Source organism: Chionomys nivalis, chromosome 7 (assembly GCF_950005125.1).
Source record: "Chionomys nivalis chromosome 7, mChiNiv1.1, whole genome shotgun sequence".
NCBI lineage: Eukaryota > Metazoa > Chordata > Mammalia > Rodentia > Cricetidae > Chionomys > Chionomys nivalis.
In genome coordinates this window covers 89,960,399-90,223,413 of record NC_080092.1, presented here as the reverse complement: position 1 = coordinate 90,223,413, position 263,015 = coordinate 89,960,399, and the positions used below count along the sequence as shown (strand labels likewise).

Genomic DNA, 263,015 nt, shown 5'->3' with positions numbered 1-263,015 from the left:
GACACATTCACGATGGACTGCTAAAATGAGGCTGCAGATCCTTTAGGGCTGGGTAGGAAAGCGTGTACTCGAGAAGCCTGTTTTCACTGCTCAGCTCACGCTGCAGGCGGTATAGTGCCCAGGTCACACTTAAATCTCAAGTCCTCCAAGAATGCTGCTGCTGGTGTAGTGATCTCAGGCTCACATTGAACTGTACCAAGCAGGCAAACCTGCAAACACGAAAGCCGGAAGCCGCAGACCAAGGACCGGCTGCAACTCATTGGGATTGACGAAAAATAAAGAAAAAGCTCTCCACCTAGTGGCGACTTTTTAAAATCACAAAGCTAGTTAATCTAGTTCTTACACAAAAAAATGAACCCACGGATGGTCTTAGTTACAGGGAGTCACAATGAAGTCACAGCTCTGGTTATGCCAAGAAACAAATTTTAGCTGTGTATGTATACAAAAATGGTGATTCCTATGAAAATACCCCAAAAGATACTTGGGGTTCACCACGACAGATATGCTGGAGGGCCAATTATAAAACAGTCAGCCAGTGTTCCTAACACTGCCAGGGCTTAGGGTCCAACCACTTGTGGCTGGAGATAAAGTGATACAAGGCAACAGAACAGAATCCCACTGACGCTGTGCTACTTCAGTTTTAAAATGTCCAGGCAATGGCTATACAGAAGGATTAGATGATGCTGAGGACCATTCAGCTGGTGGAAGGGAATTCTGAACCTGTTCAAGGTACACCTTACAAAGCAGAACTCGGGCACTGGTGCTGGCTTCCCAGCACGTGCAGATCCCAGGTACCAATACCCTGGGTAACTCATTAGCTCACTCCTCAAACCTGAGGAGTAAACATTAGAAACCAGGCTTGCTATGTGCAAGACAAACATATCTCTAAGTAGCTAAAGGGCAGATCTGCTGCTGTAGAAACCAAAGGTCTGCTGTTGTAGAAACCAAGTTTCTCAGCAAGTCTGTAATTCACAAGGCACACAGGGCTGTCCTGGAAAAAGGAAACTGTGACTTTGGACAGAATCTTCCTTTCACAGCTTGCTGGTGAATCTGTCATGCACCCATGAACCCAGCAAGGTTTTGAGATCCACCTTTGACAAACTTTTACCAAACCACTAATCCCAAAATTCATGTTCATTCTTGCCCACTGAACTTCTTGGGAGGAGCAGAGGGAAAATAAGGAAAAAAAGAAAAACTGATTCATTTAAGAATTTAAATTATTTAATCTTTTTTATTCCGTTACCTACCATTGAGACAGTCTGTAACAAAAGAACAGCATATATTAGATTAGCACACAGTATAGCAGACTAGTATCCCCCCCCCCAAAAAAAAGCCACTGTCCCTTTGGCTATCTCCGCTTTCTGAGCAGATCCAAAGTCACTCATCCATCCAGAGACAATGGTGCCTACAGGCCACAAAGACACAGTCTGCCAACCACGACTGCTGACTGATATTTAAATTGCACAAAGATAAAGCTTTAAATGTGGTAATTTTTAAATTTAGACTTATCTTGAAAAGTCTAAGAATGAAAACTACAAAGGGAGTAACCGGCAAGCTAGCATTTGAGTAGAACTCTCTAGAAAGCAAGTGTGTATCTCTGTATACAAGAACAAAGGGGATATATACACATGAAAATGCATTTTATGGCATTCTACATCATTCATTTAAGTACATTTTGGCATTTAAACAAATATCAAATTAAGCTTTAATCTAATAACATAATAATTTTTATTTTTTAAATATAAAAAAGATAGCCAAACACAAAAGTACAGAAAAACCCTCATTTAATATAGGTTATGGAAATTTTAGAAACAGCAACAATGTAGCTTTTTACCCCACACTAAAACCTAAATCAAACTTCTTTCCCAAGTCAGTGACAACCTAAAAGCCTTTCACACTATCAAGAAAAAAAGAAATAAACCGATTAAGTTAACTGGGAACGGGTAGGAGGGGCTTACTGAACAGAAGCACTTGCACACACACGGAAAATGCTTGTAGTCACTCCCATACAGAACCCGACATTACACATAAATCACGTGCCTAGTAATGAACTGTGAAATTTTGTTTAAAAAATAACAGTAATAAAAATAAACTGTTGGGTTATCATTGGAATAATGTAACACATAAGGCTGGAAAATACTGAAATACAGTGAAGACTCAAACACAAGTTTACTTTTAAAAAAATGCACAAAGACACATACAAACAAAAATCAAAAGTTCACCAGAGAAATTCAAGGTTAGACAGGAAAAGGCAGGACCCTCAACAGGATGGTCTGAGCCATCCTACCCACCCTCATTAACATAAACCGGGGAGAGAGACTACCTCAAGAACAAAGTTTCCTGTCTCTGGACACCTGACCCCACCCACCTTCAGCAACACTGCCTCCATTTCTTTATCTGGGGCTTGTCCTGTCTCTGTCTATTCTCCCTAAATCCAATCTCCTAGGATCAGTAACTGCGAACGCTCACACCAGTTAGCACAGTTAACAGGGTGTAGTCCTCAAATTCTCACTCACAATTCTGCACATCATCGTCAGTATTTGGCACCAGCTGGATGAGTAGCTATCATCAGAATCTGTGAGTTAAGTCACAACCCAGCAGTTGCCATCTACCCTTGATTTCAAACGTAAAAGGCAGGTACAGTCAGTCACAGCAAACATTTCAGGGTTGGAGAAGACACACTAGCAATATACAAACAAAACCAGGCTGATGGGGCTGCACTAGTTTCTGTCTGGTAATTAGCAAAACATGGGCATTTCCCACACTTCAACTAGTTGAATTACAGGCAGATGTCTTTCTACTGTACTAGGATTTTTTTTATAACCATTCTTTAAAGGTTAAAAATCATTTATTCTATAAAGAAATACAGCAAACATGGCCACAGTCTAAGTATGTCACTTGTGTCATATGGAAATGGGAATTTGTGTCACTTAAAACCTGCACTGTTATTACATTATGGTAACTCACTGGTGCAGGACCGCCCTCACCAAAAAGCATGGCACTCACTGCCCAGGTGGACACTAGCACTGCACAGAGAAAAGCGGTAAGAGCCAAGTCCATAGAACTCTCTATTTATTTGTGAATGAGCATCCAGTTAATGCTCCAAATGAAAAAATGGTGCAATAAAGCAACTTGTAATATAAAGAGACAGAAGCTGTGAAGCCAGTGGCCACTTGGCGCTGCGGAGAGAGAGAAAGCAGTCTGCAGGAGTGAAGCATGGACGGGGAAGAGAGGCACAGAGGCGGATCTCAGACGGACAGCGACACAAAGCTGTTGTACTGCTGGATGTTTCGCTTGAGGATATCTGAGCATGGGCCAAGGACACGCTCAAACCGAGGCCGGTCCAGCTTAACACACTTCAGAGGGCCACGTGCAACCACTGTGGCAGCCCGGGGACGATTCATCAGCAGGGCAATTTCACCTGGAAAAGAGAAGAGCCATGGCTAAGACCAAACCAACAGCTATGGAAGCCATTTCCTTAAAGGGCCCACTTCTGAGAATGAGAACAAAAATTTACTTTTCTACTAACTTAAGAGGCCACACAAGAACTGCTTGTTAAAAATACTGCCAACTACCAGGTAGGTAATAAAGTCCTTACAGTCAGTCAGTCATGCCTACAGTTCATGCCCCAACACTCAAGGGGCGGAGACAGACGGGACGACGACTAGTAGTTGGAAGCCAGCCTCACTGCACAGTGGATTCCAGGCATCTAGGCTACATAAGACACAGGTGTGAGTTTATGTGTCCCCATGTCCCTTTATTAACTGAGTAAAGTTAAATCTTACAGTATTTCTCTGAGAATAAAAAAGAGTATAGGTTAAGAAATCCAGCAGGCATCATGACTATCATCCCAACACTTAGGAGGCTAAGGCAGCAGATCTAAAGAGGGGCAGCCTGCACTGTTATCTGAGGCCCTATCTCAAAAACAAAGGCAGGGCATGGAGGTGTATACATGTAATCCCATCACTCTATAAATAGAGGCAGGTGGATCTCTGTGAGTTTGGGGGGCAACCTGGACACAGGGTGAGTTCCAGGAAAGATTCTCCTTCAAAAATAAGTAAATAAGTAAAAAAGAAATTCAAAAACCAATTATGGAAAACTAAGAGATACTTAATCCATGTGTTTGTTGTCACTAAGTTTAACATACCGAAATAATCAGAAGGCCCCAGTCGTCCCACTTCAACAAACTCTTCGTTTTCTGACCGACGCTGCAGCACAGCCGCTGTGCCCTGTAATAACATCAGCACGAAGCTAAATAGATGCTTCCTAACCGAGGAAATGGAAAGAACCTGTGCAATCTCAGCTACTCTGCAAAGGGCAGGGAGGACTCAGCAGTTATTTCAACTTGTCTGTGGACTAATGGTCAAAGATCAAAGAGGGGTCATCACGTCACCCTCCCCTCTCTCATACTTCCAACCCTGTGATTTCCGTTTAACCAGGACCCCGCTATCAAGGTTCTTATCAAGTTCAAGCACTTAAAAAGGAGTTGGATTAGTAAATTTTATGTAAAGGTTCAAGCCCAAGCTTGCTGTGTCTTTCGAAAATAAAATGTAAGACTATCACACTCAAGGTTCATGCTTCTATGGCTGCATTTGCAGTGTGACAAAGAGTTCTGTCTCTGAAGATGCTATTTGGACCTGCTTAGCAAGCAGGATTATAGGTAGATCTATTTCAGATAACACTAACTTTAGAATTGTAAATCATTACCCAATAGCCTACACACTTGTGTTTTAAACAACAATGGTTCAGAATCATACTACAGTTGAGGGGGTTTTTAACATGGTAAAGAATAATATCACCTATTGTGTCTAACTAAAGTCCTTCCAGAATTCTGACTCTATTCTTTTAAAACTGTAGCAGCCTAAACACAAAGTTATATTCTGAATTAAAAGATAATTATGAAATAAAACTGTCAGGGAGGGCCAGGCGGTGGTGGTGCATGCCTTTAATCCCAGCACTCGGGAGGCAGAGGCAGGCGGATCTCTGGGAGTTCGAGGCCAGCCTGGTCTACAAGAGCTAGTTCCGGGACGGGCACCAAAGAAAGCTACAGAGAAACCCTGTCTCGAAAAACCAAAAAAAAAAAAAAAACACACACACACAAAAAAAAAACTGTCAGGGAGCCCTAAAACTAAACTATGAATCAGATCAGCTGTGCTCCCTCTAGGTGAACAATACTATCAGGAGTCAAATGCAAGCTCTGTACCTCTAAAATAATGAAGAACTCATCCCCTGGTTCTCCCTGCACCACGATCTTCTGTCCATCTTCAAACTGAACAGGCTCCAATGCATCAGCCACTGTGAGACGCTCCCACTTGTCCAGAGACTCTGAAAGACAAGAAATCAGATTTTCTCCATGTATTTGGAATTCTGAAAAATAATAAAATTTAAGCAAAAGCAAACTCTACAGAGATACAACCAAATAGTATCCCCACTCAACATCCCAATAGGACTGTTCTAGGTGCTTGGCAACAGCACCTGTCTTCAGTCACTGCTGTCTCAGCAGGACTACTTTCCTCTAACTACAGACAGCCTCAGAGTCTTCCTTTAACTCTAGTTAGCTTATATCAATGGCATCCCATGGCAAATGGCTAAGAAAATGCAATTCTGAACATTAGCATCAAGTACAGCAAATCTACAAGTAAGTAACCAAAGTAATACCTTCCCCACACACCACTCCAAAGGTTCAAAGAATTAACTTATCCATTTAACCCCTCAACTCAGTTTACCTTGTGAGCAACAAGGAGCGAGAAAGTAACTTTTGTTCCCAAAGACCCAACTAATGTTCAAAACACTAAAATAAAGGACAAATAAGGCAAGAAAGTCAAATAAATCACTGTAACAAAACATCATCAGATTGTCATCTGGGAAAAATGATCACCCACATCCTACACAGGACAGGTTTTAACATCTCCCAGTCTATGTAAGGAAATCTCAAGAAGTATGTCCAATTAATTTGCTCATTTTCAAATTCCAACAGGTCTGAATCTTATCAAAAGAGACCAACAAAGATATCTAACTTTTCCCAGACAAAACCCATTCCTGGGAGCAGGACAGAAGTTGAAGCAGGAATAACTGTAAATGTCCAGAGCACAAAGGACACTGAGAGCTTCCTGCTCCTATAAAAGGAACAAACAGCATCTATACCACCAGAAAGCTTTTCCCAGGTCTAATCACAGGGTTTGGCATCTATTAGCAAATTAAATGAATACACGTTAAAATTACTGTTAACTTAGACAAACTTTCAGCACTGACAAAATTACATATGTTCATGTTTAGCAAAAGCAAACAAAAACATGTATGAAAACACATATGAATGAGCTTGAAGACTTATGTCATGTAAAAAGCTGTGCCAAGTATCACAAATTCTCCAATTTATCAATTCCTCATATAATTTTCCAAACTCACCTAAAATAGACACTTTACTAAGGAATTCTTCATACATCTTCCTCTTTCTCAGAGTGCTTCCCTGTTTTTTAAAAAAAAAAAAAAAAGTCATGTCCAAAAGAGATACAATTATCACATAACACTGCAAAATAATCTAATGTTCATTTTGCACAAACAAGAAAAAGTAAACCCAAAACTTGCTACTTCTGTTCTGAAGTGTGAGCTCCTGTGCAGCTCTACACAAAGCTGTTAGGATCTAAAGCAGCAGCAGGTGTGCAGCCCAAGGGAGGGCACAGTTCTATCAAGGTGAAATGCCAAGCAGCTCTCCAAAAAGCCAACTAAGCAGCCAATGCATGACAACAGTGTAACTGACTATCTCCTTCCCCACAGGCTGCAGGCAGGGAGCACACTACTGCCACCTGCAGTGAGGAAGACAGTCCTAACGTAAGATCTCATCTAAGACAAAGTTTACTGGGTATACTTGGAAGAAAACAAGAATACTGTATGTGCTTAAGACAAACTTTGCACACAAGATAAATGACCCCAGTACTACTACATATACCTGTGTAAGTATGTACACAAGGTACACATGTCCATATGACACACACCACCTGCCCGCCATAGCCACAGGTTCCACATCTGCAGTCAACTGCAGACAGAAAGTTTTATGGGGGGAGGGGTGACACACTTGCTCAACAGGCAGACTTTCTTCCTGTTTCCTACAGAGTGTATTGATAATATATTAAACAATGTTTACTGTGTTTTAAACATCTCAGCTAAGCTTGTGATGGTTTAGCATATACAGACTATGTACAAGGATTATGTGCAAATAGTGTTGTCATTTTAGATAAGGGACTTGAACATTCATTCATGGGTTTTAATGCACAGAATAGAAAACTGGGGGGGAAGGGGGAGGCCTGCACCTAAGGAGCTAATGAAAACGGACAGGAGCCAGGGGAAGAAGAGTCAGGTTTCTGCAGGGGTGTGGCTGCTGCAAAGCTGCCCATGCACCACTGTGAATTCCAGCAGCACTAACGAAACTCAGTGGAAAATATATGCAGAGGTGGGAGAGGGACAAGACTCCCTCTCTCTCAGGTACAGGACTATGAAACTGTCAACAAAAAAGGAAAAACATTGCCGGGCGGTGGTGGCGCACGCCTTTAATCCCAGCACTTGGGAGGCAGAGGCAGGCGGATCTCTGTGAGTTCGAGACCAGCCTGGTCTACAAGAGCTAGTTCCAGGACAGGCTCCAAAACCACAGAGAAACCCTGTCTCGAAAAACCAAAAAAAAAAAAAAAAAAAAAAAAAAAAAAAGGAAAAACATTTTAAACAAAAAGAAATACACAAAGATTTCAAAACACAAAAGATGGCGTATTTTTTAAAATTATGTGTATGTCTGAGTATGGGTTTGTGCACAGGAGTGCAATGCCCATGCAGTTGAGAAAAGGGTATCAGATCCCCTGGAGCTGGAGTTATAGGTGTTTCTGAGCTGCCTGGTATATGAAACCCCCAGACTGTATCTTCAAACAGCCATATGAGCATCAGGAACTTAAAAAAACATCAGGATCATTCACTGGGAATTAAAACCTCTAGAGTTCCTCTGTAAGATTATCACAAATTTCTCAAGAAGTCTCACTGTGAGCAGAATGCCTTCATGGCCTTACTGCTTTGATAGTTCCTCTAAGAAGGCAGCCCCGTTTATTACTGATAACCTCGTTTCAGTTGAGAAAAGATGACTTTCTGAATGACTTTAAATGACCACATGCACTTAAAACCAATCCAGTGGGCAATCTAAGGGGGGTAATTTTAAGTTAAGATTCACCCACTAGCAGATTGCTAAGAGGAGCTGATCGTTACACACACCCAAGTTTCCCTGGTTACTCCTGACCTAACTTTTGTTTTACTAACCTTGTCTCAAGTGATATATTAACCTAAACACAAAACTATTCAACCATTAAAGGTAGGGAAAGCATTATTTTAACTTGGTGATAAAAAGGATCAGAATTCTAAACCACATTCTAAAAACTCAGCCTCTTACCATGAGGATTCTGCGATAGCTGTCTCGGTCAATGCCCCACAGTTTCACATTTGTCTTTGCTTTGACAGTGGCTGCTCTAGGTGTTCCATAAATCAAAGCCAGTTCTCCAAAGCTCCCTCCTTCCCCAACACTGGTTGCCCATTCATTATTGACATAGACCTAAAATAAAAATGACAGCAAAAAAGTGTTTCTATCTACATATACAAATGTTCTCAGACTTTCGCAGAAGGAAGAATTCTGAACCTGTTTTAAACAAGAGCATACATACTACATATACATCTGCAGAACAGAGCAGAGCAAAACCACTAACAGTTCACAAGTTAAATGATCTGATACAGGTACCCTAGCAGATGCCAAGAGAATGTTCAGACACCATTAGTATCAAATGACATACATTTACAGAAAGCTGTGCTGGGGCTTTATGTATTAGGTTACTGAATTTCCTAATAATCTACGAGAATAAGGTGATTTTTATCCTCATTTCACTGACACACACACACACACAAAAAAAAAAAAAAAAAAAACAAATTTTAAAAGCTGTACTATCCCATAGTGGAGCCCTGAGCTCTCTTTACATCATAGGATACTTGCATTTTCAACTGCCACCCCAGTGAAAGTAGTGAACAGTATGTATGGACAGGCAAAGCCATCTATAAAAAGCTTGTGTCATAAAAATTCTTGACAAGTGTTGAGAGTATTGATTTATCAAGTCCATAATCATCTACCCTTGCAAACATTATGCTTATTGCTTAACAATTAAAAGTTAAAAATCCAAAGTATCAACATATTTTTGCTATTATTAAATCTTACATCCATTTCTCCTTGATCAATCACATAGAAGTTATCCCCTTCATCACCTGGAAGAGAGTAAAAAGTCAGATCATTAACAAAACAGTCAACGTGTAGGTGAAAGCTAAGTAACTGAACTTAAGGGGAAAATAAGCAAGGTTTTTTCAAAAGACCGACATGAAATTAATCTCTCCTTCTGGTCATCTCCCAGTACCTTTTAAAACTGTACTTTTAATAAAGCCACTTATGGGAGCCATGAGACAGCTCTGTGTTTAAAGGCACCTACTGCCACATATGACAAGCAGAGTTTGATGTCTGGGACCTATATGCAGGAAGGAGAAACCAATTCCTTCAAGGTGTCTTCTGAGCTCCACAAACCAATGCTGTAGCACACACATGCACATGTGCACATATATATAGACAAAATAAAACAATAAAACATGATTTTAAAAACGTTAAGCCACTTACACATAAAAGTTAACTGCTATAGAATGTACAAATACAACAAACAACTAACAGTAATAAAAGGCTAGACTGCCACAAAATGGGGAAAGATTTGGCTTATGAAGATTCATGAAAATGTTAAGAATAAGAAAACAAGAAAATATTCAACAAATAAGATTCATGTTAGTCTACATGGGCAAAAATGGTTAAGATTCTGTAGGAGGCACAGAACCATATAACAGATGGGCTATATGATGCAGACTGTGGGTGGTTTTGTTTATTTATTTAATCTTAAAACCAATAAAAAGAACATGTGACTTACTGTTCTCAAATTCTGTACAAAATACAATGACAAAATAGGCATTCCCTTTAATAGTGAAGTTATCAAAAATACTGATCCCACAGAGAAAGCATTACTTTTAACTTAGAGAACTGTTTAATAAAGAAGAAAATGCAAAGGCCAATGAGGTAAACAGACTCCAATAAAACAAAAAGAGCATGCCTCATCTTACCTCCTTTCCTATAATCACAATGCACAGCAGCCCTTACCTTGCTGAATAACCGTCTCTCCAGCAATAAAGGAGACTGGAAACATAGCATCAAAAATGTCACTGCAGGACAGAAGAGGCCTGGGTTAGACTTCGAAGGTCTCATCTACAGATTTCAAACAACCTTAGCATTAAAGCTCTCAGAGTCTCAGTTTTGTCAGTTGGGCCTAGAACTTGCAACAATGACAAAAGTTTGGTACCACCACCCCACCGGGAAAAGCGTAACCAGTACCTGCACCTACCTTCTCTCATTATCATCAAGGTGTGAAAACAGCACGTTCTTTTCAATGGCTTTGGCTAAAGCAGCCATTGTCTTATAGTCTTTTGGTATAACCTAGAAAAATATTAAAGGCCAAATGACAACCTAGAAACCAAAGACATTTCATGTGTGCATCTTGCATTTCAATTAAACACCGTGCCACATATGGTATCTAAACCAGGCTATTTTGAGTTAAATATTTTCACTACAACACACCTGTATGATTCACAAAGTACTCAATAAATACTGATTAATCCCCTTGCCTAGAGCCAGGCTTATATTTAAAGGTCAGTACTTGATTCCAAGTTAACAAAATTCCAACTTAAACCAAAAATACCTAGATCAAGATCACTATTCTGAGGCAAAACTAACTATTTTACAACAATCATTTTGTGAACTGTGATCATACAGTATTGTTGGCTTCACAAAACCTAACTCGATGTTGGCAAGCTCTGAGGAAGAGGGAGCAGGATGAATGCAGCCTGTAGGGTAAAGGTTAAAAGCCAAAACGTGAATTACACGGTGTCACACCCTCTCCCTAACCAGGCTGACAGCATGAACTAAGAGAAAAAGGAGTATTGCCCGTTTCTGCTGCAAGCATTGGAATCGACAATGCCTAGATGCAATTACTCACTGGTTTATAATCACCACTCTCTCGAGGAGCTATTACGTCTGTTCCCGAGCGCTAACAACTGTGTCTTTGTCTTTCTTTGAAATAGAATATGTACTCATCAAAGGAACAAAGCTGACAACAAGGTGGGCCTCAGAAACAGCTTCCAGCATGTAGACATCAAAACTACCTTTCTAACATAGGATGCAGCATCTTCCTCTGTGTAAACCTCAGCACTGATAGCACCACGGCGCCGACGGCCCTTCACCACTGGGTTGGGAGGGGGAGGAGAGATTTCATCCTCCCTGGAGTCAGTGCGCGTGCCACTCTTCTGCAGACACTGAATCTGCTTTGCCTCCTCCTGAAAGAAAGTTGTTTTTCAGAATCTGAAAGCTGGTACTTTCAAATCCCAGTGACAGCCCAGCTCACTTCAAACCTACTCCAACAAAAGAACAAACAAGTCAGTTCCAAATGGGGGTGCAGTGAAGCAGACAACAAAGTAAAATCCAAGAAAAATCACTCCAGCGCGGTTACTCGGTGCCACGGCACACTTTATTAGTGGCAACACCATTGGTGCTTCTTGAGCCAAGTCACATGAAAAGTGACAAGGACTTCTTATCTACTCGGCCTCTCACTAAAAAAGTTCTTGGGCCTGAAGGGAATAAAAAAAGAATGTTATCTTCTATTTCTTCACTCATTTCACCCATTCTTTGACTCTTCAAAACATCTTTCAAATTCAAATCAACTTAGCAGTAAGCAAATTATTTAGAATAAAAGTGACATACACAAAAAAGAAGAAGACCACCACACCTTAAGATAGTCATTTCTTGTCTCCTATATTCCTACCCTGCCTCTGGCAAACAGATCAATTCAAGGACTCCATACATCTCAAAAGAAGGCAAGAACTGTGACTACCGAGGTACTAGCAGAGCCTGGGCTCTAGTGAAGAATTATCAAACCAGAAAAAAAACACAATGAAAAACAAAAATATATCCATGAGTGTATTTTACTGTAAGTACATTTACTTCTTAACTTAGTATTCTAGTAATTCTGTTTCTGGAAGTCTTAAACAAGCTTATGTGTGAAATGACATTTATACAGAAACATTTCTTCTGATTGTTTTTTTTGGTTTTTGTTTTTCAAAATAAAACATTGGAAAAAAAAAAAACAAAATGAAGATCAGTGGCAATGGTTACACTGTACTCATACAATTGGGTGTCACCCTTGTATTGGCCAGTGAGTTAGCTCAGGCAGTCAGGTGCGTGAGCATGCATGAGGTCCTGAGTTACATCCTCCAAACCCCCTTGAAAAAGAGACACAGCACAAACATGTAACCCCAGCACTGGGGAAAAGACAGTGCCAGTTCACTGAAGATCCAGACCAAGGCAAGACCTGTCTCAAAAATACAAGGCGGATGGCTACTAAGGAATGGACCCAAAGGCTGTCTTCCGTCCTCCACACACTTACCTACATGACACATACAAACACACATACACAAAGAGAAAGTTAACCACTCTTTTAGAAATGAATGTCTCTGTAAACGCCCAGAGATTACTTCCAGAACGCTGGCTACACACAGAGGCAATAACAGGCGGGGAAGACCTGTCATTGTGAACCCTTCTATACTGGCACAATTCCGGTCTGTGACTCATTTAAAACTTTGCACATTTTAGAAAATGACTCTCATTTCATTCAGGTAATCCTAGCAACTAACAAGACCTTCCTATCCCACATTAGCACAGAACTACAACACTCACTTAAGTTCCAAGTATAAAAGCAATGGAAAAAGATCTACCCCTCAAACTAGTCACTGTCATTTCAGAAAATTTTCATTTAAAAATTCACAAATGAGGGGCTAGGGAGATGGCTGAGGTGGTAAAAGGCCTGACACGCCAACATGAGGACCTGTGTTCAGATCCCCAAGACTTAAGTGTGTGTACACACATCTTAGCAGACAAGCAGATCCCTTTAGCATTTGAATCAGCCAGTCTAGCTAGCTAGCCAATCAGTGAACTCCAAATTCAGTGAGAAATCCTGCTTCGAAAGAGTACATGAAGAAAAGGAAGGAAGGAAGGAAGGAAGGAAGGAAGGAAGGAAGGAAGGAAGGAAGGAAGGAAGGAAGGAAGGAAGGAAGGAAGGAAGGAAGGAAGGAAGGAAGAGTACGTGACATCAATCTCTGGCCTCTACATGCATGCATACACACACGTGCACCCACTAACATACACTACATGCACAAACGTTATATACTTACTACACATACATGCCTCACAAATGAGCTATCATTTGGGACTATATTCTAGTTAACCAAATTTTAAAGATAATTCTAAAAAAACACACTCTGACTTTAAGTTTTGTGGTTTCCAGTGAGTCTAAAAAACAGCAATCTGAATATAACCTAATCTCGATGACTCAGACATTACTGAGATCATCAATTTCTAGTATGTACAATGACACATTTTTACAGCTCACTCTGCTACTGTCAGTCAGCTGTGAGTCTCTCTCTTAGCTCTGAATCTATTTACTGGTTAGTAATTTTCCTAACTCTTCTGCATACGCTCTGCACTAAACTGAGCTTAAAACTCTCAACTCTTAGGTTTAAATTTGTTTCCACAACTCTTTAAATACGTTTTCCTAAGTATCTGTTTTTCCTTGCCCTTCTCTTCTTTCTTTGTGGACAAGCTTCCCACCCCAAGACTTGAGACTTGGGGGGAGGGGGAGGGAAATGGGAGGCAGTGGCGGGGAGGAGGCAGAAATCTATAATAAATAAATAAATAAATAAATGAATAAATAAATACTTGAGACTTGTCTGGAAGTGGACATGTCACACCATGCACGCTATTGTGGTCTGCCTCTAGAGGCCTTGATTTCTATTCTTTCTCTGCCTGGAGATCAACAAGCCCTAGATAATGGCTGTTCTTTCTACTCAGACAGAGAACGAGATACACAAAGTAAAGACAAGATAGGCACATGACCAAGAAATACACTGAAATTCCAGGGTTACATGTTGTGGCTGTAATACTTGACTCCTAGGATCACAGCTATGAATTAACTCTCCTTAGATTCAATTGCTGCATCAGCAAAATGGTATTGATACCATTTTAGCTTACACATCTAAACTAATGAGAAAGAGACACTTTCTCTGTGTCTCTCGTGTGTGTATGTGTGTGTCTGTTTGTGGAACTTCACACGGTATTTAGTAAACAGGAGACACTCAACAGTAAGTAGTAGATACAACGCCTCTTATCCAGCAGAAAGGCAAAGTCCTAGTAAATACAGACATAAGAGGACTCAGGTTCCAGGCACAACGGTCTGAACTAAAATGCAGCTGTCTCCATTGACTAACTCTATTCTTTTTGTGTATTTCTCCTGAAGCCATCGCAGGTTCCGGAAACATAACCCCTAGTTAATAGGGAAGGAGATAAGAATGTGAGTTAATTTTCAAGAAATAAAAATTAACACATGATATACGAAATAACAACTTTGTTAAAAGGTCAAAAATCTAGTTAATTAAAAAACAAAGTGGAATATTATATACATATTCAACTCTGACAAGTCGACAAAGAACCTCAACATAGAAGAAAGGTGTTTTATAATGTAACTTACTGAGGAAGGTCCATGCACATTAATTCTAAAATCCCATCCAAGGAAAAACTACAATAACCATTGTGGCTTTCCACCTTGGTTGGTCCTTAAACACTCCTGTGGTAAATTCAGGCTTTGAAATTAGTGTCACGCACTCAACACTTCCTATAAAAAGATAGGCACTTAATGTCTCACCGACTTAATCCTCTCATTTGATTCTACTGATGTCCAAAGAAGAGGGATCGCCTTACCGTGACCCATTTCAGAACCAGATCTCCAGGAACACGCTTGATTTCAAAATAGAGCACACTACTGGCAAGTATGTCTATTATTTAGTGATTGCTTAAGTAAGAGAAAGCCAGTATTTCTACTACAAACCCAAGGTGGCAAGACTGTATTCAGAGGGACTTCTTAGCAGTTTTCCTTTCTTTCCCTCAGTCTAATCAGTCTGAACAATAGCATTTTAAAGGTTTCCAAGGAAATAGTGTGAAATACTTGCTTACTGGCTACTCAAATACTTCTTCAGATGCATATTCTTTTACGTAGACACTTCAACAGTAAGAAACTGCCCAAACCAATATGAATATTGCAGATATTTCTACTATACAGTCAGATATTAAATATGCTATCAGAGAAATGAGTCCCAGTGTACTGAACCTCTTCAAAACTTGAATATGATAGCAAAGTGGCACATTCACCCCCAACGATTTACAGAAGCAAATCAAACCAACTACTGATCACACTGGGTGAACCAAACTTTTATACACATCATCTCTTGAGGAAAGGACGTAGAAGATCCAAGATGCAAACTTGTAATTCTGCTTAGGAATGCATTTCCTGGAGGCTGAAGAGAAGGCTCGGTAGTTAGGAGCACTTGCCGCTCTCTGCAGAGGACTCAGGTTCAGTTCCCAGAACCCACATGCTGGCTCAGAGCCATCCACAGTTGTAGCTGCAGGGGATCTGACACCCTCTTCTGACCGTGGTGGGCACCAGGCAAGCACGTAATGCACACACATTCATTCATTTAGGCAAAATATTCATACACATAAAAGTAAATATTTTTTTAAAAGAAAAAAAATGTACAACCTGTGTGTCTGTGGGTCATAATGACACACACAAAATATAGATGCAACAACACAGAATAAAAAAATCAAATTGCATACTTTCTGGGAGACAAGTCCTAACCAAAATTATAACTATGGTAAAACCGACAGTTACCAATCTCTACCTTCCCAGCATACAGCTGATTCGTCTATCTAACAATAAACAGGAGTTCAGAAATTATTTTGATTACACCACCCCCAGCTAGATGAAGATGTGTGGCTGTAGTTTTAAGGGGGGGAGAAACCAAAAGCTCGCCACTTTCTTGAAGAGCACTAACTGCTTTTAACTATTTCTCAATTCATATACCTGTCATACCACATTTGATTGACTCTACCTGGTCAATTTTAAATATTATTTAAAATAGTCAGAAACCAACCGTTTGGAAACCCTTTAATAGCCAAACAATACTGATTCAATTTGTGATAGAGTCTGATTATAATTACTAAGAAATCCTTCACTGTATGCTAATTAGAATTTCTGTTAGACTATTGGTCAGAATTCCTCTTCTCCCAAAAGGCACAATCAGCAACACCCAGAAGCATTAACCCTAACAACTGCCATGGTCATCGCATATCTCCCCTCATTTATTTTTACCTTCTCCAGCCTCTCAAAGTATTCCCGAAGGAATGCCATGGGTCTCTCGGGTCGAGCTGTGCACAACTGCACAATCGAATCCTTCAGCAGGGCCTGGATGTTGTGCTTCTGGACATAGATCTCACATTCCCGGAGACTCCGCTCTTCCTCACTGGCGGTAGTACTGCCAGACGCCATGATTCTCTAGGAGAAAAAGCACGGGTGTGCTGGGTAAGCTATAAAGTACAAACGCGAATTTGGCCTGTGACTTATTAAATTCACTAAGACAGCAGATTCATATCAGTCTTTTCCCTACTCAATAGAGTTTAAAAGGAGGTGGGGACTGGGATATAAAATATGTACAGAATTTAAATTCTTCAAAATAAGCATTTCATTTAGTTCCTAATCTGAGGTCAGTAAGCACAGTCAGAGAAGACCCTTAACTCCTGGGAGGAAGCATGAGCCAGTATGCCCTGCTGAGCAAGCAAGGCAGTGCTGAGCACTCAGGCCTTAAGGGAATTTCATTCAGTAATAGTCTTGCAAAAGACATCATGATGATGACGTGGGAAATGTGTAAATGGTAAACAGGACGGAGAATTACAAGGGCGCACAGGTCGGCTCTAAGTGAAAGCACAGAGCACAGTGAGGAACATCTGACACTCCCCTGTGCAAACCTCCCATCCCTCGAGCACAGCTAATTTCACACAGCAAACCACCAGGGCAAAAGAGCTGATTAGCCGAATATTAGTGGAATCAAATTTTCTGAAACACAAAAGAAGCTTCGGGTGCCTTTTCTCAGCAATCTTTCACTCCGTTCTCTCTCACTAAACTCCAGCCCTAGATGGTAATACAATTACAAGTGGAAAGAGTTGAAAAGGTTGTACCACAAGAAAATAAACTCTATCAAGCAAACTAAGATTTCCTTCATCTGGACAGGAATATGCTAAAATACATTGAAGCTTGCAGGATGGCCCAATATATAAAACTGCCTGCATTCCAAACTACATTAATGTGAAACAGAAACACAATAATGGGCAGTCAAAGTGTCACAGAGTTAAAAGCTTGGTACTTTGCTGTCATTCGGTTTTCCTCTTAATTACTAAGCACCTGAGATTAAAAGATGACTGACTCCCTCTCCGCTCTGCAAACCGCTTTTCAGATTAAATGCTCACAGGCCAGCAAAGTAAACCTATGAAATTAAAAGAAACTGCAGGATAAAGAACTACTTCAAAGTGCTATTTTGTTATCGTTTTGTTTTGACAACTTTCAAGATAAAGTCAATAACAAGCAATTAACAGACCAGGGGAAAGTTCGTGGCTCCAGGACAAGCTCACAAATTAGAAACCACAGAGGCAGGCCCGCTGTTATTTCAGAATAACTCTAAAGGGAAGATTTTCACTGTAAAATAGCATTTGTTCTTGCCCTGCTTCCAGGTCCGACAACCATATGCAAGGTAGAATCTACTCCAGTAGAGATTTCTCCATTTCAAACACCGAAGGCCACCAGGAATGTGCAGAACACAGATCTTTTATGTTCCAATGCAACCAGTCTTATTTCGAGAATGCCAGTACATGTATATTTAATTGTTCAGAGAAATCGTTCTCCGATCTGGACTCTGGTCGGTAAAGATGGCTCAAGTGAGCCTAATGAGTGGAAAATGGTTTATGCATTACAAAGACCAAAAAGGTGGCGCTGGCAAAGACGTACAAACACTCCCCGCAAATTACTGCAGTCACCATGTCCAACCCCAAATAATCTAATTTTATGGCCTGAATATTTTTAATCGGGTATGTCCTAATTCCACACTTGTGTTTATTTTTTCAAAGCCCAACAACTTAGCTACACTTCAAAGCCATCACCGCACTGTCTACTGTGTGGGCAGACCGGAGAAAATTCGGTTCTAACGAAACTCTCCCTCTCAGAAGGGCTACATTGGAAGACATATTTAAAACGCTTTGAGAGCCTGCTGCTTGGCCCCTGAAGGATGCCAAGGAACACAAACACGGCCTTGGGGGTCGTCATCTGGTTCCAGCTTTCTTTTCTCTGCTCAAGAAGCCTAACCACTGTGGCCCCCTCGAGTCACCGGCTGTCCCCGCACCCGTACTGAGCTGCAAGGGGTTAACAGATGCCGCGTATTTTCGAGAGGGAGGACAGGAGAGTGCCCTTCACTTCACTTAGGTCACGGTCATGGGCACTGAATGCAGAAGGGCGACCCCTCATCCCTCACCAGGCCGGAGGCCTCGGACGCCGAGCAGGAGGCCTGGGAAAGCTGGGGTGGGCGGTGGGGGGGGGGGTTGGAACTCGGGAAAGGAGAAGTGAAGAGGGGGGACAAAGGGAAAGGGAGCGAGCCTGAAATCACCGAGTGGAGGGGTGAAGGGGGGAGGGGACGAGCCCGCGAAGGGGAGGGGAACCAGGCGCAGAAATGACCAGGCGGAGGTGAAGACTACAGCCGAGTAGCAAGACCAGAACGAAGAACCGTGGCGGATTCCGGTTAAAAATCGAGCTGTTGTCCTTCAGGAAGTGGGGGAGGGAGGACGAGCGCGGAGGCCGCTGGCGCGCGGGGGCGGAGGCGGCCGGGGAGCCGAGGGAGGCCCGAAGGCCGCGCAGGGCTGGGGAGACGGAGACGCGAAGGCCGGGGGCGGGACGGTGGGGGACACGGGTGGCCTAGGGCCCCGTGAGGAGGAGGGGATGCAGATGCGACCCGGGAATGCGAGGCCTGCGGCCGCCTCGGAGGCGCAGGGGGTGCGGCCGTCCCCCCGCAGCGCGCTCCCCGGGGCGCCATCTTGGCTCGCTCCCGCGCCTCCAGGAACGCGCGACGGGGCATCACGGCCGCTGGCTCCCGGGGCAGCCCGCGGGCCCGCACTCACCTGCGGACGGGCGGGCGGCGGCGCGGGCGGGACTTGCACGGGGCGAGGCTGCCGGGGTACCGGGCGTCTTCAGGGTTCAGCTCGCAGCCTCACTCCACTCTGCGATAGCGGCTCGGCGACGGCTCCACCGGAAACGAGCCGACCGCGGCCAATCAGAGCTCGGCTACTGACGTCAATGCGCCTCGCTCTGGCCAGAGCGGTTGCCTTGGCAACCTTAAAGGGGCTGACGCCTAGGTTCCTCCTTCCCCCACCCTTAGATTCTGGCTAGAATCGATCACTTGCAACGCATCTATCCATTTGATCTCGTCGCGTGTGCACAACCCCTTCCTCGCTCCCCATCTTTTCCTTCTCTTCCCGCAAGCCTAGTTTCTGTCTCCTGTCTTTCACCTGCCCCATCCTTACCTGTCTCGAGGTGGCTAGGGGGTCCTCTAGATTCTTCTGCTGTTCGGAGCTCTCAGCCTCTCTCCTCCTCGGTTCCTCTCACGTCTGCCTCCCTCCACGCCTCTGCCTTTTCTCCCTCCCTTCAACCCCTCCTCCAGCTGACCCACGTGGGACGTTCTGGTGACAGGTGGGCGACTCCGCCCAGGGTCCTGCGGGGAGGGGGAGGGGGTGCTCTGGACGCCCGGCAAGCGGGGAGATTCCTGCTGTTTTCCAGGCCCTAGAGGAGGCGGAGGCCCTGGCGGATCTGCCACAGCTGAGCGCAAGCGGATACTGGGATGCTCGTGGTGGACAGACTGCGCATCCTGAGTAGGCCCCAAAGATAGCCGGGGCTCCGGACTCGGCCTGTCATCCGGTCCAAGAAATCTGAGCCTTTATCAAGCCTCTGCTTGGCTAATCTGACTGCTGTCATCAGTAGAGGCCCTATGGTGCCTACAGAGGCACAAGACACGGGAAGCAACTTCCCAAAGGAGATCTGAGCCCTGCTAATGCCCTTCATATCATGTCTGATTGCGTGGTGAGCAGTACAGGCGGGGGCAGATCAAATCCTTGACAACGCAAGAAATCTCGGCTGCAGGAAGAAAACAGGAGAGTTTTGGAGAAAAGGCAACTCCGTTATTCCTTCACCCAACTTTTCTCCATAGGTATCTGAAAATGAAAACAGGGGAGACAATTTTAGGCATATAAAGTCACATGAATAAAATGGGCCTAAATACATAAAGTAGGGTCTTGCAGTATATGGGTCTGAGTGGCTGTGGGTGTTAACGGCCTCATCATGTCTGTTCAGTGTGTATAAAAAACATTATGTAGAAAACACTCAATACCCAAAAAGGTAATACTATCTCCCGCATAATTTCCATATTGGTCCCAGGTTAAGATATTTAAATGGTATTTTTAAATTTCACTTTTTTTCCCTACTTTTTCAATGTCGCTGTTAGAAACTTTTAGTTACATTTCCTGTCTCCCGTTTCTGTTAGGCAGAGCTGTCTTAGGAGCCTGTCTTCATCCTTAAATCCCCGAGACTAAAATAAGGGCTCTGAATATTAGTTATGACTACGCTCTGGTAGTCAGGGGAAGGAAAGGGGACTAGAAGAAGGAAATTACTCCCTTAGATGCACCCCCCACTCCCCCAGCATGTTGAATATTGGCTTTTTTTTTTCTCCAGAGATGGGTGGAATGGAGGATTAAAGACAGTCATATAGGATTTCAGCCTCTCCAGTACAAAGAAAGGCTGATAAATTCAACCCTGAGCTGGCAAACAGGACAGGAAATTTGATAGCATTGAGCATGCCTGGTCGTGCTGGGGTGAGGAGGGGGGGCACAGTAGATAAATCAGAGTTTGGTTTCATGCTCTGCCATCTCCGGTGATGGACCTAATCTCCATGAGCCTCATTTCCCTCCGTCTCCAAAGAATAAATGGAAATGTATTAACACTAACTAACATAGATAAAAGCAAACATGCAATATAGTGCCTACCATGTCTTTAAACGGTCCTAGTAGCTTCAGACATCATTGTGATCATCCTAAGGTGTTATTATTTCAGAAAGAACATGACACAAGAAGTTAGGTGACTTACAAGAAGTTAGGTGACTTACGAGTGTGGTTCAAACCCAGTCAGTGACCATAAATTACCTCCCTAGCAGCATGCAATACACACACACACACACACACACACACACATACAGCATCACATACAATGTAGGAAACAGTAAATGAGAGTTTATTTCTTATTTCTCTTGCCTCCTAAACTGCAAGGTTAAGGGTGAGTGATATTGTGTCCAAGCATTGGTGTTACCTTCCTAAGGCAGTTAAACCACTTTAGAAGAAGGAAACAAGCAAGCTCGTGACATTGAGCCCCGATGTTTGGAGTGACAGCTGCTTCCTTGCTAAGACCTGGCTGTGCGTCCCCATTCAACTGCAGGCAGGCATCAGGCCACCATCGTTTCCTGTGTCAGTTGCTCTCAGCCTTGTTCTAGCTGCCAGATTCTCGTGTCAGGGTTTAGAAGACAAAAAAGGGAACTGGCCAGTGGATAGTTGAGCCCGGGAAGGTTCGCTGAGACAGCTGTTGTGGAAATCCAACAGCCTCTGGGCTTTCCAAAGGGCGCAAATGGCCTTGCAATTTCCCTGGGGCACTCTGAGAATACCAACTTGTCAATTACAAGGCAGAAATAACAGCTGTTTGACTGCAGCATCTTCAAGACTTCCCTTCCCTAAAGACTATCTGCCCTAGATTTAAAGAGCTGTCGTTTTTCTTTCAGCCTGTGCCATTAAGAATTTACATTTCTAGATCAGTACGTTTGTAAGTAAATTTTATTATTTGAATTCCGTAATTGCCATCACAACTTTTGTGACACAGTATTAAAATAATTTCACTGGGACATTCATAAGCAAAAGTAGGGAAAAAATTGTAGCATAAAAAATAAGGTGGGAGGTGCTGAAGAGATGGCTCAGAGGTTAAGAGCATTAGCTGTTTTCCAGAGGTCCTGAGTTCAATTCCCAGCAACCACATGGTGGTTCCCAACCATCTGTAATGAGATCTGGCACCCTCTTCTGGCCTGCAGGCAGAACACTATATGCATAATAAATAAATCTTTTTTAAAAAAGGAATATGGGACCCATTCCCCATCCTGAGTTGCTTTGCTCAAAGTTGCAGCGGGGGTGGGGGGTGGGGGAGGCTTGGTCCTGCATCAAGTGCCAGGCTTGTTGACTCCCAGTAGGAGGCCTGCCCTTTCTGAATGGAGACCAGAAGAGGAGTGAATGAGGGAGGGGAGTAGAAGCAAGGTGCAGGGAGGGAGGGGAAACTGTTGTCAGTATGTAAAATAAGTAAAAACATAATAAAAAATATTTTAAAATGTTGGGAAATATTATGTTCAAGTGTGTGACTTTTGTTTATGCTGCATTTGTTTAACTCTGTGAAGCTGTGTTACTGTGCCTGTCTAAAACACTGGATAGTCCTACTAAAGAGCTGAATGGCCAGTAGCAAGGCAGGAGCAAGGATAGGCAGAGCTGGCAGACAGAGTTCAGAATAAATAGGAAAAATCTGGGAGAAGGAGCCAGGAGCCAGAGAACAAGGAGAGGAGGACACCAGGGGCCACCCAGCTACACAACAATCCACGGAGAAACAAGTAAAGAAAAATATACAGAAATAGAGAAAGATCAAAGGCCAGAGGCAAAATGTAGTTGAGATAATTTGAGTTAAGAAAAAAATGGCAAGAAACAAGCCAAACTAAGACCGGGCATTCATAAGTTATAGTAAGCTTCCGTGTGTGATTTATTTGGAAGCTGGGGCCCCCAAAAAGTCAAAAGAGTAAAACATCATACAAAAAATATACAAAGTGACAAAAATACAAAAAAAGAGTAATATGGGGACCTAGAGAGATGGCTCAGGTGTTAAATCACTTATTGTTCTTGCAAAAGATCTAGAGTCGGAACCGGACGGTGGTGGCGCATGCCTTTAATCCTAACACTCGGGAGGCAGAGGCAAGCAGATCTCTGTGAGTTCGAGGCCAGCCTGGTCTAGAAGAGCTAGTTCCAGGACAGGAACCAAAAAGCTACAGAGAAACCCTGTCTCGAAAATAAAAAAAAAAAAAAAAAGATCTAGAGTCAGATCTTGTCACACACACAGCAGCTCAAAATCTCTCATAACCCCAGTTCCAGGGCATCTAACCCTGCTTCTAGAATCCTCAGGCAAGAAGCATCTTTGGGAGAGACCACCGTGTTGTATGCATTCAAATATATAGGTACCACATGTGTACCTAAATAAAATAATTTTTTTGGGGGGGGTAAGAAATATGGGCTGGGAAGATGGCTCAATGGATGATAATGTGGCCTGCGCCACAAGAGTGAAGACCAGATTTCTTTGATCCTCTGCACCCAGTTAAATGCTAGGTTGACTTAATAGCACACCTGTCACCCCAGGGCTCAGGATGTAGGGACAGGAAATTTATCCCTGGAACAAACTGGCTAGCTGGACTAGTTGAACTAGTAAGTTCTGTGTTCAAGATAGAGAGCCTCAGTCTACGAGGTAGGGAGACTGAGAGAAACATCAACACCAGCTACAGCAACTTTTTAAGAAGAAGTCTCATCTCTTAATGCTTCTTATGCTTAAAGATCCTGTTGGCTAACCGCAGATCCACAAATTTCCAAGGAAAACTTTATGGACTGCTGCCGCCTAGTTGAGCTATGAACTGGGCTAAGTATTTATGCTTCCTAAGGGACCTAAAGTTGTGGTCCCAAATAAAACCCAATCCCAGCACATATCCAAATGTCAATGGATGTCCTATTTTTTGCTCCCCAATGGCAAGTGGACTGAACTAAAGAGTGGTGTTTATCTTGCTCATGTACTAAAACACTTAAAAAAAAAAAAAAAAAAAAGATTGGGCCTCACCCTAATAAATGAGTTCCAAATAAAACTATCTTTACCCCAAACATATTTTCATCCAAAATAGCCTATTAAATTCCACAGTTTTCTGCAACAAGAAGGAATGGTTAGTAGGGGTTCAACAGAGAATTAGGACCCATAGGGTATGAGAGAGAGATTTATTTTTAGGAATTGGCTCACGCCACTGTGGGAGCTGGCCAGTCTCAAACCCACAGGACAGGTGCAAGACAGTCTAGCAGGCCAGACCCAGGAAGAGCTGATGCTGCAGTCTGAAGCTTCAGGTGGACTTTCTTCCTCAGTCTTTTCTTTGTAATTGTTTATTTTTATTTTATTTACATTGGTGTTTTGCCTGCATGTATGCCTGCATGAGGGTGCCGGATCCCCCGGAAGTAGAGTTACAGACAGTAACTGTAAACTGCCATGTGGGTGCTGGGAATTGAACCAGGGTCCTCTAAAAGAACAGCCAGTGCTCATAAATACTGAGCCATCTCTCCACCCCAACTTCCTCAGTCTTTTAAGACCTTCAATTAGCCAGGCAGAGGTGTAGCTTGCCTTTAATTCCAGCATTTGGGAGGCAGAGACAGGAGGATCTTTATAAATTCAAGGTCAGCCTGCTCTACAGAATAAGTTTCAGGACAGCCAGGGCTGTCACGCAGAAAAAAAAGACCTTCACTGAAGTAGATGAGACACAGCCATGTCAGCCATATTATGAGGGAGGGGGCCTGCTTTATGTTCAGTCTGTAGTTTGAATGCTTATAATATCTTTAAAGAAATTTTCCCAGCCAGGCAGTGGTGGCGCACGCCTTTAATCCCAGCACTCGGGAGGCAGAGGCAGGTGGATCTCTGTGAGTTCGAGACCAGCCTGGTCTACAAGAGCTAGTTCCAGGACAGGCTCCAAAGCCACAGAGAAACCCTGTCTCGAAAAACCAAAAAAAAAAAAAAAAAAAAGAAAAAGAAAATTTCCCAGCATCGTCTTTGGACGGGGGCCATCGCTTTTAATACATCATTCTGCCAAGTGCTGTTACTACCACTATATAGGACAAACACAAACACAAACAAATCTGTGGCGACGTAAATGAATGCAGACAGATTATAAAAATATATACAGCTTTAATAAGGAAATAGACTTACAGGACCACAGGTTCCTGCGGAGAACAGGAAAAGCAGAGAAAAAAGGACTGCTGGGATCACGCCTGGCAGATTTAGCAGTAAACATTAGCCCAAGGCGAACACGCCCCCAATGGGTGGGGCTATATCCCTACACAAATCTCCTCCAGAAACTGATGAAGAGAGTAAAAAAAATTAACATTAATAAATGGCAATAAATCCTGGCTTTGATATTGGGCAAAAGAAAGATTATTTACTTTTGATGGAAGTACGAATTGGTGTGGCTACTATGGAAATTAGGGTGGAGATTCCTCAAAAAAAGAAAAAGAAAATGAGAGAGAGAGAGAAATGTCAACTATATGATCCAGCTATATCTCTCCTGGTCATGTGTTCAAATGACTCTGTATCATTTGACTGGGATACTTGCTCATCCATATTCATTGCTATTCCAATCACAATAGTTAGAACTGGAAACAGACAGATGTGCGGACTGGTGCAATAGTGGCATGAATGGTGCAGAAGCAACCAACCACTGTCCAGCCAGACTTAAAGGCCCATTCCACAGAACGGAAGTCATATCTGCTATTGTGAAATAGGCCAAGAACCTGTGGCTGGGTAGCTCATAGGCCCCGAAGGAGAATCTACTCTTATCATTCCGCTAAATGGACATAGTGTTAAGCTGCCCCTTGAGTACTTATCTTTATACCCACAGATTAGTGCGTTTCTCAGCCCTCAGAGAAGGCTCCTTTTAGCAGTAAACAATGATCCACTCACAGACCAACAACTGGTCGACATGGTGAGACCGGGAGAGGGAGTGGGTGTTGGATTTGATCAAAACGTATTATATGCATGCATGAAAGTCTTAAACAATAAAAAAGAGTGTAGACAATCTCCAACTTTACACTGAACATCTTCGTGAAAGTCTCAATGATGGTAAGGATGAGAGAGCCTTCATAAAGAGCTCATAGCACTGGTCATTCTGGGAGGTGGGGATCTCAACTTACAGACCTGCTTGCTCCTGGATTTGAATCTCGAGATGTAATTTTTCATTCTTTGTTGTTGATTGGTATTATCCATTTGTCCACCCTCCTCTCTCTCTCTCTCTCTCTCTCTCTCTCTCTCTCTCTCTCTCTCTCTCACACACACACACACACACACACACACACACACACACGGGGAGGAGGGTAGATTTCTGCTCTCTGCCCTGAGTATGACATTCTGTGCTTCCTAGCCATGACTCAGGTTTTCATAGACTCTTCCCTGCCTCCAATGTCCATGGCGCAGTCTAAGGCCCTGCCCCAGTGTTTCCCTGCTGGTCACCATTTTCTCACAGTTCATTGATTGCTTCAGCCTGCTCTTTAGTCTCCACTGGAAGAACGAGGTGTCGGCATGATGTGATGTACAAGTCCGGGATGCTTGTGATTTAAGGCTGATATGATGGGCCTTGGTGGTTAGTAGCCAAGATGGCACCATCAAGGGCAATAGTGTAAGCAAAAGTCATGAGTCACTCTAGCTTTTGAAATACAGTTCTCCAGACACTAAAACCCGGCAACGTTTGGAATGGCACAGCCTTTTCATCTAACCCTGTCCACAGATGATCCCTAACTTAGGATGGTTTCACTAACAGTTTTCCACTTTACACTGGGTTTAATGGGATTTTAAATGCATTTTCAACTTACAAATTTATTAAAACAGTTCTGCTAAGCAGAAAGCATCTATACCTTAAGTCAATAAAAATGATATTCGATAGTTGTTACATTTTTATTTATAGAAAATGATATGACAAAAGTTTGTACATGTTCAAAAAGATAGGCCAAGGGTTTTTTCTGGTATCTTCTATTCATGGTTGTTGACTCCTCAAATGCAGAACCCATGGGAACAGAAGACCAACAAGCTGCCTGCAGCTAGGATTTAATGCCACCTGGCTTTAGATTTGTATAATTATAGCTCATACGTTTGTAAGTACCCTGTGCATTGACTCGTTACAATTCAATGTGAGCCTACTCGGACAGACAATGGTCAGCAGGGCTTCCCAAAAAAAGGTGGCTCTAAATGAACAGAAAGACACAGGGAGAGTTGAGGCCATCATCACAGAACTTGAGAGTGTGGAGCAGAAGTCCCAGGTCATCTGGGAAAATGGTAACATAGTGTTAAGGCTTACAAGTCCAAAGAAAGCCCTGGGCTACAAAGTGAGATGGTATCTCAAACCAACCAAGCAAACAAAAGGAGCTGGTGAAGAGGGAGAAGGAACACGTTTTGAGCAGGAGAAACCGATGTAAAGTACACTGAAGTAAGAGGGTCTTAGTGGCACGCATTTGGAGAGCCGAGTCATCGGGTGAATATCAAGCTAAAACATCATGAGGAAACTTGCTCACTACAGTGTGGACAACACTTTCGAGGGTTTCCTCTGAGCCTGAAATCACTGGAGTGCTTCCGGGGTGCCACCTCGTCCAACCCGGCCACAGCTTTTGAGACAGGTGAAATTTGAGGTTCGTTTTACAGGCGAGGCATCTAAGAAGATAAATGCCTTGCGCAAATCACATTAAGTATAACCAGGACCTTGAGTGAGGCTTAGAAGTTGGCCTTTCACCAGAGAACTACTGGATCCCTTCAAGGAGGGGAGGAGGGTCTTGATGGCAGGGTACGTTAGAAGGGCAAAGGGAAGCCAGCTAATGACAACAGCAAGATCGAAACTGGGAACCTTGGGGAGTTAACGTCCAAGGATACCAACAGACCTTGGAGCCAGTCTGAAAGCAAGGGGGAGCAAACGTGGTTGAAATGAAGGTCATTTGTCCGGTTTCCAAGAACTGTATGGGGAGCTGCCAAGATCTCAGCCAAGGCTGTGGGAGATAAGGGCATGGGAATTGTGCCTGAGAGGCTGAGAGATTTGTTAAAGTCAGGACCCAGCCTGCTAGCACCAGAATATACCCAGTCCTTGATAATTGTTCAACATCTTCCCCTTATCATGTATTTTGCAATGCAAAGAATTGAACCTGGGTCCTCACACATGTTAGGTAAGTACTGGGGAGTCAACTGACCTAGACCATAGCTTTGCTACTTATTAGCAATATGACCTTAGGCACACTATTAGTCTCTTTGAGCTTCAATTTTCCCAATTAAAGGATGGGAGCACAGTACCTTCAGTCTCTGAGGGCTCCTGGACATGAGACTCTATCACATACCTTATCAGCCTCTCACAGTCATCAACTCATCCTCCAGGAACATCCAAGGTGGTAGGCACAGACCCAGGTCGCTCTTCAGATCTAAAGGAAGTTAACCGACTAAAATTCAAAGGTCATTCCTCGGTAACAGTAGCCTCATTTCAAATGTCACTCTGTGGATAGTGGCTTCCATGTTGGTCAAGATAGACCAAACATACTCGCAGGACCAAGGAAGTATCTATGGGACAGTCATGTTCTAGGCAGGGAAGTGACAGCTTCCTCATGGCCAAGACAGGGTGCCTGACACAACTTCAAAGGAGGAAAGATTTATATTGCTCACGGCTTCAGAGCTTTCAGTCCATCTTAACAAGGGGTGCTGGTGCAACAGCTGACATCATGGTGGACAGGAAGCAGAGTGGAGTTGCACTAAGAAGAGGCCAGGACAAGCTAGAGCTATCAAAGACATGCCTTCCCGAGGGACCTTCTTCCTAGAAGCAGGACCCACTTTCTACAGTTCTACCGCCCTCCCACTAGTCTACTCAAAATCTGAGTCTAGGCCTGGGAGTCATGGTTGGTAGACAAAGGCATCTTCCATGCAATCCTGACATGAGTTTCATCCCCAGGACCTACAGGGTAGGGAGAGATGACACCCGCAAGTTTTCCTCTAACTTCTACATGTGCACCCTGGCATACATCACCATACATATACACACACGCACACGTACGCACGCACAAGCACACACACACGCACACGCGCGCACACACACATGCAAGCACACAACTCATCACTATAATAATAATAATAATAAAATTAATTTTTAAATCTTTGAATCTGTTGAATTAAGCAGGTCATTAGGCCAGAACTCTCAGCCTGTGGAACTGTCTTCACAGACATAGCTCACCAATCTCCTAGCCATTTTCAATCCAATCAGCTGATAATCAAAACTAACCATCATAGGGATTAGCAGCTTTTTCCCATAAAGGGCCAGGCATTTATTTTAGACTTTGTGACCACAGGTCTTACTGACAACTCCTCGCTTTTACTATTGTAGCAGGAATGGTGATAGACCCTACATAAGAAGAATAAGTTTTGCTACACTCCAATGAAACCATGGAAGCTTTCAATTCCTTCTAACTTCCATGTGTCACAAAACATTATTCTTCAGAGTTCCTGTAAAATCACATATAAAATCACACAGACACACCTACACTAGGCTGTACACTGCGCAGTAACAAGTGGTAGGTTATAGTTCATACGTTTCCCTTAGATCAAATGTTCCTTCTTGCATGCTGTCATGATGGCTAATCTTCACTGTCAGCTCTCTGGGATTTAGAATCACTGTGGAAACACATCTCCAGGAACTTCTATGTGGGTTTTCTCAGAAAGAGTTAACAGAACAGGAAAGACCTCCTGGAGGAGAGCAACAGCATCCAAGGACTTAAGCCCTATACTGAATAAAACAGGAGAAAACTAGCACATCAAACAACATTGCTTCTTTGCTTCCTGACTGTGGATACAATGGAGACAGCTGTCTCACATGCCTGCTTCCTGACTTCTCTGTCATGAAGGACTCTGTACCCTCAAACTGTGAACTTTCCTCCCCCGAGTTCTCAAATATTGTTTATCACAGCAAAAAGTAACTGAGGCAAATACATACAGGCTTCTGATACACTCCAGAATGGTGCAGAAATAAAAACTCTGGGCTGAAACAGCTCATCAATGACCAACTAACACCCTTCTCAAAGTGTCCTCAGCCCACTCCCCGAATCTGTGTGTATATTGGTTAAAGGATCTGAATCGTCACAGGATACACCAAGACCAAGTTCTCAGCATAAGGAGATGGGAAAAGGAACAAAGGAGAGGAGGAAGGGATGCTTACCCTAGAGAGACATAAAACTGCCTCTGGATAGAGAGGAGATATACATGGCCCATAGGCAAATAGCAGTTTTTAAAGGGGAAACCCCATGTTAGGATGAGTTGGTTTGTTTGAATTAGGGTAGTCAAAAGGGGGCTCTTGATTGATGGACTTCAGTACTTTGACAGCTGGACCTTACTAGTCAGCCTCACAGGAAGAAGTGGCCAAATAAGGGAATAGAAGTGTAATCTAAGGTTTATCAAGGAAGAGGAAATGGGGGAAAGAGCAAGGCCTGCCAGAGCCGTGTTTGCTGTGCTTGGGTCTACTAGAGCCCTTCAACTGTGACACCTACAAATCAGAAATTAACATTTTGGGTGGGTCTAAAATTGATGATCAGAAGACTTTACGATAGATAAATTATCCTGGATCATCTGGATAGATCCAAAACAATCACAGGACAATCCACGACAAAGAAGAAGGTACAAAGAACCCATGTCAGCATGAAGCCACCTCGGGAAGACTCAGCTTCATCTGTTGAAGATGAGAGAAGGGATCACAAGCCAAAAAAAAATGCAAATTCCCTCTGGCAGTTGGAAAAGACAATGTTATGGTTTTGATTTTAAGTGTCCCCCTCAAAGGCACAAATGCGTAAGTCTTGGTGGGTAGACTCTTTCAGAGGAGTCTAGTAGAAGAAAGAAGAGTCATTGGAGCTATGTAAGTCTTTGAAGGAGCCGTTAGTATCCCAGACCTTTCTTCTCTCTTTGTTCTACCAACTCTCTACTATGTCCTTGCCTTGCCATGGGCCTCAAAGCGGTGAAGCCAAGCAATCAGGGACTGAAACCGTGAACTAAAATAGAGCCTTCTTCTTTATTAAGCTGATTGAGCTCAAGTATTTTGTCTCAGCCACAGAAAGCTAAATAACACAGAAAAGAATGGGGATCTTCCCCCCCCAAAACCTCCAAAAATGAACCCAACCCTGCCAGCATTTTGATTTTAGTCTAGTGAGATCTACATAGAATTTCTGACTTTCAGAGTGGAGATAATAAATTCATGATGCTGAGGGAAGGATATGCCTGATGGGGAATCTCTGTCAGCCAATGATCTTTAAGAGGCGGGACCAGGTTAGGGCGTGAACTTTTGGGTACCCAGAGAAAAACTGCCACCCGCCCTGGGCTCTCTCTCTCTTTCTCTCTTTCCCACACTACATAGCTGAGTTTGGACTTCTTGTTCCTGTTTTGTGAGTTTGCCCCTAATAATAAATAAAAAATAATTAATTGATCTATTGCGTCTTATATAGCGCATGCCCAGCAACTTGTTACAGCACCACAAAATAATAATAATAATAATAATAATAATAATAATAATAATAATAATACACAGAGCAGTGGCAGAGCCGGACATGAGAACAAGGGTATAGTCTACACGATGAGTCAATGACAGGAAGAATGTGTGCACAAATGTACAACATTAGCACAGAGAACAGGAGACCGAGCCCTATTTGAGCGGCAGGGAAGAAGAAAAGTCTTCCTAGAAGAACCATTAGAGCTCATTTTTAAAGGGATTTGCCAGAGTGGTGGAGGAATTGGTAGATGGTAAAGAGGAAGCATAGGGTGGGGACAGTAGTCTAGGCAAGGGGAAGAGATGATGAATTGAGGCCGGCTGACAGCACATGACAAAGGGTGAAGAGAACATTCCAGAACCTCTAAGACGGTATCTCTCAACCTGTGGGTCATGACCCCTTTGGGGGATTAAATGACCTTTTCACAGGGGTGGTAGATCAAATATCCTACATGTCAGATACTTACATTATGATTCATAACAGTAGCAAAATTACAGTTATGAAGTAGCAACAAACATAATTTTATGATGGGGGGTCATCACAACATGAAGAACTGCATAGGGTCTCAACAGAAGGCTTCTTTTCCAGCCATTGAATTGTAGGCACTTTTAATAACCTACATTTGCCTGATTTTCATTAGTGAAACACTATTTTGCACTCTCACTACCCCTTGCACTATGTTGCATGTGTCCATGAGTCACTTCTCCAAGATTACACAGCTACTCAACAACAAACTTTGTGTGCATGTGTGAACATGCTCATATACACACATGTTCAATGTGCACGTGTGTTTATGGGCACCAGTGTGTGTGTGTGTGTGTGTGTGTGTGTGTGTATACATGTGACAGTCATAGTGTCTTCCTCAAATCCTCTACTGTAGTAAGAGAGGAGGCCATTTGTTTGTTCCCAGCTGCTCAGTCCCAAAATAACCACACAAAAACTGTATTAATTAAATCACTGCCTGGCCTATTAACTCTAGTTTCTTATTGGCTAGCTCTTACCTATTAGTTTAACCCATTTCTATTAATCTAAGTATCACCACATGGCTGTGGCTTACTGGCAAGGTTCCAGCTCATCTGTTCCTGGTGGTGGCTGCATACCATCTCTTGACTCCACCTTCTTCCTTCCAACATTCAGTTTAGTTCCCCACATCCCCGCCTACCTCTATTCTGACCTGCTATAGGTCCAAAGCAGTTTCTTTGTTAATCAATGGTAATCACAGCATACAGAGGGGAATCCCACATCACTCTACACCTTGCTTTTTTGAGACAGGGTCTCTCAATCAACAAGGATTCTCTAATTCAGTCAGACCAACTGGCCAGCAAGCTTCAGGAATCCTCTTGACTCTATCTCTCCAGGATGCTGGGATTCTAGGTGCACACTGACATGCCTGACTCTGTGAGAGCTGTGGTTCTAGACTCCAGTTCTCATGCTTGCATAGCAAGAACTTCACACCTGCATGATCTCCCTCAACCCAAGAGCATACTGCTTTGTTTTGTTTTGTTTTGTTTTTCAAGACAGAGTTTCTCTGTGTATCTCTGGCTATTCTGGAACTACGTAGACCAGGCTGGCTTCAAATTCAGAGATCTGCCTGCCTCAGTCTCCCAAGTTCCGGGACTAAAGGTATGTGTCCCTACCACCTGGCGAAAATGCCATCTTAAAATCAAGTTTGATTCCAAAGCAAGAGTCATGCCATGCTGATTGTTACTTTCCTTAATGAGCCTAACTTATTCTTATAATATGAAGGGGGGGAGGGACTTTTGTCTTCAAGGTGGAGAGAGAAAAGAAAAATGGATAAAGGAGGACAAAGAGGATAGAGATGAGAAGGAAGATAAAGGAAGGTGCTAGGAAGGAAGCATGGGAGGAGGAGGAGGAGAAGATGGGGTGAGGAGACAAGGAGTCTCTAAGTGGAGAGCTCATAACTCCTAATGCTATAAATGGGCTTCAACTCCAAGACTGTCATGGAACAGTGCCCTGAGAGCTATTTGTGCTTTCCAGACTCTACTGTCACACAGACATCAAAAACTCTCGTGGGGTCTTCGCCGCTTCGCTGAGACATCAATCTGACTCATTAAGTTGACTGCAGAATTGGCTGGTTCCCGAGAAAGCTGTTCTTTCATTTTGATCCATCAGTACTCTCTGACTCACCAGGAAATGGGCTTGGAACGTCATCACTCAATCTAAAGGACGTTCCTTTAGGACCTGTGCAAAGAGCATACTTGAGCATCCTTTTCTAAATGAAGAAAATGCAGTTCTTTGGGCTTTGTGGGAAAAATAGAAAGCTGGGGAGATAGCTTAGTTAGTCAGTGCTTACCATATAAGCATGGGGGACTTGAGTTTAATCCCCTGCACCCACATAAAAGGCTAGAGTGGAAGTGCCTGCCCACAATCCCAGTCCTGCGGAAGAAGAGAGGTCCCTGGCACTCACTGGCCAGTCTGCCTAGCCAAATCTAGCAGGTCCAGGTTCAGTGAGAGACCCTGTCTCAAAAAAATAAAGTGGAAAGTGACTGAGGAGGACACAACATCAACCTCTAGCCTCTACATACATGCATTCATGAATACACACACACATACACATGCACGCACACACACACACACGGGAATCCTGCCTTTTCTATTCGCTACAAGGCCTGCACCTCCAAAAGTTTTACATCTGAGATGAAGTCCTCTTTGCAGCGGTGCAGACATTGTCACCATTTTCCTAACGGCAGAGGGATACAGAAACTTCAAGCATCCTCTCTCTGGAGCCAAAGATCAAAGGGCCGAAGCAGCAAGGGGCCACCGGCAGATAGAATATTTTTAGACAGCTTAACTTCCTAGGAGGAACAGATGTCCTCTCTGTGTCCTTTGCTGTCCCTGTACCACAAAGCAAGCCCATGACTGCATTCTCACAGTGCAGGCGGAGGAGGCGCAGGAAGCCCGAGGTCTGAGTGAAGAGCCTCGCGCCAGACGGCCTTGGTCTTAGAAGTTGTCCTTCCTCTCTCTGTGAAGTCAGTCCCGACCTATGATGAATTGCACCTCTAGGTCTAGATCATTCGCGTAGATGACTCCTTTCTACAGTATTTCCCAAGATGATTGGTGGATAAAATAATATATTGAAGGAGAAAAGTAGCCCACGTCTACCCTTGAGTCCGACAAGTCTCAAAATTCCGTGGTTTGTGCTTGGTTTAAAAAAATACAGAAATACATCTGCAATATCTTTACATATTCCATATAGCTTACAAACAAGATGCCTAACATGTTTGTCATTATCGGATACTGTCTTGGTTAGGATTTCTGTTGCTGTGAAGAGACACCATGACCACAGCAACCCTTATAAAGGAAAAACATTTAATAGGGACGGTTTACATTTTCAGAGATTTAGCAGATTACCATCAGGGTGTGACGTGGTGGCGAGCAGGCTGACATGGTGCTAGAGAAGTAGCTGAGTTTCCCACATTTTAGCTTGCAGGCAACAGGAAGTGATCTGAAACACCAGGTGTGGCTTGAAGCATATATGAAAGCTCAAAATCCACCTCCACAGTGACACACTTACTCCAACAAGGCCACACCTCCTAATAGTGCCTCTCCCTTTAGGGCCATTTTCTTTCAAACCACCGCATTCCACTCCCCAGCCCCCAAAGGCTTGAAGCCATATCATAATGCAAAAATGCCTTCAGTCCAACTTCAAAAGTCCCCATAATCTATTATAGTCTCAAATTTATTTAAAAGTCTAAAGTTCAAAACCTCTTCTGAGATTCATTTTACTATCTTATTCAAATTGCTAACTTATTCAAGCTACAATCTTAACTGTAATTTCCTGTAAAATCAAACTAAAAAAAATCATATACTTCCAGCCTATAATGGCACAGCATATACATTACAGTTCCAAAACATAGAGAAGGAAGTGTAGTGAGGAAATACCGGATCAAAGCAAGACTGAAAATCATCTGGGCAAACTCCAAACCCTGCATCTCTGTGTCTGTTGTTAAAACGCTCTTCAGATCTCCAACTACTTTCAGTCTGTTGACTACCACACACTTCTTTCTCTTGGGTTGGTTCCACTCTCTGTTGGCAGCTTTCCTTGGCGGGTATCCCACGGCTCTGGCATCTCCAATATTTTGGGGGTCTCCAAGGCAATCCAGGCTTCAATTTTACAGTGTTGTGCAATAGCCTAGGCCTCAATTCTGGAACACTCCCGACACATGCCTGGCTTAAGTGGCTTTCTTTAGGCATGGCGGCAAATTCCATGACCTGTTTCTTTTATCCTACCTGCAGAACCATGTGACCAAAGCTTCCAAGTTCTGCTACTTAGTGGGGCTGGAACATAACCCCCTCATTCAATGACATCTTCACCAGTTTTCTGTTTTCGATAATTTCCTTTACTACCTAAGCTTGGCTGTCCTGAAACTGTATCTGTAGACCAGGCTGGCCTCAAACTCAGAGATCTGCCAGCCTCTACCTTCCCAGTGCTGGGATTAAAGCCACCATACCTGACTCTAAACTTTTATTTAATTCTTTTTCACAAGTTGGAAATTTAGCTGAATGGGATCTTACCCTGAGGCCATCACTCTTTATTCCATTTCTTGGTCTGTTTATCTCATTGAACACAGGACTTAACTCCATTTCACTTCCTGGTGCTCCTTTTCTCCTCAAATTTTAAATTTTCTTTTTCCTTTTTATTATAAATCTGAGTTAAGAATGACCAATAATAACCACACAACAGAGTTGATACTAGGCTATATTGAGATTTCCTCTGCCAAAGGAATTAGTCCAAAACTCTTCACTTTAGCCTCAGGCAGACTCTTCAGACAAGGACAAAAATGCAACCACATTCTTTACCAAAATATCACAATAACAATCTCTAGCAACAAAAGTTTTCTCTGAAGTCTCTTGAACCAGCCCCCCAACACACACACACACACACACACACACACACACACGCACAGAGAGAGAGAGAGAAAGAGAGAGAGAGAGAGAGAGAGAGAGAGAGAGTTCAAATCGTTCTTAGCACCACTGTCTTCCATGCTCCTATTAGGATGCCCCATGAAGCAGCACTTAAAGCAGTCAACTGTTTTTCTAATCCACAGTCCCAAGGTCCTTATTCCTCCAAATGAAGCATGGTCATGTCTATCACAGCAATACCCCAGTTTGTGGTACCAACTTCTGTCTTGGTTAGGATTTCTAGTGCTGTGAAGAGACACCATGACCACAGCAACCCTTATAAAGGAAAAATACTGAATTGGGGTGGGTTACATTTTCAAATATTTAGTCCACTATCATCATGGTATGACAAGGTGGCATGTAGTACTTGGATGGATAAGTAACCAAGTGTCCTACATCTTGGCTTGCAGGCAACAGGAAGTGGTCTGAAACACTGGGTGTGGCTTGAGCATATATGAGACCTCAAAGCCCACCTCTACCTCTACTTTCTGCAACAAGAACATACCTATTCCAACAAGGCCACACCTCTCAGCAGTGCCATTCCATTTCGAGGCCATATTTTCCCAAACCACCACAGGCGTTATGATAGAACATATATTTATTTTAGAGTAAATGAAGCAAATATAACTTTACTTTGGATAATTACGTGTAATGTCATCCTATAAATCACTATCTTTCTTTTCATAACAAATTTTGGAGTCTTTTTTCTTTTTCTTTTCTTTTTTTTTTTTTAGTTTGAGTCATCTCCATGATCAAGAGCTCACAAACACTTACTGTCTGAAACCTGATGAAAGATACTGTTTTGTTTACCAACTCTGCCGTCTGACTTTGATGAGAATCCAAAACTAAGCAAGACACGGCTTCCTCAATGTGAGAAAAGCTAACTTATTTTTTATTTATTTATTATGTATACAATATTCTGTCTGTGTATATGCCTGCAGGCCAGAAGAGGGCACCAGACCCCATTAAATATGGCTGCGAGCCACCATGTGGTTGCTGGGAATTGAACTCAGGACCTTTGGAAGAGCAGGCAATTCTCTTAACCTCTGAGCCATCTCTCTAGCCCCAAAAAGCTAACTTATAAGACTAACAAATGCATTTTATTTGATCAGACATAATCTGTCAAAAAATGAAACTCCCCAAAGTTAGGGTTGGGGCAGGGTTTTCTTTTTGTCTTTCCAGAAGAATAAAAGCATCCAGCTAAGGAATCTGAAGACCACTAGACAAACAAGACATCTGAAGAAGAAGGGAGAATCATCCAGAAAAAAAAAAAATGTCCCAAGGAAAAGTTACTTGGCCTAATGGTACAGCATACTTCCAATAGGATAAACTCTCATAAATCTTCCCAGATGTTTGTGTCTGTTATTCTCTACAAGCATATAAGGCAAATGGTTTTTTTGTAGTCTTAATTCAATTAGAAATTAAAGCTTGTTTTTTTTTAATTATTTATTCATTTATTATGTATACAGTGTTCTGTCTGCATGTGCATCTGCAGGCCAGAAGAGGGCACCAGATCTCATTACAGATGGTTGTGAGCCACCATGTGGTTGCTGGGGATTGAACTCAAGACCTCTGGAAGAACAGCCAGTGCTCTCAACCTCTGAGCCATCTCTCCAGCCCCTAAAGCTTGTTTTTTGAGTTCGAGTGTGGCTTTCTCCTTCTCTAAATTCATGCATGCTTGTTAAAGGATAATCCAAAATCCCTATCCCATGTCAGAAGAGCCACCTGGTATGTGACAGAAGAAAAAACAAAATTAAGGGACTGTTCTATTATCACTAATCTCATAATCCTTTGGTTTTATTTTGACTCTTTAAAACTTTTCTTAAGATATAAATATTATCTCAAAATTTTAATATTATTATATGTCTATGTATGTAAGCATTCTATGATGATATTAATGGTCATATAGAGCACTAATTAATTATAGGAATAGTCTTCATCTAGCTTCCTGTACATGATTTTAGCCTTGAGTCTGAAGCAGGTAACTAGGAACTAAGTATGTGTACTCTAGAGGTATTTAATAGATTGTGGTCCTTTATCCTCTCCAAGATCTGCTTCATATGACATTTAAAATAGTTAAATTTTCTGCAGTGAACCATAACCATTTCTAACAGTGACCTTTGAAGTCTCCAGAAAGATGACGGGGCCCCACAACAATGATTTCACCTAAATTGTGGTAACATCATTAAGCTGACAAACACCACCCAACAATCAGTTTTGGGCTACAGACTGCTCAAGACAACTTCAAAGTTGTTAGTTAAGAAGGTCCAGCCTCGCCGGGCGGTGGTGGCGCACGCCTTTAATCCCAGCACTTGGGAGGCAGAGGCAGGCGGATCTCTGTGAGTTCGAGACCAGCCTGGTCTACAAGAGCTGGTTCCAGGTTCCAGGACAGGCTCCAAAAACCACAGAGAAACCCTGTCTCGAAAAACCAAAAAAAAAAAAAAGAAGGTCCAGCCTCACAGACTACTCCAGCCAGGACTACAGATAAGTCCTGCACTTTCCCGTAACACAGAGACTGGACAACAAATGTTATAGCTAATTTTTCCAGGACTTGACCTCTCAATTTTCTCAGGGTTCCCAGACAACAGGAAGTAATCTTAAGAAAACAATGCCCACATTCCCTAGAGGTGGGGATGGTGGGTTTTGGTCGTTGGGTGGGTTATGAATGTTTGTCATCATTTAGGAAGATTGGTTGCAAATTGTTACTGGTCGTGGTAAGGGAGGAAACTAAGAAAATCTCTTTCTAAAAAGAAAATGTCAAAACCATCCTCTGCTGAAGAAAAAAAAAAGGAAAAAAAAAAAAAACAAAACGGTGGATATAAGAATGACAGAATAAGGGTTGGAGAGATGGCTCAGCCGTTAAGAACATGGACTGTTCTTCCGGAGGTCCTGAGTTCAATTCCCAGCAACCACATGGTGGCTCACAACCATCTGTAATGAGATCTGGTGCCCTCTTCTGGGGTGCAGGTATGCACACAGGCAGAACACTGTATACATAATAAATAAATAAATCTTTTAAAAAAAAAAAAAGAATGATAGAATAAAAGGGTAGACTATTGAACCTACTTTTAAGTTATGATGAAAAGCAGTTTAGGTATAAAATTTTGAACTCACTAAGATAGGATAGATAACACAGTCCTTTCTCCAAATTTCCCAAATGCAAATAGACTGGACATTGTGAATGTAATTCTTAATTAATAATTGTTCTTACTGTATATAGTTTTACTATGTTAGTGTTAAAACTTTCTTTTTTAATTAGACAAAAGGGGGAAATGTTGCAGAATATTTGTTTCCATTATAAAGATATTTCTCTGCCTAAGGCATGTTCTCATTGGTTTAATAAAGAGCTAAATGGCCAACAGCTAGGTGGGAGAGATAGGCAGGACTTCTGGGGAAAGAGAGGAATGGAGAAGGAGGAATCTAGGCATGCAGATTTCGCCAGAAGACTCAGAACTCATCGGATGTGCTGCACTAAGAAGAGGTAACTGAACCACATGGAAGAATGTAGGTTTAAAAATATGGGTTAATTTAAGTTATAAGAACTAGTTTGGGGCTGGAGAGATAGCTCAGTGGTTAAGAGCATTGCCTGCTCTTCCAAAGGTCCTGAGTTCAATTCCCGGCAACCACATGGTGGCTCACAACCATCTGTAATGACGTCTGGTGCCCTCTTCTGGCCTGCAGGAGTACACGCAGACAGAATATTGTATACATAATAAATAAATAAGTAAATAAATAAATAAATAAATATTTTTTAAAAAAAGAACTAGTTTGGAACAACTAAGGCCAAGTTTTCACAATTAATAATAAGTCTCCAAGTCATTATTTTGGGGCTAGCAATCCAAAGATAGTCTGACAAGAAAAAATGCTATAGGCTCTAGTTAGTTTAATAATGCAAGCATACGGAGTAAAAGACAACTATCTCAGAAAGAAAGAACAATGGCTTTAGAAAACATATGTAAGAATATGTATATATGTTTTATATATATGTTATATAGAGAGAGACATACACACTAGTATATAAGGTTAGCAAAATTGTACAACACCATGAAAAAATACAAAAATTGGTTTTTATGGACTAGAAATGAAAATTGGAAATTAAAACTTAAAAACAACAGCCATTTATAACAGCTTCAAAACTGTAAAAGATTTAGGGGCTGGACAGATGTCTCAACAGTTAGGAACTCTGGATGCCCTTCAGAAGACCTGGGTTCAGCTCTTAGCACCCACCCACATGGTAGCTCACAATCATCTGTAACTTCAGTCCCAGGGGATCTGATGCCTTCTTCTAGCCTCTGCGGATACCAGGTGCACATGTGTCCTGCATGCAACAAAACACTCTTAAAATAAAAATGATTTAAAATTTTTAGTGTATTAATGAAAAAAAACTGTAAAATCTTTAAAGATAAACCTGCTGAATGATTCTTGGCAGATATTAGTATGTTGATTTTAACTAACTACAGATACTTAAAAAAAAACACACACACACAAGATGATTTGCCAAAACAGCTCTACAAAAAGAACAGAGGCGAAGGGCCGAGGTCATCAAACAGCCCTAGCAACAAATTAACATACCTCTGTTGACAACAGTATGTACGAATAGATGGATGAACTTAATGGGAATGCCAGGAACAGATCCAGATGTACATGGGCAAATAAAGGAACAAAGACAAGGTCTGGAGAGAAGCTGCTGCAGGTGAAGTGCTTGCCATGCAAGAATGGTGACCTGAGTTCAGACCCCCAAGTCACACAAATACCAGGTAGACATGGCAGCCTAACTGATGTCAGCATACAGGAGGTACAGACAGAGGATCCAAAGAGCAAGCCAACCAGTTCGACTCGTCAAACTGGCAGGCCCAGAGTTCAGTTGGTAGATCCTGCTTGACAGTAAACATGGAAGGCCACTGATGTCACCCTGGGCCTTTACATACCCACACACGTGCACGTATACCCATGGGGATACACATGCACACATGAAAATAAATAAAAAAGTTAAATTAGGCCGGGCGGTGGTGGCGCACGCCTTTAATCCCAGCACTCGGGAGGCAGAGGCAGGTGGATCTCTGTGAGTTCGAGACCAGCCTGGTCTACAAGAGCTAGTTCCAGGACAGGCTCCAAAACCACAGAGAAACCCTGTCTCGAAAAACCAAAACAAAAAAAAAAAAAAAGTTAAATTAAAGACAAGCTTTTACTACAGGGAAAGACTACAGTCTTTTCAATAAATGGTGCTAGAGCAACCTGATAATCTGTATATGCAGAAATATGGGCTTGTGTCCATCCCTCACACCATACAAAAATGTCAACTCAAATGAAATCACAGACCTCCATATAAAACATCAGTATAAAAGAATATAAAGAGGACATAGATAAAATTGTTATGACTTTGAATTAGACAAAAAAAATCCCATACATAAAAATATGATATGATTTGTTTTAGAAGCACATGCCTGCTGGGCATAGTGGCACACACCTTTAATCCCAGCACTCAGGTGGCAGAGAGAGGTGGATCTCTGGCGAGTTCAAGATGGGCTTGATCTACATAGAGAGTACCAGAACAACCGGGGCTATATAGTGAGACCCCCATCTCAATAAATAAGTACATAGCCACATGCTTCTGCCAGTGAGGTGTCCTGGCCATGCACAAGGGGCCAAACAACTCTGTTCTGAAGCTGTGAGCTAAAATTAACCTTTCCTGCACTAACTGCATCTTCTGGGTATTCCAGCCATCACAACATGAAGAAATGAATACAATAAATAATGCATGCTGTAAAGTATCTATGATGCATCAGGGATGTTCTCATAATAGAAAAGGGCTGGCAAAGAGTATTGTGGCTTCTTTTATTGTTCTATCAATAAATAAAGCTTGGAAGTCAAATAGTAGAAAATAAACCTGATTGATCCACGGAGCCACAGAGAAATGATCACCTCACTATCTCTTCTACCTTCCCCAATCAAAAAGACCGTATACCTTCTAAGCCCTTCCTCATTATGTCTATGTCCCTCTATCTTCCTCTGAGTCCATCAGAAAACTCTATGGTCCACTCCAGTGGTGGTCACAGAGTGACAAGCACAAACAGATCTCCTGAAACAGAAGAGCACATAAAATTTTTGATATTGTGATGTTTTTCAATATTTGGGGAGAGTTGTCTGTTTATTTATTGGAAACAGGGTCTGGTGTAGGCCAGGCTGGTCTTGAACTTTGGATCTTCCTGCCTCCACTTCCCAAGTACAGGTGCATAGCACCTTGCCCACCTCTTCACTGACTGTTTTTTTGTTTTGTTTTGTTTTTTTGGTTTTTTTGTTTTTTTTTTTTTTGGTTTTTCGAGACAGGGTTTCTCTGTGGTTTTGGAGCCTGTCCTGGAACTAGCTCTTGTAGACCAGGCTGGTCTCGAACTCACAGAGATCCACCTGCCTCTGCCTCCCAAGTGCTGGGATTAAAGGCGTGCGCCACCACCGCCTGGCTTCGCTGACTTTTTTTTTTTTTTTTTTTTTGTTCTTTCGAGACAGGGTTTCTCTGTAGCTTTGGTGCCTGTCCCGGAACTAGCTCTTGTAGACCAGGCTGGCCTCGAACTCCCAGAGATCCGCCTGCCTCTGCCTCCCGAGTGCTGGGATTAAAGGCGTGCGCCACCACCGCCCAGCTTCGCTGACTGTTTTAAGGGATCAAAAATAAAGCGGGGAGTGGACAACAGTGCACACAGTGAAGAAATGTCTGTGTTAAAAGAAGAGGAAAGGAAGAAAAAAGAAAGGGAAAAGACAAAAGAGAGAAGTGGACAGGGACTGATTTACAGACAATCCCAGGAAGAGCTCAGAAGCAACTCCTAAAAATAAGAAAACTTGAGCCAGGCGGTGGTGGTGCACACCTTTAATCCCAGCACTCGGGAGGCAGAGGCAGGTGAATCTCTGTGAGTTTGAGACCAGCCTGGTCTACAAGTTAGTTCCAGGATAGCTCCAAAGCTACAAAGAAACCCTGTCTCAAAAACTCTTTCAATCAAACAAAGAAAGAAACCTGGGTGAAAGTAGCAACTATTTAACTTTTGCCCTGTGTGCTGTCTTGAATGTAAAATGTTTGCCAGAGACTCATGTGTTTGAGCCTTGGTCCCTGGCTGGGACCGTTGTTTTTACAATATCTTGAAACCTAGAGGAGGTAGAAGCTAGCTGGAGGAAGTGGGCTCACAATGAGTGGGCCTTGAGGGTTACAGCAAGGCTTAACTTCTAGTTCAGACCGTGCTTCTTGATTTAGTTGAGATTCGAGGAGTCTCAACCACATAGTCCTGCTGTCATGAAGTGGTCCATGACTTTCTGCCATCATGGACTGCATCTCCTCGAACCAGGAGCCACAGTAAACACCTCCTCCTGAAACGGCTTCTGTCGGGTATTTAATCACAGCAATGAGAAAGGTAATTAATAGCCGGGCGGTGGTGGCGCAGGCCTTTAATCCCAGCACTCGGGAGGCAGAGCCAGGCGGATCTCTGTGAGTTCGAGACCAGAGCTAGTTCCTGGTCTACAAGAGCTAGTTCCAGGACAGGCTCCAAAACCACAGAGAAACCCTGTCTCAAAAAACCAAAAAAAAAAAAAAAAAAAAAAAGAAAAGAAAAAGAAAGAAAAGTAATTAATGTCTTGTGATTTCAGTTCTTTTATATTTTCAACCCCATGTGCATGCTATCTATTCCAAAAATATCTTCTATAATTAAAAAAGTGAAAAATGGAGACTTATTTCTTCTTCTTATAACCTGAAAGACTGTAGTCCTTCTGTCTACAAAAGTAACTACTAAATAGAACATGACCACAAAATGCCCAACCAAACTGAGTGATTTTTAACATACAGTCATGCAACCTAAAATGTAAGCAGGAAGAGTCAAAGTTTGGACAAGATTATTTAAATATTTTTATGTATATGTCTGCATGAGTGTATGTCAATTATTTTCTGGTGCCTGCAGAGGCCAGAAGAGGGATCCCCGATAATGGAGTTACAGGTGCTTGTGAGCTGTACAACATGGGTGCTAGTTGTTGAATCCTGTCCACTAGAGGAGATGTTCTTACTCTGAACTATGAAGCCATCTCTCCAGTCACAGAATAGTATAATTTAAAAGTTTGACCTCCTAGATTATGGACAGAGCTTTGATTCTCAATCAGTAATTCTCACTCTTTTTTAAAAAACAGATTTATTGTTTTTATTTTATGTCTATCAGGATTTTGTCTGCACCACCATGTACACATGCAGTACCTGTGGAGGCCAGAAGAGGGCCCTGGATCCCCCCAGAAGTAGAGCTAGCTGCTGTGTGGATGCTGGCAACAGAATCTGGGTACTCTGGAAAAACCATAACCTTATTAACCCTTAACCACTGAGCCATCTCTCATACTCAAGGAAATATTAGACCATCCATTCTCTTTTTTGGGGTGCAGGGGAGGGGAGGCTTCGAGACAGGGTTTCACTATAGTTTTGGAGCCTGTCCTGGAACTAGCTCTTGTAGACCAGGCTGTCCTCGAACTCACAGAGATCCGCTTACCTCTGCCTCCTGAGTGCTGGGATTAAAGGCGTGCACCACCACTGCCCAGCTTTCTTATTCTTTTTTAAACTTGATAAAACATTTACCAAAATCAGCCAGCCCACATACACACAAATGCATTGGACCATGAGTAGACACTGGAAAAAAACAAAAACAAACAAACAAAAAAAAAACCAACATTATTTATCCATGTTCTCTGCAAAACCTGAAATCAACTTAAAAATATTAGTAAGGACAGAATTTAACATTTTATTTCTCCTCTTTTTTTTTTGTGGCAGGATCTCACTATCTAGCCCTGGTTGGCCTGTAGCTCACTATGTAGACCAGGCTGGCCTTGAGCTCATAGAAATCCACCTGCCTCTGCCTTCCAAGTGCTGGGATTAAAGGCATGCAGCAGCATGCCGGGCTCAATATTGTTTCTTGATATCCTATTGACAGATAAGCATCTTAATTTTTCCATTTAATTGCTAGATGTCTCACATGACACCAAAGAAATGCTTTTCACGTACCTCTAATAGATATGCTATTGCTTCAGGTTTGGTTTGGTTTGGTGTGTTGGGGACTGAACCCAAGGCCTTACATGACCTAGGCAGGCTCCCTGCCACTGACCTACTATGTATTTTGAAACAGGATCCCCCTAAGTTTCCCAGGCTGGCCTCGAACTTACACTTTTCTGCTTGTGTCTCCTGAGTAGCTTGAATGACAGGCCTGTGCCACCACACCAACCTTGGCTAGAAATTTTAAGCAGATAATTTTTATTTGGTTAAGGGAATCCTTTTTATTATCAACTGGCTGGTGATTTTTGTCATTAAATGATTTGAAATATGTCAGTCTATTAAAAATGCATTAATATGAGGCTAGAGAGGTGGTTCAGCAGTTAAGAGCACTGGCTATTCTTCCAGAAGGACTTGGGCTTGATTCCCAGCACCCACATGGTGGCTCACAACCATCTGCAGCTCCAGTCCCAGGGGATCTGATGCCCTCTTCTGGCTTCCAAGAACACTGCAGATATCTGTTGCACCCATGTACATGCAGGCAAATACCCATACACATAAACAATATTTTGTGGGTGGACAGGACTACTGGCTCCCAAATAACCACACAGAGACTTGTTAATTATAAATGATTGGCAAGTAGCTTAGTCTTATGACCTAAATTAACCCAGATAGCTTAGGTATATTACTAACTAGCTCTTACAACTTAAATTAACCCAGATAGCTTAGGTGTATTACTAACTAGCTCTTACAACTTAAATTAACCCAGATAGCTTAGGTGTATTACTAACTAGCTCTTACAACTTAAATTAACCCAGATAGCTTAGGTGTATTACTTTTTTTTTTTTCCCTTAGGTGTATTACTAACTAGCTCTTACAACTTAAATTAACCCAGATAGCTTAGGCATATTAATAATTATCTCTTACAACTTAAATTAACCCAGATAGCTTAGGCATATTACTAACTAGCTCTTATGACTTAACCCATATTTCTTAACTATTCTCTACCACGTGTCCTTACCTTTTTCAGCATGACATGTCCACCTTGGTTCTCTTTACGTTTCCTGGTGACTCTGCCCCTCTTTTTCCCTGCAAGCTCCTCTTGTTTGCAAGTCCTGCCTAACCTCTCCCTGTTCTGCTATTAGTCAGCTCTTTATTAACCAATGAGAGTAATACATATTCATAGTGTACAAAAAGATCGTTCTACAGCATTTTTTAATTTAACGTAATTTCTTTATTGATTCATTGGGAATTTCGCATCACAATTCCCCATTCCACTCACCCCCCAGTCCCTCTGTATCTGCTCCTCACCCTTGCAGCATGCCCCCTAAAGAAAATTTTTAAAAATCAAACCAAAAAGAAAGAAACAAACAAACAAATCTCTTTGCCCCTCTGTCTTTGCCATCCCTCCAACACCACTTCATTCATCCCGGTGGTAATAGGAGCTGCTGTGGTATGTCACACAGTATACCTTTTTGTCTAGTCAGCTTTACTTGCAAAGATTTCTAGGGTTTTCTCTAGCTCAAGCACTGGTTGGGGAACCTTGGCCAGGAGCCAGCTAACGGCGCTCTGCTGACCATCACGAGACAGTGGCCACCCTACCTTCCCACTGCCAGCCTTCTCGCTATGTGTGACGTCAGGCAACCGGAGATCAGCAGGCCCCCAGGGCATTACCGTGTAAGTTACCCAACTCTCCGGCTCCTTTTGTCCACATCAGACAGCAGCCAAGGCAGGACGCCACTTCCTGTCAGCATCGTCTCCATCACACGGTGTTCGGAAGCCCTCTTCACCTTGTTAAAAATGGCTACATGACAGCTGTCGCCCCCTCTTTTCTGGAGACTTGGCCTCAGGGAAAAAGGAGTGTTGATCTGACTTAGTGCTTGAATCTGGAGGCTTGTCAAAATTACCCGAACCAAACAGTTGAACTGAAGCTGCTTAAGCTATCTATAATTATGTGTAATCCAAAACGAATTTTAAAAAAATACACTCCATCATTGGGAAAGATTAGCAGAATCAAAACATTATCAGCCATCAGCTGAGCGTGGAGATTTTAAGTCAATGGGCATTTCTTTCTTTAAGAGTCTCTTTTCTTATTAGCAAGGTTTTAAGTTGAAAATGTGAGTCTTTCAGAAAAAACAAAACCAAGCAGTGGGGCTGGGTTGATGACACAGTAGTCAAAACACTTGCCACGCCAAGGTGCATGGACAGGAGTTCAGATCCCCAGACCCACATAAAATGTGGGGTGGGTGTTCCATTAATATTAAAGGCTTGTTCCTCAGTTGGCCTTTTGGGGAAGTAGGGGAACCTTTGTAAGGTGGAACCCAGTGAGGTTATAGGTCACTGGGTGGGTTCCAGTCCTGTAAAATACTCACAAGAGTTCAGCATTTTTTGTCTATTTTCTTCCCTGTCTTGCTTTTCCCACAGCATGGGGCCTTGCCACAGACCTCAAAAGAGCAGAGTCAATCAACCATGGACTGAAACTGCTGACATCGCAAGTCAAAGCAAACTTCCCTCCGTATCCATCGATCATCTCGGGTTTTTGTTTAGTGATGGAAAAGCGGATGAACCCCCTGGGAAAGGCACTAAGTGGGACAGGCACAGAGGCCTGCTCACCAACCCTTTACCCAGCTCAGAGGACAGTGATGGAGTTAGGATAGCTGGAGGGAGGAGGATGGACAGACACAGCAGGGGCCAGAGAAGATGTTCTCTCTGGTTCACTCAGCTCCCTTTCATACAGCCCAGGCCCACCTGCCTAGGGATGGTGTTGCCCACAGTGGGCGCTGCTCTCCTGTGAAAATCACCATCAAGAAAATCCCCCAAAGACGTCTGATCCAGCCAGTTCTCCAATCAAGGTTTCTTCTTATTGGGTGAAACTAGTTGTATCCGGTTGACAATAAAAACTAACCAGCACAGGGGAGTTACACCTCAGTGCTCCCCAAATTAGTGCGACCAGCATGCTCCTGACTGTTGGCCACTTAACTACCTTCTCATCTTTAGCTGTAGGTGTATTACTTGTGTGTGTGTGTGTACATATATGTTGAAAAATTATATATATCCAAATTAAATTATAGATACTCAATATATACTATGTTATATATCATAATGTATTGGTATCATATATGTACATATATACAGCTTTCCAAATGTACATATATATATATAATTTTCAAGATACATATATATTTTAATATATATCTATATCCCGAGGCAAGTGGGTCTCCTTATAAAAACGGAACTGAGTGAGCAAGAGAGAACTTCTCCTCCCCTCCCACTCTCTCTCCATCTTTTTTTACTTAGAGCCAAAGAGAGATTATAAAAGGTGGGCAGTGTCTTTGTCATCCTTTCTTGTCTGATGCCTTTCAGGATGTGTGCCACATGCTTCCAAGAGCCTGACTCTTCAGGGGCCCATAATCACCCTGAGGGTTTCCATGGGTCGCCCCCACCACCACCACACTAGCTTCTATTATGGGTGAAGGGTTGGTGATCAGGTCTCTGTGCCTGTCCCGCTTAGCACCTTCTCTCCAAGTGTGTTCATCAGCTTTTCAATCACTACAACGAAAACCCGAGATAAATAAATAAACACACATATATGTGTGTAAGTATGTATACGCATGCACGTGCATGCGCACACACATACACTCACATGTTGACTTTCTTTAGGTACACACCATATCACATTTATTTCCCTTCTTCACTCATTAAGTAAGACAACAAGAATTACTTGGACAGGGCTGGAGAGATGGCTCAGTGGTTAAGAGCATTGCCTGCTCTTCCAAAGGTCCTGAGTTCAAATCCCAGCAACCACATGGTGGCTCACAACCATCTATAATGAGGTCTGGTGCCCTCTTCTGGCCTGAAGGCATACACACAGACAGAACATTGTATACATAATAAATAAATAAATAAATATTTAAAAAAAAAAAAAAAGAATTACTTGGACAGTGAACTTATTATTTCCTGGAGTGTCTTCTCTGAATGTCATGCTAACCTCACGTCTGACAGTGAAAGAACAGATTATTTCTAAGCAAAAAAGACTTGAGTGTGGCAGTCACCACTCTCACTTCCGGACCTTGTAGTCCTGCACAAATTATTCGGTTGTTTTTTGTTTTCTTTTTTTTACAGTTTATTTTTATTTTATAGATCAGAATTTGCCTGTGCGAAGGTTAAGTGCAGTGACTGCAGTGCCCATAGAGACCAGAAGAGGGCATCGGGCCCCCGGAACTGGAATTAGAAGACGCTAGAAGCCACCACGTGATTTCTGAGACAACTGGGTCCTCTGCAAGAACAGTGGCTGCTCTCAACCACTGAGCTACCTCTCCAGCCCTTGTTCTGGTTTTCCGAGCCTCTGCTTCATCTGTGAAATGAGACAGATAATGCCTACTTGGAATTACAGAGCAGGGAATGTCAGAGTAGACAGAACACATAACACAGAATCAATAAGACGCTTTTAAAAAACAACATTGATTTATTCGTTGGCAGTTGTGGGGGTGGGGTAGGTGTGACACACACACACGTGGAGGGCAGAGGCCAGCCTCCACCATAAGAGTCCCAGGAATCAAATTCAAGTTGGCAAACTTGGCACTAAGCGTCTTTACCAACTGACACGTCTTAACAACCCAAAGACACCCATTTATCACTGTTGGTTTTCTTTGCATGTGGATATTTCTGTGTGAGCACAGCACATTAATGGCGTTTGGTTCATTTTTTCCCTCACTTACTAAGCATCTTGGCCACCTTTAGCCATTCTGAGGAATGCAAACATACTTTCGTATTAAGCAGCACACTGAATAGAAAAATAACCAATCATTTCAAGAGCAAACAAGGATTCCTCCCTGCTGACGTCTGTCATTTGTTCTCAGTGTATTTTTCAAGGCTCTCTGGGGTTACCCAAACGGTTTCTTGAGCAAAGGAAGCCAAGAGGCTGTTTGTCTCTGTCGCTCTGATGCTCGCACACCTGTTGAATGCAGAGACAGAGGTGAGAATCCAGCTGGTGTCTATAAAACCACGCTTTATAGAGATGCAAGGGTCAGTGGGGAAAAGCATTTGCTGTGGTGCCTGATGACTTGAGCTCCATCCTGGGGCCCACATGGAATGGAAAGGGAGAAATACTGCAAATTGGTCCTCTGACTTCTCAGGGCACTCATGCATGCATGCGTGTGTGCACACACAATAAAAAAAAATCAATGTAATTTTAAAGTTGTAAAGATAAACGAAACTGTTAAACGATGCCTCTCTTTTCTCTACTTTGGAAACAGAAACAACTATACTATTAATAGTAACACACGATGCATTTGCTGTTATTTTAGTGAGTTTGATAAATATAGTTTAGACCTTGTCAGTTTTACGGTCTGTTTGACTGAACAGCGAGGGATATCACACAAACACGAGCTCTCTGTCTGGGAGAGAGTCCGTAATATATCAGAGTAATCAATGGATTGAAAAAGTTTGGGAGGCACTGATATAGTTAAGTGACATTTGGTAATTAGGCTAGTTAAATTTAGATATGATAACTGTTAAAGAGAGACAAAAGAAGGGGAAGTGAAACGGCTCAGAGGGGAAAGGCACCTGCCACAAAACCTGATGTGCTGAGTTCAGAGTTTGAGCCTTGGGATCCCCACAGTGGACGGACAGACTTGACCCCCGAAAGCTGTCCTCTGACTTCCGTACACATGCTACAGCACATGTGAGCATAAATTTGCACACAAACAGTGCACGCTCATGCACACACACTAAATAAATAAATAGAGAGGGAGGTGTCTTAGTTATTATTCTATTGCTGTGAAGAGACACCATGACCAAGGCAAGTCTTATAAAGCAAAGTATTTAACAAGGGACTGGCTTACAGTTTCAGAGGTGTAGTCCATCATCACCATGGTGGGAAGCGGATGGTCATGGCAATGAAGCAGTAGCTGAGAGCTTTGCATCCTGATCTGCAGGCAGCTGTCAGAGAGAGAGAGAGACAGAGACAGAGAGGCTGGGCATGGTGTGGGACTTTTGAAACCTCAAAGCCCACTTCCAGTGACACACCTCCTCCAACAAGGCTCCACCTCCTAATTCTTCCCAAACAATTCCACTAACTGAGCACCAAGCATTTAAACTTATGAGCCTATGAGGGCCATTCTCACTCAAATGACCATAGGGAAGATGCTTGGAGTTTAGGAAGATGGCTCAGTGGTTAAAACCAGTGAGGACAAGAATTTGAATCCCCAGAACTCATATAGGTGTTGGGTAGATACAATAGCCTACCTGTAATTCCAGTGTTTGGAAGGATGGAGCAAAGAATCTTGGGGCAAGCTGGCAAGCTAGATTAGCTTTATTGGTCAGATCTGGGTTCATTTGAAAGACCCTGGCTCAGAGAATAAGATAGAGGACAACAGCCGAGCGGTGGTGGCGCACGCCTTTAATCCAAGCACTCGGGAGGCAGAGGCAGGTGGATCTCTGGGAGTTCAAGGCCAGCCTGGTCTACAAGAGCTAGTTCCGGGACGGGCACCAAAGCTACAGAGAAACCCTGTCTCCAAAAACCAAAAAAAAAAAAAAAGATAGTGGACAACAAGGAAGAACCCTGGTGATGCCAACCTTGGGCTTACAGATACACAGACATACATACACATGCACCTGCATCCCACCCACAAATGTGTGTGCCCACACACAAGGACATGCATACGTGCATATGTTGACTGATGTTTCTGTCCCAACAGTTCCCACAGCCGTTTAGTCCCAAATAAACACACAGAGGCCTACACTAATTATAAACTGATTGGCCTATTAGCTCAGGCTTCTTATTAACTCTTATAACTTGTATTAGCCCATAATTCTTGTCTGTGTTAGCCACGTGGCTTGGTACCTTTTTCGGTGAGGCAGTCACATCTAGCTTCCTCTGGGGCTGGATGACAACTGCAGACTGAGCTTTCCTCTTCCCAGAATTCTCCTGCTCTCTTTGCCCTGCCTCTACTTCCTGCCTGGTCACCCCACCTATATGTCCTGCCTGACTACTGGCCAATCATCATTTTATTAAACCAGTACAAGACACAAACCTTGCCGGGCGCACACCTTTAATCCCAGCACTTGGGAGGCAGAGCCAGGCGGATCTCTGTGAGTTCGAGACCAGCCTGGTCTACAATAGCTAGTTCCAGGACAGGCTCCAAAACCACAGAGAAACCCTGTCTCGAAAAACCGAAGAAAAAAAAATAAGAAAGAAACAAACCTTTACAGGGGAAAACCATTGTCCCACAGCATACATACACAAATACCACACACACACATGCTCGTGCACACACACACACATACACATTTTTGAGAATAAAAGTCCATTATAACATAAACTAAGGGTATTTTTAAACATTTACTTTGTGTGTGTGTGTGTGTGTGTGTGTGTGTGTGTGTGTGGTGTCATGACACAATGTGTGGAGGTCAGAGGACTTGTATCAGTCAGTTCCTTCTTTCATCACATGGGTCCTGGGGATGCTTACCTGGGCAGTATTTCCATCCACTGAGCCATCTCACTGACCCCGAAACTAAGTTTTTAAAGACATTTAAACATTGATTCTATTGTGAGTTGATCAGCCAGTGCGGGATTCACAAGCACTACTATGAAGTCAGACATCGCTCTAGGAAGAGGGAGAACACACAGGAGACCTAACCTGGGCGAATTTGCCTCTTGGTTGGAGAAGACAGTAACCATATGAATGAATATACAAGACATTTCAGGTCGTGGTCAGTTCTGAAGTAAATGCACAGATGTAATGTGGCCACAATTACTAGGGATGGAAGGAAACGGGCTATCTAGTCACAGGAAACTTGTGTACTTCACTTCAAAGAAACCCAATAATCTGCACCATATCCCTGAATGGGGAGGACAGAAGGAAAGAACACCCTACCAACAAAACAATCAGTGACAGCTCTCTTCTCCAAATGACAGCTCTCCCAGCTGGATTCCTTTAAGGCCCTGGGAGCCAGTGATCCGGCAGGAATGCCAGCAGACGTGTGTGTGTGTGTGTGTGTGTGTGTGTGTGTGTGTGTGTGTGTGTGGAGTCAGGCACAGAGAGCATTCCAGAGAGGGGGTCACACAGGGTTATCTGCAGGTGGAGGCTGCATCTCTACCTGGAGAAGTGAGGTACAAAGAGCTGGAGTCAGGGAAGGCGCCACCTTGAAAGATTTTCGAGACATGCTTGTCTACTTGATGGCTTTCTGAAAGCTCTTGAACAGTTTCTGGGGCTAATATACATAAATGTATAATTATTTAATTATTAAATATGTATAAAAGCCTACCAAAGAGCAACCCTGACCTCATCGAAACAAGGAAAAGTCCTTTCTGTACTGGCTGTAGCTATGCCACAAAGAAAGTACTCTCATTTTTAATGAGTACCAGTAACTTTGTATGCCTTGTGCGTGCACACGTTTGATAAGGAAACATTATAGGGACTGACGTTACCCAGGCCCTGGGTTATAGCCAGGGAGTATCTGCCAGTTCACGTTTCCATTTATAACAGGATCCTCACTCACCAGTAACGTGTGATTTAGAGCCGGTGCAGGCAGCTCGACTCCCAAGCCAGCCTCCCTCCTGATAGTGTTTCTAAAATTAAAGGGACACTCTAATCAAATCAGGACATTTCTTTCCAGTTCATTGCCAGCCGACACGTTTTCCATTACACCTCACCTGCTCCTCCAGTTTCAAGCCCTACATCTTGGATCACAATAATGACCCCGTCTCCTGGTCCTAAACATTGATCTGTCCTAAGCCCCAGAATCAGATACCAGCTGTCTCCTGGCCTTGGCTGCCCATGTCACTCCAGATCTGCGGAAAGAGAAGAAAGGTTCCGGCGTGCAGAAGTGTTGTTCTTTCTGTGTCCGATATGTGGCTGACCCCGTGCTCCACCCCCGGCTGAGCCTAAGCGTAGATGGCATCATGTCCTCGATGATCTGAAGATCTGGCAGCCCACTGAAGCGTTTTAGCAGGAGAATAAAGGCTAAAAATGGAAGGAACAGAGCCTGAGAAAGTAGCTCAAATGACAAACATGAGGACCTCAGTTTGGATGCCCAATACGCATGTACTAAAAAAACAATTTTAAAATGAGCACTTCAGGGCTCGATTTATTATTGTATAATAAATAATAACTATATTATTACAAAATAATATAACAAACTCAGGTCTGGAAAGGCAGAGAAAGGAAGATCTAGGCACTGACTGCCCAGCCAGTCTAGCCAAATCAGTGAGCACCAGGTACAGTGAGAAACCTTGCCTGGGAAAATATGGCAGTGGGGATGGAGAGGTGGCTCAGTGGTTGAGAGCATGCCCTGCTCTTGAAGAGGACCTGAGCTGGAATCCTAGCACCCATGTTGGGCGCCCACAACTGCCTGTATTTCCACCTCTGGGAGATCTGATGCCCTCTTCTGGACTCCAGGCACCTGAACTTGCCTGCACAACCCACGTCACACACACGTTGTTTTAATTTTAAATAACTGAAGTTAAGCTATTGAAAAAATAAGGTGTAGAAGTAATTGAGGAAGACATCTGATGTCGGCTTCTGGTCTCTACACGCACGTGCGTACACACACACACACACACACACGAACTTGCAACACATGCAAGTATGCATCTATACACATGTGCGCGCACACGCACAATGGAAAGATCGGACTGGAGAGGCCATCCTGTAATCAGTGTCCATGCTGATGCTCTCTCACAGTAGAGGCGCTCTGCACCGAAGTCCTATAATTCCCTGGATGAAGGATGCTTTGTTTTCCTGCTGTCAAGAGCATGGTCCAAATGGACACGAGGTCTCTGAAGAGATGGCATAGCTTTTTCTCAGCCATAAGACGGAAGACCCAGTACTCTTTGCATGCCCACAAAAGTTTGCAGGCACTGCATAAATTCCAGTTTGTCACAATGACAACTATGGCTGAGTCATTTGAAAAAAAAAACAAAAACAAAGGGGTCCCAAGCATTGGCGGGGATGTGGATGTGGTGAAACAAGAGCTCCTGTTGGTTGGCAGGAGGGAGAACGGGTCCTGATGCTGTGGAAAACAGAGCACAGTCACCTGGACTGTGGGCACGCAGAATTGTTGGTTTGTTCCTAGGATCTCAGCGAATTGCCTGAGGAACAGAAAGCAGATATTCAAAATAATATATAGATATAAATATATATATATATGTTCACATATTCACAATGGCTAAAATGTAGAAACAACAGAAATGCCCACCCATGGTGAAGAAATAAAACCGTAGTATTTACCTTCAATGGAATATTTCTCAGACATAAAAGAAATGAAATGTTGGCCTGGAGGGATGGCTCAGCCGTTAAAGGCTAGACTCACAACCAAAATGATAAGAGTTCGGTTCCCAGCACCCACAGCTGTCCCTCCAGGAAGTTTAAAAAATAAAAAAGAGGCCGGGCGGTGGTGGCGCACACCTTTAATCCCAGCACTCGGGAGGCAGAGGCAGGCGGATCTCTGTGAGTTCGAGGCCAGCCTGGTCTACAAGAGCTAGTTCCAGGACAGGAACCAAAAGCTACGGAGAAACCCTGTCTCGAAAAATCAAAATAAATAAATAAATAAATAATAAAAAAATAAAAAAGAAATAATAAAAAGAAATGAAATGTTGTCACATAAGGTAAAGTACATGGACTTTGCATATAAAGTCAAGAACCCAGACACAAAGTCACATGCCATGATATGTTAAGTATATACAATATCTAAAATAGGTGAGCCATGAGGCTGGAAAGATGACTCAGTGGTTAAGATCACTGCTTGCTCTTCCAGAAAACCAGGGTTTGATTTCCAGAACCCATATGGAGGCTCAGAACTGTCTGTCACTCCAGTTCCAAGGGCTCTTCTGGAAGACACCCTCTTCTGGCCTCCGAGTGCACCCAGCATGCAGGTGTCACAGAGTACATGCAGGCAAAACACACACACACACACACACATATGGTTGTTTAATTTAAAGAACTTTTTAAAATTTAGAATAGGTAAACCATAAGTCAAAGCAGAAATCCTCCCTGTGGCTTTCGGGGGCTGGGGAAGAAGGCTGGGAAATGAGGCTTATGGCTATGGGCCTTCTTTTCTTTCTTCAAACATTTGATAATTATTTTTGTACATGATAAGGCAGGGATGTGCATGTGCCGTGCATCCATGTGGAGGTCAAAGGACAATTTGCGGGAGCTGGTTCCCTCCTTCCACTGTGTGGGTCTCAGAAATCAAACTCGGGTGAGTCCTTAGGCTTGGTGGCAAGTGCCCTTACCTGCTGAGCCACCTCACTAGCCCTGGATTTTCTTCTGAGGGATATGATTTTTTTGTTTGCTTCTCCACGTGGGACTTGAACCCAGGGCCTGTGCATGTTAAGCAAGCGCTCTACCAGTGAACTACAACTTCCCCAGCTCTTTTGAGGAATGTGTTTAGGAACTGGAAGTGCACAAAACGCCAGAAGGCTCTTCATGTAAACAGATAATGCAAACTTCACCTCGGTTAAAAAAAATCATTCGATGTGATTCCACTATGTTAACATAAGCTAGAAGAAAACATATGCAATTGCTTCAATAAAAGCGAGACTATTCAGGAAAGAAATCGCTAGTGTTGTCACAGTGAACACCAGCAGGTGGCAGTAACGAGGCCCTGCCGCACTGTCTCTGCCTACTTCTGCGATTCCTGTGGAAGTAGCCTCAACAGAGGTCCTGCACGTGTAAGCCCATTTGCAGGAACTTCCTTCCAATAACCACTGGGAAAGGCTATTAAGGGGAACAGCGCGACCTACGAATGGCAGGGGCAAGGGTCAGTGATAGTTGGATACCCCACTGCCATGGAGAAGCCAGCGAGGCCCCACTCTGTGCTGGCTCAGTTGAGCAGGTGCGTCCTAAGGATGAGCTCAGGTCTGTCACCCAGTCTGGTGCATCAAGCTCCCTCCTCGCTTTCTCTGCCATCCTTTCCTTCTGCTGCCAGAGCCGATCTGATCCAAGAAAGGTCCTGGCTTCAGGGGTGGGGGGCGGGGCTTAGATTAGTTCTTGGCCAGAGTCAAGACCTAAGAGCAAAATGCAAGCCTGTTGAGGGACAAGACAGGCATGGAGCTACTCATAAAAACAGCCCATACTTTAAAATCTTAAAATGTCTGCCCATATAGTCTTCACTCTTTTTGTTCCTAATATAATTTTCTAGCTGGCACACGAAACTTTTTTTAAGTGGGAAGTAGCATCACAACTAAGTCACAAGATTTTTATAGCAAGGAGGAATTATTTCATTCAGTTTTTCTTACGCTTTCGAGTGCGGGATACTGGGCTTGGCTGGCTTTATTTAATTACATCTATAAAACACATCCTCCCCCCGCGAAAGGACCCCCGGGGCATCTTGGGACATCACAGTAAGAGACTGTGGAAAGGGTGCTCTTTGCCAGGTTCATGTTAAACGATTCCAGCCGCGAAGGGTGGAGAGAACTGGAATCAGGTCCAGACAGAATGCGGCCAGAAGCAGGTGGTTTAAAAGTTGGCGTCTCAGAATCAGGAAGGTGGAGAAACTTGGGTCTGGGAGGGGCATTGACACAAAGGAGTGATTCATGCGATGTCACTGAGCAGCTGCAGCTCAGCCTTGGGTTAAATGCTGCCCTGGCCAGCTGTGTGCACTCTTGCTGGCCTTGCCCGTGACTGTCAAGGTCACTACCATCAGTTTGCCAGGAGTTTTCACTTCTCAGATCTCACGTGAAGTTGAACAGTTTTCCTTGGGGGAAAGGGGGGGGGGTAAAACAAAACAAAGAAACAAACAAAACAAAACAAAAAAATCTGTCTTTTAATAAGCCTGGAAAGTGCTTTTAAACAATGCTAAATAATAGTGCCCGAGAGACGGCTAGGTAAAGGGACATGCCGCCAAGGCTGGCAACAGACTTCAATTCCCGAGACTCCCATGGAGGAAGGAGAGAGCTGTCTCTTTCAAGATGTCGTCTGACCTCCACATGTGTGCCATGGTGCGAATGCACACACACACACACACACACACACACACACACACCCCTATAATAATATAATAGACCAAAAACTTAATGTTAAATAGTTTATGTAATACAGGACTTTCTGAAGCTTTCAAAGGGCTGAAGTGAATTGTGACTTTCCCAAGATTCCTTCCATTTCTTTTCAACACAGTTAGTACAAAACAAAAGGGCTGGGTGTAGCTCAGGTGGTAGAGTGCTTGCCTGGCACACACAAAGTCCTGGGTTCGAGCCCCAGTATCTCATAAACCAGCCTCAGCAAATGCGCACCTGTGGTCCCAACACTGGGGAGGTGGTAAGCTGGACCATCAGAAGTCAAGGACATCCTAAGCTACGTAAGCAGTAGCAAATTCAGGGCCAGTCTGAAACCCTATCTCAAAGATTAAAACATAATAAATAATAAAACAAATGAAAATATCAGAGGTTTCTTATCCTCCACCAAACCCTCATCATCACCCAAGAGCTACCCAATCTCTTTTCTTACCTTTCTACTCCTCCCCTCCCAACTCCAGACACCAAGTCCCTTTTCTCTCCTGTGAGCACTTTGACCCCAGATGCCTCCCATAACTGCATTTGCTGCATCCTCTTCCCCATCAGGATCAAATGGAACTTTCCATCCAAGCCTCCTAACTCCCTTCTACCCGACCCTGTTCCTAACAATCCTCAACACCCTTTCCCTGCTTTGTCTCCTTAGTGATGACCAGCATCTAAGACGGCACCTATTCTATTTCCCTTGTTCACTGCCTGTCTGATCATGCGAGCAGGGAGATTTTTATTTTATTTTCTATAGCGCTTTATCCCTAGGACCTGGAACAATGGCTGACGTATAATGAACACTTAATAAAAACCGAGTTCATGACTGAATATGCAGACATCTTCCAAACTTCTCTAGGAGAAGTGATCATTTCCCACCGACGAATGGGAAAGAGATTTTAGAAGAGCAAGAAGGAGTCTTGAGATCTCTTTTTGCGGGACTTTGAGATCAGTCACCGGTTCTTCTGCAAGCTGATCTCACTCCATCAACCTGAAACTAAATGTGTCGTTTCGCTAGATGGCGCTGTTCGCCAAGAATCCCAGGATTCCTAGTCACCTCCTCCACCCAACCAGTGACATCGCAGAACGGCAACCTGAGAGGAAAACTTTCTCAAGATTAAGACGAACCCTGGTTTCTTTTGTTTTTGATGTTGTATTTTTCTTTTCATTTAGTCTAGACTAACCTTGAACTATGTATCCAAGGATCACCTGAAACCCGTCATCCTCCTGCTTCCACATCCTGAGTACTGAGATTGCAATATACGCTACCATTAGCTTTAACGGTGCTGGGGAGTAGAGCCAGAACTCATGCATCTCAGTTAAGCACTCTACCAACTGAGACATATCCCCAACTCCCAAATCTAATTTCTTTAATACCACTTAAGAGCTATCCCAGGCTCACCCAGAAGCCCAGGTTAACCTACGGCCTAGGAACAAATGATGTTTTAAAATATCTCTCTGCTAGTGCCCTTAGCAACTGTAAAACTTCGATCCCTTTTAGAAAGCTGCGTCTCAGGCTGGAGAGATGGCCCAGTGCTTAAGAGCAGAGGACCCAGGTTCAACTACACAGCAGTTCACAACTGCCGGTAACTCTAGTTCCAGAGGTTCTGACACCCTCATACCAATGCACGTATAATAAAGTTAAATAAATTATAAGAAAAGAAGGAAGGAAGGAAGCAAGCAAGCAAGCAAGCTGCATCTCTTTGAAGTTTCCTACTTGGCTTGGCTTATGGGATCCTGACTCTTCCTCTCCATCTCTTGCCTCCTGACCCAGTGCAGATGAAGCACAAGTTAAGTAATATGCTAATTGTATCTCTAACCTTAAGCCCAAATGTTGGGGTTGCAGGTGTGCACCATTGTGCCCAGTTTTGTGATGTTCTGGGGTCTGAAGTCAGGGGTTCAGCTAGACCAGCCCCCTACCAAGTGAGCTACGTCCCCAGCCTCTTTTTGTTCCTATCTTTCTTTGTGACAGTTACGCATGGCCGACTTCAAACGTTTTGTGTACTGGGCCTTGTGCTTCAGATCCACTTGTCTCCACCTCCCCTGTGCTGGAATTACAGGCACACAGTACCATACCTGGTTCTACTGTGTGCATGTGTGCATACAATATGTGTGCATGCCTGTGTGTGTGCACGTGTATGAAGACCAGAGGTCAACCTCAGCTGTCATTCCTCAGGTACTTACTATCCATCTTGGTTATTGAGACAGGGTCTCTCCCTGGCCAGGAATTTGCTAAACTGGTTAAGCTGGCAGGTCAGAGAGCCCCCAAGGGATCCAGCTGTCTCTGTGCACCCAGTGCTGAGATGTGCTCCCACCATCACACCAGGCTTTTTGATGTAAGTTCTGAGGCTCAAACTCTTAGGCTTATAAGACAAGTTTACCATCTGAGCTATCTCGCCAACCCTGCTCCATACTTTTTTTTTTTTTTTTTTTTTTGGTTTTTCGAGACAGGATTTCTCTGTGGTTTTGGAGCCTGTCCTGTAACTAGCTCTTGTAGACCAGGCTGGCCTCGAACTCACAAAGATCCGCCTGCCTCTGCCTCCTGAGTGCTGGGATTAAAGGCGTGCGCCACCACCACCCGGCCTGCTCCATACTCTTAAGAAGAAATATTCAAGTCAAAGAATGTCAGAATACATGCTGGCATTTCTTCCTGTCCCTTTATTTTAAGAAATACAACATTTGGACTGGAGAGATGGCTCAGAGGTTGAGAGCACTGACTGCTCTTCCAGAGGTCCTGAGTTCAATTCCCAGCAACCACATGGTGGCTCACAGCCATCTGTAATGAGATCTGGTGCCCTCTTCTGGCCCACAGGCAGACATGGAAGGAATGTTGTACACATAATAAGTAAATAAATCGCCGGGCAGTGGTGGTGCACGCCTTTAATCCTAGCACTCGGGAGGCAGAGGCAGGCTGATCGCTGTGAGTTCGAGACCAGCCTGGTCTACAAGAGCTAGTTCCAGGACAGGCTCCAAAACCACAGAGAAACCCTGTCTCGAAAAACCAAAAAAATAATAATAATAATAAAATAAGTAAATAAATCTTTTTTTTTTAAAGAAATACAACATTTATATGAGTTGGTTGGTAGTGAGTCAGTGGGCTTGTGCCACACACACACACACACACACACACACACAGAAGGAGGTCAGAAGACGATCTGCTGAAGTCTCTTCTCTCCTTCCACTCGGTGGGTCTTGGGAATCAAAAGTGCCTTCGCCCTCAGAACCACCTCATGGACTCCTTGTCCTTTCACAGTTTACAGATAAACCCAGAGATGGGGGGCAGCAAGACAGAAGGCAGTAAAAGGCACTTGTCATGCAAACCTCGTGATTTATGTTCTAGTCCCAGAAGCCACGTGAAGATGGAAGGAGAAAAGCAATTTCACAGTTATCATCTGACCGCCACGTGGTGCTGTGGCATCCATATGCCCTCCCTACACACACACACACACACACACACACACCACACACACACACACCAAATAGAATTTATAAATAAAAAGATAAGAAAAATAAATCCAGGAGGAATGGTTCACAGTGCATGGTTCATTTGATGTATGTTCACCCATGCCTACCGTTCTACCTCACACAGAGACCTATAATGAAAAACCAGAAAAGCCCAGCTGTGCTTTTTGCTCAACCATTCCAAATGCTTCCTGTTTGCAATTCACAACAAATTATCTCCTTTCCCAGAAGTCGCTGGGCAGCCAGCCCCTCCCCTCCTGCTCAGGAAGGTCAGGCTGACTCCTTCAACTCTCTCACCACAGAGACACCCAACCCGACCTTCTACCTTCTCCCTCCTGGTCTTCCACAGTCTGAACCCCTTCCATCTTTGCCTCTCTGCCCGAGTCTCCCCGAGATTGGCCCATTGGGGTTCAAGTTTCTCAGGCCACCTTCTGTTTATTAGAACACAGCAAGAGGGGAAAAATGGAAATTTCCTGTGCCTCGGTTTTATAAAAATAGAATGGATTTTATAGAAGGAAGACAGGAGTACCATTTGTTCACCTAGTAGTTACTCTAATTATAGGCAGCTGTGTGGCATGGCCAGCCTTATTGAGTGGCAGGAGGGTTGCGTCAGACAGGATGTCTGTCTCATTTCCAACTTCCCTGCTAATGCCCCATGCAGACCCTAATCAGCATCTTAAAATTAAAGCCTGCTCGTTATCCAGATAGGAAGTGTTTCTATTCGGCGAGCTGAGTTCTGCAATCTTGTATTACCGATGACATTTAATTCCCAGAAGCCGGCTTTATTCTCAGGAAACTTGCTGCTTCCCTGGATACAGTGAATCTATTGCTTCTGAGTTGACATAGAGGAGTTTCACCTGGAAGAAGAGAACGGGGAACTCTTAGTCCCAATGCAGTAAAGTCTTTTGCATTATTTGATAGCGAACTTATTGCAAGAATGTGGATTAGAAGCCGGATGTGGTAGTACACACCTGTAGTCCCAGCAATTAAATGGAGACGGGGATCACAAGTTCCAGATCAGCCTTAGCTACTTCAGGAGTTCAAGGCCAGGTTAGGACCCTGGGAACCCTCGTGTGAGAAAAAGCCATAAAGTATTCTAGTTCTGTTACTATTTGCTGTGATAAATACCATGACTGAAAAGCCACTTGGGAAGGTAAAGTTGTTTTGGTTTACACTTCCAGGTCACAGTCCACGACTGGAGGGAGCCAAGGTAGGAGCCTGAAGCAGAAACCATGGAAGAACACAGCATACTGTCTTGTTTCCAGACTCACATGCAACTACCGTTCTTACATACGCTGGGTCCACCTGTGTAGGGATGGTACCACCCACAGTGGGCTAGTCCCCCTCCATCAGTTAGACAGATAGGCCAAAATGAGGAGGCAATGTTTCAATTGAGGTTCCTTGTTCCCAGGTGTGTCAAGCTGACAACTAAGATTAGTCATCAGAAAAAGAAAAAAGAAATAAAGAGAGAGGAAAAAAGAAAAGAAGGGGGAGAGAGAGAAGGGGGGAGAAGTTGGAAAGGAAGGAAGGATGGAAGGAAGGAAGAAGAGAGAAACAAGAAAGGAAGGAAGGAAGAAAGACAAAGATAGAAAGAAAGGAAGGAAGGGAAGAGAGAGAGAGAGAAGAGAGAGAAGGAAAGGGGGGAGAAGGGCAAGGATTAGAATGTAACAATTTCCAAATTCGAGCTGGGCGGTGGTGACACACGCCTTTAATCCCAGCACTCGGGAGGCAGAGGCAGGCGGATCTCTGTGAGTTCGAGGCCAGCCTGGTCTACAAGAGCTAGTTCCAGGACCGGAACCAAAAGCTATGGAGAAACCCTGTCTCGAAAATTAAAAAAAAAAAAAAATCTCCAAATTCAAATCAAGAGTGACCCATGGAACAGAGAACTTGAATTTAAATAAGGAAATCCGGTCTGATAGTCAATACAGTCAGCACCTGTGAATTTATTTATAGCCATTGCCTTGGCTTTTTATATGAATGGACTTCTTGAATTATGTTTTAGGGTGGAGTCACTCAAGCAGGCTGCTTACTCACTAATTGGCCCTCCACAAACCACATCCAGACAGAAGACGTCCTGAGAGTAGCCAACACGGTGCTTTGGAAAATAAGAATTAGTGAGTTGTCAAGTCGAGGTCTTGGGTGTCTCCTTCACAAACCACCTAAAAGGGCCACTTATTTAATGCCCCGGGTACCAGCCAATCCGGTTCCACTTCAAGTCGTCCATTTCCATCTGCTGGTCAGTATTCCTGTCTGAATATTCCTGCATCCATTTAAACTGAGTCCTCACAGGACCTGAGACTTTCTCTTGAACCTCTAGCTTGTTGTGACGCCAGCTGTTTCCGCCTCCTCTTTCTCCACAGCCATCTGGGAGTCTGTTTCCAAATCCTGACTTGTTTCTTCACGCTCCTCTGCCTTTCTTATGTAAAATAGAAGGGTTTTATTGAAACTAAACTTAGATGTCTATTAATACACACGCATACGAAACTAGTTTATATACGGCCTAGGGGAGAATGAAGTCAGATGTGGCAGCCTTGAGACAGCTTTGCTATGAGTGGTGATGACTGGGGACGAGGGACCCAGGAGGCAACAGAAGTGGGCTGTTCACAGAAGGCTGCGTCTGTCTGTAGGCCTGCAGCTTAGTTAATTCCAGTGACTACCCAGCTCTAGGCATACCTAAAGATTGAAACTTACCTGCCCAGAGGTCTGGTTTCTTTTTTTTTTTTTTTTTTTTGGTTTTTCGAGACAGGGTTTCTCTGTGGTTTTGGAGCCTGTCCTGGAACTCCCTTTGTAGCCCAGGCTGGCCTCGAACTCCCAGAGATCCGCCTGCCTCTGCCTCCTGAGTGCTGGGATTAAAGGTGTGCGCCACCACCGCCCGGCTGGAGGTCTGGTTTCGAAAAGCAACGCATGAGGCTTCCTTCCAAAGGGGAATTTAGCTCTGGCTTTCCCCCATGTCTCTGCATTCCTGCATTACCATGCATTCCTGCATTACCATGGTCTCCATGATCTGCTCTTTATTCCTTCAAACCCCTCCCTATCAATGAGGAAAACAGTGACCCCGAACATGGGGCTATGGTGAGGTGAGGTGTGGGAAATACAGTATCGTAAACCCGTGTTGCTTAAAATTAAAATATAATTTAACTGATTGCTAATTTTCTACTAGGGAGGTGGATTAACAGATAGAGCTTAGAAACCTGAGCTTTATCTCCTGAACCCATGCGAAGGTGGAAGAAGAGAACCAGACCCACAAAGTTTTCCTCTGTCCGCATGTGCACTGGAGCACAATACTCCCCCACACAACACACACACAGTAATAAATGGAAATAAAATGAATATGTTTAAAATAATTTTATATAGAATATTAAAACAATATAAACACATATAATTGTATACTATATATTATATATATTTAACTGTAGTTATGGAGGAAGAGGCCCAGCTCCACAGTATAGCCTGCCTCCTGGGGAGTTCCTATAATCTTTTAGAGACTGTCACTCATGCAAACCAGATTGTTGGTCACAGTGCAGAAAAGAATTTCAGGATGAGCCTGTATGAAGCAGAATCAGGGTTTATTAACAGACTTTTTTTTTTTTTTTTTTTTTTACAGGGTTTCTCTGTAACTTTGGAGCCTATCCTGGAACTCGCTCTTGTAGATCAGGCTGGCCTAGAACTCACAGAGATCTGCCTGCCTCTGCCTCCCAAGTGCTGGGATTAAAGGTGTGTGCCACCACTGCCCGGCTATTAAAAGACTTTTTAAGATTTACTTTATTTTTATTTATGAGAATGTGTGTGGTATGTGGTGTGTGTATGTGTGTGTCTGTGTTAAGGCTTCCCACAAAAGCCAGAAGAGGGCATCATTATCTCTTGGCGCTAAGTTACAGGCAGTTGTGAGCAAGCTGATGTGGGTGCTGGAACTAAATGCTGGTCCTCTGGAAGGGCAGTGGGTGCCACGCCTCCAGCCTCACTTAAAAATTTTAATAGAAAATATTTCCTCCTTTTTAAAATTTAGGGTTTTTGGGGGGTTTTGGGGGGATTTTGTTTTGTTTTGTTTTTGAGACAGGGTTTCTCTGTGTTCTTGGCCATCCTGGAACTCACTTTGTAGACCAGGCTGGCCTGGAACTCATTCTGTAGACCAAGCTGGCCTGGAACTCACGCCCTCTGGAATGCAGGAATGAAAGGTATGAGCCACCACCATCCAGTGAAAATTGAAAATATTTCTTTCTTTTCTTTCTTTCTTTCTTTCTTTCTTTCTTTTTTTTTTTGTTTGTTTGTTTGTTTGTTTGTTTTTCGAGACAGGGTTTCTCTGTGGTTTTGGAGCCTGTCCTGGAACTAGCTCTTGTAGACCAGGCTGGTCTCGAACTCACAGAGATCCGCCTGCCTCTGCCTCCCAAGTGCTGGGATTAAAGGCGTGCACCACCACCGCCCGGCTTTTTTTTTTTTCAAAACTTTTTTTTTAAGATTTATTACTTATTATGTATACAGTGTTCTGCCTATATTCTGCCTGCAGCCCAGAAGAGGGCATCAGATCTTATTACAGATGGTTGTGAGCCACCATGTTGTTGCTGGGAATTGAACTCAGGACCTCTGAAGAGTAGTCAGTGCTCTTAACCTCCGAGCCATCTCTCCAGACCGAAAATATTTCTATGTAAAAGAAATACTGTCTTTTTGTTGGCAGCCTTCACAGCAAATGTCACTGATTGTACTGGAATCTTTGCTTCTCAGCTCCACAGTGAGGTACCTGGCTTCTCTCCCATGACCCCCCTAATTTTCCTGTCTTTCCATCCTTGTTTATTGAGTTTAGCAAAATGTGTTAGAATTCACCTACCCGCTTTTCATTTGTTTTCATGGGGGTTGACTATGAGGGGTGCACACACATAACACAGAGCATAGGTGGAGATCAGAGGATGACCTTGTGGAGTTGGTTCTCCTTTTCCACCTTCATGTGGGTTCTGGGGGTAAAAGTCAGGTTGCCATGCTTGTGCAGTGGCACCATTACTCATTGAGCCATCTGACCTGTTTCTTTTTTCTTTTTTACTTTTCTTTTTCTTTTTTTTTTTAATTTATTTATTTATTATGTATACAATATTCTGTCTACATGTATGCCTGCAAGCCAGAGAGGGCGCCAGATCTCATTACAGATGGTTATAAGCCACCATGTAGTTGCTGGGAATTGAACTCAGGACCTTTGGTAGAGCAGTCAATGCTCTTAACCACTGAGCCATCTCCCCAGTCCCCTCTTTTTTTACTTTTCAAATTATTTCTCACAGGACTTTTCAGATTATATATGAACCTTAAGTGTGTGGCCTCCATTTTTTTCTGTCGCTCAGTGCTGCCTCCAAACATCTCTTGTATTTATCCCAACCTTTCTGCTCTTGGTATGGCCACATTAGCCTAATCTCATGTTCCACCCTCCAAGAATGTCCTTAGCTCCCTAAAGACTCCAAGGCCTTCTGCTTTGATCCGCACACACTGGCCGAGCTTATCTGCCTAAGACACTTCTTTTATCATGACACAGTCCTCGGCTAAGACTAACCCCCTCTCTGCCCCCACACAGTCTAACTGTTTGGTAACAAACTGATAAAAGGCCCCCCTTTAAAACCTGACTGGGCACTTCATCTAATACTCCCAGGAACCTAGCATCTAGACTGCCAGGCTCTTGACTCTTTCAACCAAACTGAAAGGGAAGCAGCACTTGACAGAGCTGAGAAGGTGTAACTGGGACCAGAAGGCTGCAAAGGTGCTAAGGAAGGTCAAGACATCCAAAACGTGCGGTTTTTACACTTGAGTTGGTTTATACAGTGCCTCACAGTTGGTCCTACGGCCATCACCGGGGTGGATCTGTCATTTGACAGAACAACTTATTTGAGAAAATAGTTCTATTTTTATTTTGGAAAAAAAAAAAACTGGAGGAGCAACCAGAGAAGCTTATGTGAAACAGGCTCCCCTTGCTCATCCATTCTAAGTCTAAAATTCAAATATCAGTACGCGATGTGTACAATTTTTGTCATAAACTATGGAAAACTGACTGAGCATGGGAGCACACATCTATAATCCCAGCACCTGGCAGGCTAAGGAAGAAGGAGCAATCACCAAGTGCTTGTTGAGAGTGTAGATTACAGCCTGAGACACTGCCTCAAAAAATAAATGACTATGAACTAATTTGCTGCAGTCTAAAGATCTGTGACATCATCATCATCATCATCATCATCATATTTCAGGGGCTGGAATGATGACTCGGCACTGAAAAGCTATTGATGTTCTAGCTGATGGCTGGAATTCAGTTTCCCAGAACCCACCTCGGGCATCTCACAACCAGCTGTACGCAAGTATTGTATTTAGCCAAATACTCAAAAGTTTAGCTTGGGAAGCGAATCTCGAGTGTCAGAATGCATCTCAAATTGCATGAGCTTCTGCGGTACTGTCTTTAAGACCGTATACCTTTCACACAATCTTCTAGTTTCATGTCTACAAATCGCATGCCTTGCCAAATACTGTTGAGCAAAGTTGTTTTGCATACAAGTCTTGAAAGAAGACCAAATCACACGCCACTGCATATTGTCGCGTTTAGATGCGTTGTCTAGCAAGTACTTCAAATGCTTCTTCCGTCAATCGGGTGTGAATGCATCCTCCACACAAGATTCCAAAAGAGCGAGGTGATGTCATGTTAATGCAATGCTTGGGATGAGCAAGAGCTCTTTCTCAACCGTAGGGCTGTGGGTGGCTTCTTATCAGCCTGACCACAGCAGCCCTTTCGGGGAATTTCTCTCCAAGAAGCTAAATGACTCTCCAAAAGGGACGGCCTTTGATGCCTACTGATTGCAACTACATTCTGTAAGCTTAACGGGCAGGGACCCTGGATGGGCTTGGGGAAGCAGGCGTCGTCCCGCCTCCTCGGCGTCGTCCCCGTCCCAGACGCTCTAGCAGCCCTGAAGCCCGGAGCTCCACTCCTCCTCCCCAACCCTGGACGCTCTGGCAATGAAAACACCACCACGTGGCCTGCCGCCTTGGCTTCACTCACCTTCGACCAATAGCAAGTGGCGTCTACGGATAGGGGGCGGGTCGTCAGCAACAGTCCCGCCCACTAACACCACTGATTGGTCAAAGAGTTGGTGGCCAATCGTGACTGGCTGAGGAGACCCTGTCCTGGTCTGTCAGCGGCTCGGTTCCCGAGATAAGAGGCGGGGGTGAGTCGAGGGGCTGGCTATTGAAGGGGCGGGGCTAGAGGCGGGCCGAACTAAGTGGAAGTGGATCGGGCTGGGACCTGGTTGGCTCTGAACAGCTCGAGCAGTGAGGGGGCGGGGCTAGGCGAAGGGGCGGGGCTAAGTCAGATTCGGGCGGGGTCAGAGCCCGGCTGGTCCAGGATGAAGCCGCAGCTCTGAGGGGAAGGGTCTGGAGGGGGCGGAGTTAAAGGGTTCTGAGTGGGCGGGGCCTGCCTGGGGGCGAGGCGGGGGCGGGACCCAGGCGGCAAGCCGGCCGACGGAGCCGGCGCGGGCGGGCTGCTGAGGTGGCTGTCCCCCGCTCCTAGCTGCGGCTTCCCGGGTCGAGCCCCCAATGGAGGCCGAAGCCGCAGATGCCCCTCCGGGTCGGGTGGAGGCGGCGCTCAGCTGCTTCTCTTTCAATCAAGACTGCACGTAAGCCAAGGCGCCAGCCCCCTGGCCGGGGAAGTGGGGGACAGAATGTCGCCACCAAAGGGTGTTGTCCTGTAACGCAACTGGTGGCTAGCCAGGGCCGGCGCGCGGACGGTACCTCGGAGGGGTAGCCAGCGCCAGCGGGGCTGGTTAGCAGCGGGGGCCGAACCCACCCAGACGACCCCTCCCTCCACTGCCAGCGCCTGCCAAAAGGGGCTGACCAGGGTGACCCGAAGAAGTCAGCAAGGAGTAGGGTGGAGGGGGCCTTGAATGTGGGGGAACCTGGTGTGGGCCACCTAGTGACCGAAACGGAGATCTAGGACCAAAACAAAGGCGACGGGAGGGGGAAGGTGCAACTTGACTGGAGAGGATGCTAGTTGGGAAGATGAGGAAAACTTTACCATTTGTCCTTGAGTATCTCAACGTGGCATTTGGGCAGGGCCTCCGACAAAGAAACAGCCTATCCCTGTGGCCAGGCCAGCCCCAGGAACGGGGCATCTTGGCTGGTCGCTTTGGCTGTAGGAAGCTTTTCTTTATTTCCTTCACTATGTTTTTTTCGCCGTCCACCCAGTCCCACGAATCTCCTCCGGGAAGTTCGGGAGCCCTTTCTCAGTCCCAGACAGCTTCCCATCCCGGAAGGAGGCGCTCCACCCTGTTGCTTTTAAGTGGATTTTTAATGTTTCACTTTGATGGTCACCATTTGGACTTTGGTCCACGAACAAGGAATTGCTCGCCTGTGTTCTAGGCTTATACAGGATGAGATCTTAGAATCTAAACAGAAGCACACTTCTGTTTCCTTCCCTGTTTTCATAGAAGCCAGCCTGAGGACCATATGGAATAATCTCTTTGGAATGTGGAGCCCTGAAGCATCAGACAGCTAGGGCAGGGATGACTACTTCCCAGTGCCCCACTTCCGGCTGTACCAGTTTCTGCCTTGTTCCTTGTTTGGAGTCAGCTTCAGGCTTGGGCTTTGGCTGCCGGTGGCTGAGCTGTGCTAATATTGAACGCTCAGTGGTGTAATTAAGGCCATAAGCAGTCCTGGTTTCCATTCCCTTTGTGTTTCTGTCTGAAAACCTCTGCTCTGAACAATATGTCTTTGTTTGAAAAATCTGTATGTGTAATCATGTAATCGAGTAACTCGACAGTTTGGTTGGATGACTGACTCTCAGGCTGCCTCTGACCACAACCCACAATAAAAAGTACATATTACAACATCTCCCAATAGCCATAGACGTGTAATAATATTCATAAACTATGAAGCCTGGTACACTCTGGGCATTTTCTTGGTATTTTGTTCTCCCGTTCTGTTTTGAGGCATCTCACATAATCCAGATGGCCTTGAACTCCCTAGTAGTAGAGGTTTCAAATTGTGATCCTCCTGTCTCCAGATCTGGAATGCTGAGGTTATAGGAAGTATTGTTATCACCACACAGCCCTTCAGGCGGTGCTGGGGATTGAATCCAGGGCTTTTTGTGTCAAGCCCAACCTATTTCGTGAGTGTGTGTGTTGTGTTTGTGTGTGGTTTGGCTGAGTGCAGGGTATGGAGCATAAGACCCAACATCTCAATCACACTTAACAAAGACTCTACCACTGAGCTACAGCATCCAGGCCCTGGAATTTTTATGTTTTTTTTTTTTATTATTATTATTTGTTTTTAAAGCCGTTGTAAACCTGTTGAGTTGCTTTGGGGGATCCTCTCGAGATCGAGACTCAAATGCATGCAAGAATAGATAAAATTCAGAAGTTTTGTAAGAAACTTTTGCAAGAGTGTTTGTCTGTTGTAATGCCGGGCAGAGGTTTCCTTCCTAATTGAACCTAGGTGAAAGAGGGGAGTTAGTTCACTTACAATAGTAAATCAGACGACTAAATTACACTTCCCGATATCAGTGGATCTGGAAAGCAAATGTTATTGTCTACTCCAGCTATGAAATAATACAGAGTAACAGTCGGATAAGAACACTGTTTCCCAAAACTGCTTTGAAAGTTGGTTTCCTAGGTCCCTGCTGCAGCTGTTTTCCTGGATGAAGGCTGTGCTGAGCAGCTCTACCTCACCTATAAATAAAGGTCTTGTCACAGTCAGTTGCTCGGAGGCCTGGAGGTTATGACATTGAATTTTAGAAGAAGTCCTCTTCCTTGCTGGATGCATTTGGGGAATTGGTCTGTCTTTTCTATCTGTGTGAGCTGAGCTTGACATCTAGTCTTTCTAGAGAAGGTAGATAAAGAGAATTAAATTGTCAGCTACTCATACTTAGTGCATTGAGCTGGGCTAGAAACCTCAGGGGTCTTTTAAAGCTTGTCATCCAGATTTGTCTCCAACTCCACTTCTATAAGCAGTGATGGGGAATGTGTAGGGGTGCAAACTGGCACAGCCACTTTGGAAATCAGTATGGTGATGTCTCAGAAAATTAGGAAACAATCTACCTCAAGACCCAGCAATACCACTGTTGGTATAAACCCAAAAGATGCCTAATCATGGCACAAGGACATGTGCTCAACTATGTTCATAGCAGCATTGTTTGTCATAGCCAGAACCTGGAAACAACCTAGATGCCCCACAACTAAAGAATGGATAAAGAAAAAGAAAATGTGTTACGTTTATACAATGGAGTACTACACAGCAGTGAAAAAACGACATCTTGAAATTTGCAGGCAAATGGGTGGATCTAGAAAAAAAACATATTGAGTAAGGTAACTGAGACCCAGAAAGACACATATAATATGATTTCACTCATAAGTGGCTTTTAGACATAAAGAGAAACCAGCCTACAGGCCACAACCCCAGAGAAACTAGACAACAAAGACCCTAAGAGACATATATGGATCTACATAGGAAGGAGAAAAGACAAGATCTGAGTAAATTGGGAGTATGGGGGTCACTGGAAAGGGTAGAAGGGGAGAGAGTAGAAGAGGAAAGGGGAGGAAGGAGGGGAGTGGACAAAAAAATATATAGTTAAATAAAAACAAAAAATAAAAATGGACTTATGGATAAAATAAGACGTAAATCCGAAGTCCTTGATTTGGAGTCGTTTAGGGTCATAGAGCAATCATTTAGAACAAAACAGTGATTATTGTTACCTTTTCTCACGAGCACAACCCTTCTGAGCCAAGTGTGGCAACTTGTGAGGAATCCTAGATGCTCCTGAGGCAAGAGGGGAAAGATGTAGAAAGATCACTTTAGCCCACAGCCCCAGAGACAGTGTGAGTAGCAGAAAAAGGCCCCCTTACAAACACAAAATTAAGAAACTCAGTTGTCAGAACTTATGCCTGAAAATTGATTTTGAACTTATTTATTACTGTGTACACACACACACACACACACACACACACACACACGATGTGGGGGAGCGCACTGACCACAGTGCACACGTGGGGGGAGCGCAGCTATAGTGAAGGCGAGAGAACAAGTTAGTGGAGTTAGACCTTCTCCTTCCACCTAGGTCTGGGGTTCAAATAAGGGGTTGAACCACCTTATCAGCCTTTGACACTTTTTTTTTTTTTTTTTTGGTTTTTCGAGACAGGGTTTCTCTAGCTTTGGAGCCTGTCCTGGAACTCCCTTTGTAGACCAGGCTGGCCTCGAACTCACAGAGATCCGCCTGCCTCTGCCTCCCGAGTGTTGGGATTAAAGGCGTGCGCCACCACCGCCCGGCAGCCTTTGACACTAAATTGCGAAGTCTTTTGGTTACTTTGTTTTTGCTGTATGGGCTGGTGCCTGCTTTATTTTGTTTACATAGCTCCGAATGCCTTCCGACTGGACATTGCCTGCCTCGGCCTCTTCTCCCAAGTGCTGGGATTACGCATCTCTTTTAGTTTTGTTTTAGGACTCACAGTGTCTTTTTTCCCCTTGTGTACAAGCTTTACACCTTCAGTTTACAACTAAGGGTGTCTACACTTACAAGAAGAAAGTTTAAAAGCAATCATCAGGGCTAAGGATGTCACTAAATCAGTAGGTGCTCTTCTAGCAAGCACGAAGCTCTGGGCTCCGTCCCTAGAGCATTTCCAAGGCCAGCCTGGGCTATGTGAAAACTGCATCAGAAAACAAAACAAAAACCCAAGGTAGTAACTACTCCAGAATATTTTAGAGCTCAGAGATGCCTACTTTTATAACTGCTGGCATTTGTCTGCAGTGCTGGGTGCCAAACCCCAAGTTTCACTGTACTGCAGCAGCAAGGCAGCCGTCCACAGGACAAGCACAGCTATTCTTCAGGTTGGAGGGCTCGTGTGTGCCTCGCTGGTTACAAGCTGACAGTTAGATGCTGTTCCTGGATCCTAGGAAAGAACAAATATTGGTGTAGTAAAGGGAATTCTAAAATCACGTGACTTTCTTTTTTTAGGTAGCGAAACAAGAGCCTTGGCATCCAGGCTTCTAAGTTGCTTATTTTAGTATATGCTTCTCTGTGAAGAATGGACCTCTGCTTGGCATGTATTTGCTTTAAATGAGGAAGTTGGACTGAACCACCGAAAAGCTCGTTTCAACCCCAGCATTCCATATTCCTAGGGCAGAAGTGCTTGTGGTAATAGCGCTCATCCTGAGACTGTTCTGCTTAAGGCTTTAGTCTCATCCAGTTTTTGAGAACAAAGTAGGAGAGGGAGAGGTGATTTGTTTTGCGAGACAGGGTTTCTCCGTGTATCTTTGGCTGCCCTGGTACTAGCTCCACTGATCAGGCTGGCCTTGAACTCACAGAAATCCACAGGCTTCTGCCCCGCCCCCTCCAGTGCTGGGGTTATAGGCAAGTACCACCGTTGCCTGGGGAGAGGTGATTTTTAAGGTCCAGCTAGAGGCAACATATTTGCTTTCTCTTTTTCTTGTTTGAGATAGTCTTGTCACTTGTTCCAGGTTGACCTTGAACTCAGAGATCCGCCTGCCTCTGCCTCCTGAGTGCTGGGAATTTAAGGTGTGTATCACCACCGCCTGGGGAGAGGTGATTTTTAAATTCCTGCTAGAGGCAACAAATTTGCTTTCTCTTTTCCTTGTTTGAGATAGTCCTGTCACGTGTTCTAGGCTGGCCTTGAACTTACTGTCCTACAGTCCTTTTGAGGGCAGGGGTTCCACCTGGTCACTCATTTTGTTTCCAGCATGCTGCCGAGGATCCCTAGTATCTTAGTTGACGTTCCATCTCTGTGATAAACACTGCAGCCGAAAGGAATGTGGGGAGGAAAAGGGCTTGGTTCACTTCATAGCCTTACCGTCCCTCTTGAAGGCACGTGCAGGCAGTACTGAGCCTGAGACAGGAAAGGAAGCAGAGCCATGGAGGAGCCTGCTTACCAGTTTGCTTCGTATTGAGCCCCTCAGCTTGCTGTTTTAGTCAACCTGGACCACACGTCCAGGTATGGCCCCACCCACGGTGGGATGAGCCTCTCAAATCACTCATTAATCAAGAAAATATTCCACAGACTTACCTACAAACCAGTCTGATAGGGAGGCATTTTCTAGGGCAAGGTTCCCTCTTCCCAGCTTGTTATCAAGTTGAGAAAAAAAAATCTAACCAGCACACTTGGGTTTACACCATTCCTTTATTTATGGTTAAAAGTGAAAAATTGGGGCAGGGATGATAGCCGAGATGTAGGTTCGAGCCCCAGAATCGACATAATATTAATAGTAATAATAACACCAATAAATAATAAAGCAAGCTGGATGAGATGGGACATGCTTGTAATCCCAGCTCTGGGGAGGTAGAAACTGGCAGATCCCTCCCTGGACAGCCAGCCAGTCAGCATTGCCTCTCCACTGAGCTCTCTGCAGTGTAGACAGCACACACATGTGCATGCAGGCCTAAACATACATATACATGAACACACAGACACAAAGTGTGAAAATTAAAAACCTTTTCTTAGCCCACTTTGAAGCAAATAAGTTTTTTATTTTATTTGCTGGTTATGGTAATAGCTTTATAGGGCACAGCATAAAGCAGTTCCCAAATCTAGCTGGAGGTTAGAGAACTTGAATTAAAGCAAAACAAAACAATTAAGCTCTCCAATAGAGTTTCTAAAGTGTATATAGTATTTTTCATATTGGTGAAAGGAAGTATTTTTAAAATGTTGTGTATTTTCTATTTTGAACACTTCATTAATTTATTTTGTGTGTATGCGTGTGGTGGGGTGCACTCATGCCTGGCATGTGTGTAAGGTCAGAAGACAACTGATGTGACTGTCTCTCCTCCACTAAGTGGGGCTTAGCGATGGAGCTCAAGTCACCGGGTTTGGTGGCAAGTGCTGGGCCATCTCCATCCCCTGGTGCGTATTTCTTCAATTAAAGCAGAAATAACTTCCTTTTTTAAGGACAGAAAACATAAAGTGGTGCCGGAGAGATGGCTCTGTTGGTAAAAATGTTCCCCATGCCACAGTGAGGGGCCTGAGTTTGAGTTTGGGCACCTATCTCAAAAGCCAGGCATGGAGACTCAAATCGTACCATAGTGGACGGAGAGACAAGAGGATCCCTAGGATTCGCTACAGCCAGCTTAGTCCAATCAGGGAGTATCAGGTTTGGAAAAAGACTCCTCCAATCATAAAAATATAAGGTGGATATAAATTGAGAAAGACCCTGAGGTTTGTCTCTGGCCTCCACATATGTGTACCTGCACACATACATGCGTGCACGCACACACACACACAGGGGAGCCTGTACATACTCATAATGATAATGACTCACCCTCCAATAAAGGGCTTCCCAACCAAACAGTAAGACAGTCCCTCAAGCATCATGGAGGTGGAGGTACAATTGAGCATTCCTTTTTTTCCTGTGTCTGCCCAGCTAGGAACAAAACAAGATCTTGTGGGAGCTTTGACATTTTGCTTAGTGAAAGTGCCCAGGCAATTTCTGTCTCTTAGAAAGTCTCCTTTGACCTTTTCCCTTTTCCTCATGACTACCTGCCAAAGCCTGTTTGCCTTGAATAGGCTATCAAGAATCTGAGTCCTGAAGATGTCTGTTTGCAGGTGCCGTAGCAGCCTCTGGGGAAAGGGCTGTGAGTTCTCAGACAGGGCTGTGGTTGGGATGCAGTGTCTGTCGCCATTCCTGTGATGTCATTATCTTCCGCAGATCCCTAGCAATTGGAACCAAGGCCGGTTACAAGCTGTTTTCTTTGAGTTCCGTGGAGCAACTTGACCAAGTCCATGGAAGCAGTAAGTACACGTGTATAGGCATGTGTGTGCATGTGTGTTTGTGTCTCTGTGTGTCTGTCTGTCTTTATGTGTGTGTGTGTCTATGTGTGTCTATTTGGTTGAAGGAACACTAAATCCTCCCCTTAGACATCAATCCTTTTTGGTTTTGTTCTTAATTTTCTTCTTTTTGGAATTCTGGGGATTGAACCCACTGGTCTCTTTAAAGCACCCGACCACCAAGGGTATGTATGCCCCAGCTGTAGACTTCAGTCTTGAGCTTCTGGTTTCTGTCTTGGCCATCAGCCTCAAGAGTTGGTGCTGTTCAGATTTGAATACAAGCCATTGTCTCCTCATGCACAAAAGCCACAATGAAGCGCCTATTGAAATCTGGCAATAACTTAAGTGACATTTTCTTCTTTGTAAGAAGAAAGCCCTTGTTTGGAATCATGTTGTTGGTGCTTTTCTATACATCTGTACTCTTGGTGGTCAGCTTTGGCCATTGTCAACCCAAAGAGGGACTTGTTGCTTCTTTTTGCTGTTACACTGGCTCTGTAGCCTGTTGACACCATTCCCTTTGGAGGGACATGTTTTATACGCTTGAATGAAGAAACATGGTCATATCTGCATAGCACATATTACACATGTTGAAGTATTTCTAGTGAGTATTAAAAATAACCCCACGTTAGAAATGTGGCTGTGATTTTTTTTTTTTCAGGGTAATAATTTGTGCTGTTGCCATAGCGACAAATACTTCACCTCTGCATCTTCTGGAAAGAAACTGGTTTTGTAAATAATAATTGGGGCTCCTAATTCATTATTTATCTATCTATTTTTAGTCTCTGCGTGTGATAGAAATGTGTGCATGAGAGGATGTGCGCCCATTCACGTGTGTCCATCCTCACCTTCCCTCTTGAGACAGTCTCTTTATTGCCTGCCATTGTGTGTCCTGAGCAAACTGGGCCATGGCCTGCCAGGGATTCTCATATAGAACATTGGGATTAGAGACCTGTGCCACCACGGCCATCTTTTTTTTTTTTTTTTTTCGAGACAGGGTTTCTCTGTGGTTTTGGAGCCTGTCCTGGAACTAGCTCTTGTAGACCAGGCTGGTCTCGAACTCACAGAGATCCACCTGCCTCTGCCTCCCAAGTGCTGGGATTAAAGGTGTGCGCCACCACCGCCTGGCGACCACGGCCGTCTTTATATGGGCTGTAGGGCTTTGAACTCAGGTCCTCATGTGTGCATAACAAGCACTTTACCCACTGAGCCGTCTCCTCTGCCCTGAGCCCCCAATTTATTTGTAAAATGTTATCGTCATTCAATTTCATAAATATTTTATTATATATATGTATATATTTATAATATATATATTTATGTCTCATGTCATGTTCCCAGTCGGACTTCCCTACAAACGAGCAAGAAAGACATTAAACAACTAAAAAGATGGCTTCAGAAGGACACGGAGGCCTTGTCCATGGTACTCTAGAGGCTTAGATATCCTTCCTTTCTGAGTACACAGGAATTTCCTTGCACCAGGTATAGTGGTGCACACCCATAAAACCCAGCATTCAGGAGGCTAAGGCAGTAAGATCTGAGTTGAAGGCCAGCCTGGGTTATAGAGCAAGATTCTCTCTTAAAGGGCTGGGGAAGGGGCAGGCAATATGGATCCCTAGTAAAGTTGCTTGATGCCAGGCCTCATAACCTGAGTTCATTCCCCAAGACTCACATGGTAGAAAGAACCAACTCTTGCAAGTTGTCTTCTGACCTCCACATGTGTGTTGTGGTAGGTACACATACACAGTAAGTGTGTATTGTGTGTGTGTGTTTAGTGGGTAATTCTATTATACATACCATGCATTGGCTTTGCAGACCCCGAATTTGTGTCTTAGTCACTAGAGTATTCTTTGCTTTAGGTGTGTGGAAAAATCACTGTAAGTGTTCTCCTGGAGACAGTTAAAACTTGCTGTTGGGGCCAGGGTGGGTCATTACTGATGGAGGATACCCAGTAGCAAGACCCAGAGCCCATGTGTGAATAGCCTGTATGGTACCTAGTGCCACAAAGTCTGGAGTCTTTCGCAGAGAGGCCGTCTGTGAGACCTCACTGTTGTCTGTCTTCACAGATGAAATCCCCGACGTGTACATTGTGGAACGCCTCTTCTCCAGCAGCCTGGTGGTGGTGGTCAGTCACACGAAGCCTCGGCAGATGAATGTGTACCACTTCAAGAAAGGCACTGAGATCTGTAATTACAGCTACTCCAGCAACATTTTGTCCATACGGTTGAACCGGCAGGTGAGGAGGCAGAATCTAGGCGGCTGCGAATTGGAACAAAAGTAAAGCGTCTCTAAAGACGAATGTCTTTGGGCTGACTAGGATGACTCAGCAGATAAAGGCTCTTGTCACCAAGGCTGGTATGCTGAGCTCAATCCCCACTGCCCACATAGTGGAAGGACAAACTGACTCCTACAAGTTGTCCTCTGACCTCCACATACATGTAGTAAGTACGTGGGCATGTGCACACAGACAGAAATAAATGCAATAGATAGTTTTAAGGTGAATGTCTATGAGGTATAGCTCAGAATTCTTTTTTTTTTTTTTGGTTTTTTTTTTTTTTTGGTTTTTCGAGACAATAGCTCAGAATTCTTGCTGGCATGTGCAGAGTCCTGGATTTGATCCCCAGTTCCCCATAGTCAGAGTAGAGTAGTGGTGTGAGCCTGTGATAACAGGATAAACCCAGGAGGGAACCTGTGATGCCAGTGCTCAGTAGGCAGAGGCAGGAGAATCGGGAGGTCAAAGCCATCCTTCTTGGAAGTGTAGCAAGTTTGAGCCTGGTGTGAACTACATGAGACCTTTAAAAAAAAAAAAAAGTGAATGACTCTAAAGCCAGCATCAAATGCTGTAGGTCATTTACCAGAACTTTTAACTGCAGGCTTGGGCTCAAGGCTCTGTGATGTGACTCTTCCCTAGTCATACTGCCTAATGTCTCTCTGGCATCGGCCATTGCCTGGCCAAGCTCACCATCTCTTCAGGCAGGCTGGGCACCAGCACAGGTAGATTGGCGCGCCAACACAAGTCTGTTGTGTAAGCTGCCTTAGGATGTCTAAAAGGAGAGGATCTTCCTGTCTTGGCCCGAGGCAGTAAGATTTATTGTGCATAGTGGCCCTGCCTCTGAGAATGGCTTACTGGAGACAAGGGTGTGGTCTCCCTGGGTCAGCTCTGAAATCAGGTAGGTGAATCTGACCTTCTGCTGTCAGTCAGCTATACTAATATCCACCACTTCCCTGCCCTGCAGGGGATTGAACCTAGGATATCTCTCAGCCAAGCGAGAGCTCTACCTCTGAGCTATCAGGTCTCCAGCTCCTCCAGCTAACCCTCCTCCTCCTCCTCCTCCTCTTCTTCTTCTTCTTCTTCTTCTTCTTCTTCTTCTTCTTCTTCTTCTTCTTCTTCTTCTTCTTCTTCTTCTTCTTCTTCTTCTTCTTCTTCTTCTTCTCCTCCTCCTCCTCCTCCTCCTCCTCCTCCTCCTCCTCCTCCTCCTCCTTCTTGAATCTGAACTATTAAATGCAGATTAACAATTTTAATACTTATTTTATGTCTATGAGTAGTTTGTCTACATGTATATATACCACATGTGTACAGTGCCTGATGAGGCCGAAAGGATGGTGGATCCCTTGGGACTGAAATTACAGACAGTTGTAATTTCCTCCACATGATTGCTGGGAACTGAACTCAAAATCCTCTGCAAGAGAAGACACCATTCTTGCCACCATTCTTAACTGCCAATTTATCTCACTAACCCTAGGATTATTATTTTTTAAATAATGAGATCAAGTATTTTGTTAAGGTTCTGAGATACTTTGAATTTTTTTTTTTTTTTTTTTTTTGGTATTTTTTGAGACAGGGTTTCTCTGTGGTTTTGGAGCCTGTCCTGGAACTAGCTCTTGTAGACCAGGCTGGCCTCAAACTCACAGAGATCCGCCTGCCTCTGCCTCCCGAGTGCTGGGATTAAAGGCGTGCGCCACCACTGCCCGGCAGATACTTTGAATTTTTTGTTTTGTTTCGTTTCATTGAGATAATCTCATTCAGTAGCCTAGGCTAGCCTGGATCTCAAAGTGATCCTCGTGCTTGAGCCCCTGCTCCCCCAAATGCTGGGTGGGTGAGCTAGAAGAGTGGGCGCCACACCTGGCTCATTGCTTTGAGTCAATCAGCTGTGTACAGGAGGGCTACTGATTTTTTTCAAGTTAATCTTGTGTCCTGCTACATTATTGAAAATGTTTATGAATTGTAGAAGTTCCTTGATAGAATTTTTGGGATCACTTATAGAAAATATCACATCATCACCAAATAGTGGGAGTTTGACTTCTTTTTTTCCAATTTGTATCCCCCGATCTCCTTTTGTTGTCTTATTGCTCTAGCTAGAACCTCAAGAACTATCTTGAATAGATATGGAGAGAGTGGACAGCCTTGTCTTGTTCCTGATTTCAGTAGGTTCGCTTTGAGTTTCTCTCTCCGTTTAGTTTGATGTTGGCTGTTGGCTTGCTGTATACTGCCTTTATTATGTTTAGGTATGTTCCTTGTATCCCTGCTCGCTCCAAGACCTTTATCATGAAGGGATGTTGTATTTTGTCGAAGGTTTTTCAGCATCTAATGAAATGGTCATGCGGCTTTTTTTTTTTTCAATTTGTTTATTTGGTGGATTACAATGACAGATTTTCATATGTTGAACCATCCCTGCATCTATAGGATGAAGCCAACTTGATCATGGTGGAAAATTTTTCTGATGTGTTCCTGGATTCAGTTTGCCAGTATTAAGTATTTTTGCATCAATGTTCATGAGTGAAATTGGTCTGTAATTCTCTTTCTTAGTAATGTCTTTGTGTGGTTTGGGTATGTTCCTTCTGATCTATTGTGTGAAACAATTTGAGGAGTAATTTGAGGAGTATTGGTATTAGTTCTTCTTTAAAAATCTTGTAGAATCCTGCTCTGAAACCACCTAGGCTTTTTTATTTTGGTTGGGAGACTTTTGATGACTGTTTCTTTAGCAGTTATGCAGTTATAGGTCTATTTAATTGGCTTTTCTGGTCTTAATTTAATTTTGGTGACATTTATCCAGAAAATTATCCGCTTCCTTTAAGTTTTCCAATTTTGTGGAGTACAGGTTTTCAAAATATGACCCAATGATTCTCTGGATTTCATGCTGGTCCTATTTTTTCAGTATATCAACAGGTACTATAGGTAGTTATCTTGTCCCCCGTGCCAGGGACTTTCCCCTTGTCTCAGCCTTTTAACCTATTTTGGGCAGGGGTATGGGACGGCATATTCCTTTCCTCAACTGCTTCAAGCTGACATTGGGATGTTGTTATCTGGACCCAAGCAGGTTGAAAGGCTAGCCAAAGGTGTGGGGGGGGGATGTCCAGAGTTGTCAATTAATGGATTTATTAATTTAAATAGTTCCATACCACCTTAAAACGAGGGGCAAACAGGACCCAAGACTGGGTCCTGTCATCGGTGTTTGGGAAGGGAGAAATGTAGGAGCCAGCCATGATAAGCTAAACATGAACAGATCACCCAAAGGAAGTTCTTTATTTCTAACCATTATCATCTGCCAGAGTAGGACTTGGTCACTGATAAGTTTAATAGGGCCCTGAGTCTCAGTAGTTTACCCTGAAGCAATACCTGGTTGCAAGAAGAACCACAAACTGAGATTACCTGAGCATCACCCTAGAACAGACCATCCAAAGGAAATGCCTAACGTTCCAACCGTTGAAGATAGGATCACCTGCCAGCACACACTCACCAGGACACCCCTAGACAAATGTCAGCCAATCAGGGGTCCTGAACCTCAGAAACCCCTCACCCCTACCTTTACTACTATAAAAACCCAACTCTAACTGAGCTCGAGGCTCTCGTTTATTCCAATATGTTGGATATGCAGAGAAACTTGCATACAATAAAGGCTCTGCTTTTACATATGGGACTCGGTCTCCTTGTTGGCTTTTGGGGGACTTTGTGGATTTGGGCATAGCAGCTACCTTTTAAAAATGATTTACTCGGGGCTGGAGAGATGGCTCAGAGGTTAAGAGCATTGCCTGCTCTTCCAAAGGTCCTGAGTTCAATTCCCAGCAACCACATGGTGGCTCACAACCATCTGTAATGAGGTCTGGTGCCCTCTTCTGGCCTTCAGGCATACACGCAGACAGAATATTGTATACATAATAAATAAATATTTGAAAAAAAAAAAAATGATTTACTCATCACCGACCAGAGCTCTCGAGTAGTACCCATGGAATTTGTTGGTACGATTTCTCAGGCAATCTCATCAGCAAAGGAGGCAAGAAAGAGTACTTAAGGGTCTGAGTGTGTTCCACTTTAGGCACAGCCTCCACTCCACAGAACACTCATTGACTTGAGGTTCTCACCCCACCCCCACCCCACCGTCTTCTAGAGAACACAGATGTTGAAGCTATCAGCAAGCCAGAGCTAACACCTGTACCTCCCTTTGGCTTTTTGTCTTCTAAGGTGACTTGATGCAGATCTGGAAGGGTTTCAGGTTTTCTTTTCTTAAAGTCTCAAGACTTTGGACTTAACTTTTGGCTCAGGCAATTTATCCGCTGTAAGGAAGTCTCACGGTGCCCAGTGCCTGAGGAGCGGCCTACCCAGGGCAACAGCGAAGGGCATACATAGGGTGAGCATGTATTGCTCTACAGTAATTATCCTGCCGGTGTCAAGTCTTCAGACTTGTGGCTCCTTTTTAAAAAACAAGACAAATGACAGATTTATAGAAGAAGTTAGTTACAAAGAAGCAAAATCCATGTTTTTGAATAGGGCCTACTCGTGCACTCTTGTAATCCTAGCATTTAGGAGGCCAAGGCAGGGAAATTGCACATCAAAGGGTAGCCTGGGCTATATAGAATAGGGCTCTGCCTCAAAACAAACACACGCGCGCGCGCACACACACACACACCTGTAACTCTAGTACTGTGGAAAGCTGGGGTCAGCTGACCTCCAGCATAGGTGAAAAGTTCAAGCTGCAGATGTGGTGAGAGACCCTGCCTTAAAAGAAAAAAGTGGATGCCGGGCGGTGGTGGCGCACGCCTTTAATCCCAGCACTGGGGAGGCAGAGGCAGGCGGATCTCTGTGAGTTCGAGACCAGCCTGGTCTACAAGAGCTAGTTCCAGGACAGGCTCCGAAACTACAGAGAAACCCTGTCTCGAAAAACCAAAAAAAAAAAAAAAAAGAAAGAAAGAAAGAAAAAAGTGGAGAATGATGGCAAAGGGCACCCGACTTCCCTCCTTGGCTCTGCATGTTCACCCTCACACATGTGTGCATGTACCATGCATGTAACCCATCCACAAAATCCCTCTGAATATACAGAAAGGAAAGGTGCTTACAAATCCTGACATGGCAGGATTTGTTCCATTTTCAGTTAATGTCATTATTTCTGTTGTGGTTAACGCAGAAATGTATTCTCTTAGATGACAACCATAAACCAGATGTCTTTATCTGTGGAAGCTTTTATAGTTATTCAACCATCGGCTTCCTCCTAGCCTACTGCAGGTTGGTTGGATTGAAGCCTTTGAGGCAGATCTTAAGGCGGATATCTATCTAGTTCTCTAGTCGATTAACTACCTATAAAATGTAAGATGAAAGTCAAAGTAGGCAGGGGATGTAGCTTAGTTGACAGAGTGTTTGCCTAGCATGCTTGAAGCCCTGGGTTCAATTCCCACACTGCATAAAACCAGAATTGATGAGGCATGCCTGTAACCCCAGCACTTGGGAAGTGGGCCTGGGCTACAAAATCAACGGCAGCGGTGAGCCGAAGGCAGGTGTGGCTGGAGCTGCAGAGCAGCCGATGACACAGCAGTTGCCATCTTGTGTGCTTGTACCGGAAGCCAGCTCTTATGTGACTCGGGACAAGTACTTCCCCATACCCTTCCTGCATTTCCTGTTTCCCTCTGGCCAGCATGGTGGTGACCCAGTGGGGTCCAGATGAGTGGTTCACAGAACTGACTGCACTGTCATGATGCTGACCATGTCACATGAGCCTAAAGGAGATGTTGTTCCTACAGGAGGGGCTGTGAGGGCTGCTCTTCCTCTGAGGACTGCGTCAAGGGCTGGAAGGGGATACCAGAGGCTGTTAGAAACTCAGAAAAAGATAAAAACAAACCCTGGTGTGGCTGGCAGAAGGCAAAGTGATCAGGTGACCTCTTCACAGAGAAGTGGCAATATTCAATTAAATATTGAAAAAATATTTAAAGTATCTTTTGGTAAATTTAAAAAAAAAAATTCTGGGGGGCTGAAGAGATGACTCAGTGGCTAAGAGCATTGGCTGCCCTTCCAGAAGACCCAGGTTCAATTCCCAGCACCCATATAGCAGCGCACAACTGTCTGTAACTCCAGTTCCAGGGGATTTCATACCTTCACACCAATGCACATAACAATAAAGTTATTCTGTGTCTGTTCTACCAACATTTATGTATGTGCACCACATTCATGTGGTGACCAAGGTGAACAGAAGACAGCATCATAAGGTTCCCTGGAACTAGAGTTACAGACAGTTGTGTGCCACATGGGTGCTGGGAACTGAACCCAGGTCTCTGAAAGAGCAGCAGTGCTCTTAACTGATGAGCCATCTCTCCAGCCCCCTTTTTATCTTTAAAGTTTATTTATGCTTGTGTGTTTGTGTGTAATAGGGATAGGGTTGTGTATGTTCTACAGAGAACATGTGAAGGTCAGAGAACAACTTTCTCTGTGGAGTTGATTCTCTCCTTCCGTCTTTATGTGGGTTCCAGGGATTCAATTTGAGTCCGCAAACTTGAGCGAGTCTGTTTTCCCACTGAGCCACCTCACTAATCCCAACTTTGAGATCTTGTTAGAATTTACTTTTCATACAATTTTAGCAGTGTGGCCAGAGTGCTCTAATTAAAATAGAGAAGGGTGCTGGGGGTGAGGTTGGGGTGGGGCAGGGTGTCTCAGCCCTGTCGTCTCAGCTACTTGGGCATCTGAGGCAGTAGGACTGTGAGTTCAATACATGCCTGGGCTAGAGTGAGTCCAAGGCTAACCTTGGCAACTTAGTGAAACCCTATGTCAGAATACAAAACATAGAGAAAGGGGAAAAAGTCCAAGGTTTAGCAACGCAGAGAAAATAGAGAAACCTACATTTGCCGGGCGGTGGTGGCGCACGCCTTTGATCCCAGCACTTGGGAGGCAGAGGCAGGCAGATCTCTGTGAGTTCGAGACCAGCCTGGTCTACAGAGCTAGTTCCAGGACAGGCTCCAAAACCACAGAGAAACCCTGTCTCGAAAAACCAAAAAAAAAAAAAAAAAAAGAAAAGAAAAAAAAAAAGAAACCTATATTTGTGTAAGAGGAAGAACTCAATCACCAACATTGAATGTGGGAACAGAACAATAGAAGTTCCCTGAACCGTCTTGTTCTAGGGAGGGGGTGGGGAAAGGAGAGAGAGAGATATCTTTAAGGTAAAATTTAGGACCTTGTTCAGGACCTTGTATTTTAAAGCGTCTGCCCAAGTGGGCAAGGCTGTGTCTGTTTATATTCATAAACATGGCCTTCAGAAGGCTTCATTAGCATTCCTCCTCCGTTAGACAGGGAACCAAGTTAGAACTCACAGGACAGATGAGCAAGGACTTGGCGGGTCCCTTTTCACAGGCTCTGTGTGGGAGGCTGATGGTTCTGTCTGATTACAGAGGCTGCTGGTCTGCCTGGAAGAATCCATCTATATCCACAACATTAAAGATATGAAGCTGTTGAAGACCCTCCTGGACATCCCCTCAAACCCAACAGGTGAGCTCCAGCCACAGAACCGAACCCTTCCCTCCCCAATGTGAAGATGCTTCATTCCCAAGCTGCTTTTTTACCTGGCCTGAAAACCTTGAGCCCAGGGTATGCTTTGGGGGTCTGAATGGTGTTTTAGTTGAAGATGCATTTGAATGGTGATAGATTCAAATTATAGAAACCTGTGGTCCCAGTGGGAAGGCTGTGCTGCCTGCCTGGTAGCCCAAGAGAAGCATCCTTCTTCTGGGAGACATATAAGCAAATGGGCTGGGGCATGTCAGATAGACGCGTGGGAGACTTCATGCATCCGATGTTGAAAGGTGTTTACCCCTAATGCATTTTTGTGACTGTTCTTTGCAGAGTAGGTGTGATAATTAGAAGCAAGTTTTGACTTGGTTTGTCAGCATGGTTAGTTAGCCAGACCATCTGAACTTCAAAGAAGTTTTATTACATGATTTTTAAAAATACATTTCTCAACATGGGTGACATACACATATATGGTGCACATCATACATGAGGAAAAACCATTTATACTATTAAATTTTAAAGTTAAAAGCATTTTAATGAAAACTAACATTTAGTTTTCAAGAAGCTGTGTTCTAACTTAGTGTCACTAAATGACTACTTCATTTTACTGTAAGTTTCCCGATCCCATGACTTTGTGTCGAGTTTATTATACAAGTAGGAGGGACTTTTTGAGCCTGGGGTTCCTTGTTGTAATAAGAATAATGAGATTTATCTCACAGCCTAGGCTGGGCACTAAACCAGGGAAGGCTCATGAAGGTGATCAGCATAGGGCTTGCTGCTAGATCCTCCCCATGTCTGGACAAAGCAGAGGTGAAACGCCCTCACTGTGGGCTGTGGACAGTGTGAGAAGGCGTGCTTTCACGATGGGCATAAGAAATGCCGGAATCTGAGCAGTGCCCCAGAGGAGAGGGCCTGAGCTCTACCTTGCTGGATTCGGAAAGAGATGCTCAACACGTAGAAAGCCACCTTGGCTGTCACTTCTCTGAAGAGAGTACCTTTGGGGTGCAGTTCACCCATTGCCTGCCTCACACTCACCTTTCCCTTGGCCTTTCGGGCTGCACGTCAGAGCAGCTTCAGTGCGGAGGCATGCCCCACCATAGTGAAAAGGCGGCATCTCCCTTCTCACTCTCAGTCTCCCAGCATGCGGTCCTATGTCCCGTAATGACCGGATGAATTCCGAGAGCTGAGAGCTGTGTCATTAGGTGACTTCATCATGGGCAAACCTCCGGTATCCTTGAGCAGACCTAGATGGTATAACACAGTAAACTTGGGCTGTATGCACACTGTTGTGTATATGGCTGGAATGTTGGTTCACAATGGATGACCATATTTGTTTCTCTGCAGCCAAGAAAACTCATTGGTTGCCTATTTTTTTTTTTTTTTTTTTTTTGGTTTTTTTGAGACAGGGTTTCTCTGTGGTTTTGGAGCCTGTCCTGGAACTAGCTCTTGTAGACCAGGCTGGTCTCAAACTCACAGATCCGCCTGCCTCTGCCTCCCGAGTGCTGGGATTAAAGGCGTGCGCCACCACCGCCCAGCTGGTTGCCTAATTTTTGCAGTGAGGTAAAAGCCAGGAGAAAAACAAATTAAAAGCAAGAAATCTATTTGTGCCCTTGATAAAAAGGAATAAGTGTTGTTTGGTCTGCTTGTTGAGACAGGGTCTTACTGTGTAGCCCAGGCTAGCCTCCAACCCTCAGTCATCCAGCCTCTGTCTCCGGAATGCTGGGGTTAGAGGTGTGCATTCCCACCCCTGCCAAAACTAAATCCCTTTTTTTTTCTCAGAAAGTTGGAGCAAGGAGTGGTTATGCACACCCATGATCCCAACTTCCAGGAGGCTGAAGCTGAAGGATTACCCATGAATAGGAGGCCAGTCTGAGCCATATAGTGAGTTCCAGGATAGGACCCTGTTCCTTGCTCCCTGAAAAAAAAAAATTCTTGGTTTCAGATAAACATTACAACAGGATTCTGGGATATGTTGATTGATTCATCTAAAAGACAGGCAACTTAATCACAGCACATACATTTAGATGCCTAATGCCCTTTTACAGGAATAGCCTCAGCTAGTCTCAAATTCCAAATTCCCAGTTCCCACCGCTGCTTCCTCTCAACTGCTTTTTCATGGCAGTGAGCTGGGGTGATGGTTTCTGACTTGCGGAGCTGCATGGCGTGGAGGGAGACTGACATCATGTGTGTAAATAAGCCAAGGTCCATCTGCGTTTGTGTGAACAGCCAGCCTGACTCTCTAGTCACCCCTTCATCCCAGAGGGCAGCCCCAGTCAGGCCAGAACATTCCTTTCTCTCAGCAAGGTTCAGGGGACGCTGTACTGTGGAGAGCATGGCTCCTGAGATGCCCAGAGCCTCCTTGTGTGCACTCTTTGTTTTCTGTGGAAACACTGCCTCCTGGCTTTAGAAGTCTGGGAACACAAGAAAAACAGAACGCCTTGTAAACTGACTTTACCACCAAGTTCTGAATGTTTCCGTTTAGTGGCTGGGGGTCAGTTGGCTCTAGGGTGTTCCCTTGTTTGGTGCTCAGCGTCTAAGGTGACTATAAATGTCCTTCCTCCTCTCTGTTTGTGCCAACGATTGCAGGCTGATTCCTTTGAAGGGTTGGACTAACCCGAGCTGAGAGTTAATGTCCCACCAGCCAGCAGTCTGCCCTGAGCAGTGAGGGATGGAAATCCCCACGAAAGCCCTGCCAGTCATAGCACAGCTGGATGGGGTGAAGGTCCCAGACTGACCACCTCTGAAAGACAGCGAATGTTCTGCATAATACGTCAGTGCCTTTCTGCATAATACAATAGTGGGAGTGTAAACAATCCCCACCATCTGGGTGTTTGTTGTACCTGGGTCAGTTCTCTCTCTTCTTCTTTTCTTCTTTTCTTCTTTCCTTCTGGTTCTTTTGAAAATACAGTATTGTTCACCCAGGCTAGCTTCACACTTGCAGTTCTCCTGCCTCAGCCTCCCAGGTGCTGGGCTGACAGGTGTGCACTACCACACCATTCTCAGTGGATTTCTTGGCTTGTGCTGGAAATCGGAAAGCATCTTGAGTGATGGTGCTGAAGCTGGAACCCAGAGCTGTGCACACTACACACACACTAACACCTTTGAGCTGCATCCTCTAACCCTGGAAAGTGTTCCCTGAGGCATTAACCAGCCGTGTTTTATAAATCAGTTTCACTGAACTACCTAAAGTTGGACTTGCGATGTAATAGATACTAAAGTCAGAAGGAGGAGGACCAAGGGACTTTCTTACAATTCCAGCCTCGTGGTGATGTTGGTTCTTGAGTTACTAACAAGGCCCGTCTTTCCAGATGGGGGAGATCACTGAAATAGCAGCTATTTATGAAAATGTGCATCAGTTATAAAACAAGGCCAGAAGCCACATTAAAACCCCGTGCCTGGGTCAGTGAGGTGGCTCAGCAGGTAAAGTCGCTTGCTGCTAAGCCTGATCACATGAGCTGGATCCCTGGGACCCCACATAATAGAGAGAACTGACTTCCCCCGTGTTGTCTTCTGACTCCCACATGCATAGCATGGCACATTTGTATCTCCCCCGCACCCATTAATAAATAGATGTAAAAACTTCATAACCCTGTGCCTGCATAGAAAAAATAGCTTAAAGATTACATTTTTAAATGCGGAAAGGAGAAAACCCCACCTTTCAAAATCAGCTGCCTTTTATTTCCCTTTGCCACCCTGCACTTTCATACTAGAAAATAATATCAAAGAAAAAGTTCACTTTGCTCCTACAGAACGACTTTGTGAGGCACTAGTGACAGAAAAGACTGTGGCATGGGCATAGCTAAGCCTGAGGCAGGTCAGAAAACACAGCCTTGCGGCGGGGTGGAGCTCTGAGACCCGGGTGGGGGGAAATGGAAGGAACTCCAGTGAGGTGTGGCTGGGGCCTCTCTGAAGTCACACGAGGTGGCAGAGCTGCAGGTCCAGGAACAAGGCTGTGTAGTAAGGGCTACCTGTGACAGGACACTTGTCCTCGCCATCACCCTTTGTCCCTCTCGTTAGAATTCAGCGTTGTCTAATTCTGCACTGGGTGTTGTGACAGAACGTTCAAAGTCAGCTTAAACTGTTGAAGCCTTTCGTCCCCTCCCAGGGATATTTATATCTTGACCTAAAATTCCAAAAGACAACTGCCAGCCTTTGCCCAAGGTTCTGCTTCAGGCCTCCTGACTCGCTCAGCCACAAGAATGAGCTCTATAGGTTCCATAGGAGGCGGGAATTAGGAAAATGAAGCCCTGACTTTTTTTAGAGAACCCCATGGTGGGAAACAAACCTAAAAGAGCCAAGTGGTACAGGGAAGGTGTATGTCGGGGATCTGTATCTTCAGCCTGCCCCTGTGACCCAAAGCTTCCCAAAATTCTGTACTGCCTTGAGAGGGAGACAGAACAAAACAGAGTGAGGAAGGTAAATAGAAAAAAGAGAAAGGGGGGGGAAGGGTAAAGATGGCAATAGTAAGTTGGAAATAATTAAAATGTTACAGGTTTACATGAAATGGTCATAATCACTGTATAATTAACACAATTAGTAAACATGATTTCTACCACTCCCTCCAAAAGCCAAATACAAAATCCATATATCATAGAATTCACTCATTTAAAGTGCACAGTTTGTGGCTGAAGAGATGACTCAGCAGTTAAAAGCTCTTGCTGTTCCTCCAAAGAACCTGAATTTGGTTCCCAACCCCCACTTCAGACAACTTAACAACTGTCCCTAACTCCAGTTCCAAGGAATCCAGTACCCTCTGTTGGCTTCCTCGGGTACCTGCACATGCACACACACACACACACTCACAAAAATTAAATAATAAGTGGAGTGCATAATTTAATATGTTCAGAGAAGGGTATAGCCATTGTTTTATGTTTATTCGTGTGTGTTTTACATTTATTTATACATACATGTGGAGGTCAGAGGACGACTTTCTTTTTCTTTTTTTTTTGGTTTTTCGAGACAGGGTTTCTCTGTGGTTTTGGAGCCTGTCCTGGAACTAGCTCTTGTAGACCAGGCTGGCCTCGAACTCACAGAGATTTGCCTGCCTCTGCCTCCCGAGTGCTGGGATTAAAGGCGTGCGCCACCACCGCCCGGCCAGAGGACTTTTATGCATCTCTTTTCTTCTGCTGCCATGTGGGTCCAGGGATCTAACTCAGCTTGTCAGCCTTGGCAGCAAGCACCTTTACCCATGGGGCCATCTTTCAGGAACCAGCCTCAACAAAAATACCTCTCACTAGGGTAAAGGCATGGGGATTGGAAATATAGTAAAGAATATGAAGATGTGAATGAAAATAATAAAACGGAGAAACATATAGGATAGTATTGGGAGGGAATTTCTATGAGTACTGAAAATTCGCCCATGTTTAATTTCCAACTGCTTAAAATACCCCTGACCCCAAAACGTAGGAATAAGACCAAAGACTACATTAACATGATACAAGGAAATGAACATTCATAGTTAAACATCTGTTGCTAGAACCAAGTCACGCTCACACCCTAGACCTGTAGGCAAACCACTCCCTGGGTGGATCTCCATAAAGGGAACTGGAACTTAGTTGGATCCTTAGACTTTTGTTTGAGGTAGGAACAGATCTCTATTCCTGATCTATTCCTAGAATACAAGGGCTGACAATTAGCCACACCTGTTGACAGTAACCTTGAGAGAACAGAACTCTTAAATCAACAACTAGGTTGAAGCACAATAAATAACCTTGGAGGAACTAGTAAATTCCAACTCTCTGACCTTTGGTCAAGGTGGAATTGACTCACATTTTCAGGCCTCCACAGCCATCAAACCAGCCCTACATTTAATTTATTTTTTTTTGTTAAATATTTATTTATTTATTTATTATGTATACAATGTTCTGTCTGTGAATATGCCTGCAGGCCAGAACAGGGCACCAGACCCCATTGCAGATGGTTGTGAGCCATGTGGTTGCTGGGAATTGAACTCAGGACCTTTGGAAGAGCAGGAAATGCTCTTAACCTCTGAGCCATCTCTCCAGCCCCCTACATTTAATTTTAGAACATTCTCATCACCCTTCCCCCCGAGACATCCTATGCCTCTTAGCTGTTCCCTCATTCCCCTAGGTCTAGGTAACCCCTGATCTACTTTCTGTCACTGTAAATTTAACATTCATTTGGTCTTCTGTGACTGGCTTCTACTTACTGCTCTCAAGGCTTATCTGTATTGCAGCAGGTATCATACATAATTCCTTCTTATCGTCAAATACTATCCTGTTAGAAGGACATGGCATAAGCCATCTATCCATACACCAATTGGTTCACATGGTTGTTTCCACCTTTTAAAAAATAGAGTATGTTTTATTATTATTTGGCAATTTCATCTCCCAATCCCTGCTTCATGTCCTTACACACACACACACTGCCGTTTTTGTAACCTACTGAGTCCATTAGTGCTGCCTATGGGAATGTTGACTGATGCTGTTGGCTTGATCTCGTATGGGTCTCGTGCAGGTCACATCAGCTGTGTTGAGCTCATGTGTGCAGTGGTCCTGTCTAACAGACAGCTTTCCACAGCACTCCTCCCCATCCTCTGGCTCATACGTTCTTTCTTCCCCCTTCTTCTGTAATGTTCTCTGAGCGTTAGAGTAGAGGACATTCTTATAGATGCCCCAGTTCAGGCTGAGTACTCCATAGTTGCTTATGCTCAGCACTTGGACCAGTTCTGAGTCTACCTTGTCTGATGATAACTGCAGAGGGATGCTTTTATGGCTGAGGTTGAAGGCAGAACTAATTATATAAACATAAATATTTAAAAACAGTTTGACAACACCTCCGTTCAGCAAAACCACAATAGAACAAGCTTTCTAGGGCCTGTGACCTCCTGAGCTATGAGTTTTTGACCAGGTTTACAGTACCAAGCATAAATTTTCTCTTGTAGAGTAGGCCTCATTCAATTCAAAGCTACTGCCTACCCATAATCTTTGTACCACCGCTGCATTGATGGGCACATCTTGTCTAGAAGGTTGGTATTATAACATGCAGGGTTTCCCACTGGGTAATGCTACTGATGACTTTCCTCCTGCAGAGGTCTGGTACTATAAGGTAGGAGGAAGTTTCCAGGCCACTTCCTACTTGATTTCTCTGTATTCTGTAATCAGTGTGTGTTGAGTCATCAGCAATAGGCTCTTACCATCTAGTTATGGTAGGCAATAGAGAGTCTGTTGTTGGGGAAGAAGGCCTCGGGAGCCTCCCCCATCAATTACTCATAGGGAGGTTCCCCATGCCTGACACTGAGATTTTCATTTAACAACCCACGTCTTCTAGGGGGCATATCCTCCACCCTGCAGGGTAGCTGTGTTCAAACTGGGAATCAAAACCTGGGTCCTCTAGAAGAGCAGCCAGTGCCCTTAACTGCCAAGACATCGCTCCAGTCCCTTGGCTGCCTCTTTAAATCATAGCTATCCTAGTAATTATGAAGTGACTGCTCAGCGTGTGTGTGTGTGTGTGTGTGTGTGTGTGTGTGGAGGGAGGGGGAGAGGGAGAAATAAATCACATGGAAGCTTATTCTTAGTCATAAATGCCTGGCCTTAGCTTGGCTAATTTCTCGTCAGCTTTCCCTTTCCCTTATCTTAAATTATCCCAACTACCTTTTGCCTCTGGGCTTTTATCTTTCTTATCTAACATGTACCTTTCTTTACTAATTTATCCGTGGCTGGCTGTATAGCTTGGGTGGTTGGCCCCTGATGCCCTCCTCTCCTTGTTTTCTCCCCCTCCCTGCTTTTTTTTTTTTTCTCTGAGACAGAGTTTCTCAGTAGCTATGGAACCTGTTCTGGAACTTGCTCTGTAGACCAGGCTGACTCAAACTCACAAGAGATCCGCCTGCCTCTGCCTCCTGAGTACAGACATTAAAGGCGTGCACCAACACCGCCCAGCTTCTCCTTGTTTTCTTCCTCCTCTTCCTGCTCCTCCATCTTGCAAGCCCCACCTATCCTTGCTCCTACCTCACTATTAGCTGTTAGGACCACCAGGTGTTTTGGACAGGCTCCGTTACACAGCTTCACAGAGTTAAATAAACAAATGCAGCTTAAACAAAAGTCACACAAGCTGGGCGGTGGTGGAGCACACCTTTAATCCCAGAACTTGGGAAGCAGAGGCAGGCGGATCTCTAGTTCAAGGCCTGATCTACAAGAACTAGCTCCAGAGAAACCCTCAACTCTCCCTATAGCTGGGGTTACAAATACACGCAGCTATGGCAGAGCTTTGTTTTTGTTGGTTTTCTTTTGCACATATTTTGTTTGTTTTATATGTATCTTGGGCTCTGTATCTAGGTCCTCATACTTATAAAGCAAGCATTCTGCCCAGCCTCATTATGGTTTTAAGACTTTTTTCATTTTTTCACAAGGCCGTATGCTCAGAAGCCCTCGTAGATAGTCCCATATTTGTACGATCTTTGGTTTGGTCCTCCCGTTCTTCTACACTCTGGATCTCAACCTCTTTCCCACCGCTGTCCTCACCGGCACCCATTCGAGCCCATGCAGTCTCCTCTCCCTCTTTCATTTCTCAGCACCAGAGCGGGGTACCCCGTCTTCCCAGCTTAGATTACAGAGAGCTCAGATGAGGAGTTAGGGTCCACAGAGCAGAGCCAGGAAGGTGTGTGTGGCCTCTTATGATGCCAAGGGCCCTGAGTGACCTTGTCCAGGTAGGGGTTCATACCTGGGCCAGCACCTGCAGTTGAGGGTGCCCAGCCAGCCTCCTCCTGGAGTTCTGTGTAGGGACAGATAAGAGCCGAAGCTTGGCTGCACACTCAGGGAAGACAGCCAGAGCAGGAAGCAGGGCCTAATTGGAAGTCATCTGATTTTTTTTCCTCCTTTTTCATCTCCTCCTATACAGGATAGGTTAGGTGAAATTACCTGGGCGCAAGTGAGAGGGAGACAGGGAACACCAACAAACCCGCTTAGTTTATTAGAGAGGAATGTGCACAGGCCTGGAGATCAAGGTGCGGAGAGGGCAAAAGATGGCGCCTTCAGCTTTTAAAGGCTGCCCCACACATGTGCACAGGGGGTTGGCGCGACTACATCACACTGATGACGTAGGTGACAGGTGACTCACGCATGCGCACAAGGGTTTAGCATACGTGGATGCAACCACGCATGCGTGCCCGTGGGGGGGCGGGGGGGGGGCTTTTGTGCTCAAGGGCCGGACCTCACGTGCCTGCCTTTAGAACCCGGAAGTGCAGCCTTATCTCTGCCTCCTGAATGCTGGGATTAAGGATGTGTGCCACCACCGCCCGGCCTTTTAGCCTGGTCTAAAAGTTTTACAGATGCTTTTTATAAGACCGTACTAAATACGCCAGTCTGCAACAAAGCTGGCCAGCATTACTTTTATTCATTTATATAAAAAGATGCCTCTTGTATAGTCTTCTTAAAGATCCTTTTCCGGTAATTCTCTGGCTTGGAGTCCCTACCATGTTTGACTATTAATCTCGGTTATAGTTGTGAAGAATCTGGTTAAATGCTCAGGGACAACCCCAGAGTTGCCCTATAATAAAAATGGCTTGTCACAAGGAGCCTGATTAGCTTCCTACATTTTCAGAAGATGTTGGAGCATTTTGCATCCAACATAACCCATTGCAAAGTCACTGCCAAAGGCCAAGCTCTGCCGGGCGGTGGTGGCGCACGCCTTTAATCCCAGCACTCGGGAGGCAGAGGCAGGCGGATCTCCGTGAGTTCGAGGCCAGCCTGGGCTACAAGAGTTAGTTCCAGGACAGGCTCCAAAGCTACAAAGAAAGCCTGTTTCTAAAAACCAAAAAAAGAAAAGAAAAAAGCCAAGCTCACTGTCTCAGCCAAGATGCAGACCCCCAGGGACCCTCTTCCCAGGAGGCTCTGCTCTCCCATATCAGAGCAGACAGCACGCCGAGAAACGAGGTCATTTGCCTTTCCTGTTATCCTTCTTGAATTCCTTGCTAACTGTTTAATCACTCTTCGAAGCAGCTAAATCACACTGACCTCTCCCACTGGGAAGTCCTGTTTAGTTGTGAGCACACAGAGTTCTAGAGGGTAATGGGATCAGAAGAGAGGTAGCTGTCTTTGGGGTGAAACTGTGGAGGGTATGAGCTCTGATTGCCTAACAGTGGAGGGTCACTGCCAGGTTAAGCTGGGAAGTCTGAAAACTTCCTTAACTCAGATGTTTGGATCAGAACTGGGCTTCTCGAATTTTTCACACTAGCAACCCGGTTTTGGCCCAAGAAGTTTTGGGGTTTTTTTTTTTGTTTGCTTGTTTGTTTTGGTATTTCAAGACAGGGTTTCTGTGGGTAACGCTGGCTGTCAGAGAACTCATTCTGTAGAGCAGGCTGGCCTCGAGCTCATAGAGACCAACCTGCCTCTACCTCTGGAATGCTGGGATTAAAGGAATACGCACCACAGCCCAACTGGCCCAAGAAATTTTTACATGACCTGCTTGGGCATACATGCATATAAAATATGAACAAATATCAAACATTTGCTAATAATGTATCTTAAATTTGCTTTAAAATAATTCTTGGGTATAATCTTAACATTTATTGAAAACAATAAAATGGGGCTGGAGAGACGGCTCAGTGGTTAAGAGCACTGCCAGTTCTTCCAAAGGTCCTGAGTTCAATTCCCAGCAACCACATGGTGGCTTTCAACCATCTATAATGAGATATGGTGCCCTCTTCTGGCCTGCAGGCATGCATGTAGGCAGAATGCTGTATACACAATAAATAAATCTTTTTTTAAAAAAAGAAAACAAGAAAATGTTTGCACTGATGCTACAAACGGACTTGTTTCTTTTTACATGAGTAATTAAATCTCAGCTGGACATGTGATAGATATGCAAGACATAGATCATCTTAAGTGTTCTTCAGAATTGATCAGTAATTTGTAATTGTTAGTGCTCAAAGTACTACTTCATATAAATGCATAATACAAACTGGCAGAAGTATCTTAGGACCATTTCATAAGCTTTGTCTGAATCCCAAGCAAAAGTTCATTTAACCATTTTTAAAAGAAATTCAAATCAGCATCCCAGCCAGCAATGTCTAGAATCAACAGTTCTAACACAATTGGTATTGCCAGTTTGGTACTAACATCACGAGGAATGTAGGGAAATGTTAAACGTTTCTGTTTCCTGTTAACTGGTGCTCTTCTGTAAGAGGCGGACAGTTTGTATAGTGAAAACCCAGCAGTTCATGGCATACGGTACTGGGCCCAGGTGCTCAGAGGCCATCTGTGTTGGTGCTGTGTGCTGTGATAGAGTGCATGGGAAAGTGTGTGTTGGCGCTGTGTGCTCTGATAGCATGCATGGGATGTGTGTGTGTGTGTTCTGTGTGCTGTGATGGGATGTGTGTGTGTGTTCTGTGTGGTGTGATAGCATGCATGGGAAAGTGTGTGTCTGCTGTGTGCTGTGATAGCATGCACGGGAAAGTGTGTGTTGGTGTTGTGTGATAGCATGCACGGGAAAGTGTGTGTGTGCTGTGATAGCATTCACGAGGAAGTGTGTGTGCATGCTGTGTGTTCAGAAGCAAGGCTGCTGTGGCGATGAGATGCAACCCTGGCCAGGGCTGCAGAGCCACCTCAGATTCCTTACGCGCTTCAATTCAAATTATTCTTTGCCTGTTATGCCTTCAGAAACTTTTTATTGTTGCCAGCTTTTGTGACTCGCTGTGTGGGTGACTATGTACAATTTAAGAAACCCGCAATTATAATAATCTACAGAAATACTCAAAGGTGTTCCTTCCCTCGCCAGCAGGTGGCGCTCCATACCCGTGGTTTTCAGGTGCCCTTTCTGGCTGAGCTCTTTTCTCCTTGTCTTCTGTTTGTCCTTTGCCAGGTCTCTGTGCCCTCTCTATCAACCATTCCAACTCCTACCTGGCCTATCCTGGAAGCCAGACTACAGGCGAAATTGTTCTCTATGATGGAAACTCCCTGGTAAGTTCACCGCCGTCACCCTGGCCAGCTGGTGAATAGATTTAGATAAGGAGTACCTGTTGCAGTGGGGTAAGCTGTGTGGGGGAGTTTCTCTGGCCACAGCAGTTGGGCAAAGGAAGACAAATGATGTTTATGCTGAAGCTCAAAGTCGGTGTTGGTTAACACCGCTGAGAGGCAGGCGCTAGAACAAGGCAGAACACCTGCCCGAAGTGGAATCAACGAGATGGCGCACAGGCCTGTATCCCCTGCCCTCTGCTCCCTGCAGCTTCGTAGAGCATCATAGAGCAGGACAGGGGCACTCTGGGAAACCCCTGAAGAAGAAAGCACAAAGAGCCCTAACAGCCGGGCTCTGTATCAGGGACACAGCTGGTCATCTACTTCCCAAAGGCAGGGAAAGGAACAGACATGAGACACCCCTCCACCTCCCTATTCCCCTCCAAACACAGAGACCCCAGGGAATGTCACAGAAGATGGGGTGGCTTGCTATATAGAATGCTGTCTCCTGGGCATGTGGCTGTCGCACCCTCAGGCTCTCAGTCACACTGACACTTGCACTAGATTGAGCCTGTCAGCATCCTGTCATGGAAAGGGAGGTTCATGAGAGCCAGCCCCATATAGGCTATTAATCTGCTCGGGTGGGGGTAGACATTCTCTTAGTAGTATAGCCACTGCCCATTGGTTCACCACAACAAAGGGGAGGAGCCAGAGGAGAGAACACTATAGCAGAACTCCATAGAAACAGCTTTCAGCTTATATGCAAGTGGCCCAGGGAGGCAAGGCAGAGAGCAAGGGGCGGGAAGGAAATTCCTCTTCCCCATCAGCAACATCCATCTCCATCCTCCCCTACACAGAAAACAGTGTGCACCATCGCTGCCCACGAGGGAACGCTGGCCGCCATCACCTTCAACTCCTCAGGCTCCAAGCTAGCAAGTGCGTCTGAGAAAGTGAGTGTTCGCTGGCTTCTCCCCATCTGGGGGTTTGCAGGATGCCTGCCAAGGTGCCCTGAGTGCTGCTGGACCCGTGATGGGGCGTGCAGATGGGCTGGTCTCTAGGCCTGCCGTCTGGGCCCGCCTGCTGTGGTCCTATCAAACGGTGACATTACGCAAGATGCAAGACATTGTGCACAAAAATTTGTGGCCTTATTAAGAAATGCATGTGCCTGTTGTCCCCAGATAAGGATAGATGTTACATGTGCCTATTGTCCATAGATGGGGAGAGAGATCAGACTCTGTTGACCAGAATAAATAAAGAAAGTGATCAAGTTATATTTCAAGTGCCATGCAAAGCAGATATATTTTTAATAAGCGGAGATAGAATAGTCTAGAAAATCTGAACAGTTTGTGACCACACGTACACACATGCACACACTTAAGGACGGGAAGGGAAAGACACTTAGTTGGCACGTATTCAGATAAAAATGCCCCTGTGCCCAGTGCTTGCCACTTAGAGACAGGTGTTCAAAACCTGTAAAGCCACTGCCCTGAGAAGGGGCATCCCTGCGTAAAGCATTTGTGGTTGGGAAAAGTTCCCCACTTTCTCTTCCAGGGCACTGTCATCCGTGTGTTCTCTGTACCTGACGGGCAAAAACTCTATGAGTTTCGTCGAGGAATGAAAAGGTCTGTGCTCAGTGTCTGTCCTCTTCTAAAGCCTTCCTGGCAGCCATCTAGGGAGAGGGTGGAGGCAGGCTCTGTCCCTCCTCGCCTAGAGATTCAGGTGCTTTCCGGGTAATTGACTCAGGGCTATATGGGGGCTTTCTAAAAACAGAAGTCAAAGCAGGCAGACTTACTGCAGAGGCCGGCCGGCAGGGTCTTTATACCCATGAGGGGGAGGCCAGTGTGGGGGAAAGCAGAGAGCCGGGAATCACAATCCAGAAACAGTATCTGCTTCCTTCCACAAATGGGAAATGAAGGACCACTTCAGGCGACAGTGACTGGGACCTTTTTGGCTGTGGGTTTTGTAGCGGGGTCTGTGGAGAGCAGCTGGGAGATGTCACATACTAAGAAAGCAGGTCTCTGTCCTGGCTGGGAGAAAAGGCCAGGCCCTGTGTGCGTTTGTTCCTCAGATCGAGGCTCTCCCTGAATCTCTCCCACATTGCCTTTTAAATACAAATAGAATAATGTTGGAGGGGTTTTCAACCTCCTCAGGACACATTTTCATTTCCTCGTATAGCTGTTCTTAGAACTGTGAGGCGGCTTATTGGCCTGTGTGTGTTGCCGTCTCTAGGTATGTGACAATCAGCTCTCTGGTGTTCAGTATGGACTCGCAGTTCCTGTGTGCCTCCAGCAACACGGAGACCGTGCACATCTTCAAGCTGGAACACCTGACTGACAGGCAAGTGCACCACCAGGACAGGATAGCTACCAGGCTGAAGGGACAGGTCCCCGTTATCCCGCAGGCATGGGAACTCCACTTGGTAAACTTGGCCTTACTGCCGTGCTGTTGTCAATGTAGAGTGTGTGCTCGCAGCACGTTTTGGGATGTCCTGCACAAAAGCAAAACATCTGGTGTGTCTGCACTCCTGAGTTTACAACTCAATTCGGCCCCCTTTGGAAGCTTGTTCAGTCTCTCTGCATCTCTCTCCTCACCCGTAAAAAAAACAAGCTTAATCATTGTGTTTGTACCTTAAGCTTGATGTGGGGGTTCAGGAAGTTTGTTGCTCTAAGGTGTCTCGTGGCGTCCCCAACAGCAGCGTGCTGGTGTAGCCGTGTTAACCAGTGGAATGAAAGAGAGCATATTTAGTGTCCTTGTTGTCACCAGCGGGCAAGGCTCGGCGAGATGTTCCCTCTGTGGGATGCTGGCATTCTTTGTATTCGTTTCCGTCTCACCTCTGTGTCCGTCGTACCTTCCAGAAAGTACGACGAGAGGAAAGGCTTGTTTGACTCACCATTGCAGAGGATTCCAGCCCGCCGTGGTGGGGAAGGCGTGGCAGGGTTTAGGATGGCAGGAGCACGTGGTCATGGTTCTTCCCACCTTTGCAGACCAGGGACAGATATAACCTTCAGAGATCCACCCCCTTGGGATCTACTTCCCATAGGCCTGTCCTCACCTCCTAAAGGCACCTCCATCTTCAGAACACTGCCCAGGAAGGACACGTGTTTAAACTTAAACCTGAGATGCTGATTCTGCACGCTTTCCTCGTGTTTTATCTATGTTCTGGACTCTGCTTAACGGTCTCAAAGTCTTCAGTGGCTTGTGAGCTTCTGCCTGTGCTGGCAGCCTGGGCCCTAGAGGCCTGCCCATCTGTTAGAACACTTTCGCCAGCACCGCACCAGAGGTGCTCCCAAGCCTTGTTCCCCATCAGTGCAGCAGCCAAGGCAGTGCTCCCAGGACTTGTCCCCCGTCAATCATCAGTGCAGCAGCCAAACCAGTGCCCCCCAAGCCCTGCCCCCTCCCCCACCTCCCACCAGTCATCAGTGTTTAAGATAGGGAACTCACGGCCATCTCCCAGCTCTACTGTGTGTGAGTGGCCAGCAGTGGCCAGGGGCAGATTCTCGTTCTCAGCTTGTCTGTGAAGCGTCTGTGTCTTGGGAAGTATGGCTTCCATTTGTATCTTCGCCCTGCCTCACTGGCCGCTGCCCTTATCCACATCTTTAACTTCATTGTTTCTATATAGCCCCTCTCTTCCCAGCTCTCTCTTTAACCATTTGTGGTATGAGATAGTACACACATGTGCACACACACACACACACACACACACACACATCTACTCACCTTCAGAAAGGGAAACCATGACAACCGAAGTAATAAGTGCACTGAAACCCAACTTCATGAACCAGTGAGTTTTTCCTGGGGATGCTCAGGAGTGCGGGTGAGGGATCACTTACAGGAGCAGAGACGACTCAAATGCAGTTACAGTAGGAAAATACCACCAAGCAGGGGTGATGATTCCCACAAGCAGTATCCCCAGAGAGATCTTGGGGCAACTGGGCTGGTCAGAGTCTCTTCTCCCACCAAATGTTTAGTGCTTCTGTAAGGCCTTCAGACGTCTTGCAAGTTTCTGCCTTCCCGAAGCTGAGGGTTTACACACACACACACACACACACACACACACACACACACACGGCTCATAACCCCTTTCCCCCCGAGGAGAATGTTTCAGTGCAGAGGGAGCTGCATACAGCAGCTGCCCATCTGTATCTTCTTGCCAGATCAGTCTTCTGGAAATGCTCATTTGAACATGGCTCCTCCTTCTCGGACGCCTTTCTTTCTTCCCCTCGATAATAAAATCTCAGCTCCCGCCTACTTGCAGAGTCCAGCAGCTGCAACCCCACAACACCGAAACCCACTACCTAGGAGACCACACAAGTCTCATCCGCTTGGCTGTCTGCTTTAGTTCCCCTGAGGAAGCCTGCCAAGAGCTCAGTTGATTCCTGCCTTCCAGTGAGGAAACAGAAACCAGGATGCTAAGGACCCTCGCCACCTCTCTCTGCTCTCTGGTCCTCTGTGGCTCCTGTCTGGACCGTGTGCATAGCCACTCGGGCTGCTTTGCTTTTTATACATCTGCGCTGTGCCCCAGCCTTTAATGTAAAGTCTTGGTGTTATTCCTCTTGATAGATTCTAAATCAGAACACAAGGCCCTAGAGCTTTTAGATACAGGTGTATCTAAAAGTGTCCCTTGCGGTCAAGAACACAAGGCCCATGAAGTTAGGCTGAAGACCATGCAGCCAGTTGGTAACAGTGTGAAATGGGCAAACACCAGGATCAGGTCCCGCCAACAAGTGGCCCTAATAGCAGGTACTCCCAAAACACACCTGGTGGCACCCATCCCCAGGGTGCCAGCCGTGGTGTGGGACACCAAGACAGCAGTGCTGCTCGTTCATGGACCTCCTTGGAGGCCTGGGATGTAGTTCAGTGAGCGCAGGGTACTTCCCAGATTCCCACGGTGCACCTGAGCATTTTCAGTGCCGGGTACCACACAGTTCCAGAGCCATAATGAGACACCACCCCGAGCATCTTGCCTGGAGGCTTGCTTCCTACTCAGTCTGGCCCAGGAAGCCTTCACAGAGATCTGTCTGTTCTTCCCTGAACCCCATTCGGGCTTCTGAGCTCATTTTACAAGGTCCATATATCTATTCCATCTGAATCTCTACCCTTGCCCTCTTTTGGAAACCCAGAAATCAGACTAATCATCAGCAATAGTCTTAATGTAAGAACGCAGTAGCACGGGGAACCTCTTAACAGGATTACAGTGGTTCTTCTGAAGGACATGCAGGCCCTGGTGCTCTGTAGTTATTGCTGGGATAATGTGTCTCGGTGGCCAGAACATTGTGCTCAGGCACAGCCTCTGCCTGCTGAGGTCAATGCTGGACCACAGCAATCCCTGGCACGGTGCCTGTGCCCACAGCCCAGACCCACCCTTGCCTCTCTGCATTGCCTCCCCTAGCCGCCCAGAAGAGCCTTCCACCTGGAGCGGCTACATGGGAAAGATGTTCATGGCAGCTACAAACTACCTCCCCGCCCAGGTGTCAGACATGATGAACCAGGACAGGGCTTTCGCCACGGGACGCCTGAACTTCTCTGGGCAGAAGAACATCTGTACCCTGTCCACGTATGTACAGTGCCACCAACTCAGAGATGTGTTTTCCCAGAATGTGGAGTCCCTAAATGTATGGGAAAAAAAAAAAAAAAAAAAAAAGACAGGGCTGGGAAGATGACTCAGCGGTTATAAACCCTTACTGCTCTTGCAGAGAACAGGGCTTCAGCACACACATCCGATGGCTCACAACTGCCTATAACTCCAGTTGGGGGGGGTGTGTGTCTTACGCCCTCTTCTGGTCGCTGCAAGCACTGCATGTATGTGGTACACATGCAGACAAGCAGGCATATACATATGCACATAGCTAGAAATAAAGAAAAGCAGAACAGCCCCAGGGAAGGGCAAGCGGAATCTGTTTGCTGGCTTTAACGTGGATTCTCAGGGGGCAGCTGGGGGTTGGCATGTGAGTATTAAATCTCAGCCTCAATGACGATGCCGTATAAACAAGCTCTGGTCTTGTAAGATAAAATAATGGCGTTCCAGCTTGATAGCCTGTGGGGCTGACAGGTGTCTTAATTTAATAAGCATGGGGGCATTTGTTAAAAAATCAAAACAAACAAACAAAACCCATGAGCTGGGCTTGGTGGTACACATCCGGAATCCCAGCACTCGGGAGGCCTAGTCAGGGGCTTTGCAAATAGAATGCCAGCCCAGAATAAGCATCAAACTCCTATTTCAGAAGACAATAAAAAGAATAATTTTAGGGGCTAGGGAGATAACCTATTCAGTAAAATGCTTGCCACGGAAGCAAAAGACTGGCGTTGAAGCCCTAGACCCCACGTAAAAAAAAAAAAAAAAAAACTGAATGCGGAAGCGTGTGCTTGTCATGTCATGTCATCACAGGACTGGGGAGGCAGGTGGTCCCTCGAGCTCTCTGGCCTATCAGTGAGTTCCAGGCCAGTAAGAAACTCTGTCTCAAGAAAGGGGGCAGGACCTGAGAAACTACAATTCAGGCCGCCCTCTGGCCTCTGCATGCATGCTCATCACCTGGATCTATGTAAAACACACAAGTTTATAAACCTGGACGGTGAGCCGGCTGTATTCTGTTCCACTTCCCATCACTGCTGAAGTCACAGACACATAACACAGAGACCACATTCCGTCCGGGGACACCACTAAGGCTGTAGCCTTCCACAGGTGCTATTGGCTGCATCCATTACTTTTGTTCCGTCCCATACAAAGCCTGAAATCATCCTGAAAGTAGATAGATGATCAGGTGAGAAGGTAAAGGCATGGCCGGACGTCCCAACTCTGGACCACTGGGCTAAGGGGTTTTCAAAGGCAGAAGTCCTGCAGACAGGAGGCGGGGAGTGGGGCTTTGCCAGCGGACACATCTGCAGCAATCTGTCACTTGTGTCTTAGGATCCAGAAACTGCCGCGGCTGCTAGTGGCCTCCTCTGATGGACACCTTTACATCTACAATGTGGATCCTCAGGATGGAGGGGAATGCGTCTTAATCAAAACCCACAGGTGAAGATTCTAGTTGCCAAACAGCTGTCCAGGAACAGGTGTGCAGAGCTGTCTGTGCTGGGGACAGTGACCCAATCCAGTCTTCTTGCTGCTCTTGCTCCCTCCTGGCAGTCTCTGTGGCAAGCCCCCAGCAGGCTTTGCTTCAGCTCGGTCCCACGGTCAGGTACCCACCCCCAATCCCCTTTGGGACGGCACCTAGATACATAGCATAATACCACAAATGAGATGTCCCCCTAGCACAGTCCTTAGGAATACAATGAACAGTCAAAAATATTCACAGAATCAGATTTCAGAGTTCCTAAAATCCTGACATATGCAGGCTGACCAGTGGTGGACCGGATACTGTGAGCTGCCACGGCACCTCACCCACGGCCTTGTGAGCATGTCTTGGCGTTCTTGCCCAAATCCACCCGAAGAGCAGAGGGCAGGGCTTTGCCTACTGGTATAAGGGATGGATCATGTTGAAGGGGCCTGGCTGACCTCCTTGGGTACATGCTGGTCTTACAGCATCCCAGAAGGTCTGTAATTTACCCTCAAATAGCAAAACAGCAGAGCGCATCTTTTCAGTGCGAAGGTGTTCTGGAGCTGTGCTGACTTCTTCTCTTCTCTCTTAACTGCTGCGAGCAGTTTGCTCAGCTCAGGAACAGCAGACGAAAACAAAGAGAATGACCTCAAACCTTCCTTACCTCCATCTTACGCAGCAACTGTAGCAAGGCCCAGCACGTCTGCAGCCTCCACTGTGCCAGGTGAGTGGCTGGTTGTGGGGGCGGGGGTGGGGGCAGGGGTGGGCTCCTATGGGGCTGCCTTCTCCCTGTGCTGGTGTCTCAGGATAAGCACTCTCCATGGTTGTTTCCTCACTGGGAAGCCAGGTAATAGTCTTCAACCTCGGGTCCCTAACACTGGAGGATGTAGCCCAAGGCTGGTTTCCTTCCTCCCTCTCCTTTCTTTCTTTTCTTTCTTCTTCCCTCCCTTCCTTCTTTCTTTTTTGTTTTCTTTCTTTCTTAAAGACCGGGTCTCACTGTGTAGACCAGGCTAGCCTGGAACTCACAAAGATCCATCTGCCTCTGCCTCTGGGGCTAAAGGCACCAGTTAATAACCCTTTACTTCTTGAGAATTCCAAAGAGCCAGACTTGCAGATGGGAGGTGGGAGAGACCTGCCTGCCTCTCAGGGCCCAGGGACTAGATAGTGAGAGGATTTAGACTCACCTTGAGCCATCCCTCTATTTGGGAGACAGAGATGCACCCAGCATTGCCTCCATGCTCCCCCTTTCAGGTCCTGACCCTCCAGCACTCCCCGCGGGGTACCACCTCTTCCATTTCTAACTCTTGCCTCCAGGTTACTCTGAGGATGGTGGGGCGCTCCGCGGAGAAGTTATTCCGGAACACGAGTTTGCCACGGGACCAGTGTGTCTTGACGACGAGAATGAGTTTCCCCCTGTGAGCATTCGGAACCCTTAACAGAGTTGCGCCATCTGTGTGCCTGGAAGAAGGATGTGCCTCCCACAAGAGGCAAAGTCACTGCCCCTGCTCTTGCTCCTAACCACTAATCTTCCACATGCAGAGAGTCATAGGACACCCACCTTGCAGGTTCAGGTCCCACGGGCTAGCCAGCTGGTGTGATGCTTGGAGCCTGGCAGCATTGCCATAACCAAATACTAACCTGGGTCGCCATGGACCCAGACTCCTTCCTTGCCTCTGCCTCTATGCATACACTGCCTTTGCTGTTGGCGAGGTCGGGGTTTCCGAAGCGTCTAGGAATGCCCTTGTAGAATGCTGCCCATTACTTGTTATGGTGAGTTAAAGGGGCCAGGTCATGTCCTGTAGGAACTGACCTGCACCGTGCCTGCAGCTCTGGCATTGCACTCTTAAGCAATCCCAGGAGCTGCAGGCACTCACCAGGAAACCGCATGTACAAAGCCAGTGTCGGTAACATGAGCTCACCTGGACACCTTTCAGCAAGGTTCCCCGGTATCCAACTTTGGCTTGCTGGCAGTGAGAGACGCCAGGGGTGCCTGAGCACTGGACTTGGCTTCCACCAGCAGCTGGAGGAAAGGTCCATCAGGGCTTCCTTGGCTGCTACATCTTTAAGCAGTGTGCACCCCTCCTGTGAATGTCAGTTAGAAGGCACACGAGTGAGTAGGGATGCGGCTCAGTTGCTAGAATGCTTGGCTGTGCATGAAGCCCTGGGTTCAGTTCCCAGCAGCACAGAAAACCGAGCATGGTCCTGCACAGCTGTAATCCTAGTAGTTGGGATTCAGGAGTATCAGACGTTTAGGGTCACCTTCGCTACGTAGTAAGCTCAAGGCCAGCCTGGGCTATACGAGTCCTTGTCTCAAAAAAAAAAAAAATCTCAATAGGCGACTTGAAATCATTTCCGGTGGGTACGATGCCGTGTCGGAACTTAGGGCTAGAAGGGGCGTGGTCCTGTGGGCCCTGAAGTGGGTAAGGTCCCTTTCCGTGTAAATAGGAGGTATTTGTGACTTCCATACTGGTTTTGTAGCTTGCAGTTTGAAATTTACATTTTTTTGGACTTTCATGGCAAGTTGCCAAATATATTGCCGCCAAGTGACAGTTATATATTAATGGTGGGAAGGAGTAGTTCTTTAAAAAGAAAAAAATAATTATGCATTTTACGACAGCTGTTGGCCTACTGCCTAACAGTTGCTGCCTAGACCAATGGTGCCTGTGGGCTCCCAAGATGCCCCCCCCCAGAACTATTAGGAGATCTTATGTCTTCTGAAAGTTAATGGCTATATTTAACTATTTAACTGGTATCACATCTTCCAGGAGCCAAAGAACTCTAGGTCAGAACAGTGGGGACAAACATGACCAGAGCATTCTATTCTGCCAAGGTCTGATGCTCGCTCAGTTGTTCTGTTTTGGCAATTTTGGTAAAGCTCTGAGACCGCAGTGGAAGATTGATACATCTCGAACTAGTCTTCGCTGTAGTCAGAGCAGAGCTTGCAAGCTTTCGTGTTTACAGAAGTTGAGTAATATGAACACTGGCATGTAGGAGGTGGCTCCTTGCCAGAGGAATCCTGTATAAAATAACCCTGAGTAAGCCGTTTTCATGGAGGTGAGGAGAATCAGAGATGCTTAATTTAAGAAGGAGTGTTGAAGGGTATGGATTAATGATGGGATATATGCCTAGCATGTAAGAGGCTCTGAGTTCCATGCTCAGCCCCCCCACACACACACATACATGCACACACGTACATGCATGCACACCCAAAGCTACTAATGTTCACATGCGTTGTAGACATGCTCACCTAAACACTGCCAGGACATCAGATACAAGCCAACTGTCCTTTCTCCTTCTCAAGGAGCAAATTTGTGTTAAGTTGGCTTAGATTCTTGTCTAGGCTAGGGATATGGCTAGCTCGGGAAGCAATGGGCACTGGGTCCATCCCTGGCATTAAAAAAAAAAGTTTATACACAAGAAATTCTCCCTGCCAGTAAGTGCTTGTCAGAAAACAAGTTCCCAGAACTATTCGAGTTCAGCTAAGGTGGCACAGCCTCTGGGTGCCTGTAGGTATTGGGTGTCATGGTGGCCGCCAGGCCCCGCCTATCCCACAACCTGCAGGCAGATGGAGAAGAGGAGCCAGTGTTCCAACCAAAGCCCTGCGTCAGCAGCAGGCAGGGTTCTCTATCTCGAGGCACAAGGAGCAGAGGCAGAAGTGCTGCTGGGCTGCCATTCAGTGCGGCCCTGTCAGCCATGCCCCAGAGCCTAAGAGTTCAGCTGGCCTTGCTAGGAAAGCCCCGCTCCCTGCCTGTGTTCTGAATTGCATGCCTCTTGCAAATATTTCCCAGAATCCCTGTCTTTACTCACAATTCTTTAGAAGCTTCCGAGACTACAAAAAAAAAATCGGCTTAGCCAAAATCACTTCCCTTTCGGATAGGAATAGTGAGCTCACTTTACAAAGTAGACTGCCACTGCCCTCCCTCCCAGCACCACTGTCCTCTTTGGGATTGACTTCACTTCAAGACCAGCAAGAGGAAAGCCAGCTCATCTCTCGTACCCTGGGAAGAGGCTTTAAAGAGGGCCAGCAGCTTTTGCTTCGTTAGCAAGCCAGCATGCAGTCTGTGCGCACTGTGACACAATATTAACCCTGTGAGCGAAAGAACAGCGACTTGGACCAAGAACCTGTGCTGACACTGTGTTCTTTCTACAATCATTTAGCAGTCAGTGTTTACAAGTAAGATGAGCCTTTCAAAAGAAGCGCGTGTACATACGAGCACACGTGTGCACACATGCAGTTTTTAAACAGTGTTGCTGGGATCTGTGCCATGGTTGTCCACACCTACGTAAGATGGGTGGATTTTTCCGTGGTTGTGAGTGACAGTCTGTGGCCATATAGAAAAGTTTCAAAAGGCCCAGCCTCCCCTGCCGATTCGCATAGCACAGACCCCTGGGTAACCCAGCCTGCCTCCCCTGCCTCTTCGTGAGAGGAGTAAGGCCATTCTGTTTTGATTTTGGTAGATAATCTTGTGCCGCGGAAGTCAGAAGGGCAAAGCGAAGCAGTCCTGACAAGAAGCGCACCCCGAAGTCAGGACACCCCCAGTCGGGTGGTTCTGGCGAGAACAAGGACAGTGGAAGACACGGAGTGCAATCAGTTGTGTGAGCAGAGAGGGGAGGGAGGCAGGGGTCCTGAGTGCCTTGCTGCCTGAGCCATAGCACATGGTCAGCCCTCCACCCAGCCCTCTCAGCCTTGGCTGCCAGTGGGTGAGGAGAACGCTGGAGTCACATACCTTCAAACCACAGTGTAAATGCTAACTAACCATATTGGTATATAGCCGGAATTTTATATTATAAAGGGTGTCCTTGTCAAATGTATGCTGTGTAAAAAAAATGTACTTAGTGGGAAATCTCTTTGAATTGTGTTTCTTGTATATTACAGACATATATAGAAAGAAACTATTTTAGCCAGGCAAAGTATTTTTGCAGTGATTGGAATAAATCGTTTATTACCCTTGAGTCCCATTCAGGACACTAATGAAATAAAATCATGGCGATGCATTTGTGAGTTGTTTACATTTTTTGTTTTATTTCTTAGAAGTTGTAGGGGCTGGGAAGAAATCTTAAATCTTATTTTAAAAGATTTTTTTTTTTACTATATGTGAGTGTTTTGCCTACATGTATGTATGTATGCGTGTGTACCATGTGCATGCCTGACATTCTCCAGAGACAAGAGGAGAGTAGTGAGTCCCCTGGAACTGCTGTTACAGACAGTTTAAGCCACCGTGTAGGTGTTGGGAACAGAACCCAGGTCCAGTGCTCTTAGCTGATGGGCCAGCTCTCCAGCCCCAAACTCCTAAATCTTTATAGCCTTCCTATTTGGCATTTACAAGAGAGAAGGCCCATGAGTTCTTCTGCTCCAAGGTCCGGGAAGACCTACCTTCGGTTTAGCTCTGTGCTGCTCAAGGCATCTCAAAGGAATCCAGCAACACTGTAGTCTCCCAGACCTTCCTCCAGATCCCGAGCCAGATTCTGCATTTTGCAAGACCCTGGTGGTCTGTGTGTGTACTGGAGATGGCCGAGCAATACATCCCAGCTAGAATGTTTGTGCTCCAGTGACCGGGGGAACTGGGGACACAAGATAGAAACTAAAACATTAAGGACCTGCTTGGTGCTGGGGACATACACAGGCAACTTCATGTGTTAACTTTAAAAATCAATTTGCAATTGAGATTTAAGTCATCGCCCAAGCTTAAAACCTAGGGCTTGGACCTGTGCCGCAACTCCGTGTGCTCACTGGTGCTTAATCCTGCCGTGCCCAGTGTGACCACTTGACGCGTCTCAAACCTGCATGCGGAGGGGGCAGTCTACACAGGGAGAGGGAAAGCCATGGCTTCCAAACCAGATTCCTAAAGTAGACATCTAGTAGTCTGGAAGTCAATCTAACCTGTCTACGATTTCCAGATAGTCTTTTTCATGGGAGGAGAAAACACCCATCAAACTGTTTGGCAACGGCAGGCAATTTGGTAGGGGTTACAGCAGGGAGTCGCTGAAGGATCCTGAGTGTAGTCTGCTCGGGAGACGTTGTCATCAGCAATGTCTCGAAGGGCTTCGGCAAGAACGCTGGTAACCTTCGGCAGCACTGCCTGGTACTCGGGGCTTCCTCTCTGTAGGGGCATGGCTTCTGTGGCATCATCTTCTAGGTTGAAAATGAGAGGGGAAGCATGGCGCTGCTCAGGACCCGTGCTACCGTCACAAGCTTTGGCTCCACCTACAGGAAGGATGGCCAAAGTGGTTAAACCCAACCTTCACCCTGAGCTGTGGTTCACAGGCCAGCCCTGCAGATTCAAATGATTGTTCTCCCTGCCAGATAAATTACCTTGAGATTGTAGTCTGTCTTTCCAGTAACGATCTTCTGTCCAGAGGGATTAGGTCTGCCCCCTTGGACTTGCCTTCCATCTGAACCAGTAGACATCTGTTTCAAATATCTTTCGTCTCTGGCCTTTGAGAGTAAATCTCATGGAGTTTTTAAAAATGGAATTTGGGGGAAGAAAGGAGCCACAGGACACACACGGAGGTCAGAGGACAACTTTGTGGAGTCAATTCTCTCCTCCCACTGTGAGTCCAAGCAATCAAACAAACTCAAGTTTTCAGGTTTGTGTGGCCAGAGCTTTATACCCACCAAGCCATCTTACTGGCCCCTAAATCTGACATTTTTGAATTCCGATTCCTCCAATGGTGACTGTTGATCTTGGTGGATGTCAAGATGGTCCATTTCCCTGAGCTGAAGAGGATGTTGTTATATCACCCGAGTGCTGTGTGCCAGGATGACAGGTGTCTACACCCTTGCCCAGTCTGAGGACAGGCTTACGAAAGAATATAACTGTGATTAGAAGGGCTCAGCTGTGGTGTGTTCTCACCTCCAGACGACAGTACAATGCCACAGCTCAACTCAGCAAAAACAAATCTAGAGGGACCCAAGCCAGCACTCCAGAGACACGGCTTTCTGGTTCGATATGGACGGGAATGAAATGGGAACTCTCAAGAAGAATGAGGAGATCCCACAGCCTTCCACAGATCAAAGCCTCCGTTACGAGTCTCCTCCCATGATGGGCACTTGGGTTAAGCAGGAATTACCATCTTTGTCTAGAGTCGACAAAAATTTGATTCTCCATCACCAGCAAGGAGCACTTGAAGTTACACAAGCCCTGACAGTCAATCAAGCAAAAAAAAAAAAAAAAAAGCTGGGAGAGACTCATAAAAGTCTCATTGAGTATGGTGACACAAGCCTTTAATAGCAGCATGTGGGGGCCAGAGGCAGGCAGATCTCTGTGAGTTTGAGGTCTCTTGGAGATAGAGACAGACAGACAGAGAGACAGACAGACAGACAGATCCAAGCTGGAGTATTATCCAAGATGGGGCATGGTGGAGCATGCCTAGAATCCAGAGGTGGAGACAGGAAGATCAGGAGTGCAGGACCAGCCTCAGCTACAAAGTATATTGAGGCCAGCCTGAACTACATGAGACTTAATCTTTAAAACAATTATAAAACAATAACACCAGAACCGTGATGGATGGATCAGAACACACACAAAAAAAATGCTTATTACATGAACCAAACCCCAAAAACCAGTCAGACCCTCTGAACGCACACAAAGAATGGTACAGAGGCCACACGCTAGCCTCTACATGTATACCATGACACACAGACCTGCAAACATACTACACATCACACACAGTCACAATAAATCTCTCTTAAGGCAAGAGTACACTAGTGTGCTATGAACCACCATCCTCTAGCTAGCAAAATCAATTCTGGGAGACATATTTTAGCAAAGCAATAAAAACACTGTAGTGGAATAAGCAAGACAGGCAGAGGCTGCAAGGGACTCAACCCTGCAGAAAGGAAAGGTGCACGGTATTGTGTCACCGTGCTCCCCGCCCTGCCCCCAGGGAGGGCCACACAAGCAGTGTGGAGCAGGCAGAATTCCAGAGGAAAGCTGAGGCGATGATGATGGAAAATGACAGGCGAACGCCTCAGAGGAAGATAGCCGTAGAACACAAGCCTCAAATCTTCATGTGGTCAGCCTGTGGATCCTTGGCTGACCCCTGAAAGAGTGTCTGGAAAGAAGGAGAGACAGAGAGAGAGAGAGAGAGAGAGAGAGAGAGAGAGATTGGGAGGAGAAAGGGAAGGAGAGAGAGAGAGACAGAGAGAGAGACAGAGAGAGAGATTGGGAGGGAGGGAAGGAGAGAGAGACAGAGAGAGATTGGGAGAGAGAGGGAAGGAGAGAGAGACAGAGAGAGAGATTGGGAGGGGGGAAGGAGAGAGAGAGGGAGAGACAGAGAGAGAGATTGGGAGGGAGGGAAGGAGAGAGAGAGAGAGACAGACAGACAGAGAGAGACAGAGAGAGAGATTGGGAGGGAGGGAAGGGGAGAGAGAGAGACAGAGAGAGAGATTGGGAGGGAGGGAAGGAGAGAGAGAGAGACAGAGAGAGAGAGAGACGGGGGAGACAGAGAGATTGGGAGGGAGGAAGGAGAGAGAGAGGGAGAGACAGAGAGAGAGAGATTGGGAGGGAGGGAAGGAGAGAGAGAGACAGAGAGAGAGAGAGAGAGAAAGAGAGAGAGAGCACATCAGCAATTGGAAGACCAAAATAGCAGGTGCTTCTGTGCTTCTGTAACCACACGGAAGAAAGGTGTGGAGTGCTGTTAAATGACAGAAATGAGCCAGGCATGGTGGCGCAAATCTAAAACCTCAGCCCTCGAGACAGAGACAGTAGGACCAAGAGTCCCAGGCCAGCCTGGCCTATACAGCTCACGACTATCCTGAATTACAGAGTGAGACCCTCTCTCAAGAGAAAAATAAAAATGATGTGAAAAAGCAAAAGAAAAACAAAACTCTCCCTCTTATTTGCTACTGGCATCCCCCACAAAGTTCAGGGGAGCAACAGAAACCAGGGCCTAGGGTTAGAGACTTTTCTAAATGGAAGGACAAAATCTGAAAGGTAAATCCTAAGGACGTACAACAAAGCCGTCCCAAGTTCAAGGGAATGAACTGCAATTGACTTCCCATGCTAATAAAAGCCAACACCCAGTAGTCAGTCTCTACAGTATTCACCAATGCTTGCCACGATCCGATCACCAGCGCTCACAAAAACAGTGGGTGGAGGTGGAAGCCCACCTGTAATCCCAGCACTCAGGAGGCAGAGACAGAATCTCCAGAGCAAGCTGGCAGAATCAGTGAGGTCTGGCTTCAAGTGAGGAATTCCGCCTCATGGTATAGGATGGAGAGTAAAGAAGGAAGGTGTTTGATGTAGAAAACACCCAGGCACACGTACATGTGCATGCACATACACACACACACACACACACACACGCACGCACGCACGCGCACGCGAGAAAAGGAAAAGGAAGAAAGATGACTTTTGGAAAGGGGGTAGGGAGGAAAATCCATGGGCTTCCCTAGCTCTAGGCTGCGCACCTAAAGACTGGTTATCCTCCAAAGCCACTCCATGCTCGAGGCCACAACAGCATCTCCCCATCATGGAAGAACAAATTGTTCTCTGTCCTGACGGAGAAGGTGCCCACTCATAGGTACCCGCTCATCTGCCTCATCTGCATTTCCCAAATGCAGTTTTAAGTAATTAAGATGCAAACTTTTAAAAGGCATTGGGGAGGATCTGGAAAATGGCAGCATCCCCCCTCCTCCCCCGTTTGTACTTTTCCTCAGATGTGGCGAGAGTTCAGTGCCCCTGTCCCCACCCTGGCTCTCTTTCGAGTTTGAGATTGTAATTCCTGTCTGCCTGTGATCACTTTACACGGCCCTATTACTTCATGGTAAGGTTTACGATTCCAGTACTGTGGTGCCAAAGGCTTTGTGGCAGGGTTTTCCCTGCATGAAATCAATTCAGCCTGGAGGGCCCATGCCTCTGAGATCATGTAATGTAAGGGGCTCTGACCCCAAACTGTCCCTTAGACCATAGCAAAGATCTGACTGTTTTGTCTGAGGTTTAGGAACCACTGATTCTTGGATCATTTCTAAGATCCCTGGAGCTATGAACTCGAAGGGCTTGTTCTGGTTTTGCAACCACACTTTATACTCAGAAAACAAATTTCGTAGGGTTTTTAAAAATTATATAATTCTTTGAAAATCTCCAGCATGAAATAACCGAATCAAACTGAAATCTCCATTGAGTCCTAGCGGGAGTTTCTCATCTATTTTTGTTTTGTTTTTCATTGATTAACTTCAAAATGTTAGGGTTCTAACTAAGTGCAAAATCCTGGGACAAGCATTTCCAGACAGTTTAATTTTTTAATTTTCATTTTCTTTGTATACACACATGAGCATGTGTGCGTATGCTTGTGCATTGGTGTGTGTATTTGTGGTGTGTGCGCGTGTGTGTATGTGCATGCGTATGTGCGTGTGTGTATGTGTGTGTGCATGCGTATGTGTGCGTATGTGCGTGTGTGTGTATGTGTGTGTGTACGCGTGTGTGTATGTGCATGCGTATGTGTGTGTATGTGTGCGCGTGTGTATGTGCGTGTGTGTATGTGTGTGTATGTGCGTGTGTGTATGTGCGTGTGTGTATGTGTGTGTGTATGTGTGTGTGTCTGTGTGTGTGCGCGTGTGTGTCTGTGTGTGTGTGTACCATGCCACAGCAATTATGTAGAGGTTGAAGAACAACCTACAGAGTGGCTCTCTCCTTTCACCATGTGGATGCCTGGGGTCAAACTCACATCAGCAGGGTTGGAAGCGAGTACCTTGACCCGCTGTGCTAGTTAAGTTTTTGTTAATTTGACACAAACTGGAGTCTGGAAAAAAAAGTTCCCTCACTTGGAAAGAGAGAACCTCAATTGGAAAAAAATAAAAAATATCCCCATTGGATTGGCTTTTTGGCAAATCTGGAGGGCATTTTCTTGACTGATGACTGATATAGGAGGGCCCAGCCCACCAGGGGTGGTGACACCACTGGGCAGGTGGTCCTAGGAGGTGCAAGAAAGCAAACCGAGCAAGGCACAGAGAGGAAGTCAATAGATAACCCTTCTCCATGTCCTCTGCCTCGGTTCCTGCCTCGGTTCCTGCCTTGAGTTCCTATCCTGACTTCCCTCTGTGACGAACTTGGGACGTGTAAACCAAGAAACCCTTTTCTCCCCAAGATGCTATGGGTTATGGTTTTCATTACAGCAGTAGAAAGCAAGCTGGAACACCCAGTAAGCCACCTCTCCAGCCCCATGTGGCATTTCTAAAGTATACCTGCAAGACAATCTTTGAGTGGACCAAGGCGTAGGGAGGCTTCTGTTGGTCTGCTATGTAGACTTTTAAACTCTGAAACAGTTCATTGCCAAGGAATAATGTTTTTAAGGGTCTCTGAGCTCCTGATTCATCAGCAGCCAAAGCGGCATTTAAAGCCTAATTGGCAGCAAACTGTTCTCCTTGTGGAAAACAAGGAGGGCGAAGAGGCCAGAGCCCTGAGCCTGCTGCAGGAAGGCCTCGTCTCCCTTTTGGTGGGTCCAGAATGCCTTTGCTGGGCCCTCATGCCAAACTCAGGTTCAGTCGGCAGAGTCAGAGGTGCACGCTGGAAGCTCCTCAAAGAAGAGAGCCACACCCCCTCTCACAGGGAACCCCCAAGGTGTATACACGGGAGGTTCCACTTACCGGTAATGAAGAAGGCCTTGTGATGGTCCAGGCGAACGGTCTGCAGGGCGCCGTACTCTCCAGCCGCCCCACTGTTGGGGTGGAACAGCACCTGAGAGAGAGAGGGTGGCTTGGGTCTAAGAACACTATGCGGGGCCAGCAAGACGGCACCACAGGAAAACGTGTCTGACGCGCAAGCCTGACAACCTGAGCTCGAGCCCTGGAACCCATGTACAAAGACCTCACCTCAGCAAAGTGCAAGGGCAGAGCCGACTCTCCAAAGTTGTCCTCTGACCGCCACAGCCAGATGGAGCATGAATAATAAAAACCCAGAGACAGATATAGGGGTTCAAGCTGAAGATCAGAGAAGCAGAGCAGTAAGCCACTAGAGAGACCTTTTACCTCTACCAATGCTTAGACCGCAGGGGCGATCTTCAGACTGCCTAGACTGTAGCATTTCCACCAAACCTCAGACTCCACACACCAGTGAGTTAGTCTCTCCTTTATATTCCTCTCTCCGCCAAACCATATCGTTCCTGTCTCCATCTCCCAAGTGCTGGGATTAAAGGGTGTGAGCCACTACCACCTGGATCTGATTCCTTGCATAGCCCAGAGTAGCCTTGAACTCAGAGATCCAATTGCCTCTGTCTCCCTGGGATTAAAAGTGTGTGCCTCCACTCCCTGGCCTCTAGAGGCTTAGCTTTGTACTCTGATCTCCAGGCAGGCTTTATTTATTAAAATACAAATAAAATATCACTCAGCCAGATGTGGTACATGTGCCCCCCCCCAAGGCACATACTACATACATACCTATCTACATTAGAAAGAAAATCATGCTAGGTGCCATGGTCCCTACCCATACCTCTAAAATACTTACTGTCAAGCACAAGCCTGTGGCTGATGGGTGCCACCTTCCACTGCAAAACTGTCATTTCACTAGGGGCTTGGGAGGATGGTCTACAACTCTGAGAAGCTGAAAGATCTCACTGGGTTAGACTCACGGGCCCAATGCCGGCTCTGTAATCTGCAAGGTTTGCATGTCGGGGACCGGTGCTTTCTAATTTTACAAATTAAAAATTCTAACACAGCCACAGCAATGTTTTAAACACAGCTCAGGGCCCTTTTCTGGAGAGGGACTTCTTATAGCCGCTTGAGTCATACACCCAGGAGTCCCAGGTGCAGAAAGCAGCCTGCAAACAAGATGGCATACAAATATCCTGGGGCTGACGATGAAGCTCTGGCTCCTTCATCCCCGGATCACCTCTTGAAGTCTCTTCAGCAAGAATGGCATGAGAAATGTGAGGTTTCTCCGGCACCAAGCATAGCTTTGCCTCTGGACTTTTTATCACAGTGCTGGGGATCGAACCCAGGCCCACACAGAAGCCAGGCACACACTCTACCTCTGAGTTATGGCTCCAACCCTAGTCTGAACACAGACACCTATGACTCAGTCCCACTCCGCTGTGAGGAAATCTTTCCTGATTCAGTCAGACATGAAAGAATTACCCTCAAGAGCGGAAACACCTAATTCAGAGGTCCCGAGGGAAGGACTTGGTAGGAAATAAAAGGCCAGCATCCTTGGTAGGTTGGTGGGTTTGGGCTGGAGGCATGAGACTGCCCTGGTATGAATCATGTCCGTATATATTGCTGGGAAGGAACTTACATGAATCAAAGTTTCCGTGGGGCTTGGGGAAAAAATAATGAGAAACATCTGTTTGAGAGGGAAACAGCTGCCCCCCCCCACCCCCAGTTTCAGTACCCTGAGAGGATGCTGCCCTGGGCAAGGCTCTCCCACACCTGCTGCTTCCCTGCCCCTCCCATCAAACCTACGAATACCCCCAGCAGGCTTCCTCCAAAGAAGAAAGGAAGTCATTACTGAAAACCTCACTTCTTCCATCCCCAGAAAGCCACGCCCGTCACAGCCAAACACAGCTTTGCTCCCTTGAGAAGGGCTTGCAGGTGGAGACCACGGATGGACACAGGACCTGAACTATCCAGAGTCTCCCATCTGTGATATGTTCAGACCCCCCAGAAGACACAGTCAAGGTCGGTCTCTTCAAACCTGGTATCATTTGGGGCTCAATAACAGCTCCTCCCGAAGGAGAGGCTGCCACATTCGAAAGGTGTAAATGGCCCTAGCGGAAACTTCCAGAACCCGAGAAACAAAACTGGGCTGGCTTGTTCTTAGAGATAGGGGTGGGTTTCGAGACATTCATATAAGCCACCTGCTTGGAGCAGACCGTTGGCAGCCTTCTTGTTTATATAAACATGGAGAGAAGGCTGTAAGTTTACACGCAATCATGGCCACATATACTTCCTCTCCAGACGTCTGGTCCACAGTTGGGAGCTCAGTGACTTTATCTTCCGCAATCCTGCACAGACTTCCCGGTTCCTTTTCTTTCCTGTGTACTGGTCTGTTTTGCTACAATGTTGTTGTTTTGTCAAGCACAGGAGTGTCACCCTGTACCCTGTATTATCTCCTGAGGTGTTCTCCTGCACCAAATCAGGCTGGGGCGTATACAGCTTCAAGTCTCCAAAAGCAGGGGTGGGGAGAGGGGTGTCTGTCATCCGCATGTCACTCTCATGACACATATCACCACTAGGGGCCTCTCTAAGAGAAGTGATGGCTGTTCATGTTTCTGTAATGTACGGCTTCTGTTGTGCCAAAATGTTCATAGCCCACAGCTGGCCCGTATTGGAGTGGACCATGCAAATGCAGAGGTGTTGAGGAAACCTTCCCTTCGATGACAATATTTGGACCTGGTCATGAAAGATATGACTTGATCACCCATGATGTCACCACCTCCAGCTTCCATCTTGGAGTCAGGAGAATGGAAAGTGGGTCATTAGGTTCTGGAATGGGTACCCCTCCCCTCTCAGGCTCTTAGTCCTCTCTGCTATAGATATGAATAATTTGCACTGGTATGGATCTTGGTTTATTGATAGAAATTTAAGGTCAATTTTGTTATATGTCTATTTCTGCTCTTGGTTAAGGTATTGTGTTGGTGCAGCTCATTTAAAAATTTAATGTATAATTAAGAAATATAGGTAAATAGAGAGTCATCTATAATAGTCAAGCTTGTAGTCATATTAGTTAGATTTTCTAGATGTACAGAGATGTATTTCAGATTGATAGGCATTTTTAAAACCTTTCAAAGGCTACAGAATATGGCATTTAAAATGTTTAAGAACTCAACTTTTCATGACAATGAGATATATCTGTTCCTGGCAGCACCAATTACTTCAAGAGGAAGATGGGCACTGAAGAGGCTCCTTATGGAGTTGGTGAGCCATTTGGGCAAGAAACTGTTCTTGCCTGGACTGTTTGATAGTATTATGTGTAAACTGGACATGCAGGACCCACAGAGAAATGATGGCTGAACTTGCCTAAAGGTGAAATGGTCCTTCAGGGTTCCTGCTTCATGAAAGTGTCTGCCAGACATTCTTCAGGACACAGAAGAAAGTGGCTGACAAACTGCCAATATATGTGGAACTGTCTTTGAAATTTCCTGATTCATGGAAAAGTCTGCTGGATACTATGGGTCTGTAGGCTGAAGATGGATACCCCAACAGTACAGAAGAACTTTGGGTGACTGTCCAGGCAGCGAGATGTCTCTGTCAATTCTAGAGTTTTGGAAGTTGCTTACAATGCACTTTCTGTTTACTTAGGTAATAGTGTATCCTTCTGGAGTCTTTGATGGAGTTGAATAATTGGTAGTTAAAGTTTTCCTTAGTTATGATAAAAGATAAAGTGGATGTACATATTGTTTTTTTTAAAATATTTATTTATTATGTATACAATATTCTGTCTGTGTGTATGCCTGAAGGCCAGAAGAGGGTACCAGACCCCATTACAGATGGTTGTGAGCCACCATGTGGTTGCTGGGAATTGAACTCAGGACCTTTGGAAGAGCAGGCAATGCTCTTAACCTCTGAGCCATCTCTCCAGCCCCTAGATATACATATTATAACTATAATTCTTGTTTGATACCTGTTTTGTTATATGTAATTTTACTATGTTAAAGTTAAAACCTTCCTTTTTTATTTAAACAGAAAAGGGGAGGTGATGTGGGATTTCCCCTCTTATGCTGTGAATATCTTTGGTTAATAAAGAAACTGGCTTGGCCTGATAGGGTAGCACTTAGGTAGGCAGGGAAAACTAAACTGATTGCTGGGAGAAAGGAGGTAGAGTCAGAGAGAAGCCACATAGCCCTGCCGGACACAGATGCCGGAACTTTATCCAGTAAGCCACAGCCTCATGGCAACACGCAGTTTACTAGAAATGGGTTAAATTAAGATGTAAGAGTTAGCAAATAAGAAGCTAAAGCTAACAGGCCAAGCAGTGATTTATAAAGCAATGGGTATAAAGCTAGCAGCCACTGTTTTCCTTAAGACTCTCATCCCATGGCCCTGGGAGATGAATGAGGATATGTGTTTCTGGGCTGTTTCTCTCTTCAAATCTGGGCTACCCTTGCAATACAGAGAAGTCAACCGTTGAGAGGCACCTGAGTCATGTTTTGAGCTGACTGTCTAGGAAGTTCTTTGGGCTTCTAGAAACTGGAATAATTTCTAAGCCAACCCATATCAGAATCCTTTTAAGTGGAGGACAGATCTGTGGGTGGATACAAATTGCATTTATGAAGAGGTCCAAGGGGCTAGACAGATGGCTCAGGGGTTAAGAACAATTCCTGCTCTTGCAGAGGACCTGAGTTTGGTTCCCAGTACCCATACTGAGGCTCACAACTGTCTATAACTCCACTTGGCAGGGGATCTGGTACCTTCTTCTGATGACTGTGGGCACTATATACATGTAGTGTACACACATAAACTCAAGCACACACAATGCACATATGATATTTTTAGAGGTACATACATATTATGTATAGGGATGGATAGATGGATGGGTGAATTGGTGGGTAGGTGGGTGGGTGGGTGGATGGATTGATGCCTGGGTGGGTGGATGGATGGGTGGGTGGGTGGGTGGGTGGATGGATGGATGGATGGGTAGGTGGGTAGGTGGATGGATGGATGGATGGATGGATGGATGGATGGATGGATGAATGGGTGGGTGGGTGGGTGGATGGGTGGGTGGGTGGATGGATGGGTGGATGGATGGATGGGTAGGTGGGTAGGTGGATGGATGGATGGATGGATGGATGGATGGGTAGATGGGTGGGTGGATGGGTGGGTGGGTATATACAAAATTGTTTGTTTGGATCTGCTGGCCTTCCTCTAAAACTATTACAAACCTAAGACAATTTAGTCTCTTCATTTCAACAGTTTAGGTTGACTAGGAAAAAAACCAAACCCAAATTCATGGCCATCAATTATCCCTGTTCTTAAATTCCAAAGTAACCTTTTCTAGAGTGTCTACAAACACACTGAAAGAAGCCAGTGCTCTGGGAGGCTGGGCACAGCACCCACGTGAAGATGCCATCAGAAGCTCCCCATAGGCAGTAGGCTGACCACTACCTCCTAGACTGCAGGTGTGTGGAGGAATGTTACCAAGGCAATGTAGCTCTCCGATGGTGTCAAGACTTGTACCTGTTTCTCCCACTTGGCTCCTGGACTTAACCCAGTGAGTAAGCACAGATCTTATGCTAAAGGACAGCAAGGCTCTGCCCGGGAACAGAAGTAAGCACAAGACAGAGCTAGTGTCCATGGGAGGCCTGACAATGTCAAGAAGATCATTATTCTATTAGTAGCCATGGCGATAAACACCGAGGGGGGCACCCCTCCACGGAAGTCTTGGCTATTGTGGCTAGAGTCATACAGCACTTGCGACTTAAGGCAGAAAATGTCTTCCTGTGTCAGGCTGCTCCTGAAGAGGGCCAGGCCCGGAGAACCAACAGCTCTACGGAGAGAGACATTTGAGAGTGACCCAAGACTCCTCAGAGGACTGCTAGGGTATGATCTGCCAAGCCCTGAGAACGGCATCAGTACATGCAGAAGTGCAGAGGTCCACTCAAGGCCCAGCTTTGACTGACGTGGGAAGGTGCCTCAGTGCCCACAAGCACATATGAACCACTCCCATGTGACCCCCTCAAAGACATAAATAGACCCTTTGAAGCACGGGTCTCCACCTGGTTTGCTGGGTGCTCACTGGACTTTACTCAGAGGTCTCCAAGCTCCTCCAGCCCCCCCCCCCGTCACTTCCTTTTCCTTTTAGTAAATGGAAAACTCATGGAAGTGGCAGGAAAAGTCCATCAGGACGGACATTTCCTGGCTGCTATTTGGTGCTTCAGAGCACTCTAAGGAGAAGACAATAAGGAAGGGATCCTGGACCACAGAAGCCCAGCAAGTGCCAATGAGTCATGGCCAGGGGCTGCCAATTCAAGAATATTTATGGAGGCACATATTGGCTATCCCAGAACTTGAGAGGCTGAGGCAGAAGGATTGCAAGTTCCAGGTCAGCCTGTTGCAAGAGGATCTTTCAAAAATAAGCAAGTAAACAACAATAGAATAACAGGATGAGAAGTGAATGCTGGGAACATAGTGACCTTGCTGACTTTCATTCATTCATTCATTCATTCATTCATTCATCCATTCATTTGTTCGCTCATCCACTTTGCATGCACTGGCTGCCAGCTGGGTATGGATGCTGCTAGGTACATAAAAACTGAAATCTGAACCCAACAGATGGGTCCTTTGCCCCCAGAGAGCTTCCCTTCTAGCTGAGCCGACAACTGCGCAGGTATCTTGTCCAGCAAAGATGTGCTGAGTGCCCAAGTTATGTCAGAAAATTGAATGCACGCAGAAAAAGGAAACTAAACCTTAGACATGCATAATTCTACCCTAAGCCAAAACGTTAAGTAGAAATTTCGATTGGCAAACTGAATTACTGGAAGCGGTTCGTCTCTAAATTCTTCACTGAGAGCTTTTACAGAGAGTCCGTGCCAGCCATTGGCACGCACCTTCTGAAGGGTCCTTTGCATCAAGGTAGCAGGTGTGAGATGTGAGACACAGCCCAGACACAAGCCTCCTCCACTTACCCTGTGCCCCACCTGCGACCTGCCAAAGAGCACCTCGGAGGCATCAAGCCCGTCGAAGTTCCGGTTGGGAGGCAAGCTGGCTCCTGCCAGGGCTATCGCTGTGGGGAAGATGTCTAGTATGCTGCAGAAAGAACAAGATATGGTTTGTCTCAACACCTCCAGCTGTCCCTGGCTCTCCTGTGATCAAACCCCACCCTTAGCAGCACTGAGCAGAAGCAGAAAGCCCACGTTGTCTGTCTCCCTTTGGGTTTCTACCTGGATTCCTGCTACAAGAGGCAGGGGGGTGGTCAGATTTTATATAGGCTCAGATTCAGCTAACCCAGCTAACATCCAATTCTGCAGCTTCCTATTCTGTGGAATGTGTGCTTTAATGACAAGAGCCGCCTCCCAGGGCGGATGCGTGCGTAAAACAGGGAAGAGACACAGACGGAGCCTGGCACTTGCTGGCTGTTTGTCTTACAATGACTAACAGGGTCACACCTTTGAACCCAAGGACGAAGAATTGGCAGCTGCCTTATCAGGAGTAGTGTGTGGTAGGTGGCAGGTGTCTACAGGAAAACACTCGCTTCACTTTTTGTTGCCTGAGTCTCTCTTTCTCAGGAATAGCTAATCTTTAGCTGAAGCATGTCACATTTTAGTTATGACATGTAAAATACTCCACTTCCAAGACTTGGCTTTAACTCTTTTTTTTTTGTCCATTACAAAACAGTGGGAAAAAGTTAGAACATACAGACATAGAAAGAGAAAATAACACATAACTAGTTCACCGAGTAACTACTGTTAATTTCTTTTAAGAATTCAGATTCTGGGAACTGGAGAGATGGCTCAGCAGTTAAGAGCACTGGCTGTCCTTCCATAGGACCTGGGTTCAATTCCCAGCATCCGCATGGCAGCTCACAACCGACTCTTAACTCCACTTCCGGGAGATCTGATGCTCTCATCAGGCATACATACAGGCAAACCACCAATGCACATGAAATATAGATAGATAGATTATAGATAGATAGATGATAGATAGATAGATAGATAGATAGATGATAGAGAGATAGATGATAGAGAGATAGATATAGATAGATGATAGATAGATAGATATAGATGATAGATAGATAGATAGATAGATAGATAGATAGATAGATAGATAGATAGATAGATAGATAGATAGATATAGATAGATAGATAGATGATAGATGACAGTAAATAGATAGATAGATGATAGACAGATAGATGATAGATGACGATAGAAGATAGATAGATAGATAGATAGATAGATAGATAGATAGATAGATAGATAGATAGATAGATAGATAGATAGATAATGGATAATGATAGAGAGATAGATAGATGATAGATAGATAGATAGATAGAGATAGATGATAGATGACAGTAAATAGATAGATAGATGATAGACAGATAGATGATAGATGACGATAGAAGATAGATAACAGATAGATAATGATAGAGAGATAGATAAATGATAGATGATAGATAGATAGATAGATAGATAGATAGATAGATAGATAGATAGATAATTAAAAATTCTGTGTGTGCAGTATATGCATGTGTGTGCTTGTCCACATGTATAGGTGTGGAGGTCAGAGGTTAACATCAGACATCTTCCTCTGTCATTCTGCATCTTGTTTTCTGAGACAGGGTCTCTTGATACTTCAGCTTGGCTGGCCAATGAGTCCCCAGGATCCTTTATCCTCTAGCATGGGGGTTTCGAATGCGCCTTGGTGTCCAGCTTGTCCATGGGTGCTGGGGATCCAAACTCAGGCCTTGTCTGCAAGGACTTTACCCACTGAGCCATCTCTCCAGCCCCACCCACTATTAACACTTTTGGTGGGTCTTGTTAATGGGATTTTATTCCTTTCTGTTTGGTTTGTTTGTTTGTCAAGACCGTGTTTCACACACCCGGATCAGCCTTGAGATCCTGATCCTCTTGCCTCCACTTTCTGAAAGCTAAGATTGTGGGCTTGTGTCGTGTGATTTTTTTTTTTTAAAGTCACACGGAACTTCTTTGCCTATCTCCCAAAAGCAACTGTATTCATGTCACGAGATGGGGGGTGGGTCATCAGGAAGAACAGAGGGGTTACCCTTTCCACAGAGCAGTTTAAGAGAAGAAGGAACTGAGAGACAGTGGGACTTGCCAGAGCCAGGGGGTTGGGCCATGGGTTAGACTCTCCCAGAAAAGATGTCCCATCCTGAGGTTGGGACAGCATCAGAATTCAGGATCACGGGTTAGAAAGCTCTCAGGGCCATGTCTTTCCAATTTATCCACTCTAAGTTCTAGGGAGTGGCTCTCTGCCTCCCACAGAGGCTACAGAAAGGACCTGCCACGTGTGTAACGTCTCCGATCGGCCCACCTCCTTCCCCTCTCCAGGGTTCTGCCTATGACCTGCGGCAGAATTTCTCGTTGACTGTGGGACAAAGTGTTTCTGTTTGCCCGCAGCTTTCACAGCTCACGAGGCTGATGGCTTATCTCTTGAGATAGGCACTCCCGGAGCTGGCATCCCACACTGGTGTGCAGTCAAGTCACGCAGAATCAGCACTCAGCAGGGAACAAAACAGTCTGGAAACCTGTCCAGAGTCCGCAATCCCTGCCATAAGCCAGGAAGCAAAGAGATCTATCGACAGCATGGTCTGAAAAGGCTGTTTGTTAGAACTCATGCTCTCTCTCTCTCCACTGTACCCCTAAGAGAGAATAGTATCAAACCCATAAGCAAGAAAAACAGGATCTACATTCTACAATAGATCGTTTTGATTTGTGTGCCTATGAGCACATTGTGGAGATGTCTACACACTTGTATGCACACACAGAAGCTGGTAAAAGGTGTTGACTGCCCTCCTCTGTCACTATTCCTCTGAGGCAGCGTCTCTCCCTGAACCTAGAGCTTGTGTGTTTTCTGCAAGTCTGCAAGTCGGCAAACCCTAGTGATTCTCCTCGCTCTCTGTCTCATCCCGCCCACCGTGGAGTTGGGGTTACAGGCATTCGTGGGGTATCCAGCTTGTTATGTGGGTGCTGGCATCGAAAGCCCAGTCTTCTTGATTGTTTAACAAACACTCTTGACCAATATGCCACCTCTTGACCAACACACACACACTATGTTAGATTTTGTGAAATGGTCTGGGGAGATAGCTCAGCCACAAAAGTGTTTGCCTTGCAAGTACAAAGATGTGTGCTTGATTCCCAGAAGGCATGTTTACAGATATCTGGGCAGCAGAGTCCTCCCAGCACTGGGGAGGTGGAGATGGATGGATCCCCGGATCTCATGGGCCAGTCAGCCTAGCTTAATTGGTGAGTTTTAGGCCAGTGCCTGAGGAACAACAGGAGTCCTCTGGCCTCCATACACAAGAGCATACACACACACACACACACACACACACACACTCATACACTCTCTCACACACACTCAGACACACATACACTCACGAACACATTCACATATACACATTCACACACATACTCACTCACACAAATTTGAAGTGGACTGTAGGCTTTCTTTGTTCATCGTAAGACATCAGCATCACAGACAGGCCCAACCAGGGAAACAGACCTGGCACTGAACTTTCAGAATGAATTACATACTTTCTCTCCTCAGTTTTTTTCTTTCTCTGCATCGTGAGGTTTGGCATCCTACCTACACAGCACTAAACTGAATTAACGCTCAGGGGATCCCAGTGTGACAGAGTCTGGCATGTCCTTCAGAGGTTTCTAGTCTCCCCAGAACTCCAAGAGAACTCTCACCCACAAAGGAAACTTCTTCAACAGGTCTGGCGATTCCCACTGATCAAGGTAACCCAGTCCAGCACAGGCATGCCGGGCTGTCAGAAAGCCATTCCTCAAAGAATGGCAGAAACCCAGCCCCTGAGGTTAGCCCTGGGACAGGGAAACGCTTCCTGGAACACACCGACCCAACGCTGGGCTTTCCTGCACGTGAACCTGGAGGGCAGATCTGTCCTACCGAGGCTCCTTGTGAGCCTCCAGACCTCAGTCTTAACCCAAGAAACAGGTCCTGGAAGTCTTTGAAACCTTAAAGAGATAAAACAAACACAAAAGAAAACCCCAAACCTGCAAAACCCAACATTGCCTGTCCAGCATGTTTCTTCTGATGCTCAGCTTTTTGTCGGCTGGGTTCTGACCTGGGCGGGGAGTTTTGCTTTCACAGGTTTCTTCTTCTAATTATAAAGGAGGGGCTGGGAAGAAGGCTCGGCTCTCGCAGGGGACCTGAGTTCGGTTCCTAGCACCCACATCATACAGCCCGCAACTCCCTGGAACTGGATCCTCTGTGAGCACCTGCACTCACAAGCACACACACAGAGGTTTTTTTTTTTTTTTTTTTTTTTTTAAATATTTATTTATTTATTATGTATACAATATTCTTTCTACATGTATGCCTGAAGGCCAGAAGAGGGCACCAGACCTCATCACAGATGGCTGTGAGCCACCATGTGGTTGCTGGGAATTGAACTCAGGACCTCTGGAAGAGCAGGCAATGCTCTTAACCACTGAGCCATCTCTCCAGCCCCCCCACACAGAGTTTTTTGATTTTGTTCTTTTGTTTTTCGGGACAGGATTTCTCTGTGTAGCCCTGGCTGTACTGGAACTTGCTCTGTAGACCAGGCTGGCCATCGAACTCACAGAGATCTGCCTACCTCTGCCTCCCGAATGCTGGGATTAAAGTCATGTGCCAAAATTGCCGGGTCGCAGATGCAAAAATTTTAAATGTCAGAAATAAAAAGAAAGAAATTACATTTTATAGCTATTGACATAAAGACAAATACATCAATATATAATAAACCATTTTATTCCACTTTAAAGTATTTTTCTCTTCCTTTCTTCTGTTTTACGTGTGTGTGGGGGGGTATTGGTGCATGTACATTTATGTGCAGGTGCACACTCGGCACAGAACACCCTGTTCTATCATTCTCTATGCACTCCCTAGAGACAGGGCCTCTCACCGAATCCCAAGGGAGGATGGCAGCCGACACGCCTCCATGATCCTACTGTCCCCGTCCTCCAGAGCGCAGGGGTTAGAGGCACGCATTCAGCTATTCCAAGTATTTTAATGTGGGTTCTGGGGATTCAAACAGGGGTCCTGTGCTGTACCAGCTTTCCTACCCACTAACAAATCTCCCAGCCCCAAGGATTTTCTTTTCTCTTATTTAAAGACAAGACTGCCATGTGTTCAAGACTGACCTCTAGAGTGCTGGGATCACAGGCACATGCTACCACACCCTGTGTATACAGTGTTGGGGATCAGGCCCTGGGCTTCGTGCGTGCTAGGCAATCACTCTACCATCTGAGCTGCATGCCTGGACCCCTCGTGTAAACATTTTATGGGTTCTGGCACTGTGCTTCATGGGCCTGACGTCTAAATGGGTTTCTGCCCCCCCCCCCAAGGCACCACCTCCAGAGACCCTCTGATAGTGAGAGAAGAAGGCAGGGCTCACTCATGAAAGGAGAGGCTTGAGACTGAGGAATCTTCCCAGTGAGTGAAAGGTTGGCCGGGCAGCAGGCAGGGGGTACCATCTACATCTTCTATCGTTACGAAACTATTTTCTTTTTTCATGTTTCTCTGAAGTTTGTTCATAGGGGATGTATGTGTTTCTGTACACTGTTTTTTTGTTTTAAAGATAAGATCTCGCTATGTGGTCCAGGCTGTTTGAATTCCTAAGTTCAAGCAATTGTTCTCCTATCTCACTCCTCCCAAGGAGCTGGGATCTTAGACTTGCATTATCCCATCCACCCGGTTGGTGCTTTCATCCAAGCGAGAAGTCACGGGAGTAGAGATTGGGTGGTGATGGTGAGGGTGCAGAAGGGTTCAGCCTGCTGGGTCCCAAGCTATGCCAGCAGAGAGAAAGCTAAAGGGTCAGATGAAGGGGGAGGCTTCCTTCTGGTAAAACAGCCCTGGGATCCAAGGTTGGGTGGATGGGAACGAAGATGTCACAATGGCCAGGGAAAAGATTGGAAGGAGGGTTTCCTAGAAGTTAAGGGTAATGAACTGGGGAAATCTGACCCAAAGATGGAAAGAGAGAAGTAAGGTATTGGGGAAGGGCTAAGCATACTTGGACCAGGATCAAGGAGTGACTCTCATCGTCTCTCCCCTAGGAGTGAAAGAGGTAGGTACGGAAAGGTGCCAAGAATAGAAGAGATGAGAACGGAACCACCTCCAGTGGAGGAATGAAGTATCCCTAGAATACAGAAACAGGTTCTTTTTTAGCATTTCATTGTAATTTTCTTCCGGTTTGTTATTCCCTCTCATTATCCCTGAAAAAGCTAGGTCTCCACCCCTTCCTGGTCTTAGTCACACTGCAGAGGCTTCAGGGGCTAGCCTGTGTTCACATTTGACTGGCAGCCCATCCCAGTACCTCTGCACACCCCCCCCCCCCGAGTCTCTTCTATGGGCAAGCATGGTCCTAAAATCACCTACTTCAGAGAAAGCAGGGTCCTAGAGCCTCAGGGGATATTGGACAACAAAAGACAAATGTCTCTTATGGACAGCATCTCTGGAGGCAGGTAAGAGACCTTGACCCTTCTCCCTAAACACTCACCACTGCCAGACCCAGGAGAGAGGAGATGGTCTTGAAAAAGGATGCATGGCTGGGTACCTCCCAGGATGTATCATACAGACCACAGGACAAGATGTGGACAAGGACTTAAGAGCTTCTGTATCTGGACCCAATTCTATGCCTGCAGACAAGACAGAATCTGCTGACCTTCATCCCTTCCAGAGAACCGCTGTCTTACTAGGATCAGCAGGGCTCCCTAGGATAGCCTGGAGCTTCTCTGCAGCTCCAGCTGTTTTTCCAATAAGATTACTGCAAGATCTTCTTATCAGTTCAGCCAACTCCTGCTATTGACAGGTGTGGGCCTCCTTCCAGAATAGGGATGGAGATGCCCATCTCAGGCACAGAGCCAGGTGTGGGTCTCCATCCAGAACAGGGGTGGAGATTCTCATCTCTGGCACAGAGTCAGGTGTGGTCCTCCAACCAGAACAGGGATGGAGATGTCCATCTCAGGCACAGAGCCAGGCATGAGTCTCCATCCAGAACAGGATGGGAGACACCCATCTCTGGCACAGAGTCAGTGTGGTCCTCCTTCCAGAACAGGAATGGAGATGCCCATCTCAGGCAGAGAGCAGAACCTTCCTCACCTTCTTTCAAAAATCTAAGAGAAATTTTACTCAAGCTGTGGTTTTCAACTAGTGTTTTGGTTTTGTTTGTTTGTTTTTTTAGTTTAGTTTTGTTTTTTTTCTTCCAGGGGACATGAGGCACTGCCTGGGGAAACCTTGGTTGTCATAAACAGTTGTGTTAAATATCCCATAATGCATAGGACAGATCCCATCCCCCCCCACACAGCAAAGAATTACCTGGCTCAGAATACACACAATGTTAAGTTTGAGAAACCCTTCACTAGAATTATAGGTAAAAGTATCACAACTTTTCTACTTGCCTCCAAAGCCATCCTTTGAAGGAAAGTTGACTCCTCAAAATCAAGACCTTCCAAGCTGACCTGCTCATGACTACTTCCCTAGTCTCCAGGCCAATGCTTCACCAACCAGCAATAAAATATTTGTTTAATAATGGGTTGTCTTGCCGGGCGGTGGTGGCGCACGCCTTTAATCCCAGCACTCGGGAGGCAGAGGCAGGCGGATCTCTGGGAGTTCGAGACCAGCCTGGTCTACAAGAGCTAGTTCCAGGACAGGCTCCAAAACCACAGAGAAACCCTGTCTCGAAAAGCCAAAAATAAATAAATAAATAAATAATGGGTTGTCTTCGTTTGGTAATCATGTCTTCAGGCTTTGAGGGGGCAGTAGTGTGCAAGCTTTTTCTGAAATATCATTATACCACTGGGGTACACATCCAAATATTAATACTGGGTACCTCTAAAAGATAGCCAATGAGGTTCATGCTAAATGCCCCCAGCCCATTCTTTTTTTTCTTTTATATATATATATATATATGAATGCTCTGTCTACATGTACAACTTTATGCCAGAAGAGGGCATCAGATCCTGTTAGAGATGGTTGTGAGTTACCATGTGGTTGCTGGTAATTGAACTCAGGTCCTCTGGAAGATCAGCCAGTGCTCTTAGCCACTGAGCAATCTCTCCAGCCCACCCCCAGCACATTCTTTTTCAATTTAATTTTTATTACGTCTGTTTGTTTACTGTATTATGTAGGGGGCACACCAGCGCTACAGTGCGCATGGAGAGGTCAGAGGGCAACTTACAAGAGTCAGCTCTTTCCTACTGCCGTGTGGGAACCGGGGATGGAACTCAGTTCACCAGGCTTAGCAGCAAGCACCTTTGTAAGCTGAGCCCTCTTGGCACTTCCTACACATATCTCCCTGGAAATTGTCTTTAAAACTTTTCTGTATTCATGACAGCGTGTATGTCAACTTGACCACTTTAAGATGCCACCATTTCATGGGCTGTTTGAATAGAAGCTGAAAGAACCCTGGCCACAGAGAAGTGACCCCCACTGTAGAAGGTCTTGCTCCTCAAAGGATAAAGTGCTAAAACTAGGTGACAAGCTTGGACTCCCACGAAATGAAACGGAAGCACTCCGTTCAAGAACACGGATCAAAATCATGTTCCCCTAGGGGCTGGCATGAGGGGGCCACAGGAAAAAGGCAGAAAGAAGCCCCACCCAGTCACCTGCATGATTGACATGGGAGAAGAACAGGAGAGAGAAGCCCCAACTGCCATTCAGACTAACTTCACACCAAAAATACCCTAAGAGGCTCCTCTTGTTTTCATCTGATAAAATACTGGAGGCCCTCAGAAAAGTGCTATCTATGCCAAGAACTCTCTTTAGTCTCCAAACTACAGCCCCAGTCATTGTCCCGTGACTGTCAATGAGACGGTAGTTCATAGCGGTGCAGGAGCTGGTGGCAGGTACACACACCGTTCTCAGATAAAAACACAGCACTGGAAAACCAAGGCCTGCAGAGTCGATGGAGCTAATTGTGCATGTGTAGGCCAGCACTTGCCCCCAGCCCTTGAAAAGCAACCCGGACATGCCCAAGTCACATCTATAAAAGCTGGCCTCCTGGCCTTCTTCCAGCCAGCCTGACATCACAGATCCCAAGCTGCGTGTGGTTGTTATCACACCTGCTGCCTCCCTCGAACTGCACGCTGTACCCTCCTGATAGCACAGGGATGACCCGCAACCCCTGAGGCACTGGAGGGCTGGCAGGGGTGATGCTTACTGGCCCATTTCTGTGGTTGTCAGAACTGCCCACCCCTCCTGTCCCTGGCTACGGTTTCAGCCCTTTCTCCCTGCTGAATCTGGAGAAGACAGAGGGTGCGGCTGATGCATGCTTTCCCCCAGTTGGCACTGTTCTCCTGCCAGAACCTATCAGGTTGGTGCCAAAGAACCCATCAACCAGGCAAATGGTACCACTCTGAACACATAAGTGCATCTGTGGTGACTGCTGTGTTGGTGAATCCAAGGCAGAACCAGACAGGAATGATCCAGCTGGATCAGTAAGAAGTCAGGCTTGGGAGATGGTGCGGTTGGTAAAGTGCTGGCCACCAAAGTGTGAAGACCTGAGTTCAATTCCCAGCACCTATGTAAAAAGTTGGGTAGGACAGAAGCATCCCTGGGGCTCGCTGGCCAGGTAGCCTAACCAAATCATTGAACCTCCAGATTGCAGAGAGACCCTGTCTCAAAGAGAAAGGGGAGGAGCTAGAGAAAGGGCTCAGTGGTTAAGAGCACTCACTGTTCTTACAAATGACCTGCATTCGGGTCCCAGCCCCACATGATGGCTCACAATTGCCTGTAACTCCAGTTCCAGGAGATCAGATCTGATGTCATCTTCTGGCCTCCACAACACTGTACCTACTTGGAAAAGATGAAAGGTGCGAAGGCAGGCAGAGCACTCACACATGCAAATCTAAAAAATTAAAGAAACTCACAGAACAAAACACAAGCTGGATGGCTTCAGAAAAATGACTCCAGTGACTAACTTCTGACCTCTCTATACACAGGCATGTACAGACATACGCCAAATATATAAATAAATACTTTTCTAATGACTATGTAAGGGATCCCAGCTATAAGTCAGGGTTCCTTAGTTTCCATGGCAATGTTCCCAGAGATCCATCACAGCCAGATTTTCTGCCAAGAAACCAACCTTATCCACCTGCCTTAATACAATGGAGAGATGTTACACACAGAGGAGAGATGTACACACAGAGGAGAGATGTACACACAGAGGAGAGATGTACACACAGAGGAGAGATGTACACATGTGGAGAGATGTACACACAGAGGAGAGATAGCATACACATGGTGGAGAGATGGTGCACACACAGAGAGATGTACACACAGAGGAGAGATGTACACACAGAGGAGAGGTGGCGCACACAGTGGAGAGATGGCATACACACGGTGGAGCGATGTACACATGTGGAGAGATGTACACACAGTGGAGAGATGGCGCACACACAGTGCTCCAGATAAACGATGTTTCTAGAGGCTCAATGACTGGAGGCTGCATGCATGACATCCTTATCTAAAGATTCATTCTTTCCCTCTTGGTCCATTGGGGCCATCTGTCTCCTTCCTGGCCTCCAGGACATTCAGCTGTTTGTACTTCATCTTGGGGACATTTGGTCACCAGTGATGTGCAGGTTTTCTGAGTCACCTGGGATATCTACCCTTATCCTAGGGATGAACAGAGTTTATGGGACCTTCATTGTGACTGCCATCTTTGCCTGCTTTTCTCTTCAGCACACACTGCTAAGAACTAATGCCAAGGGTTAGGGACCAGCAAAGACCCTTGTTTACTCAACTCTCATCCCCAGGGGAAAGCTCAGGGCCTCTGCAGCCTGCTTTCCCATATGGAATTGCTGCATAGACCCATCCACACAGCTGCCATCAGAGCGCAGGCATATGTAGAATCCTTGGCTAACACAGGTAACCAGCGAGCAATGATTCTCCCAGGATCTTCAGCCATCCATGTGTCCCCATCAGCTCCGGCTCTACACCCCCACCGCTAAACCCATTCAGATCTCCTACCTTAGCAAGGCAGTGCTCGTGACATTGGCTGGAATTCTGCCAGGCCAGTAGGCCAGTGCTGGAACACGATGCCCACCTTCCCAGGTGGTCTGCTTGGCTGAACTTCCACCTATGACAAGAAGCAGTTGTTTCATGACCATCAGTAACTCGAGGTTTCTTTGTCAGCTAAGAGCTAGCCTGTGGGAGAACAGTACCTCTCCAAGGTTGTCCAACAATTTCAACAGAGAACTGGCTTTTTATTTAAAAAAAAAAAAAATTTACTGCCCAGATATTCGCCCCCAACTAGTTAAAAACTTTCAGTACATGTTTTGATTTTATTGGACTTAACATATATAAACAGAGCCCTGTTCCTCTTGTGACAGTCCCCACTTTAAACTTTTATTTTAACTGGGCGGTGGTGGCACATGCCTTTAACCCCAGCACTCAGAAGGCAAAGACAGGCGGATCTCTGTGATTTCGACGCCAGTCTGGTCTACAAGAGCTAGTTCCAGGACAGGCTCCAAAAAACCACAGAGAAACCCTGTCTCGAAAAACCAAAAAGAAAAGAAAAACTTTTATTTTATCCTTTACTTCTCACGTGTCCCTGCACTACAAACTACAAGACTCAAGACATCCTAGGCGCTTAAAGAATCTGTTGAATAAATGAATTTGTCTTCCAGTTGATCGTCTGCCTGTCTGATAAATAGAAAGCAAGCACAGACCCCTCCAAGTTGTTCACACATCCCCAGTATGAAGCCCTTGGTGCAATCTCCAGAACCGAAAAACAATTAAAGCAAAACTACAGTTCTTTGGAAGTGGGGGCTTCCTCAGCTGTTCAAACTACCCCGTGCCTGAATGATCTCGTGTGGATTGATTTGGGTTTGCTTTGTTTTTCCTTGAATTAATGAGTCCTGATGAAACAGGATCAGTCATCTTCCCGAGTGTTTGCCTCTTGGGGGGGAGGTAAGAATAGCCCAAGTGCAATCTATGAACTTTCACATTAGTAATGGGAGACATTATTTTTGTAGTCAAGTTAAAAGTGACCACCAATATAATGACAGTCCGTGGGCTGGAAGGGATGAGGTCATGTTTTAAGAAAACATCCTGAATACACATGTTGCGTTGAATTAACCATGACGGGCTCCGCCACTCCTACACACACACACACACACACACCCCACCCTCATCCCCAGCTGAGCCAGAGGCCAGGGATTCCACAAGGTTTGCGTGTAAGAAGTTCTTCCAAGGCGAGCCCCGTATGTGGCTCACACACACACTGCGGTCATGCAACTTCCCCGAGTTTGGCTGGTGTAAATAATAAAAGCGATCATGGGTGGGGAGTCGAGGCGACCAAGATGAAGGCTTCCTCCCTCTGTGTTCTCACTGCCACAGACCGAACCTTTGATGTCCCTGGCTCGGTACACCAGACCGGAAGTGCTCCAAATTCCTGGGACCAGCACACGAGGAGCTCTGGAGTCCCCCAAGTGTTGACAGAAGAAGCAAAACACAAAACAGCTCCCACCCTATGGGCTGTTTATGTTCAAGAGTGTTGGGCTCGAGACGACCAACTAAATTCAGTCACTACAGACTAGAAAGGTCTTTGATCTAGTCCAGAATTTCTCAAGTGCACACTTTCCACCGAAGCCTTCTCTCCCGCAAAACACACACAGAACAAGACCCCTCCGCGCACGTGGAACAGAAAATCCGTTACTGTGGCAGAGCACAAAACGCATTTCCACGTGGGTTCAGGAGGTGCGACATGCTTCCGCTTACGGCCAAATAGCAACGAGTCGGAGCGCAGACGTGTGCTTGGGAGTCTGGAGGGTCTTTCCAGCCCTGGGAGGAACATTTGCATGGATGCTTTTGGTATGAGTGGGTGGAAAGACAGGGCCCTTTTATAGACAGCCCATGGTGCATGACATTCAAAGGGCCCGCTCCTTAACCTTTGAGGCCAGATGCTAAAGCCAGGCCAAGGCTTCGGATCTAAGAAGTAAATCATTATCTCCACCCAGAAGGCAGGCGCTGCGGCTCAACTCTGTGACAAGCAAAGGGGCACCTGTTTCTGTGAGACTGTGGGCAGCTCTTTTGCAGGTGGCTGACCTCCCCCGGGGATTCTCAGTGGAAACAGTTTCGTTGTGTTTGTCACCTTTCAGTAAAGGGTCAGAAGCTGGAGGGCTTAGAAGGAGCTGTGCTGGCAGCAAATGGATCTGGCAACATATTAGAAAGTTCAGCAACCGAGAGTCAGGATCGGCCCATAAAGGCCCCTCAAAACGACCATGTGGGCGGGACTACCAGCCAATCCAGTTGCACCTAAGGTTCTAGTTTTAACTGAAAGACATGAGTACTTACTCCAGCCTTGTATATGACCCCAGTTCCACAGTCTTTGTATGCAAAAGGAATTTAGCTTGAATCCTAAGCTTGGAGCAAGCCATTACAAAACTAAATATTTTAACATCAGCAACACGGACATTACTCTGTTTCAAACCCCAGCTTCTCACCAGCCCTGCTTGGAGTGGAGAAAGGTCTCTCCAGTATCTTCCATCGGCCTTCTGAGGGGCGGGGTGCAAGCATCAGCTATCTGTGCTTATTCAACTGTTTGAGGGTGTGTGGTTTATCTTTACTAGCAAGAACAGAGTCCAGAATAACCGCCTCTCGGCAGCTATTTTATTCCTCACTCCAAGTTGAAGATAATAATAACACTAACAATAACACTGTCTATTAATGGAGCCTTTTTACCAAGCACCAAACTAAGCATGTGACTAAGTACTTTCCTGCATTATTTCATTGGATTTGGATGACAATCTTTTGCACATTTATTTGTGTGTGTGTGTGTGTGTGTGTGTGTATGTACCAGTGTATGCTCACAGCAAGGTTACATGTGGAGGTCAGAGGACCACTTCTGGGAGTTGGTTCTATTCTTTATCAGGTGTGTCCTGAGAATCAAACTTAGGTGTTTAGGCTTGGCTGCAAACATTTCTATCAGCTGAGCCATCTCCCCAGCCCATGTATGGCAATCTTTTGCACTACATAATATGCTCCCTGTTTTTTTTTCTAATAGGAAAAAGTGAAAAGCTCAAAGGGGTTAAGCAATAGTCTCAGTCCTGAGGTCTGACTTTGGGGGAGTTTGCTATGCTAGGAAGTACTTGACCACTGAGTTTGAGTTATATCCGCAAGCCTCACCCCTTCTTTTTATTTTATTTTATTTTATTTTTTTGGTTTTTCGAGACAGGGTTTCTCTGTGGTTTTGGAGCCTGTCCTGGAACTAGCTCTTGTAGACCAGGCTGGTCTCGAACTCACAGAGATCCGCCTGCCTCTGCCTCCCAAGTGCTGGGATTAAAGGCGTGCGCCACCACCGCCCGGCCCTTCTTTTTATTTTTATTTTTGAAACCAGGTCTCACGAAAATGCCTTGAATTTACTACGCAGTCCAGGCTACTCTCAATTTGTCAAATCTCCTGAGTAGCTGGGATAACAGGGAAGTGCCACCAGCCCTGGCTGAGTTAAATAGTAAATCCAGACCCATAGCCATTCACATCCTGAAAGCATGTCAAGAATTACGGCAGGTTCCTTTAAAACCACACGGTAAAGCCCTTCCCTAGAGGTTGTGATTGGTTGGTGGGAAAGGCAGCACGTCAATGTCTTTAGGAAGCTCTCCCAGTAACGTTAACTTGGGCAGGACTCATTCCCAGGCGAGAATCAAACACGATGCGCTTCAAAGCCAACTGTAGCTTATGTGCTTTTGTTTTGTTTTTATTTTTTTGTATGTGAGTGTTCATATATCGAGGTCAGTGTGGGGATGTAGGTCCGTGTACACAAGGATAGGTGTGAGGCCAGAGATCAACTTTTGGTTTGGGTTTTGGCTTGGTTTGATTTTGCTTTGGAGGCCCAGGGAAGCTAAGCAGCCTTCTCTCATTGAGAGGATGTAATGTCCAAATAAGGAAAAGAATCTACCAGGCACAATGGCCCGTGCCTGTAAACCTAGCATTTGGAAATCTGAGAGGCTGACTGCAAGTTCAAGGCCAGCCTGGGATAGATAATGGAATCCAAGCCGGACTGGGTTACAAAGCGAAACGCTTTCTCAAAATTGATTAATTAATTGGTTAATTAATTAATCCCTCAGTAGACTTGACCTGTGACCCATTTCTCCCCCTTTCACATCTGACTTAATTAGTAAAACCTGGACTGTTTCCTGATCACGCTGGGGACCTGGGAATTTTCAGGAAGCAAAGACTTTCTGGCTGTGACGGAAACACGGGAGGCCAAGCTACTGAGTTTTTGTTGGCCTAAGATCTTGAGGAGGTCAGGAAGAGAGGAAGTCATGGCTGGTACTTCACTCTCCTTACCTAATTTAATCACCCGGGAGTCAGAGACATATGGTCACCACCCAGGTTTTTCCTCTGTCTCCCGGACCTTTCACTCTTTGTGACATCCTCCCTGTCCTTTGTGGTCTCCAAAACAGGGCCACACTGGCATGCCGTCTGTGACCAGGCCACTGGCTGGGCCATGTGGAAGAGGGAGCAAAGAGCAAGGTCTGACCCCTACTCTGTACTCAGCATCAACCGGTAGCACCTGCTCATCGTACCCCGTGGCCTTGGTGTGCTGCAGTGACTCACACCCTCACACTTCCCTGCCGCTTCTTGAAGAGCTGACTGGCTTTCTGGTTCCCACACTTGGACCAGGCTCTCAGACCTCATCAGCAGCTGCATGCCCAGCTTAGACGGGGTAGAAGAGACTGCCCCAAAGACCTTTTGTTTTCCCAGAACAGCCTGTGTTCTAACCACACAGCAGGCAACTCATCAGATTTGAAGACCCAGGTCAGATGACCTCCCTCTGCCTCCCCACTGGCTCAACTTTAAAGCCTTTAGAGGTGATTAGCAGTTCAAGGTCAGCCTTGGGGATCTTCCTCAGGCATAGTAAACCTTGCTTTCACTTGACCTGGAACTCAGAAGGTAATATAGAGAGGCACAAGCTTCAGGGCCCCCGGCACTGAGATGAACCATCGGGTACAGTTTTTTAACATAGGTCCTAGATAATCCAGGTCCTCGTGTTTGCAAGGCAAGCACTTTACTGACTGAGCCATCTCCCCAGGCTTGTGTGCTTTTGAATCACAGGCCATAAGCGGACCACACCTTTATCCCTTCGGCCGGCTGCAGCAGCAGCAGCAGCACCAGCACAAGAATGTGACCTGATAAGTCACAGCAAGAAAAACAAGTCCATATAAACTTCTATGCACTTTTCGATTCCGAAAGCTAGTTGTTAATTTAGATAAGCTTTACTACTTCAACCCGTGGCCCTGGGACATTAAAAGTGTGAGCTGTATTTGGCTTTCTGTCCGGAGATGTTTGTCTATGACCCCAACAATGTATTTCAATGCATTTGTGGTTAGTTATGATTCTAATTAAAGCAGAGCCTCTTACTTGAAGCAATAAATATTTAGCCTCAGCAACCAAAACATAAACAGAACCATGATTCATAAATTTGCTTTCTTGTTCTTCCCTCTCTGGCCTCGGAAGAGAAGTGACATTCCACGGTGTATCACGGCAGGGGCAAGCCGACCAACACTCCCCGCTGCCTACGCCTAGGGATCGCAAGCAGGCTTTCTTGGAAAAGAGTTCGATGGCCATGTCTCACTGAGTCAGAAATCCAAGCAGCTCAGCGAGAGATGTGCCCACCCCTGCACACGACAGCATCACCAGACAAAGAGCTCATGCAAACTTGGATCCTGAACCAGTGAGATGGCTCAGAGGTCAGGGACGCTTGCCCACATTCCTGACAACCTGAGTTCTTTCCCTGGGACCCACAGGGTGGAAGGAAGGAAAGAACCAATTCCTGAAGGTCGTCTTCTGACTTCCACACACACGCTGTGTCAGTTCAGAGGATTTTCACACAGAGGCTGAAGAGCTAGCTCGGTGGCTAAGGGCGATGGTAGCCAAGTCTAACACGGTCAATCCCCAGGATACATATGGCGGGAGGAGAAAACTGCCTCCTGCAAGTTATCATGTGACTTCCACCTGTGCACCTAGTACTACAGGGGCACACGCATACTCAAAATATAAAAGTTTTTTTTTTTCAAAAATTTCAATTCCTAGGTTCTTCCTCCAGAAGATGAGATTGATGATTCTAATGCCAGCGATGATCTAAGAACCAGAAGAATTTGAGAAATATGAACTGAGGGGTGAAAAGGACACCTTTAGAACCGGACAAATCCAAGTCCAGTTAGGGTTAGGGTGACTCCAGAGTTACCCCTTTAACCAGACAGTCTTGGGCAGAATTCATGAGCTCCCTTGATCTCCTTCTCTCAGCCACGAAGTAGAAAATGACTACATTTCCCCCACAGGGCTGTGGGAACACTTACATAAGATCACGGATATAAAGTCCCGAGCAAGGCACTTTGGCACAGCACCTGCCACCGGTGTGGACAAAGAAAAACTCAAGATCCCTACAGATGGAAACCCTCATCAGGGGTCCCGCCTGGTAGCTGGCACACGAATGTTGCAGCCCTCGGAGGGGCTGGGATATCTAACATTCTCCTTCTTAAATAATTTGGAGCAGCATGGACAAGGTCAGCTTGCCAGATCTCTGCCTGCAGCTGACAGGTGCCACTGTGTATCCCTTTATCTGGCTTGCTTGTCCGAAACGTGTGCAATTCCTGGAAAAGCGCAATTGAAGGACATCCTATACAACCTTCCAGAAAAGCGAGCTTCCTTCCTAAATATAAATACTTATCCTTGGCCAAGGATACCCATAGAATACTAGTTTCCTAAAAGCAGAGAGAAGCCAGGCTTCAGTGGGACCCAGAACTGTGGCTGGACTGAGGTGGCTTGAAGCGTGACGTCAGGAACATTCCATCACGCCACTGTCCAAAGGCTGGGGAAAGACAAGCTTCAGCTTCCACAGGGTTCCTACCAAAAGCCCTATCCTGTCCAGACCCAGCAGCTAACATTCCTTGTCCCAACTCTACCAGCTCACGCACACAGTAGTATCTCTGACCTTTCCCCCAACTTCTCTTTAATCCCACACTGGAGAGAGGGCCCAGGCTGCAGAGAGATCTGTGTTCCAGTGGGAAGGTTACACAACAGCCTGATAGGGTCAGATTACAGACAAGCAAGGTCTCTTAGAAGTGCGGATGATGCCAAGTTAGCAGAATGTTTTCTCATCACCAAGGGAGAGGAAGGAACACTTCTGTTCTTCAAATAAAACAAGGGAAGATTTTCCAGACAGAGCAGTCAGATGGGGGCGGGGGGAGGACACCAAGGTGTAGATTCTGACGCTGGTGCGAGCCAGGTCCAGAGTCAGGAAGGAGATGTGATAGGCTGGCAGTCAGGATTCTTGCACAGGCAGGTGCCGGAGTCTGGGAACTTGCAGTAAGGTAAGCCTGATTTGTATTTGCACACGGGCACACACACACACCCATGTTCAGTTTCCCCTTATCCCAAGATGGCAGGAACCACGCCAAGTAGAGCATCCTCATTCTAGCACAGGGTAAAAAGATGACTCCAGGAGACGCTGCCTCATCCCATTAGCTGAGCTGGCCAGACTAGCCAAGAGAGGAAAGGGAAGATGAGGAGGGGGCCCTGGGAACAGGGGAAGAGAGCACATGGCTTGACGTAGCAAGCTGGCTCGGGGAGAAGGAAGCAGGCCTCCCAGGACTGTTGGTCCTACTCCGTCGCGAAAACATTGTCTTTTCTCTATTGTGGGCTCTCGAGAATGGCCTTACAGGTCTGTGTGGGTTTCCTAGGAAACCTAGATCAGGAGGAACAGGTGGTCCAAAGAGACTCAACCCTCATCACTCACAGACCTAACTCCCTTCCAGCTGCAGGAAGGCTTACGCCTGGCTTCCTAGAGTCAGTTCCCTGCAGCGTTCCAGGAAGCGAGGAAGGGGAAGCTGTGGAATCCTGGACAGAAAGCTAAGCGGAGTATGGAGGAGGGAGCGGTCACTTTTACAGATTTTCCCAACGAAGTTTACTTTGAGAACTCTGGAAACAAGAGAGTGGCACTCAGCTACCACCCCACCACCAGTTCAAGTTTTATGCCCGGGGATACCGCAGCAAGTCACCAAAGTTATCAGAAAGTCTTGCCCAAAACAGCGTTACAGCCCCAGCCCCTGAACAATTTCCCAAGACAAGAGCTCAGGACACTCAGAGGTCAGCCATGGGTTGTCTGTCTGGCACTTTTGTAAGAAAGTCCTTCCCAGGCCTTGTTCCAGCCTAAACCTAGTTCTCCCTTCAGAGAAGGAAGCCCAGGTTGCTTCTGCTATGAATAAAGAAACCGAGTCTCATGGGGGTTAGTGGTAGAAGTCACATGCTCCAGGCTGGGTGTCTGTTAAATGACTCCACGTGACCCTACTCATCCTGTAATGAAGAGGGTTTATCACCTTCCAACACAGAAGAACTAAGTTTCCAGCCCCTATTACATAGCTGAGTTGCGATTCAAGCCCAAGCGAAGTTTCCAAGACCATAAGGCCTCTTTATCTTCCCACCCCTCCTCCCACTGATGCAGAACAATTCCGATGGTCACGGGGTGGGGGTGGGGGCTAATAATGATGTTTACCTTGACAACCACGGAGTTCAGAGAAACAACACAGGATTTTTCCAGACAGTTAAGTAATGATCAGGTTTTGAAAGGTGGGGGCAGCTACAATCACATGCGCTGTGTGGTATAAGCCCAGATCATCTGACCCTCGCCCATCACCAGCTGACCTGGGGCAAAGCCGCCACATCCTACTAGGAAGTGAGTAGGAATGCAGACTTCAAGTTCTCTTCCAACTCTGGTATTCTTTGAATGTTGAAGATCCTAAGTCTGCTTCTCTTGTGAACGGTGCTTGGCTTACTGGGTAGGCTAGCACACGCCTGTGATCTCAGCAGTCAGGGGGCTAAAAGCAGGAGGAGCCTGAGAGTTCAAGGTCAGCTGGGGTTCACAGGAAACACACACAGAGGAGAAGTACACACTTGCTGCTAGGAACCATCTTCTTGTAAGTCACACAGGGAACCAAGGCATTTTTTTATGTTGCGGTTATTGTTGTTGTTGTTTGTTTTGGCTTTTTGAGACAGTCTGCCTACGTAGCCCAGGCTGACTCTGAACTCACTATGGAGCCCAGCTTGGTCTCCACCTGGTGGCAATCCTTCTGCCTCAGTCTCCTGAGTACTGAAATTAAAAACCATTGCACCACCATGCCCAACTCAGGGAACCACAGGTCCAGAGAAAGAAGCAACAGCCTCGGGTATCATAGACAACAATATTCTAGGCCGGTGGTTCTCCAAGTGACCAGTGATATCAGCATTGTCCTGGGGTACCACAAGAATGCAAAGCCACCGTCATCAATTGATGACCTCTTGAGTAGAAACTTCACTTCAGCAAGATCCCGATAGGCTCTTGTTGTGTCTACACAACCCAGCCTGAGAAGTGATATTACAGACCATGATTCCTTCAGCTCAGAGGTCTTGTTTGTCTTTGTATCCCTGGAAAGCAAGTACTGCTCCTGGCATACAATAGATGCTCAAGGAATAGGAAGAACAGGAAACAGCAGGTACTCAACAAGTGCTCAGACAAGGAAGGAAGGGCAGGACTGGGCTTGTTTTTAGTGTTGTTTTGAGACAGTGTCTCACCTAGCCCAGCCGGCCTAGAACTTACTATATAGACAAGGGTGAGCATGATCTTCGGATCCCCCTGCCTCCACTTCTGAGTGCTGAGCTTACAGGCATCTGCCACCACACTTGGTTCATGTGATGCTGGGGACTGAAGAAAGGACCAAGCTACACGCTAGGTAAGCATCCTACTGACCAAGCTACACGCTAGACAAGCATCCTACTGACTGAGCTACACACTAGGAGAGCACCCTACTGACCAGACTACACACTAGGCGAGCACCCTACTGACCGAGCTACACGCTAGGTAAGCATCCTACTGACCGAGCTACACACTAGGTAAGCATCCTACTGACCGAGCTACATGCTAGGCGAGCACCCTATTGACTGAGCTACATCCCCACTCCACTTTCTACAGGTTTAATTTTTTTAATGGTGTATGTCAAACTCACATGTGCTGAGCAAGCAATCTACCACTGAGCTAAACCTTCAATCCCTCTTTAACATCTTTATGAAACAACAGTTTGCCATGGGAGGGGGGAATAGGAATCACATGTAAACTCCCTCTTAAACCCAGAAAAAAAAATCATTGCTAATCTTCTGTAGTTTTGTTACCTCATTCAAGATTTTTCTAAGACATAAGCTTACTTTTATATCATGAAGCTATACTTTGAAGAGCACATAGTTACATAAAATATATGCACAGACATTGCATATGATTTTATAGCTTGTTTCATTCGTTGAGAAATATTTCCTGTAAATATTTCCAAGCCAGAAAATGCCCATCAGTCCACGGATTCTTTGGTGTCCCTCTAAATGGTTAACCCCTTCAAACACGCCCCTCAACTGAGTACTTGAAGTGTATCCTGCTAGCTCTTCAACCTTCTGTGACAAGCATCATGTATACGCGCTATCTTGGCTAATTAGCTCCCGAAAACAAACGGTTCCAGGAAGAGGCTGTGCATCAAAAGGCACACATACCTGTCCCCAGAGTGGCTGCTCCCTCAGAAGCTAAGATCCTTCCTTGCTGAGAACTTTTCCAGAGCAGATGGGAACTGAGCTCCAGGCTCAAGTATGTTTACACATAGTCAGCAATGACTGTAGGGGCCCATTGGGTATGCAGGGACAGCACCAACTTTGACTACATTGGCAAGCCTGGTGTCTTCTCATCAACTGTGTGACCTTGGGGCAAGTGACTCAATTCCTTTGGGGTTCTATCTTCATCTATAAAAGACGCCATTGCTAGTTACCTTTCACTATCACAAGGTTTAGAGATGACAGATATAATAGCCTTGCAGAGGGCCAGCTATAGTGACACACACATTTAAAACACCTTTCCAGAAGCAGAGGCAGGAGAATCTCGGTGAACTCGAGGCCTGCCAGGGCTACATAGTGAGTTCTAAGCCAGCCAGGGCTACAGTGTGAGACCCTGTCAAACAAAACAACAGCAACAACAAACCCCAGCCTTACAGAGCTGTACACTAAGTATTTCTTGAATGGATGATGTGAAGGGTGGAGAAGAGAAGAAAATGGACAGAGGAAGAAAACACAGGCAACTGAATGAATGAAGGCAAATCATATTGACCGGACAGTTTATGGACTGGTTTGTCAGGATGAAGGCTGGTCCTTTTAGGGACAGAAAGAGACGGCCTATTAGTGAACACATAGTTTCTCTCCATCCCAAGGTGTTTCTTCTCTGAGAGTTGGTGACTGGTGAGCCACTATGTCCCTGGTTCATAACAGTGTCCTGACGGCCAGGACACAAGACAGTTGTCCCCAAGACAAAACCCCACACCCAGCCAGCACTCAGCTTCCCAAGAGAGACACGACCCCACTAAATGAGCTTCTCTAATACCTTGATGGGTTTGCCACAGTCCAAAGAAGGGACCCACGCTGCCTGCCAGCTCACACTTCTGAGCCCATGGGCCATTGTCTCCTAGAAACCAGAAAAAGGAACGGAAGGCGGTCAGTGGGTCTCTGGGGACACTTTTTCTGAACCCCTCTCTGGTCAGAACCCTGTACACAGCAGGGATCAGACAGAAAGACAAACATGATCACTCAGGCAGAACAGCAAACTTGATCACTTTATTTGAAATGTTTCTTGCAGGCATGGATGTCAGTGTATGGCCACCCCTACCCTGTATAGCCATGGACCCACTTCCTATGCTTCCCAAGTGTGGGGCTTGCATATTGCCACTCAGCTACAACTGTCTCCGTAATCCCATCTCTACTAGGCTCTAAGAGAAAGGGGGGCTTGTTCTGACCCAATGAGCTCCATCCTTAACCTCTGCTCCCACATCCCACTTTGGTGGGGTTAGCAATCCATTACTGCTGTTATCAGTGTCAGCCCAACCACTGTCCTTGATGCACCTAGAACTCCACATACATTCTTGATGTACCTAGAACTGCACTTACGCACACCACTAAGCATCCTTGATGCACCTAGAACTCCACATACATTCTTGATGTACCTAGAACTGCACTTACGCACACCACTAAGCATCCTTGATGCACCTAGAACTCCACATACACCATCTTTTAACCTTACAATATACAGTGGAGTCGATTCAATTCTCCCACTAGTATATATTAAAAACCAGGTTTTAATTTCATCCAAAGCAGCTACCACTCTTCTACATAGAGACCTGAGACACAAAATATCTGTGTAACAACCTCCCATATGCATACACTTTTGGATTTTTCTGAGACACAATCTTGTTATATATACCCCAGATTATGCTCAAATTCACTCTACAGCCCACCCTGGACTTGAGCTGGAGATCTTCTTGCCTTTAGACTCTAAAGTGCTAGAATTCTATAAAGAGCTGTGCATTGGCATGCCTGGCTATGTGTGAGCCCTTTAAAAGGATCGTTAATTTAGTTCTGGAGACTGATTAAAGATATGACTGGCAGTAACCGCTCTCATTGGGACTACAGAGGAGATGGCCAAGGACTACACAAGCTCACAATGTGAAATCACTCTAACAAGTACGAACAGTCTACAGGCGCTAGTCAACATCTATGGGGCCAGCAAACACATGCTCCGTCAGTACAAATCTTTTTCCATGACTCAGTCATGGAGAACTCAATAGACAACATACTCAGCATTCAGACAATCATCAGGGCCCCAAGTTCACAGCGAGCCCCTCCCTGTTAAAGATATCACATGACTGGACTCTGCTCTCCATGGAACCTGTGCAGTTATCCACTGGATAACTAGATATCCACCAGTTCAGGTAGCATTTCTACTTTACCTGTAAACCAGAGGAGCGTGTTTTCTTTTGCCATGTGGTCAACTTTGTCCTTGATCTGCCCTACCAGACTGTCCATCTCCTGGAGACTTGCACGGTACGCCCTTTGGTTCTGTGGGTTTTCCGATGGCGGAGTCACAGACAAAGGCACATGCATGTGGGCCAGACCCACATAAAGCAGGAAGGGTCTTCCATGGGTGCTGGAAAAAAATGGGAAACCTCAGAGGCTCTGCAGGAGGCTGCTCTTGTCTAGGGTCTCAACAGTTCTTTTTGATCTCAGAGAAAACACACCACCACCCGCCATAGGACCTGCCCTGAAGGTTCAAATATAATGCATTTGTCTACAGTCTTCTAGGAAAAGTGGAAGTCCTCTGGCTAGCTGATTGGAAAAGTACTGTACCATAACATTCTGTGATAGCAAGAGCTATTACACAGGACCATTGCCTAAGTCCATCCCCAGGGTAAACCCCCATTGTCCTTTCCGGCAATGAATCAGAAACATGGAGGAATTTAAGGACTTCCTTCAGGTTGTACAGCTGGTAATAGACAAGGTGAATTTCAATTCATCTGCCAGAAGCAAACCTGCACTCTTTGCCACACTTCAGAATCCAAGCATCCAGACCACTGTGTTAATTCTAGTGGCCCTCAACCTTCCTAATGCCATGACCCTTTAATACAGTCCCTCATGTTGTGGTGACCCCCAACCATAGAATTATTTCATTGCTACTTCATAACTGTCATTTTGCTGTTGTTATAAAATTGTAACATAAATATGTGATATACAGGATATCTAATATGCAACCTCTGTAAAAGGGTCATTTGACCCCCAAAGGGGTCATGACCTATAGGTTGAGAACCACTGTTCTAGAAGATATAACCACAAGGAATCCCTTGATATGTGTGACCACGGGGACATTTAGATCAAGGCTCTGTTCTATACTGAACCTAGAAAATTTGTGGTGAAAGGCTTGAGGTACCTGGGGTGGCCTCCTAGCAAAGACTCCATGGTCTCATGGGGGCAGGCCTACCTACTTAGAAAATTGAGGTAGAAAGGTCACAAGTTCAAGGCCTGATTGAGCTACAAGGTGAGTTTAAGACCAGCCTAGGAAACTTAGTGAGCCCTTGTCTAAAAATGAAAAAGAAAAAATGGCCTGGGGATGTACTTAGGGGTAGTATGTTTGCTTGATATACAAGGCCTGAAGTTAAACCTCCATACCATTACCCTACCCCATCTGACCCTGACGCCCTCTTCTGGCCTCCTCTGGCACTGCACATGCATGGTGCACATACATACATGTAGGCAAACACTTATATATACAATAAAAATATTTTTTTTTAAAAAAAAAAAAAGCTGTTTGAGCCAGGTGGTGGTGGCACACACCTTTAGTCAGAGGTGTGCAGAGGCAGGTGGTTCTCCAGCTTGAGGCCAGCCTGGTCTACAATGTGAGTTCCAGGAGAGCCAAGGCTACAAAGAGAAACCCTATCTCAAAAAACAAAAGAAAAGGAAAAGAAAAAGAAAAAAGGTTGTTCGAGTTGCTGACTTGAGGTTTTTTTTTCTTTTTTAAATCACTTGATGGATTTTGGCTTACCATCAAGACAGACTTCCCAATCATTTCTAAAATGGTGTTAAATATACTTTTGTCACTTTGTACTACATATTTGTATGAAGTGGTATTTTCAACAAGATTATAGGACTGTAACATCAATGAATTCTGAAGAGGCTCTATGCCATAGAGGATTTAAATCTTCATGTAAAAATAAACAAACATAGTTCATCTTTAATGAATGGTAAAAATTACATGTATGCCACAGAATTGCTTAGAAATAATATTTCTGTGACTTATTATCAGGAAATATTTGGCTTATGGACCTATGTTAAATACCTATATAGCTGGGATATTGTAAGATTTTCCTGGGGTGGGGCTGGAGAGACGGCTCAGTGGGTAAGAATAGTTAGCTCTCCTATAACCCACATTGGGCATCTCACATCTGCAGATAACTCTCTCTCAGTCCATGGCATCAACAGCTATTCTAACAGGCTTCTTACTCCCTGGTGATCTGTTTCAGAGTCCTCTTGACTCCCCACCTCCCCACCTCCCCTAATTTAAAACCAAACAGTGGTGCACATGTGTAAGCCAGCACTCAATGGCTGCAGGCAGGAAGACCAGAACTGCAATATCATGCTCAACTACATATTAAGTTCAAGGCTAGCATATAAGACCCTGACTCAAAAATTAAATAGATAGATAGATGATACATACATGAATAGATAGATAGATAGATAGATAGATAATAGATAGAGGGATAGATAGATACATGGATAAACAGATCATAGATAGATAATAGATACATGAATAGATAAATAGATCATGATAGATAGATAGATAGATAGATAGATAGATAGATAGATAGATAGATAGATAGATAGATAGATGAGACCTGAGGAACAGGTAACTACTGCAAGGCAGGGGCATCACTGGGAAATTAGCTCTGACTGCTTACAGATTGTTAGCTCATTAACTTAAAGATCCATTATTCACACCAACATCCATACAGGAAAAAGGGATGGCAATGGGTGAAAATAGGTCTTCGAACTGAATCTAGAAATCTGTCTGTTTGTGCTGGGTGGCATCTGGGATGGGAAGGAAGATGCCATCTCTCCAGCCCCCAGCCTGCTTTCTTACAGCACCCAGGCCCACCAGGCAGAGATGGTACCATCCACAATGGCCTGGGTTCTCCTCCATCAATCACTAATTAAGAAAATGCCCTCAAGGCTTGTCTACAGCTTGATCTTGCGGAGGAATTTTCTTAATTGAGGTCCCTCCTCTCAGATGATTTTAGCTTGTGTCAAGTTGACATAAAATTATCCATCACAGATGTGAGCAAATCCAGGGGGCTTTTCTGTTTCAGTGAGAAAGTCATGGCTGAATCGGCAAGTCAAATCTTAAAGAAACCTGCATGCCCTATGATTAACCCTTCTGCGAAGTTAAAAAGTCAATGAACTCAACACCTCTCATTTTGAAAAATTGGCCAACTCTTATTTTCTTTGTTTTCTATGGAGAAAACATTAATTGATTTGTCTCTTAATGAGCCCCTTAACTGATGGGTGCCAGGCTCCGCCGCCCCTGCAGAGCAAGAATTACACAGTCCCCAGCCCTAGCCAGCCGCCATCCCTCCTGTCAGAAGGCTAAAACTGTAAAACAACAGGAAAAGGCCCTCACCAACCATGAACTATCTGCCTGTCGCAGGGCAGAGGGAACTAGAGCAGTTTCACAGCTGCAGGAAGCTGAGAGATGCTCAACCTTCCAGATCAGAAGGTTCCACCTATAGCAGCAATCTGAGACCACTGACAGTATTTCTCAGATATCTGGGGACTCATTCAGATAGAACCCCTAACCTCCTGGGATGCTACTCTGAAACCTGGGCTTGAAGTAACGGCCTGTGTTATGAAGAGCATACACAGAAGACCGAGGCGACCTCACTGCTACTTCTGCCCTCCTTGATGCTGTCTCTAGGAAAGCCCAACATGGCTGAGCAAGGACTGCAGGATCCGGCATGGTCATGAGTTGGTCTGCTTAGCCATCCACAGATGAAGCCATTTTAAGTCTGCATGATCAGGCTTGTCTCTTCCAGAAACTGGAAAGATCTGATACCGGAGTCTCACGGTCCAGGCTCATCCATCATCAATGGCTGGAGCTAAGTAGCTACTGTTTACAAGAGATGGGGTATGTTTGCCCCGTGCTCAGCCTGCTTTCTTTAAATTCTGTATTATGCTTTACCTGCATGTATATCTCTGCACCACATACGTGCAGTGCCCTTGGAAGCCAGAAGAATAAGATCTCCTGGGACTGGAGCTACAGGTGCTGGTGAGAGAGCATGTGGGTGTTGGGAATTGAACCTGGATCCTCTGGAAGGGCGGTCAATACTCTTAACCACTGAGCTAACTCTTCAGACCTGCTTTGTGGGCCCTATAGATGTGCCTATTGGGAACCCTGGATAACAACCCCCAAACATACCTTAAGCCTAGTCCCTAGAAATGGAGAACCTTACCTTCCACAGCAAAGGGGACTTTACAGGTATAATTATAATAAAGATCTTGAGATGAGATCATCTTGAGACTTCCTGGTTAATTTTTTTTCTTTTTCTTTTCTTTCTTTTTTTTTTTTTTTTTTTTTTTTTTGTGAGCCATGAATTCTGCCTCCCGAATTCCTGAGTTCTGAACTATGTTACCACATCTGGTTCCTGATTGACTATTAATTGCCAGTGTCTTTTTTAAAAGGCTGGGTATGGTGGCACATTCCAGCATTTGGGAGATCAGAAATTCAAGGACATTGTCAGTTGCATAGCAAGTTAGAGGCCAGCCTGGGCTACGGGAGACTGTCTAAAAGAAGAAGGGTGGGAGCATTTGACTACACGTAGAATTAACAAGGGATCAATAGAAGTAGAGATTAGAATGATATGGTCATAAACCAAGGAAAGCCAGCAGCCATTAGAAGCTAAAAGAAAGTTAGGCAGTGATGGCACACACCTTTAATCCCAGCACTCAGGTGGCAGAGGCAGGTGGATCTCTGAGCTCAAGGACAGCCTGGTCTATAGAATGAGTTCCAAGACAGCCAGGGCTTCACCGAGAAACCCCATCTCAAAAACCAAACAAACAATTATTTTTGGAGACTCCAAAAAGAATGAGCCCTGTTCACACTTGGATGATAGCCCTCTTAGGTTGAAGACTGGCTTCAAACATCTTGCATCCAGATCTGAGGAGAACTTACTATGGTTACAGTTGGCTTTAGCCACCACTTAGGTGGTCATTTGTTATAGCAGCAGAAAGGAACTTGATGGAGGAAGGTCATTGGTTAATTAATAAAAAAAAACTGCTTGGCCTCATAGGTTAGAACATAGGTGGGTGGAGTAAACAGAACAGAATGCTGGGAGGAAGAGGAAGTGAGCTGAGATGCAGGGCAGCTCCTCTCAGAGCCAGACACGATGCAGTCAGCCGCCAGGTCAGACATGCTGAATCTTTCCCGGTAAGCGCACCTAGTGGTGCTACGCAGATTATTAGAAATGGGCTAAATTAATACGTGAGAATTAGCCTAGAAGAGACAGTGTTTAAAAGAATACAGTTTGTGTGTTGTTATTTTGGGGCATAAGCTAGCCAGGCGGCCGGGAGCCGGGTGGCAGGAACGCCAGCCTGCAGCTCCCCTCAACAGGAACTCATACTGCCTACTAACAAATGAATTCAACAAATACCCTGAGTAAGTACCCTGAATGTAGTGGCTAGGCCCTACCCTCCAGGGACTTACACTCTAATAGGAGAGGAAGGAAAATGCCCACAACCATTGTGCTAAGCAAGGCAGGAGTCAAAGACCACAGGGAGGCTGAGAACGTACTTGAGGGGCTTCTAACCCAGGACCAGAGAGTTCATTAGGAACACTCACATTCCTAGAATATAGGAGGCGTGCATGCACATGCGTGCCTGTTGAAGCATGGAACCCTGCCTTGGCCTTGACAGGCCCCGGGGTGGGAGGACTTGGCACTTGTGGAAGAGGGGATGAGAGCAGAGCACTTGGCCTTACCTTGCCTGCTCAATGAACTCCACTGCCTTTTCCGCATACTTGCGTGCAAGGCCACTCAGGTTCACAGGCTGCTCCACAATGTCGAGGTTTTCATAAAGAGGAAGGGCCACATCTGTGTAACAGTCCCTCTCGGGGCTCCTGCGTGGGAAACACAGAGAGGGGGGCACTCATTTCCGCACCCTAAACAATCACAGAAAGCTTCCCTGCAGCAATAAGCATAGATAAAAACACTCAATAGCTGATCCCAAGGGACTGAACAGCTCAGTCGTGGCTTTTCCCTTCCCTTTGAATAGATGTCTACGCTCCTTGGATGAGCCCACCACCCTGTAAACTTGACGAGATGCTTATGAGCCTGAGACATTACAGTTTCCATTTTGCAGAGAGACACGCTGAGGTCTGAACAGGTTAATTCCATAGCCCACCAGAACTCCTGCTGCTGGCTTTCTCCTCAGTGACCGTGTGTATGGTGGGCAACACTGGGTTCTGTGGGTACTGTCCTAAGTCGGTGACCAGGATTTCATGGGGGAGGTGGGGAATCTGATAATAGGGCAGAACATATAAGATGGCCTAGAGTGTTTTGTTGTGAGGAGCGGCGGTGGGCTGCGTCCCGCCACCCGGCTAGCTTTACCCGAAATGGCAACTGTATTCTTTTAAACACTGCCTGGCCCATTAGTTCCAGCCTCTTATTGGCTAGCTCTTACATATTGATCTAACCCATTTCTTTCTTTTTTTTTTTTGGGGGGGGGTTTCGAGACAGGGTTTCTCTGTGGTTTTGGAGCCTGTCCTGGAACTAGCTCTTGTAGACCAGGCTGGTCTCGAACTCCCAGAGATCCGCCTGCCTCTGCCTCCCGAGTGCTGGGATTAAAGGCGTGCGCCACCACCGCCCAGCGATCTAACTCATTTCTAATACTCTGTGTAGCACCACGAGCTGGCTTACCAGGAAAGATCTTAACCTGCGTCTGTCTGGAGTGGGAGAATCATGGCGACTCCCTGACTCGGCTTCTTTCTCCCAGCATTCTGTTCTGTTTACTCCACCCACCTAAGGGTTGGCCTATCAAATGGGCCTAGGCAGTTTCTTTATTAATTAACCAATGAAAGCAACAGATTATAAAGAAATCACTCCCACATCAGTGTTTTCAGTTCTTGGCGTAGGTCCTAAGGCTGATATGAGCCTGACAGACTGCTGTCTCCTGGCTGACCACGGGCTTGAGTGAGCTATCTTTAGTCCCAGAGACTTACTTTTCCATCAAGGTGTCACTGTGTCCCTTACAGGGGATGCCTGGATGACAAATGGCAGCTCTCTGCCCTGCTCATCACCGAGAAGTAGGTGAAAGGACGAATGTCGTGCAGCGTCACACATGTCCTCCCAAGGACAGTTACAGAAGGGCTGGGAGGTAACTTGAAATTCTACTACGCCTACATGCATGTAGTACCCGCTGAAGAAGTCTAGAGGGTAACGTCAAACTGGGTAAATCATTGCCAGACACATTTTTTTTTTAAAGATGGTTCAGCAGTTAAGAATGCTGCTCTTACAGAGGACCCAAGTTCAGTTCAGTTCCCAACACCCACATGAGGTGGCTCAAAACCACCTGCAATTCCAGCTCCGGGAGTCGGACACCTGCTTCTGGCCTCTGTGGGCACCTGCTCCCGCGTGCACAAACCAACACACAGATGCACACACATAAGCATAAAAGTAAAATAAATCTTTACAAAAATAAAAAGTTGGTTATTCTGTATTCTTGCTGGAATTTTCAGGGTTTTTTTTTAATTGCCCAGATTGAATTCCACTGCCAATTCAAATCTCATCCAATAAGCCAATGCTTTCAATTCTGCTTTATTATAATATAGATTCATGATGAGAGAAAGACTAAGGAGGGAGAAAGGAAGGCATTGTTTGAGGTATCTCATGCCATTATAGGGCCACATATAATGGTTGCAGATGTGACAACCTAGGTCACACACAGCTGTGTGTAAGGTGGCACGGCACACCACAGCCTTTTACGCTGTCACCCGGGAGGGGGTCTGTTGCTTTATTTCTCATGTGTACCCAGGTGATGACATCCACAATGCTGGTCCAACAGCCACAGGAGTGAACCTGAAGGAACACAGGCCCTGGACTTACAGAGACGCAGACTGAAATCTGGATTCTTATCTCCTGCCATCTCACACCCGGGCAAGACAAATTGGTCCCATGGATTACACGCAAGGGTGGGGAGTACCCAGAATGGAACAACTTCTCAATTAAAAACCGTTATTATATTAACTATTATGTTATCTAATGAGTCAACTGAGACGTTCTCCAAGCTGTTCAGACACCTGTGGCCTCAGGAATAACTATGGCACAGGCTCTGAGACGGAAGAGCATGGGGACCAAGCTAATTTGTTACCTCAGTAAGGCTTAGTGACTCTCTCTCTCTCTCTCTCTCTCTCTCTCTCTCTCTCTGTCTCCCCATCTGGGTGTGTGTTTGTCTCTCTTTCTGCCTATCTCTTGCTGCCTATGTCTCCCTCTCTCTGTCTCTGTATCTCTTTCTGTCTCTCTATGTCTCCCTCTCCATTTCTGTCTGTGTGTTTCTCTCTGTGTTGTCTTTCTCTCTCTCTTTCTGTCTCTGTCGTCTTTCTCTCTTTCTGTCTCTCTCTCTCTGTTGTCTTTCTCTCTCTCTCTTTCTGTCTCTCTCTGTTGTCTTTCTCTCTCTTTTTCTGTCTCTCTCTCTCTCTGTCTCCCTCTCCATTTCTGTCTGTGTGTTTCTCTCTGTGTTGTCTTTCTCTCTCTCTTTCTGTCGTGTCTCTCCATTCGTACCCCCCCATATCACAAGTCTGGGCCAGAGAAGTAGGATGTAGTCTAGGAGTAAAGCCAGCAGGCAAAGGAGGGAGGCTCCACCTGTGTGAGATCTTGGCAGGCACAAGGCTCTCCCCAGGTGAGCTAAACAATTCCGAGATCCTGGAAAATTCCAACATAAAAAAAAAAAAACTGTAGCTTCTCATCTTTGCACTGGGGCATAAATAAGACGCCTTTGCCCTGTATGTCTTGTTTATCTCGTGTGCTGCCTCAACTATTCCCACCTATCTCATTTTTTCTAGAACTCGGGTCTCCACTTCAACTTAAAGCCCACCATCAATGCATTGAACATTCTTACCTCCATAGGCCATCGCTCTGGGGACATGCTGGACAGGGAGGGTAGTTATAGCCGGGGGTGTCGGTGCAGCCCATGTCATGGCTGTATGGGATTCCAAAGTAATAATCAAACCCTAGGAGAGGGGCAATGAGTTAGCACCCCCACTCTCTGCTTCTCAGCACGCCTGCCCCTCTTACACTCACGGCGAAATTTAATTTCCTGCGATTTAATATTGCAGCGCTCTAGCGTGTGTAATTAAAAGAGGATTTGATTAATATCCCTTTGAAGTACGCAAAGAAAATCACTTTGCCGGGTTCTGGCTGTAAGACTACCTTTGTAGCATGTCTTGTGACGTGAGTTAACCCAGACTGGGAGGAAGTTCAGGAACCGCTGGTTATCTAGCATCCTCCACGGTCGTGATACATGCAGAAAGTGCTTGGTTAGAAGAAGAGACAGAGCCACTGCATGCATGACGGCTCAAGGGATCAAAAGTCTTTCCTTGGGAAGCTTTCTCTGTGGGGCCGGTGAGATGGCTCAGCAGGTAAAGGTGCTTGCCAAAAAAACCTAAGGACGTAAGCTCCAATCACCGGAACTAAATGATAGGAGAGAACTAAGTCCCAAGAGTCGTCTGTTGTGGAATATGTGTTTAACAATGTGAAGACGGCTTACATTTGTTGATGCCGCATTGGTTTAACAATGTAAAGATGCGTTGCCCTGCCTACATAAGGCACCTGATTGGTCTAATAAAAAGCTGGATGACCAATAGCTAGGCAGTAAAGGGATAAGAGGGGCTGGTGGACAGAGAGAATAAGTAGGAGAAAAAAAAGAGGGGAAGAGAGAATGAGGGAGAAAGAGAGAGACACCCAGGGCCAGTCACCAGCCAGACAGACATAGAGTAGGCCACATAGAATGAAAGAAAGATAAAGAGCCCTGGGGTAAAATATAGATAAGAAGAAACAGGTTAATTTAAGTTATAAGAGTCAGTGGGACAAGCATAAAGTAAGGCTGAGCATTCGTCATGAATATGAAGTCTCCATGTCATGATTTGGGAGCTGGTTGGTAGTCCAAAAGAAAGCCTGTTATAGTTCTCCTCTGACCTCCACATGCATACCATAGCACACATGTGTGTATACACACATAAAATTAAAGTAAATACATAGTTTATAACAAAGAAAATAAGACAAAGAGTGTCTAAGCCAGCCAGGACTCTAACGGTTGGGAGGTAGATTGGAATGGAGGAAATAAGAACAAGTGAAGGCGTAAGTCACAAACAATCCCACACTAGTTTGGAATTATGATTATTAGAGAGCTTATTTATTTTAAGGGGGAAAAACTTACAGATCACCGTCCCAGACAACAGCCCTCTGCGCAGTCAGGAATGGAGCCTACTCGCTGGAAGCAGAGCCGGAAGCCAGAGTGCGAGCAGAGCGAAGTGGCCGCATTTTTTAAAGGGAGAGAGACCACACCCCAGTGGGCTGGTATCTCAGCGGCTATTGGCTGAAGAAGCGGAAGGAGCTCCCGCAACAAACGAGAATGTCATAACCCAAATTCTTTGTACAGAATTTTTTCTGGCATTGTCCCTCAGCCTGTCTCTTCTACAACTCAAGCTCTTAACTGGGCCTGGCAAACAGAGTGGGTCAGTGGCCTCTTCAGCCCCCGCAAGTGCCTCTTGCCTGCTCTATCTGCGTTTCCGGTCCCGTTTCTCATGTAACTCATACCCTAGAACCCCAGCGGCTTTGCCTGGAACGGCCTGCTCTGTAGCTCTTACCAATGAAGCTAGACAGAAACTAGCTATGCCCAGCATAGCTCTAGTGCAGTTTCCCATACAATGGCCCACTCCTCACCACTTCCTGCTAGCCCCTTCCTCTTTCTTTCTCAAAGCCCAATCACAGCCTTCAGACTCTCGGCCAGCACTAACGACAAGGTCTTCCTCTTCGGTACTGCACTCCTTAAGTTGGAACATTGATCCCTCAGCTACCAGCATGTGGTTCACGTCCCAGTGAGCATTAACTACTCAACTGACAGGGCTTGGAGTGACCTGGGGGGCGGGGATCTCAACTCAAGAAGCTCCCAGGTCCAACTAGCTTGTGACCATGTCACTGAGTCACTGCCTTGTTTGCTCACTGATGTCAGAAGACCCAGCCCACTGTGGGCAGCACCATTCCCTAGGCAAGGTCGTTCCAGGCTATGTAAGAAAGCTAAGTAAACAAAGTTCCGAGAGCAAGCCAGCAAGCAGCATTCCTCTGTAGTTTCTGCTTTAAGTTCCTGCTTTGACGCCCTTCGGTAATGAACTATGACATGAAAGTATAAGCCAAACAAACCCTTTCCTCCCATAGTTGCTTTTAGTCATCGTGTTTGTCCTAACAGCAGAAAGGAACCCAGTGGCTGGTAGATGTTACTAGTGCTGAAGAAAACCCAATAGCGCCAAGTCAACCTCATTTGTACAAATAGATCTGAATGCCTCACGGATAAAGAAATGGCAGAGCCATGTATTGTTGTCATCTTGTTGACAAGATGAGTAAATACTTCCGGTTTTGTTGACAAGAAGTCTCTACGATGTCTTCTGAACTCTATCACTATAGCACAAAACACCCTTGGCGATCCGCACAACAATGAAGACTGTTTCCGATAAAACTGCATTTACAGAAACAGGGTGTTGGACTTGGCCCATGCTGTATACCAGCTCCCAGTTTAGATATCAACTGCCCTCAGGCCTCCGAGTTAGGCAGAAGTCTCAGTGTTTACAGGAGCTCTGGTCTCTAACCAAGAGTAGCGGGGGAGCATGGATGATGGCAAAGTGTGATGTTTGATGTGATCCGTGATGGATTTGGAAGGGAAAACAGGGGCTTGTGGGAGCCAGGATAGTGTACACGGGCAGAGTCCAAAAGCAGGAGGGACAGAAGGGAGCAGCTAAGAGACCCCGTATGTCCAAGCAAGGAGGCTTCCAGCACTATTTGGTGCAAAGTCAACAAATAGGTAGGAGATCTCTTTCTTCCCACTTCCGACTCCTGGGTCAGACGCACAAACCCATCAGGGACCCTCTTCTAAGCAGCGCACAGTCTCAGTGTGTCTCTCTGTGCAGGACTCCAGGATCGGTGCTTAAGATATCACCAATGCATCTAATCCAACCCCTCACTCGTGGAGCGAGACCTACTTTCTAGAATAAGGTTTTGTAGTGGACAGGCCCGGTGTTCCTTTCCTCCATCAGCCATTTTTTTTTAAGGGCACAGCTTCATCTTCTGCCCTCTGTGCTCCTTTAAAAGAATCCTTCAGGCACAATGCAGCCCTTTGTACCGTTAGGGACAGACATTGGGGCAAGGTAAGGGAGAAGCTTGCAAAACAGTCAGGGACTATCGCTAAAGGAAAAGACCACCTGTTTGTGTACAAAGTGGTAGGTGAAGACAGACAGACACATGTCAGGCCGAGGGCTGCATGTGCTGATATGGTAAACAGCTTGCAAGGGACAGTCTGCAAGAAGGGCTAGGGAAAGGACAGAGGCAGAAATGACAAACTGGAGCTGGGCGGTGGTGGCGCACGCCTTTAATCCCAGCACTCGGGAGGCAGAGACAGGCCGATCTCTGTAAGTTCGAGGCCAGCCTGGTCTACAAGAGCTAGTTCTGGGATAGGCACCAAAGCTACAGAGAAACCCTGTCTCAAACCCACCCCCCCCAAAAAAAGAAACGACAGACTGGAAAGAGCACCCATATTTTGGCAAATCTGACATTCACAGAGTGTCACCGAGGGATTAGAGAATCCACTTTGACAGCATGGTCTTGACCTTCTTCTCCAAGGGTGACAGGTGTAAGGATGCAGACAGCCACAGGAGGTGGCCAGGAGGCTGCCAGGAGGCAGCTTCCTCTATCTGGGTCCATGACCACATTCATGCTCCAGCAAACCACCAGACCATTTTGTTTTTACTTCTTTCTACCTGCGCTGTCAGGAATTCACAGAAAGTTCCCTAAGGTGCAAAGAACTGGGAGATGGAAGGAAAGGATGGTCTACAGTGGGCAGACAGACAAGGTAGGGGACCAGGGAAGGGTCTAGAGAGATGTGAGGATGGGGGGCATAGGCACCCTGCATGTACCGATGGGACTTTTGAAGCAAAGATGTCCTAACATAGAATATCTCCAGGGATACAATGGCTTCAAATGCTCAGAGAGCTCTTTTACACAGGGATCCTTATTCTCTGGCTCCCAGGGAACAAACTCCAAAAGAATTCTTACCGCGGAAATTGGGGTGATAAGAACCGTGGTGCCCAAGATGCCATTTGCCTGCGGAAAGAGAAAGAGAGAGACATTCAGATGGGGCTCTGCAGGAACATGTAGACTCTCCAAGAAGCTGGTCACATACTCAATTCCAATTAGTTTCACACTTCAGGGAGGACGGGAGAACCAGCCAGTGCTGTGTGCTTGCTGAGCTTTCTCTCTAGGACCCCAAGAGATCCTACAGGGAGGCAGGAGACAAACAGGGACCGGATGACTTAGGAGCCTGTGGGAAAGACGAGCTGGGGATGGTCTTTCTTCCCAACATCCCAGTGATGCTGCCCAGCTGAGCCCCTTCCTTTGGGAGCACACGGCTTGTGGAGGATCCTGCAAAGATGAAGATGGATGCAGGTCCCCACCCTGCCTGGCTTTGGCATCTTCATCTCTGGGTAATGTCGTCAGCAGTGTGCAGAGGCCAGGGGAGAGGTCACTCCCCCCCCCCCCCCCCCCCCGTAGCTCTGGTGCTGAGACACCCGCCGGGCAGCAAATGAGAAACTCAGCCACCTGCAGATCCGGCTCCACCAGCACACTCGTTCTGCAGGGATAATTGGGAGACAGGGGGCAGATCGCTGACAATGTGAGAACCTCTGATCTGCTCGTTTGCTCTGAGGACCGGATTCCAGGAAACCACTGCCAAGGCAAGCGGGCCAGCGATGTACAATCAATCCAAAGATCTAAACTGCGACAACCTTTGACAACAGAAAGGAGGGAAGCCAGCAAGAAGAAGAGAAGACAAGGGGTGTGACTAAGTAAACTATTTGATGTGGCCTTAGTAAAACCCAACCTGAATCAGTCCGTTATCCCCTTCCTGCAACTACAAACTCTTCCGTTTACTCAGGACAGGGTCTTACTGTAGCTCAGGCCAGCCTCAGATTCGGGATCTCTTCTCTCAGCCTCCTGAGAGCTAGGCCATATACCACCATGCCCAGCTCTATTCTGTGGATGTGAAAAACAAATTTTGCTTTTGTTTTGTTTTCAAGACAGGGTTTTGGGATGGGTTTTTGTTGTTGTTGTTTGTTTGTTTGTTTTTGGTAGACTTGGTTGTCCTGGAACTAGCTCTGTAGACCAGGCTGGCCTTGAACTCACAAAGATCCGCCTGCCTCTGTTGGGATTAGATGTGTGCCACCACCACTCAGCTGAAAAGCAAGTTTTTTAAGGAAACAATTAAGGATGAGTTTGATGGTGCACACCTTTACTACAAGCATTGGAAAGACAGGGGTCCGTGGATCTCTATGAGTTCTAGGTCAGCCAGGACTGAATAGTGAGACCCTGTGTTAAAAAAAGAGAGAAGAAGGAGGAGGAGAAGGAGACAGTTGAGGGGAGCCTGGCCTGGTGACACATTTCTGTGCTTATAGTGGGCCAGTTTAGGTAATATAAGAGTTCAAAGTTAGGATACATAGCAAGTCTCTGTCTGAAAAAATAAAATTATGATTAAATATAAAATAATATGAAGAGGGAAGGGGTAAAAACACATGAACACAGACGAAGAGCCAAAGCGGTGTTGAGCACTGTAAAGGGACCCCAGAGCCCTTTGGTGGGTTTCATTCATAAGCAAGTATGAGTCTTCTCCAGGGTTCACAAAAGGTGCAGTCTGGAGTGAGGGAAGGGGCTGGGGTGGAGAAGTTACACAGACACCTGTGATCAATTGTTTACTTGGTGTTTAAAGGCACAAAAGAACCATAATACCAAAGCAGACGGAGAAGAGCCCAGCCTCCTGCTTTGTAGAAGGTTCTAGCATCAGTCCAAAGACCAAACCACCTGGCTCGGGGGATTAAATAGATGTATCTAATAGGTCTCTCTGACAGGCAGCCCCCAGGGGGAGCTTCATGTGCCCTCTTGGTACTGATGCCCACGTAATTACACCTCAGGGGAGGAGCGGGAAGGAGCATCTTAGTTAGGGTTTCTATTGCTGTAATGAAACCCCACGACCAAAAGCAACTTGGGGAGGAAAATGTTTGTTTGGCTTGCTCTTCCACGTCACTGTTTGTCACTGAAGGAAGTCGGGACGGGAACTCACAGGAAAGGCACCTGGAAGCCGGAGATGATGCGGAGGAAGTGCTGGCTAATGGCTCACTCCTCATGGCTTGCTCAGCCTGCTTTCTTATAGAACCCAGGACCATCAGCCCTGGGGTGGCCCCACCCACATTGGCCTGGGCCATCCCCCATCAATCACTAATTAAGAAAATTCCCTGCAGCTGGATCTAAGGAAATCATTTTTCTCAGTTGAGGTTCCCTCCTTTCCGATGACTTTAGTTTGTGTCAGGTTGACCTAAAACTAGCCACACAGGAAGCTAAAAAGAGAAAAGAATTTTTATTGGTCTCTTCTTCTCCTTCTCCTTCTGAGACAACGAATGTCATCCTCCAGTTCGGGCACCTATAAAAGAATGCAAAGCCTTTGAACTCAGAGTGGGGAAGGCAACAGCAGGGATGCCCGTCCTTGGTCTGCGTAAAGCAATCTCCTCCAAGCTAACCCGGAAGGCTCCAGAGACCAGAGTCTCACCCATGAGGACCCTCTCTGCCACGTGTCTGTTGGCACAGCCTCCCTTGCTGAGGGACTAGGGCAGAGAGACACAGGAATCCCACTGGAGTCAGAACTCTGAAAGTCAACAAGCACAAACAGGCTAAGGAGGCTGTAGGAACTGCTGGGTGGTCTCGGGATTTGCAAGACAGGCAGGCAGAGAGGCCCCAGGATCTGGGGTCAGATCCTGTACAGACACAGACATGACCTGCCTGAGGCAGAAATGGGAAGCAGATGTCCTTAGGATCAAGACACAGTTCCCTCGCTCTACAATAGGAGAATAATAATCCTGTGTAAATGAACGTAAGCATCCCTAGGGCCAGAACATAGTCCATGCTGAGTAGAGGTACCTTGAAGATATGTGCAAGGAAACGACACCTGGAATTCCAGCACTCGGAGGCTGCAAACAGGACTATATGTTTGGGACCAGCCTGGGCTACACAGTGAGACCCTATTTCAGAAACCAACAAGGACAGGGATGCAGTTGGTAGAGCGCTTGCCTCACATACATGAAGCCCCAGGTGTCATCCCCAGGACCATGGAAAACCGGACATGGTGGCACGTGCCTAAATTCCCAGTGCTCAGGAGGTGGGGACAGGAGGGTCAAAAGTTCAGTGTCACCCTCAGCTACGTAATGAGTTTGAGGCCACCTTGGAATACATGAGACTCTGTTTCAGAAAACAAAACAGAGAGGAGGGAAGGAAGGAAGCGAGAAGGGGAACTGACTGCTGTTTTCCTATCCTATATCCACGTCTTCAGTTTCGCTTCTAGCAAGATTTCGCAGGGTGGCAGGGTGGGGGCAGGGTTAGGACTGTTTTCTACAGAGACAGCACCCAGTGAGTGCATTGTGCATCCCAGGTAGGGACCGCACCACAGACAGTCTGAAACTGTCAGTTTGTTCAAGATGATCATGCCCAGGTTAAGCCAACTCTGAATGGTACAATTAAGCCCTGTACTTGGGAAAGAAGGATTCTTTTTTCTTTTCTTCTTTTTTTTTTTAGTGATTTATTTATATTTTATGTGCATTGGTGTTTTGCTTACATATATGTCTATGTCAGGGCATAGGGTCTCCAAAACTGAAATAACAGACAGTTGCCAGCTGCCATGTGGGTGCTGGGGATTGAACCCGGGTCTTCCAGAAAGGCAGCCAGCGCTCTTAACCACTGAGCCATCTCTCTAGCCCTTGGAGGGGGGATTCTCATCTTAAACAAAAGATTCCATTTCTTGGTAAGGGTGGGTGGGTATATTGCGCCTGGGACCCATTCGTTCTCTTCTCTTTCCCCTCCTTGACCCTAATTACAATGGAGGACCCTGAAGCCGAGACGCTGTAGCCACACGCACACGAACAAAACCCACGCGCTCGGGATAGCAGAGTGTCCGGAAAAGCTCCCAATGGTATCTTTGAGCCTCTGACCTAATGGATGCAATCACTTACCACCACAAAGCTTATTACCATGGGAGGAAAGAGCTCTATACATATTTCAGGCACTGCTGGGCCTTCCCAGGCACGGACAGCTAGCGGAGAGCATCCCTGCCATCCGTACCCAGCGAGTAACCAAGGAAAAACGCAGAAGCGAGCAGAAGAGGCAGCCGCCATCCCTCTGGCGGCTCTCAGATCTCGAAGCAACTATCCAAGGGACATTACCTATCATGGCAGTGACATAGCCAGCCCGCTGCAGCACCTCGGCCAAGGTGGTCTCGTTGAGTGGAAGCCCCCCGACAGAGGTGACGGCAAAGTTATGCGTGACTCCGTTGCGTAGACCCAGTCGGCCGGTAAGCAGGGAGGCTCGCGAAGGCGAGCAGGTGGAGGCAGCTGCGTGGAAGTCCACAAACCTGCAAGGAACGGTAAGCAGCTCAGGATTTGGCCAGCTACAGGAAGGCAAATGAGAAGGGATGAGGGACTCATGCGGGGGCTGGAATGATAGCCCTGAGAACAACTGTAAAAGCCACCCGGTGGTGGGCAAGGAAAAGGAAGCCCGAGAAGGAAATGAGTCGGAGGTTAACTCAGACTGGCAGGGCCAACGTTTTTTATTTACAGATCTCGTATGTCAAAGTCACTCACTTCAGGGAGTTTTTGAACCTCAAAATCAAGATTTGAACCAGGTTAGAATCACCCATAGATAGAAACAGACACACAGAAGAGACGACTCAGTGATTAAAAAGTAGAGACTCCTCTTGCAGTGGACTAGAGTTCAGTTCCCAGCACCCATGTTGGGCAGCCTGTAATTCCAACACTAGGAGATCCAACACCCTCTTCTGGCTTCCATGGGCAATTGCCCTTATGTGTGAATATACCCACAAAGACACTAACCAAGTTTAAAAAAAAAAAATCTAAAGAAAGAAATAGACTTAGAAAAAATATGAGTCACATGGCTGAGAAGACAGCTCAGTCGGTAAAGCACTTGAAGCATAAGTGTGAGCTCAAATTCCCAGCACCCATGTCAAAACCTAGCATAGCAACACGCACCTATAACCCTCCTAGTGAGAGGGAAGTGGAGACAGGAGGTTTCCCTGAGCTCGGTGGCCAGCCTTCCAGCCTTTCTGAAGAAGTGAGCTCCAGGTTTGGTGAATCTGGACCGGATCGCTAGTCCAGTAGGTAAGTGTGCTTGCCACCAAGCCTGACGATCTGAGTTCGATCCTCAAGACCCACACTGGGGGCAGGAGAGTACTGAGTTCCCAAAGCCGTCCTCCGACTTTCACATGCACACCACGGCGACTTTCCCCCGCCCCCCACAGAACACATGCAATAAAAAAAAGTCTTAGTACGGTGGAGAGCAGGCCAGAAAGACACCTGACATCTATTTATGGTCTCCAATGCACACATAACTGCACACACACATGCAAACAGCAGGGGGGGGAGGGGGGGGGGGAGAAGAGCCTGCTCCAAGGCACACGTTCCTTGTCAAGGTCAGACAAAATTACTCTCTGCCACCCTGTTTCAGCTCTGAGGCTCCTAGTGAGTGTCCTCTGACCTCTCTATTGAGTCCCATGGCTTTTGCTTTTCATATTTTTGTGGGTGATTCGACTGTGTGCAATGACCCCCGAGTAACATGCTAAGAGCTGCCTGGCATCCATATGCACAAGAGCTGCGGCGTGCCTTACAGAGATGAGCATGTTCCCCAAGCTGTTCAGGAATGAGTTACAGCGCAGTTGGCTGAGCCCAACGCTAATGACTCAGAAGTATGTATTAAACAAACACGGTGTCTTTAAACAGAATCACTCATAAAACAAGGTTATGAATTGACTGATAAAAACCCTGCATCCAGGGGCTCGCAAGAATGTTAGGCTGCATTTCCAGTCAGAATAAGGTTGCGGTATCTGCTGTTTGTCGTGACCAAGCAAAATGTAACCATTGCTAACAGCAAAAACCACCAAGCTCTATATGGTTGTGTACCCATGCCTGCCTTATATAGGGAATATAAAAGAATTCTAGGGCAAGCAAGATGATTCAGAGGGTAAAGGTGCATGCCACTAAGCTTGGTGACTTGAGTTCAATTCCAGAGACTCACATGGTGGAAAAGAGAATCAGTTCCTACAAGTTGTCCTTTGACCTCTACAATTGGTGTGGCAGGCATATAACACCAACCCCAAATATGTACACAAGATAAATACAAAGTAATATAAACATGTTCTTTAAAAATTATAGGCATGGGAGCTGGGCGGTGGTGGTGCACGCCCCTTAAACCCAGCACTTGAGAGGCAGTGGCAGGAGGATCTTCGTGAATTCGAGACCAGCCTGGTCTACAGAGTAAGTTCTGGGACAACTAGAGCTGATCACAGAAACACCGTGCCTGGAAAAAAAAAATAAGGAAGGAAGGAAGGAAGGAAGGAAGGAAGGAAGGAAGGAAGGAAGGAAGGAATTCTAGGCATGGTGCCAGTGAAATTGCTCAATGGTTAAAGGTGCCTGCTGCCAAACCAAAAATCTGAGTTCAATTCCTAGGACCCACATGAAGGAAAGAGAGAATCAAGCCCCACAAGTTGTCCTGGGACCTCCACACTTGTGCCATTGTATACGTGTGTTCACTTCCCATGTGGAAAAAGTATAAGAGTAAAAATATTCTAGGCATGTTGCCACTCTTACAGGAACGTGCAACCTGGTTGGAAAACAAGACTGGGGTTGGAGAGATGACTCAGCAATGAAAGGCACTTGCTGTTCCTGTAGGGGACTAGAGTTTGCTTCCCAGCACCCACATGGTGGTTCACAACCTTCTGCAACTCCAGACCCAGAAGGTCCAATGCCCTCCTCTGGCCTCTGAAGGCGCCAGGCACACATGCGGTGCATATGCATGCATGCATGCAGGTAAAACACTCATACATATAAATAAATCTAAAAAGAAAAATAATATAAAGAAAGCAAGGGTGGGATCGCTTAAAGGGCAGCTGATGTGGGATTCCCCTCTGTATGCTGGGGATACCACTGGCTAATTAAGAAACTGTCTTGAGCCCATGATAGGGTAGAATAGAGCTAGGCAGGGAAAACAAGACTGAATGCTGGGAGAAAGAAGGTGGAGTCAAAAAAAAGCCATGGAGCCGCCAGAGACAGACATGCTGAAACATTGCCAGTAAGCCACTGGCACGTGGTGATACATAGATTAATAGAAATGGGTTAAATTAAGGTGTAAAAACTAGCCAATAAGAAGTTAGAGCTAATAAGGAAAAGCAGTAATTTAATTAATACAGTTTCTGTGTGGTTATTTCAGGAGTCTGGGAGGCGGGAAATGAACAAGCGGCCTCCTACTGCAGACAGCGGTGGACAAAAAGCACATAAATAAGACCCCAAGCCTGGAGATAATACGATGCAAACCAGCATGTTTCAGAACTATGGGGACAAAGGACTTGATAAGCACCCAAGCTTTGTGAAAGACTCCATGGCATGGACAGGACCCAGACTGGAATCTAAAAGATGGAGCTGTTAGGGACACTTTGATAGTGACAAGGGCAGGCATTCCACTGGAGAAAGAGTTTGCAGCTAGAGGAGTTGATGGCTAAGTCTTCACTGTCAACTTGGTAGCATTCAGAACCACTTAGGAGACACCTCTGTGTGTGTCTGTGAGATAGCATTTCCAGGGACATTTAACTCAACAGTGAAGACCTAGCCCGACTGTGGCACCATCCCATGGACTGGGGTCCGTGACAGAATTTACCTTGCTTTGCTTCCTACCTGTGAAGACAACATGACCAGCTGCCTCATGTTCCTTTCCCCACCATGATGGGCTGTACCCTCAAACTGTGAGACAAGAGAAACCCTTCCTTCCTTACATCGCTGATACAAAAAGTGGTCAAAAACCAGTCTTAAAAATAAAATAAACAAGGTTTCTCAGAAGAGGGAGGAGAAATGGCCTGGGTAAGGGGCTGGGAACAAGATCCTTGGGATTATGGTGGTCTACGGATTGATTTCTGTACCATGTGAATGTCAGATCTGGGCAAAATGCAAAGTTAAGCTTCAAAGGAGAACCCAGCAGACCCTATAAGAAGAAACAAAAAAGAAGCAAACGAGTCTCACTAGACAACAAATTTCAAAGAAGAACACCCGGAAGGAAGAACCATTTCAGGTGACTCTAACACGTAGTGTTCAGGCTGTCCATAACAACAACCAAAAAGTATATTCTAAGGAAATATTACACGTTACACAGTGGCTGTGTTATTGGTGGAAGTGTTAGTACAGGGATTTTTTGAGACAATTTCATGTGTATGAGAGAAAAATGTAAATAAGTAATTATATTAATGTTCCTAACAGGGAGCCAAGATTTTCACTGTCAGAAAATATAAGAGCTATACGATGTTAAGAAAAGCCTGTAATATAAAAATTACGAGCAGCGTAATGATAGGGTTGAGGATACAGCTAGCACAGTGGCAAAGAGCTTGCCTAGCACTCGCGAGGCTCTCGGTTTAATGACAGCACACAAGATAAACGTTTAGCTAGAAAGAAAATGTCGTTATGAATTCATAATCTCATAAACAATCGATTTCCAACTATGAACCAACTGACAGAAAGAAGCGCTGCTCTCCCCTGCCCCCCCAAAACAGCAAACCTACCTGCACCCACTCCCCTGCCCCCCCAAAACAGCAAACCTACCTGCACCCAGTCTTTGTTTCCAGTACTGTCTCACATTAAAGGAATTTCTCCCTTGGGAGAAATATCTAACTCCAGGTTTGAGATCACTTGAGCATCAGAAGAATAAGTATGTGCTTGGGAGACATAGTTCATTGGTACAGTGCTAAGCATGCATAACTCCATTGGTTGGATCTCCGTCAACACACACACACACACACACACACACACGCATGCACACACGCACGCACAGACACGCACACACGCAGGTACACACAGACATACACCGAGTCATTTTTCACCACTGGAGGCGAACATGATATCAATTCCACATCCTAAATATTCATAATTAAAGGAAAATAATTAAGCACGTGCCCTGGCCCTCTGGATTGATCCACAGCTTCGACCAGGTGACAAGGGAGAACACGCCTTTGCATCTGCTAGCTCACACCAAGGGCGCAGTAGCCTTGGGAAATGACCAGGTCTACAATGTCCTAAAAAATAACTGGTGACCAGTGGCCATAAGTGGTCACACTGTCACACTCTGTCACCCTCCAGTCATTTATGAATTGGACAGAACTGGCAATTAGCTGTCTATAAAAGGATAAGACTTAGTGTCGCTAAGCATTTGCCCGTGGCCTTTTATGCCTCCTGATGGGATGAGAGATGAAGTGTATAAAAGCAGGGATTCTGCCAAAAACACTTAACCTGAATCTAATCAAACTTCTGAATCTAATTTCCACGGTCCAGGAAATCCAGCTACAAGAACAACAGATTCAACTCTCGCACAAATCAGTGCTCAGGTGTTTCGAGACAAGGGTCCAGCTAACTCCCAACAGCCAGGGGGAAAAAAAACTGGGATGGGCTAGGCGACAGCCTACATGAAAGGAAACCAAAGATAGAAAAGCAAAAGTAAAGTGATCTCACTTCAAATACACTTAATGCACATTTGAGGCGTAGTAAAGGAAATTTTAATGTGAAGTGGGCTTTAGATATTAGGGAATTACTGGCTGTGTTTAGTGTAATAATGGCACTATGGGTATTATTAAAACATTATTGAACATTTTTTAAAAGACCTGTTTTGCTTGCATGTGTCTATAGGTACAGCAGTTCTGTGTAGTGCCTGCAGGGGCCAGAAGAGGGCACTGGACCCCACAGAACTGGAGTTCCAGACAGTTGTGAGTCAGCATGCAGGTGCTGGGAACCAGAGTGTGGTCTCTGCAGGTGCTCTGAGCCCATGAGCAATCTCCCCATCCCTGATGGGGCATGATGCTTTCATCCTTCAAAGATTCAGAGAAAGAGTGTATTCATAGGGGGAGCTGTGGATATAAATGAAACAGCAGCTGGAGGTGGCAGGACATGCCTTTAATCCCAGCACTCAGGAGGCAGAGGCAGGCAGATCTCTGTGAGTTCGAGGCCAGCCTGGTCTACAGAGTGAGTTCCAGGACAGCCAGGGCCACACAGAGAAACCCTGTCTCGAAAATCAAAACAAAAAACAAAAACAAAACAAAATGCTCAGGTGGATTAGTATTTATTTTACTCTTCTTTGAGTTTCTGTGTTTAACATTTAACTTCTTACCCTATACAGATCTGAGTCTGGAATGACCGTGGCAGTGACAGAGGGTTTGTGGGGAGGGAGGAAAAGACGGCTGAAAGGTTAATGTCATCTCCCGGTCTCCTGGTGTCCAGACTGTGGAGATCTCAGCAACCTAGCACAGAAGGGAAGCTGGGACTGAGTGAGATGCAGGGCTGGCCCAAAGTGGACGCTGGAATGTGACATTGAAACGTCTCGACATGGAGTCTGGGGAGGTGACTCCATTACTAACGTGTCTGCGGGGCCCACATCAGCAATCTCAGTGTCGAGAAAACATGACGAGAGGTCCTGGGAGCTCACTGGCCAGCCAGCCCAGCCAAACCAGCAACCTCCAGGCTCACTGATAAATTCTGACTCAAAAGCCAAAGTATAATACTATCGAGGAACACATCTGACATCAACCTACGGCTTCCTACATACACATGCATGCTCTCGCGGCCATCTCTAACTCCAGTTCCAGGGGACCTGACACCTTCTGACCTCCACAGTCACTGGGCACATACATGTGACACAGATACACATGAAGGCAAAACACCCATACACATTTTCAAAAACAAAACAAAACAAAACAAAAAAAATCATTATTTCCATTGTGAGTCCCAGAAATTCTACTACTGGGAATTACCCAAAAAATACTAATCAATGCTCATAGAACCCTATTTTCAATAACCAAAAGGTGAGACTAGCCCAAATGTGGCATTCTATATGTGAGCAGACAGCTTTTAAAATGTGGTATGTCTATGGAGTGAAATACTACTCAACAATTAAAAAGGAATGAGTTTGCCTATAAGTAATATGATTTACCTTAAAAAACATTACAGGTATGATGGCAATGCCCCGACCCCAGCACTCAGAAGATAAACCAAGAGGATCATGAGTTCAAGGCCAGCCTGGGCTACACAGTGAAACTCCGTCTCAAAGAAACCAAGCACCGGGGCTGTAGAACCCTTGCTTAAGACCCTGATTCCAATTTCCAACACCACCTACACAAAAACAGTGGTGGGTAAAAGATGTTAGAAATAATATTCCGTGGACTGGTGTGTGTGTGTGTGTGTTTCTATGAACTAGCCAGACTATGCAAATTCAGTGCGACCTAGAAAGGCTGGTAGATGCTAAGAGCTTGCAAGAGTGGGGAATGGGTGTGGGCTTTTCTTCTGGAGTGATGAAAATATTCTGCCTCTCTATGAAGCGGTGGTTGCAGGGGACCAGCACTAAACGTCACTGAGTTGTCACTGGTTCTAACGGCTTCAAGAAACCAGTTTTGTGTTGTATAAATAGACTTTTGTATAAAAAAAAAAAAATACCCAGAAACCCTTTCAGGAGGTGCCAAGTTCTCCCCATCTGGACAGCAGGTCTTGCTGACAAAGTTACTTATGAAAGTTACTTATGTGTAACTGAAAAGGGACACTTATTTCTTTCTTTTGCTTGGACATTACTGTGACCAGCAGAGAACGGGGGCAGCTGTATGTGATACGGTTTGAATCTAGAATGTCCCCATAGGACTACAATTCAAGAAGGCAGTCTCCAGCTCATGGCGCTACTGTGAAGGCCAAGGCGGCTTTAGACCTTAGCGCCTGCCTGCTGGAGGTATATCCCCAACAGTGAGCCTCAGACGGTCACGCTACTCCTTGTTCCAGACTGTCCTCTGCTTCCTGGTCAGCCAGGATGTGAACAGTCCAGCTTCAAGCTCCCATCACCATCAACAGAGCCCCCTCTGCCACCATGCCTTTCTACCATGATGGAACTGTCCCCTTTGAAACTGTGAGCCTAAATAAACTTATGAGTATGTTTTTTAAATGGTATGCCATATCTACGGAACCAGCTCCTCAACCTCCAGGTAATTATATGTCTTTTAACATATCGACAGCACAGAACAATAAATTCTTTGCTCTTCTATTTAGGGAAGTTTGAAGACGGCCATGAATGCTTTGACATACCTCCCACTGGGAGGTGGGATTTATGTCCCCTGCCTTGAATCTGGAGCAGGTTGGTGGTTGGTGTTTGTTTGTTTGTATGTTTGTTTGTTTTTGAATAGAATAACATGGAAACAACACTGCCCGTTGCTGGGCTCTGGCCTTGTAAGACTTTCTCCCTTGAAACACTCGGTGAGCCGCCATATAAACGGTGGGGATGTCATGAGATCGCCAGACTGGAAAGGTTACCTGTAGATGCTCTGGCCAGTGACTTCCACAGTGAGGTCATCACCACGGAGACAGCAGCCTTGTGAACAAAGTCATTCCCAGACCTCCGTCTTGACCATCTGCTTACACACTGTGAGAGCGACAGACACCCAGGAAAGGGGGTCCGGAGCTACAACAAAATGGCTGGCATCTGCAGCTCAATACAAGTGGGGAGGTAGAGGCAGTTGGTTATTCGTTTTGTTTTGTTTGTTTGTTTTTTGCTTTTCGAGACAGGGTTTCTTTGTAGTTTTAGAGCCTGTCCTGGAACTCGCTCCATAGACCAGGCTGGCCTCGAACTCACAGAGATCTACCTGCCTCTGCCTCCCAAGTACTGGGATTAAAGGCGTGCGCCACCACCGCCCGGCTTGTTGTTGAGTTTTTTATTTTGTTTTGTTTTTTCAGTTGGTTATTCGACATTTCACAGAAAGGCACCGTCTAGCTCTCTTACTTCACAATATTTGGAGAGCTCCAGCATGGGAATTACCAAAATTAGAACCATCTGATCGGGACAATACCAGTTCCCTCTGGTTTTACACACTATAGCAAGGTCTTTCTTACCACAGAGACCTGGACTATTCCCAGAAGACAGGTTAATTCTGAATCAAACTCCGTTTTAAAAATAAAAAGAGAGGCAGATTCTCACTGTGTAGCCCAGGCTGGCCTGATACTCTCTATGTAGTCTAAACTGGCTTCAGTCACAATATCCTGCCTCTGCCTCCTGAATTCTGGGATTACAGGTTCAGGCTACTACATCTGGCCCTGAAATTACATGTGTGTGAGTGGTTGGGCGGGGGAGGTGTTTCTGTGTGTGTGTGAGATTTCACGCATGTTCATGTTTGTATGTGCATGCGTTAATATGTATGCACTCAAGCACATGCAAGGTGCACATGTGTGTAGGGGCCATGAGACAATTTCAGGTGTTGTTCCTCAAGAGTCGCCCCTCTTGGCTTTGACTCTAGGTCTTTCAACCACCTGGAACTGTCAGAGTAGACCAGGCTAGCCAGGAAGCACCAGAGATCTTCACCTTTCTGCCACCCTGGGACCGGGATTTTGAACCTGGATTGCCACCACACTTAAATCTATTTAAATATAGATATATGGGTTCCAGAGATGAAACTCAAACACGTTATCAGCCGGGCTTTATTATCTCCCTAGCCTGAAATGACTTTTTTTCAAAGTGACAAACAGCAAATTAGGGGCATCCTCGGGGAGCAAGGAAACTGCACTGTGAGATCCCAGGCTGGCTGGCCAGGAAGCACGTTCCGCTCCTGAAGTTCCGTTCTTGGCAGCAGGCCAAATGATACCTCCTGTGATCCTCCCTGTGACAGAATGAGGACAGGGATGGTGCCTGTGCCTACGCGCACTGCCAGGTTTACACAAACTGGGTGAGGCTCTCCCTCCAGATCTTCCAGGAGATCCTGGGTTCATAGCTAGGGAACTCCGCCCTGCCAGCACTTCCCTTCTGTCCCCTTGGTCTCCTCGGGGTGCAGAAAAATGTATTTGTGGCCTTCCTTCCCGCAGTTTCCAGGTGCCTGGCAGAACATTCCCAAGCATGGGTTTATTCCAGACTTGCAGCAGCCAGGCATCCTGGGATCACCGGGCTCAAGCTCCTCAGGGAAAGCTTGGATGCCAGTGTTGCAGGCAGCTGTCAAGAGCTGCGCTAGTAACTCCAAACAGCTCCGTCCATGGCTCTCAACTTTACTTCTAAACAAGTATCCATTCTTTCTTTCCTCTTGAGACTGAAGTACAAGGACCCTCCCAGCTCACACTCCGAGTGGTCCTCATGATTATTCTCATAACCCTCACCTTGAATGCTTATAAAACACGTATTCTAACCCCAGGCATTTTCCCAGGCACTTCACACACATTAAGCCATAAGCATCTGTTGCCCTTGGGTTTATTCTTTTTTGAATATGTAGTTTGGAATGGAACGATCCAAGCTTACAACTTAGTAGGATCAGCTGCACAATAATTTGCAGTGCCCAGGGGGAAACGGAAAAGCAGAACCCCAGAACCCCACTACCCATTTCTTTTTTTTTTTTTTTTTTTTTTTTTGGTTTTTCGAGACAGGGTTTCTCTGTAGCTTTGGAGCCTGTCCTGGAACTAGCTCTTGTAGACCAAACTGGTCTCGAACTCACAAAGATCCGCCTGCCTCTGCCTCCCAAGTGCTGGGATTAAAGGCGTGCGCCACCACCGCCCGGCCCCACTACCCATTTCAATAAGACAATAAGGAATAGGACCCAGGGAAGCTTCTACACGTGAGCCTCTGTGCACCTGCCTGGACCACATGCCTCCAAAGTCAACACTGTGCCAGAGCATCAGCCAGAGCTGATGATATCCCCACCAGTTCTCAGCCCTCCGCGCTTCCCAGAGCAATAGAGAAATGGCTGTTGGTCCTCAGCCTCCAGGTATTTCTCCCACAGGGCCAGTGGTTTTTCCTTTGCCCTCCTCTCTAAGAATGCCTGACTCTTTTTGAGATGTGTCCCAGCATGCCCAGCCCTTCTCTTCAATCTTCGCTCTCTCAGGAAAGGCCACCACCTCTCACCCAGTTGCTCAACTCAAAGCATCGTCTGAGCCTGGCACAGTTGAAACCCAGCACTCAGAAGGCAGAGGCAAGAGGGTCTCTAATTCACGGCTAGCTACATAGTGAGTTCCTGGAAAGGTCTGGGTTTCATAACAAGACCCTGCCTCAAAATCAAACAACAACAAAACCATAACTTCCCCCTCCCTCTTCCTCCTCCCCAGTATTTTGTTTCCAAATTGTCCCTGTTTGCTTTCTGTTGCTATGATAAACACCATGACCAACAGCTACTTAGGGAGGAAAGGGTTTATCGCATCTGATAACTCCCAGGTCACAATCCATCACCAACAGGAAGACAAGGCAGGAACCAGGAGGCCAAGACTGAAGCACAAACGGCAGAGAACATGACTTACTGGCTTGCTCCCCATGACTCCCTGAGCCGGCTTTTGTATAGACCCAGGATCCCCTGCCCAGGGACGGCACTGCCAATAGTCTGTAGGACCCTCCCACATCAATCATTAGCCAAGTAAATGCCCCTCAGACTTGCCTACACTCCAGTCTGGAGGCATTTTCTCAATGGCACTTCCCTCTTCCCAGACCCTAATTTACCAACACACACACACACCTAGCTTTCTGTCTCCGTCCGTCTGCAAATGGACCTTTGCTTCATCCTCTCCTGCCTCCCAGGACCGCCACATTGCAGAACTCCAGGGAGTACCATGTATACTATGCTCTGGCATTGTATAGCGGGCCTCGCCCTGCTCCCCCACTTCCACTCCACTTTCAGAGGGACAGCCAGAGTAATCTTGAAAAGCATTTAGCAGCTAACAGTAGTCCCTGGCTGGAAACCCTCTACTTGGTTTTGGTTTGGTTTTTTTTTGTTTTGTTTTTTATAGGCTTTTTCTTTTTCTTTTTTTTTGTTTCTGTAATCAAGGACAATCCAAAGTCATTACGATGGACTGCCGACCCTCTATCGCCTTCCCAACCCGAAAGCTGGACAGACGGGTCCGTGAGGCTACAAGTTTCCTGAGATGGTTCCTCCCAGCCTCTAGCACAGTCAGGTGGGGTCGGGAGCACCTGGAAGTGACAAGATGGCGTCCTGTACACTAGGGAGCACAGTCTCCTCCAGCACACAACTGAGAGGGCCCGTGGGGCTGGATGGGGAGCCTCAAGAAAGAAGCCACAGCCTTTCCATGATAGTGGCTCCATTCTGGGCTGGGGCAATGGCTCGCTTTGTAAATCGCTTGCCGTGAAAGCATGAGGACCTGAAGTCTATCTCCTAGAACCCACATCTAAAAAAAAGGAAAAATAAATTAAAAAGCTAGGCCCAACCTTGGCATCCTCCTTCCAAAGATCGATCTACCTCCTTCCCACTCAGCTGTTTAACTGAAGCACCACCTTCAAGTCTTTGCACACTTTTTAAAAAAAAAAAAACAATTAATTTAATCATATTTTTTGAGACAGGGACTCAATGTGTAATGTGTCAGTGTCTACCATGTTGGTGCTGGGGAAGGAGAAAAATGGGCTTTCTGGTCAGTCAGTCTAGTCAAATTGTGAGTTCCAGATTCAGTGAGGGACCTTGCCACAAAAAGCAAGGTGGAGGGGCGGGAGAGATGGGTCAGCAGTTTAAAGCACTTGTTCCTCTTGCAGAGGACCCAGGTGTGACTCCCAGCAGCCACATAGTGACTCACCACCATTCACAACTCCAGTTCCAGGGAATCCAACACCCTCTTCTCAGCTCCTCGGGAACCAGGCACACACATGGTACGTGTCCATGCATGCAGGCAAAACATTCATATGTAGACAGAGACTGTTTGCTGTTTCCTGGCTGCCCTCATGCGGATAATCACACAGAAACTACATTAATTACAACACTGTTTGGCCAATAGCTTAGGCACATTTCTAGCTAACTCTTACATTTTAAATTAACCCATTTCTATTAATCTGTGAATCACCACGAGATTGTGGCCTACCGGTAAGTTTCTGGCTGGCGGCTTGCATCTTTCTCCTCTGGCAGCTTCATGGTGTCTCTTTTACTCCACCCACTCTCTCTCTGTATCTCTTCCAGCCTGGCTATATTCTACCCTGCTATAGGCCAAAGTAGATTTATTCACCAACCAATAAAAGCAGCACATATCCAGAAAGACATCCCACATCATTCATATACATAAAATAAATAAGTCTTTGAAATAAAAAAATAAGGCAGAGCACAAGTGAGGAATACCTCCGCCCCCATTGCATATGCACATGGATGTACTTGCACGCACACATGCATGCACACACGAACACACAGACACAATTTTTAAGTGTGAAGATGTGTGCAAACGACAAAGTGAGGTGAGTCCAACATGAGGAGTACAAAGAAGATAGGCGGGAGGCTGAGGCTAGACCTGACCACTTGACTGTGATCTGTGAGAGTCACATATTGTAAGCAACTCCCACAAGTTGTCCTCTGACCTCTACACCCACACTATGGTAAATATTTGTGTGTGTGTGTGTGCGTGTGTGCACAAATATATCTTTTCTTTAAAAAAAAATCAATAAAACAAAGTGGACAGCTCCTGAATAATCACACTGGAGGCTGACCTCCGGTCTCCGTACGCACACACGCACAAGTATCGGCCTACCCAGCCACCCACAAATCAGTGTAAAGAGATCTGTTGAAGTTCACATCCCAGTGTCTCCAATGCAAGCTCTGTGCATGTGTGGTTTCAACAGAGTCATACTGAAGCAGAGTGGGTTCTCATCCAATTTAACTGGTGTCCTTGTTCAAAGAGAAGAGAAGCAAGAGGGAAGACAGAGTGCAAAGATCCAGAGTCGCATGGGAGAAGATGTCACATGAAAAGGGTGACAGGCTGTAGTGAGGTCAGTCAGTCCAGGCAGCCTGAAGCCAGCAGAAGATGGAAGAAGACGAGAAACCTCCCAGCACTTCTGAGGGAACATGACCCAAACAAAACACTCTGATCTTCCAGTCTGCAGGACAGAGAGAGCCAATGTCTATGGTTTCCTGCTTCTCAAAGCATTAAAGGGACAGATATCCAGCAGGGTTAGTGGCACAGGCCTATGGTCTCAGCTACTAGGGAGACTACAGAGGATCGCACTTCAAGATCTGCCAGGGCAACAGTAAGACCTGGTCCTGTAGCTCTGGCTGTCCTGGAACAGGTGTAGTGGGGGGGCACCGTGCCCAGGAGAGACCACGTCTTAAAAAGCAAGATGAACGAGCTGGGGACAGAGCTCAGCGATAGGGCCCTTGCCTAGCATGTACAAAGCCCCGGGTTCAACACCCAGCACCACACCTACCTGTGATCTTAGCACGTGGGAGGTGAAGGCAGGCGGATGAGAGGTTTAAGGACATCCTTGGCTACACAGCGAGCTCAAGGCTAGCCTGGACTACATGAGACCGTGTCTTGGAACTGAAGGGTGCTCTCTTCAGCAGCACACTTACTGAAACTGAAACAAGACAGAAAGGATTGAGTGTGGACCCGTGGCAAGGACGTTCTGTAGTTTTCACAATAACTAAATTGTGGAGTTGACTTAGGTATATAAACCGGGTGGTGGTGGCACATACTTTTAATCCCAGCACTTGGGAGGCAGAGGAAGGCGGATCTCTGTGAGTTCGAGGCCAGCCTGGGCTACAGAGCTAGTTTCAGGATAGCCAAGGCTATGCAAAGAAAGCCTGTCTCAAAAAAAAAAAAAAAAAAAGTAGGGGGCTGGAGAGATGGCTCAGCGGTTAAGAGCACTGACTGTTCAACCACATGGTGGCTCACAACCATCTGTAATGAGATCTGGCGCCCTCTGGCTTGCAGGCATCCATGGAGGCAGAATGTTGTATACATAATAAATAAATAAAATCTTTAAAGAAAAAAAAAGTAGTGTATGTGCACAATACAATTGTTTTGTTGTTCAGTCAGGAAGAACAAAGTTATGTTTGCGGGAAAATAGACACAACTGAAAATTATCTTATTAAGTGAATTTAGCCAATCACAGAAACACAAACATCATTTTTTTCTCACCATGAGGTTCCTAGATTGGGGGGGTTAGTTTAGGGGGACAACCCAGATCATGGAAAGAAAAGGTGGCTCCGAGGGGAAATAACTTTAGCATGTAATATATACATGCACAAAAACTTGAAAAACCAAAGTATACTTTTTAAAAGGAAGAACAAATGACGGAATGACTCAGCTCACCCTTTTCTTGCCCTTTCAGATTCCTAGCTACCCACACAGACCTACCATCGTCACAGTCTTTGCTCGTACTCCAGGATGGTGAGCAGTGACTTTGGGAGCCCATGACCTGTCCTCCCTGTCCTCACAGCTCTCTCTAGCTCATCTGTCAACATCTGTACCAGGGTCCTTAGAGTCCTGAGTGGCGTCCGTGTGACTCCTATGGAGCCGCTGATGCTTGTTCCCTGCCCCACCACCGTGGACACACTGTGGCCTCAGGGCCTTCCCAGGAACTGATCCGGTGTCAGGACTTCCTCTGATCTTGCTGAGCCCAGGACCCAAACAGGGTTATTCCAAATCCAATCCTGAGGTCAAATGTGATAGCTCGCATTGTTGGGAGACTGAAGCAAGAGTTGTGCCTTAAGTTCAAGGCTAGCCTGGGCTACATAATGAGTTCAAGGCTAGCCTGGACTACATAATGAGTTCCAGGCTAGCTTGGGCTACAGAATGATACCTTGTCTCAAAATAAAATACAGCAAAGCTACACCTGGGATTTTCTGAATCAGGAGATGGGAAAGAACTCCTTTCTCCCATGAATCTCAGCACAGGAGGACGTAGTTCCATTCCCTGTCTCATGGAGGTGCCTGAGAACGAATGGGAAAACTGAAACAACCTCTCTCTATAGCTAAGTCCTTGAAAGGAGCCCGTAGTCCTTTTGTTCTTGGACTGACTGAGTTGGGCATAAGCCAAAGTTGTGGAGACCTGGGAACTGTATGGCCAATAATGGAAGTTGGGGACCTTGAAATATGAGGGAACCATGACAAACCTCTGCCTTCAAATAGCCGGTAGCTTGTAGATAGAAGTTTCTATCCTGCCTGGCCCCACAGCAGTTCAGTCCCAAAGAAACACAGTTTATATTTATATTAATTATAAACTGTTTGACCTATTAGCTCAGGCTTATTATTAACTAGCTCTTACAATTTAAACTAAGCCATAATTCTTATCTATGTTTAGTCACATGGCTTGGTACCTTTTCTCAGTAAGGCATTCTCATCTTGCTTCCTCTATGTCTGACTGGTGACTGCATCTCTGCCTTTCTTCTTCTCTAGTCTGGTTGCCCCACCTATACTTCCCACGAGCTACTGGTCAATCAGCGTTTTATTAAACCAACATGAGTGACAAATCTTTACAGTGTACAAGAGCATTATCGCACAGCAGTGGCCCAACAAGGAAGGTAGACATGTCTGCTATGGGGGAACAGTGAGCACAAGACATTCTGACAGTATTTGTACCGGGAAGCAGTCCTCAAAAGAAGTTATGTGTAAGGGGCAGGAAGTTTAGCTCAGGGGTAGAACGCTTACCTGAGGTGCACAAGGTCTAGGGTTCAGTCCCAAGCCCAAACTTGGCATTAAAGTTTGCCTTACCATAAAAAGAGCCTCCATTTGTATCTTACCTATACAGGGATGCCCTGCCTGAGGGTATACACACCATGGTTCTAGGTACAGCACAGGGGTGGCTAGGGGGCCATCTTAGTATGTGTGAATACAAGCAAGATGATGATTTTCACTCTTGTTTATTCCAAGACGTGGAGACAAGGTCTTGCTATGTAGCCCAGGCTGATCTTGAGCTCAGGAGGTGGTGGAGGTGATATACATCTTCAAATCTTCGTTTTCTTGCTTCAATCTCCCGAATGCTAAGATTACAGGCATGTGCTGGGGATCAAACCCAGAGTTGTGCATGCCAGATAAGCACTTGCCCAAACGAGCTACATTCTCATTCTATTTTGTTTGTTTGAAGGCAGGGTCTCACTATGTAGCCTTGGCTGGCATGAATTCACAGAGATCTACCTGCCTATGCCTCCCCAGTGGCACCTATTTCTACTTTTTAAATGATCTGTAAAATAGGTATCTTTACAGATGAGGGATCTTACAGGGAACATTGAGATTTTTTTACTTCCCCAAGCCTGGTGCTAGTGTGTATCTCTATACCGGAGCTTCTAATCGCCTGACTGTACAGGAGGCTATCAACAGCCAGTAGGCAATGGAGCTAGAGATTAAACCACCCTAGTCCTTGGGCTCTCTCCTATAGAGCTTTCCGGTGGGAGTTGGCCAGCACTCCTGGAGTATGACATCATCTAGGTCATGGTGCCACTAGGAACTGCTCTTTGGCTGGGAAGGTCCTGAGGGCCATGCCCAGAGGTCCCAGTTCTTAGACCTGACTCAGATCCACACAAACCACACAAGCTTGAGAAAGACAGAGGAATGTCTTCCACTCCTCACTTCCAAGGGCAACATAGGAACTAGACTGTCAGCATGGTCAACGGATTCCTGTAACAGCAAAAGTTACACGGGAACCCAGAATTCCAAGTTCCCTGGTGAGTGTGAAGTCAGTGTGCTAAGGGGGTGCAGACGAAGTGTGGAAATGAGCTCAGCTTTGCCAGCAAGGACGGACTTCTGTCCCCTGGATGGATTGTCGCCCATGGGTCTAGAGTGTTTCAAAGCTTCTGACCGTTACTTCCTCCCATTAGCACTGTGGGCTGAGGGTTTATATGTTCCTAGAATTCACGTGCAGGGGTTGTTGAGACGGCTCAAGAGGTAAAGGTGCCTGCCTCGAAATCTCATCAGCCAAGTTCAATTCCCAGAACCCACATGGTGGAATGAGAGAATCAACTCCTGCAGGTTATCTATCCTCTTAACATCTACCATGGCTTGAGTGTGCATAGATAGATACATGCAAACACACACACACACACACACACACACAGAGAGAGAGAGAGAGAGAGAGAGAGAGAGAGAGAGGAAGAGGATGAAATAAATACGAAAATTTATTTCACATATGGAAACCCTAGTGGCTAATGTAATGGCTTGAGAGGTGGGGCCTTCAGGAGGCACCTGAATTTTGAAGTCAGCAGGGTAAAACCCCCATGATGCCCACGATGAGAATGGTACCCCTATTTAAAGACAGGGAGGGCTAGGGCTGGGGCTGTAGCTCAGTGGCCCACCACTTGCCTAGATGTGACCCCGACGCTGTAGAAGAAAAAGAGGAAGACAGACTTCGTCACACTTTCACTGGGCCACAGAAGAATACAAGAAGGTAGCTGTCTGCAATCCCGGAAGAGCACCCCTCCCCAGAGCCCAACCATGCTGACATCGTGGCCTTGCGGTTTCAGGCTCCAGAGCAGTAAGAAATATGTGCCCCAAGTCACGCGCTGTGTGTATTGACTTCCAGCAGCCTGTGCTAATGGCGTGGACAGGGCAGGTGACCACCTTCATTAACTGTTATCCCAGCTTGCCCGTCTGTAGCGTCTGTCCTGAGTGTGATGTCACTGCGGGCATCCTAAGGTCATCACTGAGAGCCCCCATAGCACACACGTACATCACCAAGACGTGGCTTTGCTCTCCTCCGCAGACCGTGGATTCTAGATAAAAGGGACTTCAGCCTGCAGCTCTGGCCCCAAACACACCACCTTGGTGGAGCGAGGCCACTCCAGCAATATCTGGCACATGACAAAAACTTCAAAAGAGAAACCCAAGGGGTTTGACGGGGTCTTTGGAAAGCCCCGCTAGTGCCCATCCCTCCACTTCTCCTAAATACAGAGATTTAAGACATGGCCCACGCATCACCTTCCCATCCCATCCCTCCAGGCCACCGCGTCCATTTGGAAGGGACTAACGAATAAGCACTAGCCTGGCCTTGTTATTTAGAAAGATTGTTTTTCGTCCCCAAATCTATCTAGGCAGGCTCAGGCCAGTTCGCCAACAGGGGTCCTCATTAAAGTCTGAAAATACATTGTACAGCAAAGCTGGAAACCGGCGGCCAGACATTACAGCAGGCTGCTAACAAGAAAATCAGTACAAATTAAGACACGGCTAGACAGAAGCCAAGCCACTTGCCTTTGCATAAATTACGCGTGTTAGAATCCCGGAATGAGAATGCCAGGAGAGCCTGCTGGGAGCGCGGGCGCAGCAGAGCCACGCCACACCGCAGAGTTCAAGCGTGCCCAGCCTTCATTGACAAAGAATTTAGAATAGATGACGAGGCTCTCGGTGGCAACTAGCTAAATTGCTATGTGACCGGAATAAAAACCATCCTTGTTCCATTCATAATTTAAAGGCTGGGGGGCGGGGGGTGCGGAAATCAGTTTCTGAAATCATAGGTTGTGGCCTTTGTGTGTCGAGGGGGACAGGGCTGGGAGGTACGAACTGCAGAGATGACGTAGTCATGGGACTGACAGCTTAATCGGGCCTCCACATCACCTTCTCTTAAATGGGAAGATGACTGACTCTCCTGAGAAGGCTGCTAAGTCAAATCACTCTGTAAAAGACACCCAGACTACAGTTGACTCCAAGCCAACAGTGGGTAAAGGCAGCGGACTGGGTCCTTCATAATTCTTCCCGTCTCCCATTCAGGAGCTTACTATCTAGTTTTGTTGTGTTTTTGTTTGTTGTTTCTGAATAAGACCCCTAGGGCCGAGTTAGGTGGTGTTCTGGACAAATGACTCTTCTTTCTCCACACTCCCATTGTAAGTGTCTGTGCAGGCACACTCAGGGCACACGGAGATGGGTCAGTACCTTCCAGACCTGGCATCTCTCTCCACCAGCAGCACCCTAAATGAAGCTTCCTGGAGGGCCCCAAAATATATTCCCTTGCCTTCCCTGCTAATGTTTTGAGCCATTCCAAGTGTTCTAAAATGTTCTATCCATCTGCTCTGCTTGAAGCACCATTCCCCTCCTTTGCCTGGCAACTTTGAACTTCTCTTCAGGTCTCAGCATTTCGGCCTGCGACAGTTAATCCTGTCCCTTTAGTAGGATTTAGCATCATCATGGGAACAAACCCATGGGCTTGTCTGTGAGGGATTTTTACAATCAGGATAACTGAGGTGGGAAGGCCCATCTTAAACGTGGGTGGCACCATTCCCTAGGCTGGGGTCCCAGGCTGAATAAAAAAAAAAAAAAAGCAAGCTGAGCATCTGCATTCATTCTCTGCTTCCTGCCCATGACCAGCTGCCCCAGACCACTGCCAGCAGGACTCCCTGCCACAAGGAACTGTGCCCTCAAACTGTGAACCAAATTAAACTCATCCTTCCATGCACTGCTTGGGTTGGGCGTTTCGTCACAATCAGAAAGCAGCCAACACAGATCTCCGCCTCCCCTGGCTTCTTTTCACACTCTCTTCCTAGAGCCCCAGGGTCACCACGCTGAAGGCGAGAAACCCAGCATTTCTCCTTTCTCTTGGGGACCAAGGCTTAAGGGGTGTGCTAGGTTTGTCTAGTCTAAGCAGGCAAGCATGTTACATCCGGTTCATGCAGAAAACACCCCCTCACCTCCCCCATTCACCTCTCCACCCCCCATGCCCCGTGAGGAAGCTGAACAACGGTTTCAGTTCTGGCAACACACCACCCTGCATTTCAAAGGCTTGTCTTATCTTTATTTGCCATTAGGATCCTGTATCTCAAGGTAAGAACTGGACTCGTGATTCTTAGCGATTTATTATTGAACGGCTGTACTCACGAGTCTTAAAGAGGAACTAATCATAGCAATCGAATGGGCTTCTTTGGTCTCATCCTTGGTGAAGCAGGCCGACACCAAGGCCCCACTGGTTAATATTTCAGTTCCCTTTCTTTCTTTCTTTCTTTCTTTCTTTCTTTCTTTCTTTCTTTCTTTCTTCCTTCCTTCCTTCCTTCCTTCCTTCCTTCCTTCCTTCCTTCCTTCCTTCCTTCCTTCTGAGACTCATTGCCATCTAGGTCACTGTGCTTCCCCATGTCCCCATCTACAAAACAGGGCTGAGAGGTAAAAGCTCGCACACAGTCCTTCCTGCTATCTTCATCTTGTCCCAGCTGATATGTGCTCATGACATGACTTTTATGTCTGTTTGACCTATTTACCCAAGAGCAAAGATGGAAAGCTGCCTGCCCAACAATGCCGAGAGCTCCCGGGGAGACAGAACACAAACAACCGGAGCAAACGTCTTGGAGTTGACGGCAAAGGTCAGAGGAAAATGAGGATTTCCCCCAGTGAAGGTCCTTCCATCCCTCCCTCTGTGGAAGGGTTACACCGCTGGGAAGGGGCATTCTCTACTTACACAGAATGTCATTTCTGCTCTGGTCTCCATAGTGGATACCAGACAGCAAGACCTCACCAATCTCTGGCAGAGTTGGCACCCTCTTTTAGGTCGCTACAATACTCCCTCACGTCTTCATGACAGGATATAGTGGAAGGAGGTAGAGGAAGAGAAAAAAGGGAGATTGTTGAGAGGTAACGGGGAAAGTGATCAATTCTTAGAACAAAAATCAAACCAGGTATTTGATTGAATTGACAGCTTAATTCATTACTCACTGAGGCCCGTTTTAGAAACAGTTCTCCGGTCCCTGGGAGTCTCTGACCTTTTGAGTAGTGACTATCAATCTTTGATGCCTGGTTAAGCTACTGCCTGGACGCCCTAGCGGCAGAGGCATTGACTTGACCCAGAACTAAACTGGGGGCGGGGGGAAAAGGGTAGGAAGAGCACGCAAAGCAGACGCACTGCCAATCGAAGCTCATGCGTAGGTGCGGACACAGCAGGCATCAGCCTCGCGAGCAGTTCAGATATGGGGGCTGTCTTGACTGCCAGCGTCTGTCTCAGCCGCTGGTCACGTATTCTCTTCCTCTCCCGTACACCCGCATGTACGGGTGGACAGGGGCAAGGGCTCAGTCAGGAGAACCTGCGCTCGAGAAAGTAGGAGGACTCAAGGCCTGTCCTCAGAATCTACATTTAAAAGAAACGTTTGAGATGCAATGGTGACCACTTAGCAGGAGGGTTAGGAGAAACAAGTGGATCTCTCGGGTTCCTTGATCAGCCAAGCTAGTCTATTTGGTGATCAGCCACAGAGACCTTGGGGTAGGGGTGGGGTCGGACACAGCGCCAGTGAGACGTTTGGTCAGTGTTTGCTACCAAACTTAACTACTCTTGAGTTTAATCCCAGGACCCACCTAGTGGAAGGAGAGAACAGACTCCTGCACGTTGTCCTCTGATCTCAACACGCTCGCCCCAGAGCAGTGATCCTTCCTGATGCTGTGACCCTTTAGTACAGTCCCTCATATTGTAGTTCCTCCAACTTTAGAATTATCTTCATTGCCACTTCAGAACTGTAATTTTGCTACTGTTATGAATCGCAGTGTAAATATCTGAGATGCGGGATATATGATGTGTGTCCCCTGCGAATGGGTCGTTTGACACCCCCCCCCCCAAAGCGGTCTGGACCCACAGGTTTGGTGAAAACCATTGCCTCAGTATGCCCACCCACCCCATGGTATTTTCTAAAAATAAATACATAAAGGAAAGAAAAACGCAGACAACATCTGAGGAACAGTCCCAGAAGCTAGCACCAGTCGTGACTCCATGGGAAGCTTGCCTGTCCAGGAACCAAAGCACAGGATGGAGAGGGCTGACCAGGTGTGAGAGCACCTGTCCGCAGGACCACTATCACAGGCTCAGATGAACAAAATAGAGAAGTCCCAACCAAACTGGGCTTGCACCCGGCCCCCTTCCACACAGGGTAGTGTATCAGTGGACCAGCTCGGAGAAAAAGGTAACTGGACCAGATCTCAGCTTAAAAAAATGGCCCAGATGTCTCCTGGAGAATCCACTGGACACTCATAGACATTTAGAAACCAGGTATGTGGAGAGATTTGTCTGGAGTATCTGTCTCCCCTGGGAGGAGAATTTTCAACATGCAAAACTCAAGATGGATGACAAGCATGGTGGCACATGTCTGTGATCTCAGCACTTGGGAGGCAGAGGCCGGCTGATCTCTGTGAGGCCGAGGTCAGCCTGGTCTAGAGAGTAAGTTCCAGGCCAGCCAGGGCTACATAATGAAAGCTTGTCTCCAAAAACAGTAGGGCCTGATGTGGGCGCACAGGCCTTTAATTCCAGCACTCGGGGAGGCAGAGGCAGGTGGAGCTCTGTGAGGCTAGGATGGTCTACAGATAGTTCTAGAACTGCCAGGGCTGCACAGAGAAACCTTGTCTGGAAAAAGAAAAAAGAAAAAGAAAGAAAGAAGGAGTGAGGACATTTAAAGAACTATCTCAGCTTCCACACACCCTATGTTTTGAGATAAGGTCTTAGCCTCTTAGCCCGGGATGTCTATGAACTTACAATCTTCCTGACTCAGCTATCAGAATGCTGAGATTATAGGTGTGCCCACAATGCCTGGCTCTAAAGTCTATTTATTGATGAGCAGATAGCAATTGCTCATTACACAGGAGTCTAAGAGGGGAAAAGACAGGTTCCTTTTCTTTCTGAAGCCCAGAGCTAGGAGGGGCCTGTGCGCGTTTTCTGCTGCTGTTGCAACAAATGACACCTGGGTGGCTGGAAGCAGCGGTACAGGAAGCCAAAGATGCTAAACAAAGGTGTCAGTGGAGCTGGTTTCTTCTGGAGCAGTGGTCCTTAACCTTCCTGACACTGTGCTCCTTCCATACAGTTCCTCAAGGTTGTAGTGAGCCCCAAACCATAAAATTATCTCCTTGCTACTTCACAACTGTAATTTTGCTACTGTCAGAAATCGTCATGTAAATATTTGATACGCAGGATATGTAGTGTGTGACCCAGAGGCATCGCGACCCACAGGTTGAGAACCACTGTTTGGGAAGCTGAGACTCTACTTTGTCTCTCTCCAAACTTTCCTGTGGCTGCCAGCAGTCCTCAGCGGACACGTTCCTCTGATCCCTGTCTCTCTCCTTGTATTTACCACCTCTGAATCCTCTTTTTTTCATTGTTGTGTTTTGGTTTTTTCAGATAAGGGTCTATGTAGCCCAGGCTGGCCTGAAATTCGTGGCCCTTGAATCACAGGCATGTGCCACTGTGCTCCTGCTCCCCAGCTCTTCTCACAAGGACACAAGGCATTAAGATTTGCTTCACTTTAGACTCATTGGCATCGAGTCACTGAGATCCTTCACGACTTGCATTTGTGAAGACTCTGAGGCTCTGGGGAGACATGAATTTGGAAGGGGGGATGCTATTTAACATGTGACCAGCCATGGAAAGACTCACCATGTAAAGCTGCAAGCTCAGGGCACACCTGACCTTAAGTAAACTGAGACTTAAGTAATAAGCAATAACTCAAGAAACAGAAGGTGGACAGTGAGCACAGGAAATGTTCACCATACAAACTAGTAAAGCATGACCCACCTAGGGAGGTGACAGCTGAAGTCAGCTGGAAGATGGAGAAGCCGAGGAGAAAAACACTTCACAAGATGTTTTATAGAGTTTGGGTTGTAAATGCCTCCGAATGATTGGAACACATAGAATAATCTAGAAAGCTCACCTTGGCAGAGGTGAGTATGATGGTGAAGTCAGATGCAAGGGTCTTTATCTCGAGAAGCTCCAAGCACTGGAGTGCATGAGGCAGAAACTTTGTGGAGATGTTCCATATGCTGTCCCTAGCAACCAGCTGAAGTCACTCCCGCGGAGCCAAATGCAGTGTTTTACAAAATACAGACAGGATATACGCTAGCCAGCCATGCCCTTGCATGCAGCTGAATCAACACTGACCCAAGGAGGTACGGAGGACTCAAAGGAGTCCGCGAGCGCTTACGCTTGTTCTCCGTCTAAGTAGGGAAAGGAGCTGGGATTTGAACGAGACTTTTTGATGGCTGTCCTATAAATACACACCTGTCAGTCACATGCACACTCCCTCTTGTGGTCCATTAGATGTAAATCCCTTAAACGCTAGTTGTGTCCGCTCACAAATAAATGTGTGTCCTCAGTAGCTCCCATTGCTCATCATAGGCCCTCTACTTCCTGGAGTACCCAGGCAAGTGTTTCACATGTTCCTCTCTGGACTCCAAGAACTCCGGGTGTGAGCGTGCATGTGTAAGACTTGATTGTTTACCTTCCTCTTAACCCGTCTCCCCTTTTGGAAAGTGAGTAACTCAAGGGCAAGAAATTTTGCCTTGTCCACTTCTAAATTCTCAACTCCTGACATACATATACATACATACATCTTACCACGTGAATGGATGGATGGATAAGTGGGTGAATATTTGGATTGCTAGATGGATGGATGGATGAATGGATGGATGGATGGATGATGGATGGATTGCTGGATGGATTGCTGGATGGATGGATGGATGATGGATGATGGACAGATGGACGGATGGATGGATGGATGATGGACAGATGGATGGATGGATGATGGACAGATGGATGAATGGATGGATGGACAGATGGATGGATGGATGATGGATGATGGACAGATGGATGGATGGATGATGGATGGATGGATGGATGGATGGATGGATGGATGATGGACAGATGGATGGGTGGATGATGGAAAGATGGATGGATGGATGGATGGATGATAGACAGATGGATGATGGACAGATGGATGGATGATGGACAGATGGATGGATGATGGAAAGATGGACGGATGGATGGATGATGGAAAGATGGACAGATAGATGGATGATGGAAAGATGCACAGATGGATGGATGAACAGATGACATATGGATGCATGATAGGCAATTAAGTGTACAGATAGATATATGGATATATTGTCATGATACTATACTGACTTCAAATCTAATGAATCAATAAAGCAATGAAAGCAACACCAATTAATCAATTGATTATTATTAAAGTGCTTTGTGGGACCTGGAGAGATGGCTCAGCAGATAAGAAAATTTGTTGCCCTTAAAGAGGACCAGGATTCAATTCCCAGTACTCACCTGGTAGCTTATACCCATCTATGATCCCAGTTCCTGAGGGTTCAACAGGCATGCGTGCACATGTGTTTATATACATGCACACAGGGAAAACACACACTTAAAGCAAATCAATCTAAAAAAATAATTACGCTCTTTACACTGTCTACTCCTCCAACAAAAACTGGAACGGCACAAAACATTGCTTGACTCACCTCATTCCTTCAGAAGCCATCTTGTCAAGATTAGTAGTGCCCTTTGCTTCTGCCCAGTTTGCTCCCAGGTCACCCCATCCCATATCGTCAGCTAAAATGATCACAATGTTTGGTTTGGGGACTCTTGTTTTCCCACTGATAGAGAAATCCACAAGAGGGTAGAACAATCCAGAGAAAGTCATGCCAACCAACAAAACCTTTAGAAAAAGCCAGCCCATGGTGGTACGCACAGACTCCTGTTGTCTCGATCGAGTGACAAACGGCCCCCACCACAGATTTCTCGAAGAGTTTTCTCTTTGTTCAACTTGAGTGCAGGAAGCCACCAAGGAACATCGGTCCAGTTGGCAAAAACACACTGGAGTTAGCAATGGCTACAGGAACAGTAGGAGCTACAGAAAGAAAGGCCCCATCTGGAATTCTAATCCAAGAGTCAGGAAATGTGTCGCCCTAAATCGGATTGGCCCCCTGGAGATGTCTTCTCATCACAGGTCAATAAGATGACTGGTTAGGAGCAGCATTCACATATGGTTGTCAATAACCATTCTTTGGCCACTTAGCAAGTAAGTGACCCTCTGAACTCAGGGAGGCTAGGACCACAGCCCAAGCCTTGCATCTGCTCTGGACTCCATCTGGTGATTGCAGGATAAGCTCACATCTGCAGAACACCTGGATGTTCTCGAAGCCACAGTCAGCCCCACATGAGTTTCTGAGTTCCAGATGGTTGAGGTTTGTTTCTGTAAGGTTTCCTGAAAGAACAAAATTTGACAAGCAGACAGAGTTGAAAGAGCCAGGCCAGATGTTCCGTAGTCGGTAGCTTGGGAAATAATCACTTTTCCATGCCAACAGATGTTTTCCTTCTTATTTGAATGCTCAACTGGCTCCTCAGTTTCTTTCACCTGAAAAAAAGGGATGACAAGAATATTTGCAACGAACCTATAGTAACAGGGTTGGCGGTGACATTACAGACGACTTCTTACGCCTCATGCATGCTATAGGATGTTGAAGCTTAGTGTCCTGGGTGGGATGAATACAAGCAGACCCCCGTCTGCTAATCCCCTCCCTGAGTGCTTCCCCCTCCTACCACCACAAGTGGTCACACCCACGGAGCATTTTAGAAGAAAAGGTAAAGTCTCATTATCAAGACATAATTGTTTATAATGGTCTCATTATGACCTAATGTTTCCATAAAAAACTCTTCGCGGCCAGGCAGTGGTGGTGCACGCCTTTAATCCCAGCACTTGGGAGGCAGAGGCATGCAGATCTCTGTGAGTTCGAGGTCAGCCTGGTTTACAGACTGAGTTCTAGAACAGGCAGAGCTGTTCAAGACAGAAACCCTGTCTCAGAAAGAAAGAGAGAAGAAAAGGAAACTCTTCACATAAGGAGTTCAGGATATAGCTCTGTTGGTAGAATGCTTGCCTAGCATACGCCGAGCCCTAGGTTTGATCCCCCAGCACCTCATAAACCAGGTGTGGTTAGTGTTTGACTATGACACCAGCATTTGTGAGGTAGAGACAAGAGGACCAGATGCTTAAGGTAATCCTCAGGTAGTTAGAGACCCGCCTGAGATAACTAAGGCACACTCTCAAAGCAAACAAACAGCCTCCCCCAGAGAAATTAATTTAGGGGGGAAAAAGGAGAATTATGAAAAACGAGTTTATAATAGGCTCTAGGTGGAGAACATATGCCTGTTCTATAGCATGCTTTCCACTTTTCTGTATATTCGTAATTTTCATAATTAAACGCTGCCAAAAAAGTTCCAAAGAATTAATAGAAACACGTCGCTGTACATTCTAGTCATGATGGTTTTGGTAAGAAAATCTAGGGCTGGGAGGTGCAGCTCATTGGCAGAGTGCCGATTTAGCGTGCACAAGGCCATGATTTCATCCCTATACATCTCACAAAAAAGGAAAAAAAAAATCAAACAAACAAAAAAACCACATCTAACCGACGATTTTCACACTTGGAAGTGCATATGAATTAGCAAACTCAGAGCCAAGGCTATAACTCAGTTCATAGAGCGCTTGCCTAGCAGGCCTGTGTACAAAGCCCTGGTTTTGACCCCCACAATTCCATAAACTGTGCATGGTGAAATATATCCATGATCCCAGAATTCTGGAAGCAGGGGCAGAGAAAAACTAAAATTCAAGGTCATCCTCTAACATATAGCCAGTAAAAAGCCAGCCTGGGCTCCAAGAGATACACTCAAAAAAGTAAATAAGATAAAAATAAAAGAGAGAGAAAGTGAGAGAGAACGAAAAGAGAGAGGAGAGAGAGAAAGACAGAAAGACAGACATTCAGAAAGAGAGAGAGAGAGAGAGAGAGAGAGAGAGAGAGAGAGAGAGAGAGAGAGAAGTTTGGGACCATTTTCTGTTTGTTGATTTTTCAAGACAAGACCTCAAACAGCTCAAACTCAGTATGCAAGCACAGGATGACCTTAGCTCCCTGACTCTCCTGCTGCTGCCTCCCCCAAACTGGGATTACAGGTGTGAGCCATCACATCTGGCTCTGAGATCTGAATCTGAGCAAGCTCCCAGGTAAGAGCTACACCATTTGTCCTTGGCTCGCTCTTGGAATAGTAAGAGGTTGGAGAATAAAAACATCATGACTCAAGGCCTCGAAGAAAAAGGAAGCGGCACGGCCTCACTGAGATGACTCAGCTCCGGTGGACAAAGCCGATATATCAGACAAAGTTCCAGAACATAGGGCTCGACTTTCACTTGTAGGCAGCAAACAGAGCGGAGACTGAAGTCCAGTCACTCACTCTTTCTTTACTTAAAGGCTCTAAACCTGCAAGGTGACACAGTGTTGAAATTCTAGAGCAAATAACAGCCTTTCCGCCACGGAAGTCAACGAACCAATCCGGAAAATGTAAAAATGCCATAGGCTTGTAGACCGCCTCTACGGGTTACTTTGTCTAGGGTTTGTAACCCGCCTGGCTGGTCAGTTATTCCAGGGTCACGGAGAGGCACCACCTGAAAGACATAGGCTGATTAAGAGGAAGGAGGCTAGGCATATTTGTCGAAGCCTCCGTTTATTAGAGTCATGGTTACAGCTTATATAGCCCCTGGATGAGGAGCTTGGGGGGCTGGGGCATGGGATCTTGCCACGTGGTCCATGCCCGTCACATAGTCCAAGAGGTTACGATTGGTCAGGTCACGATTCCTTGGTCAGGAAGTCACAAGTTGACACACCAATTGTCTAGATAGTTTGGAATGTGAGGCAGGTTCCATTAACAGATAGCTCTCTATTAACAGTTAATTTGGGTGTGAGATAGGCTTGGTCAATAAGACTATTCTCAATACAATTGGAAAGTGAAGCCCTCTGCAAAAACTCCTCGCGGCGGTGCTTCCTGTAAATTTTGGGGGGACACGGCTCCTGACATAGGCTAAGGCTATTTCTGCATGGTATTTACAGACAAACAAACAAATAAGTAGCATGTTGGGGGAGTCTCAAGACAGGGTTTCTCTGTGTAGCCCTGGCTGTCCTGGACTCCCTCTATAGACCACGCTGACCTCAAACTCACAGAGATCTGCCTGCCTCTGCCTCCAACTCCGGAGTCCTGGGATTAAGGTCATGAGCCACCACCCCCCAGGGGAACAAAATAGATTATGTTTCTTTGTAAACCAGATATCATGGTGGTCTCTTCAATCCCAGAACTTAGGAGGCAGAAGCAAGTGAATCTCTGTGAGTTGAGGTCATTCTGTAGCAAATTCTAGGCCAGCCAGGGCTGCATAGTGAGACCCCATCTCAAAAAAAGAAAAAGAAAACAAAAACCCTAATTACATGTTTTTGTGCATACGTGTGTTTGCCCAATCCGTGGCACTTACAAGTGGAGGTGGGAAGACATCTTACAGGATTCAGTTGTCTCCTTCCATCAGGTGGGTCCCAGGGACCAAACTCAGGCTCCATGGCTTGGTGCAAAGCACCTTTACCCACTGAGCCATCTCCGTAGCTAGGCTTTCCCACCAGCTAATCGCCTGGTTAGCTTCAGGGGATGGGGTGACTGGAACAATAAATTCTAGATCTTGATAAAAGCCAAGAAATGGTTCAAAACAAACGGAAGTCTAAGTAACCGGTGATGGTTCATCTGGAGACTCCTGAGCCAACTGCTTGGAAACTCAAGCTCTGCCACTTCCCAAAAGGGGTTCTTTTCGCATCTGATTAGATTCAAGTGGTATTCGCTGATCTTGAGGTCCCAAAGACTTCTCCCTTTCTGGAAGACTCTTGCATAAGGAGGGTGCTTAACAAACACTTGCTCACCTGCTGGTTAATTCCCAGCCACCTCCCTCCTCCTCCTGGCGTCTAACCATGGGCAGCAGCCACAAGAAGCTTTTCTTCTTAAAGCTGCTTAGCTTAGGGCACTAGTGTGGCCTCATTTCTGGTCACTAATCCAACTCAGGATGACCTGGCCGTACAAGAATTCCAGAGGGAGAAATTCATTTAAGAAGGAAGCTAAATGGGCGGTGGTGGCACACGCCTTTAATCGCAGCACTTGGGAGGCAGAGGCAGGCGGATCTCTGTGAGTTCGAGACCAGCCTGGTCTACAAGAGCTAGTTCCAGGACAGGCTCCAAAACCACAGAGAAACCCTGTCTCGAAAAAACCAAAAAAAAAAAAAAAAAAAAAGAAGAAGGAAGCTAAAATTAAAATGGAAATCTAACTAGATCGGTTTCCTCTGGAGTTCCAGGACAAGACATTCTTTTGAGGATTTGCAAAAGGAAGTATGAACGCCGCACTTTGAATGTTCATAGAATGGAAATGAACTCATCCAGCCAGCAGACTACTGCAGATTTCTTCACATCCATATCACCAAGGGGACATTTAAGCCCTGTCTGAGAATGTATTTAGTTTCTTAAACTGATGGGAAGAGACAAACTAGACAGTTGAAGGTTGGACTTGAACCACAGGCTTCAGTAAAGAGTCACGTGTGAGCTTCTCTGTCCTAAAGAAGTGGCCCCATGTGTGCTGCCTGGGGACTGGAAACTTCATCGAACATCATGTGCCCAACTGGGTCTTTATGAATCTCTCTCAGGAAGGAGGAGTAAGGATACAGCCAAAGTGCTTGAGATTGCTTAGTTTGTAAAGTATTTGAGTTTTATATGGGTTCTTGGAAGAGCAAACTCATGAGGACATGAGTTCAATTCCCCAGAGCCCACATAAAGACTAGTATGGTAGTCCAGCTTCTCCTCCTAGCATACAGATCCTTAAGGCTCTCTGGCCAGCCAACCTAACCAAATTAGCAAGCACCAGACCAGTGAAAGACCCTGCTACATAAAACAAGGTGGGAAGTGTCTCCAGGAAAGACGTCTGAGGTTGACTTCTGGTCTTGAAGCATGTGTGTACCCACGGACAGACACACATGTCACAGGAAAGGAGATGGGCACCAACACAGGCCAGGAGCTCTCCTCCCAGAAGTGGGTGCATTCACTCTTCGCTTCAGTGAAAGGTACTGGGCCAACTATCTCAACACGCCGCAAAATAAAGTCCGTCTTCCCCATCATAGCATGGCTGATTATGATAGGTGTCCCCTACGCAGGTATCAATGTCAAGTCCCCAGACCTCCACTTTCCCAAGGCAGCAGAACAAACCTTACCTGCCAATCAACCTCACCAATTCGTGTTCTCTCCAACCCACACTTTGTAGGTTTTGATTCTAGGGATTGAACCCAGGCCCTTCCTGCATGCTAAGCAGCTGCTATTCCATCACCCATACCCCCAGCCCAAGCTCAACTACAAAGCAAGGCTGTGAGGTACGTTAAACGTTAGTTTCCCTTTAGTTTCCAGGCTTGCCTGGGTGAAGGTAGAGAAAAGAGCCCCGAGCAGGCTCTAAGCTGAGAGGCATGGACCAAGGCAACCTGCAGATCTGCTGAGCAGGGTCTGAGCAACCCCGTGCTGGAAGTCCAATCCATCACCTGACCCTGGCTTCCCACAGATCTCCTCTTGGCCAGGCATCCTCCTAGAGAACCTTGAAAACAGCTGAAATAACAAGGAGGTTGGACAGACCTTTCTGGCATGGGGCTCTGTTGGTTTTCCAGAAACGAAGCGTCTGAGGAACGAAGGCCAACAAAGACAAAGGAGGAAGGAGAAGTGCCCGATTGCAGAGTCCCGCTGCTTCTCCAGCCAGTTTAGAGCGTGGTCTACACATTGGCCAGGGGTCAGGAGTCACATGGGGACTTACCAGGAGGGACCTTGGGAAGCAGCTGTCCACATGTGGTCTAGGGTGGTTCTCCCAGGCGCTCATTCATTGGCCCACCACAGGGGCACTAGCGCTTTAATCTGGGTTCTGTGCACACAGCCACAAGTGAAACAAGACAAAACCCCCACCCTCACACCACTTAGGTTTTCTTAAGGAAAATGTGAGTGTCCTGGAGCAAACCAAGGCAGAAAAGTGTCAGATGTGTAGGGTGGGTGGGGGCACAGTCCAAAGGGGATCCGGGGTACTCTTACCCAAAAGGTGGTCTAAGAAGCCACCTGGAGAGGGTCCCACAGGCAGAGAAGTTAAGGAAGGCCAAGATCTAGTGCGGCGGACAAGCCACAGAGAAGCAAACATCAAAACAAGTGTCCTAATTTGCCTCCTATTGCTGTGATAAAGATCCATAGCCAAAACAACTCGGGGAAGAAAGGGTTTATTTCGCCTTATAGCTTAGACCAAGGGTACCTGGTGCTTGCTATCTATCTTATCTATCTATCTATCTATCTATCTATCTATCTATCTATCTATCTATCTTCTTGAGACAGGGTTTCTCTTTGTAGCCCAGGCTGTCCTGGAATTTGCTCTGTAGACCAGGTTAACCTTGAACTCAAAGATCACCTGCCTCTGCTGGAATTAATGGCACATGTGTCACCATTGCCCTGTTCAGCTTGCTTTCTTATACCAACCAGGACCTCCCGCCTAAGGACATTGTTGCCCAGTGGGCTGAGCCCTCCCTGACTCACCCACAGGCCAATCTGATGGAGGCATTTTTCTCAGTCAAGGTTTCTTCTTCCCAGAAGTTCCTGTCAAATTGACAAAGACTAGCTTGGCCAAGGAGGGTGAACGAGGGACTGGTGGAGTCAGAGAGCAACCCAGATGAGAAGCCACAAGAAGGCAGGCAAGAGGGCAAGATCTGACAGTAACAGAATCCGTGGGCTGCTGTGTTGAGAATACAAAAATGTATCTGTAAGATGTCTGGTCAGCGAAGAAGCCGAGTTTCAGAATCTCTGGGTGAGGTCAGAGGGCTGTGCAGGGCTGGAGTGGGCAGAAGCACCTAGAATGTAGACTGCAGAGGACACACTGTATCAAGGGATACTCTGAAGTGCCTAAGTGGCTGGTGACTTTCTTAAATTTTACTTTATGGCAGAAAACCAGTTACCAGCAGAGCCAGACAAAAGGTTATTTAAGAGATATCTTGGTAGACTTTTCCTTTACCCCTAGACGCCATGTCAGTATGGTGCTGTGGAACAACTCTTTTGTACACTATGAATATGTATTACTCTCATTGGCTAATAAAGAACTGATTGGCCTATAGCTGGGCAGGAGGAGGTTAGGTGGGAACACCAGACTTAAAGGATGCTGGGAGGAAGGAGGGCAGAGTCAGAGGAGTTACCAGCCAATCGCAGAACAAGTCAGATACACAAAATAGGATGAGGTAAAAGCCACGAGTCTCAGGGCAGCACATAGATTAATAGAAGTGGGTTAAGTTGTAAGAGCTAGTTAGTAATAAGCCTGAGCTATTGGTTGAGCATTTATAAGTACTCTTAAGTCTCTGCATTGGTTATCTGAGAGCAGGTGATTGGGACTGGGAAACTCTGCCTACAGTATGTACTTGGCTCAACTTAGATTACTTTCTGAGAGAGAGAGAGTGTGTGTGATGGCAAGAGCAACAATATCTCAAACAAGGACTCAAAGAACATTTTCTAATTAATTTCTCTCTCTCTTTTTTTTTTAAGACAGGATACCACTGGGTAGCCCAGCCTGGTCTTAAATTTCTGGTCCTCCCACCTTAGCCTCCAGAGTCTAGGAATTCAGGCCTCAGTCTCTATGTGTAGTTCAAAAAATATTTGTAGGGAACTGAACTGTCAATTTGACTATATTTATGACCATCATGACAACACACCTCTGGGTATGTCTACAAACATGCTCCAGAAAGGTCTAACTGAAGGTTGAGGAATATTCCTTTATACTGTACGAAGATATGTCACTGTGATTGGTTTAATAAAAAGTTAAATGGCCAATACTAGGCAGGATTTTCAGAACAGAGAGAAAACTGGGAAGGAGGAGGAGTTGTCAAATGGACAGAGTAAGAAAGACATTCAGAAAGAGAGCTAACAGTCATGAACCACATAGCAACACACAGATTAACAGACATGAGTTAATTTAAATTATAGGAATTATACAAGCCTAAGCCATCGGCCAGGCTTTCATAATTAATAATGAGTCTCCATGTGGTTATTTGGGAACTGGCTGGCAGGACAGAGAAACACCCACTACAACTGAATGGCAAGTGCCACCGTGCATGTGAGCAGAAGCATCGTACTGAGGTTGGAATCACGGACTCAATACAAGGAGAAAGTGAGCAGAGGATGAGTATCCTGACTGCAGACACAAAGTGACCAGCCACCTTCCATTCCTGTCATCATGCTTCCCCCCCACTGCCTTGATGGAGTTCTGCATCCCCTCCCAGGTGTATCTAATCAGTGCCCTGAGGTAGCAATAAATGTGGCCCAACACAAAAATCATAAACTTCCTTAAAATATTAAGAGATTTATTTCAACTAAAGTTTTGGTTTTGTTTGGTTTTTAGCGGGAGTGTTGGGTTTGCAACTCAATTTTGTGATTCTCCAGCCCGAACTTCACAGATGACAATGTCCCGTCTCGCTCGCAAGAGATTGACTATGCCTTGGGGTAACTTCACCAAACCCTCCCTTCTCTCCTTAAGTTCCTTTTATTAGGTACTTCGTTACAGCAAGGAGAAAAGTAACCGATACATCTTTGATAGAACGTCTTTACTGAAGCCAGACAGCGGTGGCCCACACCTTTAATGCCAGCACTCAGAAGGCAGAAGCAGGTGGATCTCTGAGTTTGAGGCCAGCCTGGTCTACAGAGAGAGTTCCAGGACAGCCAGGGCTACACAGAGAAACCCTGTCTCCAAAAACAAAACAAAAGAATGCCTTCTCTGAAGTTGGGAAAGCAATTCCACTAAATTCACTGACCTTTATTTATATGTTTACTTATGTATTAGGCAGCTAAAGCCAGATCCTGTTTTTCCCTTCTGGGAGTTAGTGATGCCAGGAAAGCCAGCACCAGGAGGGAAAGGACATCCTGCTCAGGTCTAAGCCAAGACCACCTGTGGTGATTGTCGCAGAAGGAAACCACGTGGCAGAAGCCAATCTGGGAGAGCCAAAGTGGCTTCAGGCCATGCATCTAAAAACCCAGTAGCCCTTCGGAAATTATACCCTGATCTTGACACAGAGAGCAGAAGACCAGAAGGAGCACTTGTCTCTCTGTATCCCACCTTCTCTTAAAACCTCTCTCCTCCGTCTGAGAAGACAAATCAAAAGGGCTCAAGGTCACAAAACTGAACCTCACCCCCAGAACAGAGTTAATTTTAAAGATGTCCTTAAAAGCCATATTACTTATTATTTGCTAAATATTTTATTATGGTTGTGGCACAGCATACCACACTTGAGAAATTCAAGCATATTTATCCAGCTTGTAGACCCAACAATCAACACATAGCCAGTCTGGTTGTGATGACACCCTTTCCCTGTCCCTCTGCCCCCAATAGATATGGGATCGCTTCTCTTTGTTTTAATGTGTGTGTATTTATTTCTGTATGTGTGTATGGCCTGTGGATGTGAGTGTTCTCAGACACCAGAGGAGGGCATTAAGTCCTCTAGAGTTGAGTAAGAGGAAGCTGTGAGCCTCTTGACTTGGGTGCTGGGAACTAAACTCAGGTCCTCTAGAAGAGCAAGAAGCACTTTTAACCATGGAGTCATCTCTCCAGACGATTATTTTGAAGTAAATCCCAGACACCATGTGCTATTTTTTAGATATGAACTATCCTTCCTGTGGTAAAGGCTTCATTGCAACTTACATACTTTTATATACTTTTATTTTTATTCTATGAATGTTATGCCTGCAAGTATGTCTGTTCACCATGTGTGTACCCAGGCCTGGTGGAGGTCAGATGGCATCAGATCCCCTGGAACAGGAGTTACAGGCAGCAGTGAGTCACTGGGAACTGGGAATGGAACCCGGTCCTCTGCAAAAGCAGCTGGTGCTCTTAACCACTGGGTCATCTCTCTAGCACCTGCTGATGTGGTTTCAAGTCTATTTACTTATTTTATGATGGATATATGGGCGTGGCTGGCTGTATGTATGTGCACCAAGTTAGTACAGGAACCTGCAGAGGTCAGAAGAGGGCATCAGGGGTCTCGGGCCCCAGGAATGGTTTCATGGTGCTATGGGACAATGGTCTATACCCTGTCACTTGTATTATTTTTTGTAAAATATTGATTGGCTAGTAGCCAGGCAGGAAGTAGAGGCGGGGCAACAAGAATTCTGGGAAGAGGGAAGTTTCAGTCTGTAGTCTTGACCCAGCCTCAGAAGAAGCAAGATGTGACTGCCTGGCCGAAAATACCAAGCCATGTGGCTAACATAGATGAGACTTATGGGCTAATATAAGTTATAAGAATTAATTTAAAAAAAAAAAGCCTGAGTTAGGGCTGGAGAGATGGCCCAGTGGTTGAGAGCATTGGCTGCTCTTGCAGAGGACCCGGGTTCAATTCCCAGCACCCATATGGCAGCTCACACCTGTCTGTAACTCTAGTTCCAGGAGATCTGATGCCAATGCACATAAAATAAAGTTAAATAAATGTTAAAAAAAAAAGCCTGAGCTACTAGGTCAATCAGTTTATAACTAATGTAGACCTCTGTGTGATTTCTTTGGGACTTAACGACCGCGGGAACCGGGCAGGACAGAAACCTGTCAACACCATGGTAGCCTGCCGTGCTTACTTGGCATTTACATGGCTGCCAGGAATCTGAACTACAGACCTCACATTTGCCTGGCAAGCATTTCACCCACTGAGCCACCTCCCCCACCTCTTTTTGCCCTTCTAGAGAGCTGGAGATCAAACCCTGGGCCTTCTGAACGCTAGATAAGCATTCTACCATTAATGCTATGTCCTACACCCCACGAATCCAGCATAGTCACCTGCTAGCGGGGCGACATCGAATACGTGTCTCCTGTTTCTTATTTAACCTGGAAACTGAGCCATAGTTAACTTCCTTCGCCTCCAACAATACAGGAGAGTAAGACAAGACAAGCTGTACTCAGGAAGGCTGACCTCACTCCGGATTCGACCTCTCCATTGCTTTGAGAACTAAAAAAGATGCCAGAATTGAGAAAGCTGTGCAAAAAGAAGGTGATGCAAGCCCAAAGCCTCACTGAAATCACCACTGAGCAAAGGCAACCCCAGCGCGGGGCGGTGAAATCCAGACTTCCTGCAGTCATTCGCGGATCTTTACTGGAGCTGCGGGTCAGCAAGCTCTGGTGAAGGCCTCTGGAAAAAGGAAGAAGTCTCAAACACATGCGTCCTAAGTAATGTCACCCCAAAAGTGAAAAAGGTCATTCTGGTGTGCCTTCTCCAGCGTCCACACTATGGCTCCTTGTCACACAATCCGTCACTGTCTGTGTCATCTCTGGTAAACGTGAGCTAGGTCCCTATGCTGGGTAGGGCTTGCTGACAGCTGGCCCTGTTGTTGGGAGAAGCTCTCGTCCAGCAAATCTGGTTTGGGGCAGCACAGCTATGAAGTCTAAATGACCCGGTGGGTGGGAGGCGGAAGGGGAATTTCCCTTCCGCGCTCTTCCTATTGAACGTACGAGCTAGACGACTCATCCGCTTGTCTGAGCATGCCAGTAACTCAGCAATGGCAGGAACTCACTCCAGTATGTTTTATGACACGACCTAATCCCAGTACCTTGCCCAGAGAGTGTTCAATCAATATTTGCAGAATGAGGGCATTTCACACTGAACAATGAAGTCCCAGCCCGACGGGCCCTGCCCTGAAAACACAGCTTCATCTCCTCGCTTTCCCTAACCTCGGATGACCTTTCTTACTTCTCCTTCCAGATACTCACTTGTAAAACTCTACTTGTTGAAAGGCTGTCTTAGGGGTTGGAGGTGTGGTTCAGTGGCCGAGTGCTTGCCTAACACATGTCAGGCCTCGGGTTCCATCCCCAGCTCCAAGAGGGGAAAGAAAGGAAAAAAACAGGGACTCTAGAGATGGCAAAGTCAGTAAAGCACTCGCAGCACAAGCATGAGGACCTGAGTTCAGATCCCGGCACAGACATAAAAGCTAGGCAAGGCGTTGTATGTGTGTGATCCTGGGGAGACGGAGACAAGAGGAATCCTTGGGGATCGCTGGCCAGCCAGGCTAGCAGAGCAGATGAGCTTCAGGTTTGATAGAAAAATGTATCTCAAGAAATTAAGGTGGAGAACAATCAAGGAACTTACCTGGCCTCTAGTCTGTACGTGCATACGGGCATGTGTGTGCGTGTGTGCGTAAACACACACATACACACATGAAAGAATAAAAGCCTACCTTCAGTGACAGACCTATTTCCTATCATCTGAACATAAGGAATTCAGAGGAGGGAACACCTCCTCTAGGTGTGGTTTTGTGGGTGATGACTGGCCATGGAGGGTAAGCAGAGATATGTCTCCACTCTCTTACTGTGCACCTCTCCCAAGCTCACCTAATGCTGGAACCCTCGATGGAACAAAGCAGAGTAGGCCTCTCCCAGCCTCTCCTCCTAGAATCACGCGCACTAGCCAAACTTCTCCAGCCATCAGGAAAAGCATGGCTGTCCTCTTGTTCCCAAAGAGTTAAAAACAGGCTCAAGAGGGATGTCTTCCAGGGAACTCATGAGTGTCTGTTTAGACAAGGCAGGTGAAGTCAGCGACTCTGTTGAGGCAAAGATAGAAAAGCAGGCTTTGATTTCCTTAAGCCAAGAGGAGCATGGCGGGTTGAGCCACCTCAGCGATTGTTCAGGGGAAGCTAGATTTCACTGGGGCAAAGGCCAGTGGTTCCATACATAGCTTTCCAACATTTCAGATTAGTTTTCATGACCTCAATCCACATTATAAAGTTTAATATCACATGGATGCATTCCTAAAAGCAACGTGATCAATACTTTGCTCTGACAATATGGGTTTATTTTCTAAGGACTTGTCCAACAGGCCCAAGGCTATGTTCTCTTTTGTGTGGCTGTTTTTTGCCTCTGGAAGCAATGAGAGAATGACACACGACAGGAGCGGTAGGCTAGGGAGCCGGAGGAGGCTGGGAGAGAAAAGTGGTGGGTGTTGAAACCAGAGTTGCTCCAGACTTAATGAGACACAGCCGTGGATGGGCAAGTCATCAATAGGGCACCGAGTGATAACTGGGTGTGATAGAACACGCATCACCACAGGCCCCCACTGCTGGGAGTGACCTCACTGTCCCCAAATACAGCATGCTCTCACCCACTCCTGGCTTCCTGTCACTCCATGCAACCCTCCTTTGGCTCACCCCACACACACACATACACAAACAACAAACTTCCCAAGATCCTCCCTGGGAGGACACCTCCTGGGAGCCAAGCACAGCAGGGAGACCCCAGACTTTCACTCCTTGATCCCTGCTGTGTCCTGGGGATCATTGTCATGCCCCTGTTTTCATCACTAGCCTTGTCCATGACAAATAACTAGGCAAAAATAGGAATACCCTCTCTCCATCCGACTATCAAACTATTTAAACAATGGACCTCAAAAACTAGGGCACCCCCCCACACACACCCAGCCCAGGAATTCCATGCTGGGTGAAGGAAGAGACACCACTCAGGAGAACTTGTCTCCCAGATGTAATAACTGGTCAGACCACCTTACAGGGTGGGAATGCAGTTCAGACAATGATGGGCAACATCACAGGTAGAGAAGAATTGCTTAGGTGTCTCTGGCCCTGTATTTAAACTTTGCTCTCACTTCAGGGCCCTTAAGACGGACTTAAGTCAGAGACAAGGCCTCACTGGATCTCTTTATTCCTCTTTCCAATGTGATCACGTTGACTAAATAGCCCCCTGCTCCCTTTTCTATTAATCCGGCTGCTTTAATTGTCTCCTTAAGGACGGCTGGCTGTACTTGGCCTTTTGAGGTACAGACTGTGACCCGAAGTTCTTTAACACCATCACTAGCGGTTCCTTTCCAAATATTCACGGTCCCTCAGGGGACTTTCCCCTCCCTCCTTTCCCAAGATAAACACACAACCCTTCTACCTGGACACTTGAACTCGCTGAAGAGTCCTAGGTGACACAGATGTCAGCTTTTCTGCCCACTAGAGAAACGGATATTAGCGTTTTAAAGCGAGAATGAACTATAATGGAATCTAAGCCACTGATGCAGAACGTAAGTCCTTAGGTAGGCGTCAGGTGGGTGGAATGGAGACAGGAAGAGGGAAAGGGGAACTATGAGGGCTTCCCTAATAGCCCCTCACCTACTCCCCTCTTCTGAGCCTACCCTGAAGACCCAGCAGCCCAAAGCGGGCTTGCAGGACCCTCCCTCTGAACCCCAGGGGAGATTCCTTTCAGTCTACTTCCCAAGATGAAGTTCTCACAGGCTGGTAAAAAGCGGTGAGCTTATTTGCAAGCTAGGGTCATATCTGCCTAGCAACCCAACCCGAAGACTTGAGGGACTGTAAGTGTGGACAGGGAACAGGCAGGCCAACTCTGCACAAAGGGATCTGTTCGCATGCAAATGACCCTAAGCCAGAGGGCTAGGGAAGAAAAAGGGAGCCTGGGGAAGCTCTGAGGAAGCTGTTTTCCCCCTAGAAGATGCTGACGGCAAAGCAAGAGCCAGAGGGGGCTCTGCCTGCCGCACAGGCTCCCACTGACCTACTGCAGAGGCTGACAGTATGGGCCCCGGCTCTTAGCTTAATTTCCTGATTTTTCTGGTCCTGTACCCCAGACTGCAAAGGTCCCTTTGTTCTTATTTAGGACTAAACAAAGTTAGTTTTGTTTTGGGGGCGTTGATTAGCATGGTAATGCAGTGCTTTCCTGAAGAAGTGAGAAAAGCAGAGGTTTTCATCTTTTCACTGGACCAGCAGGGCTTGAGGAGAAAGACGTGAGGCCAGTCTCTAACCGGCAATAGCAAAAGTCGCCAGCTAGTGGCCAGCAAGGCTGGATTCCACCCACTTCTCCATTATAGAAACACAAGAGGGCCAAGTCAACTTTGCAAACCAGGCCCGGGGGTTTCTACAGATGTCATTGGACAAGTGCTCTTGCCTCAACATGCCTCATCTCTAAAATGGGGATCACGCCTGCCCTTCAGAGAAGGCTATAAAGGATGAGCCAAGCATGACAAAGCGGACCTATAATCCCAGCACTTGAGAGGTGAATTCGAAGAGTCAGGATTTCAAGGTCATTTTGGGGGCCTTTATCTCAAACAAACCTAAACAAGCTGGGTACGTTGGCACACTTCTTTAATCCCAGCGTTCTGGAGGCAGAGGCAAGCGGATATCTGTAAATTGGAGGCCAGCCTGGTCTACAAAGCTAATTCCAGGGCTACACAGAGAAACCCTGTCGGGGGACGGGGGTCCAAATAAACAAATAAAATAACGTGGATGGCATTTAATTCAGCCATAAATATTAATTTAATTAATATTAATGCAATATTAATAACCGTACATAATTGTTACCGCCCCAACAGCCAGTTTCATCGGGTCAGTCATTCATTGACCACTAGGACTTGAGGCACTGTCTAACTTTTAACAGTGAAGATGTTGAAAAGATAGGCATCATGGCACATGCCAGTAATCTCAGCCCTTGGGAAGCTGAGGCAAGAGGAATTACAAGCTCAAGACCGGCCTGAGCTACATAGCATGACACCGTCTTTAAAGCATGCCATTTCCAGTCAGGCAGAGTGTATTGTGCTTGTAGTCACAGCTACAGGAGCAGGCTGAGGCTGGAGAATGGCATGAGCCTAGGCGCTACAGGCCAGTGATGAAAGCCTGGGACCCCCACTGCTTGGGAGGCTGAGACAGGAGGATCTTCAGTTCTAGGCCTGTCTTGGTTTAGCTAGTGACATCATGTTTTTTTTTAAAGCTAGCAAAACAAACAAACAAACAAACAACAAAATAGGATGGGGGGGCTGGAGAGATAGCTTGGCAGTTAAGGGCACTGACTGTTCTTCCAGAGGACACCAGTTCCAACTCCCACCACCCACATGGCAGCTCATAACCATCTGTAATTCCAGTTCCAGGGGATCCAACACCCATGGCAAAACACCAGTGCACGTAAAATATAAACAAACAAAAATGGGATCAGGAGTTCAAACTTAAGTTTGAGGCCAGCCGGAACTACCTGAGTGAGACCCTGCTGGGGGGTGAGCGGTGCTAATTATTCCTACAAACTTGCCAGCTATTATTCTGTGGTAGCCTGGCAGGACTGCAGTGGCCTTAATAACATACTATGCATCAATACACCTGTTCCCCACTTAGCCCACACAGGATGTTAACAGCGCTAGATAACTGAGTCCCCAAATCGGTGGGGCGGGGCGGGGGAATCATAGAGCAAGGGAAGGGTTTTTATTAAAATTTACAACTGGCGACTCCTCCCAGTGGCGACCCTCCAGGCACACTCCCAAAGTAGGTTGTCTGGAGATTCTAACATCAGAAAGACATTCTCTAAACCACAACCAAGCAACAGACCGGTTGGTAAAATCTGCAGGGAAATGCAGAGAACACAGCCTTTGCGGCGGAGCAGTTCCCAAATTTTCCCCTAGAGGTGTGAGATGGAGTCCAGGAAACCAACTTTGCGCCCCCTCTGGCTCTGAACTGTCCCTAATCCTCAGACGCACGTTGTTCTCAGGAGAAACTCTTAACTCTAGCTTCTCGGGCAGCATCCATTTAGTTCATAGTGACCTTGGAGTCAGGGGGCTCGGAGATGTGGGGATGCCGATCCCCTACAGAGAACTCCGGGGATGGGGGATAAGGTAGCCTTGCACCTGTGCCGGTGTCACCTCCCGCCTAGGCGGGTGCACGCGCACGGAGCAAAGGGGATGCTGACTCAGCCGTGCTTTTCCCTTCCCTTTCGCGCAGCGCGGATGCTGGTTGCTGCGCCTGCAGCCTGGGGGGGGGGGGGGGGGGCAATGCACCCGCAGCAGCCGAGCGGCGGGCTCCTTGGGGCCCACTGCGGCACTCCCTCCCCATGCCCGGAAGGGGAACTGGCGGGGCGCGCGAGTTGACGAAATTTTGGGGGGGAAGTGGTGCCTGGAGGAGGAACTCGGGAGCCCGCGCGTGCTCTGCTCACACCCAAACTGGAAGGAACCTGTTCAGTCCGGGACTAGCGATGCGCGGGACCAGCCCCGACGCGCGCCTCCCCTGCCCCCCCATCCTCCTCACTGGCTCCCCAGATCCTCAGGGCGCGGGCGGACCCGGGAACTGCGCTCGGAGAGGGGGTGCTGGGGCGCACTCGATCGCCCCGAGCTCGATCGCGCTCCCGCTTTCACGGCAGCCAAGTGCCGGGTTCCGATCGGGCCGGGAATCACACGGGCACGCGCGGATGAGGGGATGAGGGCGTCGGGCCAAGGACCCCAGAGGCGTCGGCGGGGATGGGCGACTCGCGATGGCAACGCGGTTACCTTCCGTGACCCCCAGTCCCCGCAGCCGGCAGGCGGGGCGCGTGCCTTGCGCGGCCCCGATCCACGTGGGCCCGCGCGCGCGCACCAGGCCGGCCCCCTCCTTGCAGGCGCTCGGCGCTCCCAGCACATGGTCGGCGGCGGCGCGCCCCCGAGGCCGGCGGAGACCGGCTGCAGCCGGTATAGGATAAGAGATAGGCAGAGAGACGCGGGGCCGGGGCTCGGGCGGCGGCACGCACGGCCCGGGAGGAGGCGACCGGGTTGGGGGGCGGGGGGAGGGTGTGGCCCGGTGGCCGAGGCTGGCGTGGGTTGGGGGCCAGGGTGCTCCAGGCTCCCCGGCCAGAGCCAACTTGATAGAGACTCGGGCCCACGCCCTAAGGGGTTAAACCTTTTCTCATGTTGCGGAGCGGTTTATAAGAAGGCTCGGGAGGCCCAGCCTCCGCCTTATTGGGAGCCTTTTGGGGTTTATTCTCTTCCCTTCTAACTTGGTGAGTTGGGTTTTTTTAATTATTTTACATGCTTAAAAGTTTGATTGTGGGGGTATGGGTTTTTGGGGTTTTTTTTGTTTTGTTTTAAATATATGTCTTGGGGCCTTTTTTTTTTTTTAGGGCGGGGAGGAGGAGGAAAGCACTTAACATTTTGAAGAGGTTAATCCGAAAAATATTCTGACAGTTGGGAGTGCGGGGGGCCACCAGCGTGACGCGCTCTCGGGCAGTTGTGGGCAGCTGAGAGTTGAATGTCCATGACCCTAGACAGATGGGTTCTGGGAAATACCTTAAAGGGTGGCCTGGGCTTTGATCGTCCCCAAACCGGGGTGAAAGGACCTAGGCTGTGAAGTGAAGAGAGTCCGGCAACCGTCTCAGATCGTCTGTGGATTTTCCACATGAAGTTGCTTGCGCGTCACCAGAGCGAAATGTCAAAAGAGAGGTACCTTCCTTCCCCAGGCTCTCTCGCGCGCGCGCACAAGGCGGCCACTGAGGCAGCGCGAGGGAAAGAGAGACTCCGGGTCTCTATCCCCTATTACCCCACTCCCCAGGGCGATCCTAGGGGGAGACAGATTTCTCCTCAGAGCGTGGGTCCCACACCTTGACGGTCTGCACTGTCACCCACTGCCAGCCGGTCCCGCGCAACTTCCAAGGTTCACGGGGCTACCAGCTGCAGCGAAGTGTCTGAGCTGAGCGGCTCCAGGAGGGGAGGGGAAAAAACGATTTTGCAGGGGAAATAGGTTAATTTCCTTCTTGGTTGTTTTCATTCTCTGCACCTCAGCAGACTAGTGATAGAAGTTTGTTAGGTGGCATGTAAAGTGTCATCAAACACGAGGGTGGGGGGAGGGTCGTAGAAAAAGCTCTCGGTTCCAACTGGAGAAACGCAATTACAACTTGTTAACCTGGTTCTGTTTGCACAGCTAGACGCTGTGCCAGCTCCTTTTGCGGAAGGAGGCTTTTACCTTTGTATTGAGATTTCAGCCTCCGTGATCTGACTGTTTTTGAAAAACCTTACTGATGAGTGTCTTAACTGCGAGAAACTGCCAGATCCTGTGCTGAGATCTCCCCGTGTACCAGCGCTATTATGTGGCTCTGGGGGGGGGGGACCATCATCGAAACACCTTTTCTGGCAATGAAGGGAAGGGCGTCTAAGATAGAAACTGACAGTTCGTAAATAAACAATGCAGCCAAGTGGAAAAATGGTCTTAATGAGTACCACTAGCCCTGAGTTTTCCTTCTGTGGTTTCCAGAAACAGGACTTTTCCTCAGTGGAACTCCCGGGGAAGACACTTAAATTAGGGGCTTGGGTTTCAACTCAATGGTCTTGCAAAACGGATGAATTGGTTGTAGCCAGTGATTCATACAACGTGGCTGAGGCAGCTTACCAGGTTAGAGTTGGGTTTTGTTTTGTTTTTTAAATAGAGACTTCAAACGAATTTACCCACTCTTAGACTGGTCTGGACCACTGGGACTAGAGACAACTTGTCAGAAGCCATATCCTCCAGGCTACACCTTGGAGGAGATTCCCAGTGCTTTGGTTCTGCTGACATCAGCAGCCATCTCGCTGCCTTCCAAGTCAGTCTTTTGAACTTCGACCGGAACTGACCCTAGGCTAACCCCAGAGGCTGTATGATAATCCAGTATTTGCCTTCATGCCAAATCCTTACAACAGCATATTAAAGTACAGTGAAAGTCCCAGGTAACATGTATCTCCAAGTCTTGTGGGATATCCATTTATTTAGTGCTTGCCTCCTCCACTCACCCCCTTCTGTGAGACAGAGTAGCCCCAAAATGGCCTGTGAAACTCACTGTGTAAGTGAGCCTGGCTTCAAACTCATAGCTCACTTCCTGCTGCGGCTTCCTGAGTGCAGCGTCTATAGGTCTATGAGCAATGAACCTCGTTCCATTTTGTTTCGTTTGACTGGTTTTATTTTACATTCTCTCCTTTGTCCTTCTTGAAGGAGACAATGCGGGAACCAAAAGCCACTAGGAAATATATCATGGGACACTGGGGGTCTTGGGAAGAAGCCAGTCAGACTAGTGGAGCATTCCAGTCAGATAATACCAGAGACTGCTTTCACAGATGAAACTGAGCCATCAAGAGGTTTCTGCCGGGGAGTGAGGGCTTCCAGAAGAGAAACCCGCTGGCCTCCCCGTAGATGGTAACTCAGAGCCAGTCCGGGTCAAAGGCCGTCTTTGAAATTGCCTCTCCTTAGGAGAAAAGATCTGGACTCAGACTCTAATTAGGTTCAGAATTCACGTGTTGTGAACCCTGAAAATCAAGAAGTGAGGTGGTCGCCCAGGATCGTCAGGTTGCTTAAGCAGCCTTGCCAGTTAGATCCCCACAAGGCCCTTCCCGCCATACCAACCGATAAACCAAAGGGGCGGGCTGTCTGTGTCCTGTTACTAGGTGAGGCTCTTGAGTGGTTGGGTTAAAGACTTAGGCTTCAGTTGCTTTGTGCTCAGTATGACAGTCTGTGGAGCTAGACAGCCTGCTGAACAAATGGCAGAGGAGGAGAAGAGCTGAAGAAACTGCTTATTCAGGAACCAGACTCTTCCTCAACTTAGGTGTGCGTTGCTTTGGGGGTGTCCCAAGACTCTTATTGTGTTTAGTAAACTTTGACGGGGCCTGTTTTTGTTTCTGTTGGGTTTTAATGGTTATTGTTTTGTTTTGGGGGGCTGTTTATTTCTTGGGGGGGAGGAGAAGGTCGACATTCCTGTAGCCCAGACTGAACTTTAATTTTTTTTGAGACAGTGTCTTGCTGTGTAACCAAGCCGGTAATCCTCCTGCCTCAGTCTTCTGAGTGGACCACAATACCTAGTTTTTTTTTTTTTGGTAAACTTTTAGCAAACATATGTGATACACAAAATGTTATACAGGCAGCCGGTCTGGGAAGAGGAGCTGATTGCCTGCCTTGTGCAATCCCTGCCCCCTCCCCCACTGGTGTTGAAAGAGGGGCTCATTTCAACCCAAACCAGCTCAAACTTGCCTCATAGCCACAGGTAACCTTGAATTCCTGACACTCATGCCTCCACCTCCCCACATGTTAGGTAGCATGTTACCATGCCCAAGATCTTATGTTCTGTCTTAGATATCACATGCCCGTATCATCTCCCAGTAAGGCTTCCACTCTGTCATTAGGGCTACAGTGTGGTCTTAGCTCACATATAGTAGCAGGACACGGGATGCTCCAGACTCATAAAGGAATAAACTTCGGAGTTAGTTTGGTGTGGTCATCTTACCTTTATGATGATCCCAGGAACAAGGAAGCAAGTTTTGTTCCCCTTAAACCTGGATTACTTGGGCGTGGTTGGTCTATGGTTTTAATTCCAGCATGTGAAAGGCTGAGACAGGAAGCTAGCTGGGGCTATATCATAGATGCAAGTGAAAGTTATATTTGGTTGTAACCAGACAGAGAGGCATAGACGGAAAGCAGGATTTAAAAGCCACAAGTAAAGGCTGGGCGGTTGTGGTGCACGCCTTGCCTTTAATCCCAGCTCTCGGGAGACAGAGGCAGGCGGATCTCTGTGAGTTCGAGGCCAGGCTTGTCTACAAGAGCTAGTTCCAGGACAGGCTTAAAAGCTAGATAGATAGATAGATAGATAGATAGATAGATAGATAGATAGATAGATAGATAGATAGGTAGGTAGGTAGGTAGGTAGGTAGGTAGGTAGATAGATAGATAGATAGATAGATAGATAGATAGATAGATAGATAGATAGATAGACAGATAGATAAAAGCACAATCACCCAGTGGGGCTCAGAAAATAAATAGAAGCCAGAAGTTGACTGTCTTCTGGCAGCTGCCACAGATCAAATCTGATGTCCAGCTGCTTCACGCCCACTTAGGCAAGACCCTTCCAGGGTTCACGTTTTTCCTCTTAGCTCAGTTAACTTGGGCCACCCACTAGGTTCAGCCTGAGAAGTCAGTGACCAATAGAGTTAAAGGCTAAGTCAGACAGTGTTGGCTGGGTGATGCAGGGGCATCTCCAGTCACTGCTGGCTTTGGTGGAGCACGCTTTTAATCCGAGCATTTAGGAGGCAGAGGCAGGCAGACCGCTATAAGTCCAAGGCCAGCCTGGTCTGTGTCCACATCAAGTTCTAGGACAGTTAGGGCTACGTAGAGAGACCCCGTCTCAATAAACAACAACCAAGAGATTCCCCAGTTGCTTTTCCTTTGCCTGAAGAGTGTGGAGGAGGTGGGAATTGACGAGCTCAAATCACACAGTTGCGTGGCTAAGCAGTTGAAGACCTCTGTATATGGAGGTCAAGGACACTTTGGGGATGGTGAGGTGGCTGAGTGGGTAAAACTGACAACCTAAATTCAATCTCAGGAACCCAGCTGATGGAAGGAGAGAGCCAACTCCCACAAGCTGCTCTCTGACCTCCACATGTGAGCTATGGCATGAATACACCCCGCTCCTCCCAAACATACCTTTAAATAAATAAGTTAATATAATTTTAAAAAAAATTGAAGAGTGCTTCGTCAGGCTGGGGGTGTAGTTTAGGTGTTAGACTGCTTGCCTGACATGCACGAAGCCTTGGGTCCCTGGTATCACGTGGGCCATGTGTCATGGCTGATGCCTACAGTCCCAGCACTTAGGAAGTCTTGGAGGAACTTGAAGGGTCAGAAGTTCAAGGTCATCCATAGCAGTTAAGAGACCAGCCTGAGCTAAGTGAGACGGTCAAAACAAGGTGCTTTGACAAAAATGCCTTCCTCGCAATGAACATGAAAAGCACTTCCCTCCCTGGCCTTTAGTCTGCTGCTCTATTGGCTTGGACAGTCTGATTCTGGACTGTTTGGGCCAAAACCCTTTACCTCCCTGGACCTGTTTCCCTGTTTTGCCAATGAGGAAGAGAACAAGCTGACTTTGGGCTCCCTTGCAGCCTCAGCCTCCTGTAATTCTAATTTCGTTTGAAGGCTGTAGGTTGGTCCTCGCATCACCCAGCTTTTTCAACGGCAGTGTGAGCAGCTGCAAGAGGAACTTTGAGGTTGTCTGGACACAGCCTTCTGGTGATGGGGAACTCCAGTTCAGCTCAAACTACATTTGCGGTGGTGGCGCACGCCTTTAATCCTAGCACTCGGGAGGCAGAGGCAGGAGGATCTCTGTGAGTTCAAGGTCACCCCGGTCTACAGAGTGAGTTCCAGGACCAAACAGCCAGCGCTACATAGTGAGATCCCCCATCTCAAAAAAGAAAGAAAGAAAAACTAGGTGTGACTTGATAGTCAAGACATAAAAATCAGATTTTGAGACCTTATAATCTAATTGAGCAAATAAATAAGACAAAGGCATGAAAGGAGATAATTCCCCATTATGTGGTCCTCCCCCATGAAGATCAGACCACCTTAGCTGAGTTTGCCAGAGGAGGCCTGATGGAAAAGGAGGACCAGAATGAACAGGACTGTGGAGGATACCACGGCAGCCGTAGAGACTGTGCCTGCAGCTTGAAGAAATGATGGCTAAAGGCAAGGTAGCGGGAAAACAGCAAGAGCCACCAGAAGGAAAAAGGCTACCGAGATAGGCTGGGCTCTGATTATGAGGCGCACAGAAAGCGAGGCTCCTTAGTAGGCTTTATCCTTCAGAAAGAGCAAAGCGATTGGCAAGCACACACACTCACACACACACCTAGCAAGGCAATGTTAGCCTGGAGGAACCTGTGGACTTCACAAGGAGAAAGTACAAGAGATGGATTAAATGACAGCAAAGGCTTTTTTTTTTTTTTTTTGGTTTTTCGAGACAGGGTTTCTCTGTGGTCCTGGAACTAGCTCTTGTAGACCAGGCTGGTCTCGAACTCACAGAGATCCACCTGCCTCTGCCTCCCGAGTGCTGGGATTAAAGGCGTGCGCGCCACCACCGCCCGGCTCAGCCTAGGCTTTGACAGCTGCAGGCTTACCACCACTATGACCTCCCTTCCCCAGGGACAACCGCTGTCTCAAAGCCAACACTAGGAAGTGCTTGATGGCTGTGTGTGGTCTTCTGCCCCAGCAGCCCACCTTCAGGGGTGACTTTGGAAAGGCGATGAAGGAGGAGTGTTGGAGAAACCTCCTTTGCTGGCGACTCCCATCATAGATCGAATACTTTCCATGTCCAGGACACTCATAGCTGCCCTGAAACTGCCCAGACTCCAATCTGGAGCTCTTTCCCAACCCTTGCTGCCTTTTCATTCATTCTCAGGCACGGTGGACAGCGTGCAAAGGCCTTTGCTACAGTAAGCCTGGGCCTCCTAACACGGCCCATGTCCTGTTTCCCTCAGCCAAATACTTAACAGGACCCGAATTTGAGAACCTGAGGACATAGCTCCTTCAAATACCAGACTACCATGGGGGAAATATCAATAGGCTGAATGAGAATAAACTGGGTTAGATATGTCGCTGTTTAAGACTTGTGAACCAGCCGGGCGATGGTGGCGCACGCCTTTAATCCCAGCACTTAGGAGGCAGAGGCAGGCGGATCTCTGTGAGGTCAAGACCAGCCTGGTCTACAAAAGCTAGTTCCAAGACAGGCTCCAAAACTACAGAGAAACCCTGTCTCGAAAAAAAAAAAAAAAAAAAAAGACTTGTGAACCAGGAGCCAATGAGGTGTTTGCTTTCCATTGTGCCAAGCCTGACTACTTGCCTTTCTTATCCCCAGAACCCACACTGTGGGAGGAGAGACTGAGTTCTGAAAGTTGTCCTCTGACTTCCCACAGGCATGCTTAGTGCAGTGCTTCTCAGGCTGTGACCTCTGACCTCTACAAGTTGTCCCCTGACTTCCACACACATGCATAGGCACATGGGCACACACACATATTCACAGAATTAATTTTGTGAGACAGGGTTTCTCTGTGTAACAGTCCTGGCTGTCCTGGAACTCACTTTGTAGACCAGGCTGGCCTTGAACTCACAGAGATCCGCCTGCCTCTGCCTCCCAAGTGCTGGGATTGAAGGCATGTGCCACCACTGCCCTCCAACCACACAATTTTTAAATTTAAAAAAAAACCCTCACAAGCTCGCTGCATTCATTCAAACTTTTGTTTTTTTCAGTTACCCTAGTACATATAAAATGCCAGCCACTTGGTAAACTGAGGCGGGAGAACCCCAAGTTTAAGGCCTGCCTGAGCTACATGTGGAGTCCAAGGCCTGCCTGAACAGCTTATCAAGATTTAAAAAAAAAAAAAACTGTGTCAAGATTAAAAAAAAGAAAAAGAAAAGTCAGGGTGGGGGCGGCATCTATAGCTCAGTGATCCTTTCCCCATCTAGCTTGTGCAAGGCCCTGTATTCCATGCTCTGTACTGCAAAAGGAAAGGAAAGAAACACATTGGCCTTATGTCTCGGTGTGTAAGTCAGGAGAAGGACTACGTAAACATCTTGACAAATCTGAAAACTTCACCAGTGAGCAGTGGGACAATCATAATCCTCTGTTGTTGTTTGTTTGGGAGGGTGGTTTGTTTTGCTTAGAGGACAGGGTCTCACGTAGCTCAGACTAGCCTTGAACTTGTTAGGTATGTGCTAAGGCAAGAGTCCTTATTGTCTTGACCACTGAGCCATCTTTCCAGCACCTCCTTATTGCCAATATGAGCTCTGAAACTATGGTTTAATTTGTCAGTGGGGAACACTACCTTTTAGTCGGACTAAAACTATGTAACTAAGGCTTCATAGTATATATAGTTTAATCTTATCACTCCATTGGCTTTAGAATCCCCAGAAGACACACTTCTAGACTTGTCTGTGAAGGAGAAGACACACTTCTAGACTTGTCTGTGAAGGATTAGGCTAATTGACTAGGAAGCCCCTCCTTAAATTGGGCGGGGCCCTCTCTTGAAGCGGCAAAAAAGGGAGCTCGGGTTGAGCCAAGAGAGCCATTGCTTTCTGCTTCCTGACTCTTCAGCCCCTGATTTCCTCACCTTTGATGGATTGCATCCTTAGACGGTGAGCCAAAAGAAACCCACTTTTCCATAAATTGCCTTTATCAGGGTATTTTTGTCTCTAAAATAACTATAACTTGACCCATCTCCCTCCAGCGTTAAATTAGTGTTTTTAGCTGTGTTAAGACTCAGGACTGTTGCTGGGCGGTGGTGGCGCACGCCTTTAATCCCAGCACTCGGGAGGCAGAGGCAGGCGGATCTCTGGGAGTTCAAGGCCAGCCTGGTCTACAAGAGCTAGTTCCAGGACAGGCTCCAAAACCACAGAGAAACCCTGTCTCGAAAAACCAAAAAAAAAAAAAAAAAAAGACTCAGGACTGTGTACTCCGTTATTTGGAGAGAAAGCCATAATGAGATCAGAAGTAACTGAAGTTGACATGCTAAGGGCCTCACGGGTCTGGAATGCCTCATTTAGCCGATCTTAAGTGTTTGTCATGTGTGATTGACTTTGAGGAACAAAATCTAAATTCAGAAAACGCTTAGGTTTTCACGAACAGAGAGTTGCCTTCTGTCCAGGAAGGTACGTCTACGTGGGACAACGAACAGTAATCTGGATGCTGTTTGCTGAGGGGGAATCAGGAGCTAGACGGGTTGACTGGGTGACTTGAATGGTCAGTGCTACTAAGGAGAAATGCATAGGAAGTCACAAGCCACAAGGGCTTGTCTCGTGGAAGGCGTGGCCAATCCCCTCAGGGTTTGCTTCCTCTTTCTTTCTCTTTCTTTTCCTTCTTTCTTTCTTAGTTTTTTTGTTTTTGTTTTATTTTGTTTTTTTAAAACAGGGTTTTTTTTTTGTGTAGCCCTGGCTCTCCATTTGTAAACCAGGCTGGTCTCAAACTACAGAGATCCACCTGCCTCTGCCTCCTGAGTGCTGGGTGTGTGCCACCATGCCCGGCTCCGGTTCATTTTCTTCATCTGATTTATATTCTTGGATATCTGCACCGATGCTTGGTCTGGTGGGCGTTCTGTGTCTCAAAGGGCCTTCAAGTAATCTCTGGCTCCTTGTCTCTGTTTATTGTTTCTCCCTTTTAATTATGACAGGCCTTATTTTCAAATTCTTTCTGGGCCCCACGTATAATTCAAAGATAGATATAAAATTGCATAAGACTATACTAACTCTGCATGATCTAAATATTTAGTAAGTAGTTCTTACCAGTGATGGTTACTAAAGATGATTAGAATCAGATGGGTGTGGTGGCATGGACCTTTAATCCCAGCACTTGGAAGGTGGAGGCAAGATGATCAGAAGCGGTCATCCTTGCGTCACCAGTTCAAATTCAAGGCCAGCTTGGTCTGCGTGAGACTCTGTCTCACAAAAGAGACAAAGATGAAGAGGAGAGAGGAGAATGATCAACCCTCCAGGCTGGTCTGAATTCTTTCTCTCGTGTTTTAATTTCAGATCAAGAATGACCCAAAAGAATTCAAAGCTTTGTTCCACAGCCAATGTGTATACCCAAGTGCCTGATGGAGGATGGGGCTGGGCAATAGCTATTGCTTTTTTCTTCGTTGAAGTCTTTACCTATGGCATCATCAAGTCATTCGGCGTCTTCTTTAATGACTTAATGGACAGTTTCGATGAATCCAACAGCAAGATCTCATGGATAATATCGATATGTGTGTTTGTGTTAACATTTACAGGTGAGTACACGGATGATATCAATATGTGTGTTTGGGCTGGGCAGTGGTAGAGCACGCCTTTAATCCCAGCACTCGGGAGGCAGAGGCAGGCGGATCTCTGTGAGTTCGAGGCCAGCCTGGTCTACAAGAACTAGTTCCGGGACAGGCTCCAAAACAACACAGAGAAACCCTGTCTCGAAAAAACAAAAAAACAAAAAAATGAAAATGAAAAAACGTGTGTTTGGGTTAACGTTTACATACTAGTATATCTGTCAGCACAAGCCTAGCCTTCGCATGCAGCCCTTTTAGTCTGTCTGCCTACCTGACAACAGTTGTGTATCTGTGATGCAGTTTCTCATAGGTCCTGCTGGACTGACCAGTCTCAGTTAAGGAATGCAGTTTTCAGAGGGTTGGGGACCGGCAAAAATTAGGAGACATTGAAGTAAAGACCACAGTTGCCAAATGTAATGCCTTTAGTCTAATACACACATTAGACATGTATAGTCTGCAGCTTGGGAGGTAGTTCACTGGGACAATGTAGGACCCTAGGTTCAATTCCCAGCACCATACAAAAAGAAAACGAAGTGAGACACCCATAATGTGTATGGTGCTAGTAGTCGGTAGAGCACTTTGAAGACAGTGGTAAGCCCCAGTCCTCCAAGGATGCAGTTACTGGCTAAGGAAGCAACATTCAAAAGTCCCTAGGCAGTGGCTTCATCAGCCCATGCACTGAAGATGGAGCCATACACATTAGCATGGCCCCTGAGCAAGACTAACGTGCAGAGCCAAGAAGCATCTCATTCTTTTTAATGATTAAGGATGTTCTGCCTGCATGTATATCTGAGTACCATGGGCGTACCTGGGCCAAAAGGAGTCTAGAAGAGGATACAGGATTCCCTGGAACTGGAGTTACAGACAGTTTTGATTCACTGTGTTAGTGCTGGGAATTGAACCTGAGTCCTGTGGAAGGGCAGTCAGTGCTCTTAATTGATGAGCCACTTCTCCAGCCCCTCTCTGTTTTTAAAAAGAAACTCATCTGGGACTGGAGAGGTGGCTCAGAGGTTAAGAGAACTGGCTGCTCTTCCAGGGGTCCTGAGTTCAATTCCCAGCAACTACATGGTGGCTCACAACTATCTATAATGGAATCGGATGCCCTCTTCTGGCTAAAGTTGTAAATGCAGATAGAGCACTCAGACATAAGATAAATAAATATATCAAAAAAAAACAAAAAAACAAAAAACTCATCTAGCATACTAAGGCTCTGGGCTCATAGTGACTTCCTGAGGAAACAGTAGAAACATTTCATGGTGGACACAGGAAGAAGAGAGATGGGATGGGTAAGGGGTAGGGTTTTCACTCACAGACTCAGCCAGCCAGGCTGAAAATGTTACACGGCTGTTGACCACCAGAACTAGGTCTGCCACGGTTAACACAACCAAAAGTCTTCCTTGTTTCATCAGTCCACCCTATGCATGCTGTAACAGGTGTCTGCACGCCGTTACCTTATATTGGATTGTAAGAATCTGGAGAGGTAAGCACACGGAGGACATGCTTAGGTTATGTGCAAATACTACGTCGGTGTAAGAAACCTGAACACCCGTGCATTTGGGTCTCCTTACAGGAGAGAGTCCCAGAAACATTCCCCATAAGATTATAATTTTTGTTTTTTTTTTCTTTATTTTTGTAGTACTAGAAACTAAACCTCATGCATGCTAGGCAAGCATTCCACCCCTAAGCTATACCCCCACTTGTAAAATTACAACTACTGTCCTGGGGACACGGAGTCCCATCACCTGACTCCCCAAAACCTGATCCGTCAGGGCATAATCCTCCCAAATCCAGCAGCGTGAAGCAAGATGGGGGTAAGGGCTGGTGCCGCTCTTACACACTCGGTGTCGCTTGGATGGGCCTGATTTGAGTGTGCATGCTGACATCTGATGCTCATCCATCTGTGAGAGCCAACACCAAGGCTTTTCTGAGAGGGCAGCGTGCTGAGGTTGCCTCAGGAAGCCAGCCAGGCTGCCCTTAGCGCTTCCCTGACTTAACACCACAGCAGCGTCGCCTATGAGGTTACTGCTGAGGTTAGAACCACTCTCTGAATGCAGTTCATTTTAGCCATGTAACCTCCTAAAAGGATGCTCTCTCTCCTCTCGGTTTGTTTCTGAGAGAGGATCTCACTATGTAGAAGTGGTTGTATCAACATCTGCCAACATAAGCTTGCAGGTGCTAGTGGCCAAGGTGATAAGAGTTTGATCTCTGAGACCCACGTGGTAGAAGCAGAGAAACAGCTCCCGAAAGTTGTCCTCCAGCTACCTCTGGTGCTCCTACAGACAACATACAACACATGGTGCTCCCACATACAACACACATACATGCATACACACATACAATTTTAGGAGTTAAAACAATGTATGTTTACATTCTGAATTCTAACACTGCAGAATTCCTTCCTTTCCCCTCCCATCCCTTCTGTCTAGTGTGTGCCTCTTTGACGCAACTCTCAGTGGTTCACATAGCTTACTGTCCCTCCTGCCTGCGTTAAATAGCACGTAAGTAGGAAAGAATTTGCTAGATTTCAGTGTCCCAGGGGATCGAGTGTATAGAAAGTCAAGCAAAGTAAGATTCCTCAGTGTTCTGCCATCGTCTTTTAAGTGAACGTGTCTGAGAATTGGCCTATCCCCGTCCTGTATCAGTCAAATGGAACCAAGTAGACTTTAACCACAGATGGGATTCTTTTAAAAGAATCCGAAGCAGGGATGATAGAAAATAAAAACAATTAGAGCGATCCCAAGGAAAGCCAGTATATGCTGGAGAACCAAAGAAATGCATACGTTTCACATGGCAAGCCAAGATAGTTCACCTAAAAATGCCTTTTGTATACCTACCCTCGTCGATGCTTTAATTTAAGGCATTGCTCGTGCTGGGCAAGCGCTCTACCCCTGAGCTCTACCCCAGCCCCTTGTTTTCCTCTTGTTAATTTGTTGTTAAGGTACTGGGGGATTGAACCTAGGACCTGGCTGTTGCTAGCAACTGCTCTGCCCATGAGAGCTGCATCCCACCCTCACCCCAACCAAGGGTGGCCTTGAACTTGCAATCCTCCTGTCTCAGTAGCTGAGATTGCATTTTTGTACCAGGGCCTGGCTCTTTGTGGGTTTTTTTATTTGTTTGTTTGTTTGGGTTTTTTTGGTTTTTCGAGACAGGGTTTCTCTGTGGCTTTGGAGCCTATCCTGGAACTAGCTCTGTAGACCAGGCTGGTCTCGAACTCACAGAGATCCGCCTGCCTCTACCTCCCGAGTGCTGGGATTAAAGGCGTGCGCCACCATCGCCCGGCTCTTTGTGTTTTATTTTATTTATTTATTTATTTATTTTTTTTGGTTTTTCGAGACAGGGTTTCTCTGTGGCTTTGGAGCCTGTCCTGGAACTAGCTCTGTAGACCAGGCTGGTCTCGAACTCACAGAGATCCGCCTGCCTCTACCTCCCGAGTGCTGGGATTAAAGGCATGCGCCACCATCGCCCGGCTCTTTGTGTTTTAAATTGGAGCGAATGTTGAAATAACCTCTGGCCTGACCTATAGCCGGTGCAGGAAACACTAGGTTCTTACATCACCCCTTCAAGTCCACAGCTTGCAGGAAGGAATCGCCAGCACAGAAGCCCAAGTTCACAGGTCACTTTCTGTCCCTTTCCCCCTCTGCAGCGCCCCTCTCCACAGTCCTGAGTAACTGCTTTGGACATCGGCTGGTGGTAATGGCAGGAGGGCTGCTCATCAGCACGGGAATGGTTGCTGCCTCCTTCTCCCAAAAGGTCTACCACATGTACATCTCCATCGGGGTCATATCGGGTGAGTGTCTCTCTCCGTGGCTTGGAAGTTCTCTCTGCATGCCTCCCTTGAAGAAAGGAGGAAAGTGAACCCAAATTGTATTTCTTCTTTTCCCTTTTTTTTCTTTTAAGTTAATTATGTCTGAGATCAGTGATTTTTGAGTCAGGTGATATGGGTCCCGGGTAAAGCACCCAGAGCTTCGTAAGGGGAAAACAGTATGCTGGACTTAGTCTTGGCGGTGTCTAAGAAGGCATTGATAGTGGGTGATATATATATATATGTGTGTGTGTGTATGCCTAGTTTGCAAATTTTAAATTTTGTATGGAGCCCTGCACACTTCAAAAGCCTACGCTGGCCAGACAGGATGACACATGCTTATAATCTCAGCACTTGATGGTGAGGCGCAGACAGGGAGAGCATGAGCATGAGGCCAGCCTGAGCTACATGTCTCAAAAGAATAAAGGAAAAAAGACATTTATTTCAAATATAAATATTACATAAAAGCTACTATTGATAATTGATTCCACTGTGAATTATATAAATTTGGGGAGCTTTGGAGAACAGTTCTCAGTTCTTTTTTTTTTTTTTTTTAAATACATTTATTTATTATGTATACAGTATTCTGTCTGTGTGTATGCCTGCAGGCCAGAAGAGGGCACCAGACCCCATTACAGATGGTTGTGAGCCACCATGTGGTTGCTGGGAATTGAACTCAGAACCTTTGGAAGAGCAGGCAATGCTCTTAACCTCTGAGCCATCTCTCCAGCCCTCTCGGTTCTTTTTTTTTTTTTTTTGAGACAGGGTTTCTCTGTAGCTTTGGAGCCTATCCTGGAACTAGCTCTTGTAGACTAGGCTGACTTCAAACTCACAGAGATCCGCCTGCCTCTGCCTCCCGAGTGCCAGAATTAAAGGCTTGCTCTACCACCGCCCGGCCAGTTCTTAGTTCTTATATCTTAGTATCTATAAACGACTGTTGCAGTATTTCTTTATTTATTTTTGAGGCAACCTCCTGTATCCCAGGCTGGCCTCCAAGTGACTGTGCAGTAAACAAAGGTAACCTTGAACACCAGACCTTCCTGAGTGCTGGGGTTACAGGTGTGCATTAATTACTATGCCCACTTCTCTGGATACTGGGGACTGAACCCAGGGCTTTGTGCATGCTAGGCAAGTACTAAACCAACTGAGCTACACCCGCCGCCCTTCGGGGCTGAGATGAAATCCATTTTCTTTGCCTTCGTTTTCTGCAGGATGAATGGGTTGGCTCCCGGAACTCGTACAAAGCTCCTGTACGCTAGCCAGCCCTCCAGGCTCAGACCATGGGTGGTCCTCACTGGCCCTTTTGATTGTCGTCCACAGGTTTGGGGTACTGCTTTAGCTTCCTCCCAACTGTCACCATCCTGTCACAGTACTTTGACAAAAGGCGTTCAGTGGTCACTGCCGTGGCGTCCACAGGAGAGTGCTTTGCTGTGTTTGCTTTTGCACCAGGTGAGTGACAATGGCTCATGAGCGAGGGGCCAGGTAAGCCACTCCGGTGCTATTGCTGTGCGAACAAGTTCCCATCATGTGGGTGCCTCTCCCTCTGCATAAGGAGCTGTCACTTGCGCTCTCCTTGGCGCGTTGTTAGGATCTCCTCCTCCTCCTCCCCTATTTTAGGAATTCACACTGTGTTAATCTTAGTCCGCGTTTTACGTAAACGGGTACATAATCAGTGGTAAGGCTTTCTCGAAACACAAAACGATAATCCCTACATTATTTAGTGATTTGGACTGTTTATATTATTATCATCCCCTTTCCAAAAGAGCTTACATTCGCTGTAGATTTAAATCATGCCGACAAAAATCAGTTTTCTTGTATGCCCACGAATAATCTCGTAGCCAACACTTTATCCCTGGTTTATCTCCACCAACTTAATGTTAATACAGGAAATACAAGGAAAGTGACGTAGTGGCTAGATAGTCTTCCACACCCAGATTCTTTTCTTTCCCTCCTTCCTTCCCTGACGTGCCCTGTCCTTGCTGAGGATCAAATTCGGGACCTTTAGCAGTCTAGGTGCCAGGTGAGTGTTCGACCACTGAGCTGCTGCATCCTGACCCAATGCTCTTTCTTGAATGCATCGGGTGGGCTGTGAGATTGCAAACAGGAGTGATTAGGAGCAGAATATTATCATATCTGAAACTTTTCAGGTGATTCACACCTGAAATATATATGGTTCACGCATATCTATCTATCTATCTATTTATCTATCTATCATCTATCTATCTATCTATCTATCTATCTAATCTATCTATCTATATATCTATATATAGAGAGAGAGACATACATATATAATATATACACAGACAGACAGAGAAATCATGTTACTTGTTGAATTTAGGTGAAGCATTTGGGTGCCATTCTCTCCCTTAAAAGAATAGAGCAATGACAAGAGACGACATCAGTGGCCTGCGAGCACCCGAGGGTGGAAAAGCGTATTATTCAGTAGTACTGGGCACTACTCCTGGCATCTGGTTCATACTTAAGAAATGTTCCATGGGGACCTGGACAGATGGCTTGGTGGTTAAGAGTACTCACTGCTCTTAAAGAAGACACAGGTTCAATTCCCAGCACCCACAAACCCACATGGTGGCTCACAACCACCTGTAACTCCATTCCTGGAGGATTGGTGTCCTCTTCCGGCCTCTGAGGGTACTGCGTGCATACGGTACACATTCCTGCAGACAGTCTCACACACAGAAAATACAAATAAAATCTCAAAAAAGGGGTTTTGTTTGTTTTTTCACAGTTTCACTGTGGTGATGGAGATGCATGTCCTTCTTGATCATCTCCCTCTCAGCTGCTTCTGGTCAGCAGCCTCCGCCCTGCCCTGGGTTCACAGTGAGAGAGGCGAGCACCGTGTGGCTCAGGACATGATCAGCGAGAAACTGGAGCGCTGTGTCCTTAAATGCTAGGATAAGAGAGAAAGTCTGTCTTTTGAGTTAGGGTCTACAGTGGAGGTCTGCAGGCATCTGTAGAGAGGGTGGACAGCCCTCAGGAAACAGTGAGAAAGCCCAGGGTCTCAGGGCGGCCGTGCTTAGGAGTTTGGTATCCAAAACAGGGACAGCCAAAAGGAAATGTTAGCTTTTTTTTCTCTTTGTTTTTGAGACTGGGTTTCTCTGTGTAGCTTTGGAGCCTGTCGTGGAACTTGATCTGTGCACCAGGCTAGCCTTGTACTCACGGAGATCCGCCTGCCTCTGCCTCTTGTGCTGGCATTAAAGGCGTGCGCCACCACTGCCCAGCTAGGAAATGAAAAGCAGGCAAGCTTCCTGGTGAGGGTCTTGGCAACTGTCTCTTATTTTATTTCTTATTTACTTCATTGCTAAAAAGATGGAGAGAGCGCATAGGATGTTTAGTGATACATTCAGAGTCAGATAAATCATGTTTACCAAAGGTCAGCTAGAAATTTTTAAAAAAATACTTAATTTTTGTGGTACCTGGGGGATAGCACCCAGGGCCCCCTGCATGCGAGTACCTACCACTAAGATATAATATACTCAGTCCTGGGAATATGTTCGGCTTTGGGGAGCGTGTGTGTGTGTGTGTGTGTGTGTGTGTACTGCTCAATTCTGCTGTCTCAGCACAGAGCATCCACTATGTGAACGTGCAAACATGGTTCAATTCCAGCCCAGTTTTATTAACAAAAACAGAGAGTGGCTGAGATTTGACCTGTGGGCTATTGTTTGTTGAGCCTTAATGTGGACTGCAGGCATAGCCTCCTTCTTAGGCCTCCGCCTGAAAATCTCAAAGCTTTGAAAAACTAGGCTGACAGTTTTTATAACATGATACTGAGTGTGCACATTTTCTTACTTTCACAAAATGCACCAGAACTCAGAATAAAGGGTAATCTACAGAGCTGGGGCAATGTCTCCATGCAGCGCAAGCGTAAGACCCTAAGTTTGAATCCCCTGCAGCTGTATGGTGGCACATGCTTGTGTTCCCAGCAATGGGGAGATAGAGACTGAGGGATCCCTGGGATCAACTGCTCTTGCCGAATTCCAGATTCAATAAGAGAGTCTGTCTCCAAGAGTAAAGAGGCGAGGACTATAGCTCAGTGGTAGAAAAGCCTTAAACTTAATCCCTATCACTGCATTAAAAAAAAAAGACAGCAATCAAGAAAGACAGCCAGCAACCCAGCATTGGCCTCTGACCTCCACATTGCAAGCACATACTTGCCACTTTCACCCAAACTATAGTCTAGAATGACTGCATTCACCCTACCTTTGAGAAAAATTTGTTATTAAATTTTTATCCATATTTCTTCCGGGAATTGCTTGCTGGATCTGGGAGTCTGTTATTGACCTTGGCTTTTCCTTTCTTTTGCTTCTGTCTCGTCAAGCCATCACAGCTCTGAAGGAGCATATTGGCTGGCGATACAGCCTCCTCTTCGTGGGCCTGCTGCAGCTGAACATCGTGGTCTGCGGCGCCTTGCTGAGACCAATCATTATCAAAGGACCAGGGTCACCGAAAACAATCGCTCACGAACCCCGGAGGGAAGTGCAATATATGCTTGAAAATGAGAAAACAAGAACCTCACTCGACTCCATCGACTCAGGAGTGGAACTAACTACCTCACCAAAAAACGTGCCTAGTCAAGCTCCCACGGAGCAGGAAGCCAGGGCCGAACAGCAGCAGACCCTGGTGGCTGTCCCCAAGCACAACCAGAAGAAAGCCCCGCTGTTAGACTTTTCCATTTTGAAAGAGAAAAGCTTCATCTGTTACGCACTGTTTGGCCTCTTCGCCACGCTGGGCTTCTTCGCCCCTTCGCTGTACATCATCCCTTTGGGTATCAGTCTAGGCATTGACCGCGACCGCGCGGCGTTTCTACTCTCTACAATGGCCATTGCTGAAGTGTTCGGAAGGATCGGGGCCGGGTTTGTCCTCAACCGAGAGCCCATCCGGAAGATCTACATTGAGCTCATCTGTGTCATTTTACTGACCGTGTCTCTTTTCGCCTTCACGTTTGCCACTGAATTCTGGGGTCTCATGTTGTGTAGCGTGTTTTTTGGCATCATGGTTGGGACCATAGGAGGGACCCACATCCCACTGTTGGCCGAGGATGATGTCGTTGGCATTGAGAAGATGTCCTCCGCGGCAGGAGTCTATGTCTTCATCCAGAGCGTTTCAGGGCTGGCAGGGCCACCCTTGGCAGGTAATGAAATTGCTTTTTCCAGATTTACTTGTGGACATGCGTGCGCCGGGGTATGCCTGTGCCGTCGTGCCCATGTGGGAGTCAGGATGACTTGGAGGCAGTCGGTTCTCTTCCACCTTGTGGGTCTGGGCTCAGGTTGTCAGACTTGGCAGCAAGCACCTTTTACCCACTGAGCCATCGTGATGGCCCCTGCCAGGTCCGTTAAGAACACAGAAAGCAAGCCTGTTTGCTTTAATCTTCCTAAGTTGTGCTGACTTGCTTCATGGGACCGATTGTAAAGTCTACTTCCATTTTTAAACTTGAGTTAAATTTTAGTTTTCCCAGATTAGAGCTCACAATAGTTAACCCTCTTGGTTTTAAAAAAGCCTTAAAAATTAAGGCAGTGGTCTTTTTGTTTGTTTGTTTGTTTGTTTTTGTTTGTTTGTTTGTTTTTTGAAACAGGGTTTCTCTGTGTATATCGGGTTGTCCTGGAACTCACAATGTAAATCAGGCTGGCCTCGAACTCACAGAGATCTGCGTGCCTCTGGCAGTGGTCATTTTTATTTTATGCATATTGGTGTTGCCTGAATCCATGTATGTGTACCGTGTGCATACAGGGCATCTGGAGGCAGAAGAGGGCACTCTATGCCCTGGGACTGAAGTTACAGACAGTCACAGGCTACCATGTGGGCTGGGGATTGAACCCAGGTCCTCTGGAAGAGCAGCCAGTGCTCTGACCCTCTGAGCCATCTCGCTGGCCTCCCAAATACCTTTTTTTTTTTTTTTTTTGGTTTTTCGAGACAGGGTTTCTCTGTAGCTTTTGGTTCCTGTCCTGGAACTAGCTCTTGTAGACCAGGCTGGCCTCGAACTCCCAGAGATCCGCCTGCCTCTGCCTCCTGAGTGCTGGGATTAAAGGTGTGCGCCACCACCACCCAGAATAATACCTTTCTTAAGAAGAGAAAAAGAGCTGCGCATGGTGTTGGACACCTATAATTCCAGTACTCAGGAGGCTGAGGCAAGACAGTCATAAGCTTGAGGTCAGGCTGGGCTACATGGTGAGTTCCAGGTCCCCCGGGTTGTACAGAGAGACCTTTCCTGGAAAAAAAGTGAGAATGATTCACATTGGTCCTGTAGTTCCATTAACCCAAAAGTCAGATGGCAATAAGGTTATAACCTGCATGATTTCCTTCGACAAGGCACCATGACAGAAAACACGTAAGAGGCTTGTTGGGTTCGCAGACATGGGTTCTGACTGAAGTCACTGGTTCGCCGTACAACCACTGCTGTGACTCTGAGGCCAGGCTTGAACAACATAGTAGATTTCAGGGCAGTTTGGGCTACTTGTGAGACCTTGCTCAATAAATAAATAAAATAATAAGACTACAGTAGTAGGTAGATCGTGCTAGGAGAAGGAGTTTTTTGATTGGATAGAAGCTCAAGTGAGAGGCTAGGCGTAGCAGTGATGTCACTAACAGTGCCAACGCTTTCTTCTAGGCCTACTGGTCGACCAGAGCAAGATCTACAGCAGGGCCTTCTACTCCTGCGCAGCAGGCATGTCCGCGGCTGCTGTGTGCCTCGCCCTGGTGAGACCTTGTAAAAAGGGTCTATGTCAGCATCCTCATTCAGGGGACAGCCAGCCAGACAGTCATCACAGGAAGGCGTTACAGGACATTCCAGAAGACTTTCTCGAAATGGATCTTGGGAAATGCGAGAACAGGGTTCATATGAAAATGGATCCAGTGTGACACATTTTCATGTCACAGCTTCTATGTTGCCTGGGAAAAGAGCCTGTGGGGTAGGCGCCGACCACTGGACCCCACCTTCAAATTCCAGAAAGGAAATGCATGTGTGATCAGCAGTACCAACATCTTTCCCTTTCCCAAGACCCTTTTGCTTGCTCTTTAAGCCAAAACCAAAACAACCAAACACTTCCATACAGGAATCCAGCTCTATTCAGTAGCAATACACAGATACGTGGAAGGATGCTGGGCCACATCCCAACACCAAAACTAGGCCATGAATTAATTGGCAAACTGGTGTTAAACGTGTTCATGTGTGTAAACTACTATTTTATAAAGCGACATCCAGCCCAAGTCATGGAAATGAATTGGCCAATTCCAAAAAGAAAAAACAATCTTGCATCATTAAATACATTGCTAATTTTCAGAAATACAAACAAATTATTTTTTAATCAATTTGAAAAATTCTACTAAAGTTTAAACTGATAAACTATGGCTTCTGAGTTTTCTAAATACTGCATGGAAAGAAAGCAACGCTTAAAAACTAAGCATTTGATTAATATGCAAAAAATTAAAAACATATAACAACTTGAACTTCAAAGATTACTACTTCTCTTTATGACCAGCCATTACCACAAGTTTTTCCATAGAAATGTTAAATTGCATTCATCTTTCCTATTGTTTTTCATAATTCAAGAAATAAGTGACTGTAGTGTCTTTAATTTAAATCGATATTTATTATTAAGTTATTCTAGGTTGAGTAGAATGATCAAAAGAAGGGCCGGTGAGATGGCTCAGTGGGTGAAGGTATTTGCAGCCAAGATTTATGACCTGAATTCAACCCACATGGTAGAAAGAGAGTACCAACTTCGAGTCGTCCTCTGACCCCCACACACATGCTAGGACATACATGCACCCACACATATATACACACAAAAAAATTTAAAACATAAAAAAAATCTAATAATCAAAATGAATAAAAGGCTTTTTTTTTCCTTTCGGTTTTACGAGACAGGGTTTCTGGAACTTGCTTTGTGGCCCAGGCTGGCCTCGAACTCACAGAGATCCGCCTGCCTCTGCCTCCTGAGTGCTGGGACTAAAGGCATGCGCCACCACCGCCTGGCTTACAGGATTTTTTTTTAACCTCCCTTCTGCAGCTCTTTAGAGGCTTCAGAGAGCTTTTCTTGTCTCCTGACATCAATCTCCTGACAGCCCAAGCTGTAATGATTCTTCAGCATTGTGAAAGGCAATGTGTGCTATTTAAGGGCGGGGGAGCTAATGGATGGCAAATCGCCTCCGTTTTTAAATGATCACCTAAGAATACTTGAGGATCTTCTTTGGTCAGAATTAGAGTTCAATGAATTGTTAGAACATTTCCAGTGGTTTTCTTTGTCGTCGTCGTTCAATGTTTAACTGTTGAAGCATTTCTTGGTTTTGTCTGCAGTTGGAGAGATGTTTCTGTGACTATCAAGAGTTCCAAGTTGCAATTTACATCTTCCATAGAACTTGATTGTCCTACGTTGCCATGGGTACCAGGTACCCGGTCACTGCTGTTGGCAAGTTCCACTACATGTGTGTATCGTGTTCTGCATTCTAGCAGTTCTCTGTAAAGGGGGCAGGGCGAGGATGAGAGGGGGCTGCCTCCTTGCCTGGTTGACGGCATCTCCCCAACTGGGTGGCTGGTGCTTGCTGCTTAATATTTCCTCATCTTTACTGTTCAAGAGACAACTCAGGGGGAACATAGAACAAGCCTAGTTGGGTTACAGGTACACACAAGCTTGAATCTTTCTCTGCACTAAGATGAGAGTGGCATAGTTCCTCACCACCGGCTACCTTTTATACAGCATCTTATCAGCCATAGAAATAGGACAATCTGTAAAACTTTGGGGAGGGTGAGTGACTTGACAAAGTGTCTGTCCAAAAAAAAAAAGCAGACACACCTTAAACAAGGTGGATGTAGCTAAGTTCTGTGGGACTGCCCCGAGAAGCACTTCACCCTTGTGGGCAGTTTCGCGGACGTCCGTGACTTCAGCACTTTACGACCTATTTTGTACTACGAATGTTCGATACGATCTAATATTTATAACTGATTTCTGAGGGATCTACTCTAAGTTTATTCTGTTTACTGCATGAGACAAGAAAATGGATGCCAATTTCAGGATGTCAGCAATCGGGTGTAAATGTTGGGAAGGGAAAAGAAAAAAGAAAAACACAGATCGCTGATCCATTCTGTGTGAGTCACATTCCGGTACTTCTAGATTTACAATAAATTTATGGCTTTTTATTTAAAGAGTCTGATGCTCTTCTGTATTGAGTGCTTTTTAATGATTTCAGAAACTGCAAAGTCTTTGAACTGCTCCAGGACACACAGGATTCTCAAGGCATGGGCAACGCAATGTTCCTTTTTTTTTCTTTCATCCATAGTCAAGACACAGAGAAAAATGCCCAGAAACTTTTTAAAACATAATTTCCTTAATTCTTTAAAAAAATTCATACAGAATATTTTTAAATTTATTTTTATTTTATGTTCATTGGGTGTTTTGCCTGCATGTATGTCTGTGTGGTGTGAGGGTGTCAGATCCCCTGGAACTGGAGTTACAAACAGGTGTGAGCTGCCATGTGGGTGCTGGGAATTGAGCCTGGATCCTTTGGAAGAACAGTCAATGTTCTTAACTGCTGAGCCATCTCTCCAACAGTGTATTTTTGAGCACAGTCAACCCTCATTCCTCTTCCTAACTCCTCCCAAATTCACCCCTACCCCTACTTCGTTTTTTTTTTTGTTTTTTTTTTTTTGGTTTTTTCAAGACAGGGTTTCTCTGTGGTTTTGAAGCCTCTCCTGGAACTAGCTTTTGTAGACCAGGCTGGTCTCGAACTCACAGAGATCTGCCTGCCTCTGCCTCCCGAGTGCTGGGATTAAGGGCGTGTGCCACCACCGCCCAGCCCCTACTTCGTATTGTCGGGTTATTTTGTTTGTTTGTTTGTTTGTTTGTTTTATAACCCATGGAGTCCAGTTTGTGTAGTTTGGTTCTGAAGCAAGATGGACCTACCAGAGTCCACACCATTAAAGAAAACGGAACTTTCCCTTCCCCAGAAGCTATCAAGAGCTCCTTAGCTTAGGTGGGGGCTCATGAGCCCTGCCCCATCGGTGCTGGAATGTTGTCTGGCTCGATCTTATGTAGGCAGCCATAGCCCCTGTTCGTTCACAAACACAGCGGGCCGTGGTGTCAGAAGACAATGGTTTTGCTCTGGTTCTCCCTGACTTCTAGTTCTTAACAATCTTTTCACCTCCACTTCCAAGATAGTCCCTAAGTCTTAGTGGGTGGTGGTGCACAGATGTTCATTTGTGCCTTAGCACTCCACTGACACATATTCCCTGCATAACACTAAAGCTCACTAACGCTTCGTTCACTTAGTTTCACAGGCTGATCACAAACTTCACATTCAGTTCTGTCTCAGCCTCCATGTACGCTCAGCTTTTTTTTTCTCCCCCCCCACCCCCCATTTGTTTTTTTGAGATGGGATCTCTCTACACAGCCCTGGCTGTCCTGGAACTCTAGCTCTGAAGATCAGACTGGCAGCAAACTCACAGAGATCTACCTAGCTCTGGCTCTGCGGAGCTGGGATTAAAGGTGTGTGTAAGAGGTTGCTTGTTTGTTTCCCGGCCACCCAGCAGCTAAGACCCGAAATAATCACACAGAAACCATATTATTTAAATCACTGCTTGACCCATTAGCTCTAGCTTTTTATTGGCTAACTCTTACATCTGAATTTAACCCATTTCTAGTAATCTGTGTATCGCCATGTGGCTGTGGCTTACAGGGTAAATTCCGGCGTCTGTCTCCAGCCTTCTTTCTCTCAGCATTCAGTTTAGTTTTCCCCACCTAGCTAAGTTCTGCCCTGCTATAGGTCCAAAGCAGTGTCTTTATTCATTAATGATAATCACCGCATACAGAGAGAAATCCCACATCACCTCCCCTTTTCTGTTTAAATAAAAAAGGAAGGTTTTAACTTTAACATAGTAAAACTACATATAACAAAACAGGTATCAAGCAAGAATTACAGTTATAATATGTATATCCACTTTATCTTTTATTATAACTAAGGAAAACTATAACTATAAATTCTTCAACTCTATCAAAGACTCCAGAAGTATATAATACTACCTAAGTAAACAGGAAGTGCATTGTAAGAAACTTCCAAAGCTCTGGAAATGACAGAGATATCTCTTTGCCTGGATAGTCACCCAAAGTTCTGTATTGTTGGGGCATTAATCTTCAGCCCACAGGCCCCTAGTGCCCGGCAGACTTTTCCATGAAGTAGGAAATTTTAAAGACAGTTCTCCCTATACTGGCAGTTTGTCAGTCACTTTCTTCTGTGTCTGGCAGTCTCTTTCATGAAGCAGGAACCCCGAAAGATCATCTCACCTTTAGGCAAGTTCAGCAGTCATTTCTCTGTGGGTCCTGTATGTCCAGTTCACATAGCATACCATCAAGCAGTCCAGGCAAGAGCAGTTTCTTGCCCAAATGGCTAACCAACTCCATAAGGAGCCTCTTCGATACCCATCTTCCTCTTGAAGTAATTGGAGCTGCTGCCGGAGACAGACTCTGAAACTTTACCCAGTAAGTCACAGCCATGTGGCAATACACAGATTACTAGAAATGGTTAGATTCAGATGTAAGAGTTAGCCAATAAGAAGCCAGAGCTAATGGGCCAAGCAGTGATTTAAACAATATGTGATTATTTCAGGGCTGAGCAGCCGGGAATCAACAAGCGGCCTTCCTCCAACAGGTGTGCATCACAATGATGAGTTTGACCCTTTATCTTCTGCTGACTCTTTCCTATAAATTATTTTGAAATGCTTTAGAAAATAATTCAAAGGAAAAGGAAGAATGAAATGATGGAGAACAGGACAGATGAAAATTAAATAGCCTAATCACAATGAAAAGAAACATTCTCAATTAAAGAACAAAACATAATTTAATCTGATAATCTGATTATTATTATTCCTGCCCCTCCTCCTCTTCCTCTTCTTTTAACGAGTCTCAACTTTGCCCTGCCTGACCTCAAAGTCATGGCAGTCCTCCTGCCTCAGCCTCTTGTACGCAAGAATTAAAGGTACCATTCTTTATATAGGGTAAATGCCCCCATTCCTCAACCAATTTCATTTTTTTTCTTTCTTCCTATCTTCTTTCGTACATGTGTGTTAAATGGGTGCACTTGTAAGTGTGTGCACATGGGGGGCCAGCAAGATTACTCAGCTAAACTTAATAAATAACTCAAGTCTGATCTCCGGAACCTACATAACGGAAGAGAGAACCAAGTTGTACGTGCTGTCCTCTGACACCTACACACAGAAACCACGGCATATGTGTTCTTCCATCCCCATGCACTCGAGATAAAACATAGTTTTTAAAATGTAATAAAAACATTGGGCATGGTGGTACATGCCTGTAATCCCAGTGTTTGGAAGTCAGTGGCAGGAGAATGGAGGTAGTGAGTTCAAGGCCAGTCTAGCTAGCCAGGGCCACATCTAATGATCCTCTAAAAAACCAAAAAACAACAACAAAAAAAATGTTAAAATGCTGTGATGTTAAATGTACCCCAGGCCATGGCCCTACTAGGAGGTGGGGACCTAGTGGAAGAGAATCAGGCTTTTGAGGGCATGCACTTGAAGGGGAGATTTGTCTCAGCTACTTTGCCACAGTGATTGGAAAGTTCCAGAAAGTCCCAAGAACTTTTCAAATCTCTAGTTTTGCTCCGTGCGTTTTCTGGCTTCCTGGCTTGTTTTTGAGACAGGGTCTCATGGAGCCCAGATTCACCTTAAACTTTCTATACAGCTAAGAATGATCTTAAACTTCAGCTTCTCCTGCCTCCACCTCCCAAGTGCTGGGATAGCAGGTGTGAGCCACTATGCCTGATTTAGGTGGAGCTAGGGGTTGAACCCTGGGTTTTGAGATGCTAGCAGACACTCCACTAACGGAAGCCTGCTCAGAATGCTAACTCTCTAGGCACAGGTGCCTAGTGTCAAGGGCTGGCAAGCTTTTACCATGAAGATCCAGAGAGTAAATTCTTGAGGCCTTTCTTATTACACAGATTATGCCAAAAGTATTCAGCTGCCAGCCATTGTAGGTCCAAAGCAGTCATAGTCTGTAAATGAAGGGGCATGGCTGCCTTCATCAACATTTTTATCACAGTTTGGAAATTTGAATTTTATAAAAACAATCATATGTTATCAAACCATATTTGATTTATTGGGAAGTGTTAAAACAGTTTTCGCTCACAATCTATTAAAATAAACATTGGAGGGGATGGAGAGATGGCTCAATACCACTCTTGCAGAAGACCCAAGTTCAGTTCCCAGCACCCAAGTGGGGCAGCTCACACTTGCAAGAAACTATAGCTTTGGGGGAATCTGACATCTCTGAACTTCTCGGGCACCTGCTCTCTCTCTCTCTCTCTCTCTCTCTCTCTCTCTCTCTCTCTCTCTCATCTCTGAACTCCTCGGGCACCTGCTCTCTCTCTCTTTCTCTCTGTCTCTCTCTCTCTCTCTCTCACACACACATAATTGAAAATAAAATAAACCTTAGAAAGAAAGATTTGGTACCAGGATTAGCGGCATACACTTATAATCCTAGAAGTTGGAAGACAAAGTCAAGAAGACCACGAGTTCAAGGACAGCCTATAGGGGATAGAGTTCATTGGGGAACTCTCTGGGCTTCGTCATCTACCAAAACTAAACACTAAATATGTAGTGGACTCAGTTTGGCCTGCAGACCATTCATAAGCCTGTTCCATCTGTCGGATGTTGCAATGGGCCCGCAGCACAGCTCTGAACACCAAGTTCTGGCAAATGGGAAGCTATTGCCATTCCTGGTGTAGTGGCTCACATCTGTAACACCAGCACTCAGAAGGCTGAGGCAAGATCATCACAAGCTCCAGGTCAGTCTGCACTGCTTAATGATAAAAGACCAAAAAAGAAAAAAAAAATAGTGAAGTAATAAAACTAAAGAGCTTGAGGTGGGCAGTGATGGTGCACGTCTTTCATGTCAGCACTTGGGAGGCAGAGGCAGACAGATCTCTGTGAGTTCAAGGCCAGCATGGTCTACAGAGCGAGTTCCAGAATAAGCTCCAAAGTTACAGAGAAACCTTGTCTTTAAAAAGGGGGGGTGGGGGCTCCATAAGTGAAGTGCTTGCTGCACCGCATGGGGTCCTGAGTTGAACCCCTAGTTCATACACAGAAGCCAACTGTAGCTTTAGCTTTGGAGGTAGGGAAGGGGGCTCAACCGTCAGCCAGTCTAGCTGAAAGAGCAAGCTGGCTCAGTGAGAGACCGTGCCTCAATAGGAGATGGAAAGTAGTGGAGGAAGGCACCCAGTCATGACCTCTGACACCCACACACTCGGTACAGGAGAGCCCACCTTTACAAATGTGAAACCCGCCCCCCGACGTACAACACACAAAGGATCATCAAAGTCACGTTTTTATTAAATGCCCATTATTTTGGTACAAGAGAGATGGCTTAGCAATTAAAAGCACTGGCTGCTCTTCCAGACGACCCGGGTTCAAGTCCCAGCACCCACACGTTGGCTCACAACCATCAGTAACTCCAGCTCAAGGGGATCCAATGCCCTCTTCCAGCCTCAGAGGGCAACAGGTGTAGGTGTGGTGTGCAGACATACATGCAGGCAAAACACCCACATGCATTAAAATCAGAGTTTTTCATTGTATCTTATGTGTATGAGTGGGGTGCCTGAATATATGTTGTGCACAACTTGTGTGCAGCACCTACAGAAGTCAGACTAGTGTGTCAGATCCCCTGGAACCGGAGTCACAAACACTGTGAGCTCCCATGTGGGTGCTCAGAATTGAACCTGGGTCGTCTGGGAGAGCAGCCAGGACTCTGAACTACTGTCATCCCTCCAGCCCCTCATCAAAGCAATTTTCAGACCATAGGTGTCCAAGACAGGCAAGATCAGACAGTTGCCAATGCATCAATTAATGTTTTTTTTTTTCTTCCATGATGACTCTTCAGCCCGTCACTCTCTGTCCTTGTATATCTACCATGTCCTTTCTGTATGAATGTAGGCTGTGAGCCTGTCTAGTCGTTAAGGTCACATGCCCTCTAGAGGCAAATGAATGTCTTCATACACTGTTTCCAAACCTCTTACCAATTTATCCTTTCTTTTTTAAAGCATGGTCTTATGTAGCTCAGGTTAGCCTTCACTTGACTATGTAGGGAGGACCTAAAACTTCTGATCCTTCTGCTTCCACACCCGAAGTGCCAGGATTATAGGCATAGTTACTGTGCCCCATTTTATGGAGTTTTGGGGATCAAACCCAGGCCCTGGTGTATGCTAGGCAGGCATTCTTACCAACTGAGCTACAATCCCGGCCCACAAAGTTACCAATTTTATTCTCCAGCAGTGCATAGCTTCCGGGCATTTCCTGATATCTGGTACAGAGTAGAAACTGTGCCCCAAGTCTGAGTTTCAATAGACTAAATTCAATTTACCCAGAGGTATTTATTACACATAGTGTCCAGAATAAACTAAAAATCAAAACCATCACAATTCATTTTCTCTCCTCCTCCCCCTTTCTCTGACTTGTCAGGGATGGCCTTGAACTCACTGAGCAGCCAGGGACAACCTTGTGACTTCTGTTGGCCTGCCTCCACCTCCCTCTGCCAGGATTACAGGCCTGTACTACCTGTCCGGCACAATCCTTATTTTTCCAAAGCCCCCACATTTTGGAGTCTGCTGATAAGCAATCCAGTGTTTAGAAGCCATAGCTTTGAAGTTTTAAAGTCATTAAAATCAAGCCATTTAAAAGGCAATGCAGACGCGTTACAGGCTGGCGCACCTCTACAGCTATACAGAACACCAGGGAAAGAGAGACAGTCCTAGTTTCCAGGAGAGTCTGTAAGCCAGGTCCCTCACATCCACCAAGTGGGCCAGAGACTAGGGCCCCCTGGTGTTCATTTTTACAATAAACAAGCAGTCTGGATTTTCACACAAAAATTAAAAATTAAAAACCAAATTGAATTTACTTCTGTGCTTACAGATTCCCTGGAGGGGGAATCACACATCAATCAAGCCTGCTGTTCCTGAACACATCACTAAGATACTGAGAGGGATCACAACTTGGGCCATGCATCTGGAACTTGCCTTTCCAGTCATTCAAGGAGACAATCAGGTTAAGGACCGTAGCAACCTTCTTCCTTAGGATCAAACATGATGCCCCCCTCTCCCCTCCACGCCACCCTTCGTCTTGTCTTCGCTGCTGAACTCTAGTCTTGTATTGACCACAGTGTGCTCTGGCCCCTCTTCTACGAAACCACCCTGACCTTTGCTATTCCTACACATTCCATCAGAGCTAGGTTCTTCTTTTGGTTGTTTTTTTTTGGGGGGGGTGGCTATTATTGAGACAGGGCCCATTAGACCAGGTTAGCCTCAAACTCACTATGTAGCGAGGATGACCTTGGACAGATCTTCCTTACTTCTCTTACGTGCTGGAATTATAGATTTGTGCCCTGACATCTGGCTCTACTTTCTAAATATATCCAGGATCTGACTGCATTGTCATTTCGGCATCTCTCTTTGATCCAAGCTTATATTGTCTTAACTATATGATCACAGTAATCTTCTAGCTTGTTTGCCTGCTACACACTCTGACACCTCCTTAAATACCCACATAGCAGCCATGGCGATTCTTTTGAAGCACAAGCCAACCACAGCTCTTCAATACAGACCCTAGATGAACCACATGATGCTGTTGCTTTCCCCCTTGGTCCAACTAGGCTGACCTCTAATCAATCCCCGCCCGCTTATTTCTATTTTGTCTATGGGTGTTAAGCCTGCTTGTATGCCTATAGTGCCTGAAGAGACCAGAAGAGGGCGCCAGGTTCTCTGGTCCTGGAGCTGCCTGCCAGGTGTCCACTGAGCATCAATCCAGCGCCCACTGATTCTTACTATTCAGCTTGAGGTTGTCTGTGCCTGGTATACCCTTCCATTCAATCAACATACAGCATATCCTTTTAATTCGCTTCATTCCAAATGCCAGCCCTATGGAGGCATTTCTAACTGTCCTACCCAAAAATATTTGGGGCTGGGGGGACACAGTTCAACTGACAGAGGGCTCACTTGGCATGCAGGAAGCCCAGAGCTCAACCCCCAATATAGCATAAACCCAGCTGTGGTGGCACATACATGTAGGACCAGGAGTTCAAAGTCATCCTTGGCTACAGCAAGTTCAAGTCTTCCTGGACTACATACGTGAGAATGTATCTCAACCCCCAACTCCAAATGAATTTGCTTCTCTTCCTTTACTCTGAGTCTATGCTACAGAACCACTGATTTGCCTTGATTCCGTCTCTTTGTCTAGAAAGTTAGGGGAAACTTTTTTCTTCACTGCTATATATATCCTGAAGGGTTTGGCAAGGCCTACCAGTACTGCCTGGTATTAAAATATTATTAAGAGACTAAACATGTGAATGAATGAGTTTTGTTATTTTTAACTGATTGACAGACCCCTTTGTTACGTGAGTTTTCAAAACCGGTATCTATATACGAGGAGAGCCCAGGAGTCTGGTGCTACTTCACTTTGGTGAATCACAGGAAGCCGAAAACATCCTGCACAGAAACCACTGCCACTCCAAGACCCAAAGATGGGGCTCGAAGCACCCAGCAAGCAAGTACTGTATAGCATGTTGGCTATAAAAAATCAAACACTGATAGATCCATAAGCAGAGACTGAAGACAGCAGGTGGAAGAAAGGAACACGAGGTAGCCATGCGAATGGAGGGCTGTGAGATTAATATATTTCCCATGCACATTTTGTTTTAACTTAGTCTGCTTCCTATCCCACAGCCATGTAGCCCAAACTGGCCCAGAACTTTCTATGTAATAGTCCCACCTGTCCTTATATTCACCATTCTTCTGCCAGAGCTTCACAAATCCTGGGGTTACAGTGTACACTCACTCCTGGGGCCCCATAGATATTGACACACGGAAACTGTACACAGTTACAGAGCACAGTGTGACGCTTTAGTACATGTGTACAATGGGCAGTGAGGTCAAACCAAAGTAACTGGCCTATCTACTGTCCGAGATATTGCCCTATGTTTGTGTTGGTGACATTTCAAGTCCTTTCCACTAGTCATTTTGCAATGCACAGTTACTGATCGGGTATGTGGCTTGAGGTTAGAACACTTTCCTAGCACACAGAAAGACCTGGGCGGCAAAACAAACAAAATAAAACTTAGCTGTTTCTCTCTTTCTTCTCTTTTATGTGGTGCTGGGGATAAACCCCAGGCTTCACAAATGTTAGACATGCACTCTATTACTGAGGGATATGTATAGTCCATGGTTCTTCTTTATTATTATTATTATTACTACGTGTATGTGTGTGTGTGTGTGTGTGTGTGTGTGTGCGCGTGCGCACGTGTGTCGGGGGGGGGTGCTAGAGTGCATAGAAAGAAGCCAGAGGATAACCCAGGGACCAAACTCGGGACATCAGGCTTGGCTGCAAGCACCTTCATTCTGTGAGCCATCTCACCAACCCAGTTTCCCTTTAAAATGCCTCCGTTGACAGCAGGTGCTTTCCTGACTCTGTACCTCTTCTTCCTCCCTTAAGGCCCAAGTCTGACTCCTTTGATTCTTTACCAACCCCGTAGGTGACCCCATCTGGATTAGAAAAGAAGTTGAAGGAGAGCATAATCCCATAAACCCCTTTATAAACAATCTGCAAAACAGTGGCTTGGGTTCTCACTGGGAGTATTTTACTTGCACGCAGTCACACCTAAAAGCATCACAGACCTTGGCATTAGAACCACCTGGATCGGGTCCAACTTTTGCCCCTGGTTTAAATGTCACACGTTCCCTCGGCTGTTACTGCCTTATCTCCGCATTCACTACACCAGGGCATCTTAAACAGTCGCACTCGGGACCCCTCTTCTTTGTTTGAGAAATTGTTGTGACCCCAGGTATGTAGGCATATCAAAGAGGTATGCAGATCAAGCATTTACTGGTAATGAATCATAAATTCACTTAAAAACAATACTTAAAGATGAAAGCAAACTTGTATACTAACGAGATGAAGGTAGTTCTTTCTTTCTACATAAAGGATTAACTTTCAGACTGGGGGTGGAGCTGTGGTAGAGCATTTAGCATGCATAAAGGCATGGGTTTGATCCCCAGAACACACACAGACACACACACACACACACACACACACATGCAAAAAGGGAGGAGGATTAAATCATGGCTGAGTGTCCACAACATCTTCAACACTTTCCACAGCTTGTGCATTTGATTGATTTAAATTCCAGTGCTGAAAATGTCCCCTCTCATTAAAAAAAAAAAAAAAAAAAAGTACCGAGAGGTAGAAGTGTATTTAGGGCAATTTGAGAAGTTGTTAGAAATTCTGTCCTAATCTCAAGACAAACTCATCGTACGGATTTTGTTGTAACGAAGCTGAAGTCAGCCACTCAAATGGAAACATTTAACATAATAAAATCTTTAACCACACTAACGACACAGGCTGAGGCATGACTATAGCAAAAGTAGTGTTTTCTACAATTAAACCACGCTTCTGTTGGAGCAGGAGACTTTGTATACACACCAAAACACCACAACTCTTTACACAGGACTGTCCGGGTTCTCAGCTGGGGAATCTGGGACAGTATTCACTGGAGACGTGTGACGTGACGCTACGTGCACTGCAGTGTGTGTTGTGTGTGAACTTGCAGTGTGACACAGACATGCCCTGCCAGAAGCACCTCGGTTCATTACACACTTGATTCTAAATTCATTTTTGGACATTGCACTTTGATTTTCAAAGACATTTCGACGTTATGAGTATTTTGCCTCGTGTATTTCTGTGTAACACGTGCATGCAGCACCCACAGAGGACAGAATAGGGCATTGGATGCCCGGGAACTGGAGTTCCAGATGGTTGTGGGTCACCATGTGGGTGCTGGGAATCAAACTTGGGTCCTCTGTTAGAGCAGTCAGTGTCCCTAACCACTGAGCAATCTCTCCAGCCCTAATTACATATCTAGATACCTTTGGCAGTTGCCGATTGATTGTGTGCCCCCAACACCCAGTTCTAGGAGCCCGTGAGGGGTTGCTACCCACAGTCTAAGACTAGACAATCTCCACATTTATAAACACACAATTTGGCTTTCCCAAACTGAAATAGACGCCAAGAAAGTGCCAGGTCCTAGGCAATGAGAGGAAGGCCTAAAAAAACAAAATCTACAAGTCAGGAATGGTAGTGAATGCCTGTGATCCCAGCTCTGGGGAGGCTAAGGCAGGAGGACTGACCTAAGTTGGAGGCCAGCTTCGGGTTACATGGTGAGTTTGAGGCCAGTCCAGGATACATAGTGAGACCCTGTCTCACACAGACAGGAAGGAAGGGAGGCCAGGAGGGAGGGATGGAAGGAAAACTCTCAGAGCGCCCCCTGGAGGTGAAGCGGCGGCCCGCCTGTGCCACATTCACCTGGAGTACCTGGACCTGCACCGCAAAGTCCCTAGCTCGCCCTTTCTCTACCGCCGCCTGGGTCTTAAGGGCACATCCTCTCACTTAGACTCCGGGATAGTAGGAGGCCAGGGCTGCGCTGTCCAACACAGTCCACAGTCACACGGGGCAGCCAATCGGAGTGGAGATGTCATATGAGATTTTTGAAGACTTGAAAGAAAAGCAAATACAAAATCTCTCTCAGCCCTTACAGTGATTACATATTAAGATGGCATTTTGGTGGCACTGAGACGAATGTTACTGAGATGAACTCCACCCGTTTTTTTTTTCCATTGGTCAGAGGATCTACCAGACAAGCTAAAATTACATGCATGACTTGTGGTAGTTCTTTATGGGACGGAGTTTCTCCAGATAAACCCAGAAGGTGACTAAGACTTGTTGGGTTTTGTTGTTTGTTTTTGTTTGTCTGTTGTTGGCGGTGCTGGGGGGAACGAACCCATGAATTTGTATGGAAGAGGACTGCCCTGGACTACACCCCCCAACCGGATATTCGAGCTTTCGGCAGAAGAGTTTTGCAAGTGCTCTAAAGGAGAACCGACTCCACCCACGGTTCAGGTGCTGGGGCATCCAGACCTGGGGTGCGTCAGGCTGCGGTGGTTTACCTGGGTTCCTGGCGCCCTGCAGGCCACGCTGCCACTCCACTCTCCTCCCAGGGGCGGTCACAGGTGTCGCCCGCCACAAGCCGTCCGCGGGAGGGATGGCTCCCGGGCGCAGCTGGGGACAAAGACGCGCTTCCTGCCCGGGAAGGGCCCGCTCCGCGGCTATAGCCGTCCGGCCGCTGCCTGCTTGGATTTTATCACTGGGGCTTCGGAGAGGAAACAAGCAACAACCCCGGCCCCCAGTTCCTCCACGGGTTTGAGATGAGTCAGTTAGCCCTGTGTCAGGGAAGTGTTACTTCAAAAAGCAAGCCTGGGGCACGCTTGTGATGCCAGCCCTGCAGAGGCTCTGAGGCAGAAGCATACCAGATCAAGGACAGCCTGAACTTTTAAAAGTGATCTAAAAGGCATTTAACCAGGAAAGCGAATCTAAGGAAAACCACTGATATGATTGTCAAGTGTGTTTTTAATTACACCGTCTAAGTTACAATGAAAAAATTTAGATTTCAAATGGGAAAAGAGAGCTGGAAATAGCTCATTCACTAAAGTGCTTGCTGTGTAAACAGAGGCCCAAGGATGACCTAGCACCCATAGGATGGGGGTGAAGAAACAGGCAGGTGGATTCCAAGGTTCACTGGACAGCCTGTTTGACCTAACCACTGAGGAATGTCCCTCCCCGCAACCATTTAAAAACCTACATACCTGTCCCACAGAACCAAGTAGGAATAATGAAGGAAAAGTACAAATTAGACAAAAATCCTTGCCTATTGCTCCTGTTTGGCCGTCTCTATTAAGTTTTCGTGATCTGAGATGTCAACACTTATTGAGCTTTACATTTTTCTCTGTTCCCCTCCCTGCCTCTACCCTCCCCTTCAGCCCTCTCCCAAGGTCCCCATGCTCCCAATTTACTCAGATCTTGTCCATGTATGTCTCTCTTAGGGTCCTCATTGTTGTCTAGGTTCTCTGGGATTGTGATTTGTAGGCTAGTTTTCTTTGCTTTATGTTTAAAAACCACTTATGAGTGAGTACATGTGATCATGTGATAATTGTCTTTCTGGGTCTGGGTTACTTCGCTCAAAAGCTCCATCCATTTGCCTGCAAAATTCAAGATGTCGTTATTTTTTTTCTGCTGTGTAGTTCTCCATTGTGTAAATGTACCACATTTTCCTTATCCATTCTTCAGTCGAGGGGCATGTAGGTTCTTTCCAGGTTCTGACTATGACAAACAATGCTGCTACAAACATAGTTGAGCACATGTCCTTGTGGCACGATTGAGCGTCCTTTGGATATATACCCAAAAGTGGTATTACTGGGTCCTGAGGAAAGTTGTTTCCTAATTTTCTGAGAAATCGCCAAACTGACATCCAAAGGGGCTGTACCAGCTTGCACTCCCACCAGCAATGCAGGAGTGTTCCCTTTTCCCCACAACCTCTCCAGCATAAGTTGTCATCAGTGTTTTTGACTTTGGCCATTCTTACAGGTGTAAGATGGAATCTCTGAGTTGTTTTGATTTGCATTTCACTGATGACTAAGGATGTTGAGCATTTCTTTAAGCAAAGTAACTTATTTCTAGGGCGGTATTTAGACATTGGGAAAGAAATTATTTTCATCAATATTTTAACCTCGTGTTCACTTAGCATGTGCAAAGCAAAACCCCCAGGTGCTGGCTAGTGCAATGTGCATCGTGCCTCAAGCCGTCTCTCCTGCTTTCTGGAGGGAAAAAACTCTCCCACTGAGTTGCAGGCACAGTAAATTACACATTCCCCCCCCCCCCCCCCGTGTGTGTGTCTTTGTCTCTCCATGCAGTAAGTCAGAGGGCATCTTGGGAGAGCTGGCGCTCTCCTACCCTGTGAGTCCCAGGAATCAGCCTCAAGTCCTCAGGTTTGGTGGCAGGTGCCTCACCTTTTGAGCCAGCTCACCAGTCCCTAGACTGTATTTTTTAAAGTTAATCCTAAAAATTCTCCAAAAGTGTACACAATCTAATTTGTTATAACATCATTTAAATGAAGACTGCTTAATAAATGTTTGCTATATAATTTTTAGTTGTTCATTCTCATTTTCAGCAACAGTGAGTAATTTCTTCCAGAAGTTCTTATTCCTGGCTCCTTGGCAGAGTAGGCTCAAAAGGATTCTTTATCTTGTCCAGATAATTATAATTATATTATAATAAATAGCCATTCTAGGTTTATGATTAATGTTGACCCACAGGAGAAGTGCATTTACCTGGTAGGAAAATAAAAAATAAAATAAAATAAACATAGAACGGGGAATAATTAGGAGTAACCATTCAAGGGAGAATTAAACTTCATAAACAAGATGCGTCAAACCCATCTGCTTCTTTTCAATATTACAACAATCATAAACAGTCTCCAACTGATGCCAGTGACAATCTGCCATTTTCAAAACTGATTTAAAAGGCGTTTAACCAAGAAAGCGAATCTAAGGAAAACCACTGGTTTGGTTGGCAAGCGTGCTTTTAATTACACCGTCTAAGTTACAACAATGAAAGAATTTAGATTTCAAACGGGGAAAAGAGAGCTGGAAACAGCTCAGTCACTAAAGTGCTTGCTGTGTAAACAGAGGCCCAAGGGTGACCCAGCACCCATAGGATGGGGTGAAGAAATAGGCAGGAGGATCCCCGATGTTCACTGGACAGCCTGCTTGACCTAATCACCGAGGAATGATACCTGCGGCTGTCCCTCCCCCTCCCAACCATTTAAAAAGAAAAAAAAAAAGACAATGAGAGCGAAAGGAAGGAATTAAGTCTTACCTTAAAGATCAGATAAGAAGAAAGGGGGGACTGGGGCTGTCACTCAACTGTAGAGTACTAAGCAAGCACAAGGCCCTGGGTCAAACCCCAGTATTACTAGGTATGGTGGCACATGCCTTTTAATTCCTACACTTGGGAAGTATAGGCAGGAGATTTCTGAGTTCAAAGCCAACCTGGTCTATATATTGAGTTCCAGGCTACTCAGGGCTAGACAGAGACCCTGTCTCAAAAGAAGACAACAAAAGAAAAGAAACAAAAACCAACACTGCAAATGGGCAATAAAGAGGCCAAGCTACCGTCTCACTGGCATGAAGGAACAGTAGCTTCTTGTTTCCCAAGATACATTGACCGTACAGACTTGCTGGCCCTGAGGTTGTCCACTTGCTCACTACCACAGCAACTGACTGATGTCACAGGCTGACAGGCCACCACAGGCATTGTTGGCATCCTAACAGGTAAGTAACCCACTCACTCTCTTCCTATTCAAACAAGTCACAATGCAATGGAGTGGGCAAAACAAACTACAATCTTACCTAGCCCTATAGAATGAATGCAACCTACACGGACAGAAGCACCATTGTGAGTTATCTGTAAAGGCCGTCAGACACGACAGCAGTTACAGCAGAGAACAGCACTAAAACCCCTCCCCGCCAGCAGCTGCTGTGAGAAAGGACCACTGGTGTTCTCACCGCGAAGACCTGATAGAAGCTGTCGCTTCTTTCAGGGACAAGCTCATAAATGGCCAGGAAAGAATGAAGGGTACCCACGGGTCAGGAGAGGAGGCTGCAGGCAGCAAGGATGCCAACTCGTGCAAGTTCACATTGCTGGTGACTTAGCTGTACCCCTACAAGAGGCAGTAACTCTTTCTGAAGCAAAAGCAACCCTGAAAAGTGTTCATTTATTCCTTGGATGAATACAGGATGGCCATTTTTTAAAATCTTTATTTACCTTCTAGCTTCAGCTAATCCAATTTGAAGCTAATGACACAGGAGAGAAGGGCAGAGAGGGTTTTCCTTGTTCTCAGTGAACCTTATTTTGGTCCAGGGACTTCAAAGGAGCTTCTAGTCTGTTCCCTGGCCTCAGCACAGAACCAGGAGATGGTTGATCCCAATGAAGTACTCTACCACAAACGCCAAGGAGATGGTTGATCCCAATGAAGTACTCTACCCACAAATGCCCAGGGCGCTACTATTATTTCGGCTTCTCTTATGTGAAAGTCCTTATTTTTCCAGAACAGCAATGCACTTGACTACCCACTCTCTCCAGTCCTTAAAGGCTTCCACAGGTTTCGGCAAATTCACATGGACAGAACTATTTCTGGGAGTTGCTCTTGATGCGTGGTTAGGTTCATCATCAATCCATCTCAGCAGTGCCTTGAAAACACAAACACCGCACTTCAACAAAACAGTCTCAGGCACAATAGCGGGTACCAGAATGAGGTTATCTAAATCCGTGGCTGTGCCCCCCACTGGGGTGGGAGTGTCATATATCAATCTGTTGATTTCATTGGTTAATTAATAAAGAAACTGCTTGGCCTGATAGGTTAGAACATAGGTAGGTGGAGTAAACAGAACAGAATGCTGGGAGGAAGAAGGCACTGAAGTAAGATGCCATGCCTCTCCTCTCCTGAGCCAGACACCATGCCGCTCCGACCCACAATGGACATAGGTTAGAATCTTCCTGGTAAGCATACCTTGTGGTGCTACACACACTAATAGAAATGGGCCAAGCAGTGTTTACATGAATACAGTTTGTGTGTTGTTATTTTGGGGCATAAGCTAGCCAGGCGGCCGGGAGCTGGGTGGCAGGAACGCAGCCCGCAGCTCCTTCTACACCCCATGAACAGTCTGAATCTGATGGACTAGGCTAGGAGTACAAGACATGAGTGAACACTGAGAGAAACAGCATTGACCAAAACTACAGAGAACATAACCAAAAACTATGGACAGGAGCTGAGTATGGTTCCTTGAGTCTATAACCTCGAAACTCAGAAAGGAGGATGGCTATAAGTTCATAGCCACTTTGGGTTACATGGTGAACTCCAGACCAGCCCGGGCCACATTATGAAACCCCATCTCACCTCAAAAAAACAAACAAACAAAATCTGAAAACAACAAAAAATATGCAGAGGAAAAGAACTACACTAATTCTTACGCTATTTTGGGATGACAAGGTAGTTTTAATTTCTTTTCTCCATTTGTTTATTTTATAAGGCGCTGCATTGTGCTTTTAGCTTAATGCACATGTGCATATAACATAACTATACCCTAAGGCAAGAGCAGACATGTATGTGAAGACACAGGATGGAGATAGTCAAATGCTGTCCCTGCACGAGCAGGCAGACCACAGGTAACTGCCAGGATGTGTACTGATGTGTGCACAAGGATACCAGGAGTCATCTCTCTTCTTTTTTTCATTTTTCGAGACAGGGTTTCTCTGTAGCTTTGGAGGCTGTTCTGGAACTAGCCAGCCTAGTCTACCAAGGGAGTTCTAGGACAGCCAGGACTGTTACAGAGAGAAACCCTGTCTTGAAAAACCAGAGAGAGAGAGAGAGAGAGAAAAGCATCTTTACTGTTCTTCAAGTGGACCTGAGTTTGGATCCCAGCACCCACATCAGGTGGTTCTGACTCTTAAGGAACTAGACAAGCCCCTCTGGTCTCAGAGGGCACACATACATAAATATATCTAAAAATAAATAAATAAGACAGTCATTGTCAAATTAAAGTTTCTTTATGAGTGTTTTATCTACATGTACATATGTGCACTGCATGTATGCCTGGTGCCCTCCGAGGACGTTAAATCCCTTGAAACTGGAGTTATATGTAATTGTAAGCTACCATATGGATGTTGGGATCCAAACTCAGGTCCTCCACAAGGAGAGTGGGTACAAGTATGAGCCACCACAATGGAATGTATTTATAGTGTTAAGAGGGAGGGATATGTGCCACGGCATGAATGGAGAGGCCAGAGGACATGTGCACAAGTCAGTCTTCTCCTTGCACCAAGGCTCCAGGACTGACTCCTGTCTTCATATCGCGGGGGTTGGGGGAGCACCATTGCTGGGGGAGCTGTGCTCGCTTCCTAAACTCAAGGTCCGAAATGGGTACTTCTCTCATGGCTTCACACAGTGGACGTGTTCAGTGTGTGCATGTGTAGGCCCAAGGTTGACCTCAGGCGCTTTTCTTCCCTTATACACTGAAGCAGGATCTCTCGTGATGAACCCAAAGCTTGCTGTCTACTAGTTTGGCTAATTCGTTTGCCTCCAGAGTCTGTCTCCATGTCCCATGTAGTGGGACTACAGGTGGGCACTTATGTGGGCTCTAGGGACCCAGACTCTGGCCCTCAGGCTTTCGTGGCAAGGCAGCAAAGGACCCACCACTGAACCATCTTGCCTGCCCTCTACTTTAAAAAAAAAAAAAAAAAAACCAACACAGTTTCCTGCTTACCTTTACCTAATTTCCCCGATAAACCACAGCTCAAAGACCTATCAGAACTCACCACTTCCCTTACCTCTGCACCGCTCCCTACTTACTTTGTATCTCTCTACAATACTGAAGCCAATAGCACACTGCAGCTTGCGTAAGCAGATAGGGCAAAGGTTTAGAGGACGCCGGTCAGATTCTTCTAAGTGGTTGGAGCCTTGCATCAAGCACGCAAGCCACTGGCAGTGTCGCAGTCCAAATATGTGTCCGATCTCATGGGTTAAAGTCTGCAAAACATTTATGTCACTGCTTTATGGCACCACCATTAGCAATTACACAACACTTTTTCCAAGAAACAGATTTACAGGATCAACACCATTGCCACTGTCTTAGTCAGGGTTTCTATTACCGTGACAAAACACCGTGACCTAAAAGCAAGTTGGAGAGGAAAGGGTTTACTTGGCTTACACTTCAGCATTGCTGTTCATCACTGAAGAAGTCAGGACAGGAACTCAAACAGGGCAGGATCCCGGAAGCAGAAGCTGATGCACAGGCCATGGAGAGGTGCTGCTTACTGGCTTGCTCAGCCTGCGTTCTTATAGAGCCCAGGACCAGCAGCCCAGGGATGGCACCACCCACAATGGGCTGGGCTCTCACCCACTGATCACTAATTGAGAAAATGTCTTACAGCGGGATCTCAAGGAGACATTTCCTCAGCTGAGGCTCCTTCCTCTCTAATGACCCTAGCTTGGGTCAAATTGACACACAAAACCCGCCAGGAGAGTCATCATCACCAAACCTCCATTCTGCCCAGATCTTCTACACTTAGCAATGCTCATTTCATTACTTCCCCACACCAGGGTTTCCCCTTTGGGACACCAAATATGTTGGCTTATTCCATGTGTGGGGAACCCTCACAAATGGGCTCTACCCACTAGATGGCAGTACAGACTTCAGATTTGTGAAAATGTGGCTTGTCATCCTTGTACTTGAAAGGCTGAGGCAGGAGGATAGTTAAGTTTGCTGTAGACCAGTAGGGTCCTAGCAGTTCACTTGGGCTCCCTCACTCCAGAGACAGACTTGACTTACATGCTGATGAGCACCCATGCAGCGCTGATGAGCATACTGGCTGTGGGGCCCTTCAAACATACTCTGAACATGTGTTCCTACAAGGAGAAACCTTCAAACATACTCTGAACATGTATTCCTACGAGGAGAAACAATCCTGGAAAAGCAAAATTTCTATCTAAACAACAAAAAAAAATTTTTCCAAACAACTTACCTTACAGGATCGCCACAGCAAAATACTAGTGATCTCAGGATTGTAATAGTTATCAAAAATGGAATAGTCGCTGGAGGACGTTCGCTGGGGCTGCTTCACTTTCCCTTCATACCGTGTGCTGTAGAAATCCTTGCCGTACCTGGCGAAGCTGAATATCCCCACACCTGCAAAGAGAAGACAAGCTTATCCCTATCACTTGGGTAAGATACATGGAGGAAAGACAAAGGCCGGCTGTTCAGACATCTGGCCAGTAAGTGCACATCTGGACTGATGCCACACCACTGGAAATACTTAAAAGATTGCCAACACAATACAAACAACTTTTGTCCCAGACTTCCTTAACGAGATCTTTTAAAGCGGGAATCCTCAAGACTGTTTTATCTTTTACTAAATCAAACCCATGCACAATGATTACAAGACAGAAAGTGGAGTCTGGCCTGTGTCACCAGCTGCTCTGAGGACCCCACTGGGTAACCAGCTCTGGCACAGCACCATAACCTCTTTCCCAACAGGCCAAAGGGAACTCCAAGCCTTAGCTCTGCCAGTGTCCTCACCGTCCCAAAGAGAGCACATGCGACCCCTATCCTCAGATCTTATCCTTCACAGTACTGAGAAGACCACACCCATAAGGCTTAGTCACCCAGTACCACTGGCTTATGAGACCCAATTCCCACAACCATCTTTACCTACCAACCAATTTCCCCTGCCCTAAAAAATTCAATGTAGGGAGGAGGATGCACCAGGTCCAGGACCCTCCCTGAGGACCTACTGGAGGAGGGAAGTGACATTTTTTTCCACTAGTGTAGCTACAGCTAACATGCCTGTTCTCTATAGTAACCTCTCACACATGCTCCCTTAAGTAACCATACTTCATACCCAGACATGCGCGCGCGCACACACACACACACACACAGAGAGAGAGAGAGAGAGAGAGAGAGAGAGAGAGAGAAGAGAGAGAGAGAGAGAGAAGGAAGACTGAAATAGAAGGAATCAAACAAAGGTGGGAGGGGCATCTGAAAGGAACGGGAAGGGAAGGTGAATATGAGCTAAGTGTATTATATACATATGTGAAAACGTCATAGTGAATCCCACTATCATGCATAATTGATATGCTAATAAAACATAAGAAACCTAGAAACATCGAAAGTGGAAGCTTCACTGAGTTCCTCCTACCAGTCTTCCCCCAGGGAAGGACTCCAGAAGAGCGTGATCAGCGGTGACTTAAGCAGTCAGGATTTTTGGCTATTAGGAGCTCAAGGGCAGACTTCTGCCTCACACACCAGTCAAGTTTCTGGCTTTTCCTAAGGTAGCACCCACTGTCCTGTCTGGAGACTGTCTCCAGAGAGGAGAACCTCTTCACACGCCCTATCTCCTTTTTAAAGCACAGGACAACTCTATCAAGAGGCTAGTAACAAGTGACCAGAATAAACAGTGTCGCCACTGACTTCCTGGGGGTGATAGCAGAGGCACAGATGCCATCTCTGCAGCCTGGAGAGTAGTCTGACACCTGGACACCTAATTCAGTCCAGGGACTGACCTACAACCGTGCTCACCTACGCGAACTTTTAATTATGTCTCTTTCAATCGTTACTATTCATGAATTTGGGGCTGGAGAAATGGCTCAGCAGCTAAGAGCACTGACTGCTCTTCCAGAGGACCCAGGGTTCAATTCCCAGCACCCATACAGCAGCTCACTATTAATGAATTTGTATGTGTTGCAAGGATTCAGAACCTAGCACACGAAGCAGTGCTCCCACCTTATGCATGGTTTGGTTTGGTATGGTTTTGCTAGGGAGCAAAGCCAGGGCTAGAGTCACACCAAGCAAGTGCCTTACCACCGAGCTCATGAAATCTTTATTTGTAAGTAAATAAACTCGTGGTTTTGTCCAGTTCAACTTGATTCAAAAGGGTGTTCCTCACCTCATCCTCAGGATCTGCAGACTGACCCCTGAAATTTAGGGAAAGAGTATTCTAAGAGGAAAAGCAAATCTCATCATGTATCATCAGTGACTCGCTCTGCTCCAACAAGTGTGAGCCTATTTCATGTGATCCCTTCAGCCATACGTTTTAAATGTTCCTCTTTAAAAATAGTCTTTAATCTTGGAGAAAACCAGGTCCCTTGTAAGCACACTCATTTCATATCAGATCAACCACTACCCTGACATGTCTTGTTTTATGTCATTTAATATATTTAAAACTTAACCTTCCCCACAAAATAATTAACATAGAAAGCATGGGCCATGTTTCCTCACCCACTACCCTCAAATGCATATAATAAATTAACTAGTGGTATCTAGGTCAATGAATAAATTGTTTTGCATTTGCTTTTAATGTTTTTATTTCTATAACGCTAACAAAAGGAGACATCTGATAAAAACAGAGCAGTACAGTAATCCAAGACTTCAAAAGTGCATGCTGGGAGGATCCAGGGGTACGATGAAGGACCTCGAGAGATGGAGCACTGAGGATGAAGTAAGGAGAGAAGCTCTAGCCTGGCCCCACCTCTAACACAAACAGCTGCCAGGGAAGCCCCTGGCCCAAAGCCTGGCATCCATCCCAACAGACCATCAGCCCTCTCCTGCCCTTGTTCCCACTGCCCCCTCCCTAGGACGCTAATGCCCACTCCCTTAGTCTACTAGCCTTTCCCCTTTCAGCCTGCCTTAGATCCTGGGGTGCATACTGCATGTATGCACACACGTGTGTGTATTTGAAGTTAGAAAATAGCAAAAATTAGGGTGAAAGAGAACAAAGTAGAAAAATGAGAAGAACGAAAGAGAAAGAAAAGTAAGCAGACTCACTGTCAGACCCTTCTAATGCTGCCAGGCAGTTTCTAACGAGCTGAAGTTTATTATCTCATGTCGAGGTTTAGGTTGGGTCTCTTTCCTTCGCTGCATTTTTTCTCTGTCAGGGTATTGATTGTTGTACAGCTCAGGCCGGCTGTAAACTTGTGGTCTTCCTGCCTCTGCCTCCTCAGTGCTGAAATCACAGGCATGAGCCCCACACCTCGCAAGAACTTTGGCTTCTTGCTGCTGATTATACTTGGCTGGGCTGCTGTGGACAAGGTGTCTGTAGCCCAGGCAGACCTTAAACTCACAAGGTAGCTTAGACTACCCTTGAACTCCTGATCCACTTGCCCCCACCTCCCAAATGCTCCAGTTATATGTTATGCTATGTTACCACATGTAGCCCAAAGCTGGTTTTCCAGACACACACTCTACCACTGTGCTGCAGCCACATACAGGCTGAAGAAGGAAATATGTACTTAGGTATTTGTTTATGGCTATTCCATCTGTGCTTGATCAAAAGAGCAAAATCAACTAGCAAGGGCTAGGAATGTCTGCTAGTTTGAATGCAATTGGCCCCCATAAGCTCATAGGGAATGGCACTATTATAAGGTGTGGCTTTGTTGGAGAAAGTGTGTCACTGCGAGGGCGGGCTTTGAGGTTTCATATACACGCTCAAGTCATGCCCAGTGTCTCACCACTTCCCTGTTGCCTGTGAGTCAAGAACTGTCAGCTCCTTCTCCAGCACCTTGTCTGCCTGCATGCTGCCCTGTTTCCTGCTGTGATAACGGATTAAACCTCTGAACTGTAAGTAAGCCACCCCAATTAAATGTTTTCCTTTATGAGAGTTGCTGTCTCTTCACAGCAGTGGAAACCCTAACTAAGACAGGATGCATGTAATTCAGTGGTAGAGTCCTGGCCTTGAGCCAGGCCTGGGTTTGAAGCCATGTACTGTGCTAGTGCACCATCGCGCCCCCTCCCCCACATACACACGGAAAGAATTCACAAGAGTCTCACAAATGTTAACGATAGCTCTAATTTCCTTAAGATGTTTATCTTGCTAACACATAACTTAAACTCCCCAGATGTTGAGCTGAATGCCTGGGGTAGGTACCAGGCATCTCAAGCACTATTTATGGGTAGGAACTGTAACACAAATGCTCTCCCAATGGCTGTGAGAAAAGCATTATTACACCACGGTCTGGCGGGGCAGATGTGGCCTCCTGGAGAGGACCCCCCATCACCAGTCTGTCAGAGCACACTCTGCACTAGGGCGTGCATGGCCCTCCACTGAAGACACGGCTCTAAATATTGAAAACACTATTGGTCGGGTTTCTTCTTCCCACCCTCTGAATTTCTCCAAACATCCTCAAGCTGAACAGTATCAAAACAGTATCAAAAAAGGAATACCATCTGTCAAAGAGGCCTGTCCAAAGACGAAATTCCAGGAGTCCCGCGGGTACAGGTCGATCATTGTTATCCCCACGATGCAGAAGGCATCTTCGGGTTTCTTCTTTTTCAAGAATGCCAGGATATGCCCTATTTAGAGAGAAAGGCCTGTAGAATACATATGACACACATCCCTTCTGTACATTCCAGCTGCAAAGGTGCTTACTTACCCGCATGGATCTGTAAGTTCTGTGTGTGCTCATTCACTCTAAAGGCACACCTCGTCGCAGACACGGACACTGGCTCTAAGAATTTTACGGTCAAACCATAAAAAAAAGCTTCGCAGTAGCCCTTGAGCCACTTAATATACTCTTCACTGATAACTCTGGTGTTGCCTAGAGAGCCTATGGTACGGGGAAAGGGAGAAAAAAATGAGAACACTTTAAAAGTGATGGCAACATTCTTGACCTTATTCTATAAACTGGAACAGAAACAGAAGCCGCTCTCAAACCTCCACACTTTTTAACTGACAGCAGCATGGAGTCAAAGGAAGAGAATCTCGCTGTTCAGCAACTGGGACAAGTATCAAAAGGGCCACACACAGGGCCATGAAGATGGCTCAGTTGGGGAAGGTGCTCGCTGCACACCTGGACAGCCTCACTGGGACAGAGGCCAACCTCTACAAAAGCGGTCCTATGGCACATCTGTGTCCCCTCCCACACTACACACAATAATAGTATTTTAAATTATCACATATGATATAATGCCTAACACGCATAGAGACCTGAGTTCAACTCCCAGCACAAAAAAAAAAAAAAGAAAGAAAGAAAGAAAGAAAGAAAGAAAGAAAGAAAGAAAGAAAGAAAAAACAGAAGCCATAAAAAAATCGCTTGCAGCTGTGTGGTGGTGGCGAACGCCTTTCATTCCAGCACTCAGGAGGCAGAGGCAGGCGGATCTCTGTGAGCTCAAGACCAGTTTGATCAATAGAGCAAGTTCTAGGACAGCCAGGGCTGCACAGAGAAACACTGTCTCAAAACAAAACAAAACAAACAAACAAAAAAAAACAAACCCCAAAACAAAAAAACTGCTCACTTGCATTTGGGCAGCAGCCACCACCATTCCCAGGACATACCGATGGACTGTATATAGATAATGTGTTTCTCCGGACAGGGCTTGTTTCTGTAGCGATCAGTGAAAAACTGTTCGAAATCCTGGGGAGCTTCAGGGTGGGAGGTGATCCAATCTGACCGGGAATGCACAGAGATCGGTCCAAAGAGGCTGCTGGACAGTTGGAAGGCTTCATTCATTAAACGTTGCTCCCCAGCGTTGAACTTCTCATACAGTGACACAAGCTCTGGGTTCTTAGAGATGAGAGCTGTCTTCAGGGTATGCTCAGAGTGCCGGAGTACCTGCATCTGCCAGAAAAGAGGGACTAAAGTTAAGAATGAAAAGAAAATGAGAAGACAGATAGAAAATCCATCCATCCATACCCAGGACTATCGTTCATATACACCTCTAGCTTCTCTCCAGAGTAAGTGACCTATTGCTAATGTCTTCATGTATCACACTTAAGAGTAGCGTTCCCACATCCAATCGGTTCACTGGGGAAGAGTCTCTAAAGAATTAAAAGGAAAACTATTCAACCCATCCTTCCATCTCTTACAGAACTTGCTGCTCCCACCGTAAAAGCTACTGATAAGTTGGGCATGCAAACCCAGCGTTCAGGAGACGGAGGCAGGAGACTGCAAGTTGAAGAACAGCCTGACTGTCTCAAAAACAGTAACTAACGACCACAACAAACAAAACTAGCGGTGACCCGGGGAGCCTAACTTGATGTCCAACGTTCTCTGTCATTTGACAATAATCACAATATTCTGAGTTGACTCACTTGGGTCAAAGGACCAACCCATCCCTACCAATGTTACTCAAGGATATTCAATAATAAAAAGGGAAGTAATGTAAGTGCCCAGTTCCGTAATTTAATTGCATGTTGGCAGATACATCTCAGTCCCTTAAGCTTTTCAGGTCAGTTATGAAACACCGGGGAAGCCCTAAGATGACGAAGAGATGCGGGACTCACATCGACGGGGCTTTTCCGTTCATAGCGAGTCCTTAGGTGGTACTTCCATCCTTCCTATGGTCAAGCAGATGTTCCCCACGAGGCTTTTCGAGTTAGGAAAGAAAAACCAGATGAAAGATTTCCTTTCAGATCTAATTACGTTTTCTAATCACCTAAGGGCTTTTCCAGTTTATTGACTAATGATTTTGAAATGTTACCTAGCGCTGTGCACACATGAATTCTGGAGCGCTAACTCTAGACTAAAAAGGCCTCTATAGACTAAGCTGTGACTGAAGCTCATCCTCACTACACATCTGGGCTGAAATTTTACCTTTACAGGATGCAATATAAAACAAACGTGGCCCCTGTAGTCTACCTACCTTTATAAAGGAGAAGTCTTCAGTTGCTTTTTCCCACTTAAGTTTTTCTAAGGGCAGCCATGCCCAGCAAAGGGGTGTGGAGGGCGCCTTCACCCTAACGAAAAGGGCAGAGTGGAAGGTCGGGAGGCCCCCGTGTGTAAGGGGGCATTTTAGAGTAACGGCAGTGGGCTGGGGGCCGAGGACGCCCCCACACACCCCACGCAAACTGGGTCTCGTCAGACATGCTAGCTGGTTGCAGATACCACCCCGTCTCCGCTTGGGTGAGCTGTGGGGGCCTCCCCGGAACTCAGGGTTCGCCTCTTCTCCACCGGAAGCAACCGGAAAGGCCGGCGTCGTTCCCAGGAGACATCCCGCCCCCGAGGTCCCCTCTGCTTCCGCCGCAACCGTCCCTCCCACATCCGCCCCTCCCCAGAGATCAAGATCTTCCCCCTCCTCCCCAGCCCGGCCCTGTCGGTTCAATCACACCACCCTCACCCGGACGGGCCCTCGGGCCGCCCTCCCGCTCCCACGGCGGTCCTTGTGCGCATGCGTCTCGCGCCGGCGCACCACGCCGGCACCGCCCACAAAGCCCGCGCCTTCCCGCCCCTCGACCATCGCCCCGCCCCTAACCGTACTCTTCATTCCTGAGGCTCCGCCTCTAAACGCTGGCCATGCCCCCACTCCGTGAAGGCCCCGCCCCACCTCCTGAAGGCCCCGCCCGTTTCTAGCGCTCGCGGTATGATTGGCGCTAGAGGGCGCGGTCGTGCCAGACAACCCCCTGCCGTCGCCGTTTCCCCTATTGCCCTCGCGGGGGCACCGCGGCCCGCTCCCCCGCGGGCAGTGCAGGGTCACGGGGCCACCTGTTGGGTTTGCTCAGCGACCCGTGGGCTGAGCCTGAGTAATTTAACCACCGGCTCCAAATAAGTCAGCCGTGTCCGCGGCTTGACACATCCTACCCACTGGACTTTCCCTCGGTTGGTTTGCGCGACTGTCGTGGCCTCCTCACCTGCTGTCAGGAAGCAGGGCTGAGGCCCAGGCGTGAGGCCTAGGGTAGCCATTCAAGCTCGGGGAACTGAGAGCTTCGAGCTCGGACCCCCAGGAGCCTTCCGGGGGAAGCCCCAGGGACCAGGATCTCCTGATCCCCCGCCCCCTTCATGCATCTCAGAGCGCTTCAGGCGCCGCGGGTCAGAGCAGGAGATGCCACTACCCTGTCAACATCTTCTCATCCTTGGAAGTTAAGGACCTCACACACCCATCTCTGTACCCCTCCTCTTCCCACCCCTCAAGCTTTGCGCTCTCGGTGCCTTGTGTATTCTGCTCTAATTATCCTTGTTGCAGCGATTGTAACAAGGTTCATACGCGCTGTCCTTCCTCAACCAAACTGCCCTTACCAAGTTGACAAAGCAGTTTATTTTGGGAGGGTGTCATGTTAACCAGACAGGCCTTCAGCTCACTATGCAGCAGAAGACGATCATTGGCTCGTGCCTCCCACTTCCAAACACTGGAGTAACAGTTATGAACCATCAGGCCCTCCCAAAACTTTGTTTTTAAATAATTTAAGGTTCGGTGTGGTGGTAAACACCTGTTATCCCCGTTAGCAAAAGCATGATGATCTTTACGTTAGAGGCCAGTCTGATCTATATAGCAAGTACCAGGCCAGCCTGGGCTAAATAAGGACTTGTTTTAAAAATGAAAATTTAGCTTCACAGAAGACTGGCAAGAATACCAGCTTTACTATACCGTTATGTCATATTAGCCTTTAGAGCCCCCATTACTTTTTTTTCTTGTTTTTTTTTTTTTTTTTTTTGGTTTTTCGAGACAGGGTCTCTCTGTAGTTTTGGTGCCTGTCCCAGAACTAGCTCTTGTAGACCAGGCTGGCCTCGAACTCCCAGAGATCCGCCTGTCTCTGCCTCCCGAGTCATGGGATTAAAGGCGTGCGCCACCACCACCACCCGGCTTAGAGCCCCCATTTCTGACCATTTCCATTGTATCTTGCTTTAACTCTTGTAACATTAAAATACTCTTTCAAAATTTCATACTTTTATTGTATTTTGGTTATATCTGTCCAATATCCTCTCTGAGCCTCTTCCCTCTCCCACCAGATCCCTCCCCAATGGCCAGATTTTTTTTTCCTCCTGAATAATTTTTCAAAGCCTCTGTAGACATGATGCCCCTTTACTTCTAAACATACCTGGGTGTATTTCTAAACAAGCAAATTTAGTTACGAGACACCCACACCGGGAATTCCTACCAATATCTCTGAAGACCACGGTGTTTCTGCTGGCTTTCCTTTTATCCCATAGGCACTAGGTCTTTCCCTAGTAACGAAAAGCCTGTCTCCCATTATTTGTAATTTGCTTCTGAATTTAACTGCTTTGTGGTACAATAAATACTGAGAGTAATTTCAGAATAAGAAATCCATATCATTGCAGACAAATAGTCCTGCCAACAAGAGTTCAGAAATTATTCATGGTCCCTTATAGCCAGAGGAAACACAGTATACTTACTGTGCAGTTGACATCACCCAAGTAAATTCTTCCCTACTCAGGCTAGCACCACATCTGGTCTAGGACTGACTATGTCGCCTAGGCTGGCCACAGATTCACAACAATCTCCCTGCCTCTAGAGTGGTATATTATTTGTGTTTTAATAAATAAAGCTTGCCTGAAGATCAATGCTTAGCAGTCACACTAGTCAGCCATACAGGCCAGATGGTGGTGGTGCATACCTTTAATCCCAGCACTAGAGAGAAATATAAGATGGGAGGAGCCAGGTCTCACTCTCAGTCTCAGTCAGAGGATTCCCGGAGGTAGGATCACCCAGTTCAGTCTGAGGATTCCCGGAGGCAGGATCACCCAGTTCAGTCTGAGGATTCCCGGAGGCAGGATCACCCAGTTCAGTCTGAGGATTCCCGGAGACAGGATCATCCAGTTCAGTCTGAGGATTCCCGGAGGCAGGATCACCCAGTTCAGTCTGAAGCAGAGCTAAGAGTCAGTGGCTGACTGCTTTGCTTTTCTGATCTTCAGACTGAACCCCAGTATCTTTCTCTGGGTTTTTATTATTTATGTTACATTTGGTGCCCAGTGTTTGGGGTATGAATTCATGAAAAAGCCATTTGCGTATGGCTTTACAGTCACTGTCATAGGCCAGAGCTTCATGTGACCAGAAGCACTGACCTACCAGCTAGGTTTTTCTTTTTTTTTTCTCTCTCTCTCCTTGAGGGTTCTTCCTGAACCCCCTTCTTGGGCTACTACTGCCAAACTAGGTAGCTCACATTGTACGGGACACACCAACAACTGGAGTTCCTACATTCTATAATGATGCAAATGAGTCAGGAAAGACAGGTTACAAATCAGAAGATTTAAGTAAAGTGGATCAGAGCCCTTATGATTCTGTCTAAAACTATGAATTATATGTTATTGTTATGGTACTAAGGGATTTTAAAGAACTTCTCAACATAGTTACCTATTTGCAATATGCAGAGTTATTTTACATACTGAAATCGCTGAATTTATATCAGATGATACAGAATTGATTTTATTATTTATTCAGTTAGAAGATACAATCAGGAACAAGAATCATCATATATATATCTCACATATGATCCCAGACAGGTCTGCCAGATCCTCTAGCACAAAATAATCAATTAATTATTGATTGAAAATGTGCTGAGGGCCTCAGAATTTTATTTTAAAAATCATGTCAATAGCAAAGGTTTAAAAAAAGACCTTTCCATCACATGGCAACAAAACAAGGAAATTATAAAGAAATGTCCTTCTTGTTCTTTTTTTTTTTTTTTTCACCACTAACTGCAGAAAGTAACCCAAGGGGTACTCAAAGGAATTAACTGTGGCAGGTTGATGTGTTTCATTTTGTAGAATTTGGAAAATTAAAATATGTACACCACACCATTGATTCCTATTCAGGTTTTCAATGGGCAACTGCATTGAGATTGGAAAAGGCTGATTTGGTAATCACATATTTGCTAGAAGCTATGACCATCATGGGTATACTTGCACAAATAAAGACAGACAATGCCTCAGCATATGTCTCTAAGCAAATGATATGAGGGTTTTTGCTTATTATAATGTAAAACATATTACATGTGTACCACAAAATCCTACAGGACAGACAGTTATAGAAAGATCAATTCAAACTCTAAATGGTATGTTAAATAAACAGAAAGTGATGCTAAATACTCTCAGAAATAGATTGCATAATGTTTTATTAACTTTGAATTTTCTAAATGCTAATGAGAAAGGAACTATAGTTTCAGAGAGACATTGGATAGCAGAAAAAACTATGGAATTAAATCAGCCACTATACTTTAAATATGTGTTGACCTCAGAATGGAAACCAGGTCATGTGTTACATTGGGGAAGGGGTTTAGCTTTTATTTCCACAGGAGAAGAAAAGCTATGGATACCATCAAAACTGATAAAGGTTTGATTTGAACAAGAGATGTCTCTTAATTAGAAGAGATGACAGTTCATTGAACACCATGGCTGTTTTATATAAACTAACCTATAAATCTAACCAATGCTTTTCATTTTATCAGATATAACTTGTCAAAAGAGAATCTCCCCAAAATTAGGGTTGGGGAAGGGTTTTGTTTCTGTCTTTTAAGGAGAATAAAGATATCTAGCTAAGGAATTTGAAGACTCCTATAAAAATGAGACATCTAAATAAAATGGACAAATCATCCAGAAAAAAAAAAAAATAAGTCTCAAGAAAAAGAGTAAATTGGCCTATTGGTATATCACATTCCCAACAGGGTAAAATTTCATAAATCTTCCCAAATGTTTGTTTCTGCTGTTCTTTACAGACATATAATACAAATGGTATTTTTGTAGTTCCAGTCCATTTAAAGATTAAAGCTGGCTTTGGAGTTGGAATGTGGTTCTCTCTTTCTCTAAACCCAAGCAAGCTTGTTAAAGTGAAATTCAAAATCTCTATCTCATGTCAGAAGAGGCACCTGATATGGGACAGAAAAAAAATACCAAATATTTAAGGACTAATTTATTGTTACTAATCTCATAATCCTTTGGTTTTATATTGACTCTTTAACAGATTCTCTTAAGGTATAAGATTATATACATATATATTTCAAACTTTTTTAGAGTACTAACTAATTCTAGAAAAAGGTTTCATATACCATCCTGTACATAATTTTAAGTTTGAGTCTATCAGTTTTCTGCAGTGAACCATGAGTACTCCTAACAGCGACCTTTGAATGAAGGCGCAAGTCATAAACAATCCCACACCAGTTTGGAATTGTGATTAATAGGGTGGTATTTATTTAAAGGGGAATAAACTTACAGATCAACATCCCAGACAACAGCCATGCTCTCCTCTCCAGAGCAGACACAATGAAGCTCCAACCAAGGATGGACGTAGGCTAGAATCTTCCCGGTAAGCACACCTTGGGGTGCTACACACATGAATAGAAATGGGCCAAGCAGTGCTTAAAAGAATACAGTTTCCATGTAATTATTTCGGTTAAAGCTAGCCGGGTGCCGGGGATGCAGCCCCGCCGCTCATATTACTACATTTGAAGTCTCCATAAGGAGGATGGGGGCCCCACAATGATGATTCCTCCAGGACTATGATAACACCACTAAGCTGAAAAACACCACCTAAAAATCAGCTTTGTACTACAAACTGCTCAGAACAATTTTGAGGTGGCTAGCTGAGATGGTCCAGCCTCCCAGACTACTCTAGCCAGGATTTGAGACAAACCCTGCACTTTCCCATTACATAGAGACTGGACAATAAATGCTACAGCTACCTCTCCAGGACTTGATAATTAACCCAAATTTATCTTTTCAGGATCCCCTAAAGATACT

At 46.0% G+C, this 263,015-nt stretch overlaps 5 protein-coding genes across 14 annotated transcripts; 2 read left to right on the top strand and 3 right to left on the bottom strand.

Moving 5' to 3' along the window:
* Positions 1-1,203: 1,203 nt before the first annotated feature.
* Prkar1a (protein kinase cAMP-dependent type I regulatory subunit alpha) lies at positions 1,204-19,740 on the bottom strand. Of its 2 annotated transcripts, none has more exons than XM_057774301.1 (11): positions 19,601-19,740; positions 16,353-16,535; positions 11,263-11,433; positions 10,446-10,537; positions 10,205-10,266; positions 9,233-9,279; positions 8,423-8,581; positions 6,406-6,466; positions 5,204-5,325; positions 4,148-4,229; positions 1,204-3,421 (listed from the first exon to the last, which is right to left on the bottom strand). In XM_057774301.1, the coding sequence occupies exons 2-11, from the start codon at positions 16,527-16,529 to the stop codon at positions 3,249-3,251; spliced, it is 1,146 nt and encodes a 381-aa protein (XP_057630284.1). In that variant the 5' UTR covers positions 16,530-16,535; positions 19,601-19,740; the 3' UTR covers positions 1,204-3,248. The 2 variants fall into 2 exon arrangements, with proteins under 2 accessions (XP_057630284.1, XP_057630283.1); XM_057774300.1 differs by lacking the exon at positions 19,601-19,740 and adding an exon at positions 19,199-19,354.
* A 49,581-nt stretch (positions 19,741-69,321) lies between these two features.
* On the top strand, positions 69,322-110,312 carry Wipi1 (WD repeat domain, phosphoinositide interacting 1). Its single transcript, XM_057773456.1, has 13 exons — positions 69,322-69,488; positions 76,519-76,601; positions 78,698-78,867; positions 86,277-86,373; positions 98,209-98,306; positions 99,158-99,250; positions 99,852-99,922; positions 100,530-100,637; positions 103,690-103,854; positions 105,205-105,312; positions 105,940-106,058; positions 106,649-106,749; positions 109,793-110,312. Exons 1-13 carry the CDS (start codon positions 69,409-69,411, stop codon positions 109,838-109,840), a joined length of 1,341 nt encoding a protein of 446 aa, XP_057629439.1. The 5' UTR covers positions 69,322-69,408; the 3' UTR covers positions 109,841-110,312.
* A 6-nt stretch (positions 110,313-110,318) lies between these two features.
* Positions 110,319-243,209, bottom strand: Arsg (arylsulfatase G). 3 transcript variants are annotated; one of them, XM_057773452.1, is made up of 12 exons: positions 243,112-243,209; positions 190,603-191,498; positions 164,843-165,030; positions 160,641-160,688; positions 156,439-156,550; positions 153,305-153,442; positions 147,735-147,931; positions 146,336-146,416; positions 134,920-135,028; positions 123,893-124,013; positions 116,922-117,012; positions 110,319-111,539 (listed from the first exon to the last, which is right to left on the bottom strand). In XM_057773452.1, the coding sequence occupies exons 2-12, from the start codon at positions 190,818-190,820 to the stop codon at positions 111,265-111,267; spliced, it is 1,578 nt and encodes a 525-aa protein (XP_057629435.1). In that variant the 5' UTR covers positions 190,821-191,498; positions 243,112-243,209; the 3' UTR covers positions 110,319-111,264. The 3 variants fall into 3 exon arrangements, with proteins under 3 accessions (XP_057629435.1, XP_057629433.1, XP_057629434.1); XM_057773450.1 differs by lacking the exon at positions 243,112-243,209 and adding an exon at positions 208,257-208,489; XM_057773451.1 differs by lacking the exon at positions 243,112-243,209 and adding an exon at positions 196,603-196,658.
* On the top strand, positions 208,093-231,245 carry Slc16a6 (solute carrier family 16 member 6). 2 transcript variants are annotated; one of them, XM_057773454.1, is made up of 6 exons: positions 208,093-208,433; positions 218,038-218,276; positions 221,950-222,093; positions 223,429-223,557; positions 226,445-227,257; positions 228,731-231,245. In XM_057773454.1, the coding sequence occupies exons 1-6, from the start codon at positions 208,186-208,188 to the stop codon at positions 228,979-228,981; spliced, it is 1,824 nt and encodes a 607-aa protein (XP_057629437.1). In that variant the 5' UTR covers positions 208,093-208,185; the 3' UTR covers positions 228,982-231,245. The 2 variants fall into 2 exon arrangements, with proteins under 2 accessions (XP_057629437.1, XP_057629436.1); XM_057773453.1 differs by lacking the exon at positions 208,093-208,433 and adding an exon at positions 208,590-208,741.
* Positions 243,210-246,796: 3,587 nt separating the features above from the next.
* On the bottom strand, positions 246,797-257,730 carry Amz2 (archaelysin family metallopeptidase 2). 6 transcript variants are annotated; one of them, XM_057775662.1, is made up of 9 exons: positions 257,665-257,710; positions 257,191-257,284; positions 256,832-256,914; positions 255,884-256,166; positions 254,982-255,155; positions 254,773-254,901; positions 250,580-250,743; positions 249,408-249,584; positions 246,797-247,248 (listed from the first exon to the last, which is right to left on the bottom strand). In XM_057775662.1, the coding sequence occupies exons 4-9, from the start codon at positions 256,164-256,166 to the stop codon at positions 247,096-247,098; spliced, it is 1,080 nt and encodes a 359-aa protein (XP_057631645.1). In that variant the 5' UTR covers positions 256,832-256,914; positions 257,191-257,284; positions 257,665-257,710; the 3' UTR covers positions 246,797-247,095. The 6 variants fall into 6 exon arrangements, with proteins under 6 accessions (XP_057631645.1, XP_057631643.1, XP_057631646.1 ...); XM_057775660.1 differs by lacking the exon at positions 256,832-256,914 and having other exon boundaries at positions 257,665-257,730; XM_057775663.1 differs by lacking the exon at positions 257,191-257,284 and having other exon boundaries at positions 257,665-257,712.
* Positions 257,731-263,015: the final 5,285 nt, after the last annotated feature.

Coding starts and splice junctions, on each gene's coding strand:
- Prkar1a (XM_057774301.1), bottom strand. CDS start 16,529: ATGGCGTCTGGCAGTACTACCGCCAGTGAGGAAGAGCGGAGTCTCCGG. Junction 8,582..9,232: donor TTGATCAAGGAGAAATGGAT/GTAAGATTTAAT, acceptor TTTTTATTTTAG/GTCTATGTCAATAATGAATG. Junction 5,326..6,405: donor TAGTAAAGTGTCTATTTTAG/GTGAGTTTGGAA, acceptor CTTGTCTTTCAG/AGTCTCTGGACAAGTGGGAG.
- Wipi1 (XM_057773456.1), top strand. CDS start 69,409: ATGGAGGCCGAAGCCGCAGATGCCCCTCCGGGTCGGGTGGAGGCGGCG. Junction 76,602..78,697: donor TGACCAAGTCCATGGAAGCA/GTAAGTACACGT, acceptor CTGTCTTCACAG/ATGAAATCCCCGACGTGTAC. Junction 103,855..105,204: donor AACATCTGTACCCTGTCCAC/GTATGTACAGTG, acceptor CTTGTGTCTTAG/GATCCAGAAACTGCCGCGGC.
- Arsg (XM_057773452.1), bottom strand. CDS start 190,820: ATGGGCTGGCTTTTTCTAAAGGTTTTGTTGGTTGGCATGACTTTCTCT. Junction 165,031..190,602: donor ATGGCTTCTGAAGGAATGAG/GTGAGTCAAGCA, acceptor CGTTCCTTGCAG/GTTTGTGGACTTCCACGCAG. Junction 117,013..123,892: donor GGTCGCAGGTGGGGCACAGG/GTAAGTGGAGGA, acceptor TCTCTCTCTCAG/GTGCTGTTCCACCCCAACAG.
- Slc16a6 (XM_057773454.1), top strand. CDS start 208,186: ATGAGGGCGTCGGGCCAAGGACCCCAGAGGCGTCGGCGGGGATGGGCG. Junction 222,094..223,428: donor CTCCATCGGGGTCATATCGG/GTGAGTGTCTCT, acceptor TGTCGTCCACAG/GTTTGGGGTACTGCTTTAGC. Junction 223,558..226,444: donor TGTGTTTGCTTTTGCACCAG/GTGAGTGACAAT, acceptor TGTCTCGTCAAG/CCATCACAGCTCTGAAGGAG.
- Amz2 (XM_057775660.1), bottom strand. CDS start 257,717: ATGCGCACAAGGACCGCCGTGGGAGCGGGAGGGCGGCCCGAGGGCCCG. Junction 255,156..255,883: donor TATCTATATACAGTCCATCG/GTATGTCCTGGG, acceptor CCCGTACCATAG/GCTCTCTAGGCAACACCAGA. Junction 250,744..254,772: donor ACAGGCCTCTTTGACAGATG/GTATTCCTTTTT, acceptor TTCTCTTTGCAG/GTGTGGGGATATTCAGCTTC.